This window comes from Capricornis sumatraensis, chromosome 13 (genome assembly GCF_032405125.1).
Source record: "Capricornis sumatraensis isolate serow.1 chromosome 13, serow.2, whole genome shotgun sequence".
Lineage (NCBI taxonomy): Eukaryota > Metazoa > Chordata > Mammalia > Artiodactyla > Bovidae > Capricornis > Capricornis sumatraensis.
In genome coordinates, this window is record NC_091081.1 from 78,412,466 (window position 1) to 78,700,823 (window position 288,358).

The 288,358-nt window shown below is 41.3% G+C and overlaps 1 protein-coding gene, 1 non-coding gene and 2 pseudogenes across 3 annotated transcripts; 2 read left to right on the plus strand and 2 right to left on the minus strand.

Moving 5' to 3' along the window:
- Positions 1–10, minus strand: part of LOC138089803 (small ribosomal subunit protein eS6 pseudogene) — a 750-nt pseudogene extending 740 nt beyond the window's left edge.
- Positions 11–2,606: 2,596 nt separating this feature from the next.
- TRNAS-GGA (transfer RNA serine (anticodon GGA)) lies at positions 2,607–2,679 on the minus strand. Its single transcript has one exon. It is a non-coding gene; the product is annotated as a tRNA-Ser (tRNA).
- Positions 2,680–62,738: 60,059 nt separating this feature from the next.
- LOC138089591 (BRCA2 and CDKN1A-interacting protein pseudogene) lies at positions 62,739–68,107 on the plus strand (annotated as a pseudogene).
- A 12,596-nt stretch (positions 68,108–80,703) lies between these two features.
- Positions 80,704–232,315, plus strand: SCAF8 (SR-related CTD associated factor 8). Of its 2 annotated transcripts, XM_068985394.1 has the most exons (22): positions 80,704–80,836; positions 81,137–81,273; positions 122,632–122,715; positions 128,376–128,420; positions 132,039–132,200; positions 133,422–133,575; positions 134,442–134,572; positions 137,450–137,626; positions 139,189–139,268; positions 140,894–141,011; positions 147,875–148,006; positions 148,268–148,380; positions 149,781–149,974; positions 152,056–152,156; positions 154,893–155,006; positions 156,653–156,809; positions 158,676–158,809; positions 160,611–160,755; positions 162,718–162,786; positions 165,873–166,091; positions 167,313–168,768; positions 231,885–232,315. In XM_068985394.1, exons 1-21 carry the CDS (start codon positions 80,704–80,706, stop codon positions 168,752–168,754), a joined length of 4,041 nt encoding a protein of 1,346 aa, XP_068841495.1. In that variant the 3' UTR covers positions 168,755–168,768; positions 231,885–232,315. The 2 variants fall into 2 exon arrangements, with proteins under 2 accessions (XP_068841495.1, XP_068841494.1); XM_068985393.1 differs by lacking the exon at positions 231,885–232,315 and having other exon boundaries at positions 167,313–169,316.
- The last annotated feature ends 56,043 nt before the right edge of the window (positions 232,316–288,358 follow it).

Here is a 288,358-nt window from a genome sequence, read left to right on the forward strand (position 1 = left end):
TCAGCTTCATTCTGAAGCGGCCGACAGCCTCCGAGGCGCCACGAAAAAGAGCTTGGCTCTCTTTAAATTATGCCAAGATAATTCTGGTAAAAATAGCTATCTAGTTTGACTATTCAAATCAATGGAGATAAAAGTGTCCTTATTCCATCCTACTTCTCAAATATCTGAATGATTTTCAAGAAATCATATATGCAAGCATGAGCTCAGAGGTGATCTTATTAAACACAAAAGAAAGAACAATGACCAAAACCAAAGAAGCTTATACGTTTATTCTCCCCTATATGTTTGGCTCTGGAGTGGAAGGAAAGAATGACCATTTTATGGAGGCAAAGTTAAACCAGCCAAGTTGAAGTCATATTTTCTAAGAGACATAGTTAAATAGCTCTGACCAGAACTTGCTTTTGTCTCTCTGCTTAGTATTTTGCCCTGAATCTATGGACTGTTTCAGTTTATATTCTAATACTAGCACAGAAATGACCCAAACTGTCAGTGTTCACACAGATCAACCCTATTTGTTCCCACATATAGAGAAAAAGAAATTGTGTAATTCCCAAATTACTGGTTGAATTTTTGTAAGCAACATACAACATATAGGATATTGATGTGTTTTGATAGAAGAGATAGGGAATGCAAGAAATATCAAGGGAAATTTTAAACCCTTTAGAAAAACGGAGCCCTATTCCAAATCACAAGGACAGAATTTCAAAGAAAATGTTGTCTTCTTGGACTAAATTATATACATAGGTATCCAAAGTATATATGTGCTAAGTCACTTCAGTCGTGTTCAGCTCTTTGCGACTCCATTGACTGTAGCCAACCAGGCTCCTCTGTCCATGGGATTCTCCAGGTAAGAATACTGGAGTGGGTTGTTATGTCCTCTTCTAGGGGATCTTCCTGACCCAGGGATCAAACCCAAGTCTCCTGTGGCTCCTGCACTGCTGCTGGATTCTTTACCACTGAGCCACAAGGGAAGCCCCATCCTAAGTATATAAGTACTCAGTATTCTGCTTACAGAAGAAAGTCTGCTTGGCAAAAATCCCAACTGTAAACTTACAAGGACATGTGCCACAGGAGCTGGCTTAGCTAAGTTAGGAACACAATTCAGAAAGAATTCTGCTTCATATTTTCCTTTTCCACATTTTGCAGACCATCTATCCTCAATTTCCTGAAATGTCATTACTCTCCACTTCATTAATAACAGATAAAGAACAAGTTTTGAAATCAGTGACAAATAGTCTTCATTTGATTTTTTTTAAAAACCCATAGTTACCTTTAAAGGTCGTTTTGATTTTAAGCCGAGAGCCAGTGACTTTTCGAGAAGTTTCCTGTTTTCTTTTTAGAAGAAAAACAGCCAGCATGAATGATAAGAATTTGTGGCGAATTCTAAACATAAAGCCTTTTGCATTTAAATATTTCCACAGATTTTAGTTCTCACCACAGGACTCTTGGCCTTCAAAACTTCAATTCTTTTTCTAATTCCACAAATATGAATTTCCCTGAATCTGCTTCTTGAGAGATTTCCAATAGCCAAAATGGGCAATTGACTTTATTGTTTTTCTAATCACATGGACAGTTAGGACAAAGGAATTTCATTCATATCTGACTGTTCCTAATATTTGTTTTTCATTTAGAAGGATAGGTATTCTGGAAGGAAGTTTTTAGTGACTGGGAGAGACATAATGTTATTTCTATTTAAACTGACGTTCACTAAGAAAATTCCTACCGAGTTAAACCTGACAAGGATGTATTCTGAAAAGCCATGGTTACCTTCCACGAAGTAAAACTCAAAAGGTCAAAAATGTACTCAGAAAAACTCTAGTTTTTTTTTTTTATAATTATAATCATTCATAAACTTAATCTCTTTGTAATTTAACAGGAAGCACTTTCTGAGGAAATACATTCCAAGAACTTATTCTTCACGTAGAAAAATCATTTTTGTTTGTCCTAAAATGACACAGTTGAGCTTTTCAAGCAGCCCCTAAATCTTTCTAATATTTGAAAACTTATTTCAAGTAATTTATTCACAAGGCAATACATTTTACCCTCTCTTAGGAAGATTGATGAATTAAATGATTTTTATCTTCTCTCCCTATTTTCTGTATCTTTATACATTCCTATAAACCAATGGGCTGCCCTGGTGTCTCAGTGGCAAAGAATCCATGTGCCAACGAAGGTGACGCGGGTTCAATCCCTGGGTTGGGAAGATCCCCTGGAGGAGGAAATGGCAACCTACTCCAGTATTCTTGCCTGGAGAATTCCATGGACAGAGGAGCCTAGTGGGCTACAGTCCATGGGATTGCAAAAGAGTCAGACATGACTTAGCAACTAAAAAAATACCAAATAAATCCATCCATACTTTGTTTTAAGCCTAAAAGCTAGTAATATGAAGTCTGTAGACCTGTTATCTGATCTTATTGATCCTTGATTTCTTTCTTTTTTTTTTTTTTTAAATTTGACTGTGCCATTTGGAATCTTATTTCCCTGACCAGGGATCAAACCTACAGCTGCTGCATTTGAAGCACAGAGTCCAGGGAAGTCCCCATCCTTGATTTTTTTAATCAGTGAAATGAAAAGATTGGCTAGAGCCATTTCCTTCTCCAGGGGATCTTCCTGACTCAGGGATCGAACCCGGGTCTCCTGCATTCCAGGCAGATGCTTTAACCTCTGAGCCACCAGGGAAGCCCTCTAAAGTAACTTACAATGGTTAAACTAAAGTTTCAGTGAAAGCTCAAACTTATTCACAATGAGATCTACTTCAGTCCTACATTGACTTGAAAAACCAACCAACCAACAAACAAAAAAAACGCACAATGTTAAGAGCTGTAAGTTGAGTCTATTCAGTGTCTTACGGAGGACTACAGCCCAGGAGACAGCCTCTCAGAGAGCTTGGAGAAACTGTTCCAAAGAGGTAAGTGTAAGAGTCAGCATATGTGTGATTTTGGAGAAGCGGGTACATGCAATCAAGCACACATCTAACAGGTTCCTGCCAGTCACAAGTGACAGATACCTTTGTTCTTGCTGTTCAGTCGCTCAGTCGTGTTGACTCTGTGCAGCCCCATGGACTGCAGCACACCAGGCCTCCCTGTCTTTCCTGCGTATGGGAAGATGCAAGAAACCAGGTTCATGAACCATGTCTCATGAAAATATGTAACTTTTTGAAGGCCTGTTCTGCCGGTTTTCCCAGAGTACAGAGTGCCTCATTCCTGATCTCTGTCCTGAATTCCTTTCAGGGTGTGTTGAAGGTCAGCGACTGCTCTGGCTAATGACTTAATTCTTGTAGAACTAGGTGGCAGCAGTGACCTTCTTTAGCTAGCACACTGGCACAAAAACAGCAAACCCCAATCAAGGTCACTTGGGTAGACACAAATCCAAAATGTTTTACTTAATTGAATTATCCATTTTTACTTCAAATTCATTAATTTTGTTCAGTGAAACTTAGCAAAATGATAGAGAACGTTAACAATTTTTCTTCTGTCTTTGGCCCTGAAATCTGTGTATTGAAATTTACTATCTTTCCATGGTGGTATCCTTTCAATGCCCCCATTTAGGCAAAGTTGAAAGTTGCTGAAACTTTCTGATGATCTGGCTTACAAAATGACCTCTTTCATATGGAAAACATCCTAAATACATCAATTAGAATTACTTTATCCAATATGTTAAACACTGAGTCTTTTGCAAGAAATATTTATTTTGAGAAGTGCAGTAAAGTTCAACCTCAAATGATGCAAATTACATTTTTCCCACCATAATATTAAGATATTTTTAAGGATATAATGGAAAACAATGCTTATATGGTTTGCAATCTACTAGGTAGTGCTTTCAATATTTCATAACCTTCAAGGGCACACTGATCTAGTTCTTACTAGATTCAAGATTTTTCCTTCTAAAAGACATTGTTGGTTCTATAAACATCACTTATATGATAACTAAATTCATGACAGTGGGCATATCAACAGCAAAGTAATCATCTGATATGGCAGCAAATTTAAGTTAAGATCTCACAAATTATACCAAAATAAATTTCATGTGGATCAAAGAATTAAATGTAACTGAAGAGAGAAAAAATCTTAAAACACAGTGAAGGTCTTTTAAAATATGACTCAAATATAGAAACCAGTGAAGAGTTGCTAATTTTGGCTACATGAAAGTAATATTAATCTGGAAAATAATTGCAATTCTTGTCACTGACAAAGAGCTCATTTTCCTAATATATAAAGATATCCCAGAATCAATAAGAAAAAAACAAAACAATAGAAAAATAGGTTAAAAACGTTCCCAGATAGATCACAGAAAGAAAAATATAAATAGCTTTTCAGCATAGGGAAAAGTAGGCTATCTCACTTGAAATAAAGGAAATGCTAATTCAGCTTTTGCTATTGTTCACTCGCTAAGTCATGTCCAACTCCTTTCAACCCCAAGGTCTGCAGCACACCAGGCTCCCCTGTCCTTCACTATCTCCCAGAGTCTGCTCAAACTCATGTCCATTGAGTTGGTGATGCTATCCAACCATCCCATCTTCTGTTGCCCCCTTCTCCTACTGCCCTCAATCTTTCCCAGCATCAAGGTCTTTTCCAAGAAGTCAGCTCTTTGCATGAGGTAGCCAAAGTATTGGAGCTTCAGCTTCACCATCAGTCGTTCCAGTGAATATTCAGGGTTGATTCCCTTTAGGATTGACTTTTTTTGATCTCCTGTCTGTTGGGAGCCAGCGTGAGGAACTCCGCCCATGGCAAAGGTCATGAGGAAGGAAGTTTGGCATATGCAAAGGCGTGATCAAGCCTCAGGAAACCCCCTGTTCCAGAGCATCTACCCCCAAAACCAGAGTACTTTACGGGGAGCTCTCCCCCATAACCCATTTCTCACAGAGAAGGTGTTAACTTGCAGCTCCAGTTAATAAAAATTCCTGGGCGTGACAAAAGTGTTTCAACTTAAGAACTCTGAAGGTTCTCTGGCCTGCCTGATCAGGTTCATCAGGCCACATGTGATTGTTTACAGCCTCCCAACCTTGAGAGGCATGAGATGTTTTAAAACTTTCTAAGTACAGACTCTTTTGAGAAGATTAGAAGATCATTAGTATAGTATTAGTGGGTTGATTAGGAATTATATTGGTGAAGGGTTTTTTCATTTGTCCTACCAATAATCACTGCTAACTCCCTGCCCTGGGTGTGACAAGGATGTCTCAGGTCAAACCTCTCTGCTGACAGACTAGCTTGTTTGACAACCTCTCAATCATAAACAGCACAAAGAGTTTGGAGTATTAGCGTAAGGCTTTTTTCATTAATGAGTCAATGATTGCCATCAGGCCTCCATATCCTTAGGCACCTGGGAATATATTAATCAATGTATTTGGAATATAGAAAAGGAAATATCATAGTTTTTTGATGTTAGCAATACTAGACTTTTTGAGTTAATGAATTTTCTCTTTTGTTATAGATCACTCTTTTGTTATAAATCACTATAAATCACTATGCTATGTAACAATGTAACTTTATCACTATCTTAAGACAAAATAGATCTTAAGGGGAACATTGGTGAATGGTTTACATTTGTTGAGCCAATATTTGCTGCTAAATCTCCATATTCCTGCCCTTATAATGAATATAACTAGCATATAAGAGAAATAAGTATTAACCTTTAAGATCAATCATGTTAAACCTTAGGTTAAGTAAATTCCTTGCTTGATTGTAACTCACTACACTCTCACCCTATAGGAATGCAACTTTATTTGGAGGGTGGCACCTGATTTAAGAAAAAATCACCCCTGGAAAAATAAGTTTTCTGGTTAACTGACCAGTATCAGAATGGGCCATAAAATGTCAGCAGACCTCATGGCCAGGAGATGATGAAACTCATAAGACCTTTGTATAATTTTATATGAAGCACCTGATTGTGACAAGGGTCAGGTCTGCTGACCCCCACGTGACTCTGTATTCATCCCTATGTATAACAAAAAGGTATATAAACAAATCTGAAAAATAAAGAAATTGGATCAGTTTCTGGAGAGACTGATTCCCCCATGTCTTTTCTTTCTTGCTCCCCGCTTTCCTGGCTGAATTCCCATCTGAAATGTGGGTACTCACCAAGCCTGCTAATTCTGCCTGGGCTTCTGAGATCGGACCAGGGAGGCCTCAGTGCCTCCTCTCCTTCGGGAGAATGGAAAGACGCCTGTGGCCTACGTAGGTGATGATTAGTATTCCACGTAAACCAGTTATTCAGTCTCTTTTCTCCATTAATTCTCCTACTACACTATCTGTTTCTAATCTCCCTCTATATCTGTAATTAAATAAGATTTTTCCAGGACTCCAATTCAGTCCCCACCTTCGAATTACCCTGGATCCACCAGGGCTGGACCCCGGCACCTGTCCAAGGGACTATCAAGGTCTTCTCCAGCACCACAGTTTGAAAACATCAATTCTCTGGCAGTCAACCTTCTTTATGGTCCAAATCTCACATCCATACATGACTACTGGAAAAACCATAGCTTTGACTATATGGACCTTTCTTGTGAAAGTGATGTCTGCTTTTTAATATGCTGCCTAGGTTTGTTATAGTTTTCCTTCCAAAGAACAAGCATCTTCCAATTTCATGTTTGCAGAAATCATCCGCAGTGATTTTGGACCCCAAGAAAACAAAATCTGTCACTATTTCTCCACTTTTTCCCCTTCTATTGGCCATGAAGTGATAGGATTGGATGCTATGATATTAGTGTTTTTTTGTTTTTGTTTTTGTTTTTTAGTAAAAAAGGATTTTTATTTATTTATTTTTATTTATTTATTGGAGGCTAATTACTTTACAATATTTTATTGGTTTTGCCATACATTGACATGAATCTGCCAGGGGTGCACATGTGTTCCCCATCCTGAATCCCCCTCCATGTTGAGTTTCAAGCCAGCTTTTTCACTCTCCTCTTTCACCTTCATCAAGAGGCTCTCTAGTTCCTCTTCATTTTCTGCCATAAAAGTGATGTCATCTCATGATTCTCTACATAGAAAACCCTAAAGACACCACCAGAAAATTACTAGAGCTAATCAATGAATACAGTAAAGTTGCAGGATATAAAATTAATACAGAAATCTCTTGCATCCCTGTACACTAACAATGAGAAAACAGAGAAATTAAGGAAACAATTCCATTCACCATTACAATGAAAAGAATAAAATACTTAGGAATAAATCTACCTAAAGAAACAAAGAGTCAGACACTACTGAGCGAATTCACTCATTCACTCACTCAAAGAAACAAAAGACTCATATATAAAAAACTATAAAACACTGGTGAAAGAAATCAAAGATGACACAAATAGATGGAGAAATATACCATGTTCATGGATCAGAAGAATCAATATAGTGAAAATGAGTATACTACTCAAAGCAATCTATAGATTCAATACAATCCCTATCAAGCTACCAAAGGTATTTTTCACAGAACTAGAACAAATAAATTCACAATATGTATGGAAATACAAAAAACCTTGAATAGCCAAAGCAATCTTGAGAAAGAAGAATGGAACTGGAGGAATCAACCCGCTTGACTTCAGACTATACTACAAAGCTACAGTCATCAGAGAGTATGGTACTGGTTCAAAGACAGAAATATAGATCAATGGAATAAAATAGAAAGCCCAGAGATAAATCCATGCACCTATGGACACCTTATCTTTGACAAAGGAGGCAAAAATATACAATGGAGAAAAGGCAATCTCTTTAACAAATGGTGCTGGGGAAACTGGTCAACCACCTGTAAAAGAATGAAACTAAAACACTTTCTAACACCATACACAAAAATAAACTCTAAATGGATTAAAGCTCTAAATGTAAGACCAGAAACTATAAAACTCCTAGAGGAAAACATAGGCAAAACACTCTCTGACATAAATCACAGCAGGATCCTCTATGACCCACCTTCCAGAGTAATGGAAATAAAAGCAAAAATAAATAAGTGGGACCTAATTAAACTTAAAAGCTTTTGCACAACATGGGAAACTAAAAGCAAGGTGAAAAGACAGCCTTCAGAATGGGAGGAAATAATAGCAAATGAAGCAACTGACAAAGAATTAATCTCAAAAATATATAAGCAGCTCATGCAGCTCAATACCAGAAAAATAGAAGACCCAATCAAAAAATGAGCCAAAGAACTAAACAGACATTTCTCCAAAGAAGACATACAGATGGCTAACAAACAGGAGAAAAGATGCTCAATATTATCAGAGCAATGCAAATCAAAACCACAATGAGGTACCATCTCATGCTGGTCAGAAAGACTGCTATCAAAAGTTCTACAAACAATAAATTCTGGAGAGGGTGTGGAGAAAAGGGAACACTCTTACATTGTTGGTGGGAGTGCAAACTAGTACAACCACTATGGAGATCAGTGTGAAGATTCCTTAAAAAACTGGAAATAGAACTGCCATAAGACCCAGCAATACCACTGCTGGGCATACACCAAGGAAACCAGTACTGAAAGAGATACATGTACCCCAATTTTCATTGTAGCACTGTTTACAATAGCCAGGACATGGAAGCAACCTAGATGTCCATCAGCAGACGAATGGATAAAAAATGCTATGCTATGCTAAGTTACTTCAGTCATGTCCAACTCTGTGTGACCCCATAGATGGCAGCCCATCAGGTTCCCCCGTCCCTGGGACTCTCCAGGGAAGAACACTGGAGTGGGTTGCCATTTCCTTCTCCAATGCATGAAAGTGAGAAGTGAAAGTGAATTTGCTCGGTTGTGTCCGACCCTCAGCGATCCCATGGACTGCAGCCTACCAGGCTCCTCCATCCACGGGATTTTCCAGGCAAGAGTACTGGAGTGGGGTGCCATTGCCTTCTCCGATAGCTATGGTACATATACACAGTGGAATATTACTCAGCTGTTAAAAAGAATCAGTTCTAACAAGGTGGATGAAACTGGAGCCTATTATACAGAGTGAAATAAGTCAGAAAGAAAAACACCAATACAGTATATTAACGCATATATATGGAATTTAGAAAAATGGTAACGATGACCTTATATGTGAGATAGCAAAAGAGACACAAAGAACAGATTTTCAGACTCTGTGGGATGATTTGAGAGAATAGCCTTGAAACATGTATATTACCATATGTGAAATAGATCACCAGTCCAAGTTCAATGCATGAAACAGGGCACTCAAAGCCAGTGCACTGGGACCACCCTGAGGGATGGGATGGGGAGGCAGGTGGGAGGGGGTTCAGGATGGGGGGCACATGTACACCCATGGCTGATTCATGTCAATGTTGGCAAAAATCTCTACAATGTTGTAAAGAAATTAGCCTCCAATTAAAATAAATTAATTTTTTAAAGTGATGTCTTCTGCATAAATAAGGGTGTCAATATTTCTCCCAGCCAACTTGATCCCAGCCTGTGATTCATTCAGCACAGCATTTCTCATGATGTACTCTGCATATAAGTTAAATAAGCAGAGTGAAAATATACAACCCTGTTGTACTCCTTTCCTAATTTTTACCTGTCCATTGTTCCATGTCCTATTTGACTTATTGCCTCTTGACCCAAATACAGGTTTCTCAGGAGGCATGTAAGGTGATCTGGTACTCCCATATCTTTAAGAATTTTCCACAGTTTGTTGTGATCCACACAGTCAAAGGCTTTAATGTAGTCAATGAAGCAGAAGTAGATGTTTTTCTGAAATTCCCTTGCTCTCTCCATGAGCCAATGAATGTTGGCAGCTTGATCTCTGGTTCCTTTGCCTCTTCAAAACTCAGTTTGTACATCTGAAAGTTCTCAGTTCATGTACTGCTGAAGTCTAGCTTGAAGGATTTTGAGCATTATCTTGCTAGCATGTGAAATGAAAGCAGTTTTACAGTAGTTTGAACATTGTTTAGCATTGCCCTTCTTTGGGATTGAATTTGAAAAAAAAACTGACTTTTTTCCAGTCCTGCGGTCACTGCTGAGTTTTCCAAATTTGCTGACATATTGAGTGTAGCTATTTAAGCATCATTTTTAGGGTTTTAAGTAGCTCAGCTGGAATTTCATCACCTCTACTAGTTTTGTTGATAGTAATGCTTCCTAAGGCCCACTTGACTTCACATCCCAGGATGTCTGGCTCTAGATGAGTGATTATACCATTGTGGTAATCTCAGTCATTAAGACCTTTCCTATATAGCTCTGTATATTCTTGTGACCTCTTCTTAATATCTTCTGCTTCTATTAGGTCTTTCCCTTTCTGTCCTTTATTGTGCCCATGCTTGCTTGAAATGTTCCCTTGATATCTCAGTTTTTCTGGAAAGATCTCTAGTTTTTCCCATTCTATTGTTTTCCTCTATTTCTTTTTTTTTTTAATGAGTATCATTGATTTCTTTAATGCATGTCAATAATGATGAAGAACCATTTTACTTTTCCCTGTTTAGACTTCCAACCTTTCATTTTTTTAATTTTTTTTATTTTTGAAGTAAGCCAGAAGGAAAAACACCTCTATTTCTTTGCATTGTTCATTTAAGAAAGGTTTCTAATCTCTCCTTGCTATTCTCTGGAACTCTGCATTCAGTTGGGTATATTGTTCCCTTTCTCCTTTGTCTTTCACTTCTCTTCTTCACTCAGCGATTTGTAAAGCCTCCTCAGACAACCACTTTGCCTTCTTGCTATTCCATTTCTTGGAGGGGGTTTTTGCCCACAGTAGTAAATAAAATGGTCATCAGAATTAAATTCTCCCATTCCCATCCATTTTTAGTTCAGTGATTCCTAAGATATGGATGTTCATTCTTGCTGTCTTCTCTTTGACCATGTCCAGTTTACCTTGATTCATGGACCTAACACTCCAGATTCCTTTGCAACATTGTCCGTTACACAACTGGACTTTACTTTCACACCAGACACATTCACAACTGAGCGTCATGTCTGTTTTGGCCCAGGTGCTTCTTTCTTTCTGGAAAGTGAAAGTGTTAATCGCTCAGTCGAGTCTGACTCTTTGTAACCCTACGGACTATAGCCTGCCAGGCTCCTCTGCCATGTAATTCTCCAGACAGGAATACTGGAGTGGGGTACCATCCCCTTCTCCAGGGGATCTTCCCAACACAGGGATCGAACCCATGTCTCCTGCATTGCAGGTGGATTCTTTACTGTCTGGAGTTATTCGTTATTACCTTCCACCCTTCCCCAGTAGCATTGGAGAAGGCAATGGCAACCCACTCCAGTACTCTTGCCTGGAAAATCCCATGGACAGGGGAGGCCTGGTGGGCTGCAGTCCATGGGATCGTGGAGTCAGACATGACTGAGCGACTTTCCTTTCACTTTTCACTTTCATGCATTGGAGAAGGAAATGGCAACCCTCTCCAGTGTTCTTGCCTGGAGAATCCCAGGGATGGAGAAGCCTGGTGGGCTGCCATCTATGGGGTCACACAGAGTCGGACACGACTGAAGTGACTTAGCAGCAGCAGCTTCCCCAGTAGCATATTGGAAACTTTCTGACCTGGGGGAGTTCATCTTCTGGTATCAAGTCTTTTTGCCTTCTCATATTCTTCACAGGGTTCTCCCAGCAAGAACACTGGAGTGGGTTGCCAATTCCTGCTCCAATGGATCGAGTTGTGTCAGAACTTTTCACTATGACCTGTCCATCTTGGGTGACCCTGCCTGCCATGGCTCATAGCTTCATTGCATGACTCAAAATGAGTTATGCAAGCTCCTTCACCACAACAAGGCTGTGATCCATGAAGGGCAATTCTAATTTTAGTGAGATATTTTTTCCAATCTTGTCAGATTTGTCAAGATGAAAATTTTAATGATTTGGTGTGTTAGTGCATACTTGGACAATAGTGACTTAGTTGTACTTGATGTTTCCATGGAAGGAATTTGGTAGTGACTACTAATATTTAAAATATGCATACCCTTTAACCTAGCCAGTTAGACACACACAGTCTACATATATATTCACACCTCTGTAAGATGATATATTTTAGGCTATTTATTAATTACAGAAAGATATTAAGGCAGGCATGCCATAAAAGTCAATCAAGGGTTGGTTGATTTTAGGGAATTTCTTGGCTGTCCAGTGGTTAGCACTTTGCACTCTCACTGCTGAGGGCTTGGATTCAATCCCAGGGGACTAAAGTCCCTCAAGCATGTGGGATCTTAGTTTACTGACGGGGATTGAACTCATGCCCCCTGCAGTGGAATGGTCAAGTCTTAACCACTAGACCACCAGGGAAGTCCTGAGAGTTGGCTGATTCAAAAAATTTGACACTCCCTGTGTTAGAATGGAATGCTTAAAGAGTTATTTAGAGAAAGACTGAGGAAGCTCCTTATATTCTGATGTGAAGCAAAAAATCAAGATGTATTTTCAGATTAAAAAAAGCAAAGTGCAGAATATCTTTTGGGTGAAAATGAAGGTGGGGGAACCGTACATGTAATTATTTGAATATGCAGTTTATCATTGGAAGGACATCCAAGAAAATGCTAATATACTCCTCTGAAGAGGGGAACTGCGTGGGTGGGGAACAATGTAAGGTGAAACTTTCCCAAAGTTGGAGACCAGCTGAGTACTTATTGCTTGTATAGTAGTGAAACCACACAACTCAGATGGGACTTGAATCCATGACCCAGGACTCCAACCCTGCCAGAACCCAGGTTGGGACTTGAACTGTCTTCTAATTGAGATCACACACCTGGTGTCAGGATGTAATGAAGCTTGGGTTCTTTATGTCTCATCATAGAAAGAATTCAGTCAGAGATTGAAATAGATAGATTAAAAAAAACAATAGATTAAAAAGTAGATTTGTTTAGAGGGAAACACTCTCCACAGACTGACTGTGTGCCATCTCAGAACATAAGAGGCCTCAAAATATGGCATGGTTAGTTTTTATGGGTTGAGTAATTTCATAGGCTAATGAAATTAACCTTCCACATATGAAAGTGAAAATGAAAGTTGCTCAGTCATGTCCAAATCTTTGTGACCCCATGGACTATACAGTCCATGGAATTCTCCAGGCCAGAATATTGGAGTGGATAGCCTTCCCCTTCTCCAGGAGATTTTCCCAACCCAGGGATCGAACCCAGGTCCCCCACATTGCAGGCAGATTCTTTACCAACTGAGCTATCAGGGAAGCCATGTATGTATCTATGTGGGTTACAACAACTACTAATACTTAAAATAGTGGGAATTGGTGATTTATTTCTTTTCTTCTTTCTTTCCTTTTCTTCCTTCTTTCCTTCTTTTCCTGGCCTACTTCTGCTGCTTTCTCCTCCTGCTCTTATTCTCCCTTCTCATCCTCCATCTCCTTTTTCTCTTTCCTTCCCCCAAATGGGGCTTTTCCCATTCATATTTCATGACCATGGGCTTTTCAAGCACTTTATGAGAGGCAAGTACATCCCAGCCTCCAGTGATCTTGCCAGCACTTTCCAGGGAATAGAATGAGGTCTTTATTTTTCCTATGTTTTGAGTACATACTTATCCAATGGTCATGAGATCATTCTTATGTACCTAAAACATTGGATATGGCCAACTGCTATACATACACACACACACACACACACACACACACACATATATATACACATATATATATGTGGGCTTCCCAGGTGGCTCAGGGGTAAAGAATCCAACTGCCAGTGCAAGAGATATCAGTTTGATCACTGAGCTGGGAAGGTCCCATGGAGGAGGAAATGTCAATCCACTCCAGTGTTCTTGCCTGGAAAATCCCATGGACAGAGGAGCTTGGCAGGCTACAGTCTCTGGAATCACACAACTGAGTGACTGAGCCTGCACACACATACAAATACACAGTGAAAACAAAGTCATTAAACAGCAAGTATTAGGAAGTGTTCATATTTAATAACATCAAAATTATATCCACAGCAAAAAGAAGTACAAGAGAAGTTTCTGTCTCTCCCACCCTTGTTCTCTCTCTCTCTCCTTCTGATAAGCTATCGTGAATGAGAAATTTAATTAAAATACGTGTATTTTGTATATGGAAGAGAAAGCAACACAGTTAAAACTTCACCACTGGCTCTGACTCAGCAGGTTAGAAGAACCGAACTTCTGGGTTGTAGTCACTTTTCTCATCATAATATTTCTTCCATCTTCCCACATCAATTCTGAATTGAAAATTCCTAATAACTGTCCAAGTCTCTCCAACAGACACACACACACACATACACAGCTTGCTTCCTACTCTGGAAGTCTTTCTGTGCCCTTGGCTGGAAAGAAGGCAGCAATCAAAGCGTTTCCTTGAATAGTGGAAGCCAAGATAAATCTACTTATTCTGAGAAACAATAGAATTTCCACTGGGACCAAACTCCACGGAGCTGATTAGCATTTCTTTCATACTAATGAAAGCATTTGGCTTAGATGTCAGGTCAGGGGTTAGTAGAGGTGAGTCCATTAGCCATTATATCAAATAAGAACATTCGCATTCAGCTTCCCTGGTGGCTCAGATGGTGAAGAATCCATCTGCAATGTGGGAGACTCAGGTTCGATCCCTGGGTTGGGAAGATCCCCTGTAGGAGGGCATGGCAACCCACTCCAGTATTCTTGCCTGGAGAATCCCCATGGACAGAGGAGCCTCACAGGCTACATGCAGTCCACGGGGCCACAAAGAGTCAGGCATGACTGAGCGACTAAGCACACACACAATTCATATTCAACTAACTTGTGTTTTATTTCTTCAAATGCCCTTTCTCATTCTTAATGATCAGTATTATCTTATCTTGGGCCATATTTTTTGTTTAGTTCTTTCATTTTTCCAGTTTGACACTAAGAGGCTTAATCTAGGACAATCAACAAACCAGACCACCCACCAACAGCCAACTGGTAATATTTTGTTGTATTTTATGTTGTGAGCTTTAATCCATCTTTAGGAGAATTTATATTCTGTTAATGAAAAGACTGAAGTTTCTTGCTATCTTTTCTATTCAACATGTAATCTAAGTGGACTGGAATAGGAATCTAAGAAAATACCAGAAGATGTAATCTGTTCTTGGGAGTGGGGGGAGAGGAGGTTAGATAACTAACTTTGTTTATGCATCCTGTACCAGGTAATTAAAGCTTTTATCTTCTTCTCCATGAAGACGGTACTTCAAACAGAACCAAGTGCAGTTTATCTGGGTTTGCTGTTCTTGTGGGTTCTGTGAGTTTCAGAATTATATCACATTTCCTCCATTTATATTTTTTCATCTTGAGTGTCTGTTCATTATTGTTCCCCTGGCCATCTAACCACAAGTACTCAACCTTAATATCAAACCTCTGATGCCAGCAGTTACCAGTGCTTCATTTTATCCTTCTTCATTCTCTTTTAAGACATTTATTTCCCATCCCCTTCTACCCTGGATTCATCTCTTGCCCAGGTCTCACATTCCTGACTTCAAAACTTGACCTCCTTATCTTCTGCTGACTTGCTTCACCTTTTTAACCAACCTCCAAATTCCTGTCTGGGTTTATAGACCTGTGCTTTCCTTTGATCTTTTGAACTCTACACGTTTCCTTCATTTTTGGCATCCATCGTTACCTCCTGTGAGATTCATCCTTGGGCAATCAGGGAATCAGGAAATACCCATCTCAGGAACTTGTTTTGAAAGGAGCAGTCTATACTCACCTTTACACTGAAGTCTGTGTTCACTGAGACCCAGTATAAACATTAGGTTCATTATTGTATCTCCAGCATCCTATACAATGTTGCACCTATTAGATTCTCAACCAAAAATTTATCCACTGAATGAATTTCAGACATAACAACAAAAGCTCTTTCTGCCATTTGCTCACAGAGTTAAGCCTATGATTCTAATTTGTTGATAAGATTCAGGTTACTGTCCCTGACATTTATTTTTCTGCTTTGTGAACATAGCTACATTGGGTGGCACAAAATCAAACACAGTGGATTCCATGGATTCAACTAGACCTCATTAAATGAAATTCCATCAAGAAAACTGTCTGATGGAAACCATGACACTCCTCTGAGGCTGCAATAAACTTCTAAGATTCTCAAACTAATAGCAAGTAAGAAAATAAGAAAAGGCTCAGAATATTGGCTTAAAGATAATCAAAAAAATTTAAAATAAGATTCATAATTTATCTGGGATGCTGTGAGAAGGCCTATTATTTTCTTTCCCTAAAGGCTCTATTTTCTTAAACCAGCTTTCATAAGTTTCTAAACTATGGCACCAAACATTCCTTGTCTGAGACAAGGATGTGTAAGAAAATATATTGCTATGGAAAGAATTTTTTTGATCCTTTCAGGAATGACTTGTCAAAGCAGCATCAGTTCAGTTCAGTTCAGTTCGGTCACTCAGTCATGTCCATCTCTTTGTGACCCTATGAATCAGAGCACACCAGGCCTCCCTGTCCATCACCAACTCCCCGAGTTTACTCAGACTCATGTCCATCAAGTCGGTGATGCCATCCAGCTATCTCATCCTCTGTCGTCCCCTTCTCCTCCTGCCCACAATCCCTCCCAGCATCAGGGTCTTTTCCAATGAGTCAACTCTTTGCATGAGGTGGCCAAAGTTTTGGAGTTTCAGCTTTACCATCAGTCCTTCCAATGAACACCCAGGACTGGTCTCCTTTAGAATGGACTGGTTGGATCTCCTTGCAGTCTAAGGGACTCTCAAGAGTCTTCTCCAACACCATAGTTCAAAAGCATCAATTCTTTGGTGTTCAGCTTTCTTCACAGTCCAACTCTCACATCCATACATGACCACTGGAAAAACTATAGCCTTGACCTTTGTTGGCAAAGTAATGTCTCTGCTTTTGAATATACTATCTAGGTTGGTCATAACTTTCCTTCCAAGGAGTAAGCGTTTTTTAATTTCATGGCTGCAATCACCATCTGCAGTGATTTTGGAGCCCCCCAAAATAAAGTCTGACACTGTTTCTACTGTTTCCCCATCTATTTCCCATGAAGTGATGGGACCAGATGCCATAATCTTAGTTTTCTGAATGTTGAGCTTTAGGCCAACTTTTTCACTCTCCTCTTTCACTTTCATCAAGAGGCTCTTTAGTTACTCTTCACTTTCTGCCATAAGGGTGGTGTTGTCTGCATATCTGAGGTGACTGATATTTCTTCTGGCAACCTTGATTCCAGCTTGTGATTCATCCAGCCCAGCGTTTCTCATGATGTGCTCTGCAGAGAAGTTAAATAAGCAGGGTGACAATACACAGCCTTGACGTACTCCTTTTCCCATCTGGAACCAGTCTGTTGTTCCATGTCCAGTTCTAACTGTTGCTTCCTGGCCTGCATACAGATTCCTCAAGAGGCTGGTAATCCTCAGGTGATCTGGTATTTCCATCTCCTTCAGAATTCTCCCACAGTTTCTTGTGATCCACACAGTCAAAGGCTTTGGCATAGTCAATAAAGCAGAAATAGATGTTTTTCTGGAACTCTCTTGCTCTTTCAATGATCCAGTGGATGCTGGCAATTTGATCTCTGGTTCCTCTGCCTTTTCTAAATCCAGCTTGAACATCAGGAAGTTCATGGTTCACATATTGCTGAAGCCTGGCTTAGAGAGTTTTGAGCATTACTTTACTAGCGTGTGAGATGAGTGCAATTGTGTGGTAGTTTGAGCATTCTTTGGCATTGCCTTTCTTTGGGATTGGAATGAAAACTGACCCTTTCCAGTCCTGTGGCCACTGATGAGTTTTCCAAATTTGCTGGCATATTAAGTGCAGCACTTTCACAGTATCATCTTTTAGGATTTGAAATAGCTCAACTGGAATTCCATCACCTCCACTAGCTTTGTTCGTAGTGATGCTTTCTAAGGCCCACTTGACTTCACATTCCAGGATGTCTGGCTCTAGATGAGTGATCACCATCGTGATTATCTTGATTGTGAAGATCTTTTTTGTACAGTTCTTCTGTGTATTCTTGCCACCTCTTCTTAATATTTTCTGCTTCTGTTAGGTCCATACCATTTCCGTCCTTTATCGAGCCCATCTTTGCATGAAATGTTCCCTTGGGATCTCTAATTTTCTTGAAGAGATCTCTAGTCTTTCCCATTCTATTGTTTTCCTCTATTTCTTTGCATTGATCACTGAGGAAGGCTTTCTTATCTCTCCTTGCTATTCTTTGGAACTCTGCATTCAGATGCTTATATCTTTCCTTTTCTCCTTTGCTTTTTGCTTCTCTTCTTTTCAGAGCTATTTGTAAGGACTCCCCAGACAGCCATTTTGCTTTTTTGCATTTCTTTTTCTTGGAGATGGTCTTGATCCCTGTCTTCTGTACAATGTCATGAAGAACCTCCATCCATAGTTCATCAGGCACTCTGTCTATCAGATCTAGTCCCTTAAATTTATTTCTCACTTCCACTGTATAATCATAAGGGATTTGATTTAGGTCATACCTGAATGGTCTAGTGGTTTTCCCTACTTTCTTCAATTTAAGTCTGAATTTGGCAATAAGTAGCTCATGATCCGAGCCACAGTCAGCTCCCAGTCTTGTTTTTGCTGACTGTATAGAGCTTCTCCATCTTTGGCTGCAAAGAATATAATCACTCTGATTTTAGTGTTGACCATCTGGCAATGTCCATGTGTAGAATCTTCTCTTGTATTGTTGGAAGAGGGTGTTTGCTATGACCAGTGCATTCTCTTGGCAAAACTCTATTAGTCTTTGCCCTGCTTCATTCCATACTCCAAGGCCAAATTTGCCTGTTACTCCAGGTGTTTCTTGACTTTCTGCTTCTACAAAATTTACAGAGAAAAATATGTGGAAAAGTTTAAAATTGATATGTAAAATATATATACAGTTAAGTGCACATATCTCATACAGGTTGATGAATTTTTAATTTGTATACACCCATGTGACTACACCAACCACAGAAAATTCTAGGGCATTCCCGCGACTGCAAAAGACTCCCTCGGGCCCTTTCTCTGAAGTGTCTGTGTGCTCAGTTGTGCCCGACTCTTAGCAACCCCATGTACTATAGCCCACCAGATTCCTCTGTCCATGGAATTCTTCAGGCAAGAATACTGGAGAGGATGGCTATTTCCTTCTCCAAGGGATCTTCCTGACCCAGGGATCGAACCCATGTCTCTTGCATTGCAGGAAGATTCTTTAGCACTGGTGCCTCCTGGGAAGCCCCGTTCTCTGAGGAATGTTTCCCAAGACATTGAGTGGGCATTCTACTGAACGAATTTTAGGCGATTTTCAGCTTTCTTCTCTACACTGTTCTGTTGCTAGGGTTTTCTGTATTAGTATTACCTATATAATCAGAAAAATAACAACATTATTTTCCTTGTTGACTTTGGAGCAGCAGAACTACTAAAGAACCAATCTCAAGGAAAGAGACTTGAGGCAGCCCAGTTCCTGATACCGGCATTTACCTAGCTTTCATTATTTAACTATTATTTTTGTGCTTTTTTTTTATATGTTTTTATTTTAATTTTTTGCAATCTGAAAGGTTACACTTCATTTACAGTTATTACAAATCATTGGCTTTAGTCCCTATGTTGTGTGATACATCCTTATAACCTTATACTCAGTAGTTTGTACCTTCCACCCCTCAACTCCTTTACTGTCCCCACTGATAACCATAGTCTGTTTTCTATATCTGTGAGTCTGCTTCTTCTTTCAGTACTCACTAATTTGTTTTATTTTTAGATTACACGTATAAGTGACATCAGCTTTCCAGGTGGCACTAATGGTAAAGAGTCCACTTGTCAATACAGGAGACACAAGATTTGTGGATTCATTCCCTGGGTCAGGAAGACTCCCTGGAGTAGGAAATGGCACCCCACTCCAGAATTCTTGCTTGGAAAATCCCATGGACAGAGGAGCCTGGTGGGCTACAGTCCACGGGGTCACAAAGAATCAGATATGACCAAGCAACAGAGCACAAGATCACAAACATAAGTGATATCATACAGTATTTCTTTGCATATTTCTTGCATTCCTTTTCTGATCTCTCCTTAAAACTTAGCAAAGCTTTCTTTTTATTCTAACAATCTAACCTGTTCAACTGTTCAGGGCCATAGTGTCCTGGTTTCTGAGCCTCGCAGGAAGAACAGCACACTCCTGGATGCTGTGTGATGCTACAGACAGAATGTTTGTGTTTTCCAAAATTCATGTGTTAAATTCTAGCTCCTGATGTGATGGTTAGGGTTAGGTATTTGGAAGGGGGAGCTTTGGGAGGTTGATTAGGTCCTATGGGCAGAGCCCCCATGAGGGGGATTAGTGCCCTTTTACAGAGAACCCTGAAAATTGCCTTGCCCTTTGCACCATGTGACAGGACAGCCCTTACCAGACATCAGGTCTGCTGAACACTTGACCTTGGACTTCCCAGCCTCCAAAACTGTAAAAAATATATTCCTGTTCTTTATAAGCCACCCAGTTTGCTATTTCATTATAGCAGCCTGAACACACCAAGAAATGTGACCATTTGAAATCAAGGTAGAATGAGCCCAATCAAGAAAGAGACAGAGTCAGAGAGAAAAACGATCAAATTATAAGATTAATTACTGTGTGTGTGTTAATAGCTCAGTCATGTCCGACTCTTTGTGACCCATGGACTGTAGTCCGCCAGGTTCCAGGGTCCATGGGATTCTCCAGCCAAGAATACTGAAGTGTGTAGCCATGCCCTTCCAGGGGATCTTCCCAACCCAGGGATCAAACTCTGGTCTCCTGCATTGCAGGTGGATTCTTTACCATCTGAGCCACCAGGGAAGCCAGATTACTGACAAAAGCATATTGAAGGAGACAGCCTGGACCCATAATCACAATCAACTTCCTGGTGCCTATGGCCATGAGTTCAGCTTATATTCCCACAAGCCCACCCTCTGCAGAGCCAGCACCATCCTAAGGAAGGGCTCCATCAGAAGAGAGATAATGCCAACAGCTTCAGGACCCACGGCTCTGAGAGAGACAGGGAACCAAGGCACTGAGGACTCAGAGTTCTCTTCCAGTCTCATCAAGCAGATAAGTCATCAAGTGCAGGTGGATGACAGAAGAGCAGGTTCCTTCTACAAAACTAGAGGAGAAGTTCTCCTTTATGGAAACAAAGATTTGGCCGTATGGTCCCCTCAGCTCTCTGCATACATGATTGACTGAATGATCCTTAAGGACCCCATCAGTCAAGATTCTGTGATTCCCAAGGAGAGAAACGTAGTCTTCCTTTTTGGTCTTTCACCACATGCATGCTCAGCCACTCAGTAGTGTCTGACTCTTTGCAACTCTGTGGACTGGAACCACCACCCCCTTCCCCCAGCCCCGTCTCCTTTGTCCATGGGATTCTCCAGACAAGAATACTGGAGTGGGTTGCCATTTCCTCATCCAGGGGAACTTCCCAATCCAGGGATCTAACCAGCGTCTCCTGCATTGGCAGGCAGATTCTTTACCAGCAAGCCACTGAGGAAGCCATCTTTCACTACAGGCTTTCTAGAGCAAGTTTTTCTGTTTATTTGGCTGTGTTGGGTCTTAGTCGCAGCCTGTGGGATTTCCGTTGTGTCATGCAGTGTCTTTTCCTGCAGTGCAGACTCTAGTTGTGACGTGGGGGCTCCAGAGCACATGGCTTCAGTAGCTGGGGTGTACGGGCTTATTTGTTCCATGGTAGATGGCATCTTCATTTCCTGACCAAGGATCAAACCCACATCCCCTGCATTGCAAGGTGGATTCTTAACTACTGGACCACAAGGAAGTTCCTTAAGCAAGTTTATAAACAAGTAGACAAGCAGTTTCAGGGAGTTAAAAAGAAACATTCAAGAACTGGTGGAGTCTTGTATTTGGAGCACATCTTCAGTCCTGCAGACGGTTGAAAGCCATCTGCATCTGAGAATTCCTGCATTATTGAAAAGACAAAACAGAGAGCAACTGGTTTACCACTGACTGATCCCCTCTGTGTCTGAACTTCCAAACTCACCTTAATCTCATCGTCACAGCCTGAAATGACGAGTCTCTGGAGTGTCTCTGTCAAGTGCAGTTGGCAGTAGATTAAATGCTGAGGCTGAAAATCCCACCAAGCCTGATTTTGTAACCCAGGAAACACATTCAAACAATTCCGGACCCATTTCCGGAAAGGATTTTCTCAACTTTCCAGCTACTCTGCTAACTTAAAATTGGAACCAGCCTTCATCTGGAGAGTGTGAGGACCCTGAAAAGGAAACAATTCTTTTCTTCAAGTAAAAAACTACAGGGTAGAGTGGGAAAGGGAAAAGGTCACAAGATAATGACTTGCTTCCCCTTCAAAGATTTCTCAAAAAGACTCCAAAGTCAAAGTGTTAGTTGCTCAATTGTGTCTGACTCTTTTCGACCCCAAGAACAGTAGACCACCAGGCTCCTCTGTCCATGAGGTTTCCCAGGCAAGAATACTGGAGTGGGTTGCCATTTCCTTTTCCACGGAATCTTCCCCACCCAGGGATCGAACCCAGGTCTCTTGCATTGCAGACTGATTCTTTACCACCTGAGCCACCAGGGAAGCCTCCCCCAAAACACTCCATGCATTTACTTATTTTGTAAGTTCACTTGGTACACATTTCTGTTGGATTTATTCCAAGGAGTCAGGCATAGATTTCTCAGAAAGACTCCATACCTGTTTCTATACTTATTTAATAAGTTAACTTTATTTCACTGAAGTATAGCATACATGTAGGAAAGTTCACAAGCCTTGAGAGTTTGTTGCATGTTTTAGAATGAATGCTCACTAAGCTTGTGGCAGCTTGTTACAGCAACAATTGGAAGCTCTTGTAATAACCTTTTCAAGTATTTACTGTGTGAGTGAAAGTCTCACAGTCGTGTCCAACTCTTTGCAATTCCATGGACTGTAGGCCAACAGGTTCCTCTGTCCTTGTAATTCTCCAGGCAAGAATACTGGAGTGGGTAGCCATTTCCTTCTCCTGGGGATCTTCCCAACCCAGGGATCAAAACTGGGTCTCCTGTATTGCAGGCAGATTCTTTTGTGCCACTGGGGAAGCTCCATATGTATACCTTTTTTGGCCATGTGGATACGCTTTTTTATGAAATGGCTATCTGGTTAAGTCCTCTGTCTATTTTTTTAAATTGTTTGTTTTGATTTGTGAGAGTTCCTTATATATTCTGCATTCAAGACCTTTGTAAACTACAATATTTATCATGCTTTCTCTCACTTCATGGCTTATGTCTTTTATTTGTTGCTAGATTTTGGTGAAACAATGTTTCCAATTTTAATCATGTCCAACGTATCTACCCTTTTCTTTTTGGTTACTGCTTTGGGGGAATTTTCAAGAACACTTTGCCTTTAAGCTCCTGATGACATTTTTCAAGTTGTCTTCGATAAGCGTTATCATTTTGACCTGTCTAGAGTTGTTATTTGGATATCACATAAAGAAGGGGTCCAAATCTACTTTTTTCCATTTGGATAACCAAATGATCCAGCATCATTTACTAAAAATTCCTTCTTTTCCTCACTGTATCACGGTGACCCCTTTGTCATATATCAGGTGTGTGTGTAGATCTATTTCTGAACTTATCTTCCCATTCTATTGTTCTATTTACTCATCTTTGCACCTGTTCAGAAAAGATTCAACAAAGCAGGCCTGAGGATGCTATTCTTTGAGAGGCCAGCGTATAAGGCTGGTTGTTGGCTGGAATGTGGGAACATAGATTTGGGAAGAGTTCCTATCACTCCCAGAACTAAGGAGTGCCTCACTGTGTCAAAAAATGTTTGTACGAACAATATGGTTTTTGTTATCTTTGTTTGTTTGTTTGGCTGCGTCTGATCCTGCATGTGGCTCACAGGATCTTTTGCTGTGGTTCACGGGCCTCTCTCTAGCTGTGGAGCATGGGCTCAGTGGCTGCAGCACACAGGCTTAGTTGCCCCACTGTAAGTGGGATCTTAGTTCCCCGATCAGGAATCAAACCCCCATGCCCTGCATTGGAAGGTAGGTTGTAAGCCACTGGACCACCAGGGAAGTCTTCAAACAATATGGCTTATGCTGAACCCTTCTAGGTGTTTGGAACTTGGGTGTATACTTGGCAGAATATGCATACATGACAAGCCCCCAATAAAACCCTGGGCAGTGGATCTTTGAAGGCTTCTGTGCAAGACGACTTCTCACACGTGTTGTCATCCTTTGCTGGGGGACTTAAATGTGACTCCACTAGGAGAAGACTTCTGGAAGCTTGCCCCGACTTCCTCTAGATTTCATCTCATGTGCCTTTTCCCACATCTGATTTTGTTTATATCCTTTCACTGTAATAAACCATACCCATGGGTCCGACTCTCTGCTGAGTCATGTGTACGTCCCCTATAAATCTTCAAACCTCAGGATGGTCTTGGGGACCCTTGATGCAGTGCTAACAACTACAGCTTTACAGTCATGATATCTAGTAACGTAAGTTTGTCAAATTTGTTCTTCCCTATGATCTTGGCTATTTTTCACCCTTTGAATTTTTACATAAATTTAAAGATCAACTCAAAGTCCACAAAATTAAATGTGCAGTGATTTTTTTTTATTGGGATTTTATTTGACCTACAGATCTACTAGGGAGAATTGATATTTCTGCCATATTGAGTCATTTATGTGATATAGTTACATCTTCTTTCATTTCCTCCAATTTTCTAAACAGCATTTTGTATTTACATTTTTACATTTTTTTAAGTAAAAAGATTTTGTGCATCATTTATCAGATTTGTTATTATGAATTTGGTGGTCTTGATGCTAATAAATCATATTTTTAATGTATATACTCTCTTTTGCTTGTATTATAGAATACATTGTATTATTATACATTGTATTTATAGAAATACAATGATTTTTATACATCGACTTTATATCCAGGAGCTTAAATAAATTCATGCATTAATTCTAATAGCTTAACCATAGAGACTTTATCTGCTGTGTAAATAATCACGCCCCACATGGATAACGGTAGTGGTGTTTCTTCCTTTCTAATCATTGTTATGGACTGAATTATGTCCTTCCAAAATTCACATGCTGAGGAGCCCACTGAGAAGAATAGAGGGGGTCTGCTGGAAGACGTGTGGCAGAACTGGGATGTTCCGGACGGAGGGCCTTTCACCCAAGCTGGACCCCGAGGAGATGAAATAAAAGATGCACAAGGATGTGATCTCGTCCAGATGCAAATTCCTCACCTGTGTGGCCCTGCTGCAAGTCACTCCTGTTTTTGGACAGCGTGTGAAGAGTGGGCATCACGGGTAAATGCATGATGCAAAGAGCCTGGCTACAGTTTCTGCTCCTATCTGTGAATGAATGGGCCCAGAAGGAGGTAAGAGACTCTTTGAACAGATATAAAACTTCTATTTGTTAAGAACAAGTTTGGCTCTGGTAACTGAACTTTACAACTAAAAGATAAAACAATTTGGGAAGTGTCAAGAGTCATTTTATGGTCACGGTACTCCATCATGGCTGTGATATTCAGCCTCTGTGAAAGCTGGTGCAATCATACATGATGTCAAACTCCTTTTTCTAGCAAGTATTAATCATAACGGAATGATATCTGCAATGGCACTGTCTTGTGAGTCACTTCTGTGTGCTTTTTCACTTCTGTCTGGAGTATATTTGTTGAAGAGTTCCTTTCCATTAGTTATGTTTTATGGCGGCCAGGGTACAACCATGTCATTTAAGCACAAAATCATTTGTCTATATTTTCAATAAATGTACCAACTAAGAAAAATAGGGCTTTTGTTTTTCTTAACCCACTTTTTGCTGCAAACCAACCATCACTGGTGAGACTACTATAATCTTGTGATTATTACAAACTGCAGTAAATTGAGTTTGTCTTGTTTTGGACTGGAAAAAAATTTTTTTTATAAGCTGAAATCCTAACCACAAATACCTCAGAATGTGACTATATTTGGAGACAGGGCCTTTCAAGAGATAATTAAGTTAAAATGAGTAGTGCTGGAGAAGACTCTTGATAGTCCCTTGGACAGCAAGGAGATCAACCAGCCAATCCAAATGAAATCAACTCTGAATATTCACTGGAAGGACTGATGCTAGAAGCTGAAGCTCCAATACTTTGGCCACCTGATGCGAAGAGCCAACTCGTTGGAAAAGACCCTGATGCTGGGAAAGATTGAGGGCAGGAGGAGAAGTGGGTGACAGAGGATGAGATGGTTGAATGGCATCACTGACCCAAGGGACATGAGTTTGAACAAACTCAGGAAGACAGTGAAGGACAGAGAAGCCTGGCATGCTGCAGTCCATAGGGTGACAAAGAGTTGGACACAAGTTAGCTATTGAACAACAACAAAAGGGTGGACCCTTATTCTGAATGACTACTTATTAGAAGAGCTTAGAATACATGTAGAGAGGAAAAATTATGTGGAGACAGGGAGAAGATGGATGTCTACAAGCCAACTCTGCGAACACCTTGATCTCAGACTTCTAACCTCCATAAAAGCCACCCATGGAAAGCAAATAAGCACATTGTGCTGTAATACAATAGTTTTAAGTGAGTGTATTGGGTTGTGAAATCATCACCACAATCTAGTTTTAGAACATTTCCATCACCCTAACAAGTTCCCTGGTGCCTGTTTACAGTCAAACCCCACTCCCACACCCAGTCTCAGGTAACCGCTAATTGTCAAACCTATAGATTCTCCTTTTCTGAACATTTTATATAAGTGGAATCATACAATACATAGCCTTTGGCATCTTACCTTTTTAACTTAGCATAACGTTTTTTGATATAATGTTCCTCAGTGCTATATGTGTTGTTTTCTAGTCACTAGGTCGTGTCCGACTCTTTGTTACCCCATGGACTGTAGCCCGCCAGGCTCCTCTGTCCATGGGATTTCCCAGATAAGAATACTGAAGTGGATTGCCATTTCCTTCTCCAGGGGATCTTCCCGAGCCAGGGATCAAACCCAAGTTTCCTGCATTGGCAGTCGAAATTTTTTACCACTGAGTCATCAAGGAAGTCCCCCTATACCAGGTAACAGTAGTTTATTCCTTTTTATTACTGAATTGCCTTTCATTGTATGGATATATTAAATTTCCAGCAGGCACATGGAAAGATGCTTCACATCACTAATCATCAAAGAAATTAAAATCAAATGAGTTATCACTTCACATTTGTCAGAATGACTATCATCAAAAAGACCACAAATAACAAATGTTAGAGAGGATGTGGAGAAAAGGAACCCTTATATACTGTTGGTAAGAATGTAATTTGGTATAGTCACTGCGGAAAACAGTATAGTGATTCCTCAAAAAACTAAAAGTAGAATTACCATCAGTTCAGTTCAGTTCATTTCAGTCGCTCAGTCATGTCCGACTCTTTGCGACCCCATGAATCGCAGCACGCCAGGCCTCCCTGTCCATCACCAACTCCTGGAGTTCACCCAAGCTCAAGTCCATCGAGTCAGTGATGCCATCCAGCCATCTCATCCTCTGTTGTCCCCTTCTCCTCCTGCCCTCAATCCCTCCCAGCATCAGAGTCTTTTCCAATGAGTCAACTCTTTGCATGAGGTGGCCAAAGTTTTGGAGTTTCAGCTTTACCATCAGTCTTTCCAAAGAACACCCAGGACTGGTCTCCTTTAGAATGGACTGGTTGGATCTCCTTGCAGTCCAAGGGACTCTCAAGAGTCTTCTCCAACACCATAGTTCAAAAGCATCAATTCTTTGGCACTCAGCTTTCTTCACAGTTCAACTCTCACATCCATAAACGACCACTGGAAAAACCATAGCCTTGACTAGACAGACCTTAGTCGGCCAAGTAATGTCTCTGCTTTTCAATATGCTATCTGGGTTGGTCATAACTTTCCCTCCAAGGAGTAAGCGTCTTTTAATTTCATGGCTGCAATCACCATCTGCAGTGATTTTGGAGCCCCCCAAAATAAAGTCTGACACTGTTTCCACTGTTTCCCCATCTATTTCCCATGAAGTGAATTACCATATGATCCAGCAATTCCACTCCAGGTTATATATCCAGAGAAAATGGAAACATGAATTCTAAAAGATACATGCACCCCAGTGTGTATGGCAGCACTATTTACAATAGCCGAGAAATGGAAGCCACCTAAGTGTCCACCAGCAGGTGAATGGATAAAGATTTGATATATAGATATAGATGTACTGGAATACTATTCAGCCCTAAGAAAGAATGAAATTTTGCCATTTGCAACATGGATGGACTTGGAGGGTGTTAAGTGTAATCAGATGGAGAAAGACAAACACTATGTGATATCAGTTATATGTGGAATCTTAAAAAAAATCTAATGAATATAACAAAAAAGAAACAGACTCAGAGATATAGAGAACAAACCAATGGTTATCAGCAGGGCAAGAGAAGGGTGAGGGACAACACAGGGGTGGGGATTCAGAGGCACAAACACTATGCATAAAATAAACAAGCCACAAGGATATATTATATACAGCACAGGGATCATAGCCAATATTGTATGATAACCGTAAATGAAATATAACTGTAAAAACTATGACTCAGTATTATCATATACCTGAAACCCTTATATAATATTGTACATCAGCTAATACCTCAACTGAAAAAACACTGTATTACCATGCAGTGTAAGTGCACATTTGCTTACAGTGGGTGACTTTATACCTCAATAATACTGTAAGAAGAATAATACAATAATACTGAAGAAGGCTGAGAGCCGAAGAATTGGTGCTTTTGAACTGTGGTGTTGGAGAAGACTCTTGAGAGTGCCTTGGACTGAAGGAGATCCAACCAGTCCATTCTGAAGGAGATCAATCCTGGGATTTCTTTGGAAGGAATGATGCTAAAACTGAAGCTCCAGTACTTTGGCCACCTCATGCAAAGAGTTGACTCATTGGAAAAGACTCTGATGCTGGGAGGGATTGGGGGCAGGAGGAGAAGGGGACAACAGAGGGTGAGATGGCTGGATGGCATCACAGACTCGATGGACGTGGGTGTGAGTGAACTCCGGGAGATGGTGATGGACAGGGAGGCCTGGCGTGCTGCGATTCATGGGGTCGCAAAGAGTCGGACACGACTGAGCGACTGAACTGAACTGGATACTGTAAGAAAAATAACCAACACAGGATTAGAGGCAGGGACATACAGGTAAAATAAGGCAGATGACGGGTAATGGTGTTTCATTATGCTGTTCCTTCTACTTTTATGTATGTTTGAAATTTTTATAAGTTAAAGCATTAATAAAGGTAATGAGAGATTAAACTAAAATTTCTTTATAAAGACATACTTTATTAAATACTTAATATAGCTCAATTGTTACACCTATATTTACTTTTCAAGCCATTCCATTAAATGTGGGACTATTTAAGAGAAACTTGGCCAAGGAGATGCAAATGACTGACATGTTAGCCGGATCTGTATTTAGATGTTGCATCCAACATCCTTAACTGACTTCATAGAACTCAAAAATCACGTCAAGAAACCATGAAGCTTAAAGAGACTTAGAGAAGTCACCATATGGCCTCTGCTTCTTAGAAAGTTTCACACAATAACGTTATCTTTTTAAGTATTCAGAGATGCACATAGAAGAGTTATTCAAAATCCCTTTGGTATTTTATTAATTGTTGTTATTGTTGTTTAGTCACTAAATCACATCAGACTCTTTGTGACCCCATGGACTGTAGCCCACCAGGCTCCTCTGTCTGTGGAATTCTCCAGGCAAGAATACTGAAGTGGGTTGCCCTTTCCTCCTCTAGGGGATCTTCCCAACCCAGGGATTGAACCTGTATCTCCTCCATTGGCAGGCGGATTCTTTACCACTGAGCCACCAAGGAAGCATTTTATTAATAGGTCAACACAATCCAGCTGTGTTAATAAATACCTTGCTTTAATCTACTGACAGCCAAGTCAACAGAACTAAGTTGTGCACCCATTATATGTCTGGCTTTCAATAAAGAGAAGAGGCTCGTATGGGAAAATTACTGAGAAATTAAACACATGTATTATTAGAGAGTTTTTAAGAGACTTTTTTCTGAAGGTATTATGATACTGGATTGGCTCATGGGGCAAATGTACCTGAACCAGTGGTTGATAAGTAGAGAAAGGGATTTATTTTATTTATCTGAAGGGTTTGTCCTGGAATAGCTGGCAGTAAGATAGCACCATCTGTTGGAAAGATGCAATGTCAATCATCAGTTAAGCATTTTTGATACATGAAAAAAATGTTTGTCTTTCCAAAGTGCTTGATAAAGAACTATATTAGGATTAGAAGCCACAAGTTCAGTGGAACAAGAAATAAATTGTGCTTATATATCACATCCCCCATGGAAACAGTCTACTTGTGTAAGCTGGGCTGTTAATCATACACAAAATATAAATACATATTAATTTTATACATAATAAATAATTATATATAATTCATGTATTGTTTATATATAATATACAAAGTCTTCATTAATTGTTGTAGCCTTGTAGATCTCTTTGAAAGTTACCACCTTTACTTCCTCCCACTTCTTTAAACTCTTAAACAATTCCTCTTGTCACACAGAATCTGTTCCCCTGACTTCTCGGAAATTTCTGATTTAGATAATTCCTACAAACCATGACCAGATTTGACGGGACTCAATATTATTTTGCACAGTATATTAAAACCCTCTTTCCAAAACAAACAAATTAAAACATAAATAGACACTTCCATTGCAATACCAGTTGTTAGGAAAGATGATATGCTTATTTTGTATTTTGAACAAAATTCCTGGGCTATTACAATGCATCAACATCTAAACACCAGAGTACCTGATCTTCCCACTTGAGTTCCATAAGTAAAAGAAGGAAAGAAAATGCATTATCACTAGTCACAATGATCTAGAAGTCCATCTTTTAGATCCAAATTTTCTCCTCAATCTTTCAAGGTCCCTGAAAACTCAGTGCTTCTAAACTCACTTTCTATGATAAAGATAGATAAATCTTGGGTAGTTCCAACCAGAAAGTTCTCCAGTCATTTTCTGAATGATATTAATTATTATGCAAAAAAACCTAGTAGCTTCTGTCCTTCAAATTCATGATTCCTAAGCTTATAATTAGTTTTTATAGTAAATGTTGTAGATGAGCCAAAGTACATTTACTACAAAAAGTTCAGGCATCTTTCATATTGTAGAAACACTGTATGAAATCTTACAGAGACTATTTATAGTTTCTGGATCCAATTTGCTAACCATTCTCTAACTGCTTGCAGTTGTGAGCTTTCAGATGCTTGTAGATTCCTCTGCGCACTTACCCACTTGATCCAGCTTAGGAAAAACCAGCTTGAAAGAGTCAAGGAAGAGTTGTCAAGGGGTGTAATTTAGCATGATCTAAAAATGGAGAGCTGGGGTGGGGTGTCTTGTGATAATAGGAAAGACACAAAAATGAATGTAGAGTAGCCAACTCTTGCAAGAAAATCCTAACTCTAATCAGCGATGTCAACGATCTAGAGCATAGAGCGTTCTCCCTTTGCTTGACAGATATTCCTACTCAGTAAGAACTGAGCCTTAACCTGACCTGAGAATCCAGTGCAACAAGTGCTAAAAAACTAGTGTGTCCAAAGTGGACAGACAAGGTGGTTTTTAATGGGGGAGGAAGAAAATATCAGGTTGCTTATTTCTAGTTTTAATTTCTATTTTGCAAATGATTTTCAGTATATGCAATAGGTAGTGTATGTGTTTAGTTGCTCAGTTGTGTCTCATTCTTTGCCCACCAGGGTCCTCTGTCCATGGAATTCTCCAGGCAAGAATACTGGAGTGGGTTGCCATTCCCCTCTCCCAGAGCTCTTCCCAACCCAGGGATCAAACCCCTCTGCATTGCAGGCAGATTCTTTACCATCTGAGTAACCACGGAATAATTAAATATATATTGCCATTTCTTACTCCAGGGGATCTTCCTAACTCAGGGATTGAACCCATGTCTCTTGAGTCTCCTGCATTGACAGGCAGATTCTTTCCAACTGCACCGCCTGGGAAGCCTATAGGGATGTGAAAGTAAGTAAGTTACATGTTTTACCAATAGAAGTAAGAAATCAAAGAAGTTTGGAGTCTGCTATTTTCAGGTGCCATAACCGATAAATTGAAATATTTATAGAAGAAAAATCTAGTTGCCATCACTACTCTAGAATCTCCCTAATATACTACTTCATGTTCTACACACAAAACAAACAAACAAAAAAAAAATATGGCTTACTACTTTACTCCCTGATTTATAAAGAGCTTCCTTTCCCCTAAGCTCATGACCGACATGTAACAGTTATGTTAAAATTCCGTTTGTCTCCCAACCTTGAACCATACTTCTCATTTAGTTCCTATAGCTATGAACAAGCATCTTGGAATAGTTCATTTTTCAGATAGTTGTATCCTCAACATCACTAGGAAAAAAGATATGATTTACCAGGGTCGCATCTGTTTATCTGTGGAGTGTGATAGCCATTGGCGCTATTTACCAGTATTTCCAGTTCTCTGCCTTCTGGGCACAGGGCAGGACCGGACTTTCTGTTCTCGGCAAGGGTGGAGCCGCACCACTGATCTGGCCAGTGGACTATGAGCAATGTCACTTTTCTAGAGCACTTGACTTTCAGTGTGAGATTTCCTGCGTTCTCTCTTTACCCTTCCCCCGCCCGCACCCACTGTCACAGTGACCTTCTCCATCAGCGTGAATATTTAAAGGACCCCTGGAAGCAAAGTCCCTCCACCAACCTACTAGAACATGAAACACGGGTGAGAAAGAAACCTTTGCTGTTTTCAGCCACTGAGATTCAGGGGTTGATTGTTACCAGAGCATGAGCTGGTCTGCCCCCATGACAGCCTCAGAGATACCTGAAATTCCACTCAAAACCCAACAAGCCATAACTCAAAGTTTTGGTTAATAAGCTATTGTATATTACAAGAGATCTAGTCTTAATATAAAAACTACAGGAGGTTCTCTATCAATAAATCCCCAAAGAGACAAGTGGGTCCTACCTCTTCCTGTGGTTTGAAGGGAATGTCTCCCTTTCAAATCGCAAACGGGAGTCTTTGGTAGCAGGTGCCAGGTTGGTCAGCTCAGAGAGCAGAAAAGCAGGAAACTGTCCTGTTTGACCCCAACTTGGAATTTTCAACCTTGAGACCTCATGTCTCAAGGTGAGAGCAGATAAGATTTGCAGAATTTGCAGAACTGGTTTTTCTTCCTCATTTTTCCTTGATGATTAAAAGAGAATTAATCTGATGAAATCAATTCCTCCCCTCAAAGCCCATCTCTATTTCACAGGGGATTAATGTCTAAACACACTCTTGGAAGTCCCTTGGATGGCAAGGAGATCAAATCAGTCAATCCTGAAGGAAATCAGTCCTGAATAACTGAAAGGACTGATGCTGAAGCTGATGCTCCAGTATTTTGGCCACCTGATGCAAAGAGCTGACTCACTGGAAAAGACCCTGATGCTGGGAAAGATTAAAGGCAGGAGGAGAAGGGGCTGACAGAGGATGAGACGGTTAGATGGCATCACTGACTCAATGGGCATGAGTTTGAGCAAACTCCAGGAGATAGTGAAGGACAGGGAAGTCTGTTGTGCTGCAGTCCATGGGGTTGCAAAGAGTTGGACATGACTGAGTAAGTGAACAACAGATATTGTCATATGGACTTTTCTGGTGGCTCAGCAGTAAAGAATCCACCTGCCAGAGCAGGGACATGAGTTTGGTCTCTGGATCAGGAAGTTCTCCTGGAGAAGGAAATGGCAACCCACTCCAGTACTCTTGCCTGGAGAGTTCCATGGACAGAGGAGCCTGGTGGGTTGCAATGCCACAAGGTTGCAAAGAGTCAGACATGGCTTAGAGACTAAACAACAATGCATATTCTCACAGTCTTTTATTTTCATCCTAGGTCACTATGTTTTTTTTTCACCCCAGGAGAAGAGGAAAGAAGAGATCTGTGCTAGGCTTTTCCCCAGAGTCTCACTTAGACATAGGAGGTGGAATGGCACGGAGGGTGAGGACTGAGCTCAGCACCTACATGTTCGGGTCATAGCGCTGTCACTAAACAGCTGTGTGGGCTCAGAAGCTCACATGTGTCTGACTCTTTGCGACCCCATGGACTACACCCCGCCAGGCCCTTCTGTCCATGGGATTCTCCAGGCAAGAACACTGGAGTGGGTTGCCATTTCCTTCTCCGGGAGATCTTCCCAACCCAGAGATGGAACCCACATCTCTTATGCCTCCAGCATTGGCAGGTGTATTTTTCACTACAAGCACCACCTGGGAAGCCCAACCAGCGATATGACTGCTGAAGTCTCTCAACCTCTATCAGACCATCAAAAGCCACTCTTAAAAATATCTTTGCCTCGCTTTGAGACTTGTCAGTTTCTAAAGAGACTTTATATCTGAAAACAAACAGTTGAGCTACATTATTGAAAGCATCATTTGTTTGTGGATATTTACTTTGTATCAACACAGATTTACCATCTTCTCTTAACATTTTAAGTGAAACTGTTTCTGACACTGCTCTATGGTTGCTAATGCTGTATTTCTCCTTTCTAACTCTTCTAATTTCTGTATACAGGGCCAGACACTCTGGTTTATCCCCTAAGCAGGGGAGGTCAGGTCAAGGCAAAATGGAAAGCTTCAAGCTCTCGGCTCCCACCATCTCCCTCTTCTTCTGGGCGCCTTCCTCTGTGTTCTGCTGTGCTTAGTCACTTCAGTTTGTCTGACTCTTTGAGACCCCATGGACTGAAGCCCACCAGGCTCCTCCGTCCATGGAATTCTCCAGGGAAGAATACTGGACTGGGTTGCCATGCCCTCCTCCAGGGAATCTTCCCATCCCAGGGATCGAACCCAGGTCTCCCACATTGCAGATGGATTCTTTATTGTCTGAGCCACTGGGGAAGCCAAAGAATACTGGAGTGGGTAGCCTACCCCTTCTCCAGGGGATCTTCCTGACCCAGGAATCAAACCGGGGTCTCCCAGTTTGATTCATTGCACACTGATCCTTTACCAGCTGAGCTACTAGGGAAATCTTCCTTTGCTTTGGTTGTTTCAGGTGCGTACAGTCATCTGAAGTTTTTCCTGTCTGTCCATTGTCCTTACACCTTGGGATGTGACTTTCTGTATTTGCCCACCTGCCGGTCAGTTGACCTGAGAGAATCATGTGTGTTAACGAAGCCTCTCCTGCCTCCAGGGTGGCATTCTGCCCCCATCTGCCTCACTAATAAGAAAAGCAATTCTGTGGTTCAGGTTTGGGAGCAGATGGAAGGGCAGAACAGTATTTGGAAAAAGGAGAATTTGAATCACATTCTTCAAATCACTGTGTTCACAGCCCATAAACAGGGGACACTGGCTAAGCCAGTTTGAGACATGAGCTGGAAGCCTGGGCCAGACCCAGGAAACAGGCAGGCGTCAAGCTCTGTACCAGTCACTCCTGGAAACAGAAAGAATAACCCCAGCGACTCTGAGAAAGCAAAGGAAAATAGTGTTTCTTGTTTCTTTCTGTAAGGGATGGAAAATGTATCTTCAGTGTCTGCCTGCCAAAGGAAACTTCTGGAGTTTACGCTGCTGGCCTTGAGCAGCAAAATGTCAAAGGAGTGAAGGGGATGTGCTTGTTTGAATTTTAAATGATCACCGCGGGCTGGTTAAGAATTCCTGGTTTTGTGATGCGGTGTCCTGTTATCATTTGTTTTGCTTTTAACGACGTGGAAAACGTGCCATTTTCAGGGAGGAGGGTCTGGATAATAGGGAGGTTCATGGAAAAGAAATCAAAACAAGATTGGAAACTCCCCGAATGTTCAAGCATCTCAAAGCACATGACTGCAGACGCAGCAGCAGCTGAGGAATCAAGGCAGCCTTTCCCATGAATCATGTATTTCTTTGTGATCACAACAGCGCTTCCAGTCTGAGTCAACAGTGCATTCAGGGTGGAGTTCACAAGAAAATCTGTCTTAGTCACGAAATATCAATTTTCAACTCTTTAATACAGCCAGGCAACATCCCTGGAAGAATATTGTGTCCAGAGTTTGCCAAAAAGGTTTTTGAAGAAGTCTTGAATCTTATGTCCAGTACAGAAGGAGTTACAAAGTTATTAATAATTCAAGGCACGTCCCCTGCCCGGAAAGAGCTGTTGGAGGCCTTCTGGGAAGGGTGGCCCTACTGAGAACTGCGACGGGAGGATGAAGCTGAGAACCACAGCGGAAGGCATTGGACCTGACGCAGTTTCAATAGCCCCCATTGAACCATCAGTCTCTCCGGAGCCAGACCCGCTGAGCGCATCCACTCTGCCTGCCGGTCCTCTGGTTTGCTTTCTCAGCAGACAAGGGCAGGATAGTTCAGCTGTCACTACAAAGGGCTGGTCTCACAAGCATTTGCCTGCCTGGATGACAAAGCAGAAGCTGGAGGGCTCCCTGCCCAAAACACCGCCCCCTCACCTATTACAGCATCTGAGATGCTATAGAGAGTTCTTCCGGTAGGCAGTGTGATGAAACAGAAAGAGCTTGGACTCCAATTTCAAGCAGACTTGAGCTCAAGCCTCAGCGCTCCTGCACGCTGTAGATGTTTAGCAGGCCACTTCTTCTGTGAACCCTTGTTTCCACATCTGTTACCTGAGGATAATGTATGCGAGAACGGTGAGACAAGAGGGACTTAAAATATGCTATTTCCCTTCCTATCTTTTCTGAAGCTAGTAGGGTAAACACGCCAGAGCTGAGTGATATCCTAAGCTCTTATGCTGTGGCAAATTGGAAGTTCCTATAGGGAAATTAATTACTACCTTCAGCTGTTATCCACATATTGGTACTCTAACCACTCAAGGATGTAATACCTTTGGCAAAGAGTTCTCTCTTGTGGCTTTTTCCCCCTTATTGTCATAATCTTCTCACTTCATTAGACCATCCTAGAGACCAAAGACTATCTCTTCTTCATTTTTGTATTCCTGACACATGGCATAGAAGGTGCTCAATACGTGTCTGTTGGATGAATGAATACATGTATGGAAAGGATTTCTAGGGAAAAGAGTTAAAGGGAGGCAATATTAGTTAAAGGAGAAAGGAACCCAAGACTCAGAAGAGGAAGGTAAGAAAGTCCCCAAATAAAACCTTTTTTTTTTTCTTGCCTAATCTAAACTTTTATCTAGAATAAGAACTGTTGCTGCTCACTATGTAAAGCAGCTAGGACATGGAAGCAACCCAGATGTCCATTGCCAGATGAATGGATAAGGAAGTCGTGGTGCATATACACAGGGGAATGTTACTCAGCTATAAGAAGGAAGGCATTTGAGTCTGTTCTAATGAGGTGGAGGAACCTGGAGCCTGTTATCCAGAACAAAGTAGGCAGAAAGAGAAAGACAAATACTGTATATTAACACATATATATGGAATTTAGAAAGATGGTACTGACGATCCTACATGCAGGGCAGTGAAGGAGACACGGGCATAAAGAACAGACTTGGACTCTGGGAGAAGGAAAGGGTGGGATGATTTGAGAGAATAGCATTGTAACATATACATTACCATATGTAAAATAGATAGCCAGTGCGAGTTCGATGTATGACGCAGGGCACCCAAATCTGGTGCTCTGGGACAACCTGAAGGGATGGGGGGGCGGGGTTCAGGATGGAGAGACACATGTATGCCTATGTCAGATTCATGTTGATGTATGGCAAAACCATCACACTATTATAAAGTAGTTATCCTCCAATTAAAAATGTTTAAAAATTGCTGCTGCTGCTTTAGAAAGTAGCTACATCACTCCTCCAACTCCCCTCCCCCTACCAACCCCAACAAACCCCTGCAGGGTCACAGGTGCTACTAAGGGTGATGATGATACTGTGGAACTGGACTAGGAAACCACCTTTTCGTAAAATGACTTTGGCAATTTTTGCAACTATTTTGCTGCTGATTTTAGGAAGGCTTTTAAGCCACACCTGCTTTCTAAGTCACACCTGCTTTCAATATCTTGACTACACCAAGTACAGAACAGGTAGGACTTATTATAATACAAATCCAGGCTCCCTGGGGATGGGATGAGTGCCTGAAGGGGGCGTGCGGCCTATCTCTCAGGCTTCATGAGCTTTCCCACTGCCCCAATGCATCATGCAGGCTGACCTGTGCCCTATGTTGAGTGCCAAAGCCTCGTTTTATTTCTGATGGTACCTGCCGCAGTCAGACATTACATCCCAAAACAAAATTTAAAACAAAGCTTCCCACCCATCATCAGAATGATCTTTATCTCCACCTGAGTCACAGATCAATGTGGTCGTATTTTAAACATGGCTACCTCATGGACATGCCCTGCATGCAGGAACTGGAACTCCGACTGCCCTCTCTGACCACCACTTCACTTTAAAACTCAAGTGCTGGGAGGCAGGATGGAATAGACTATGCAAAGGAATCAGTACCCCTAAAGTCCGGGGACTTGAAAGCCCCAGAAGTTTATTTCTTACTCACGACATACTCTGATGCCGGTTGCATGGCTCTCTCTCAAGGGGTGAATCAAGAACATATATATTTTATGGGACTTCCCATGTGGTCCAGTGGTTAAGAATCCATCTGCCAAATCAGGGGCCGCAGGTTCAGTCCCTGGTCCGGGAAGATTCCACATGCCGAGGGGCAACTAAGTCCAGCACCACAACTGCTGAAGCCCAGGTGCCTACAGCCTGCGAGCCTAGCTCCCGCTTGCTGCAACTAGAGAAAGCCTGAACAACAAACACCCAGTGCAGCCAAAAGTAAATACATAAATATTTTAAGAACATGTATATTCTCTACAAATTAGTGGTTTCAAGCTATCTCTTATTGATGCTTTTACAAACAATCCTGCATTTTCCAGAAGGGGAAGGGGGCAATAGGGAGGAAGAAGAGAATGGAAGCCAGATATCTCTGGGTAATTTTTCTAAGTGGCCTTTACTGAAAGTCTGTGTAAAAAAAAAAAAAATCCTATAAAAATGACCATTGTCTCAGCGATGGAGTTAGGTTTGCTAACTAGGAAGAAGGCAGATGAACAATGGGTGAGTGAATATATCTGTGATTCAATGTTTAAAGTCTTCATGGGAAGTTCGTCTGGTGATGACACTAGGCAGCAGTTTGGACCTAGCAATGCAGTAATGAAAAATTCAGCGCACCTTCCATCCTCAAGCTTCACTGAAGAGTGAGCAAGACTTCATGGAGGTCCACGCCCTACCTCGTGTGGCTCAGTGGCCGTTAGCAATAAAGGGTTTTATTTATAATGAGAAAAAGTTGTAATATGGAAGGAAATGATAGAATGACAGGATTTCCTGTAAAGTGTATGCACAAAGCAATAATACACAAGGTGCCTTTACAAACAGCTCCAGTAAGTTTTACATAAACGCCTGACATGACCTTCCGTGCGTCTGAGTTACTTCAGTTAAAGTAACATCAGAGACAGAGGCCAAAGCATTTACTCTAAATTTAAATTTACCATAGATTCAAATGATGTCCTAGTAATGGGAATCAGTATATGAAAACCAATGCATACTTCATGTTTAGACACACACAGGGGGTAAAGAATACCAATGCCCTGATCTCGTTTTCTTTTAAAATGTTACACGCAAGGAGCACCAGCAGACTGGTGCTCCGCAAACTGTAGACTTCATTAAGCAATTAAGAAATGCAAGTTGACAAATCAGCATTCCTAAATCGTCTGGGAATGACTTCACTGAGGTTTTCCCAAATAATTAACCAGTCCAACACTTTTTCCTTAAGAGCCAAGAACTTTGCAGTATTAAAGAATCATTTCATTAGTTGATTTTAAGATTCTTGGACGTCTCATTTATAAACATTTGTCTGTACAACTTTTTTCGGTTCAGCTGCTAAGTCATGTCCGACTCTTTTTTCACGTGTAAAACATTTTAAGTTTAAATTATTTAACTTTTAGAAATAAAGGGGAGACAATCTCATTCCAGTTTCTTCCTTTATATTACTTTAGTCAACTGATCGCTATCAAAGAAAGCAATTTCCTAAAACATTTTATTCTACTTCCAGATGACTTTCCAGTACTTTATCTGGAATAGATATCTTGATGTTGCCTCAGCACCCACATAGGAGTGACTGGAAGGCAAGACATTGATGAAAGGGGACAGGTGAGAGTAAGGAGAAGGGTAAGCCTTATGGTCTTGGTGTATCAGAAGAACATGAATCGCTATTCAAAATGTATGTCCGGGGCTCACTCTCCAAGGTTCTAGTTCACTACAAAGAGCGCGGTGGGCACATATTTCTTCGCCACAGGGACTGTCGGAACACTCGTGCCGCGTCTGGGGGTCACTTCCTTCCGGTGTGCAGAAGTAGCCAGCATTGCGCATGCCTCCGCCAACGTCACTCCTGACCCCGCCTCTTTCCTCCCCACGTTTTCTATGCACCTACATTTTCTTATTTATTTTCAGTTGATCTTGATCAATGATGTGCATCTTTATAAGGAGACTTGAATTCTTTTCATTATGTGGATAATTTTAAAGTAAGTGAATAAATAATAATGCTGCCGGGCACTTTTTTCCCTAGGCAGAGTTTCTATTCGTTATTACAATTCTGTCCTTTCCATGACCGTTTGGCTCACTACAGAATTCCACCCTTGTGGTTGCCTCCTCACACCCTCAACCCTGTTCTCCGCAGAGCACCTCAGACTCTTCATTTATACTCAGAATAAACTGAAATCAGCATACTACCCCTCCCACGGTTTTTTGCTTTTTCTCCAGTTGCAAACTAAGATGTACTACCCCGAATGGATTTTAGATATTGAGGCAATGGGAGAAAATAGAGAAAACCAAAAGGTGTCTTCTCAAGATTGCAAAATAATTTCACCCACCCAGGATTATTTTTGCTTGTGACTTTTTAAAAAGATCTTTCTGATGTGGACCCTTTGTAAAGTATTTGTTGAATTTGTTACAATGTTGCTTCAGTTGATATTCTAGCTTTTGGGCCCAAAGGCATATGGGATCTTAGTTCCCCAACCAGGGATTAAACTCTCAACCCCTGCACTGGAAGGTGAAGTCTTAGCCCCTGGACCACCAGGAAAGTCCCACTTGTGATAGTTTAAAGAAAAATGCATTGTCAGGTGGGTTCTGTACCACTCACGCCATATACCCCCTGTGTAATTCCAGCTGGACACCCCGGGAACATAATGACAATATCTGAGGACCTACAGGGCAGGCGTCCAGTCCTAGCCCTCTCCAATGACTAATCACTTCGTGGCGTTTTATCACTGCCCTCCCAATCACCATGCGCATTAATCCAAGGCCATCCTTGTGACTGCGCACTCACTCACAGCAACTGGACTTCCTGTGATAGCCAGAACCACCCGATTCATAGCGCTAGGATATCTCCGTCTCCATGGAGTCTCCGTCTAGATGGTATGAGGTGACAAGCACAGACTTGAATCCCCCCTTTTGTAGAATGGCTCCCCCATCCTTGTGATGAGTCGTCTGTCCTCCACTTATTCCTGCCAAAGAGATTGCTAAGAGATTATTTTACCACAGAATGATAGAAACTACAGGGACTGTCGTGTTGGAGAAGACTCTTGAGAGTCCCTTGGATTGCAAGGCGATCCAACCAGACCATCCTAAAGGAGATCAGTCCTGAGTGTTCATTGGAAGGACTCCTGTTGGAGCTGAAACTCCAATACTTTGGCCACCTGATGCTGACTCATTTGAAAAGACCCTGATGCTGGGAAAGATTGAAGGCAGGAGGAGAAGGGGATGACAGAGGATGAGATGGTTGGATGGCATCACTGACTCAATGGACATGAGTTTGGGTAAACTCTGGGAGATGGTGATGGACAGGGAGGCCTGGCATGCTGCGGTCCATGGGGTCGCAAAGAGTCGGACATGACTGAGCAACTAAACTGAACAGGGATTGTATTTATTCTTGTAATAAAAATGCTGACAGTTGTTGAGATTTTTACTTCCTATCAGGCAATTTTCTCATCTCTGTGATGTAGGTACAATTGTTCACATTTTAAGCCTGGGAAACTAAGTCACAGGAAAGTTAAATAACCTGCTCCTCAGGCAAAAAAATTAGGAAGTGACAAATCCTGTGTTTTAACCCTGGCTCTGACTCCAGAGCCTTTGCTCCAAACGACTAAATTATGTAGTTTTCAGTATAAAACAACACATGAACGCTAAACGGTAAATCCATAAAACAGGCTACAGTCATTAAAATTTAATTCTGGTACATCTCTTCACAGGGAAAAGAACTGAACATCACTGATGAATTTGAATATGCTCAGTACTTACACTCTCACCTTTCTTCTTTCTAATTGCACATTGTCCAAATGGTATTCTGAACCTTTACACATTCAATTGCAAAGAACATTTCCAAGGCTTTTTCGCTAGAGGTCACTCTCCTGTGGGGTATGGTTGTCTTATTCAGTGTGTCCAGCAGGTGTCACCAGAGTCCCACAGATCCTGAGGTTGCTTTTTTTTCTACCAACTACACTGATACTAAAGCATCTCACTTCTGTCCAGAGAGGTTATGCTGTTTATGCTTTCAATAAAGTTTGAAATAGAACACAGTACTTGGTTGCCAAGATGTCTGTCTGTGGTAGTTGTTCAGTCCTGTCCGACTCTGAAATCCCACAGACTGTAGCCCACCAGGCTCCTCTGTCCATTTGATTCTCCAGGAAAGAATACTGGAGTGGGTGGCCATTTCCTTCTCCAGGGGATCTTCCTAACCCAGGGATAGAACCCAGGTCTCTTGCATTGCAGGCAGATTCTTTACCATCTGAGCAATAGTCTACCCAAAACTCAAACACAACTCATTTATCTTCTGGCAACACAAAACAAAATAGGATATCTTGTTTGCAATCACAAGGTAATGGAGGGAAAGATAAGGTTAATGGATAGGAATGACAGCTCAGACTGGTTCAAGGTTGTTTTCTCAATAGTTTTCACCAAAAACCACACTACACCTCATATCACAGACACAAATGAGCACTTCCAACATTTTCATTGTTCTCTCAACAAGATGCTCCCAAGTGTCAGCTTGGGCTGCTGTAACCAAACACCATAGGCTTAACAACAGAATTTATTTCTCAGGGTTCTGGATACCAGGAAATTCAAGATCAAGTTGCCAGCCAATTCAGTTCCTGGTAAGGACTCGTCCTGGCTTGTACACAGCCGCCTTCTTGATGCATTCTCACCCAGGAGAGAGAGGAAGGAAGCCCTCTGAAAGCTCTTCTTACTAGGGCACCAATCCTGTCCTGAGGGTCCTGCCCTCATCTTTGTTGTTCAGTCGCCCAGTCATGCCTGACTCTTTGCGACCCCATGGACTGCAGCACGCCAGGCTTCCCTATCCATCACCATCTCCCAGAGTTTACTCAAACTCACATCCATCGAGTCGGTGATGCCATCTAACCATCTCATCCTCTGTTGTCCCCTTCTCTTCCTGCCTTCAATCTTTCCCAGCATCAGGGTCTTTTCCAATGAGTCGGCTCTTCACATCAGGTGGCCAAAGGACTGGAACTTCAGCTTCAGCATCAGTCCTTGCAATGAATATTCAGGGTTGAATTCCTTTAGGATTGACTGGTTTGATCTTGCTGTGCAAGGGACTCTCAGTAGCCTTAGATATGTCATTAAACTTTGTCCTGATTTGTTTGATCATTCATAAATGGAAGTTAGAGTATATTCATCCTATTAGGTTATTGGAAGAATAAAATTATATAAAATATGAAAAAAGAATAATGCCTGGCATAAAGCAGCCCTCAATAAATGTTAAGTTGTATTAGCTCACCTATTAGGTTAATTGGCCTTCACCATATATTATTAATAGAATCACCTGGGGAGCTTTCGAAAAAAATACTGATGCCCAGACTCCACCCAAGACATATTTTTTAAAAAAGATTTTTAATGTAGCAGCTCAGGTATTGATATGCTTTGGCCTCTCCAAGTAAGCAGCATGCCCTAGGTTTGGGAATCATTGCATTATATTGTTACCATTGACAACAGAAAGTACTCATCTTTGCATCTCCATCACTTGGGTTAACATTGCACATATGAAAGAAATCAATAATGTTTGTTGAACTGAACTAATATGAGAAGATCCAGAAGGACATCATGTCAAAATATATCCTCAAGGCACCTCCCAAGACCTAGAAATGGTTTTAGATGTCTATTTCCCAAGGCCACACCTATGTACCCAGGAGTGGAAGGTTTACCAGAGTACATTTAAGGACATTCAGGGAATAACGAAGGGAGGGAAACACTGATCAGGTGCAAAGTTTTCCATACCAAAAATTTCATACCAAACCCAGAATTCACACTGATGGAACGCTAACAATTGTAAGGCTAAGTTAAACCCTCATTTGGAGGGCTTCAGCATAGTAAAGATACTGTCCAGTCTCCAGAACTATTCACTAGTCGTTTCCTGATTCTTCCAGCAGGATTGGCTGTACTCCGAACAAGCAAAACGTACTACACCTGGGTGCAGGATGGCTGATAAAACTTACTAGCTCAATAGAAAAATGCTGAACTATCGAAGATTAAGGAAAGATAAAGGACATGGATTTTAGGAGCTGAAAACAAAATAACCCAGAGTTTTCCCTGAAGAATTTAGACGCTGTTAAGTCTATTGAGGGAATCACAGGAGAATTTTTATACTACTTCACAAAGGGTAGATGCTGGGAATCATGCAAACTGGAAAGATAAAGGCTCAGATTGCTGAAATCAGGAGCTATTATGAGGTCCTCTTCTTTCTTGTGTGTCTGCTTTGCAATGGTTATTGTAACCACAAAGGAGACAGCATTTTGAATCACTTTGTTGTTTTTGAGTGTTCTTTCACCTGACTATCCCCAATTCAATAGAGCTCAGTTTTAGTATTACAGAATTTTGCTAAAGATTTTCTTGGAGTCAATCAAAAAGCATTTATTAAGTACCTATATACTCGAAGCACTGTACTAGATACTTCAGAGATTGGATTACATACATGATACAAGCTCTCAAGTGTTTCATAATATCAATAATTCAACTACGAAATGGTTCAACTAACGACTCAGAGCTTGAACAGACTGTGATAATACATTTAGCACTTTGTGCTTACATGGCAATTTCTTTGCCTTTACGCTGAGGGAATTTCAGAGTGTCTCAAACCAAGTACCACTTATTATAAGCCTGAGAACATATCTCAGTGGGAACACCAAAGACCATACACTTTTTTCCCCTCACCTGAAAGCTCTATTAACAGCTGGCCATGGATATGCCAACCGAGTGAGTAAATCAGATGACTACACATGAACTGAGTGAAAGATTATTCCTAATAAACTGATGGAGAGCTATCGCATTATCGTCTGCAGTGAAATAAACATCCAAGCTCTTTCACTCTTAACTCTGAGGCCTGTACCACCTTCTTGTCCCACTGCAAACCTCTTCATTATCTTTATATGATCACCAGCCAGAGGCAGAAATCCAGACTTCCCTTCTAGAAAGTGAAAAGTATCGAGTGAAACTCTGGATGCTGTCACTGTTTGGCATCTTCTTGTTTTCTTCCTAAGTCTCTAAATGTAAGAGGCTGGAATCTGGGGACCTCTGATGGCACGATTTCTGTTTTGTCATTACGGGGAAGAATTGCAGAGTAAGGAAGAGGGAACGAACAATACAATTACTTGGCAATGAATCGTTTTATTGAAATCTAAATCACGCTCATTGGGCGTTGCTGTCCTAACTTCCTTCAGTAATTTAAAGCGTGCAGGAAGCCCACGTCTACTATCTTCTAGCAACCTGTGGGTTCTTTGCTCTGCCTCAGGTTTAAATTGTACCTTAAATCATGGCTAATCAGCTCACCAATCTGGGGATGTGGGTGTATTCAAACTTGGTCGGGTCAATCCTCCTATGGCCATGACCTAGACTTTAATATAGACCATATATTCTCCTTTTAATCATCCGAGAGCCCATAAAGGGGGCTCAGATCCACCTCCTCATTGTTGGAATCCCTTACATAATTGTTTCTGCCTTCTCCCGTTTCTAACCTAAATCATATCTGCCTCTCCTTTTTCCTCTGATTTTCTTATGAGCTATGAATCAATTGTAATTTACAAATGAAACTTTAAATACATTTGCATCTACTTGTGACTACATATAATAATCAAGTCACAGAACATAGCAAAAAAAAAAAAGCACATTTAGGCAAAACCAATACAATATTGTAAAGTAATTAACCTGCAATTAAAATAAATAAATTTATTTTAAAAAATAAAAAATAAAAGTTCACTCCTAAAAAAAAAAAAAAAACACGTTTACTTAAAAGAGTAATTTTTAAACATACACAGGGACTTTCCTGGCAGTCCAATGGTTAAGACTCTGCACTGCTGGTTCACAAGGCACAGGTTAGATCCTAGTAGGAGAATTAAGTTGCCACAATCCACACTGCTCCGTCTAAAAAAATAAGTAAATTAAAAAAATTTAAATACATACATACACACACACACACATGCAGTAGTGGGGAAAAGAATCTGTCTTTTCAATAAATGATGCTGGGTCAGTTAGGCAACTAAGAATAAAAGTTTTCCATACCTCACACCATTCACAAAAATTAATTCCAGGTGGATTATAGATCTAACTATGGAATATAAAGCAATAAAGTTACTAGAAGATAGCAGAGGAAAAGATTCGTTACCTTGGGATAGAAAAATCTTTCTTAAACAGGATACAGAAAACACTTTCAACTGAAAAAAGTGATAGAAAAATTATACTTCGTTAACTTTCTGCTTTTCTTTCGTTAAAACTTTTAAAGGAACTTTTTAAAAAGTTTTTTTTCATGTGGATCATTTTTTTAAGTCTTTATTGACTTTGTTACAATATTGCTTCTGATTTATGTTTGGGTTTTTTGGTCATGAGGTATGTAGGATCTTAGCTCCTTCACCTTGAACCCACGCCCCCTGAATCGGAAGCACAGTCTTCCCTGGACCAACAGGCAAGGCCCAATAGAATTCTCTATTTGCGATGCAAAATACACCAGCTGCATAATAGAAATGAAAATGATCTCTTTGGCCTCAATGCTCTGAAAGCTCGCAGTGCTGTGTTTGCATGCTGGCTTCTGCATTCGTTTTGCTGGGCGCTCCAACGACCCCTTTAAGTCTGAAGACGCACACTTTCACTCTGGGAAGCTCTCCTTCTCTCGTCCCTGTTGTTTCTATCTCTCATTTCAGGTCCATCTTGAATGTCCCGTACAAGTTGTGGACAGCACAAGATGCACAATGACAGACAACTCGCCTGTTGTTGGACCTGCTGCAATGGTTCTCTCACCCTTACCTCATTTTTCCCATATGGTTTTACTCAACTGCCTGAGATTTCTCTTCAGCTTCACCCCCCCACCCAAGCTCACCCTCAGGTATTCCATAGCATTTTTGTTAAGAAAATCTTTCTTCTTATCTGATTTTCCCTTTTTTCAGGGTATCTTTCCCTTGTGTTACAAACCTAGAATTTTAAAGAGATTAGTCATTAGAGAAAAATAAAATCATGTTCTCTTATGTTTCCTGTGTCATTGGTTTCGTCTCAGATCAATTTTCCTGCTTGCTATCTTGTTCTTCTTAATTCATTTTCTTGATCTTCAGTCATCGTATTTAAGACTGGAGAATCGGAAAAGCTGATGGGATGTTCTGAATCTATGGCTGAGTCTGTCAACTGGCAGGTGTTGCTTTAAGAAGATGGACAGGAAGGAAGCCCATGTTCCAGAATGCCAAAGGTGCCCTGATTTTGCCCAGACATTTCTTCTCCTCCAGATTGTGTCCACTTTATTTAATGTCTCCAGGAAAAAAAAAAAAGAAGAAGAAGAAGACCCTCCATTATTCCTCACGTTACTTTCGCTGCTTTTAGCATCCCCTACCGTGCATGGTGGGGTTTCCCTGGTGGCTCAGTCGGTAAAGAGTCTGCCTGTGATGCAGGATATCCAGGTTTGATTCCTGGGTTGGGAAAATCCCCTGGAGAAAGGAACGGCAACCCACTCCAGTATTTTTGCCTGGAGAATCCCATGGACAGAGGAGCCTGGTGGGCTACAGTCCATGGGGTCACAAGAGTCAGACACAACTAAGTGACTAACACACACACACACTGTGCGTGGTGTCTGCAAATTTTGAGCGTCTGCAACATTCAGCATGGCCAGCAGGCCCTCTTTTGACAGCAATGTACATTGTTTCTAGGCAATGGGCCACCTATTCTATATTATCAGCTGTTGTTTCACCTGTTTTCCATCTAATAGGTTAAAATCCTTGTCATCTTTCCTCTCCTTTGCTGTGATGATTTTACACATTTTTTTCATTATTACAAGTTTTCACTGGGATGTAAGAAAGAAAAGTTAAAAGGCATGAGCTCAGCTCATCTACTTGAAACCAGAAATCTTAAAATTAATTTGACTATTAAAAGGAAATTTGTATCCCAAACTAGACTACATTATTTGCACATAATTAAGGTAACATGTTGGAACTTCCTAATTTATAACCCATCATGTAATGAGCACAAACAAATAGAATCTAAGCTTTTTCTGATTTTAGAGAAGATGTAGAGAAGAATACCAGGAAATGAAAGTAGTGCCTGAAGAAGAGGAATCCACAAAGACACTGGGGAACTGCTCAGAAAATCAGGGCTGGAAAGACAGGCAAACTGTCAAACAGCTCTCCTTAGGTTTGGCCTCACTGGTTTTCAATCCTATAATGACACCCAGGAAAAATATTTTTATATGATTTTGGAAGTTTCTTTTTTTAATATGGAAAATATTATAGAGGTTCTTGGTTACAAGGGCACTTATGGATCACCATTGGTTTCTAATTTCCATTCGTTCACAATCTATTTATTGATGACTTCTTACTGTTGGACAAGTGCAACTAACTGCTCTAGATACCAAAAAGAGCAAGACCATTAAAAACCAAAAAACAAACAAATTCCCCCGTCACATTCTAGACCTACAGCTGTTTTACAGTCTTATGGTAAAATGGAGAGATTAAAATAGACACATTTACCTCAAGACACGCCATGAGACCATGGAAGAGGAAGCTCCGAAGTTTATCTTGAGATAAGGAAATAATTGTGGGCAACCCAGGTGGCTCCAGAGAAGGCAATGGCGCCCCACTCCAGTGCTCTTGCCTGGAAAATCCCACGGACGGAGGAGCCTGGTGGGCTGCAGTCCATGGGGTCGCTAAGAGTCGGACATGACTGAGCGACTTCACTTTCACTTTTCACTTTCCACTTTCATGCATTGGAGAAGGAAATGACAACCCACTCCAGTGTTCTTGCCTGGAGAATCCCAGGGACGGGGGAGCCTGGCGCGCTGCCGTCTATGGGGTCACACAGAGTCAGACACGACTGAAACGACTTAGCAGCAGCAGCAGCAGGTGGCTCAGTAGTAAAGAATCCACCTGCTTATGCTGAAACTGCAAGAGACACGGATTCAATCCCTGGGTTGGAAAGATCCCCTTAGAGAAGGAAATGGCAACCCACTCCAGTATTCTTCCCTGGAAAATTCCATGGACAGAGAAGCCTGGCGGGCTAGAGTCCATGTGGCTGCGAAGTTGGACACGACTGGGTGTCTGAGCACACACATGCACACACAAGGAAATAATTGTAGAGGCCATAATATTCCAGCCTAGACTCGGAAGAGCAGGAATCTGCAACGTGTGAGCTGGGACGGGCATACCAAACAGCGCTGGAGAAACACGATGTGCTGGGTGAGCATGTCACACTTGCAGACTTATAAGCGGTTTGCTATTTCTGGAGCATGAAGTGTAACGAGAACAATTCTATTTGGCACTACATATAGCAAATGCAAATTAGTGGGATATGGACCGTTGCTATCACAAAAGTGTTTATAAAGTAGATTGTTATCAAGTGTATAAAAATACTTTGCAAATAGTACCGAAACCCTGGCATTTCCTCCTAAGCCAAACTCATATTTCAGCTTCTTTAAAATCTCCTTAGGTTATCTCTTAGTTTCCTCTATTAATAGCAAATCATCTAGCACAAAAACAGACATACAGACCAATGGAACAAGATAGAAAGTCTGAAGATACATCCACTCACCTATGGACACCTTATCTTTGACAAAGGAGACAAAAATATACAATGGAGAAAAGACAGTCTCTTCAACAAGCGGTGCTGGGTCAACTGGTCAACTATGTGTAAAAGAATGAAATTCGAAACTTCCTAACACCATACACAAAAATAAACTCAAAATGGATTAAAGACCTAAACGTAAGACCAGAAACTATTAAACTCTTAGAGGAAAACATAGCAGGACACTCTCTGACATAAATCACAGCAAGATCTTCTATAGCCCACCTACTAGAGTAAAGGAAATCAAAACAAAAATAAACAAATGGGATCTAATTAAACTTAAAAACTTCACACAACGAAGGAAATCATAAGCAAGGTGAAAAGACAATCCTCAGAATGGGAGAAAATAATAGCAAATCAAACAACTGACAAAGAATTAATCTCCAAAATATACAAGGAGCTCATGTAGCTCAATACCAGAAAAACAACCAATCAAAAATTGGACAGAAGGCCTAAACAGACATTTCTGCAAAGAAGACATAATAAACACATGAAAAGATGCTTAAAATTGCTCATTACTAGAGAAATGCAAAGAAAAACTACAGTGAGGTATCATCTTACACCAGTAGAATGGGCATCATTAAAAAAATCTACAAATATCAAGTGCAGAGAAAAGGGTCCCATCTTACACTCTGGGTGGGAATGCAAGATACATGTACCCCAATGTTCATCACAGCACTGTTTATGATAGCTAGGACATGGAAGCAACCTAGATGCCCATCAGCAGATGAATGGATAAAGAAATGGTGGTACATATGCACAATGGAATATTACTCAGCTATAAAAAGGAATGCACTTGAGTCGCTTCTAATGAGGTGGATGAGCCCAGAATCTATCATACAGAGTGAAGTAAATCAGAAAGAGAAAGACAAATATCGTATATTAACACATATGCATAGAATCTAAAAGGATAGTACTGATGACCCTATGTGTAGGGCAGCAAAAAAGACAGAGACATAAAGAATAGACTTTTGGACACAGTGGGAGAAGGAGAGGGTGGGATGACTTGGGAGAACAGCATTGAAACATAGACATTACCATATGTGAAATAGATAGCCAGTGGGAGTTAGACGTATGACTCAGGGAGCCCAAAGCTGATGCTCTGTTACAATCTGGAAGGATGGGGTGGGGAGGGAGGTGGGAGGGGGGTTCAGGAGGGAGGGGTCACATGTATGCCTGTGGCCAATTCATGTTTACATACGGCAAAGACCATCACAATATTGTAAAATAATTATCCTCCAGTTAATATAAATAAATAAAGGGTTTTTTTAAATAGCAAATCATATTGGTCAGGTTCTCTTCTCTCCTAGAAATGCAGTTTTCTCCTTCTCTTAAGAAATTCATTGAAGCTAAAACTAACTTCTTATACACCCATCCTTTATCACACAGTCAGGGATGTGCACCCATAAAACTTTGTAAACAGCTATTTACTGTGTCATTTTCATCAGATCAAAGGCACATAGAGTAGTTGAACCCTTAATTCTATTTCAAGCTGGCGAATAGGAGTTATATGTACCTTTCACATCTTATGAAAGCAGAGGCAACTTCTATTTTCTCGTTTTATACAGGGAACACATGAATTATGAGGATCAACAAATTCACAAAAAGACACCCGATAGTAAAGACTTTCAAAATAAAATGAAGTACCGGTACAACTCAAACTGAAGAAGATGCTTAAACCAAGGTTCCAGTCACTAAACTTTTTCTTTAAATATCAAAGCTGATAATGTATTTTAAGATGTTTGACTCCAGTTTCAAAGGCCTCACTTTTCCATTTCACATTTCTGGCTTACTCAAGTACTCATGGAGGATTTTTTTTTTTAATTTATTCTTGAATTTGTTCTAACATCGTGTTTAAATATAGAATCTCTGGTGAGTAAGCATTTCACCACAGTTTACTCCTAAATAAGCCCATATGCCCTTTTTCATTTTTAACATTGAATCTGTATATATTTCGATTCTTTTCTTATCTAAATAAAAAGGAATGGTTTAAGCTAGAAAGTGTTCTTCACAATACTTCTATTAGTGACCAATGTTGCAAATCACATTAAAAAATTTTTTTTGTTTTGTATTGGGGTACAGCTGATTAACAAACAATGTTATGATAGTTTCAGGTGAATAGCAAAGGGACTCAGCCATACATAGACAGGTATTCATTCTCCCCCAAACTCCCCCCCCCATCCAGGCTGCCATGTAATATTGAGCAGAGTTCCATATGCTGTACAGTAGGCCTTTGTTGGTTATCCATTTTAAATGTAACAGTGTGTACATGTCCATCCCAAACTTCCTAACTATCCCTTCCCCCCTTCCCTCCCCCACCCCTTTCCCAACTATATATTCGTTCTCTAAATCCATGAGTCTCTTCCTACCTTGTAAGTCAGTCCAGAAAATCACATTTTAAAAAAACATTTGCCTTGGCAAAATTTTTACCAGATGATGCATTCAAATAACAGGAACTGGTAAATCATCTATTATCAGCATAATGTCCAGCATGGAAGAGTAAAAAGAATGAACATAAATATAATCCCTATGCATTAAGAGCGGGCTTCCCGGGTAGTTCCGCTGATAAAGAATTCGCCTGCAATGCTGGAGACCTGGGTTCGATTCCTGGGTCAGGAAGTTCCCCTGGAGAAGGGATAGGCTACCCACTCCAGTGGGTATTCTTGGGCTTCCCTGGTGGCTCAGACGGTAAAGAATCAGCCTGCAATGTGGGAGACCTGGGTTCGATCCCTGGATTGGGAAAATCCCTGGAGGAGGGCATGGCAACCCACTCCAGTATTCTTGCCTGGAGAATTCCATGGACAGAGGAGCCTGGCGGGCTGCAGCCCACGGGGTTGCTAAGAGTGAGACCCGACTGAGGAACTAAGCATGCACGTACATCTTCCCAAGGAGACAGACCGGTAACAATAAAAGGCTATCAATGATTCCATGACAAAGGAAAGCGTGATATGTCAGTTTCCTAAACTTTCCAGTCAAAGTATCTCCCAGAGGAAATTTCCAGACTCCTCCTCTGGAGAGCTTATTGATTAGGTCTCGGGAAGAGTCAAGGCGTCTGCATTTATAAGAGCCAGATATTGATGATTATTAGGATAAAAGCAAAAGCAAAGCAAGCTGCTATGCCCACAGAGTATTTCATGAAGACAATAAGCACCCCACAGAAGCTAACAGGATGGAGAAGCTTTAACTAGGTTTGAGAGGTGGGACAGGTTGTGTATGTGTGTTTGCACGCATGTGTATTTTAAGAAGTGTGCTAAATAACATGGTTGGCTGGGGCAAGAGAGCTCATTTATTTTAGAAGTAACAATAATTAAAACAGGATTTTATTCAGGCCTAGAAAATTTTTACTTTGAGTCAATAGATAATGCAAGGGTATTTGAGCAGAGGAATGACGTGATGAAATCAGCTTTTTAGCGATATTAATGCAACAGGGGCATTTAGGATAGGTTCCTGGTGATAGCCGTGAGACCTAGCCATTCATTTCCGTAGTAAGTATACATCGAACAACCAAATGATGTGAAATGCCCTGGGCTTAGGGGGGAGAATGCACAGCTGTAGGCCCCAACAGCCAGAACTACAGAACCAATTCTGTGAATTCTCTACGTTTAATCTTTTTTTGTTCACTAAAATTTCCTCTTGTAGCCTGACCATCCTAACAGCTTTCACTTCTGTATTTATGCTAATTTGCCTAGCTATTTGGAGTGGCTGTATTTGCAATTAAAATGTTTTATGTGGTTGTTAGAAAACTACTCTGGAAGTGAGATGAAAAACAATTTTGTCCTATCCAAAATACACTTCAAAGACTCTGAGGAAAAAAATAATTAAATCCCTATTGATGGGTAGCCAGATCTTGAAATACAGAGAATAGGTAAGGAAACTGGTTTAATGCTAATGCACTTATCAGAGCAAAGAGGAATGAATCAGTATTTATAATCATGACTACTGAAAAAGATTTGAGTTTATAAGCCTGGTGAATCTCCTGGTGATTGGAGACTTGGTCTCTGGGATGGAGCTTAGTAAACATCAGGTATCTCACGCAGAACTTTTGAACTCAGTAAGAAGAGGCACCATCAGATACCAAAGTAATGAGTTACTGTATCACACATGCCAACCTGTAAGAAATAGCAAATTTCTTCATTTTCTTTCAGTCAATTTAAATCTCATCATGAAAATCCCATCCCCACCCCATTAAATGATGGGAAATTTAATCTGAATTATCTTGCCTGGTCAGACTCAGAAGGTATTTATTTTCATTGGAGTATAATTGCTTTACGATGTTGGATTAGTTTCTTCTGTACAGTGAAATGAATCAGCTATATGTGTACCCATATGCCCTCCCTCCTGGACCTCCCTCTCACCTCACCCCTCCATCCCGCCCACCTGGGTCATCATGGACCACAGGATTGAGCCCCCTGTGCTACTGAGCAGGTTCCCACTAGGTATCAGTTTTAGACACGGTAGTTTATTTATGTCAAACCTAATCTCCCGATTTATCCCACCCTATCCTTCCTTCTCTGTCCACAGCTCCATACTTTATGTCCGTCTATCTATTCATGCCCTGAAACTAGGTTCATCTGCACCATTTTTCTAGATTTCCACACACATGCATTAATATGTGATGTGCGTTTGTGCTCACTCAGTTGGGTCCAACTCTTTGCAACCCCATGAACTATATACCCCGCCAGGCTCCTCTATCCAGGGGATTATCCAGGGCAAGAATATTGGGGTGGGCTGCCATTTCTTCCTCCAAGGGATCTTCCTGACCCAGGGATCGAACCCGCGTCTCCTGCATCTCTTGCGTTGGCAGGCAGATTCTTTACCACTGAGCCATCTGGGAGGCCTAAGCTGTGGTACATATGTGCAATAGAATATTTCTCAACCATAAAAAGGAACAAAATTGGGTCATTTGTACAGATGGACCTAGAATTTGTCATACAGACTGAAGTCAGAAAGAAAATAAAGATGGTGTATTAACACTTGTATGTCAGAAGGTATTAAGATCATGTATATATATATATGCAACAGAGGTCGCAAATTGGTACCCACTGGCTTGGATTTAGTTCACTGGTGTGTTCTGTTGGCCTTTGAAGCATATATAAATAAATAAATAACATTTGTAGATACTAAAATGTTTCTAAGTATCAATAGTTGCAACAATTAATACAGGAAGTACTCATGTAAAATTTGTGTTTGGGGCTTCTCTGACAGAATCATAAGATCTGGCAATATTTACAAACAGTTTTTAGCCACAACTGCCCAGAGGTGGAAAAACCCTATCTCTCTTACAAAGGGTATTTTTTTTTTGTAATCACCACAAACCCAGCCTTCTTCATTAGCTCACCCACAGTGCCTCCGTCATTTTGTTTTACCTCCTGACTCTTATAGGCATTAGATTTTTGCCACTGTGGCCTAGTGGGATTTGGGGGAGAAATGTGACCTGTGTTCCTTGACTACGTAAGCCAACTACACACATGTTTAAGGTGCTCTGAAAACAGGACCCTAATACATGAGAATTGTTTTTGAAATCTTTATGTTGTTAAACCACTGAGGTCAGCATGAGAAATGCCAGAATTGTATTGGGTCTTCCAATGTCTATTCTACAGTTTAGGATTTTTTTAATTAAATAGAGAAGGGACATATCAATGGTTTTTCAGCACTAGGACAGTAAAAAATCATGACAAGGACCCTAACTTGGGATTCAGGAAATTTTCTTGCCCCAAGATTCTCAGCTGTGTTGAATCAGAAATTATAGCCTATATAGTTGAAATCACTTGGAGTCCTTTGCCAGAGATCACAAATAAAATTAGTCCTGCGCCATGAACTCCCATATTCAGTGGTACGGGTATAAAAATACCCAAGGGTTGGTGGGGAGAAGCTCTTAATTTTGTTCTTCATTAATCGGGGTCAACATGAAATATATATGAAACACCCAAAGCTATGCCTGATCCCTTTGATCTTAGTCTGTAGTCATATCTTCCCTCATATATTAGTAAGATTTAAAGTTGCTTTTTGCTTCATGCCCAGACAAAGCAGACTTCAGGGCACAATAATGAGTGGTAAGAACTGAAACAAGCTAAAATATGCAAAAATAGAAAACTTCAATTCACTATAAAACAAAACACATATTAAAGATTGCTCTCAAAATGCGATTAGCTAATAGTAAAAGTAATTTCATATTACTTTTATTTATTTTATTATTAAATGTATCTGAATTAATTTAGGATTGTATTAAAACAAGAAGAAAAGAAGGAAAGAGGGAGGAAGAGAAGACTGAACAACTTATCCTGAAACTGCTTGCCAAAAAATGAAAGGGATTCAAAAGATTTTTGTTTCATGATTGATGTTGACCATTATAGAAGTATTGATTAAGGATGGCTTTTGAAAAAAAAAAAGGGTCAATAATGGTCAGAGAAGGCGGGAGGACTAAGGGATGAAGAGGATGAGATGGTTGGATGGCATCACTGACTTGATGGACATGAGTTTGAGTAAGCTCTGAAGTTGGTGACGGACAGGGAAGCCTGGTGTGCTGCAGTTCATGGGGTCACAAAGAGTCAGACACGACTGAGCAACTGAACTGAGCTGAACTGAATGGTCAGAGACCTAAAAAAAGTATTATGGATACATTTAAAAGAGCAAGTACCCTTCATCAGTAAGTTTTAAGTATCTTTGGAAAATTAATAAAATGCTCTATCTTAAACCATGAAGAGCCCCTCATGGTATAGGCCAATCTCCCAGTTCCAGAAATGATGGCAAACTCACTCAGCTCTAAAGGCAAATGGAGCATTAAGGTTAATGGTATAACCAAGAAGCAATTTCTAATGTCTTAAGAGATATGTAGCAATAATTGTTTGGAGAAGGAAATGGCAACCTGCTCCAGTATTCTTGCCTAGAGAATCCTGGGGACGGAGGAGCCTGGTGGGCTGCTGTCCATAGGGTTGCACAGAGTCGGATACGACTGAAGCAACTTAGCATGCGTGCATGCATTGGAGAAGGAAATGGCAACCCACTCCAGTATTCTTGCCTGGAGAATCCCAGGGACAGAGGAGCCTGGTGGGCTGCCGTCCATGGAGTCGCACAGAGTCAGACACGACTGAAGCGACTTAGCAGCAGCAATAGCAGCAGCAATAATTGGTAAAATTACAGGGGAAGATTGATAAATTGATAAATGTAGCTGAGATTTTAACAGATCTCAGAAATTTAATAACAAAGCATAGGAAAAGTAAGTGAAGACACAGATTCTTTAACATGATTAATAATTTCACATAAATAGTTATATAACCAACCAGCAAACAAAACTTCTTTTGGAGCACACAGGAAACTTGGACCAAGTTCCGCAGAACTATCTTCAGCAGATCTTTACCTACATCTCACTGACAGACAAGTGTCTAATGGCCACTCCTTAGCTGTACAAAGCTTAAAAGCAGGCACTGGGATTTACCAGCCTCTATTTGATGCAGTGGTGAGGAATCCACCTGCCAGTGCAGGAGATGCAAGAGATGAAGGTTTGATCCCTGGGTTGAGAAGATCCCCAGGAGCAGGAAATGACAACACACTCCACTATTCTGGAAAATTCCATGGACCGAGGAGCCTGCCGGGCTAGAGACCATGGGGTAGCAGAGTCAGACACGACTTAGCATACATGTGTGCACACACACATACACACACCGGAAAGGCAGGTGGGAATGGAAATGTATCAGCCAAACTTCAACGTCTGTCACACCTTAGTTATGTCTCGGTCCTACCCTGACTTGAATGATCAAGAGTAACTGTATCTAAAAACTCACGTCCTAAGTGTTCACACGCAGAATTTCGAACGCATTGCCTGCTAGCATCCAATCCATCTGATAGAAATTTTATATACGTCTCTTTCAAACTCCTTAGTAGTTGTCCTACTTTTTACTCTCTGGAAGCTTTTAGGATCTTTATAGTTACTTATTTTCTAGCGTTCTGAAATTGCGTGTGAATGTGTCTAGAAGTGAGCCTTTTAAAAATTCATCCTACTCAGTAATGAGCCCTTTTAATCCGATGACTTGAATGCCTTTCCAGTCCTAGAAGGTTTCTTCTATTATTTCTTTGACACATTTATCCATTTTCTCTTCCTGCCACTTTAATTAGTAGCATATGTTGGCTCTCCTAGATTGTCTTTCTGTCCTCTCTTTTTAATTCTTCATTCATTTGGCTGCATTAGGTCTTAGCTGCACACACGGGATCTTTCCTTGCAGCACAGTGGCTCTCCAGCTGTGGCGCTCGGGTTCCAAAGCACACGGGCTTTAGTAGTTGCGGCTCGTGGGCTCAGTTGCTCCACAGCATGTAGGACCGTAGTTGCCTGACCAGGGATCAGACCTGCGTCCCTTGCAAAGTGGATTCTTAACCACTGGATCACCAGGGAAGTCCCTCTCTTCTTTTTCTTGTTTCATAATTTTGGACTCTCTCTCATTTTTTAAAACTTCTGTATCTATGGCCTTTCTACTCAAAGTGTGTTCATGGCCCAGCAGCGTCGGCTTCACCTGGGAGCTTGTTAGAAATGTAGAGCTTCGGGTCTCACCTCAAAACTACCGAATTAGACTCTGCTAATAAGATCCCCGGGTGATTCTTATGCATGTTAGTCCTTGAGAGGTACATGGGATAATTTTCAACTTTTATCTTCCAGTTCTATTGAAATATTTTTATTGTCACATTCCTATTATTAGTTAATAGTAGCCCTTTCCTATAGTGTTTCTTTTTCAAAGCCTTCAGTTTTGTTTTATCTATATAATATTTTCTGAGACTAATTATTTTATTTCAAGCCCTTTTTTGTTTCTTGAATTATCTATTTCCTCTGGGATTAATTTTTTCTTGTGTACTTGATCTAGCTCATTCATGTTTTTGCCCCCCTGATAAACCTGTTGATCTTTGTTAGTTCCTTTATTGTTATTGTCGTTTACAACGTCAGTAAGTCATATCCGACTCTTTGCGACCTCATGGACGGTAGCCCACCAGGCTCCTCTGTCCATGGGATTTTCTAGGCAAGAATACTGGAGTGGGTTGCCATTTATCCTCCAGAGTATCTTCCTGACCCAGGGATCAAACCTGCGTCTCCTGCATTGGCAGGTAGATTCTTGACCACTGAGCCACCAGGGAAGCCCTAGTTCCCTTATATTTAAGGATAAAAGAGGTGATGGATTATTTCATCTCACGGTGTGAGTTTCTCCTTCTACTGCCTCCTGTTAAGCCTCTTTCCCTAAATGGGAAGCTGTTATGTGTTGGGGAGACATTTAGCGTGGATGCTGTACTTCTTCTTTAGGGAGTCCAACCCAGTACTCATAGTGGAAAACATAGCCTTCAAACAGTTTAATTTCCTTAGGTATCAGGATTTTTTTTTTTTTTCTTTTGGTGATGCAGCCTCCCCACTCTGCTTTCCTATTCTCTGATTCACAGATTCTGACTGGTCTCCTAACTACACAGCTACCCCACCTGAGGGGCTTCCCTGGTGGCTCAGCAGTAAAGAATCCCCCTTACGATGCAGGAGCTGCAGTTTCGATTCCTGGGTTGGGAAGATCCCCTGGAGGAGAGCATGGCAACCCACTCCAGTATTCTTGCCTGGAGAATCCCACAGACAGAGGAGCCTGGGGCTACAGTCCACAGGGTCACAAAGAGTCGGAATCGACTGAAACAACTCAGCTCACACTCCAAAACTGAACTGCAGTTTGAGCTTCAGCTCCCCCATTACATTAAGACGCTTCCGTCTCCTTTGGCCTTCCAGATTTGTTTGAAATTTCTTATCTGCTGATAAATCCCCTCACCATTTCCCCTCTTACAGTGTTTACATGACTTTTTACAATTTCATAGCGAAATATCAGTGGAGTCTCTGAAGGAACACGAGGCGATTGCTTGTGCTCAGTCCATTATCTTGAGGCAGAGGTCTTCAGAGCACTTTGTGGTACTGTGCAGTATTGCAGTCATAAAAGGGAGGGCTTTGGCTGTAGGCTTAAAGCCATGGTACCCACCATGGAGTTGTACTTAAAGATGATTTCTGAAAAGAGTACTACAGCATTTAGAAGGAATGTCAAGCATCCCACGATGCTTTTGTAGACAAGATGATGTGACGTGGGTGGATCTGTATTCAGTGAAGTAATCAGAAAAGGCTGAAACAAGGGCTGAGAGAGGGCTTTAAAGCTAAAGCGCAGACTGCTTAGTAACTCAGACTTTTTTATATCATTATTGACATAATGACATTGAGCATGCACTGATTACATCCTTAGATAAGGTAAATGTAGAAGGCTAATAGATTTGACAGAATGACAGTCAAAAAGGTAGTAGGTTGAAATGATGGGCTTAATCCAGGAGAAAAAAGTTTAACATAGACAAATGTAATGGCTGGAACTTGGCCCAGGAAACCAACCGCGCAGGAGTACAGTTTAAGAGCAACAAATGCAATGTGATACAGAGGCTATAAATAGCAAATGGGATTTTAAGTCCGAATGGAAGCATAATAGAGGCCTTCATAGGTCTGGTCTTCTCTGAGGCAGGCCATCCTTAATTGTAGTACTGTGTTGGGAGCCACTGTCGAGGAGGAAAACCACCCTCTGGAGCTGATCTGAGGACAAGGGTTTGGCTGGCGAGATGATCCTATGAAGGAGTAAAAGAAGTGAGGAAAAGTATAGCTGTTTATGTCGAGTAAAAAGTGTGGCCTTTTTTTTTTCTAAAAAAACATTCTTTGAAGGATTATATTGTGGGAGAGGAATAAAATCTATGTAGTGTGACTTTGGGTACAAGCCTGAGACAAATGGGTGAAAGTTTTTATGGCAGCATATTTGGACTCAGTTTGAGATAGAATTTATAGCAAACAGAGCTGAAATCAACTGGACAATGAATCGGACTTCTCTATCACTGGCACTGTATGATCCTTGTCAAAAATCCACGTAGAGGCCAAGCATTGGTGTATGCTCATTCTTCTCAACTCTGAGATTTTACGAAGAATGAAAGGAAATACAGGAGGAGGAGGAAAGGAAATACAGGTTTGATGCTTTATTGAGTTAGAAATGAAAAAATGTCAGCTTAACTATATCTGGACAATGAATCAGTACTTTACAAATTACGGCCTTGTTTTCAGAGAGGCCTAGGATTTCTCAGATCCCTTGGAAGGGAAGAAGGAATATAAAATGGTGATTAATCAGATTTGCTATTCTGGTATACCAAAAATGAAAAAGGCTTGGGCTTCCAATGGAGCAGTTATCTTAACTGTTCTCCAAAATTTCCCCACTTTATGTGAATTAAAATTTTTTTTTATTATTTCATTTTTCTTTGTCTGTGTCCCACAGCATGTGGGACCCTAGTTCCCCAAGCAGAGATCAAAGCCATGCCCCTCACACTGGAAGCATGGAGTCTTAACCACTGGACTGCTAGGGAAATCCCCACCTTCTGTCAATTTTAATTACTCGCTCCAGGCATGTATTTAACATCATAAATTACCAAGAATTATATGAGTATTACAAAGGTCAAGTTCCTTTTATGATTGATGTTGAAGTTTAATAAGAGAATCTTTAACCATTGTTATATTCTTGGTTATATGATAACTTCTAGGGATAGAAAAATGTTCAGGTTTGTAAGAGTATTAATAACTAAGTTCTTTAATTCATTCAAATAATTAATGACCTCTTCACAGATTTATAGTGTGAAGGATAATCTCTAAAAAGCTAGTTTTACAGTACATTTTACAAAATAATTCTAATGGGCTAGTTTAAAAGACTCAAGAAAGGTCACGGTCCCTCGCCTCCTTCTGTCCTTACTTCTCTCCTTATCTGGCGGGAATCGCATGGTCACTGTTACCATATTCGCAAACACTTCATCCTCTGTTTTCTTGTCCATCTGTTGCCTTGTGATTCTTTCTTGGTTAAATCACAACCCTGAATAAGTCCACCTCTTGCCTCCTCTGAGCCTCTACCCATGTGGTTGAATGTGGCTGAGAACTGAGCACAATTCTTACTGTGAATTCACAGTCACTAGTTTAGTCAAGGCTATGGTTTTTTCAGTGTATGGATGTGAGAGTTGGACTGTGAAGAAGGCTGAGCACCGAAGAATTGATGCTTTTGAACTGTGGTGTTGGAGAAGACTCTTGAGAGTCCCGTGGACTGCAAGGAGATCCAACCAGTCCATTCTAAAGGAGATCAGCCCTGGGATTTCTTTGGAAGGAATGATGCTAAAGCTGAAACTCCAGTACTTTGGCCACCTCATGCGAAGAGCTAACTCATTGGAAAAGACTTTGATGCTGGGAGAGATTGGGGGCAGGAGGAGAAGGGGACCACCGAGGATGAGATGGCTGGATGGCATCACTGACTCGATGGACATGAATCTGAGTGAACTCCGGGAGTTGGTGATGGACAGGGAGGCCTGGCGTGCTGCGATTCATGGGGTCGCAAAGAGCTGGACACGACTGAGCAACTGACCTGAACTGAGTCTCGAATAGGCCCTTCATGCCACCTGCTAGAAATACCAAGGTCCCCTTCTCCTCTTTGTATTCATTCATTTTTGGCTGTGCTGGGTCTCTGTTGCTACATGTGGACTTGTCTCTAGTTGCAGAGACCAGGGGCTCCTCTTGAGTTGCGGTGCAAGGGCTGCTGTTTGTGGTGGCTTCTCTTGTTGCGGAGCCCAGACTCTAGAGCTAAGGGCTTCAGTTGTGGTGCACAGTATAAGTTGCTCCTCAGCATGTGGGATCTTCCTGGACCAGGGATCGAACCTGTGTCCCCTGCATTGCAAGGCAGATTCTTAACCACTGGACCACCAGCGACGTCCTTCCCTTCTCCTCTTAACACTGCCTTCCAGATCCTCATTCTGCACAGCTTCCTATTTCACTAAGAAAACAGGAGACTGTCTACCCCAGCCTACCGCTCCATCTACCCATCAAACCTCATCTCGGCAGGACACTCTGCCTGGCCTCCTGTGACTATGGGTAAGCTGTTTGTGCTCCTAGCTGAGACCAGTCCCTGAGGGCCTTTGAACTTGCCACTCCCTCTATCTGGAACATGAACTCCCGTCCTCACTTTATTAGAGTCTATACTAAAATATCATCAGGAGGCTTGCCTGGTGGCCCAGTGGCTAAGACTTCACATTCCCAATGTAGGCGGCCTGGTTCTGACCCCTGGTCAGGGAACTAGATCCCACATGCTGCAATTAAGAGTTCACATACCGCAACTAAAGATCCCGCATGCGGCAATGAAGAGTGAAGGTCCCATGTCCCATGTAACTAAGACCCCGCATGGCCAAATTAATTAATTAATTAGAAAAATATCAATAAGTCTCTCCTATTTAGAATAGCAGCCTCCATCCCCACCTTCTGGTCTCCTTCTCTGACTTATTTAGCGCTTATCATCAAAAAATATATGTCTATCTTATTTTGATTATTATCTATCTCTACACAGAAGACTAAATTTCAAAAGGATGTCAATTCATTTTGAACTTATTTGTAAATTTAATCAGATCCCAATAAAAACATCTATGGATATGTATGAGAGTAGGTAAATGATTTCCAGTTTCATATATAAAAAGAATCAAGAAATAAGACAGTAAATCTTTTCAACAGAAGAGCAATAATAAGGTGGAACCAACATACCATATAATGATATATAAAAGCCTAAAATATTAAAATAGTATTATGCTGTTCAGTAGCCAAGTCGTGTCCAACTCTTTGCTATCCCATGGACTGTAGCCCGCCAGGCTCTTCTGTCCATGGGATTCTCTGGGCAAGAATACTGAAGTGGGTTGCCAGTCCCTTCTCCAGGGGATCTTCCCAACCCAGGGATCAAACCCAGGTCTCCAGCATTGCAGGCAGATTCTTTACCAACTGAGCCACCAGAGAAGTCCATAGGCACACATACATATGTAATAAATCTGTAGGGGGGAAATAGCAAGGACACAGTCAATACTCATTAACTGAGTGGTTACTCGATGGATGTAGGGTGAGTGTTTGGGATGGAGGTTTCAGGATTTGGAATGGGCATAAACAGAAAGTGCATACCAGAATAAATAGCAGGCCTGAGATGCTATCCTTAGAAAGACCTGCCTGCAAGTTTGACCTTGGCTGGTGTCTGGGATGTTAGATTTCATCTTGAGGGGAGGGGTTCCCACCATTGCCTAAGAGTGGCTCACTGTGCCTAGACAATATGGTTTATCCCAGACACTTGCTTTCCATCCAGAAGTCTTGAATTTTGGTTTTCAATATATGCCAGGCAGAGGGAGCCTGCATGTCCAGTTCCCAGGGAACACTCTTGGCGCCGAGTCTCTAATGAGCTTCCCTGGCAGGCAACATTTTATGTGTGTTGCCACAACTCATTGTTGGAAGAGTTAATCACATTTGTAAGACTCCCCTGGGAGTGGACTCTTAGAAGCTTGCAACTGGCTTCCTTGTGCCTTTTCCCTTTGCTGATTTTGTTTTGTATCCTTGCTCAATCACTCAGTCATGTCCAATCCTTTGTGACCCCATGGACTGCAGCCTACCAAGCTCCTCTGTCCATGGGAATTCCCAGGCAAGAATACTGGAGCGGATTGCCATTTCCTCCTCCAGAGGATCTTCCTGACCCAGAGATCAAACCCACGTCTGTTGCATCTCCTGCAATTGCACGTGGGTTCTTTACTCTCACTTTACCACTAGCGTTACCTGGGAAGCCCCTTATACTGTAATAAATCATACTGTGAAAATGACCACATTCTGAGTGTGAGTTCTCCTAGCTAATACCAAAGCTAGGGTTGATTTTAGAAATATCTTTCAGTGAGGGTTACACAGGTGTTCTTTCAAAAAACTCTTTAATATATTATAAATATTGTAATGTGAAAGGGTTAGTCGATCAGTCGTGTCTTGACTCTTTGCAACTTCATGGACTGTAGCCCACCGGGCTCCTCTGTCCATGGAATTCTCCAGGCAAGAATACTGGAGTGGGTATCGATTCCCTTCTCCAGGAGATCTTCCCAACCCAGGGATTGCACTCTGGTCCCCTGGGTGTCAGGCAGATTCTTTACCATCTGAGCCCCCAGAGAAGCCATAAGTAATGTATGTATTTGCTGATTAATCAAAAGAAAGCTAAAAGAAGACATATAGGAGTTATCCAAATAAGGAATAAATGTAATTGTGCAGAAAGCATTTCAGTAAAATGAAATAGCATGGCATTATCTAGAATCAAACCATAGAATATCTCATTCAAGGAGCTGAAATTATAGACAGAGTAATCAGAGGAATTGGTAAAACTGGAGAAGTAACCAGAAGTAGCCGTCCCTGTGACTTCCGTGAAATGATCTTCCCTCCATGTACTGTTCCATCTCCTCCTAATTTTTATCTATTTTTAATATTGAGGCACATTTCCTCTCATATGGATCCCCCTTTTTTCCACTGCTATTTCTTGGAAAGACGATAAATTACCTTGATACCTTTGTTGAAAATGAATAAACTGGACTTTCCTGGTAGCACAGTGAATACGAATCTGCCTGCCAGTGCAGGAGACACAAGTTCAATCCCTGATTCAGGGAGATCCCACATGCTGCAGAGCAACTAAGGCCCAGCACCATAACTACTAGCCGGAGCTCTAGAACCCACGAGCCTCAACTACTGAAGCCCATGTGCCCTGCAGCGTGTGCCCCGCAACAAGAGAAGCCACCTCAATGAGAAGCCCTGGTCACCGCAACTAGAAAAAAGCCCACGCAGCAATGAAGACCTGGAACAGCCAAAAATAAATAAATAAATAATTCTAAAAAAAAGAATAAACTGTATATGTGTGGGAATATGTATATATGACATCTATTTCCAAATTTTCTAATCCCTTCTAGTGAAATATTGATATATAGATTCATACCACACTACCACATTGCCTTGAAGCTGTAGCTTTATAATAATTATTATTTATTTATTTATTTTGGCCACACCAGATGACTTGTGGGATCTTAGTTCCCCAAGCAGGGATTGAACCTGGCCACAGCAGTGAAAGTTCCAGGCCTAACCACTCTCAGGGAAATACCCTTCCACTTTTTTTTTTAGATTATGTAGTAGCAATCCTTCCAATTTTCCTTAAAATTGTTGTAGTATTCTAAATCCTTTTCATCTCCATATAATATTTGGAATCAGCCTGTCTATTTCTAGGGAAAAAAGACCCTGCTTTTTTTAGAGAAGTGCATTGAACATTTAAACCATTTTGAAAACTGATATCTTAACAATACTGCCTTCACTCCTTGAATGTGGTTATCACTCTTGGATTATAATTCAATAGTATTTTATTTTGTGTAAACTGTTCCTGCTTTGGTATTGGGAACTCTCTCAGTTGGTTCCTGTGTTTCTTTGATACCATCATCGTGTGTGCATGTGGGTGTGTATTTGTGTGTCTGTAGTTCTTCCCAGCTTTTCAATAAGGTTTCTCTGCTCTGGTTGATGAGAATTCAGTATCTCCTAGTTCTGCGAATTATTCAGCTTTGAGCTCCCAAGTGCTTTGCTTTGCCTGACCTTGCAGTGTTTTCTCTAGACACGTGTTGCTTTGCATTCAGCCAAAACTCAAGGTGACATTTATGATGAATTTCTGGAGCCCTTTCTGCACATAGCTCTCTCCTCTCGAGTATCCCGCCCTCCAAACTCCAGCCACCTTTTGAAAATCTGAACTCCGTCTCCTCAACCCAGTAAGACTCTCATGCTGTTGGGGTTCCTCATCCCCGCATTGTGGTTCAGAAAGAGCCACCAGGAAGAAACTAGAGGTATCGTTGGGATAACTATTTTAAAAAGATTTTTTAAATGTATTTATGTATTTGGCTGTGCCAGGTCTTAGATGCGGCAGTTGGGATTTTATCTCTGTTGCAGCATGCAGGACCTAGTTCCCTGACCAAGGATTGAACCCAGGACCCCTGCCTTGGGAGCAGTGTCTTACGCACTGGACCATCAGGGAAGTCCAGGATAACATTTTTATTATCCTTCTCTATTGCCCAATGTCTGAAAACAAGTGTTGCTTATATTTTGTACATCCTTTAGTTGTTACTATAAAAAGCCAAGTGTGGTCCCAGTCAGTATTCCATTACAGCAGGAAGCACAACCCTCTACTGTTTGGGTTGCTATTTTACATGGTATATATTTCTGTAACTTATTACAGTTGCTAATATAATCCACATATGCACATATAGAAATGCAATTGACTTAAACTATTATTAATTCTATAACTTATCTGGAGATGTTTTTAAAGTTTTCCATTCAGATAGTTATGTTAAAAAAATACTTTTTGTTTTTCTTTTCAGTTCTTAGAATTCTTATGTCTTTATCTTGCTGTGTTGGTTTGGGCTTCTGGGATAATATAGGACAACTGGTAATAACGGGCATCCATTCCTATTCCTGGTTTTAAAAGGAATGATTAATATTAGCTTTAGCTACTGTTTTTAGATCCTGATTAAAATACAAGTTAAGGGTCCCAGCCGAAGCGTCGTGCTGTGAGCCGCATGCCCCCGGCTCTGGGCAAGGAGGAACAGGAGGATAGAGTGGAGGAAGAGGACCAAGACGACAGTGACGAAGAGGATGGAGAGGACGAGGTGGTCAATGAGGAAGTGAATATTGAATTTGAAGCTTATTCTATCTCAGATAACGATTACAATGGAATTAAGAAGTTACTACAGCAGCTTTTTCTAAAAGCCCCTGTGGACACTGCAGAACTCACAGATCTCTTGATTCAACAGAACCGCATCGGAGTGTGATCAAGCAAACGGATGTTTCGGAAGACAGCGATGATGATGTGGATGAAGATGAGACTTTTGGTTTCATAAGTCTTTTAAACTTAACTGAAAGAAAGGGTACCCCTTGCGCTGAGCAAATTAAGGAGTTGATTCTGCGCCTCTGTGAGGCCTGTGAGAAGAGCATGGTTGAGGAGCTGGACAGGCTTTTCAACGACACCGCCAGGCCTGTGGGCTTTCTGCTGAGTGGGAGATTCATTAATGTTCCTCCACAGATCGCACTGCCCGTGCACCAGCAGCTTCAGAAAGAACAAGCAGAGGCACGCAGAGCTAACAAGCCGTGTGGGAAGTGTCGCTTCTGCCTTCTGATTAGCAGCAGGACGTTTGTGGAAGCAGGAAAAAGCAATTTCAGAAAGAAACGGAGCAACCAAAAGAGAGAGGAGTTAATGTTTGCAAATGCGGAAGAAGAATTTTTCTATGAGAAGGCAATCCTGAAGTTCAACTACTCAGTGCAGGAGGAGAGCGACACGTGTCTGGGAGGCCGATGGTCCTTTGATGATGTACCAACGAAGCCCCTGCGAACTGTGATGTTAATTCCAGGCGACAAAATGAATGAAATCAAGGAAAACTGAAAGAACGTCTGTCTAACCCATCTCCCATGGACCGTGGTGGGCTGGCTTCTGCACAGTTGCCAGAAGACTTGGTGGAGGCTTACTGAAAAACTCATGACTTTATTCAGATGGAGGCCCTCTACAAAAAGTAGGGTTCTGTCACCCGTGTCTGTGACACATTTACAAAATATCTTTGCTTTTTTAAAATTGTGGTCAAATTAAGAACGGTTGATTAAGAATTTTTCCAGTATGAAGAAAAACCATGGGGTAGTAATTTAAAGAACTCAATAAAAAACTTCTATTTTTAGTTTTTAAATAAAAAAAAATAAAAATAAAATAAAATACAAGTTAAGGAAGTTGTCTTTTATAATTCCTTTGTGGTTTGTTTTGCGGTATACTGAAAAAAGTGTCCCCTCCCCCCCAAGTTATATTTACTTCTTAATTGCTGGACCATGTGAATATCATCTGACACAGCAAGAGTGAAAATTAATTTGTATGGCAAAAGATGTGATTAAGGATCTTGACTGGAATTTATCTTGAATTATCAGTGTTGGCCCTAAAAGCGATCACATGTATCCTTAAAAGAAAGAGGGAGAGGGCAATTTTATAGACAGACACAGGCCCACGTGAAGACACATGCTGAGGTCAGAATGATGTCACCATCAGTGAAAAAACACCATCAATGACAAAAGTTGTGAGGCAAGAACCAACCCTCCTCAAGAACCTGAGTGGAGCCTGACCCTACTGATGCTTAGGTCTTTTATTTACAGCCTTCAGAACTGTGACAGAATTATTGCTTTAAGCCATGAAATTCAGGGTAATTTGTTATAGGAGCCATTGGAATCTAATACTGTTTTTATTTAATTGTGATATTGAATCACGGGCTTCCTAGGTGGCACTAGGGGTATAGAATCTGCCTGCCAGGAGAAGTAAGAGATGTGGGTTGGGAAGATTCCCCTGGGGTAGGAAATGGCAACTCACTCCATTATTTTTGCCTGGAGGATCCCATGGACAGAGGAGACTGGTGGGCTACAGTCCATAGGGTTGCAAAGAACTGGATATGACTGAAGCAACAGCACGTTCAACTACCTCAAAGGTATTTTTTTTTAAATCCACTGAAACAAGCATATATCTTTTCTCTTTTAATCCCTTAAAATGTGAATTACACTAATGAGATTCTCTGATGTTAAACCAACCCTCCATTCCTACAATAAACCCAACTGGTTCATGATATATCAATATATGTGCACACACGTATGTTTCATTTGTCTTTTCTGCTGATTCTCATTCATGGTCTATAATTTTCAAATGTTGCCCCTAGAGTCTCTAGCTAGAAGAAACATAGCCTTGTTCAGTTTAGTCGCTTAGTTGTGTCGGACTTTGTGACTCCATGGACTGAGCACCCAGGTTTCCCTGTCCATCACCAACTCCTGAAGCTTGCTCAAACTCATGTCCATCGAGTTAATAACACTCGCTGTAGACCCATCGTTGACTCCTGACCTCTGGAACCGTAAGACAATAAATTTGTGTTGTTAGAGCCTCGACCAAGTTTGCAGTAACTTGTCACAGCAGCAACGGGAAACAATACACTCATTTGCCTTATGAATTCATTTGAAGATTTCCTTGAGGCCTTAGAGGAAGGACCAGTCTTTCAGAGAGGACTTGTGTTTAATTCTCCTAGTTGTTTCAGGGCACTACTAGCCTGGGAATGCTTCGAACTACATTAAGGGCTTAAGGTAATGTGTTTTGAGCAGCAAGTCCATGTAAAGGCTAGGCTATGTTATACTTTTCACTGTTTTTTCTCTTTTTTTTGGCTGCACCATATGGCACTCAGGATCTTAGTTCCCCAACCAGGGATGGAACCCATGCCCACTGTATGGAAAGCGTGGAGTCTCAACCACTGGACCACCAGGGAAGTCTCTCCCCTCTCTTTTCGCTGTTAGACAAGGAAAAATTTCTCAGAGTCCCTGGGTGGAGAGAGAGATGTGAGTTTACTTCTGATTCACCCTAACCTGAGTTATCCCAGGTGGCTCAGATGGTAAAGCATCTGCCTGCAATGCGGGAGACCCGGGTTCAATCCCTGGGTTGGGATGATCCCGTGGAGAAGGAAATGGCTAACCCACTCCAGTACTCATGCCTGGAAAATTCCATGGATGGAGAAGACTGGTGGGCTACAGTCCATGGGGTCCACAAAGAGTCGGATCGACTGAGCAACTTCACTTTCACTTTCTTTTCACCCTAATTCTGAGTTGTCACTCTCTGTGGGTCCAGCTCAGTGTAGTGAGACCCTCCTAAGACTCCTCAACTTGGGGGCCACCAGGCTTTGATTTCTGTCCCTTGTACCCCAGAAGGCTGTCAAAATCCAAAGTTCAAGTTTGCCCAGAATAGAAAATGCACCCAAGGCAAAAGCAATTTCAAGGTTCTCTCTGGTTCTCACTTTCTTTAAGCCTTGTCTTGTTTTCAACGCTTTCAGAGTTTTTCTTACTTATCTTTCTTTTAACCAGCATTCACTGTGGTTTTTAGTAATGAGGCTGATCTGAATAACCTAGTCCAAAATATTCCTGGACCCCTGTTAAAACTTTGTTTCTTCTGAGTCTGTCAATTCCAACATGTACACTTCTGGCTGGCCTGATTTTGCTGTCTTGTATTTCGGTTGGCTCCCACTCCTGATGTTTTGTTTTCCTGTTCATTTGTTTGTTCATTTAATTATAATCTCATTTTAAAAGACTTTATTAAATTTGTTACAATATTGCTTCTATTTTATATTTTGGTTTTATTTTTTTGGCGACAAGTTATGTGGGATCTTAGCTTCCCAACCAGGGATCAAAGCTGCAATCCCTGCATTGGAAGGCGAAATCTGGGCCACTGGACCATCAGAGAAGTCCCTGTACTATTATCCTCAGTAAACCTTTATTTGTCAAACTTCTTTGAAGGTTAGTTACATTGATGTCACTTTCCCCCAGAAAAAAAAGGATTGCCGTTGTGTTTTCAGTTGCCTGGAGGCAGGCCAACACAGTCCCAATTTAAAACGATTCCTTTGCTTGAGGTTTTTCACATTACCCAGGTATTGTGAGTTAGACCACAAACATGCAAGAAGTTTGACTTGTGGTTATACATTCTCAGGGGAATTTTTTTCCTCTCTTCACTCAGTTCCTGTTGATACAGATACAGGAATGTCTGTGCTTTTCCCTCTTCCCTATAACTTTGTACAGTTATCAAAAGCAAAGCTTAGTGACACTAAAGACTGGCAGAGTCCTACCATTACAGTGCTCATTTGTTTTCTAACTACAATGGTGTGAAACTAGAAATTAATTACATAAAGAAAACTGGAAAATTCATAAGTATGTGGAGATTAAACAACATGCTACTGAACAACCAATGGGTCACTATGTTTTATGTCTGAAACATATAATATTGTACATCAACTATTTCACAATTTTTATATATATATACATGCAAAGAATACCTAAAAAATAAAAAGAAGGAAATCCTGCTATTTGCAACAACATGGATGAACTTGGGGGGACACTATGAAGTGAAATAACCTAGACATAGAAACAGATATTATGCAATCTTACTTATCTGTGGAATTTTAAGTTAAACTCACAGTAACAGAGAGTAGAATGGTTATTACCAAAGGCTGAGGGTTGGGGGAGAGGGGAGATATTGATCAAAGGATACAAACTTTTAGTTATAAAAATGAATAGGTTCTGGAGATAGCATGATGACTGTAGTTAATAATAGTGTAATGTATACTTGAAATTTGCTGAGAGTAAATCTCAGGTGTTTCCATTTCCCCAAAAACGTGGTTACTGTGGGAAGTGATGGATATGTTAATTAGCTTGATTGTGGTACTCATTTCACAATGTACATCTAAACCACCTTGAAACTTTCAGTTCAGTTCAGTTCAGTTGCTCAGTCATGTCCGACTCTTTTCGACCCCACGAATCGCAGCACGCCAAGCCTCCCTGTCCATCACCATCTCCGGGAGTTCACTCAGACTCACGTGCATCGAGTCAGTGATGCCATCCAGCCATCTCATCCTTGGTCGTCCCCTTCTCCTCCTGCCCCCAATCCCTCCCAGCATCAGAGTCTTTTCCAATGAGTCAACTCTTCGCATGAGGTAGCCAAAGGACTGGAGCTTCAGCTTTAGCATCATTCCTTCCAAAGAAATCCCAGGGCTGATCTCCTTCAGAATGGACTGGTTGGATCTCCTTGCAGTCCAAGGGACTCTCAACAGTCTTCTCCAACACCACAGTTCAAAAGCATCAATTCTTTGGCGCTCAGCCTTCCTCACAATCCAACTCTCACATCCATACATGGCCACAGGAAAAACCATAGCCTTGAGTAGACGGACCTTAGTCGACAAAGTAATGTCTCTGCTTTTGAATATACTATGTAGGTTGGTCATAACTTTTCTTCCAAGGAGTAAGCATCTTTTAATTTCATGGCTGCAGTCACCATCTGCAGTGATTTTGGAGCCCCCCCAAAATGAAGTCTGACACTGTTTCCACTGTTTCCCCATCTATTTCCCATGAAGTGATGGGACTGGATGCCATGATCTTCGTTTTCTGAATGTTGAGCTGTAAGCCAACTTTTTCGCTCTCCTCTTTCACTTTCATCAAGAGGCTTTTTAGCTCCTCTTCACTTTCTGCCATAAGGGTGGTGTCATCTGCATTTAAATATATATAATTTTGTCAATCATGTCTCAAGCTGGGGTGCAGGAGAGACCTTATTTCCACATACAGCCACACTCTGAAGTACTGGGGGTTAGGTCTTCACATATGGATTTTGGGGAAACATAATGTAGTGTATACCACCACCCAAAATTGATTTTTAAAAACTGCCTTGAAGGGCTTCCCCTGTGGCTCTGCCTGCCAATGCAGGAGACATGGGTTCAATCTTCGATCCTTGAAGATCCTACATGCTTGCTGAACAACTAAGTCCATGTGCTACAACTACTGAGTCTGTGCTCGCCTGGGAACCTCAACTACTGAACATCCATGCTGCAGCTACTGACGCCTGCTCACCTGGAGCCCATGCTCTGCAGCAAGAGAAGCTGCCACAGTGAGAAGCCCACAGACTGCAACCAGAGGAGCCCCACCGCTTGCGGCTGCAGAAAAGCCCGAGCGGCAGTGAAGACTCAGCACAGCCAAGAGAAACTGAAAACATTTTAAGTGTCTTGAAACTTTTGGATTTAGATTACAATCTATACAAATTAATATATAAGGAATAAAGTCAAATCTTCAGAAAGCCATGGTTTTGCTTATTATAGGCTTTGAATTTAGCCAAAAGATATTAGCATAAAAACAAGAGGTTTATCAGAGAGATGTTTGCAGTGTTTATTCAATATGGTGTAGGAAAAAGGAAAACTGACGCTGGGGTATAAATCAGGGGGAAGGATATAAAAGTTCCAGTCACTAAAATTTTCTTTTTTACAACTTAATAATTCAAAGCAACTGTCAGATTATTAGTTTTCTAGGTACCTTGGTGTAGAAGACTTTGCCCTGAATAGCTGACATGAGAATTCTAGTCACTTGAATGAGATAAATGATACAGCAAATTTATACACTTGCATTCTGGGGGGCATATGTCAGTGTCTTGTGTTTGGTTGTTGTTGGTTTGTCCATGAGGCTCTGATCTAATCTGGATGAATTAAATTGGGTTACTAATCCATCAACATATGAGGAATACAATGGTCACAAGATATTGTCACCATGTGAAGCATTATTAGGACAGCCACCTCGATGCCACATGTCATAATGCCTTCAATTTATAACAGCTATTTGTACTAGGAAGTTAAACTGAGTCTAGGAATGTAAGGAAATGCCTTCTGGGTGATATAACCTCTTTCATTACACTCTGAGTCTTCTCTCATTCTATTGCAACAAAATAATTTGGTCTCCTTTTCACTGATCTGAAATGAATGAAAATTCCTATAGTCAGAAAATTCCTGTCATTTCACAATAGCTGCATAAATTAAGGCATGCAAAACAGCTTCTTCTCACCAGCAAGTTGAAGTAGTATCCATTTGGAAAGTCTGGGGAAACACTGAAGGTTGTGTATGTGGCTTGGGCAAATATATTGGGTCAGGAGTGTGTGGAAGAAGTAAGAAAAGATTCACCGTGAATGAGGAAAAGACATGGATCTGTTGGTTTACTCATTGAGGAGCAAATGTTATGCTTAAATCAATATTCAAACTACAAGGCCTGAAAATCTAGAGGTTTTTTTTTTAATCGTTGACCACTATTACTGACAATCTGTGATGCTTTACCTTTAGCTGTTTGAAGAACCACTTCTTTAACGGACAGTAAAACACACCTGCCAAAATCAAAATTTCTAAAAGTGAAACTGGTAGAAGTAAAACATTTACTGTGTATCTCCTTTAATATGTTGTGATTCTTTCAGGAAATATACTTGGTTTCAGTATCGAGTTTGGAGTTATTTTGGGTCCATTTAAAATAATAAGATTGGGAATTCCCAGTGGTCCAGTGGTTAGGACTTCATGCTTTCACTGTGTGGGTCTGGGTTCAATCCCTGGTTGGGAATTCGATTCCACAAAATGCATGGCATGGCCAAAAAGAATAAAATAAAAATAAAATGTATGTGTGTGTTAGTCTCTCAGTTATTTCTGGCTCTTTGTGACCCCATGGACTGTAGCCCACCAGGGTCCTCTGTCCATGGGATTTCCATTTCCTTCTTCAGAGGATCGTCCAAACCCAGGGATCGAACCCAGCTCTCCTGCATTGCAGACAGATTCTTTACTGTCTGAGCCACAAAGGAAGCCCAAAAGATACAAATTACTGAATTACTGAAACCGGGCAAAAATATTTTTTAAAAAACCCTTGCAAACTCAGCACCCTAATATAACTATTTTTGTATCATTTTCAATCTTTGCATTCTTAAAACTAAAATATATTAGTGAGTTGATTCACACTCCTTTGTATTTAATAACATATGTATTTAACATATGCATTTACCCTTTCCTATATTTCTAATCTTTTTCTAACCATTAAAATATTTTAAAAATTGTAATTAAATATCAATAACCTCAGATAGGCAGAGGACACCACCCTTATAGCAGAAAGTGAAGAGGAACTAAAGAGCCTCTTGATGAAAGTGAGAGGAGAGTGAAAAAGCTGGCTTAAAGCTCAACATTCAGAAAACGAAGATCATGGCATCTGGTCCCATCACTTCATGGGAAATAGATGGGGAAACAGTGGCAGACTTTATTTTGGGGGGCTCCAAAATCACTGCAGATGGTGGCTGCAGCCATGAAATTAAAAGACGCTTACTCCTTGGAACCTAGGAGTCCTTGACTAACCTAGATAGCATATTCAAAAGCAGAGACATTACTTTGCCAACAAAGGTCCGTCTAGTCAAGGCTATGTGAGAGTTGGACTGTGAAGAAAGCTGAGCGCCATAGAATTGATGCTTTTGAACTCTGGTGTTGGAGAAGACTCTCGAGAGTCTCTTGGACTGCAAGGAGATCCAACCAGTCTATCCTAAAGGAGGTCAGTCTTGGGTGTTCATTGCAAGGACTGATGCTGAAGCTGAAACTCCAGTACTTTGGCCACCTCATGCGAAGAGTTGACTCATTGGAAAAGACCCTGATGCTGGGAGGGATTGGGGGCAGGAAGAGAAGGGGATGACAGAGGATGAGATGGTTGGATGGCATCACTGACTCAATGGACATGAGTTTGGGTGAACTCCAGGAGTTGGTGATAGACAGGGAGGCCTGGTGTGCTGCGATTCATGGGGTCGCAAAGAGTTGGACATGACTGAGCAACTGAACTGAGCTGAACACAGTATTTACCATTTTAACTATTTTTAAGTGTATGGTCCTGTAAAACTAAATATAAACACTTCATACTCTTGTGCAATCATCATCAGCATTCATTTACAGAACTTTATCATCTTCCCGAAATGAATTATATGCCCATCAAATACTAACTCCCCATCTCTCCTCCCCCCGCAACCACCATTCTATTTTCTGCCTTCATGAATGTGACTATTCAAGATACCCCATGTAAATGGAATCATACAATATTTACCTTTAAGTGAAATAAGCCAGAGGCAAATATTGTATGATTGCAACTTATATGGGGTACCGAGAATAGTCTTCAAGTTTCATTCATGTTGTAGTATACATCAATATTCCTTCCATTTTAAGGCTTAGTGATATTATATTGTATGCATATACCCTAGTCTGCTTTGTTTGTATAAATGCATATACTTACATAAATGTATCTGTCAGTAATGGCTTTCCTGGTGGCTCAGTGGTAAAGAATCCACCTGCCAATGCAGGAGACTTGGGTTTGATCCCTGGGTTGGGAAGATCCCCTGGAGATGGAAATGCCAACACACTCCAGTATTCTTGCCTGACAAATGGGCTATAGTCATGGTGTTGCAAAAGAGTCAGACACGACTTAGCAACTAAACAATATCTGTCAATGGACACTTGGGCGCTGCCACCTTTTTCAGTTCTTTTTGGATGAATACCATTAGTGGAATAGCTGGAGCATAGGCCAATTCTATTAAAATTTTGAGGAACCATCCTATTGTTTCTCATAGTCTAATCATTTTATTGGCTGTATAATATTCCATTTTGTTTCTATGCCCTAATACTAAACCACTCCAGAAGTGTTTCCTGAGGAATCTCAAGTTTTCATTTTCTCTTTTGGATGGAAATTAGTTCTGGCTTAGACAATGCTTCAGATTTTTTTGTCCCAGTTTAAAAATAACTCATATACATACATTATTACTGAAACAGAGCAGGACCCTATGGTTCTTGCCCCCACCCCCTAGCCCCCAGTGTCCTCTGCTTGTCTTTCGTCTGTGGAAACTTTAGTCAAAGAATATGTTTGATCAGAGAAATGAGAACATGCAAAACAAAACCAAAAGATAGAATAACTGTCAAAGACCAAATAATAATAACATAGTCATTTTTCAGTCGCTCAGTCATGTCCAACTCTTTGCGACTCCATGGACTGCAGCACGCCAGGCCTCCCTGTCCATCACCAACTCCCAGAGTTTACTTAGACTCACGTCCCTTGAGTTGGTGATGCCATCCAATCATCTCATCCTCTGTCGTCCCCTTCTCCTCCCACCTTCAATCTTTCCCAGCATCAGGGTCTTTTACCTGATAGTCAAAGACCTTTAGTTCCTTCTCAAGGTCTATCAATAATATTCTGAGCCATATCCAGTGAGCTCTCTTAAAAGCGATCCCCGTCCCCACCCTGCAAAGGTGAAGTTAACTACATGATGATCAGACTGTACCTGAGACATAAGCTGCCACAGTTCCAAGAACTGGCCTCAAAGACGTGGAAACAAACTGACCCTGGAACTGAAGAATTAACTGTACAATCAAGACGAGGCTGTTCAGACCATCAGTGATCAATGTGAAGACGACTGTCAGAGCTGACTGTGCTCTTTCTGCATGTAGCCCACCCCAACCCCGGCTAGAAAAGCTCTTGCGCAACTGATTGTCAGTGGAGAGAGCTGGCCTTTGAACAAATGTCTGCCCTCCCTACTGGTTCCGTATCTGAAATAAAGCGAATCTTTCTTTCTACCAGCCTGGCCTGCTTATTGGCTTTTCAGTGGCAGGCAGCTGCCCCCCCCCACCTTCTGGTTACATCACCTCTGATAGCTGATAACTGTTTTTGCTTACTGCCACCTCAAAATGACTCCCCTTCTCAAGGACATGCCCCATTGATGGGAGTAAATCTTGTCTAGCTTGATTTCTGCTTTCCCATGTGGGGGCCGCTAGCATATATTTAAACTTGAGTCAATTAGAGTGAAATAAAATTAAAAACTCATTTTCTCAGTTGTGCCTGACATATTTCAAGTGCGTAACAGTCACAAGGAGCTTGTGCTACTGAATTGGGCATCACAGATACAGAACATTTCCACAATCTCAGAAAGCTCTATGGTGAGCGCTGCTCCAGACTGTTTGACTCTGACCACTTTGTTACAGCTGAATTAGAGCCTATGAGTTACTCCCCCAAATGATTAAATCCTAGGAGAAAGGCCAATGATAAACACATTCAGAAGAGAGCACCACAAACTCTGGAATGTGAGTTTCAAAATTCACCATTGGGAATATCTCTTCCAGTGGCTGGACTACCCCTGCCGGCTGTTTCCCACGTCAAGTCTTCATAATATGAATTCTTGGTCTTAAATTTGTTACTGGTCACCTAATCCAGGCTGGGTCAATCCAGTTCCTTACTTTCCCCCTAAGATAATTTGGAACTGGGAGAGATTGTCAGCCAGGTGGTCCTGTAGCTGTTTAGAACTATAAATTTAGGAGAAACAGTCATATCTCACTATGTAAAACTGAGCTGGATATAGCAATGGAAAGAAAGCTCAAGCAGGTAGGCGGAGATTAAATCGCTTCGGGCTTTCTAAATTCTGGGTTCAGGTTCCTTCCTTAGGCCCATCAGCATCCATAACTTTGCATTACAGGAGAAAAGTCTGCATCCTAACAGTAAATTCTTTAATGCTTAAGCTAGCTCCAATTAGCTTATTATCTGGGACTCAAGAGTCCTAATGTACATGCATACATAAACCACACACATAGGCATTGACATACAACACAGAGGTGTGCGTAGTTGTACACAAACTTTGCATTGTCATCACACTGGGCTCCCAGACTACTTTTCCTTTTCCTACTTTTAACCTCCTTCCCACTAAAAATGTGCTTAGGTTGTCCTCTGCTTTTTTAATTCTTTTCCTTCCCTTGATCAAAATATGCCTTCTGCAATTCTAGCTATGGAAGCTTTAGGAAATCAAGTCCTGTACTACTGTTAACAATGGATTTAAATATATTTTTTTAATGTAATTTTTCAGCTTGTATAGTACCTTAATCTCTCAGGCCTAAGTAATTCAGTCAACATTCATCAATCGATAATCAACTGAATTGATAATCCTACATAGGCCAGAGCAGCAAATGGTGAGTGTTAGGATCCCGCAGGACCAGAACTGAGTGGGTACCTCCCCAAGTGCCAGCATGCTACTGCAGATTAATTGATGGAGGAAAGAGGATGAGGAGTCAGCTGGGAAAGAACAGAGCAACAAAACCCCAGAGGGCAAAGGCACACCCCGAGTCCGTAGGAAAGCACTCAGTGTGGTCAGGGAACAAAGGAGACCAGAGTGGCCGGAGTAAAGAGCGCAGGGGGAAAAGTAGTGTGAGCTGACAGGTGGGGCCTTTAGGCCAAGGTAACCGGATAAGATAAAACCTGAAGTGCAATGGGAAAGTCTTAAAAAAGATTTGAAAAAGGAAGTGAACTGATCTGATTTGTGTCTTAAAAAAGAATTACCCATTCTGGCTAGTCCAGAGAAGGAGGGATAGGGACCAGTTTAGGAGGCTACTGCAATTGTTGGCAAGAGATCACAACGGCTTAGCGTATGAGGATGGGAGGCAAAAAGATCTGAGATTTTTCAAGATGGAATATAAGCTCTTCCGGTTTTCCATTTTACCTTCTAAGTAGCCAGCGGCCATATTAAAGTTGTCAATGGAGAAGACTCATAAAAACTACTAGGCCCTACCACGTCAAGAAGGGTCTGTCTTCCTGTTTCACAGGGCTCTGAGCTCAGCTCTTACCTTGGTTCCAATAATCCTATAGAGAAAAATCCCGCAGTCACCTATCTCCCTTTCCTTTGACGAGCAGCAACTGCTGAAAAACGACAGTGGTGTTTGGGGTTCACTGATAACACACCCAACTTTCCACTTAAATGCTCACTTTTAATTTGGTATCGGTTATCTCACACTGCATCAAGTGACAGAGGAGGCATTTTGCTAGCAGCTTCTCCTACTTCATCTAGAAAAACTGTATTCACCATCTGATTCTCTACAACCTCGGGCAAAATTCCTTTAGAATAATCAATCGTTTATAGAGGACGGGTGCCCTTTCGCCTATGCAGATCTCGTGCGTTCTGGGCACCGCTTCCCGCCGCGCAGACAAATGAACTCATTGTCTGCACCACGCCAGTCCCCCCAGGATTTTATGCAGCATGCATTTCCTGCACCGAGAAGCTGGCTGCAGGCGTGCTTCCCTCGTTCCCCTGCCCCCGCCCGAATCTCAAGCTTTTGTTTCTAAAGGTTTTCTCCCGACGCTATTAAAAATGCTTGGGCACATCGTTCCCAAATAAGTGACCAACTAGGAAGTTTTCTGGCTGTTAACCTCGAGGCCAACGTCCAGTAAAGTTTTGAAAAAAATCAACTAAACCTCGTGTAAAGAGGCCAGTCCCTATGGAAACAACGGAAACGCGGATATTATAGCCTAAACTTGCCGGGAGGGGGGTGGGGGCGGGATTTGGGTTTTTCTTAAGATCAACGCTTTGCAGTGGCCCACTCCCCCCGCAGGGCGCTCCAAGGGGCTGCAGCCCGGATTCCCGCAGCGGCGAGGAGGTGGTGTGTGGAGAGGACCGGGCGGGGGTTGGGGTGGGTAGAGCTGAGCCCGGCCTCCCGGCGGCGACGCTCTGGCCCGCCCGCGCGCGCGCACGCTCGATGGTTCCGCGCGACGGCCCGGACCCGCGCGGTCCCGACGCCAGGGGGCGCGCTGGCCGGCGCCGCGGATCCCCGAGCTGCGCGGCCCGACTCGCGTCCGCCATATTGGATGCCGCAGCCGCCGCTGCCAGCGCTTCCTCCTCCGTCTTCGCGGCGCGCCGCTGGTTCCTACGGGCCCCGAGCGGCGGGGAGGCGAAACAGGAGCCCGCCGGAGGAAAGAGGAAGGAGGGGGTGGAGAGAAGTCGGGGACCGGGGCTGGAGGGTGGAAGCCCGAGACCGAGCGGGACGGAGAAGAGAAGGCGCCGCGGCCCGGCCCCTCCCCCCCCGCCCGCCGCCGCCGACCCGCCCCGGCAGCGCCTCTGTTCCCCTGCCCGGCGCTCCGCCCGCCCTAGCGGCCATGCCGGGGCCTCGCCGCCCCTAAGGGAGAGCCCTTCCCCTCCAGTGCTTGCCTCGCCTTTCCCCTGGGCCCGGGGGGTCGCAGCGGCCCGGCCCCCCACCCCCCGTCCCCGCCGCCGTCGGCACGCCCGCCCCCTCACACCCCCCACCCTCCTCGCGGCGCCGCCGCCGCCGCCCCCGTCTCGCTCTCCCGACCCAGTGCAGTGGCCGCCGCCTCTTCCGCCGCCGGGCTCCGGGCCTCCGCACCGACAACATGGAGGCTGTGAAAACCTTCAATAGCGAGGTTGGTATTGCAGTCTTCGCCTCTCCTCCCCCCGACCCGCTCCTGCCCACGCTCCCCACCCCGACCTCCGACCCCCGACCCGGGACAAGGCCCGCCGCGGGAGGGCTGGGCACGGGCCCGCAGGGCTTTCTCCAGGGTGGGGCGAGCGGCGGCCTGGCCGTGCCCGTGGGGGAGGGGTGTTGCTCCGTCCCGGCGCCCCTCCCCCGATCCCGGGGTGGTGGTGGGGGCGGGGGAGGTTCCGGTGTCTCCAGCACCTACTCCCGAGTGGCTGCGGGGGTGGAGGGGGAGGCCACCGGTTGGGCCCTCCCCCGGAGGCTCCCGACAGGTCTCTCTGCGGGTCAGTTCCGCCGAGGCCTGGCCCGCCCACCTCTTTTCCTGGGCCTGCGGGATTTTTAACTTGGAGGCCAGGCATCCCCGCTTCAGGCCTTCCCCCGGTCCTTAATGAGGCAGGCATTGATAGGGGTGGTAGGGTTTGGAAGTGCTGGAAAAGCACCTCCTGGGATGCTCATCTGTGGTCACATTGCAAGCAGTGTTTGTTTATAACCGAGATATCGTTGGCTAGGTAACCTGCCAACCGGGGACTTAAGCTTAAGGGGGATGGTTGGTCGGGAAGCGAGGTTATTCTGCAAATTTTTCCTGTCCTTACCTCCCCCCCAACCCTCCTCACCGCCAACTCTTCTCACCATCACGACATAAAGCAGGAGAACTGTGCATGCCGAGAGGAAAGATGCGGGAGAGGCATTTCCCATGGGCTCCTTCACGTGTCATACATAAGGCTAGATTTTAAATAAGCAGCTGTCCGGTGTTCACTATTTGATTGAGTTTACTAGTCGGAAGGGAGACACGTTTCGATAAAAATAGTCGTGTCCGACTCTGATCCCATGGGCTGCCAGGCTCCTTTATGCAGTCAAGATTACTGGAATAGATAGTTATTTCCTTTTCCAGGGATCTTCCCCACCCAGGGATCAAACCCGGGTCTCCTGCATTGCAGGCAGCTTCTTTACTGTCTAGCCACCAGGGAAGCCCTAAAATATTTTAAAACCTTTTAAACACTCTAATGTGAATAGACTTAACTATATTAAACAAACATTTAACAAGTAGTTGTCTACACAGCTTATCCGTACTTGTATGCCTTAGATACAAATATTTTAATATGATGTTAATTAGATTTGCATCAATTTTAAGAACTTTTCATGTGGAGGCACTAATACTCTGTTCAATATAGTCTAATAGTGATAGCCTAAACAATTTTTCTTTTCTTCTTCCCTGCTCCCTCCCTCGCTTCTATCCTTCCTTCCTTCTTTGGAGAATTAGCATTTGAGAAACTTAGAAGAGGCTAAAAGTTAGATCTAACAATCCTGTGAATTAGACTTTCCGTATTAAAGCAGATAGCCGTGACAATTATATGAAAGAAAGCCTTTTTTTGGAAAGGATTTTCATTTGAATACAAGGTTTTCTTTACTGCTTTTTGTTACAGATTAGAGTGTAAACTTCAGAATCTTTTCCATTTTATTTATGAATTTATAACTGATAATTTGTGCCAGATTATAAAATCTGCTTTCACTCCTTTTCCTTAAAATCTGAAATAAAAAATAAGGATACTATATGTTCCAATTTATTGTTGATAATTTCACAGCTCTGCAGGGGAGGGGGAAAACAGGTCTGTGTAGCTTTTTTGTTTGCTACATGTAGTTACAGCACTAAGTAGTGGTCTTCATTTAAATTATATATAAAAAAGGTTTCTCCTATTTCCATCCAATTATTTGATTTACCCTAGACCTTTTTGATGGGTGTCTCCTGTTTATTTTGGGGGTTCCTAATATGTACCCTGCATTCCCAGCCCTCCCTGCCATGTGATAGATATGAACAAGTGGTTAGTACACTGTGGTTGATCACAATGGAGCAAGGAGGAGGAGAAATGTTACAGTTGGTTTTTTAAATTTTACTATTGACATTAAGGATAAGGAGCCTAATATTTCCATGGCTAGCTTGATGTTTCAGCTCTTTTCTCATCTAATCTTCACAAGAACTTGAGATTTGTAGTGGTATTCCCACTGTAGTTTATGTAGCACTGTCTCCTTTCCCTTTATTTTTTTTTCCCCTTATATATTTTCAAAGAACTTAAACCATCTTTTAACTCCCTTGTTTACTAGTATTATGCTCACACTTCTGGAAATGGGGTTGGTGCACAGCATAGTTACAGAATTGAGGAAGGGAAATACATTTTGAACAAGATTGAGAAAAATGTACTTTTTAAGGGGGTTTAAACTCAAAACATAATTTTTTTTCCTGACTTTTGAAAAAAAGTTTCTGAATATCTGTGCTTGCTAGTATAGTAAAAATTTGTTGTTGAAAGTTAAGTATATAGTGGGAAATAGTTCGATAATATTTTTCCATTAAATCATATGTTATGAAGTGCAAAAATAAAAAAGGAATCTGAATTACAGGATTAGGAGTCAAGGATGTTTTAGAATGTTTCCTTAAAATTAATTTGGCTTTTAAAGGCATTTATCCTTGGGCTGAGCCCAACAAAACTTTCTCTGGCAAATTTAAAGTTATCTTTGAAGCATTGAATTGTCAAATGCCACGTACTTTATAAGGCAACACAATTTAGCTGTAAGCATAATGTTCAAAATATGAAATGCTTAGCTTTTATGACTTGCTTAAAAAACAAGCGAACATTGGCTTAGAAACAGAAATGTGCCAGGGATTTTTAAAGTTAAGAATATAGGTCTTTAATCTGAAAATTGTGGGTAAGTTTCGGTCTGAAAATCTGATCTTCTGCATAAGGCTAGGAAGCAGTCATGATTGGCATGTCCTCCTGCCTGCCAGCCTTCCCTCCCTTTTTGTCAGAGGGGCTTTATGGCCTCCTCACTGCACTTTCACATTCACTGTCAGAGGATCTTTCTTTGTGTGTGATAAATTCCTCTTAATTATCATCAGTTAAATGAGATTGAGGCTCAGGAATTGATATTTAAGTACCCTCTGTGCTGGTTTTGTGGGAAAACTTTAATTTCCAGTTAAGCATCACCGTGATGAAAGTTTAATCCCATGACCACTAATGTCAGTTCTGAAATGATGAAAGAATATTGTCCAGATTGATATATAGGATTCCCTAAGGGTCAGTGCTTGACCCGAGCAGTTAATTCCAGAGGAGTTATCATTACAAGGTATTGTAGTTGCTGCTGCTCAGAGATGGTGGCATTTACTTGTTAATGATCGTTTAGAGCCCTCACCTCGGTTGGAAGGGTCTCCTGTTCTCTGTTTAAATCTGTATATTCACGTTAGGACCACAATTGATTACCGGAATGCAGCAGTTTTACGTGAGTTGCATATCTGTACTCAGCCCTTAAGAATGCTTCTATATGGAGGTCATTATGGTAGGTTTTTTCTTTTTTTCTAAGAAGGAAAATACAAACGCAGTTCATAACCCTTTTCTTAGAAAATTATAACTTAATTGGCAAGGGCACTTTAGTAATATAGGAACTCTTAATATGTGGAAAATATAAGAATTCTTATATTAAGAATGTAAGAATCTGTTATGCTTGTGCCTGTAAAATTATTGCAGATTAATTTTTGGCTTTACCTTGGCTTTTAAATTCTTTACTCAGCTGTAGGATATCTGAATTCTTAGTGTCTTTTGTTCTTAGGATCCTTTAGTTAGTCGGATGGCTCACCCTTTAAATTGTTGCAGAATGTAGACTTCTCCAGAATCACTTTCACACCCAGTGTATTTTCCTCTTCTCTGCCCTGTCTTTGCACCAGTAGTGAAATCCCTTCTTTGTTTTATTCCATTTCCAAGTTTGTTATCGAGGGTGTTCATTTGCCTTTCTAGAGGACTGATAATCTTTGCACCAATATCTAGTAGTAGGCCTGGGATGGTAGAGGACAGTGGGAAAGGTAGTGGGAATAATAAAAGCATGTGAAATTTGATTTTATATTTTCCCCTTGCAGTTCAGGAAGCTATAGAGGATTGCCTTTTTCTTTGATTTTCGTGTATCAGGGAATGTCTCTGTCTCTTGTGTTTTAACTTTCCAGGGGGAGTTTTGGTTAATTGTAACAATTAGGAGATTTTTTTGGTTTCTACTTTGTGAAAATCTCTTAAAGATGTAGCAGTCCTAGTGTTAGAAAGAAAGGAAGACTTCACTGCCCTCTCCCTGCCCCAGGGTTTAGGTTAGGGATTCTCAGCCTGGGTTTTGTTCATGTTTTCGGCTGGATAATTGTTTGCTGTGAGGAGCTGCCTTGTGCATTGCAGGATGTTTAGCAGCAGCCCTGGTCTCTACCCACTAGATTCCCTTGTTGTGACAACCAGAAATGTCTCCAGATATTACCAGATGTCCCTTGGGGGCCAAAATCGACCATGGTTGAGAATCACTGATTTAGATCCCCTGTTAAACTGTCTTGAAACATTGTGTTTTTCCTTCTAATGATGACTGCGGTTTTAAGTAATTAGAAGTAATTTTCCCCACCAGATTATAAATTCCATGAGGACAATGACCACATAACTTCATTGCTTCATATCCTTGGTACATAGCATAATGCCTTGGTATATGCCTAAATAAAGATTTCTCAAATGCATGGATTGATGATATAGTAGGTAGCTGAATGACTTGGACCAAGGCAGTTAACATTTTTGAACATTTGGTTTTCTCCAGTGTAAAATAAATGATTTGAGATTTTTAGGTTTCCTATTAGTTGCAAGATTAACTGACTAAATATGAAATTAATACTTTGGAGGACTTAGTAGGTATAAGCATTGTTTTGAGGGTCATTTTATGGAATTGTAGGTTTATAGTAGTTTAGATGGAAAATTTAAAATAAAAACTCTGCTTATGATTCTTCTTACTAAGGGGAAAGCAGGGAGGGGACTATTTCATTGTAAGTTCCAGTTAGGCTGAATCAGTCCTGAGTTTTATATTGTAATTATGCCATTTTCAAGCCCTTTATGCTTTGTTTTTTCATTTTAAAACAACATATGTTAAAAGTTTTTTTAATGAATTAAGTTAGAGTACAAGCATAACTGAGGTTGATAATGATTTGGGGGACTGTATGATTTAAGAGTGTTTTAGTCCTGTTCAGGATTAGGTATAAAATTTTTTGGCAACGTTGAAATTCATGAAATAAATAGTTCAGTCATTTTTATTTTAGGCTAGCAGCGAGTTTGTTAACAGTAATTTTGATTGGCATTTAGGGGACATTAGTATTCCATAGTATTTCAGTCTTCTAAATAGTCATATTTTATGATCAGTTGCTCCTCTTTTTTTAGAAGTATAGTTGGCATAGAATTAGTGCTGATACTGCTGCTTGTACACGAAATTTTAGATATTTCTTTCTAGGGCCAGTTTTCCTGTTACTGGACAACTGCTAACTCGTAATGGTATGAGAGAATGTAATCAACCTTGACCTTGAACACTGGCTGGGCTCCTGAACTCTTCAGTGAGCTCATGTTATCTGGTTTTGTTTTCTCAACATCTTTCTCTACTCCTTTCTCTCAGGATTGTGCCTCTCTACTCCTGCTTGTACAGACTGCTTTCCAGCAGCATGGACACAAGAAGCATAGTAAGATGATTATAACCCACATAAGGCAGGCCCTTTGGAAAATAATTAGGTTTAAATTGGTAGTGAAATGATGTCTTGATTGTATGGGAAGTGCTTGGGAAGCAGAATGAAGTTGTCACTTAGAATATATTGGTAAGCTTAAAGCAAACATGTAGGGAGTGAGTTGAATTTCTTCACAAAAAATAGGTGAAGTGAAAAAAAAGTTGTACTTGCTAGTGAGCATCAATCATATCTAAACTCTTGTGCATTTACTTGCATTCTGCTCCACGTAATTTTTTGTAAAAGAAATATTACTTATGTGAGATGGGTAAATTGCTAATTTCTGAATTTGATGGTTGGAAATTAAATACATCTTATATTTTGAGGAAGTTCTTCAAACTATAAGATGGGAACAGATCACTGGCAGGTACTCTGTAGTATTGCAGACACAAGACTAAGTCAAATTTTGGATTTTCTAATTATAGAGGAGCAGATTTTGTTAAGAGATACTATTATAAGACATAAATGCCCGTGAGAAATGTTACCATGGCTTCTGATTCCTTGTCTGAATTAGTTCTCTTAAGGTTGGTGGTAAACACGATGCGTTTGGTCTCTCTGATTTTGATTTTATGCATTTATTTCATCTTTCTATTTCTGCTGTACCGGTTTCTGATACACCTTATTTTAAACTCAAGGAAGAGTATGTAAATATGCTATATACTGTAGGTCAGGAGATACATTAGGAACTTTGACATTGCTGTATTTAGTCAGAATGGGGAATAGAGATGATTTGTTCATGTTTTTAAAAAGAGTTTATGGCTTTTAATTCAATGTATGTTAAATTCATTAACATTCTGCAGTTTAGTATAATTTGTAGAGGCTGACTTGAAAGACCTAGGATTTGATTCATTTTTTTATTCATTTAACCAGTACTTAATACTTATTGTTTACCAGGCACTTTTCTATCTGCTAGGGTACAGTTGTAAACAAGACAGGCAAAAAGTGCACGTCTTGGACCTTATGCACTTATAATCCTTTCTCCTTCATCTCATCAGCTTTGAGCGCAGTGCCCTTGCTGCAGAGCTAGTGCGGCTGCGCAGGCGTTACTGACTCCAGGCTTGCTGCTTTGCTAGGGCCTGGGTGGCTGCAGCACTTCTCTCTAAGCTCAGTTCTGCCTGGTCCACTGTCAACATTCACTTTTACAGAGTCCAGGTTGCTTGTCTACTGTTCAAAATAATGATTGAGGGAGTAGACTTCTTAAACATGAATGTGACCTGACCTTTGCAACAGTGGGGAAGTAAGATAAGCGACAGTGTTTCATTCTGTACTAATTTGCCTATCCTATTAGATCTCCACTTGGTATTTTGGAATCATAACTGTTTTTAGAAAATATTGCTTTAGGGATATTTTCTTTTGTCATGATGTATTAATTAGTCTCTGTGCAAATATTAAATAATTTTAAGTGGTGATCAAACCCTTATGAATTTGGAAGGATTGATTTATTTTTATTTCTAAAACTTTTCCTTGATTTAATTAAGTACATGAAAAAAATTTGGTGCCTCTTTCTCTTTTATGAACACTGTTTTCTGAATTTGATTTGATTTCTTGGGGCTCATTTGAGTAGCTTGTGAGTGCAGGGTGACAGTTTGGATTATGTATTTTATGATTTTGGAAACTTGGGAAATGATATAATGGTCTTTTTATTTTGGGTCACAGTATCTAAAAGATTGACCAGTACCCTTGAAACTAATACAAGTTTTATGTCAACTGTATCTTATTTTTTTTTTTAAAGGTTGATGCCTTGGTTAATTACTTTCTTTAGTAATGTCTTGATACTGTAAAGTTTTATGGATTAAAAAAGATACAGGTATTTGAATTTATTGAAATGGTAAAAAAAAAAAAAATGTTGGATAAGTTAAAATTTTTCCAAACCAAAACACATAGCAAATGCCTAGTTTCTAAAACAGCTGCTTGCTGTGATGAAAAAAAAAATGTCTGGCTTGGGTAATTTTAAAGTACTTTTTATTCACCAAACATTTTTAAAAGTGAACCACTTTATAATAGATGGTGTTTTATATGTGCTTGTTTTCCCCAGCCATTATTATGTTTCAGTGGATCTTAGAATAAACTTGTGAGAAAGGTAGGATAGTTGCTGTCCTCATTTCCCAAACAGGGAATCTGAGGCCTGCCAGTGTGACTTTACCAAGGAAGTGCTGCTTGTGTTAGAGCTGAGACTGGAAGGACTGGGTTTCACTCAGCTCCTGGTTGAGATGTAAAGGACAGCCAGCTGTGTACAGGGGAGCCATCACTCAATTTTTCACAATTCTTTTTGCTAGTATGATGTCCAAATATAAATAAACAGTTCTTCCCCGCTTTTTAAACTTTATTTGTACAACTTCAGATTTACAGAAGAGTTGCAAGAATGATAAAGAATTTTTATATACACTTGGTCCTGATTTCACCAGCTAGTACCTGTGATCATATTTGCTTTCTTATTCTCTTTGCAGTGCACATAAATGACTTGTAAATCTTGTTTCTGAACGTTTGGAGAGTAAATTGCAATAATGCCTTTTATTTCTAAATATTAACTATTTTCTGAAAACAATCACAGTACAGGTATCAAAATCAGGAAGCTGATGCAGTTGTCTGCAGACCTTCAGATTTCACTAATTGTATCAGTTAAGTCTTGAGTAGAAAGGAAATCTAAATCACATCACAGTTGTCTCTCTGGTGTCCTTTAATCTGGAGCAGTTGGTTATTACTTTATCTGTTATGACCTTTGATGATTGATGAGAATAGACTAGGCCAGTTATTTTTAGAATTCCCTCAATATGGAATTGTCGTCTGATGCTTCGTGATTAGTTTCAGGTTAGGCATTTTTGGCAGGAGTAATCCAAAAAATACTGTGTCCTCAAGAAGCACATGATGTGTATCCCATTAATAAGGATGTTAACTTTTTTCTGCAAGGTTTTTCTGTTGTAAAATGTCTTTTTTTCCTTTTGTAACAAATACTTCTTTAAAAAATGGATTTATTTATTTTTGGCCATGCTGCACAGCTTGCAGGATCTTATTTCCCTGACCAGGGATTGAACCTGTGCTCCCTGCAGTGGAAATGTGGAGTCCTAACCACTGACCTGTTAGGGAATTACCTGTAACAAATACCTTATGGGAAGTCATTTTTGAAACTATACAAATAGCTTGTTACTCATCAAACTTTCACCCTTTATTTTTTTAAGCATCCAGTTCTTGCGTGAATCGGTACTCAGATGGTCATTTTCTGAGTCTATTAATAGTTTTATTATCGGCCTCCCACAACAGCTTTTCCTTCTCCCCATTTATGTATATATATGCATGTATGTATACATGTATGTATGCATATGCATGTATATATGAATTCAAAGATTATTTTTTATTCATTGGGGCCTTTTGATGTCAGAGCTCCTTCAAGCTGGCTCCTGCGTCTTCAACATGTGCTCATCAGGTTTTGGGTGTTCACTTTCTTGTGTAATAAAATATTCCCACCCCAACTCTAGAACCAGCCATTTCTCTGAGGAACCTTAGTTTATTTTGGTGGTTACTGAGCTAGAAATTGTGTATTTGTCTGGACATGCTTTTATATATACATTATATCAATATACAAGCAAATTTTTTTTGTCCATCTGCCTCTTTAAAGTGCCGTGAATTCATCCTGTCTCCAGTAACAGTCCAACACTGTTCACTGGTTCATTCTAGTCTTCCTCCTTTGCAAATTTGTAATTCCTTTTCTCTGTAGTGAGAAAACACTAGTTTCCGTTATCCACAATATATCTATGTATTTGATCAATCCTAAAATACACAGAAAGTAGTTTCAGAGTTGCTAACCCATGTATCTCAAAACAAGCCTATTAAGTAGAATTGAGTATTTGTTTGTTCATCTTTTTTAGCCCGAGGGTATAGAGTCAAAATGCTACGTTCAAAGTTGCTTGGTTAGTTTTTTCCCTCCTAATGTAGTCTTGCTATTCCTTTGAAATATAATTTAGCTTCTTTTTTTTTCTTTTTCTGTTTGTATTCCATTTTGTTTTTTTCTCCATCCATTTTTTATGTTTTAGTATGTAAAATATTAAATGTAAATCAACTATAATCCTTCTTATTAGCTTTGGCATTATAACCATTTATGCTCTGGTTAAAAAAACAACAAACAGCCATTTCCTTGGTATTCTTCAAATCAAATAAGCTAAAATTTAGAGATTTAGACAGTGAAGGTCTTAAGTAAAAGATGTTTCTAGTAACACAAATTTTCAGTTCATAGGTGAAAGTAAGTTAAAGCTTTCATTCTCACTCTCTCTCTTTTTTTTTTTTTTTTAAATTTTTGGCTGTACTGCCTGGCATGCAGAATCTTAGCTCCCTAACCAGGGTTTGAACCCTTGCTTCCTGCAGGGGAAGCATAGAATCTTAATCGCTGGACTGTCAGGAAAGTCCCAACTTTAGTTTTCTTTTGAATGAAATCTCAATTCACAGGGTCAGTAGACTTTCTGTAGAGGGTCAGATGGTAAAAATTAGGTTTAATGGGCTACTTAAGGTCTCTTTTTTCATAATCTTGGTTTTTTCACAATTCTTTTAAAATGTAAACCAGTCTTGGCCTGAGGGCCTACAGAAATGGGCCATGGGCCATACTTTTTATGACCCTGCTTTAATCTGAAACCTGAGAACTTGGTTAATAGTATGCTATTTGCAAATCAGAATTATAATTGAGCTTTATAAGCCTTATTTTAACATTAAAAACAGAAACAAAATACTTTTAAAAGCTGCCTTAGTGAAAATATTTATTCAACATGGTTTATTGAATATCTGCCACCATGTACACATGTGCAGACACTTACTCTAGGCTTTAGAGATGTAAGTGTACAAAACAGACCCCCCCAAAAAAAAGCCTCCGCCCTCATGGAATTTGTACTAAGTTTTTATGTGTGGGTGTGTACTGGAAATGCATGTTTCTTATTTTTCTGCACGTAGTGACTTTGAGCAACTAAATTTTTTTTCATATTAACTGCAGAGTGAGCATTCTTTCTTGAAAACGTGACAAAAAATGCAGCCAGGGGGGCAAACTTTGAAAAGCTTCGTTTGTTTCTTCCGATCTCCCATTTATGCCACTTTCATTTTGTAGCTACACTGACTCATTAAAGGAAGAGAAGAGAAACCTCATTAACTGGGCACAGACCACAGGCCTCATTTAGCGATAAGGACACATGTATTCTCCTTGGCTCAGTGGTAAAGAATCTGTCTGCCAGCGCAGGAGATGCAGGTTCAGTCCCTGGGTCAGGAAGATCCCCTGGAGGAAGAAATGGCAACCCACTCCAGTGTTCTTGCCTGGGAAATGCTATGAACGGAGGAGCCTCGTGGACTACAGTCCTTGGGACTGCAGAGTTGGACGTGACTGAGCATTCATGCAAACATGTGCGATGGACTCTTAAGGAAACACTGTTTAAAAGTATTACCCACAGTTGAGGGACTCTATGAAAGTAGTGGGCTTGTATAGTTTTCTTGAAATAGGGAGGAAGTTTCCTGATAATGCTAATGTGCATTTACCTAATAAAAGCTTAAAAACTATATGCAGGTTATTTATCTTGTGCCTGGCTAAATGTCAACCCCTTTGAATAAAAATCACCAAAGTGAGTTTTTCTCCATATTGCATGTTAGTTGCTGAAATGACTTCTTTCTCTGAGTAGTTTTTCTATAAGCATTTAACAAGCCAGCAAGTGCCCTCCACCTTTTAAATGCTTTATTGAGGTTTGTGTGTTAGTCACTCAGTCATGTCCAACTCTTTGCAACGACATGCATTGGGGCCCTGCCAGGCTCCTCGGTCTGTGGGATTTTCCAGGCAAGAATACTGGAATGGGTTGCCATTTCCTTCTCCAGGGGATCTTTCAGACTTCAGGATCTAATCTGGGTCTCCCACATTGCAGGCAGGCTCTTTACTCTCTGAGCCACTAGGGAAGATTATTGAGCTATGGTAGTGACTGCTTTTGTAAGGATCCTTAGCATATTTGGCTTTTTTTTTTTAATATGCCAAGAAAAGTGATTTATATTTATATTTTTATAACAGTTCCTCTTATTGGGCAGGGGTTTCCCAATTCATGTTCTTGTTCTTGTTCTCTCAGAGCACTCAGAACCTCTCATAGAGATCTGTCTCTGCTTTGGTAGTTCAGATAGTTCAGTTGCTGAGTCGTGTCCGACTCCTTGTGACCCCATGGACTGCAGCACGCCAGGCCTCTCTGTCTATCACCAACTCCTGGAGTTTACTCATACTCATGTCCATCTCATCCTCTGTCGTCCCCTTCTGTCGCCTTCAATCTTTCCCAGCATCAGGGTCTTTTCAAGTGAGTCAGCTCTTTGCATCAGGTGGACAAAGTATTGGAACTTTAGCTTCAACGTCAGTCCTTTCAATGAACAATCAGGACTGATTTCCTTTAGGATGAACTCGTTGGATCTCCTTGAAGTCCAAGGGACTCTCAAGAGTCTTCTCCAACACCACAGTTCAGAAGCATCAATTCTTCGGCACTCAGCTTTCTCTATAGTCCATCTCTCACATCCATACATGACTACTGGAAAAACCATAGCCTTGGCTAGATGGCCCTTTGTTGGTAAAGTAATGTCTCTGCTTTTTAATATGCTATCTAGGTTGGTCATAACTTTCCTTCGTAGGAGTAAGCGTCTTTTAATTTCATGGCTGCAGTCACCATCTGCAGTGATTTTGGAGCCCCCCAAAATAGTCTGCCACTGTTTCCACTGTTTCTCCATCTCTTTCCCATGAAGTGATGGGAATGGATTCCGTGATCTTTGTTTCAGCCAACTTTTTCACTCTCCTCTTTCACATTCATCAAGAGGCTCTTTAGTTCTTCACTTTCTGCCATAAGGGTGGTGTCATCTGCATATCTGGGGTTATTGTTATTTCTCCTGGCAATCTTGATTCCAGCTTGTGCTTCATCCACCCCAGCATTTCTTGTGATGTACTCTACATGTAAGTTAAATAAGCATGATGACAATATACAGCCTTGGCGTAGTCCTTTTCCCATTTGGAACCAGTCTGTTGTTCCATGTCCAGTTCTAACTGTTGCTTCCTGACCTGCATACAGATTTCTCAAGAGGCAGGTCAGGTGGTCTGGTATTCACATCTCTTTCAGAATTTCCACAGTTTATTGTGATCCACACAGTCAAAGGCTTTGGCATAGTCAAGAAAGCAGAAATAGATGTTTTTCTGGAACTCTCTTGCTTTTTCCATGATCCAGCGGGTGTTGGCAATTTGATCTCTGGTTCCTCTGCCTTTTCTAAAATCAGCTTGAACATCAGGGAGTTCATGCTTCACGTATTGCTGAAGCCTGGCTTAGAGAGTTTTGAGCATTACTTTATTAGCGTGTCAGATGAGTGCAATTGTGCGGTAGTTTGAGCATTCTTTGACATTGCCTTTCTTTGGGATTGGAATGAAAACTGCCCTTTTCCAGTCCTGTGGCCACTGATGAGTTTTCCAAATTTGCTGGCATATTGAGTGCAGCACTTTCACAGCATCGTCTTTTAGGATTTGAAATAGCTCAACTGGAATTCCATCACCTCCACTAGTTTTGTTCATAGTGATGCTTCCTAAGGCCCACTTGACTTCACATTCCAGGATGTCTGGCTATAGGTGAGTGATCACACCCTCGTGATTATCTGGGTCATGAAGATCTTTTTTGTACAGTTCTTCTGTGTATTCTTGCCACCTCTTCTTAATATCTTCTGCTTCTGCTTCTGTTAGGTCCATATCATTTCTGTCCTTTAATGATCCCATCTTTGCATGAAATGTTCCCTTGGTATCTCTGATTTTCTTGAAGAGATCTCCAGTCTCTCCCATTCTATTGTTTTCTTCTATTTCTTTGCACTGATCACTGAGGAATACTTCAGTATTCCTGCCTTGAGAACCCCATGAACAGTACGAAAAGGCTGTGGTAGTGATTACAAGAAAAAGGGTTGTGACCAACTTAGCTGAAGAGGATTAATATCCTAAAGAGTTGCCCTAAAGGAGGCTATCACTACCACAATTTTGTCTCTAGTACAAAATTTCCCAGTCAGTACTTCCGTTGATTTGATCCTTTGCAAAATCAAAGGATTAGCTATCTCAGACCTCTTAGAGCTGTTAAGCAGGAAGTAATTCCAAATAATTCTGTGAGTGCGTACTTTGTTTTGCTAGACTGGAGAAGGGCGACAGAATATGAGATGGTTGGATGGCGTCATCGATTGAATGGCCATGAGTTTGAGTAAACTCCAGGAGATCATGAAGGACAGGGAATCGTGGCATGCTGTAGTCCATGGGGTTGCAGAGAGTTGGACATGACTGAGCGACAGAACAACAGGATTATCTGACTATTTTTTCATTCTATTTTAATTATAATGCAGTTTTCAAATTGCTAGAATACAGTGATAACCCATGAAGGTTCTAATGTAACAGCAACTGGTGGTTGGAAGGAATACAAGAAAGTAGTTGCTGGTCCTTTGAGCTTTGTTATTTATGCGTATTTGCCATCTATCAGGCACTGGAGAGTGGTTACCAGGTTAATTACATCTTTTTTCTCAGCTCATATTTTAAAAGGGTTGGGGTTGTGAATGGATTATCACAAAGAAAGATAATATGATATGAATCCTATGATACAAAGAGTAGTGGTGTAGACATTTGTAGTATGTGTTTACTGTTCTCTGTATATAATCTTGTACAGAGTATGAGACATGTATAAGGCAAAGGCAGAAAATCTTTTTCAGGGAAATGGATAAGGATCTTCAGATGAAGGGTCTTTGTATATACAATGCCCAAGATTTCCTTTTTAATCAAGAGAATGGAGATTCTAAAGTGTTTTAAGGAAGAGTGTGGTGCCAGGGCTTTGAGTTACAGGGTAGATAAGATGATGTGGTCCAGTTACAATTATGGTAAATCAGGAGGAGCAAATCATTTGAGGAGGAAGGTAGTTTGGCAGGATGGGTCAGATGAGGGGGCCTTTTTCTACCTAGAATAAAAGAGTTGGTGGGGGGAGAATTGAAATCACCCATATATCTCAACCACCCAAAGACCACTGGTTTGTTAAATACAATAGTAGTTCCATGCATCTGGACAATTTGATGTCATCAGGATGGAGATGGATATAGGTCAAGTACTTAAAGAATAGGCTAGAGATGGAGATTAGGGGGAGATAATGAAGAGAAAAAGGCTTAAGGCAAAAAGTTGGAGAATCTTTTAGTCAGTTTTTGTTTGTTTTTTAGGCTTGACCTTTTATATCATCTTGTGTTTGTGAATATAAGGACGTCTTAAAGCAACTCCGCTTGGAATTTGCTTGATTTTAAATTCTGTTTATCCAAGCATCTGGTTCTTATATATAATTAAAAGTTAAGTAGTGAATTGTATGAATTAGAAGTAAAGATTTAAATTCTGTTCAGTGAAATTGAGCCTGCTTATATCATCGAGTATTTCATTAGCTCCTCTTGGTTATGTAGTTTTTTAATTTTAACCCTGTCTACAATAACCAATTTATTGTGAGCATGGAATTGTGAATTTAAATGCTATATTATTAGAAATAGAACCTAGTAAACTGAAGTTATTTTTCTATATGTATGTGTGTGTGTATACATTTTGTTTTCTCCCATGGAGAATCATTTCTGTTCTCTTTGATTTTTAAAAATTAATTATTTTCATTTTTGGCTGTGCTGGGTCTTTGTTGCTATGCACAGGCTTTCTCTAGTTGAAGCGAGTGGAGGCTACTACTCTTCCTTTCACTGCACAGGCTTCTCATTGTGGTGACTTCTCCTTTTGTGGAGCGTGGGCTCTTTCCGGGCTCGGTAATTGTGTTGCGTGGATTTGGTTGCTTGACAACATGTGGAATCTTCCTGGGTCAGGGATAGAACCTACATCCCCTGCACTGGTAGGTCTTATCAGCTGCACCACTGGAAAAGTCCTGTTGTCTTTGATTTTAGAATGATGTAGCTAGAGACCCTTGGCTTCCCAGGTGGCAAAATGGTAAAGAATTTGCCTGCCAATGCAGGAGACAGGTTCGATCCCTGGATAGGGAAGATCCCCTGGAGGAGGAAATGACAATCCCCTCCAGTATTCTTGTCTGGAAAATTCCATGGATCGAGAAGCTTGGTGGGATACAGTCCACGGGGCTGCAGAGAGTCAGACGGGACTGAACACAGTGCCCAGCAGAAGACCCTGACATTCATGTTACACATTTGTAGTTATCAGTTCTATGATTGGGTTCCTGGTTTACTTCCTTGTTAGTGCTTCACCTTGATTTCCAGAAATTACAAGTTTTAGACCGGAAACACTTGTGATAGTTTATCATTTAATAGATGGGTGAAGAATCAAGACCCAAAGATGATGAAATTTGTTGAGTCACAGCTTATGAGAGGCATATAGTTAGGAACCAAATTAGAAGTTTCTGCTCTCTGTCTTGGTTCATTGTTTTCACTTTTTTAGTATAACTGAGTGAGATTTTTCTGTATGTTGTAGGTGGAGGCGGAATGGGAATTGGTGATTTGTAGTAAATTATTATCACATTATGCTGAACTTGGATCAGAATGAGGAACAAACTCCTGGGCTGCTGCTTTCCTGCTCATAGAATAAGATGCCATAGGAAACCTGCATTCCTTGGCAAAGACGGATTATACAACAACACACAGTACGCCCTCTGCAGAAAAGTGAAGGAAAAAAAAACCCTTTGAGTAACATACCTTGTACCTTTCTTGTAGGAGAAGGATACAGTTACTCTGTAAGCCTGTATTGGTAGCATGTTTATGATTTTAATAATGGTGACTACTCTGTAACTTCTTTCTTTAAATTTTCACAGACTGCTGTTTAGAAAACTCCTAGTACAGGTATTTTAAAGCATGACAATGCTACAAAGTTAATAATAGCTGTTTTCAAAGTAGAGTCAGACAGGACTGAAGCAACTCAGCCTAGCAAGAAAACTGCCTTTTTTTTTTTTTTTAAAAGAAACTCATCTGGGAACATTTAGTGTCATTGTGGATGTCTTTGCGGCCCTGGAAAGTATTTTAATATTGTAATATTTTGATAGTGGATAACAAGTTTTGGAAAATATGAGCTATAAAGAGCTAGATTATATTCAACATATTTTCCAAGTTGGAGAAATACTTGAACAAAACTTTTGAATATCAGACGCTAACAAAATACAGACCATGATGTATTTTGGACCAGTGTTATTATTGGTCTTCTTTTATAAGGATTTCAGTGTTGTACTAAATCCAGCAAGACTTTTAAGAGAATCAATTTTTAAGTAGTTAATAGTATAATTTTGCACCAGATTGTATTTGAAGTATGTATGTCACATATATACATGTATACATTTACCTTTATACACACACACATATACATACATAGATGCCTATAGAAAAATCTGATAAGTAGCCTGTCAGCCTTTAGCAGTGTTTATTCCTTAGGAGAGAAGTAGGTGGATAGGGTGCAGTGAATGAGAGTTTTCAATGTTTGGAATTTTTCACATTCCACATTTATTGCCATGTTAGTTTTGTAATATTGCCTTCAAACCCAAAATATCATGTGTCTTAGCTTTGGTGAGAAAGATGGAGTTGGTCTGTGATAATGTTAATTGAATTAAATCTTTTAGAGAAAGTGAGCTTCCTTGTTAAGCGTTGGAAGAGTTAAAACTTAGCTGTTATTTGATCAGTAGACATATAAGCTTCATAATGTGTTGTCTTCAAATCTTCTTGGTTATCAGTTAGGTTGATATTGTTACGTGGTTGTCTCCACAGTTGTCTACCATCAACTCCGTGACTCAGTTGTGTATATGTAGTTGGTTGCTACCTGGTGGACTTTGCTTTATTTTGGAAACTGAAGGTTGGGTTAGCCAGAATAATTGGGTTTGAGACATGCTTTTGAAGCTTAATACCAGTTTGAATTTAGTTAGGTCAGTTACCATAAGTTTATATATCTATAAAGTGACAAAATGAGAATAATAAATACTAATCTTACTGGGCCATTCTGAAGCTAAAAGTGATACGGTACATATGATCGTGCCTAAGAGTTGACAGCATGCCATAGAAGTGAAAAGTAATTATCCTCCTCTTTATTACGCTCCTGCCTGTCTCTGTCTCTCTTTTTTAGTCTTTGTATTTGTTGCTCATATTTCTGAAATGATTTTACTCTAAGGCCTAGTAGGCTTTTGATCTACTTATTCTTTTCTGATATTTAGTTTTCACTATTTATTCTTCATCACTTCAACTCGTAGCTCTTTAGGAAATACTGTGTTTTTTGCTTTTCTCTGAATTCTTATGGAATTCAGTCCCATATCTTCTGAGTACTCTGTGTACATAAAATGATATTTTTATCCCCCAATCTAAACTTGTCTTTCTTCTAAAACTTACTTTTAGATCTCCTCTTTATGTTAGTAGTAAAAATGTGTTCCTGACACTCAGACCTGAAAACTTGGATTTTTCATAGATGCCTCTCTTTGATTTGTATCTTTTCAGTTGTGAAATTCTATGACTTATTTTTAAAAATACATTTTCTATCCTTCCCTTCCTTTTTATTCTTAGTACGAATACTTCAGTCTGGGTTCTCATCGCTCTCTGCTTGGTTTAATTGGTTTTTAATGTATTATTCTTTGTTCTCTTCAGTTCATACAGTAGAAGTACATTTTTTTAGATTACTAAATTAATCTTATCAAACAACTTTCAATCACCTTGTATGCTGAGAAACCTTCCAGGTTCCTTTGCTTTCAAGTGTGCAGATTTTGTTTTCTTAATATGTATATTTTACTGAAGTCTAGTTGATTTAGTGTTTCAAGTGCACAGCAAGGTGATTCAGTTATTCAGATACACATACATTATTTTTAAAATTATTTTCCATCATAGGTTATTACAAGATATTGACTATATTTCCCTGTTTTACACAGTAAACCTTTGTTGCTTGTTGCATATCTGTTTTTTAATTAAAAAATCTAGCATTCTACTCAGTCAAATAAGTAGAAGCAAAATGTCATAATTTTTTTAGTTAGGCAAAAATTCATGTTTTCTAAAATACATATATTACACATATTTATATGCCCGTATCGGAGAAGGCGATGGCACCCCACTCCAGTACTCTTGCCTGGAAAATCCCACGGACGGAGGAGCCTGGTAGGCTGCAGTCCATGGGGTCGCAAAGAGTCGGACACAACTGAGTGACTTCACTTTCACTTTTTGCTTTCACGCGTTGGAGAAGGAAATGGCAACCCACTGCAGTGTTCTTGCCTGGAGAATCCCAGGGATGGCGGAGCCTGGTGGGCTGCCATCTATGGGGTCGCACAGAGTTGGACACAACTGAAGCACCTTAGCAGCAGCAGCATATATCCGTATACAAAAGCTTTTCTACTATACTTGATAAACGCTTGAGAAAGAATATCAAAAAAGAAGGAGTTGGAAAAAATTGGAAAACTTAATGAAATGGGAACACTGAGTATGAAATAGGAAAAGTGAAACAAAATAGATAAAAGTAAAAGATCATCATACAGTCTAGTTGTTTTTAAACATGGCTGCGCATCGGAAACGTCTGGAGCTCTGGAGAAAGCAATACCCGGGCATTTGTATTTTTCAACACATTTCAAGATAATTCTGGTGTGCATCTGGATTTTAAAAAGTGATTACAAAAAAAAAGTGATTACAAGTTTTTCTAGTAAATCATATTTTTTGTGATAATAGAGTTCTATAATTTTTCTGTTGACCAGTCATGATAGAATAGTTTTAAGTAATAGTTACATAATCATGATAGTGAAAGATTTATCAGTTTTAAAAGTTTATCAGTTTTCACAATCAAGAGCCAGACGAAAAAGAAAAGATAATTACAATTACAAGCCATAATGGGAACATGGTTAACAGTGTAAAGTAATTACATACAGTTTGAGAGGGGGTCAAGCAGAGTGATGTGATAAGTGGAAGAGCTTGTGCTGTGCTTAGATTCTCCGTGATGTCTTACTCTTTGCGCCTCCACGGACTGTAGCTCGCCAGGCTCCTCCTCCAGGCAAAAATACTGGGGTGGGTTGCCATGCCTTCCTCCAGGGGATCTTCCCAACCCAGGGATCAAACCTAGATCTCCCACGTTGCAGTCAGATTCTTTCTACCGTCTGAGCCACCAGGGAAGCCCGTGGAAAGTGCACACGTGCGTATTTTTCATCCACTCAGCCAGTCTACATCTTCTGGTTGGTGCATTTAATCCATTTACCTGTAATTATCGATTTGTTGCTGCTGTTGTTCAGTCACTCAGTCATGTTCTTCTCTTTGCGACCCCATGGACTGCAGCATGCCAGCCTTCCCTGTTCTTTACCATCTCCCAGAACTTGCTAAAACTCATATGCTTTGAGTTGGTGATGCCATCCAACCATCTCATCCTGTCGTCCCCTTCTCCTCCTGCGTTTACTCTTTCCTGGTGTCAGGATCTTTTCCAGTGAATTGGCTTTTAGCATCAGGTGGCCAAAGTATTGGAGCTTTGGCCTCAGCCTCAACATCCGTTCTTTCAATGAATATTCAGGACTGATTTCATTTAGGATTGACTGGTTTGATCTCCTTTCAGTCCAATGAACTCTCAAGAGTCTTCTCCAACACCACAATTCAAAAGCATCAATCTCAACTTTCTTTATGGTCCAACTCTCACATCCATACATAGTTACAGGAAAAACCACAGGTTTGACTAGATGGATTTTGTCTGCAAAGTAATGTCCCTGCTTTTTAATACGCTGTCTAGGTTGGCCATAGCTTTTCTTTCAAGAAGCAAGCGTCTTTCATTTCGTGGCTGGAGTCGCCATCTGTAATGATGTTGGAGCCCAAGAAAATAAAAGTCTGTCACTGTTTCCTTTTTTTCCCATCTCTTTGTCATGAAGTGATGGGACCGATGCCATGATCTTAGTGTTTTGAATGTTGAGTTTTGAGCCAGCTGCTTCACTTTCACCATAATTAAGAGGCTTTTTAGTTCCTCTTGGCTTTCTGCCAGAAGGGTGGTGCCATCTGCATATCTGAGATTATTGATATTTCTCCCAGCAATCTTGATTCCAGCTTGTGCTTCATCCAGCATAAGGATGCTGGATGAATCTTCATTCCAGCTTCTGCATAAAAGTAAATAAGCAGGGTGACAATACACAATCTTGATGTATTCCTTTCCCAATTTTGAACTGTATTATTAATATATATCCTATTTTCTTAGTTGCTTTGGGTTTGTTTAGGTAGGTCTTTTCCTCCTCTTGGTTTTCTACCTAGAGGAGTTCCTTTAGCTTTGTTGTAAAGCTGGTTTGGTGGTGCTGGATTCTCTTAAATTTTCCTTGTCTGGAAAGCTTTTGATGTTTCCATCAAATCTGAAGGAAAGTTGATGGGTAGAGTATTCTTGGTTTTAGGTTATTTCCTTCCATCACTTTAAGTATTTTATGTCATTCCCTTCTGGCGGGTAGCGTTTCTGTTGAGAAATCAGCTGATAGCCTGAGTGAAGTTTCCTTGTGAAACCATTTACCAGGGATTGGGACTTGAACCCATGTGCTGGAACTCGAACCCAGCCCAAACCCAGTTTGGGACTCAAACCCACGTGGCTGGGACTTGAACCCAGCCAAAACCCACAGTACTTGGTTTCAGGACCTAATGAAGCTCAGGTTCTTAATGTCTCACCACAGAAACAATTAAGTGAGAGAGAAAGTGAAAGGTGAGAACTGGATTTTTTCAGATTAAGAGAGGAGCACACTCCACAGACAGTGTGGGCCATCTCAGAGGGTGGCCACAAAATGTGGTGTGGTTAGTTTTTATAGGGTGAGTAATTTCATACTAATGAGTGGGAGGATTATTCCAACTGTTTTTGGGAAGGGGCGGAGATTTCCAGGATTTGGGCCACTGCCCACTCCTTGGTCTTTTAACAGCACCTTGGAACTGTCATGGTACCTCTGGGTGTGTCATTTCACTTGCTGAATTGAGGATCAAGGTCTGGTTTTGTCTGCTATCTTCAGCTAAGTCACATCTGACTCTTTGTGATCCCATGGACTGCAACGCCCCATGCTTCCCTGTCCTTCACTATCTCTCAGAGCTTGCTCAAACTCATGTCCATCGAGTCAGTGATGCCATCCAACCTTCTCATCCTCTGTTGCCCCCTTCTCCTCCTGCCTTCAGTCTTTCCCAGCATCAGGGTCTTTTCCAGTGAGGCAGTTCTTTGCATCAGGAGGCCGAAGGCTTGGAGCTTCAGTCTGCCGCCTTGGGCCCATTCGATTCTAATAATCAGTTTCTGTTGTGTCCTTGGACTGTATCATTCTTTGAAAAGTTGTGCTCTGCCCCTTTCCCTTTTGTTACACTTGTATGTTATTTGTCATTTTCCCCTTGTTGCTTTTAATATTTTATCTGTCTTTAATTTTTGTCAGTTTGATTACTGTGTGTCTTGGTGTGTTCCTCTTTTGGTTTATCCTTCTCTGGAGACTCTGCTTCCTGGATTTGGTTCACTATTTCCTTTCCCATATTAGGAAAGTTTTCAGCTGTTAGTTTTTCAAGTGTTTTCTCAGGTCCTTTCCCTCTTCTCTTTCTGTTGCTACTGCCAAGTCGCTTCAGTCATGTCCGACTCTGTGCGACCCCATAGATGACCGCCCACCAGACTCCCCCGTCCCTGGGATTCTCCAGGCAAGAACACTGCAGTGGGTTGCCATTTCCTTCTCCAATGCATCAAAGTGAAAAGTGAAAGTGAAGTTGCTCAGTCGTGTCCAACTCTTAGCGACCCCATGGACTGTAGCCCACCAGGCTCCTCCGTCCATGGGATTTTCCAGGCAAGAGTACTGGAGTGGGGTGCCATTGCCTTCTCTTTCTGGGACCCCTATAATGCAAATATTGGTGTGTTTAATGTTGTCCCAGAGGTCTCTTAGGCTGTCTTCATTTCTTTTCATTCTTTTTTCTATATTCTGTTCTGTGGCAATGATTTCTACCATTCTGTCCTCCAGGTCATTTATCTGTTCTTCTGCCTCAGTTATTCTGCTGTGATTCCTTCTAGTGTATTGTTTGTCTTTATTATTCATCTCTATTTGGTTCTTTAATTCTCGTAGGTCTTTGGTGAACATTTCTTGCATCTCCTCAATCTTTGCCTCCATTCTTTTTCTGAGACCCAGAATTATCTTCACTATCATTATCTTGACTGAATTCTTTTTCTGGAAGTTTGCCTGTCTCCATTTCATTTTGTTGTTTTTTCTGGGGTTTTATCTTGTTCCTTCATCTGGAACATAACTTTCTGCTTTTTCATCATGATTAACTTTCTGTAATACAGTTTTTGTTTTAGCCTCTGTGAGGCTGTGCAGATTCTTCTGTCTGCCTTCTGATGGATGAGGCTAAGAAGCTTGTGTAAGCTTGTTGACAGGAGGGACTGGCAATGGGAAAAACTATTTTTTGCTCTGGTGGGCAGGGCCTTGCTCAGTAAAACTTAAATCCAGTTATCTGCTGATGGGTTGGGCTGCACTCCCTCCCTGGTAGTTGTTTGGCCCAAGGTGACCCAGACTGTGTGGCAGCCGCTGCTGACCCATGCCTCCACAGCAGGCCCTCCAGCACACCAGGTAGTTTTGGTTCAGTCTCCTGTGGGTACACTGCTTCTTTCCCCTGGGTCTTGGTGCGGGCACAGTTTTGTTTGTGGCCTTCAAGACTGGAGTTTCTTTCCTCCAGTCCTCTGCAAGTCCTATAATCAAGTCCCGCTGGCCTTCATGGTCAGATTCCCTGGGGATTCCCAGTCCCTTTTTTGAATCCCCAGGCCTGGGAGACTGGGATTCAGAAGCTTTAGAACAATGCCGGAACTTCTGTATTATTGTTCTCCAGTTGGTGGGGGACTCACCCAGCAGGTATGGGGTCTGATTTTATCATGGTGTGCTCCTCCTACCATCTCACTGCTGTTTCTTCTTTGTCTTTGGACCTGGGGTATCTTTGGTGGTTTCCCATGTCGTCCTGTTGATGGTCATTCAGCAGCTGATTGGAATTTTGGTGCTCGGAGGAGATGAGCGCACGTCCTTCTACTCCGCCATCTCGAATCAGAACTTGTACAGATTTTTAACTGTGGATTCAAGGTGTCCACTGAAAAGAGCACAATTTGAGAGCTGTGAGTTAAGTTTATTTGGGGCAGAATGATTGATTGCAGCCAGGGAGGCAGCGCACCAGATAGCTCTGAGAGACTGCTCCAAAGAGGCAGTGGGAGGAGGGTCCATACATGAGGTGTTGGTGAAGGTGGAGTTCAGTTCCATAAAGCACTCATTTTACAAAAGGGTTTCTGCTAGTTCCAGAGGATCAGATGTTACCGTGAAGGGGTTTAGTGCTTTTCTAGGTATGAGGGGCCAAAAGGGTTAAGATTATAATGTTCCTAGAAACTACAGACACAGTCATCACTCTGCTCTGAACTCCCTCGGGGTGTTGAAGGTCAGCAGCTGCAGCAGCACAGGGTTCAGTCTCTGCAGAGGCAGACGGCAAGTACCCTTGCTTAGTTGTTGGCAGTGTAATTGGTAAGTGCCGATTTGTAGCCGACAAAGGCTTTTTATGAGACCCTTATAAATAAGTTATTTACATGTAAATATACTTATCATATTGGAGAAGGCAATGGCACCCCACTCCAGTACTCTTGCCTGGAAAATCCCATGGACGGACGAGCCCAGTGGGCTACAGCCCATGGGGTCCCACAGAGTCGGACACGACTGAGCGACTTCACTTTCACTTTTCACTTTGATGCATTGGAGAAGGAAATGGCAGCCCACTCCAGTGTTCTTGCCTAGAGAATCCCAGGGACAGAGGAGCCTGGTAGACTGCCGTCTGTGGGGTCTCACAGAGTTGGACATGACTGAAGCGACTTAGTAGCAGCAGCAGCAGCAGCATACTTATCAGTTCAGTTCAGTCGCTCAGTCGTGTCCGACTCTTTGCGACCACATGAATCGCAGCACGCCAGGCCTCCCTGTCCATCACCAACTCCTGGAGTTCACTCAGACTCATGTCCATATTTGCAAATGCTGTGAAATGGGAAGATTTACTATATGCAAAGCGATGCAGTATATATTCCCATCCTTGTGTCTTATTTTTGGCACTTAGTGATCCTCCAGTAGGAAAGCACGCAGTCTGTTTAGATTTTAATGCATTCCCATTAGAAAATAGCCACTTCTTTAGTCCTTTGTGAACATTACTGCTTGTCAGGAGAGGTTTGTTGATGAATATGCTGTACATATTTATCAGACCATGTAGAAACAGAATCATAGCTGTCACAGGCATGCGCTCTTTTCCAGTCAGTCCATTTCACTTCCATTTTCTTTATTAAACCTTTTGTTGTTTCTAACTACATTTCATTTGTCTGAATGCCCTTCCCAGTAGCATTTTTTATTTTGGCACTGAATTATATTCCCGGTGTTCTTGTTTTCATGAGGCAAAGTCTTAAGGTTCTCATGGTTCCCCCAGTTTCTAAATACTATTTCGGTAAGTTACTCTTTTTAAAAATGCCTGTGGGAACATGAGAGGGGAGAAGACAAAGGTGCTCAGGCACGAATTGTTGACCTTACACAACTTTTTAATATACACATTTCAAATTAGTGTCTCCAAAAAATTACCTGTGAGTGAGACACGACTGAGCAGCTGAACATCACCACCACATTTCAGAGACCTTTGAAGTCATTAGTGAATCATCAGAGCTGACAGTGGTAAATCTCAGATACCGAGAATCGATTTGTTGTTGTTCAGTCACTCAGTCGTGTCCAACTCTTTGTGGCCCCATGGATTGCAGCACGCCAGGCTTCCCTGTCTTTTCACTGTCTTCTGGAGTCTGTTCAAACTCATGCCTGTTGAGTCGATGATGCCATCCAACCATCTCATCCTCTGTCGCCCCCTTCTCCTCCTGCCCTTAATCTTTCCCAACATCAGGGTCTTCTCCATTGAGACAGCTCTTGGCACAAGGTCACCAGAGTATTGGAGTTTCAGCTTCAGCATCAGTCCTTCCAGTGAATATTCAGGACTGATTTCCTTCAGGATTGACTGGTTTGATCTCCTTGCTGTCCAGCTGTCCAAGGGACCCTTCTAGAGTCTTCTCCAGCCACCAGTTTGAAACCACAAGTTCTTCAGTTCAGTGTACAGCCTTTTTTATTGTCCAGCTTATTCATCCATACATGAATACTGGAAAAACCATAGCTTTGGCTAGACGGACATTTGTAGGTGAAGTAATGTCTCTACTTTTTAATATGCTGTCTAGGTTTGTCGTAGCTTTTCTTCCAAGGAGGAAGCGTCTTTTAATTTCATGGCTGCAGTCACCATCTACAGTTATTTTGGAGCCCAAGGAAATAAAGTCTGTTACTGTTGCCATTGTTTCTTCATCTACTTGCCAAGAAGTGATGGGACCGGATGCTATAATCTTAGTTTTTTAAATGTTGAGTTTTAAGCCAGCTTTTTCACTCTTCTCTTTCACATTCATCAAGAAGCTCTTTAATTCCTCTTTGCTTTCTGCCATAAGGATGGTGCTGTATAATACTACAGCAATTGTGTGTCTATTACCCTCCCTTTCCACTTTAGTAGATTGTTACATAGTTGGGGTGAAGGTCTTCATGTTACCTTTTATCCCCTGAAGAGCTTAATGTATTGTGCATATCTACAGTAGCTTATCAGTGGATATTGATTTAAGTAACTGATTAGCTTTGACCTGTTAATTGGTTCAGTTTGGCTTCGTATTTCTCAGTTCTTTGTTTTAGTTGGTTTTACCTGGAAAATAAAACTTAGTGATCTGAGAAAGGTTATTTTGTGAGTGCTTATGATTAACTCTCAAAGTAAATTTGAAAATAAGTATACAAGGGTGATTATGATATATCAGTCATAAATTATGTTGGAGATTGTTTCAGAGACATTCTGCTTCTTTGAAATAATTATTTCCATGGATACTGGCATAGGGTTGTAGATACAGGGTTGCAAAGATTATTAAAAGTAAAGTTTGGGGGCATGGCAAGTTAAGAAATGTACATCATCAGTCTGGCCTTGACATTCTGCTCCTTTGAGCAAAATAGATCTGTTGCATTCAGGTGCATCTAGATATGAAGATATTTTTCTAGCTGGAATTTGTTTACATGATAATCTTTAGAACCTAGTAAGCTAATTTATCATTTAAATCAGTTTGTATTTGATGTGTGCAAGGAACTATTTCAGACATTGCAGAGGATATAAAAAAAGACTGGTGTTGGTAACTGTTTATTGAGAATTTGTAGTATGTAACGTCATTGTTTTCTGAAGTGGATGGATGAATGGAGATATTGGGAAGTGGACCAAACAGGAAACAGATTATGGGCAAAACAATTTTACATTGTGATTAAGCTGCCATGAAGAGAGTAAGCAGGGTGTATAGCAGTTACAGGAGGAGAAGGATCTGTGTCTGTTTTATCTGCACACATATATACATACATACACTGGTGGCAGGGTATGGTTTTATTTTATTTATTTTTTAGGGTATGATTTTAGATATGAAAATTTCTCCCATCCCCATTCTTCTGATTACAACTAAGAAAAACAACTGTGAATTTTATACTTGTGTCTTTTGCATCTTTAGATCCTTGCTAATCTTTTAAAAAGGAAACAAAACAAAGATTGCCCTTTAAGCCTATCTTTGGGCAAGCTGAATTATCCAGAGGGAAGTTAATCATGTTTTATTTTCTGTATAATTAATTTTAGTATTACTTTCTACCTACAAGTGTGAGCTAGAGCAGTGCTTCTCAAAATTTTTTTTTTACTGCGGCCCAGTGTAAGAGATATAGTTTGTATCATGAGCCAGTAGTTACATATGTAAATATGTAACAGGGGAAACAAATCTCATCAGGGATTAGTCATTGTGCTTTATTATTTTCCATTTTGTTCTGTTTTGTTCGAATTGGACTAGAATTACCTTGAGAAGCTTTTCATTTAGTAGGTTAAATTATAATTTGAAGGAAAGTAAAAGATGAAGAAAGATTTATTCTATGGTGGAAGGAATGGTGTGAAATGGAAAAAGAAATGTGTGATTAGACTTTAATTTAAAAAATTGTCTTTGCCTAGTAAATGATACTCAGTTTTTAGACATTTTTCTGAACATTTTTCCTGGTCTTGTTTTTGTACTTCTTTTATTTATGAAGTTGCAATTATATATAGTCACTAATAAAATTTTATAGCTCTTGGATACAGTGATATGCTATCATTTTCCTCAAGATATTGTGTTTTTCAGTTCTGGCATTTTCATTTGGTTCTTTTTTGTAGTTTCTCATTCTGTGCTGAAAATACTGCATTTATTGGAAGAGTTTTCTCCTTTACCTTATTTATAATGATTATAACTTCTTTAAAGTTCTTAGTGATAATTGCAACAGAAGCATTATCTTGTTGTTAGCATCTGTTGGTTATTTTTTTCTCTTGATCAGTGTGGACAGATTTTCTGGGAGAGCGGATGAGTGAGTGAGTGAGAGCGAGAGCGAGACAGAGAGAGTGTATGTGTGTGTTGCTGTGTCAAATAAATTTGGCTAATATACTGGATATTTTCAATATTGTGGTACTTTATTCTCTGAAAAATGTTGATTTTTATTTAGCAGACATTTAGTTCGGTTTGATTCAGGACGCAAGTTCTGTCTTGCCTTTTTCAGTTCAGTTCAGTTCAGTCCCTCAGTCATGTCTGACTCTTTGCGACCCCATGGACTGCAGCACACCAGGCCTCCCTGTCCATCACCAACTCCTGGAGTTCACTCAAACTCATGTCCATTGAGTCAGTGATGCCATCCAACCATCTCATCCTGTCGTCCCCTTCTCTCGCCTTCAATCTTTCCTAGCATCAGGGTCTTTTCAGATGAGTCAGCTCTTTGCATCAGGTGGCCAAAGTATTGGAGTTTCAGCTTTAACATCAGTCCTTCCAATGAGCATTCAGGACTGATTTCCTTTAGGATGGACTGGTTGGATCTCCTTGCAGTCCCAAAGAACTCGCAAGAGTCTTCTCCAACACCACAGTTCAGAAGCATCAATTCTTCTGTGCTCAGCTTTCTTTATAGTCCAGCTCTCACATCCATACATGACTACTGGAAAATCTATAGCCTTGACTAGACGGACCTTTTTTTGGCAAAGTAATGTCTCTGCTTTTTATATGCTGTCTAGGTTGGTCATAACTTTCCTTCTCAAGGAGTAAATGTCTTTTAATTTCATGGCTGAAATCACCATCTGCAGTGATTTTGGAGCCCCCCAAAATAAAGTCAACCATTGTTTTCCCCATCTATTTGCCATGAAGTGATGGGATCGGATGCCATCACCTTAGTTTTCTGAATGTTGAGCTTTAAGCAAACTTCTTCACTTTCCTGTTCCACTTTCTCCTCTTTCACTTTCATCAAGAGGTTCTTTAGTTCTTCACTTTTTGCCGTAAGGCTGATGTCATCTGCATATCTGAGGTTATTGATATTTCTCCCGGCAGTCTTGATTCCAGCTTGTGCTTCATCCAGCCCAGCATTTCTCATGATGTACTCTGCATATAAGTTAAATAAGCAGGGTGACAGTATACAGCCTTGATGTATTCCTTTCCTGATTTGGAACCAGTCTGTTGTTCCCTGTCCAGTTCTAACTGTTGCTTCCTGACTTGCGTACAGGTTTCTCAAGAGGCAGGTCAGGTGGTCTGGTATTCCCATCTCTTTCAGAATTTTCTACAGTTTATTGTGATCCACACAATCAAAGGCTTTGACATAGCCAATAAAGCAGAAATAGATGTTTTTCTGGAACTGTCTTGCTTTTTCAGTGATCTAATGTCAGTTCAGTTTTCACAGCATTTCTTTTGCTGTTTGGATGTGCTCAGCATTTGTACCACTCAGTTGTCTAGGTCCTGGGTAATGGTTTACATAGGTATTAGTTCTCAAAGCCTTTGCGGGGCTTCTTTGGGTCTGTTTCATGCAGCTGCATTTCGGATGAGTCCAGGACTTCAGTTGGGACACATATTCAGGGGCTCCCCTTCTCTAGTTCTCTCTGGGATTCCTGTCTCTCTCCAGATCCCAGTGTATCCTTTTCCCTGTTCTCTGGCCAGAAAGTTAGCCTTCAGAGAGAAGTGGCAAGAAAAATAAAATGGTGCTTTTTGGGTAGTAGGGGCCTTTTTTCCTATCTGGAGATGGCTTTTCTCTTGGGTTTTTGGTGCTGAAGTGGCGAAACAGTGGCTGACCTTTAACCCCTAGCAGGGCCTGGGAAGATCAGGAGTTTTTCTTCCCTCACCCCAGCCTCCCCCTAGTAGCAGGGAAGATTCCTTTTACCTCGTCTTGTGGGTGGCTGAAGGGGGTTTTCCCTAGTGCCTTTGATTGTAGTATGGGCTTCCCTGGTGGCTCAGAGGGTAAAGCGTCTGCCTGCAATGCGGGAGACCTGGGTTTGATCCCTGGATTGGGAAGATCCTGTGGAGAAGCAATGGCAGTCCACTCCAGTACTTTTGCCTGGAACATCCCATGGATGGAGGAGCCTGGTAGGCTACAGTCCGTGGGGTTGCAAAGAGTCGGACATGACTGAGCGACTTCACTTTTTGATTGAAGTATTGGCTGCACCATTTGATAATGCCAGCTCTGGGATCAGAGCCAGAGACAACAGAGGAACAGTAAACACTGAAATTTACTTCAGCATGACACGCAGCTCCCTGCTCGCTGTAACTGGTCACTATTCAGGTTAACTCCAGTCGGTCTGGTGTTCCCTTTTTCAGAGTTCTCAAGTAGCTAGTTACTTTTTTATATTAGTCTGTAGGGTTTACTTGTGACAGCAAGGGAGAGACGCCACAGTTGCTTCCTCCGCTTTGACTTAACTCCTGTGCACTTTTTTAACTTAAATTTTTTATTTTGTATTGGAGTATAGGCAATTGACAGTATTGTGATAGTTTCAGGTGAACAGTGGAGGACTCAGCCATACATATGCATGTACCCATGCTCCCCCAAACTCCCCTACCATCCAGGCTGCCACAGAACATTGAGCAGAGTTCCGTGCACTATACGGTAGGTCCTTGTTGGTTATCCATTTTAAACATAGGAGTGTATATATATGTTCAGTGGGCTTCCCTGGTGGCTCAGTGGTAAAGAATCCACCTGCAGTGCAAGAGACCTGGGTTCGATCCCTGGGTCAGGAAGATCCCCTGGAGGAGGAAATGGCAACCCACTCTAGTATTCTTGCCTGGGAAATCCCATGGACAGAGAGGAGTCTGGAGGAGCCTACAGTTCTTGGGGTTGCAAAAGAGTCAGAGGCGGCTTAGCAACTAAATAACATGTCCATTATAATAAACTCCCTAACCATCCCTTCCTCACACCCCCCACTGCAAACCGTAAGTTCCTTCTCTAAGTCTGTGAGTCTTTTTCTGTTTGTAAGTTCATTTGTATCATTTCTTTTTAGATTCCGCATAAAAGGGATGTCATAGGTTGTTTCTCCTTCTCTTTTTTTTAAGAGTATTTTTTAACCCCATTTATTCCAGGCACTGGGAAAGGTTGTATAAATTTGAATGTTGAATGAAAGGACCATGCAAATAAGTTCTTGTAGCCTGTATTTAGTTTTTTAAAGGATAACCTTTTGGGGGAGAGTTGATAGTTTTTCTTTGTTACTAATGCAGTGTTAAGTGTTCCTTTTTGACAATATTCAGAACTGTAATATTAACCTTAGATGTCTGTCATGCTTGAGAAATAGGATATTCTGCTTAATAATAAGCTAATTATGTATGTGAAACTGCTTGTAGCTGATAGTTAAAGATAATTATTATGAAGGATGTAAACATTTGTGTTTGTTACAGTACTCTTGTTGGCACCTTGATATATATATATATATATATATATATATAATAAAATCAAATTCTCTCCCCCTCCCACCCCCCCGCCAGCCACCGTTTTTTAAACTAGAGGATTTCTCCTTCTCTCTCCAAAAGCTTGGTATATAGATTTGATCTTATTGGACAGATTTTTGCATAATTCAGATTTAAAATTTTTTAAATAGATGTTTCCTTTTTAAAATATCTTATAATTTAAAAGGATTCTGGTTTTGATATTCTAAGATGTACAATACTCTTCACCATATCACATTGTTACCTTCATTGTTTACTTAACTATACTCTACAAGGTGTGTCTGTCTGTTTATTATAACATTGTCCATCTCCAGAAGCAGCCCATCAGTTCTTGAGAAGGGACTATATACTTGCTCTATTGGACCCATAGTGCCAGGCATTAATTGAGTATCTTTGGAATGAGTAATGAATTGTTGGATCATGGGTGATTTGCATATTTTGCCATCTACATGCTTTTTTTGCATTTTTCAGTTTTTCCATACTAAAATATTTTTATAACCAGAAAAAAAGTTATAAGACTTTTTTTTTTTTTTTAAGATTATTTTTTATGTTCTCTCACTGGTTTTTAGATGTCACATTTCAGGTTTTGTGCTTTGGTGTTTACAATTATTTAGTGCCCTTTTTTCTTTTTTTTTGTCCCCTTAAGATGCATTTGAAACTTTGTTCTGAAGTTGTCATAGCGTGTTAATGTTAGTCGCTCAGTCTTGTCCGACTCTTTGCAACCCCATGGACTGTAGCGCAACAGTCTTCTCTGTCTATGGACTTATCCAGCCAGGAATACTGGGGTGGGTAACCATTCCCTTCTCCAGGGGACCTTCTGTACTCTGGGATCAAACCTGGGTCTCCTATACCGCAGGAGGATTCTTTATCATTTGAACCACCAGGGAAGTTTTCATACTGTCACAGTATTCAGTATAAAATTGGGAGTGCTGCCTTGGTTAAAAGCCTGATGTGATGGTCCTCACAGAATCTCTGTGATATGTCTTTTACTTAGCCTTTGCTCTTCAAAACATTCTGATTGCTCAAGAATATTGCTACTCCAGTAGAAATTAACCCAAGTTTTGGAGAGTTTTGTTTTACTTTTTACAGAGATATGCTTCCAGAACCTCAGGAAAAAGTCAGTATTGTTCACATTATTCTTTCAGAATATGATTTTCTTAATGTTGAATCTGCTACTGTTAGTCTAATGCTAGTGTTCCCTCATCACATGTTGTTATGTCCTGTGTGTCTGATTTTATGTGTCACTTTGTTACATGCTTCTAGTATCAAACATTTTTATGTTGTGTTCCAAACCAAAATTAATATGAAAGATTGTGCCATATAAAGAAAGGAGACCTCATATATTAGGGAGTGAGAAATTTTGGATATAGAGAATATGTAATTTTTGATTTGTTGAGGCAGAATTTGTAATGAAGTATATTGGTTTTCAAGTATTAAAGTTGGTGAATATTATGCTCTTTAAAATGACTATCAGTGAAACTAGACTGTTACTCAACTTTTTATTCCTATATGTAGAATACTGAGTTTCTATTTTTTTAAGTTATTTAGGAAAAGGCAGAGAAGTTTTTTATTTTGAAGCTATAGTTTCTACTTTGAATTATAAAAGTGATTTTTTTTTTGCAAAAATATTTATGTAAAGTAAAAAGTCTGTGCAGTTAAGTTAGAAAAATAAAGATAAATCATTCACAGCTTTCTTCTGCTTTCTTCATTTTCTGTTGCTGTGTAACACATGGCCACAAATTTAGCTTGAGGCTTAAAGCACCATGTGTTTATTTCACAATTTCCATGGATCAGAACCAGGTACTGGTTAGCTGGATCCTCTGCTTATGGTCTCAGCAGGTGAGGTCAATGCGTCAGCAAGGTTGTGCTCTCATTTAAGATTTGTGATCTCCTCTCCCCTGGTTCATTCATATTGTTCGCTGAATATGGTTTTTTACTGTTGTAAACGGATTGAGGCCTCATTTTATTTGCTGGGTGGGGGTAGGGGAATCTCTCTGAGTTCCTGGCTGGCACCCTTGGGTCCTGGGTGTCATGTAGCCTTCTCATGTGTGTATTCACATGGCCGTAACAGGGGGCTAGTTCTCTGGTGTCTGTTGTGTGCACGTGCTAAGTCGCTTCAGTTGTGCCGGACTCCGTGCGACTCTGTAGCCTGTCAGGCTCCTTTGTCCATGGGATTCTCCAGGCAAGAATACTGGAGTGGGTTGCCATGCCCTCCTCCAGGGGATCTGCCTGACCCAGGGATTGAATGTGTGTCCCTTATGTCTCCCGGACCGGCAGGTGGGTTCCTTACCTCCAGTGCCGCCTAGGACGCCCAGGAGGCTCCTCTTGGGAGGACAGTAGCTCTGCTGGATGAGGCTTCACTCTCAAGGCCATGTGCATGTGTGCTTGCGCGCTCGCTGAGTCGTGTCTGACTCTCTGCGACCCCGTGGACCGTACCCCACCAGGCTCCTCTGTCCACGGGATTCCCAGGGAAGGAGACGGGAGTGAGTTACTGTTTCCTTCTCCAGGAGTTCTTCCCAACCCAGGGATCGAACCTGCATCTCCTGCACTGGCAGGCGAATTCTGTACCACTGCATTGCCTGGGAAGCCCACACCTCCATCAAGGCTGTTTCCAAATACAGTTGACTTTAACAACATAGGTTTGAACTGTGAGGGTTCACTTACATGTGGAAATTTTTCAGTAGTAAATAGTACAGTACTATGCACCCTGTGCTTGGTTGAACCCATAGCTGTAGGACCTTAGGTAGGAAGGACTGACTGTAAGTTGTGTGTGGATGTTTGACCATGTGGAGGGTCATCATCCATAACTCTTGCATTGTTCAGTGGTCACTACACAGTCACATTAGGGGTTGGGACTTCAACATACGAGTTTTGGGAGACAGATACACTGTGGAAGGCCAGGATTGGCAAGTGGAATTAGAACAGGATTGTATTAAAATATAATTGTTATATTTTTCAGAATAATGTATGCATGTAATTTTTTTTTAAGTACGAAAGAGATTTTATTGGAATCTCTTCCTTCTCACCCTATGCTGGATCTCCAAACAACTTCAGTTCTTCTGATAATGTTCATATCACTAAACAATAATTTTATATGTGTTGCTTTAATGTTCAGTTTTAGACATTATTTATTGGCCTTTTGCAACAGTGGATGAGGTGTTAGTTGATTGTGCTGCTCGTGCTCTCTGAGTACCTTGATTTTGATGGATCAGACTCTGGATTTTTGCAGGGCAAGCTATTTCCTTCTTTGGCTGTATCTTGTGTGTATTGTGGCTTGTGGTTTTCCCATCAGTCCTCTTATCACATTTCCATTTTCTGAAAGTAGATGACATCTTAACCTTTTCCCCTTCCCATTTTGCTTTTTATATAGTTTTAAACACGTGTAAGAAATTATTCCTTTTTTGCCCTGCCAGTAAGGGGAAGAAAAGGAAAAAGTGGTCACCATGCTATCTTGGATCAAAAGTACCAAAATTGCGTCGGTTCCAGGAACTTTTGTGATTTCTGATTTCTAAGGCCATTTGAAGGATCCTGACTAGTACCCTCAAGGCCTAACAGACTGTTGTTGGGAAGAATGAATTGGGTTGATTAATATCTTAGGTTCACACTTAAGTTTAATTCCTGTTAGACCTAGAATCAGCAGTCTTGAAGCATAAGAGTAACCTGTAAATGAGGAAGATTTCACCGTAATTTGCTGGTTCTCTTGTATTTTTTATGTCATAAGTTTTTTGTTGCACTCTTTTCAGGGTCATAGTAGAATTCATTTACAATTGCTTAAATTGGAAAGGCACTAAACTTTTTGTAGTGAAGCGTTTGCTTGAAATAGCAAGCACTAAGTACAACTTTTTGTTGAATTTTGGGTAGTGAGCATTACTCAGTACATAGATGAGGAAGTGCCTGAATACACTTTGCAGAACATGAGATTGTTGTGTTTATTCAAAGGTAAACAAGCGAACGAAATTGTGTTTGTAAGATTAAGAAATAAAATTGCCCCAAATTGGTGTTGACTTGCTTTTGTAAAAAAGTTACATTGGAAAACACCCTGCCCATTCATATACAAATTGTTGGGGACACTTTCTGACATGTAGGGCTAAGAGAAAGTGTTTGGGTTTGGTTGTAGACCACCGCAATAAAGCGAATATCACAATAAAGTGAGTCACGTGAATTTTTTGCTTTCCCAGTGCAGATAAAAGTTACATTTACACTATACTGTAGTCTAGTAAGTGTGCAGTAGCATTCAGTCTAAAATGTGGACACACCTTAATTTTAAAACTTCATTACCTGAAAATGCTAACCATCATCTTGTAATCCTTTTGCTGGTGGAGGGTCTTGGCTCAGTGCTCATGGCTTCAGACTGATCAGGGTGGTGGTTGCTCAAGGTTGGGGTGGCTGTGGCAGTTTCCTAAAATAAGAAAACAGTGAAGTTTGGTGCATAGATTGATTCTTCCTTTTACAAACAATTTCTCTGTAGCATGCAATACTGTTTGATAGCATTTTTCCATAGTAGAAATTCTTTCAAAATCAGAGTTAGTCTTCTCAAATCCTGTCAACTACATTTATGTAATATTCTGTTTGTTGTCATTTCAACAATCTTCACAGCGTCTTCACCAGGATAGAATTCTGTTTGAGAAATTCTGTCCTCTTTTTGCTCATCCGAAAGGGGCAGCTCCTTTTCCATTAAAATTTTCTCTCTCATAAGGTGCAGCAGTGTAGTTACATCTTCGTGCCTCACTTCTAATTCTAGCTCTCTTGCCATTTCCACCACATCTACACTTAGCTTCCTCCATGAAGTCTTGAACCCCTCAAAGTCAAATGCCATGAGGGTTGAAATCAACTTCTTTCAGACCCCTGTTAACATTGCTCTGTTGACCCCTCCTATGAATCATGAGTGTTTTCAGTGGCACCAAGAACAGTGAATGCTTTCCAGTAGCTGTTCAGTTTACTTTGCCTAGAACCACTAGAGGAATCACTATCTGTTGCAGCTATAACCTTACTAAATATATTTCTTATTAAGACTTGAAAGTTGAAATGAATCCTTGGTCGAAAGTTGAAGTGAATCCTTGATCTGTGAGCTACAGGATGGATGTTGCCTTAGCAGTCATGCAAATGCTAATCTCCATCAGAGCTCTGGCCTGATCAGGTGTGTTGTTGATGAGCAGTAATGTCTTGAAAGGATTTTTTTCCTGAGCAGTAGATCTCAACAATGGATTTAAAATATTTTCAGTCAGCCATGTTGTAAATAGATGTCCTGTCATCCAAGTTTGTTGTTCCAGTGAGAGAGCCCGGGCATAGCAGATTGAGCGTGACCCTTCAAGGCGGTAGACTTTTCACATGGGAGACGAGGACTGGCTTCTGCTAGTCATTGGCTGCATTGGCCCCTTACAAGAGTGTCAGCCTGTCTTTTGAAACTTTGAAGGCAGACATTGATTTCTCCTCGTTAGCTGTGAAAGTCTACTGACTTCTTCCAGCTTAAGGCTGTTTTGTTCACGATGAAAATCTATTGTGTGTGGAGGTGCCTGCATTAATTACTGGCGCTAGATCCTCTGTGTAAGTTGCAGCGTCTTCCCCATCAGCATTCGGTGCGTCGCTTGCACTTCTGTGTTGCCGGAATGACTTCTTTCATTAAATCTCATGAATCAGCTCTGCCAGTTTCACACTTCTGCAGCCTCCTCACCTCCCAGCCTTCAGAGAATTGAGCGGAGTAGAAACTTGCTCTGGCTTTGGCTTTCTGGAACGTGGCAGCTGGTTTACTCTTCTCTCCAGACACTAAGATTTTCTCTGTATCCGCAGTAAGGCCTCTTTGCTGGCTCATCATTTGTGTGTTCATTGGAGTCGCACTTAATGTCCTTCAAGAACTTTTCCTTTGCATTTACAGCTTAACTGGTGCAGGAGGCTTATCAGCATGCCTTCTTCACTAACTAACCCAGAGCTGCCGCAACCTTCAGTGTGTCTGCAAAACACAGTGAAGTGAAAGATGCCTGTTGTGTGATAGCAGCTGTGTAGCCTTCAAAGCCTAAAATACATGCTGTGCTGAACCCTGGCCTAATCAGTAGTGGACAACTTTAAAAGTCTTTGTTAGAAATAAGCTTTTTGGTGGGGTAGCCAGCCAGCAGCTAAGAAACTGTTTAGGTTAAAGATTCCTCAGGCCTTGATTAAAGTCATTAGAAACTGATTTGATTTGAAGTTATTTTCAGATCTAAAAATACTCATTTCATATGGTGCCTACAAGTGATAAAGTAGAAAATTTAAATGTTACTGATTCTTCAGTGTACCTGAAGGGAGTTGGAAAAACAAAAGAATGCCTGACTTGGACTGAAAACCCAGGCTGCTGTTTAGTATCTTTCCTGTGAATCAATAAGTCTTAAGTAGCCAAAGGAAGGGCAATACCGGGATGTTGTTAAATTTGAGTAAAGGCGTTCCGTGAAGAATTAGATGACATGGTCTATGCCTCTTCTCTGGTGATTAGATTTTAAGAAGTGAGATTTTAGACAATCTTGTTGGATAGTTAGTTGAAAGCATATGTATTAAGTGAACCTTTGAAAAGTACTTACTAATTGCTTAGTATTTCTCTAAGTAGTACTTTAAGTTTCTGCAGTAGGTACATTTTTTAAAAGAGCGTCTCTGATAAGAGCTGACTTTTGACACTGTTGAAATGTTTTGTAAGTCTAAATTACATTTCCCCTACCTCGTTCTTCCCACCCCCACCCCCACCAGCGCCTCCCTCCCCCCCAAAAAGAAGAAAGAAGCTTTTGATCTGCTAGAATATGGACTAGTGCTTGATCAAAACTTTAGGGTGATTGAAACCACACAAAATGAAGTGAATTGTCAGCTCTGGGAGGACATTGAGGTGTCTTCATTGTCCTAGTAATATAAATTAGTATGGAATGTCCCTTCAGGAACCTGAGTGAGTAAGTGTTTGATGCACACTTGAATATTGTTCATTTAAATGGAAAATGCCTACCAAAGAGAATTTTAATAATGTCTAACCCTGTTGAGTGATTTACGTGTGTTTTAAAGCTTTATATGCAGTGTTTCTGTGAAATGAATATTACTTCTATTTTATAAATGAGAAAACTAAGGTTCAGAGGTTTGGCAGCTTGTAACAGAGTTGGAATTCAAATTCAGGTGTTTCTGTGCAAAGCTTGTACAATCCTATGTCTTATATGTATTTGTCCACTTAAATTTATTAACAAATTCTTCTCTATCAGACACTGAGGATAAAGAGTGGATAAAGGGAAGCAAAGATGCAAGCAAAAAGGCAGAGTTTCTGTTCTTAGAGCTTTTTTTCTAGTAGAGGAGTAGTAGCAGGAGTAGTGTGTTAGTTGCTCAATCATGTCTTGACTCTTTGCGACCCCATGGATTGCAAACTGCCAGGCTCCTGACTGTTCATGGAATTCTCCAGGCAAGCATACTGGAGTGGGTTGCCATTTCCTTCTCCAGGGGATCTTCCCAACCCAGGGATTCAATAAACCCAGGTCTCCTGCATTGCAGGTGGATTCTTTACCCCTTAGGAGAGGGCAGGTCTGGATCTCAGATCGGCTGCAGTCTGTACCTGCCAACAACTTCTGGGAAATTGAACTTTGCTTTACAAAGCTTGGCTGTAGATACTGCAGAATGGGTTCATGTTATTTTGCTCCTGGCGAGTTGACTTGCATGCAGTTAGATTTTATAAAACAGACAAGTAGAAATTGAGGCTACGAGCATATTAAAATTTGGTGTGAGTTTAACAGAGGAGGTTTCTTAAAGGATCTGATGAGATTGTGACCCTGGTTAGGGTTACATCAACAAGTGGACACCTCTGTGGGAACTTAAAGGGAAAGATGTTTATATTTCTACCAGGGTTCATTTCAGCTTGGACAGTTCTTGGGGTACAGTTCGCCTCTTACTGCTTAAACTGCTTTAAAGGAACTTATATCCTTTGTCTCATGATTGTCAGTCTTTGTCATCCTTTGAAACAGTACTTTTAAAAATCAGATATTCATTAAATAATCATACAAGTGTCACATTACTGTGATGAATATTTCAAAGGTGAATGACAGTACAGTGAGGGTATAAAGGAGACAGTTCTGATGGGGCACATGGAGGGAAGGCTTTCCTCATTAGGAAAACTAGTGGGGAGAGCCTGGTTCTCTACCAAATAGAGGAAGGCTCTGTGGTATAGGGAACTGAAAAAAGACCATTGTGCCTAGTGCAGAGAGCTGGGGAAGGGCACATGGCAGGAGATGAGACAGAAATTAGACCAGGCACGGGCGTTGTTTTCGTAGATCTTTGTTTCTGTGGTGAGTGGAAAATCGTTGAACTTTTTAAGGTGGTAGAGGAAATGGGTGGGTATCAGTCACCTGATCAGATCAGTTTTTGAGAAGATAGGCATGCCATCTCCATGTGAGAGCCGAAGGCAATTTGGACTTGGGTCATGGTGGTGGTTGGAGGAAGAAGAGACAAATATGGGGAAAACTGGGTAAAAATCAGTAGAAGTCAATGATAAATAGGTTATAAGGGGTGCTGGAGCAAATACATCAGAGGACTACCTCGTTGGTTAACCAGCTAAAGCTGTTTTGAGTTGCTTTCATAGTCTGTTCCGGTTTTTTTTTTTTTTGGCTGCACTGGGTCTTTTTGGCGAGGGCTTTTCTCTTGCTTGGCGAGGGGGGCTGCTCTGGTTGCAGTGTGCAGGCTGCTCATTGCTCTGGCTTCTCTTGTTGGGGAGCACAAGGGCTTCTGCAGCCTGGGCTCATGGGCTCCGTTGTCGTGGGTCCTGGGCTTCTAGAACTCAGGCTCAGTAGCTGTGGCGGACGGATTTAGCTGCTGGGCGGCATGTCAGATCTTCCAGACCAGGGATTGAACCTGCGTCTCCTGCTTTGGCAGGCAGATTCTCTACCACTGAGCCACCAGGGAAGCCCTGTTCAAGTTGTTTATTCAGGATCATGATGGCCAAAGCTTGGTCTCTCGACTTCTAGGTAATTGTGGTTAAATTCCCTGCGTTACCTAGGACCCACTTTTCATCCGGATTTGTTTAAGCTTAGTTGTCTTCTCCTTAATTCTCCTACCTTGTCTTTAATTGTTTTCTCTCTAAGCAGTATTATCCTTTGTTTATATGAGAAACTTTAAAACAAATTTTGGGGGGAATGGTGGGATTGTTGCTAAACATTAGGTCTCGACTTCTGAAAGCAGTTAAATGGAAACATCCTTCACATACCACACAGTTAGCCAATTGAAAGTGTGTAATTCAGTGGTTTTTGGTATGGTGGTGCAGTCTTCACCTCAGTCCATTTTAGAATATTATCATCACCTGAAAAAGAAATGCTGTACTCGTAATTATCACTCCTCATTTCTCCCCAACTGGCCCAGCTGTGGACAGTCCCCAGTAGATTTCTTTTTCTGGACATTTCATATAAATGCGTTTCTATAACATGCTCTTTTAAATGTGACTTTTTAAACTGAGCATGTTTTCGAGGTTCATCTGTGCTGTAGCATGCATCAGTACCTCATTCCATTTTCATGGTTAATATTTCATTAATTCGGTAGAACACATTTTGTTTATTCATTCCTCATCTGATGGACATTTAGCTGGTTTCCAGTTTTAATGAATTTTTTATGAATAGTGCTGCCGTGACTGTGTATAACTTTTTATGGGAACATATATTTTCACGTCTGTTGGGTATATACCTGGGAGTGGAATTGTTGGCTCATACTGCATATTATCATGTTTAATTTTTTGAAGAACTGTCAAACTGTTTTCCAAAGCTGCTATACCATTTTGCAATCCATTAGGGATATGCCAGGGTTCCAATTTCTCTACATTCTTGCTAACACTTGTCTGTCTTCTTTGATTATAAGCAAGTAAGTGTAAAGTGATAATCTCATAGTGGTTTTGATTTGTATTTGCTTGATGGCTAATGATGCTGAACTTGACTTTTAAAAGAAAAGCAGAGCTTTAATTTCACTGAGGATGTAAAAATAGAAATGTTTCGTAATTTCATGTAATTGCATAGAGACCATTAGTTTTACTGTGTTTAAAATTTGTTCTTTTTCATCAGTTGTATTCCCTGAATGACTACAAGCCACCCATTTCTAAAGCGAAAATGACCCAGATTACTAAGGCAGCCATCAAAGCTATAAAGGTGAGTAACACTTTTTACTCTTCTGTTTTCAAAAGGAAATACTCCACTAATATTTTGGAGGAGGGATAATTTTTACAGATTACATATTTTCTTCATCTTTACAAAGTTAGTACATGTTCCAAGATTTGAAAAACACAAAAATTAAAATCTGTCACCTACAAACCCTCCCAACTAGAGATAAACGCTTAATATTTTCATAAATATTCTTACATAAACTTTGAAGCAGTCATTTTCTCTTTTTATAGGTAAGAATTTGGATACAGGCATATTGTGGAGAATGTGTTTAACACTGTTATTTGTCACACTGACTTTATAGAATCTGGAAATACTAGTTAAGAAAAGTTTTCTAAATAAAAATTAATGTGTTGGTTTTTTTATCTTATTGATTATACTGTAGATTTGAAAAGACCTTTATGGAAAATAATTGGATTACATTGTACATAGGACATTTAAACTCTGGGAAGAGGCCATAGGTACTTAGCTGTTGCTCTGACACAGTGGTTTTGAACCTGTGTTGACATATGGATACTGCTACTTCTTTGTCACTTCAGTCATGTCTGACTGTGCAGCCCCATAGACGGCAGCCCACCAGGCTCTACCGTCCCTGGGATTCTCCAAGCAAGAACACTGGAGTGGGTTGCCATTTACTTCTCCAGTGCATGAAAGTCAAAAGTGAAAATGAAGTTGCTCAGTCGTGTCTTAGCGACCCCATGGACCGCAGCCTACCAGGCTTCTCCATCCATTGGATTTTCCAGGCAAGAGTACTGGAGTGGGTTGGCTTGCCTTCTCCATGACTTATGGATACTTCTGAAAATCTCAGAAGATTGGACTGTCCAGAGAAATACACACATGTACAAAATTTTGCCTCAGAAGGTTGAACTGTTTCTAGAGAAATACACATATGTACAAAATTGTCAATAAAATTTCTTGGCTTTGGGGACCTTCTGAAGCTCAGCCATAGACACTTCTCCAAAATGTCCTTATCCCCTAAGCTAAGACTCCCTGTTCTAGTCCAGTTGTTAAAATTGAGTATGAGTGAGTGGTTATTTTTAATTAAGTAGATCTGCTGTAGGTTCTCAGTGATATGTTTTTCTGCTCGGAGTAAGAACATCAGCCATAACCAGAGGCACCATTATTTAAATAAGTTATCTTTATTTTTTTGTTTTTGTTTGTGTTTTTGGCCTCACTGAGGAGCCTTTGGAATTTTAGTTCCTCAACCAGGGATCCAGCACTGGGCTCCCAGCAGTGAAAGCGCTAAGTCCTACCAACTAAACTGCCAGGGAATTCCCTGGATAAGTTATCTTTGAATAATAGCATTATCTGTTAGATTTAACAGATGATTTCTTCATAGAGAGTCTCTATTAGGAAAAAATTTAGATAGTTGATTTTGCAGCATTCTAACGGCCAAATACCTGAATGGTCTAGTGGTTTTCCCTACTTTCTTCAATTTAAGTCTGAGTTTGGCAATAAGGAGCTCATGATCTGAGCCACAGTCAGCTCCCAGTCTTGTTTTTGCTGACTGTATAGAGCTTCTCCATCTTTGGCTGCAAAGAATATAATCAATCTGATTTTGGTGTTGACTATCTGGTGATGTCCATGTGTAGAGTCTTCTCTTGTGTTGTTGGAAGAGGGTGTTTGCTATGACCAGTGCCTTCTCTTGGCAAAACTCTATTAGCCTTTGCCCTGGTTCATTCCGTATTCCAAGGCCAAGTTTGCCTGTTACTCCAGGTGTTTCTTGACTTCCTACTTTCAAATCCCTTATGATTATACAGTGGAAGTGAGAAATAGATTTAAGGGACTAGATCTGATAGATAGAGTGCCAGATGAACTGTGGACTGAGGTTCGTGACATTGTACAGGAGACAGGGATCAAGACCATCCCCGTGGAAAAGAAATGCAAAAAAGCAAAATGGCTCCCTGGGGAGGCCTTACAAATAGCTGTGAAAAGAAGAGAAGCGAAAAGGAAAGATATAAGCATCTGAATGCAGAGTTCCAAAGAATAGCAAGAAAGCCTTCCTCAGCGATCAATGCAAAGAAATAGAGGAAAACAACAGAATGGGAAAGACTAGAGATCTCTTCAAGAAAATCAGAGATCCCAAGGGAACATTTCATGCAAAGATGGGCTCGATAAAGGACGGAAATGGTATGGACCTAACAGAAGCAGAAGATATTAAGAAGAGGTGGCAAGAATACACAGAAAAACTGTACCAAAAAGATCTTCACAACCAAGATAATCACGATGGTGTGATCACTCATCTAGAGCCAGACATCCTGGAATGTGAAGTCAAGTGGGCCCTAGAAAGCATCACTACGAACAAAGCTAGTGGAGGTGATGGAATTCCAGCTGAGCTATTTCAAATCCTGAAAGATGATGCTGTGAAAGTGCTGCAGTCAGTATGCCAGCAGATTTGGAAAACTCAGCAGTGGCCACAGGACTGGAAAAGGTCAGTTTTCATTCCAATCCCAAAGAAAGGCAATACCAAAGAATGCTCAAACTACCGTACAATTGCACTCATCTCACACGCTAGTAAAAGTAATGCTCAAAATTCTCCAAGCCAGGCTTCAGCAGTACGTGAACTGTAAACTTCCAGATGTTCAAGCTGGTTTTAGAAAAGGGAACCAGAGATCAAATTGCCAACATCTGCTGGATCATGGAAAGAGCAAGCAAGTTCCAGAAAAACATCTATTTCTGCTTTCTTGACTATGCCAAAGCCTTTGACTGTGTGGATCACAATAAACTGTGGAAAATTCTGAAAGAGATGGGAATACTAGACCACCTGACCACCAGAAGAAAGCTGAGCGCCGAAGAATTGATGCTTTTGAACTGTGGTGTTGGAGAAGACTCTTGAGAGTCCCTCGGACTGCAAGGAGGTCCTGCTAGTCCATTCTAAAGGAGATCAGCCCTGGGATTTCTTTGGACGGAATGATGCTAAAGCTGAAACTCCAATACTTTGGCCACCTCATGTGAAGAGTTGACTCTTTGGAAGAGACTGATGCTGGAAGGGATTGGGGGCAGGAGGAGAAGGGGATGGCAGAGGATGAGATGGTTGGATGGCATCACTAACTCGATGGATGTGAGTTTGAGTGAACTCCAGGAGATGGTGATGGACAGGGAGGCCTGGCGTGCTGCGATTCATGGGGTCGCAAAGAGTCGGACACGACTGAGCGACTGATCTGATCTGAACGGCCAAATCTTAGTTTTCATACTTGTAATCAATGTCTAAATAGCATTAGAGTTCAAATCTCTATTTACATGTAGAATATGAAAGATAAGGACATGAGCAATGAACACATTTAACCTAGAGAAATTTCTTCAAAGAAGTGATTTTTCAGCGACTCTGTTGAATAATAGCTTCTTGTGCTTTCTTTTTGTTCTCCATCATTGTGGTCTGATTTCTATGATCGTGATCCTGAAATTGTGCAGCATACATATTATCATTTTTGTTCTGTGGAATGGTTGATGCATTTTAATAAAAGCTTTTGTTGGACAGAATAGTTTTTAATTGAAGACCTTTAAGGAATAGGTATTAACATTGTTTACATTTTTCAGATGTTGGAATGGTCTGAGAAAATTAATTTGCAACAGAATAAAAATAGCTAGATTTAAATTTTTCTCTCAGTCAAGAGAGAAAACATAGTTTACAGTTGAAACATGGTTTACTGTACTATTTTGATTTACTGGTACTTAGTTTTTTAATTTTGAAAAAATAGAAGCATGTTGCAAAATACAGTGAGCAATACAAAGCCGCTTAGAATTTCCAGGTATTAGCATCTTGGCCAGTACATTTGGTTAGTTCTCTACATGTACACACAGACACACATACACACTTTGTCAGGTTTTTTTGACTGAGTCATTTGAGAACTCATTTCAGAATTCATTTAGAATAGCACATAATCCCTAAATACTAGAATTTTAATGTCCTAAAGCAAAGAGATTTCATAGATCAGCAAAACACATCCCATGCAAGAAATTTTACTTTGACGCAACATTATTATCTAATATAATCTACACTTTGACTTATCATTTGTCTGAATGCTAACTTTAGTAGCTAATCCCTGCATTTGTTCATTTTCGGGATCCAGTCAAGGTCTTGTCATATATTTGTCCTCTTACCCAGCCTTTTGCTTTGTTTCTGTTTTGTTTTTCATTGACATTTTTGAAGAGTTTAGATCAACTGTTTTGCAGTACTGTGTTACTTTAACTGCATTTGATGCATATATAAATTGATATTTGAACTGCTTTTTCAGTTAAATGATAGTGTGTTTCATATTAAGGTAAGTCATCGGCTTTTTGTCAGTGTTAAGAGATGATTATTGTGATGGGTGTTTGTTACCATTGCGCACTGTCAATGAAACCTCTGATAACCGGTTATGGAAAAAGATCTATGTGAATTGAAAATCTTTGAATTAACATTTATTAAGCTAACATTTAGTTTTAGTCTGAATTACAAATCATACAAAAAGTAACTAGAAGTAAGAAGCTCTGGCAAGATGTTTTCTCGAAGAATTATTATTTAATAAAAACCACTCAGTGTGTAAATGGTATTTTATATATTGATTTAAAAGATTTAGTTATTTATAAAGTGCCTGATAACTTTTAAGTAGTTGTTTTGGCGAGTTTTTTTTTTTTTTCTTAAATAACTTAAACTGTTGAGTAGACTGTTACTTTGCAGTAAGGAAACTTTATTGTAGATTTTGATTTGGTGAATATGATTAATGAAGGTTTCCTATATTTTTTACTTTATAAATGTTGGATTTCATGCTGCAGTTGAATGGTCTTGTGTCCCAGTGTCCCTTAAGAGAATAAATTATGGGATCACAAATATAAAACAAAGCACAATTGAGGCTAGTTTTTTAAACAGAAATATGTTGATTATGCAATTGCCATTGAACTATTAGGTACAAATTCCAGATAGTTTTTGTTTAACCTATCATTTTTATTTTATTCATTTTTAAGTTTATTCATAGTGTTGTTTTATAAAACTTAAATGTAAAGGGTTTTCTCATAATTGATAAAAGCTCATTTCTGATTTTCAATCCATGTGCTCCCTTCTCTTCTGCTGAATTCATTTTGGCTGATCCATTCGAACATTGTACATCTCTATATTTTGTTATAGGTACATGCTAGTTTCATTTTCTAGGAGAAGCAGAAGATAATGAAGTTGAAAACAACTCCCTTGCATACATTTGTTAATGTTCTTTATTTTCAGTTATTTGATTTTTCTATAGCAACCCACTCCAGTATTCTTGCCTGGAGGATCCCAGGGACGGGGGAGCCTGCTGGGCTGCCTCTATGGGGTCGAATAGAGTCAGATACGACTGACGCTACTTAGCAGCAACAGCAGTACTAACTTAATTTAGCCAATAAAATGTTACTGTTGGAGATCTTTACTTATCCTTCCAGGAAGGAAGAATGTACATCTACCAGTGGCCTACCACCATATTTGGCATATAACACACTGGATATATTGACCATATACCTACTTCAGGAACCTTTACTGACTTTAGCTAGTGCTCATGTTTATGTTTGTTTATGTTACGTTTATCTCGGAATTCATGATTAAAATTCATTGCTTTGTTGATAAACCTTTGAAGCTTTGTTAAACTGTATATTTAGCAAGAAAGTTCTAATCAAACATTTAAAATCTTTTTTCCTTTTAGTTCTATAAACATGTGGTACAGAGTGTTGAGAAATTCATTCAGAAAGTAAGTATATAGTTTTCCCTGTATATGCTAAACGTTCTGTAACTGTAGAATAACACCCCGTGCTATTCTCTTTTCAAAGACCCAATTTTAAATTGTTTTGATGACTGTTCAAAAGTGATTCCATTTGTTTTAATTTCTAATTAAGAAATAAAATGAAACTGCCTTTCAAATAATTCTAAAAACGAAAGCTTTCAGGTAGATGTGTTTGTTAATTTGCATTTCCATAGTGAGCATCTGTTCCGTGAAGAAAATATTTCAGTATGATTTTTTTAATGAAATTTTAGATTCATTGCTTTTTATATAGCCTTTAAAGAAATCCTTCTTATTCATTTCAAGCTTAATGCCTAGAGAGCAGTCCTCCTCGTAGATAAGATGTAGTAAAAATGCTAGCCACTTTTCTTCTGCTGATTCATTTTGTCTCATCCGTTAGGGCAGTATGCATCTCTACATCTTATTATTAGACCTAAAGTTCCATTTTCCAGGGTAAGCAGAGGGAGACGAAGTTGAAAACAGCTGTTTTTGCATACATTTAGTAATTTTTTTGGTAACCAGAGCCCAAGGTGACTAGGTTATATTTCTTTGCTCCTTTTTGATCAGTGCCTTATCTGTGCCGCTTTTTTTGGGCAGGAGTACCATAAGACTTACGATTTGTAAAATGATACTGTAGGACTCTGTCATTGAATTGAGGTTTGGTATTCTGCCCTTTGTTCACTTGCCTAGATGTGAGCAGAACCAGTTTGAGAATCAGAGGTAAATAATCAAAGGTAAATCAAAGGACATAAATTGCAGTATGTTTCTTGAGTGAAAATAGTTGACTGGAGGGGAGGGTGCGTGGATTAAAATAGTATTACTGCATCTCCAAACTATCTGGATAATCTTGAATAAATCAGTTAACTTTTATTTGATTCAGCTTTTTTCCCCTCTTAACATCTTGTTTTCTCAAAACTTAAAGTATTGGTAAAACATATTTTGAGATGAACAGCTAGTGAATTGAAGCTTAAGGTATGGGTTAAAATAACAGGTATGCTGTATGTTTAGGGTAAATCTAACTGTAAGATAGAAATGTTGGTGGTTAGAAAATTTCATTGTTATAAAACTTTAAAAAGGTTCAAGTGTCTAAACAGTGTGTCTTGAACTTTCTTTTGTGCATAAGAAACTTGCACAAATTACCTAGGGATCTTGTTGAAATGCAGGTTCTGATTTCCTGAAGGTGGGTCATTTAGACTCTGGTAAAACCAAAGCAGATCAGGCTCTGGTTAAGTTTCTCCTGAGAGTTGTTCAGTCTCTCATTGGTATCCGACTCTTTGCGACCCTATGTGACTGCAGCACGCCAGGCTTCTCTGAGAGTAGACCTTGTTAAGCCCTGAATGCTCTGGCTCTGTTGGAAAGGTTCCTTTTCCTCTCCTTCTGTTGGAAGCATGCAGTATTCACTTTCAGAATTTGTTTGGTATCAGATATAACCGTGTCCTGAGACTGCCCTCTTTTCTTACACGCTACTGTCAGCATCATTCAGTGCTTTGTAAGTAAAGCCACAATTAATGCAAAGTATAAAAAAAAATCGCTCATGATATTGGAGGCTTAGGAATTCTTGTGTTTTTGCTACTGATAGAACTTGAAGAAACAGTTGAAAGACATTTCAGATTTTTTTAGTCTTAATTCTTCTCTCAAGTTTCTAGGTGGTAATGTGACCAGGTTTACCAAATACTGTTATTTTAAAGCTTTTCTACAACATTTAAATCATACATAACTTTTTTTTTGTTTTTTTTGTTTTTGCCATTTTATGTGGCAGGCACATAAAAATACCTACTGTGATCAGTGAAGGAAATTCCATACTGTAACATCATAATATGGTGTTTCTAAAGGTTATTGTGAAAGAAGTGTTCATCTTTATAGCTTAATACTAAAACCCCTAACACTTTTGAAGCTTTGGAATCTTCACAGTAGGGAAGAAAGGCCCATTTATTGTGGTGTGTACTCATGATTCTTATGTACTGTGAGTTTATAATCAAGAATTTTTGTTATAAATCAAAGAAAAAGGTGTATTTGTTTTTTTTTAAACTCACTACACTAATTGCTTTTATTATTCACCACTCAGTATTTAAAAACTCTCACCAGCAACTTAGCAATTTTATTTAGCCTTACTCTCAAGATAATCATTTCTATAAAATAATACATTAAATATGAGACTATTTTGTCTATTTTTCCAGCATTGAGGAATAGATGACTTTTAACAAAGAAATGTCTTGGCTTTTCATTAAATTTAAACAATTTTTTTAATGGATGTATTATTTGCCTGGCTAGGTAGATAATTATTTGCATGTACGGTAGTCAAAAGGAAAATAAGTCAGATATATGAACTGAGGAACAAATATGCTAGATTGAGGGGGAACATCAGTGAAAACTATTTCAGACTTCTAAAACAATAACTTTCAACAGAGCAGACAGTGTTGAAACCTAAAACTTTAGGTTGGTTAAACCTAAAACTTTAATGTCCACACATCAACATTACTGCCCTTTCATTAAATATTTCAAGTACTAAACAGCCAGAACTTTGCAATAGATACTTATAAATTGGTGCTATCGGTCTCTTCATTTTCTTAATAATGACCTTAAGAAGAAGGGATTTGAAGGAACAAATGATGGATCATCTAGTCTCTTTGCAGAATGAAGTCACTCATTGTCTTGACTGAAAATACTGTTTAGAAACATGTATCTGTGTGTTGGAGGCGGATTGAAGATCCTTTACTCACTGGTCCTTGGGTCTGAGACATTTTCCAAGAAGGCAGTTTTGATTTAGTGCTCGATAGGATTTCTGTGAAATGGCTCTGGTGAAATGCTTACCTAATTACACTCAAAATTTGAACCTGCTTCTAGCAGCCATAATTTCATTTTAATTAGTATGTATTTGGGAGGCAGGTTTTCTCATGCTTCTGGATATGGGAAAATTGAAGCAGTAAACTTGCTGGTGAAGGGTTCTTCATTGTGCTTAGGAAGGTCCCAGGAGACTCATATTCTTCAGATTAGAAGAAGGATAAGAAACACTGATCAGCGAAGCAGCTAAAACATGTTTTCATAGGACAGATTTTTAGAATCATAATGGTAGTGCCTTATCTTTCATATAGGTTTGCATTTGAGAAAAGTTTTAAAACTTCAGGCTCACTGTGTTTAGAATGTTGTAATTTGCTGTTTGATTCCTTCTTTCATTAGTATAGAGATCCCTTTGCTGTGTGTTTTTTGGATGAAATCTAAGGCTTGTTGGCAGTACTTTTTTACCAGAGCTTTTCTTTCTTGAATTCACTGCTTGAATTAAAAAATCATTAAACTATATATATATATTTTTATTTTAACCACACCTTTTGTTTTTTGTTGTTCAAGCCAGTTACACAGGGCTATTTTGAAACTTAGGTGATTGGCAGTTGAACTAAATATGTAGAGTAACCAAAGTAGATTCTTTCAAATGCCATTCCAGAGACATGGTGTGGAATGGTCAACTTCTGTGTGTTCATCACCTCAGTGTGAGCAGTGTGTTTGTGTTTTTATAGATTTCTGGTGACATTTGTCTGTTGAGAATTTTAACCTTCTCATTTGCCTCCTTTCCCACTCTTCTTTTTTCATCAGTGTAAACCAGAATATAAGGTACCTGGACTTTATGTTATTGACTCTATTGTACGACAGTCTCGACATCAGTTTGGTCAAGAAAAGGATGTGTTTGCACCCAGATTTAGTAATAACATCATTAGCACTTTCCAGAATTTATACCGTTGCCCTGGAGATGACAAGGTATGCTGCCTTTTTTTTAAGTTGGGGTAGTCATTACCTTTTTGGTCTTAATAAGACTTTACATTATCGTAATTTATCATATTATATTATCCTTTATTTGTTATCCTTTGCACTGTCCATGTTTCTTTTTGTTATTAGACTTTTCTTAAACAGAATGAAAGATATGGTTGATTTTGCTACTTTTTAATTTATTAAAGCCATTGGTGTTCAAGAAACTGGCTCTAATAAGCATTTGTAATTATCCTAAAATCTTATTTATATGTACAACCAATTCATAATTTTGGTCATTTGATATGAGCTGATATTTACCTATTTAGTTGTCTGTGGAAAATGAATTTACCAAGTAATTAGTAGGCAATAACTGCATATCAGAATTCCTTTGTTATGGAAGTGTTTTCTTAGTGCTGGAAACCGGGATAGTAGAAGGTTACATTTCTTGGATGCTGACTTCGAAATTTAGTGTCCTTATTCTGACAGACTTGATTGCAGTGTTAATTTTGTAGGAAAAGTAAGAACAGGTGAAGACTTACTCTAAAGAAGAGGAACCAGACTTAAAAGCTTACCACAAATCTTTTACCTCCTCTCAAGTACAACAAGATTAGGTAGTTTTATTTTTAATAACTGTTATACAGTCTTGAATCAGAAAAAAGTCTTGTTATACTGGATAGATATGGAGAGAATGTATTATTGTGTCATTAGTTGTAAACTGTTCTTGGATCTGCCTCTAGAGTCAGATTTTTTTTTCTTCTAACTAATCTTGGTACGTTGATGATTCTTTGCAGGCAGAAAGAATGCTTCCAGTTTTAATGTGATCCATCGTAATTGAGTCTTAAATACCTTAGAACTCCACCTAAAATAACTCATTTGAGATTTTATATAAACATTTTTGATGTAACTTAGACACATTGATTTAGGAATTTCACTAGTTTGGACTTGGATTTATGTCCATTACAATGAATAAGTCAGTCTTGAATTTGTAGACTTCATAATAAGAATATTTGTCATTTATAATAAAGATTAGTATATAGGGATTTTTTTATAATCACAGTTGGAAAGATTATACTGATACTGTAATTTCAGTGCCTGAACTCCATTAAGTGTCCAAGAAGTATTTTAATCCATCCTTCCTGTCCATGGCCTGAGGAGCCTCTATGATATGACTGTTTTCTAAAGTTTTGAAAGCAAAAAAATAAAAATAATCATTTTTCTTTTTTCCTCTAGAGTAAAATAGTGAGAGTGTTAAACTTATGGCAGAAGAATAATGTATTTAAGAGTGAGATTATTCAGCCTCTTCTGGATATGGCAGCAGGGATTCCGCCTCCAGTTGTCACCCCTGTTCTGGCCAGTACTACTGCTGCTATGAGCAATACTCCAGGTATGTTGCTTTGAGAGAGACTTTCTGAGTGTTCTACTCATGCATTTCAGGTGATTATTTGACAGTGCAGGAGAATTTGTTTCGCTTTAGGTAAATGAAAGGAAGTCTTAATTTGAAGGAACAATAAAATCAGAAATTATATGTGTTTCATTCTTTTCAAAAAAATTAAAAAGCTAAGCTTTTAATGTTCCTAGAAACGTACATAATCAGCTTGGGAAGTTGGTATGTCAGTTAAATTTTTCCTGATTTAGACTGTAATCTTTTAAACTTGCATATATATCAACTTGATATTCATAGTGAGCTAAGTGTACTTAATATATAAAGAGAACCCTGTAAAAATTTATTTAATGGATCCAAGAATGAGTAATAATCTCAAAATCATGGAGGTTTTTTTGAGGTATTTAAATGAGATTTGAATTTTTTTTTTTAACCATAGTCTTAAGAATTACTTTTGTTATCATTTTGATATATGTTTATTTTGGGGTATGTACATATACATTTTGGAACAATAATAATTTTATGTACACTTTTATAATACTTTTGTCATCAGAGATTGAGTATTTCTTTATGTCATTGAATTTTCTTCTTTAGTAAGGTATTTAATGATTTCCGAGTATTGTAGGCTCCTTTAAAATGGTAGCTTAGTTAATTGAGAATAAGTATGAAAAGCTCTTTCTGGTCATTTTTGTTGTTGCCATTTTGTTTGTTTAATGAACCTAATTATGTAATGGTTTTTAAAGATGAAGACAGTAAAATTATGTAAATTTGTACATATTTTATAAAAGTGACAGAACAAATCCAATTTTCCACATCTTATTTATTTACTTACATATTTATTGGGAATGGGTTTGATGTCTTTCTAAAAGGAACTCCTGTGACACCTGTGACTCCAGCCAACGTGGTCCAAGGTTTACCTGATCCGTGGGTGTCTCAGATAACAAATACAGATACACTTGCAGCAGTAGCTCAGATCTTACAGAGTCCTCAAGGCCAGCAGGTGAGCAGCCTTTTTTGTTACGTCAACATGATTTAGAACTCATTGTTTTCCTAATGAATGCATTGTTTCATTATGTACCACCTAAAGAGTGTTTTTTTTTAATGTTTTTTTTAAATGACCACACTACATACAATACTTCGTAACTTGCTTTTTTAAATTTAATAATGTATTATGTCTGTTTTTATCATTGAAGATTATTTTACAAATAATTCATTCTACACCAAAATAATTGATTTAGCACATAGTTTTGCCAAGCATTATTAGGTGCTATTGTTAATCCAGTAATGAGACTGGGAAGCCTTCTGCCTTGGGGAAGATATCTTTCTGTCTTAGGGGAGACAGACAATAAAGAAGTACAAAACATTATTTAGATAGATATATATGACTTAAAGGGACTTCCCAGGTGGTGCTAGCAGTAAGGAACCTGCCTGCCTGCAATGCAGGAGATGTAATGAGATGTGGGTTCAATCCCCGGGTTGGGAAGATCCCCTGGAATAGGAAATGCAGCCCACTCCAGTGTTCTTGCCTGGAGAATCACATGGACAGAGGAGCCTGGCAGGCTACAGTCCATAGGGTTGCGCAGAGTTGGACACTACTGAAGCAACTTAGCACATATGACTTAAAACAGGGCAGATCTTTAGAGTGACTAGGTTTGGAAGAAGGGGTCAGAGTTAGGGTAGCCAAGAGAAAGCATCTTTGACAAAGTGACATTTGAAGAACCTGTTAGGGCAGATATGAGATTATCTTTCCTTAGCATCTGTGTGGTTTTTGTTTGTTTGTTTTTAAGCTTATCCTTTAAAACCAGATTAATTGTGATCTATACAGTAAAACTCCCCGAGCTGTCCTTCCCACATACTCACACATTTCAGCCTCCTGTCTTTGTTTAAATGCCAGCTCAGTAAGGCCTTCAGACAGCTATTTAAAACTGGAAATGCTGCCTTTCATCTGCTCTGCTCCCTTTCTTTGTCACCTGCCTTCTTTTCTTCCTTAGCACCTAATATCTCATGTAACTTCCTCATTTGTTTCATTCACTGTCTCTTTCCATTGTAATGTATACTGTATAAGGACAAGGAGTTTCTGTTTTGCTCACTGCTGTATTTTCAGTGTCTAGGTTATAGCAGGTATTCAGTATATTTTGTGAAACGAATGACTGATGTATAGAGGCATAACAATGTTGGGGTATAGAGAATATATCTTAGAATTGAGTTTTCTAGAAGATAAGATAGTCTACGTATGTTACGAGTCATGACATTGAAGTGGTAAACCTAAGTGTGGGACCTGGGCTGAGAAGTGAAGGATTCATGTACTAAGCAGTGAGGAGTTGCCAGAGATTTTTATGTTGAAGTCACATGATCTAAAGAGTAGTTGAATGGATGGGAAAAAAGAGAATCTAGAGATAAGGAGTATATTTGTTGGTAACAGTGATAATAGAAAGACAGTAATATGTGAAAAATAGTACAGTTGTGGACTCTTTAAAATGACAACCTTTAAAAAAATGGAACCAGTTCATTTATTTAGCCTTAGATTGGATCACGTTTCTACATTTTTGGGACAGTTGTGAAATCAAATTGAGTATTAGATTAAATTGTAGAATTTACTAGCTTTCTGTGATTATGATATTTTGAAAAGAACCCATAAAAGCAAATCTAATTTTTTAAAAGGTATCTATTGAAAAGTACTTTTGGCAGGAGACTCGGTATTCCAGAAGAATAGTGCAAAGAGTCAAGGAGACACAGTAATCTGAGATGTGAAGTCAGAGTAGAGAAGAAGTAGAACGCTGCAGCCTTTGAACCTGGGTGACGGAAAGGCTAACACTGCTGTGGGGCGTGGTGGGGGCGGGATGCAGGTGTCAGAAGGAGCGTTTAGAAGGTGTGAAGACGTTTCCTTCCTTCCTTTTTTCCTCCCTATAATACTCCCTTCTGTTAGTCATCCATCCTGTCTGGTTTGGAGCTTCTTTAGTGCAGAAGTTCAGCTATCATATATTTTTGTACTTTGTTTCCTGTCACATTAGTAGTTTGCAGTAAATGTTTTTTGATAAGTGAAGATTGGTTTGTTTTCCAATGTTCCTTTTTGGGAATAGGCATGGAATTGTTTCACTTACTGTCATCATGCATATTTTTATCTTCTCTCACTGTAAATTTAACTTTACTTAAAGAATACAAATGTCTTGTTTAGCAGTAGCTTTGCTATTTTTCTATTCCAAACTGATAATTTTCAGATTTAACTTCGGTTTACATCTAAAGTAGAAAAGTAATTACTTCTGGGATATATGTAGGGCTTACTTAACTGTAATATCTTTAGGATTTCATTATTATTTCTATTTTTTAAGAGAGAAGGTGAATACAGAGGGGACAGGGGTTGCTTGCAACTCTTGATGACACTATTCATCTTTAATTTCCTTAGTTTCAGACTGCTTCAAGGGAAAGATTCCTTATTTTCTTTCCTCCTTTCAGGAATGTGTTGTCAGATGGTAAATTTAAATGATAGCAAAAGCAGTTGTTGTAGGTGCTTGCCCTTCTATATCGATTGAGTTTGTTGAAGAAGGGAATGAAAAGCTTAGTGAGAGAAATTAGTCTGCTTGTGATGGGTTTTTATTTTGTTGTTTGTCATGGTATGGTCATTTTATTTTGTTTAAAGTTCCTTGACTTTCCAGGAGTAAAGACAAACTTATTTAGAACTGTTACATATGGCACACACACGCAAATCTTATTTTAAAAATGAATTGTTTTTTTTTTGAGTCAATATGTATTTTTTCTTGGTCTCTAGACTGTAGAATGATAAATTTTATTGACTCAAAGTTTAGATGAGCATTCTTATGGGTAAAACCCAACACCTGTTTGTAACAATTTTCTTTTCTCTCCCCGCACACCCCTGCAGCTTCAGCAGTTAATACAGACTTTACAGATACAGCAGCAGAAGCCTCAGCCCTCCATCCTGCAAGCCCTGGATGCTGGTCTTGTCGTCCAGCTGCAGGCTCTTACAGCACAGCTTACAGCAGCAGCTGCAGCAGCCAACACCCTCAATCCCCTAGAACAGGGGGTGTCTTTTAACAAGGTAGAAATTAGGATAACAGATCTGTTCTGTATGAAGAACTGAATTTTCTGTACTATCATGTAGATTGCAATTATGTAAATTACATTTTACTGTAGAACTGTTTCATGTTTTAACATCCATTGTAGTCTATAAGGGTTTTCCTGGTGGCTTAGACGGTAAAGAACCCACCTGAAAAGTGAGAGCCCTGGGGGTTGAGAAAATCCCCTGGAGAAGGAAATAGCAACCCTCTCCAGTATTCTTACCTGGAGAATCCCCATGGGCAGAGGAGCCTGGCAGGGTACAGTCCATGGGGTTTTAAGTGTCAGTCAGACACGACTGAGCAACTAAACACAGCACTGTGTAAGGGGCTTCCCAGATGGCAGTAGTGGTAAAGAACCTGCCTGCCAGTGCAGGTGACATACAAGATGCGGGTTCATTCCCTGAATTGGGAAGATCCCTGGAGGAGGGCATGGCAACCACTCTCAACCATTCTTGCCTGGAGAATCCCATGGATAGAGGAGCCTGGCGGGCTACAGTCCATAGGGTTGCAAAGAGTCAGACATGACTTCAGCGACTTAGCACACGCAGATGTACTGTTATTGAGTAAATATTACTTAATAACTTAACAGTTACTGAGTAAATATTACTGTTTATTAAATACATTTTACAAAAGATTCAAATTTCTGAAAGAAATTTTAAGTAATTTTATAAATCCACTTGAAGGCAGTAAAATTGTATATTCACTATTGAGACAAATGATTTTTGAGCTCATTTTTATGGAGTTACAAATAAATTAATTATAGTGTCTAGCCTGTAATTTTAACCTGCTAAAATTGTAAAGTATGTGAAAGTTCGAAGGAAAGCTTCCTTACAAGTTGTTACAATAGTATAATATGATAAATTGAGATATAACTGTATTTTCAAAGTTGAAAATCTTGGATGTTTAACTTGTGTGACATCCTCAGTATTCTTGGTGATTATCAGAATATTATCCCTTGGAAATGTTATCTATATTCTTTTTATTTCTGCTGTTATTTTCATAGAAATATAAATATTGATTTATTAGATTATATTACTTAGGTTTGTTTAGCCTACAACTTTCAAAAAACCTTTAAATTGATCATTTAAAAGACGGTGGAGCATTCTGAGAGAACTGTACTAGTAATAGATCTGTTGATTATAGTTCTATAGATTATAGTTCTAGATCTTTTTTTAAAATAACACTTTTTTACTCTTGACAAGCCACTCAAATATTTAAATCCTAATCTTCTCTTCTATAAAGTATTGGTAATTATCCTATGTGTCACGATTGATCTGCTTCATAAGACAACGTCTGTCAGAATTCTTTGAAGAGAAGTAAAGGTCCACGCAAAATGTTTTTTATAGTATAACAATAAACAATAAAGTTACATGAAATAAACAGTATGTAACAAATTATATGAAAGAAATAATTACATTTTAAATGATAGAGATAAATTAATGGAATGTCATTGATCTTCAGAATAGCATTTGTAACTTGTATTTGTGTAAAGTGCTTTTAAATTTGTCTCTTTCTCTCCCTCTTTTTTTTTCCCTCCACTTAGAAGTTGATGGATAGGTTTGATTTTGGGGAAGATTCTGAGCATAGTGAAGAACCCAAAAAGGAAATTCCAGCTTCTCAACTGTAAGAGTTGTTATGTTTTTCTTCATAAACCATAAATTTTTTCTGTTATCTTTATAAACATGGCCATCTGAACTACTCAGTATACTTTGAGCATTGTTTCTGGCTCTTGGGCTCTCACATAAGAAGACGGAGGAGTTGCTGCTTGTTGCCTCCCTATATTGTTTTGACTCTATGAACTTTGCAGATAGTTGGGATATATAAAAATTCTTTACTGGAAAATTGATAGGTGTTGATAAATTTGGTTGTAACATTTGCTGTTGATATATTAAGCTTTAGGTTATTTACCTCAGTTGAAATAGTAGGAGAAAGAAGTTTTCTTATAGTGTCCATGGCTGCTTCTGGGAAGTATATAGTAAATTCTGGGCATGTATCAGATTAATTAGAAGTAAGGAACAGGGTTGTAGGGATTTTGTTTGTTAAAGAAATAGATTGTGAGTTTTTATTTAAATCAGTGATTCCCCTTCTTCCTTACCCCAAACAATTGTGCAGAGCCTTGGATTCTGTGAGGGTTCAGGAGAGGACCAGTGGGAAAGAGGATGTTGGAGAGGAAGGTGAAAGGTGGGAGAATAGGAAAGGGATGATGAGTGGGGAAAGCCTCTGGATGTCTTATTTCAGCAGTTACTAGTTTTCTATATTGTGATAATATATTAAAATATATATAAAAATGCATTTATATATAAGCTTATGATAAAGAGATTCTACTTGAAAAATTAAGAACTAGTGTTTTCGACTACAAAGCATTTGAGATCATGTAGATCAGTGTCCTGAGCAATGTAAGAATCTCCTGTAACAGTCCTGATAGGTTTTTTATTTGTTGTTTTAATGCCTCCTATGACATAGAGTTAAGTAGTTGTTAATATGGTTTGATCTTTTGTTACTGAATCCTATGGGATTTGCTTTCTACACACTGATCCATTTTGCTTTCTGAAGCAAGGAAGCAAATTTGCTCCATAATCTGTTGAGACATAGCCATTCAGTATTTGAAGATAGGTATCATTCTTCCCCTTAGGTTTATTTGCTCCAGATGAAGTATACTTTTTTCCAACTGTTTCAAGACTTCTCACCATCCTGATTGCCCCTTTGGGGATGCCCTCTTTTTTGTTCATGTCTTACCTTGTGGCACCCAGAATTCCAGGTGTATTCATTCCAGGTGTGAATTTCCCAGAATACAGTTAAATTATTATTTTCTCTTATCTAAACATTCTTTCTGTTAACATGCCTAATAATGTGAAAGTAGATTATTTTTTTTAAGTGTATGATCAGTTTTGATTATAGATTGTACATATACTGATTGATGGAACATTTTTCCCATTGTGTCACGGTTTATAAGTGTTTCATTAAGATTTTCTTAAAATGCTCTAATGTAAAAAACTACTACTTTATACACAGTGATAGCAGAGTATGTCTAACATATAATCCATCTGTTGAAACTATTGAAGTATATTTCTTATTTCAACATATTAAAGTTCTGAGTTACTCTATTTTCTGTATTAATATTAAAAGTAAACACTATAATAGAGTATATTCCATTTGTTGACATTTTGGGGGTGTTTTTGAATATTCTTTTACTTTCATATTATCTTTATTGGATTTTAAAATATATTTACACTTGGTTTTCCTTGTAGTTCTCATGTTTCGGAATCTGTGAACAATTCCATCTTTCATCAGATAGCAGAACAACTGCAGCAGCAAAATCTTGAACATCTCAGACAGCAGCTCCTGGAACAGCAACAGCCTCAAAAGGTCTATAACCCCATCTTGTGGTCTTTATTGTTACGGCTGTCTACAGTCTGTCACTTGGTGATTTTTCTTCAGCTGGTTGTTACTCGGAAGATGAGTCTTTTCAGGATCTTTACAGTTTTTGTTTGTTCTGTTTTTTTTGTAATTTTGAAATGTGTTCTGGCAGCTTATGTATCTGTTGAGAAATTATAAAAATTATTTTCAGTATCCTGTAAGGAATTAGAGGACAGAAGACATGGTGTTTCAGTATTACAGTGTGAAACTTTTCTTTCCTCTCAGTTCCCTGTTAAGCATCGTGATTTTGCTATTGTTGATGACGATGACAAAGTAGGTTGCTATCTTTAATTAGACTTTCGGTAGGTGGCAAGAGCTTCATTAGCCATGATTACAGCTACTGCTTTTCAGGTAGTTTTTTTACAGTTCAGTTTTATCTTTCATTTGATCCTTTTCTTTAAAAAGGTATAGTTTCTTTGACCACATCTTTTATATGCTGAGATACAGGTATTTTGAGTCTCATTTACACTGTAGGAAATTGAAGCTTAGTGAAATGAAGCATCCACTGTTAAAGTGCACTGCCAGTATGAAATACCTTCCATCTTAAGACTCACCATTATTTTATATATACCCAAGAATTTTTAAGTACTTCTAAAGTATATGTAGGCTTCCCAGGTTGCACAGTGGTAAAGAGTCCACCTGCCAATGCAGGAGACAGAAGAAATGGAGGTTCAATCTCTGAGTCAGAAAGATTCATTGCTCCGGAATTCTTGCCTGGAAAATTCCATGGACAGAGAATCCTGGCAAGCTACAGTCCATGGGGTTGCAAAGAGTCGAACAGAACTGAGCAAATGGACACGCACACACAAATTACATTCTGTGTAGTTTTAAGAATCTTCTAAATTTCAGGCATGATGAAATGTAAAGTTGTACCTTAGAATGGATACAATATGTCAAATTATTGTGAAGCTAAGGTTAAATCCATTGCAAACCCTGATTTTGCTCTGTTTGAGAAATAGTTATGGATGTAAAACTGTTTACATTATGAGTTTCTGAGAATCTCATACTTCTTCTAATCAAATCTTTTGGCGCTAATGAATTTAATACAATACCACAAATGTTAAAGTATGAGCGTTGTTAGACGGATGATACATGCAGAGAAGAACAGAGAAGCATTTTGCCTCAAGTAAGCTCTTCTCTAGTAGAGTATGTATATCTGTATGATTACAAGGCAGAATACTGGTTTTTTAATAGAGGTATAAGTGAAGGACTATGGGAATATGGAAGAGAGAAGATTACTTTAGTTTCGATAGCAAACCTTAGACACTGTTAGGGTCTGACATTGTCCTTTCAGTGCAAATGGTAATGGATTTTGTTGATATTTGTATGTTGGAACTTGTACCTGGAATCATGAGAATGAAATTCATACCTTGTTTTGAAGAAATAATTCTGATAGAAGTAGGTGCATTATTTTATGTCAGGAAAATAAAATTTATCTGCTTGAGAATTTAGGAACTTGAGGACAAAGGAGAGTAAAAAACATTTGAATATTATTTTAAAACACAAGTTGTGATTCAAGAAAAGGAAACAGATTGTCAGTGATACAAGAAACTTCAGAGCTGTTACAGAGCCAAGAGGTGGTAGTAATGGAAGTTTATCTAAGCAGATTTACTCACCTGTAAATGTGACACTTTTGAATTTCCTTAGTTCTAACTTCATTTCAGAAGTTTTAGCAGAAACAATAAAATGAAAGTTTAACAGAAAAAGAAAAAAAAAATTCTGGTCTTAGTTGATTGCTTTATATATCATCTCCACAATTTCAGAAGGTATAGTAATAGAATCTCTTTGAAAGGAGTAAATGTCCTTAAAAGCTTCCTTGTTCAAAAATGGCAGTGAAGAAACAAAGCAACTTCTCTTAGGCATAAGATGAATAGTGTTTAAAACCTATCACAAATTTAAAATCGAAGAGTAAACATCAGCAGAGTAACAGTTAAATTCAGTCAGTTGTGTAATTGGCTCTACCAAACCAGTTACGTTTTTAAGATGAGGTGTTTTTATTTAAATATGTTTTTATTTAAGATGGGGTGGGATATGCAGGAAAACTAAGTGTTTGTATTCGCTGCTAAGCTCAGTGTGGTGACCTAACGTTATCACAGTCTTGGAGTGAAGAGGATACTGGGGTTGCTAGTGCCGCTGTTTCTCGCAGCCCTGACCACACTTGTAAGGGCTTGAGGCCTTTTGTCTAATGATGGAAAGCTGGTGGAGAACGGGAGAACTTTCTGAAAATGGTTGAATCATGAGGAACTAACAATCATGTCATAAAAGGAATGATTTCTCTTGTCTTGAGTAAGTTGGAGTTGTGCTTTTGATAACTGTTTTATCAGATATCCAAGAGTCAGATAACTCAGAATGAAATGCTCATGGTGAAAGTGATGACTGATAAAATAACTTTAACCAAAGTGTTAGAAATCAAAAGATTAGAAACTATTCAGCCAATTAATAATAAACAGCTATCAGTGGGATATCAGCAAGATGTAACTTACTTTGCTTCAGTAGTTTTTTATTGTTGTTATTTGGTCGTTAAGTCGTCCAACACTTTGCGACCCCATGGTCTGCAGCACACCAGTCTTCCCTATCCTTCACTGTCTCCCGGAGTTTGCTCAGATTCATGTCAGTTGAGTCAGTGGTATTATCTAACCATCTTATCCTCTGTCGCCTGCTTCTCCTCTTGCCCTCAGTCTTTCCCAGCGTCAGGGTCTTTTCCAGTGAGTTGACTCTTTGCATCAGGTGGCCATAGTATTAGAGCTTTAGCTTCAGCATCAATCCTTCCAGTGAATATTCAGGGTTGATTTCCTTTAGGATTGACTATCCAAGGGACTTTCGAGTCTTCTCCAGCACCACAGTTTGAAAGCATCCATTCTTCGGCTCTCTGCTTTCTTTATGGTCCAGCTGTCACATCCATACATGACTACTGGAAAAAGCACAGCTTTAACTACGCGGACCTTTGCCAGCCAAGTGATGTGTCTGTCCTTTAATACGCTACCTAGGTTTGTCATAGTGTTTCCTCCAGGGAGCAGGTGTCTTAATTTTGTGGCTACAGTCACCATCTGCACTGATTTTGGAGCCCTGGAAAATAAAAATCTGTCACTGTTTCTACTTTTTCTCCCATCTATTTGCCATAGTGATGGGACCAGATACTATGATCTTAGTTTTTTGAATGTTGAATTTTAATCCAGCTTTTTCACTCTGTTCTTTCACCCTCATCAAGAACCTCTTTAGCTCCTCTTCACTTTCTGTCATAAGTGTGGTATCATCTGCATATCTGAGGTTATTGATATTTCTCCCAGAAATCTTGATTCCAGCTTGTGCTTCATCCAGCATTTTGCATGATGTACTCTGCGTATAAGTTAAATAAGCAGGGTGACAATATACCGCCTTGATGTACTCCTTTTTCAATTTTGAAGAAGTTCGGTGCTCCATGTCTGGTTCTAAGTTGTTGCTTTTTGACCTGCATACAGGTTTCCCAGGAGACAGATAAGGTGGTCTAGTAGTCCCATCTCTCTAAGAATTTTCCACAGTTTCTTGTGATCTGCATAGTCAAAAGCTTTAGCATAGTCAGTGAGGAAGAAGTAAATGTTTGTTTGTTTGCTTTTTCTATGATCCAATTCTTATTTATACCTGCTTGAAATACAATGCAGTACTCTTGGTGATGCAGTAAACCTGAAGGAAGGTGTATTTCACGGTTGAATCCCACTTCTCAACACTTCCTTACTTTTTAAATTATTATTTTAGGGTTTTTTTCACAGTTGGGAATAATTGATGAGTAATAGTGGAATAATTCTTTAGGATGATGAAATAGCAAAATGTTTCAATATATAGGAGAAAAACACCTCTAAGTTCCCATGACATACATAGCTTAGACCTTAGATGTAGTTAGGGTCCAGTTGACCTAATGCTAATTGTAAGATCATAAAATGAATGGTGGTTGAATTTTATTATAATTTTAAAATACAGTTTTATTTTTTGGCTGTCCTGGGGCTTCCTTGCTGCTTGGACTTTTCTCTAGTTGGGATGAGCTAGCTTCTCATTGCAGCGGCTTCCCTTGTTGTGGAGCAGAGGCTCTAGGACACGTGAGCTTCAGTAGTTGGGGCATGTGGGCTCAGAAGTTGCGACTCCCCGGGCTCTAGAAGACAGGCTAAATAGCTGTGGCGCACGGGCTTAGTTGCTCTGTGGCGTGTGGAATCTTCTAGATCAGGGATCTAACCTGTGTCTCCTGCATTGGCAGCTGGATTCTTACCACTGAGCCACCTGGGAAGCCCTTGTAGTTGAATTTTAAAAGTAAATTTTCTCTTTGTCTTCATAAGATTTCAAAGAAAAAATAGAGTCATGAACCGCAGCCTTTTCAAATAGGTAAAACTGCCCACAAAGAACCTCAGAATCTAACATTGGTTGCAGTGGATTCTGCTGGTTATATCAAGCAGACTATTACACAGATAATCAGAGGTGAAAGACAGAGGTGAGGTGGATGGTGGATGTGATGCTCCAGGTGGGTGGTGAGCTAAGAAATACATGATGTGAAGGGTGTAGCAGTACCGAATTAAGGCCAAACAGCAAGGCTCGGGGTAAAATGGAATATTATCTTGCTGTGTTGTTAAGAATTTTATTTTTATTGTACCACTTTGAAGGCTGGGACTGTGCTTAAAGCACACTTTGATTTGTTCTCAAAAGTATACTAATTTACCAACTTTTGGTCAATTGTGTGGAATAAAGCAGGCATTTAATTAACAAGTTTTTTAGCTTTAATTTATTTCTAAACCTTGAAAATGTTACTTGTCCTTGGGGAGCCTGTTCCTTCATAAATTAATACATTGGAATGGTTCTTTTATGCTTTTTTTGGCTCAGTTTTTCTACTGCTTGCTTTTCTTTCAGTTTAAATGTTGTTAGAATAAGAGTAATAAAAATTTTTTTATAGAGATATAATCGACATAGCATTGTATGAGTTTAAGGTGTACAACATACTGATTTGATATGATTATATATTGAGATATGATTACCTCTATTGTTAGCTAACACCTCTCTCATGTCAAATAATTACTTCTTTTTTGTGGTGAGAGCAATTAAGATTTAGTCTCTTAGCAACTTTGAAATTTATAATATAGTATTCTCTATACTCACTGTACTGTATTCCTTTTACACACAGAGACAAATTCATAGCAAGAGTAGCTTTGTTCTTAGTAATAGGTTTGTGGGAAGGAAACAGTAGTTTGAGTTACCCTTTTCTGTTAATTATTATGTTATTCAATAGTTCTAGTTCTTGTGTACTACCAGGGACTCTTTTTATTCATCTTGAGCACCTGTGAGATCATGTTTTAGGATGTTTAATTAGGGAGTCATTTTTTTCATAGTAATCAATTTCTCAGTTTTAGTTAACATCATCAGTCAGTTCAGTTCAGTTGCTCAGTTGTGTCTGACTCTTTGCAGCCCCATGAATTGCAGCTCACCAGGTCTCCCTGTCCATCACCAAGTCCTGGAGTTCACTCAAACTCATGTCCATCGAGGCGGTGATGCCATCCAGCCATCTCATCCTCTGTTGTCCCCTTTTCCTCCTGCCTCCAATCCCTCCTAGCATCAGAGTCTTTTCCAGTGAGTCAGCTCTTCACATGAGGTGGCCAAAGTATTGGAGTTTCAGCTTTAGCATTAGTCCTTCCAAAGAACACCCAGGACTGGTCTCCTTTAGAATAGACTGGTTGGATCTCCTCGCAGTCCAAGGGACTCTCAAGAGTCTTCTCCAAAACCACAGTTCAAAAGCATCAATTCTTCAGCACTCAGCTTTCTTCACAGTCCAACTCTCACATCCATACATGACTACTGGAAAAACCATAGCCTTGATTAGACGGACCTTTGTTGCCAAAGTAATGTCTCTGCTTTTTAATATGCTGTCTAGGTTGGTCATAGCTTTCCTTCCAAGGAGGAAGCGTCTTTTAATTTCATGGCTGCAGTCACCATCTGCAGTGATTTTGGAGCCCCCCAAAATAAAGTCTGACACTGTTTCTACTGTTTCCCCATCTATTTCCCATGAAGTGATGGGACCAGATGCCATGATCTTAGTTTTCTGAATGTTGAGCTTTAAGCCAACCTTTTCACTCTCCTCTTTCACTTTCATCAAGGGGCTCTTTAGCTCTTCTTCACTTTCTGCCATATATAATTTATTTTATGATCATAGTATTATGCAGTTGCTAAGCAAGTTCACACTGATTAGCAGCATATAAGCAGAGTCCCTGTATCCAGTTGCTGTAATTGTAGTCGCAGGTTTGGGGGGAGATTTAAATTTGTTTTTTTCCTATAGTTGGGCTTCATTGCCTAACTTTTGTTTAGTCTTTCTGAAATGTTTTACATATCTGAGTACCTCCTAATACTGTTTTGTGAATTAACAGAGGTGGAGGTTGAAAAAGATCCAAGTTCTAAACTGATTTTACTGGATCAGTGATTTTGATATTCAGGTTTGAGCTTTGCTTTTGCTTGTGTATATATAGTGGGTGACTTAGTTCTTTATATATCATTCATGATACGGTCCCTTTATTCATGATAGTTTATCTTTCCCACAATGAAAAATTTTGTTTGGAAACTTTCTTAATCTTATCAGTCTCTTCTAGTGTTACCGTATCCCCCTTTATGGAGGTATTCTGTGCTTTCAAGTAAACTTGGATTTATAAAAAAGTGCCATTTTAGATTGATCATTAAAGATGTAACAGAATTCTTTTGGTATTGGGTTTCTTTTTAAAAATTTGATTGTGATGTTTGCATGTAAATTTTCATTTATAATATTATTCATTATTTCCCAATGCTTGTGTGTTTGTGTACATTCTCAACAGGCAACTCCTCAGGATAGTCAAGAAGGAACATTTGGGTCAGAACATTCTGCATCACCGTCACAAGGGAGCAGTCAGCAGCATTTCCTTGAACCTGAAGCAAATTTGGATGATTCCATAGATATTCAGCAACAGGTAAAAAGTAAATGTTTTCCTGGGTGATAAAGTTCTAAAATTGACTTCAGAAAAAAGTCTTAAAATATGGTAATATTGTTTATTTTATGTAAAATAATATAAACGTAAATGTTTTTTCCTCCACGTTAAGCTGTGCATTGTAACCATTTTACTATTAGGCATTAATGTTACTATGGTGAATATTTTGGAATGCAGAAATAATCAGTAAACACTGAATCTCAACCAGGCATTTTGTTTGCTTGTGTTCCTTTGACTTTCAAGGATATGGATATAGATGAAGTGCAAGATGCAGTGGAAGAGGAGATCTTTGAACAGGAAGCAAAGAAAGTGGCTGTTCGTTCAAGATCAAGAACACACTCCCGATCTCGTTCAAGGTTCTGTAGTAGTATTTAAAAATAGCTGTGTGCAAACTTTTAAAATGTTGGCTTTTTATTTATTTTTTTTGCATCCTTTGTTTCTTTGCATCAAGGTAAAAGAAAATGTTTCTCTCAATATGTTTGAGAGAAAAGGAAATGTTACTCTCAGTATGTTTGAGAATAACATCTTGTTTCATGAAAAAGTAACTCAGAACTTCAAAAACAGAAAATATTTGTTTTGTTTTTAGTTGGACATGTCTGTGGCATTTTTTTTGAATTATTTACATGAGTCACAGCAATATCGTGAGACTTGGATTTGGGGTTATATATGGTTTCAGTTAATAATATTATGATGATAGTCAGCTTAGGACACAATTGTCCCTGAACAACAGTTAAATCACCTAATAGAGGAATAGTATTAGAAATGCCATTGTGTTTTTTTGCATTCTGTTTCATCTCATAATACCAAAAATGATTATGAAAATCAAACTATAAAAATTGTTTTTATTAACAGTAAGCATATCGGACTCTCTAAAACATATCCTAGAAATGGTTTTCTCTGTGGGCTTAGCCATGTTAAGGCTCATTAATGTACATGCTCAGTCAAGTTTGAGTTAAAGTACATTATTCTTAACCTGGTCAGTTTTCTTGTTTTTGTTTTGAACTGTCTTAAATATATGTTGTCTTTGCTATAAACTGTCTTAAAACTTAATCTGTAACATTTTTATGCTGTGTTTTCGGCACACGAATGCCCCAGGAAGTCTGAACAGTAAATGCTGGAAGAGGGACAGTATCTTTGATGGTTTTTTCAGTCATTTCTTGGGTGTTTTAAGAATTTCCTTGCATTTACTTGGAAGTTTCAGGAATTTATTTTCAAGAATTTCCTTGCAAGTGAGAGCTTGTCAGTTCATCTTTCTCTAAACTGACTTCTCTCCAGGAAATTACAGTGCTAGTCCTGAAAACATCTTTGTCTTAGCAAATTCTTTGTCTTTTCAACACAAGAGTATTTTGAATAGAGTTCAGTGGCATATGATTAATAGGAAAAAAACCACAGTATTTTAGTATCACATTATATTGTAAAGTCAAGGTGAAAACCTATAAACAGAATTGTTTAGTGGTCTGCTGTTGAAAACACCGTCCTAATTTTAAGAATGTACATGTTTGTCACCTAAAGAATCTGTTTTCTTTCATCCCTGTTCTTGACTCTTGTTTGTAAATTAGACACTATGAGAAAGTGAGACCCTAACTAGACTCTCTTTCTCTTCTTCCTTGTATCACCCAGACTCAATAAGAATCATTGCAGACAAACATCTGTGTCTAATGTAGACTAAGCAGTATAGCAGTATAGAGATTTATGTACGTGTTTGATACTTTAACATTGTCATTAGTAAATAAGGGTGTTTTGTTGTTGTTGTTAGATCACCAAGAAAACGAAGGTCTAGGTCACGATCTGGTTCTCGAAAGCGTAAGCACAGAAAGCGATCACGCTCCCGCTCGAGAGAAAGAAAAAGGAAATCATCACGTTCATACTCGAGTGAAAGGAGAGCTAGAGAAAGGGAGAAAGAGCGACAGAAGAAGGGATTACCTCCAATCAGGTCTAAAACATTGAGTGGTAAGTGATGTACTTGATAAGCTTTGGTTTCAGTAACATTGAGAAAATAGTTACCGGTATTAATATACAATCTCTCAACCTGATTTTTCAGACTGAGAAAGTTGAAAACTGGTTTGGTTTTTATAATGTGATAGAGGAGAAAGATAAGTAATAGGTTTCTATTCAAATACTAATGTCATTGAGAGTTGATTTTTTTTTTGATACTAGTTAAAAAATATGACTTGACTAATGATTTACATAGTAGAATAGACCTTGTATCTCTAATATTTCACTGACACCGTGATTTCCATGTGTAGTATCCTAACCAGTTTTGAACACCAGGTGTATAGGAATAATTATTATGGGAAGCATGCCAATTTAAAGCTAATTATAAACTTGATCAGTACGGAAAGAGAGAGTTCTGTTGTGAAAACTTTCCCTCCTCTATAGTTAATCTATAATGTGTGATTAGACCAAATTTGGTGGTAGTAGGGGTTTGTTTGGGGAGAAACCTCCAGGAGAATTGACTTGACAGGCATGTGAAGTATAGGAAAATAAGTCGTACTTAGTGTGGGATTCTTCATAAACGGTTCTTAGTACCCACTATGACTTTCAGGGTGAACAAACAGGTTGCAGATGGGTGAAGTACATAAAATGGAGCAAATTATCATTCTTTGCCAAGAGCTGAACACTGATCAGGTTATCTAATTTCTGAAGATCTCCAAATAAATTCTTTCTGCCATGGAGATAGATGGGTAACTGGTACAGCTTATATTGCTGAAGCACCCTGGAAACCCAGGCATGTAATTAAAGGTGACAGCATCTTACTATATTTTAGCAATCTGAACCAGCCTTGGCTGTCTTTCCAGAATCTTACCTGATTATGAGAACCAGTAGTAAATGATTAATAATGTTGGTGCTCCTAACCCTGATTCAGACATGGGGGTTGGGATCAGGAGCTGAGGAATGAGATAACTGTAGAAGCTAGCCAGCAAAGGTAGGAAACAGATTGGCTCTGAGGGCCTCCAGAAGGAGGGCAACTTGCTGACTGATTTTAGACCACCAGAGATGTAGAAGACTAGCTTTCTGCGTTTTAAGGTACTAATTTTGTGGTGTTTTGTTACAGTGCAAAAGAAAACTAATGCATTGCCCTTTGAGACTTTGGTTGAATGGACAGGTGAACTGAATGAGACCCAGAACAAACAGCAGGGAGAGAACAGTCTCCAGAGATCTATTAACTGAATGATTCCCAGAGCTCTCATAGGTCTGGAAGACATTCATGTTCTGACCAGCCAGAGTAGAGAGGCCTGATTGAAATCCACATTTGGTAGATATCTTGCAGTGGTCATATTGTAATGTAGGGCTGAATTAGCTGTAGAGTAAAACAGTAACCCAAAAGCTGGAGACTTTTTTTTTAAATAACATTGACATGAATCCAAATATAATAAAACTCTGCAAATATATCAGCTGTAAGTATTTTTAAAGTAAGTGTTTTCAGGGAAAGGAGCTGTTTCTGAAGGCATGAGCAGTGCAGCAAAAAACAGGCCAGATGTGTCTCCGGTGCTTCCCGCTTTTAGTATCCCTGGGGCTTTCATGGTAACAAGTTGAGTTCTGAATCAGCCTTTTCCCTTTTTTTTTAATCTATTCTTTTCTTAAAGGTAAGATACAGTTTTCAGATTTAACTGTTCATTCCATCACAGAAAGATACTTAAAAGGTTCCCAAATAGGATTGCAGTGAACAGTGATTTTGAAACTTTGTTGCACATTAGAATCACCTACAGAATTTTTAAACTACCCCAGTTCCCAATTTTCTGTACCACGTATCTTGGATTATCTTTAGTGCGTCTCAGATATCTACCAGTGTATGCTGTCAAGCTTGAGAATATGTGATAATAATGCAAAATGTTGTCTTGGCATAGATGTGAGTGGGTACCTGGCATTTTAGTTGATTTTAAACATAACAAATAAAAATATCAGTTAATAAGTATTTAAAATATGCTATCTTAAATTTTAATTTATTACTGTTACTAGTGCTTTTCCTTAGCTACTTGAAGAAGGTAACTTACCTGTGATTTAGGTCGTTGTCTCTTGTGTCTTGGCAGTATGCAGTACTACTCTGTGGGTTGGTCAGGTGGATAAGAAGGCAACACAGCAAGATTTAACCAACCTGTTTGAAGAGTTTGGACAGATTGAGTCCATTAATGTAAGTATCAATTCTTAAATATAATAGTGTAAGGTTTGGAAAAAATACAGGGAGTTTTCAGTCACTTTGTATCTGCCCTTAATCACATTTTTGTGAGGATTATTTGATTCTGATCATTTTTGTGTTTATTCTCCTGATATCTTCTTAATTAATTTTTCTTTTTTTAATGGAATTCTTACAAAATATTTTTAGGGGGCTTACTGCAGTATGGCAGTACTTGATTGCTAAAACCATCAAATGAGTTAGCAGGAACCATATGTATGCTGTTGCTGTTAAGTCGCTTCAGTCACGTCTGACTCTGCGACCCCATAGATGGCAGCCCACCAGGCTCTGCCATCCCTCGGATTCTCCAGACAAGAACACTGGAGTGAGGTGCCATTGCCTTCTCCAGTGCATGAAAGTGAAAAGTGAAAGTGCAGTCGCTCAGTCATGTCTGACTCTAGCGTCCCCGTGGACTGCAGCCTTCCAGGCTCCTCCGTCCATGGGATTTTCCAGGCAAGAGTACTGGAGTGGGGTGCCACTGCCTTCTCTGAACCATATGTATGATCTGGTTTAATTCTTTTTTTCCCCATTTTTAATGAAAATGGAGAAACTGAGTTAGAATTCACCTGAGCATGTCGGTGATGGTGGAGACACAGCTGGACGGGAGGTCCTAGTCTTCTGCCAGCCTCCTTCCTCCCCTTCCCCACCTCGCCCTCTCAGAGCAAACCCCGAGGCAAGAAAACCTGTGCGGCCTGAGCACAGTTCCCTCACGCCTCAGTGTGATTCTTTCCCTGCACCCAGTCCCCTTCTTGGAATATTTTCTTCTTCCTGAGGGGCCAGTGTTTCTCCTTGGAGCTAAAACTAAGCCATGAAATGTTTTGTAGTCATTTGTTTGAGGAGACTTTAACCCTGATTTTATTCACTGTTAACTATCCTTTAATGTCTTTTGGACATTTTTCATCATTATTTACCAGGAAATTGACTGGTTTTTCCTTTCTAGTCTTAGAGTCCTTATAGTCTCAACATTCTTTATATGGCCAAATTTGACTTTTTGGTATTAGTGACAGCAGTGTTTATTTAAATTGAATTTGACCATTTTGTATTTTACTTTCAATGGAGTGTGACCTCATTGGAGCCTCACAGGAAGCTGGTTAATAAGTAATTCATATAGTGTTACTTTACCAGGGAAGAACCTAAATCATTTGACTGAGTTACATGGATAGTAAGTAACTGATTAATTAATAAATAATAGATAATTGGTTGAGTGTTTCAACTTAGGTGTTTCAGATTCCTCTTTTTATACCATAAAAGTGTTGAAGGCTTTTCTTTTTGTCTTTTTAAATTTCACCTGTCAGAATTTAAGTAATCTTTCAGAGTTTGTAATCATGTAGCCTCTGAAATTTTTTTCTGATTTTGCACTACATTTAAACTAATGGTTCTCAGCTCTAGCTACATATCAGACATGGGCTGACATTTGAAAAAACATGGATGCCCATGATCATTATCTTTAGATTCTTATCAAAGTGCCATAATTACACAGGTGAATTTGATGCAAAACCAGGAATCACTGCTCTGAACAGATCCTGAATCCAAGTAGCATCTTGTATTTCACACTGCTTATGCCATGTCTAGTCTTTCTTGTACCACAGTCATTTGGACATCAGTGTGTCTCCCTCTTCTTCTGTCTTACCTTATAATAGTGTATTATTTACAAGTAATAGGCATTAAGTTATTTTGTGAAGTGAAGTGTACTAAATGGCTAGTGATAAAATACAGGATTTGAAAAACTGATGGAAGACTTAAACCTTTCAGTTAGTTTGGGAGGAATTTGAAGACTGAGAAGAGTCCATTAGATTTAGAATTTAGTAGGTCATTAGCTTGAAGAAAATATTTTTGGTGGTTTGGGGAGGGTTTGTATCTACATTGCGAAAGATGAATTATGTAAGGGGTTAGATAAGCTTCTCTTTTGAGAAGTTTGGAATTAAGAGTTGATAGCTTGAGATATTAGCAAGACTGGGGGAAAGGTTATTTTCACAACTAAAGCTTATGTAATGACTACTAAAAAAGTGGTAGAAGACCTTGTAAGTTCTTCATGAAGTGAAATACTCCATGTATTTTTCTGAATTAATACATTAAAGATAATTTTATGATTTGGTAGTTTATAGAGTAGTTAAATGCTACAAAAATTGAGATCCTTATGCTGAGGCTGTCTTCCTATTCATACTAAAACCTTTGTCTGGAAGTAGTTGGGCGAAGTTAAGTTTTGTAAAATTGAAAAGCTTTCATTTTATTATTTGTTGTAGATTTTGGACTTTATATTAAGGATAAAATATTTCAGCCAAACAAAAATCCTTCTCACAATACCCACATAACATTTGGAAAATTATAAATACTACTGTAAATGAATTACATGCTTCAAATATGTTGGCCATCCAGTACTGCGTTCTGTTTCTCTGGTGGTATTATATACATGTCTTGCATTATTTTAATAGTTCAGCATTGTGTAGCGAAATGGATTGACATGTGGTATTTAAGATTTCATGTATATCAGGCTTAGAATGAGTCCCAGCTAACTTCTGAACTTTTTCTTTAAGTAATTATATATGAATTGTACCAATAAACAGCCAGAGGAAGAAAGGGGGAAAATGATTCAGTATTATCAGTAACCAATGTCCTGTTCTATTAAAACCATAAAATGCCAGAAATGACTTGCCCTCCTTATACCATTTCTAAAGAAAAAAATTTTTTTAACAGATGATTCCTCCCAGAGGCTGTGCTTATGTCTGCATGGTTCATCGACAAGATGCATTTCGAGCTCTTCAGAAGCTTAGTTCCGGGTCGTATAAAATTGGATCCAAGGTCATTAAGGTGAGATTGGGGGATGCATGCTCTTGTTTTATTGGATCGTTAGAATCTTGTTTCCTGTATTGAATCCTTTCTTAGCGTTATGGGTAAACCTTGACAGAAATTTATTATTTCAGTATTATTAAAGTATAGAATTAGCTTGAGGTTAAACAATAACCAAACAAAACCTTATTCAAGCAGTTCTTTGAAATCATACCCGCACAGTACTCTTTAGTCAACCAGGACCCCATTTTATGAGCAGAACATTATCAAGCTTGTCTTTCATTCATTTCTTCCCAGTGCTTCCTAATCCTAACCCATAATTATACTATTGATGTCTCCTTTTTAATATCTTGTAATTCATATTTTATTTCTGCTATTTTGAAGATAATTTATCAATTTCTGTAACTGAATTAATAAATTTAAAATTACTTTCAAAGGAGTTAATAACACCCATGCTTTGTCCTTTTATGGCAGAGAGTTTCTCTATGTAAGCTGAAGTGTCAGTGGTCTCTTCTCTCATGGAGTACCAAGATTTTTAGCTAATTATCTAAGTATCTAATTGCTTAATTATAAGATTTTATCTAAATAATTATATCTAAGTTGAGGTTTTTATGGTGAAAAGTAGATTTGGATTATATTGAGGAATGTATTATTTTAAGATCATACTAAGAAGTGGCAGAAAGTGAAGAGGAACTAAAAAGCCTCTTGATGAAAGTGGAAGAGGAGAGTGAAAAAGTTAGCTTAAAGCTCAACATTCAGAAAACGAAGATCATGGCGTCTGGTCCCATCACTTCATGGGAAATAGATGGGAAAACAGTGTCAGACTTTATTTCTTGGGGCTCCAAAATCACTGCAGATGGTGACTGCAGCCATGAAATTAAAAGACGCTTCCTCCTTGGAAGGAAAGTTATGACCAACCTAGATAGCATATTAAAAAGCACAGATACTACTTTGCCAACAAAGGTCCGTCTAGCCAAGGCTATGGTTTTTCCAGTAGTTATGTATGGATGTGAGAGTTGGACTGTGAAGAAGGCTGAGCGCAGAAGAATTGATGCTTTTGAACTGTGGTGTTGGAGAAGACTCTTGAGAGTCCCTTGAACTGCAAGGAGATCCAACCAGTCCATTCTGAAGGAGATCAGTCCTGGGTGTTCATTGTAAGGACTGATGCTGAAGCTGAAACTCCAATACTTTGGCCACCTCATACGAAGAGTTGACTCATTGGCAAAGACTCTGATGCTGGGAGGGATTGGGGGCAGGAGGAGAAGGGGATGACAGAGGATGAGATGGCTGGATGGCATCACTGACTCGATGGACATGAGTTTGAGTAAATTCCAGGAGTTGGTGATGGACAGAGAGGCCTGGTGTGCTGCGGTTCATGGGGTCGCAAAGAGTCGGACACGACTGAGCAACTGAAGTAAAGTAGTGGAAATAAACCCCATATTACAGACACCATCACTGTCTAATGCAGGTTTCATTTTACAAACAAAATCAGGAAATACATGGGAAAAAATTCCTTGATTATTGTTATTCCAGCAGTGATTTTTGTTCAGCTGATTTTTGAAACTAATTTTATTTGTATTTACATCATTAGCTTATAATTTTGTATGTTTTAGCTTTTTTTATTTTTAAATAGTATAAATGAACCCTTTTTTTTCCTTCTCTTATAGATTGCTTGGGCTTTAAACAAAGGTGTGAAAACAGAATACAAACAATTCTGGGATGTGGATCTTGGAGTTACGTATATACCGTGGGAAAAAGTTAAAGTGGATGACTTGGAAGGTTTTGCAGAAGGAGGCATGATTGATCAGGAAACTGTAAATACTGGTAAGAACCGTACAGGGAGTTTTACTGTTTAAAAAGTATGCTGAAAGGGTTGTAACTGCTAAACATTTTGCATGATGGGGTGAATTGTGTTATTTCCTGGATTTTTTCCCCCTTGCACACAAGAGGGGAAAAAAATGAACCATTACCCTGTTCAATATATATGCTTGCTGGGATGTATTCATAAGTGTCAGAGTGTAGTGTTCTACAACTCTGAAGGTAGCATTTCTTATATATGCCTTTTTCTAAAGTTTCAGTCTTTGAGAGAATTGTCAATATGGAGGCATCTTTAGACTATTTTATTTACTTGAGTTTAAATGCGAACTGGGGATTTAGGATGGTGTTTCTCTAAAAAAAAACTTCCTAGATTATAATATTTTGATTAGTATCTGTGTTGAGAATGGCGGGAATAGAACCTTGGTTTAGAGAGCTGTAGTTGAGATTCATGGAGCTCTAGAAAACTTTCAACCAAGTGATAATCTGACCTGTTCTTTTAAAAATCTGTCTGTTTGTTTTTAAAAATTCACAGGATAATGGATACTTGGGAAAGAATTGGAATATGACAGACCTCATTTCTTGGCATCTTAGCTCCTTTACTAAAGTTAGCTTAATTTTCAGAGTGCTTTTGTTCTCTGGCCAGTGCACATGTTTTCAAACACTTTTTTTCAGTTGTTGTATTCTTGCCATTTCCTTCTCTCTCTGACTTGGATGGCTGTTCTTCGAGAACATTTACTCATTCAAAGCATATTTCAGTTCCTGCTGTGTGCCAGGCATAATTTTAGGAACTGTGACTATAGCAGTGAGATAGACATAAACCCTTCCTCTCAGACTGCACACTGAAGTACAGGGATGGACAGCGGGCCTTGGGCCAAGTCTTACTGCTGCCTGTTCTGTAAATGAAGTTTTATTGGAACATAGCCATGGTCAGTTGTGTTTACCTATTGTATATGACTTTAAAATTTGACAACAGTTGAGTCATTGTAATGGAGAACACAGGCCCACGCTGTCTAGAATACTTACAGTAAGAAGTGTTTGCCAACCCATGTTCTAGTGGGGGAAAAACGGATAATAAACAAAGTAAACAAACTTAATAGTATTTCACTGTTGGTAAGGCCTAAGAAAAAACAGCAAGGGGATAGGCAGCATGATTGTGGTGCTTCTGCAGTTTTAAGTGGTTGAAGAGGGTCTAGTGTAGCAAGTGATTTTCAGAGGGCTGAGATGTGCAGCTTTCTGGGATAGAGTGGTTCGTACAGAGAGAATGCAAAGTCTGTTAAATGGTCACAAGAGCAGAATGGCTTGAGTATAGTGAGAAGTGAGTAGTAGGAGATGAAGTCAGAGAGGCAGAGTGGAAAGGTCATGTGCAGTCTCCTAGTCATTTTGATAGCTTTGATGGGTGTACTCTAAGGGAGATGAAGAACCTTTAGAGGACCCATTGGACCTTCTTTGTTCTGCTTTTGAATTTTTCAGTATTTTCAGGGAGATTTTTCTATATTGGGTTAATGCTTTCCTTGTTGGGCTCCCCTTGTACCTTGTGACAAAATATAGAATAAAGTTGGCTCCTCTTATATCAGGCAGCCTTGGAGATAAGTCTCTTATGTCCCTTTCATGTGTTTTCTCTAGACTGAATATTTTAGTATCTTTGGTTTGCGCCTCATTTCATGTTGTTTTGAACTCCTTATTATCCTAATCAGATTTATCTCAGCAGAACCAAGTAGAGTTTGTCCACAACACCTAGAGTTGTGGACAATTCTGGAAAATGAGCCGTGGTACAGGAAGGACCATTCGGACCTGGAGTAAATGTATTCATAGTAATAGAAAATGAAAAATTGCATCCACTCAGAGAAAGTCAATTTCAAATATTTTGTTTAGAATGGGAAACGGTGAAAAGCTCAGAACCTGTTAAAGAGACGGTCCAGACAACTCAGAGCCCACCTCCAGCTGAAAAGGAGACAGTGGTCACAACCCAGGCAGAGGTTTTCCCTCCACCTGTTGCTATGTTACAGGTTAGTGCTGGGTGTTTTGTTGTTGTTCTTTTTTTTAAACTGTTCAATGTGTTGTTTTACATTTCTGTTTTTACTCATTTTTATTTTGTAAAACTTGGGAGAAATTGTGCAAAATAGATTAACATTAAATATAAGTATTTTGAAAATTTTCATTTAGGTAAGATGTAATTCATATTTAAATGTTTATTTACTGAACAAATTTATTGAATGCCTGCTCTGTGACATTCACTGTTCTAGGCACCTGGGATAGGGGAGACCTCAGGGAAAGAAAACACGCATAAATCCCTGCCCTTCTGGAGCAGTTGTTCTCATTATGAGAGACAGAAACTAGGAAATTAGTGAGTTTATAAGATACTGTGCAAGGGAGAAGGAAGTATAAAACTATGACGTCAGGAGTGCCTCAGTAGGAGTTACAATTTAAAACAGGGTAGACTTTATTGAGAATGACATTTGAGCACCACTTAAAGTTGCTGAGGGAGTTAATCATGTGGCTGTCTCAAGAAAGCTTTGGAGGCAGAGGGAACAACCAGTGCAAAGGCCACAGCTGGGGACATTATGGGTGTGTTCCAGGAAAAACAAATGAGCAAGAACAGTGAGTGAGAGGCAGCTTAGTGCAAGTGAGACTTCTTGGAGGACTTTGGTTTCACTCTCGATGGGGGACCCCTTATTTTGAAGAAAGAAGTGGCTTCATCTGGCTTTAAAGGATTGCACTGGCAACTGCTTTGAGAATAGAATAGTAGGCACTGTTAAAAGCAGAGACAAGTTAAAAGACAACTGCAGCAATTCAGACAAGATGATGCTGGCTTGGACGAGACTGATGGCAGTGAAGTCAACAAGCAGCTGACAGGTACTAGGTGTATTATGGAATGACCGGTGTACATGATTGGATTTGAGTTGTGAGAAAGAACAGAGGCAAGGTTTTTGGTCTGAGAAATTGGAAAGATGGAGTTACCATTACCTGAGAATGTGAGACTGTGGAAGTGTGGTTTGGGGAAGGACAGAGGGAGTTCGGTTTTGTGCATGTGAAAGTTTGAACTCTTTCTGGACAACAAAATTGAGGTGTTGAATAGACTGTTGATATAATGTGAACTTCAGAAGAAAGGTGAGCTTCCCTGATAGCTCAGCTGGTAAAGAATCCACTTGCAATGCGGGAGACCTGGGTTTGATCCTGGGTTGGGATGATCCCCTGGAGAAGGGAATGGCTACCCACTCCAGTATTCTGGCCTGGAGAATTCCATGGACTGTATAGTCCATGGGGTCGCAAAGGGTCAGACATGACTGAGAGACTCACTTTTCTTCAGGAGAGAAATACAGCCAGCCATGCCAAAATGCAGATAAATAGTTGGGAATTATTGTACCTACTATGAGTAAAAGAATTTATGATTAGGAGTAGAAAGCCAGTTAATGAGAAATGCAGCCATTTTAAAGCTGGTAGTGAGTGACGTGCTTCCTAATGGTGATTAGATTGCATAACATAGTTAGGTGTTACAAACTTAGTGGGAGATGGCAGTTTAAAATTGAGCATGATATTCACTGTTGAAGGAGGTGCCCATATTTTTGCATCACCTGAATATAAGGTAGATTTCACAATCTCCACATACACTCTGTTGAAAAATACTGTCTTCTACTTCAGGTAGGTTCACTTGTAAGAATACAGAAAGGAAAAAAATAAAGCAACTTAATACGATAATGTTCGTTACCTTCCTGTGAAACAGAAATCATTTACCTTTGGTTGTCCTAAGATGTAATCATTGCAGATGGATAACATGGTGCATAGACTTTTCTATTTTCTACCCCCAAGATTCCAGTAGCTCCAGCAGTGCCTGCGGTTAATTTAGTACCACCAACATTTCCTGTGTCAATGCCAGTTCCTCCTCCCGGCTTCAGTCCAATCCCTCCACCTCCTTTTCTCCGAGCAAGTTTCAACCCTTCACAACCACCGCCTGGTAAGAATTCATCTTGTATTTGAACTCTGTTGAGAATTCTGTCGTTTAAATTGTTCTCTTTAGAAGTTTAAATGCTGTAAGAGCAGTGAGTCTCAAACCAGAGCTTACATCCGAATCACCTGTAGGGTGTGTTGAAGCACAGATTGCTGGGCCCAGCCACCTTCTGAATCAGTGGAACTGAAATGGGGCAGGACAGTTGCATTTCTAACAAGTTCCCAGCTGATGCTTGTTCACAGACCACACTTTTAAGAAGCATTTGACAGAGAAAAGAAATGAATCTTTTAAAATCAAATACTTAAAAATAATTTAACATTTATGTTGAAGTTTTTTATATAGAAGTCTACAGTTATCACCCATTTATCAGAAAGTGTGCATCAAATATATATAGATTGAAAAAAGTGAAAGTGTTAGTTGCTCAGTCGTGGCAACTGCGACCCCGTGGATTCTAGCCTGCCAGGCTCCTCAGTCCATGGAATTCTCCAGGCAAGTATACTGGAGTGGGTTGCCATTCCCTTCTCCAGGGGATCTTCCCTACCCAGATATTGAACCTAGGTCTCCTGCATTGCAGGCAGATTCTTTACCATCTGAGCCACTCTGGATCTAATAATATGTAGATTAGCCATCCTAAAAATTATTAGATTTCCAGTTTGACATTAGAAATCAAAGTATGTCTTAAAGTGCTAATTGAATTTATAGTAATTCTTTTGACCTAATTAATTATTGGTAAACATAAAGGCCCTTAAATCATTGTTTCCATGTAAAAAACTATGGATTACTTAACCTATATCAATTAAATGTAGTTAATTGCTTATATGTAAGAGATATAGAGAGCTTAGAGCTTTTTATTATTAGATCATGGGAGGTTTAGAAGAATAAGGGATCAAATGATACATGTTGTTTTTCAAAATTGTTTTTTTAACTTTATGAATTACTTGTGTTTTATGAAAAGAATGACTGAATTGATTTCTGCAATTTAAACCCTTAGCCATTGTTGAATACGGTTCCTAAAAACTGGAAACAAAACCAAAAATTAAACTCATTGTCTGTTGTAATTTGTCATGTAATGTAAAATTTTTAAATTATAGTTTAATGTATAATTGAAGTTGATGATTTTAGTAGGAACTGTAACTTTTTATATTTTAAATATTAGAGAATTACTCATAAAATATCTTCTGTATTTGTCATTGAAAATTAAACTTTTCTCAGAAGATTTCTTTTCTCAGAAGAAATACATGGTATTTCAAAAACCATACACACATTTGCATTCGTTTGTCGAAAATCATGTTTTTTCCCCATTATTTTTAGCCACTTTTTCTAATGGAATTTAATGGTAGCTCTGTATTTTAAAAATAGAAGCAGGTTTATAGTTGGATCATGTGATACTTAAAATCATGAAACTGCCAATAGTAAATCTATTTACTTATTTTTATTAAGGTTTGTTTCAGTGTTCAAAGCAAACTATAGTAAGACAAAATTAATGCAAATATTGTGGTCTGGTGGATAAACTGAATATATATATATGAATATATATATATAAATCAGAAATAGAGTAGCATATTTTACAGGTGACATTATTGCATATAATATTACCAGCAGCTTGAATACAATGCTTAACTCCCCATGCAGTCATCAAACTAACATGGAAACAGGCTGCCTGGCTTGAATTAATGTTTGATTTTACAGTATCATAGAGCGTGCCACAGGATTTAGACGAATGAGTAAACAAATAGTATGTGTTTATGACAGGGATCTCTGTGCTTTTATTTTTTAGCCTACTGAGTATCAAATAAGGTTATATATATAAAAATAATTATTTAAATGGAAAATATATTCATAAATATGAGGTTGTAGTAATGATTATATAATGAATGTAGAATTTCATTTATAGCTGTTTAAATCTTTGATTTAAAAGAAAGTAACTTTCTTGTTATTTTATTGTTGGTCTTTTTTTTCCCCACACAGGTTTCATGCCTCCTCCAGTTCCACCCCCTGTTGTACCACCACCTACTATCCCGCCAGTAGTACCAACATGTGAGTTTCTACATTAAAAATTATGTGTTGATTCTCGTTCCTGTGAATTATTGTTAATTTTTTTATTCTGAAAGTTGTCAGACAGTTGCATTTTTTTGGTATTTTGGGTTAAATGATTTCTGACAAATCAGCAGTATTGTATGACAGTCCATATTCAGATTTGCTCTATTGGATCAAAATTTTTTTATAATTGTTTATTTTAATCAAAAGTTCTCATATCTTTGTTTTTTTTGGTTTTGTTTTGTTTCATGTATAAAATGTCTTAATCTGGAGCAGCTCCACCCACATTCCCTTTTTAAAAAATCCTTCATGTCTTTGACTTGTTGCAAAGTAAGTTCATTCCTGTGTGCGTGTGTGTTAGGTTGCTTTAGTCGTGTCCGACTCTGTTCAACCCTGTGAACGGTAGCCCACCAGGCTCCTCTGTCCAAGGGGTTCTCCAGGCAACAGCACTGGAGCGGGTGCCCTGCCCTGTTCCGGGGCCCTTCCTGACCCAGGGGTTGAGCCCCACCTCTTACATCTCCACACTGGCAGGCAGATTGTTTGCCGCCAGCCGCGCTTCGGAATCCCTCACTTCACTATATTGGATCCCAAATGATGGGTTTGGGTTTTTTGCTTCTTTGTGGCATCGAATTTGTTTTTTTGTCTTCTTGAACCTCCTGCAGATAGAAAGTTCTTAGCACCATAGGCTTATTTAGAACATGCTTCAGCTTTTTTGGTAAGAAAACCTAGCAAGTGGGGTTCTGTGGACTTGATATTACTTCACATCAAGAGCCATGCAGGCAGTGCCTTCTTGTTCACTTTTAATTATATCAGAATGGGTCAGCGCGTTCAGATGGTGGGACCTGGTCATTAACAGTCCCTTCCACATTGTCGTCTGATGCTTTCATCCTTTATTATTATTGCCAGAATCTACCTTTTACTAGTTGCAAAGTGATCTTCCAAATTTTATGATCCCTTCCACATTTCTTAGCAAGAATTTGTTCTGTAAATTATATTTCATTACCTTGAAGACAGGAGACCCAGGGTAGATGCTAAATTCTTTACTACAAGTGCCATCTTTCAGAGTAATGAATTCTATTATCCATGATACCCAGTGGCTGAAGGTAGGGGAGAATTTCTCTTATTTCTTCTCTACTCCCTTCCCTCTACATTTTTCCCCTTCGTTTTTAGTAATGTGAATGGATTAATGGATTTATGCTTTCAAATAGTTAAATTCACTTTTCTTTTTGAAGTTCAATTTGTTCATCTTTGTACAGTGAGACCTTTCATGTTACTGCTCTATCCTTTTGGGATGACTGTTATCAGTTTTTGAGAGCTTCTTAGCTTTTTGCCATAATATTGGACCAAAGGACTTTATTGTAAAGAGAATATATATGATACAGAGCCTACCTTTTGATTTTGTAACTCATTTTTCTTATATTTTTAAACTCCTTTTTCTCCTGGTGCTGTTAGACAACATGAGGATCCTTTTTATGTTACTGTTGGTTAATTAGGAAGAACTGTTCATTTTTTTCTGAAAATTAGAAAAATGTTCAGAAGCCATTTCTGAATTCACTGTTTACAGTATCCTACTTACTTAAGAGCCCGTCTCCCAGTTTTACTTCTCCTTATTTTAATTATTTTGGAAAATCTGGGATCAATTAAAGGAAAAAATAGAAATACCATTGTATGCCAGATATTCACCTGATTGTTCACACTGTCTCATTTAGTTCTCACAATTCCCATATGGGATCTCAGGTCATTTTATTCCTGTTTTACAGCTTTGTTCTGTGTTAACGGTTTGTCTAGGTAGTCTGGAGTTAAATGTGAGGATAAAACACTTTTTAGAATCCCAGAATACATGACTAGATAGTGTTGTGACATAAATTTGACTAGAATTTCTAATTGTTCGATTGTGGTTTTAGTATTCCTCTAGCTTAGTTTTTAACATACGTGACATAGACAGGGCATGTCTACCCATTCTTTAAAATGAAATCTTTGCACCTTTTTATTTGTAGTTCTAATCTGATGAATTTCTAACCTCATTTGACAAAAAGTAGTGAATGTAAAAGATCCTGGTACTTAGAATTTCTAGAGAATTGAGCAGGTTTTCACTCTCATTTGTTGGTCTTTGTGTTTACACCAATCATTTCTGTACATTTAGATAGTCGTGTACTGGCATCCTTGAAAAGTTACTCAGTTTTGTTTTCATTGATTCACTTTTGGCTGTGCTGGGTCTTCTTCATTACTGAATGAGCTTTTCTCTAGTTGTGGCAATACTCTGGTTACGGTAGGTGGACTTCTCGTTGCAGTGGCATCTCTTGTTGCAGAGCACAGGCTCAAATAGCTGTGGTGCACAGACTCAGTCGCTCCATGGCATGTGGGGTCTTCCTGGATCAGGGATTGAACCAGCGTCTTCTGCGTTGGCGGGTGGATTCTTTACCATTGAGCCATGAGGGAAGCCCCATCTTTGAAAAATTATGATTTTAAGTGTGGGTCCTTATTTTACTATACTTGTCTCTACTAAATATTTCTAAAAATTGTTTTACCCTATTTTTTTAAAAGAGGTTTCTAAGTATAATTTAGCCTCTTCATGATATCTCATTTATCATTTTGAGTATCAGTTGCTATATTTATAATGTGCTGGGTAATACAGTTCAGTTCAGTCACTTAGTCATGTCCAACTCTTTGCAATCCCACGGACTGCAGTGCGCCAGGTTTCCCTGTCCATCGCCAGCTCCCACAGCTTGCTCAAACTCATGTCCATCGAGTTGGTGATGCCATCCAACCATCTCATCCTCTGTTGTCCTCTTCTCCTGCCTTCAATCTTTCCCGGCATTAGGGTCATTTCCAATGATACAGAGATGCCATTAAATGAAACACTCAGGCTCCCAGAGGTTAGTTTTCATCATAAATGAAATAAAGGGACCAGAAGAGAATTCACATATGGCATGTCAACTGAGCCGTCTCACCAGATAATTGGGAGAAGAGGCAAGAAGGTGATTTAAAACTTCAAGACCAGTGTTGGTCATGCTTAATATTTTAACTTGGCACATTAATTGATTAGCTAATTAAATCTGAACTATATATTCTCCTTCTTTAAACAGCTTTAGTGCAGCCGCCATTATCTATGACTCCAGAAACTGTGAAAGATGTTGGATTTGGTAGCCTTGTTTTACCAGGTGGTTCTATTGCCAGCAGTCTTGCTACTGCCACTCTGCCAGCTGGAAATGTTTTTAATCCTCCAACGAAACAAGCAGAACCTGAAGAAAAAGTACCTCATCTTATTGATCACCAGATTTCTTCTGCAGAAAACACCAGATCAGGTAAAAAAAAAAAAAAAGGTAAAAAGAAATTCCCAGAAAGACATAGTTAAATCATAAGTACTACTTCTCTGTATTGGTGTTTAATTCTGAGGTGTCATGCATATGTAACCAGTGCATGGATATTGCAGCTTTTAAAAAAAGAAAAAAAAAGATCACTGTCTCCTAAAATTTATATTAAAAACAAATTTAGCATTCTATTCAGGATAGTATATATTTTGACACCTTTTCTTTAAGACTTCTCCCTTTTTTTGGCCTATTGGGACATTTTTAATGTGTTGTTATTAGAATAAGATTGCACAAAATATGTATACCAACAGAAAGATTAAAACAAACCAATATAAGGTAGAGTTTCTACCAGATATTCAGCTAGGTCTAGAAGAGAAGTGGGTTATTTGAAAGTGGCAAGTGTTTTTTTTTGTTTTTTTTTTAATTGACACTACTGTTAGAAACGCTTTTGTTAAATAAAGGTGGAGGATCGGTATAAAACCTGACATTTTAGTTTAACTTAAAAAGATTTTGTGTAAAGATTGTAGGTAAGAGCTCCACTTTGTTTTCATATTTAAATTTTACTATGTGTGATATTTATAATTTTAGCTTTAATTTTTATTTAATAGCTGGTATACCTTGGTTCTTGGGGAGATACAAGTAGCTGACTACTGGAAATTATAGCATTAATAATTATAAATAAAGTAAGTCCTCTGTATACGAATGAGTTCTGTTCTGAGAGCACATTCATAAGTCCAACAAAAGTTAGCCTAGGTACCCAACCAATACCATTGGCTATATAGTACTGTACTGTAATAGGTTTATAATACTTTGCACACAAATAATACATAAAAAACAAACACTGAAAATGTTTTTAATCTTACAGTACAGTACCGTGAAAAGTACAGTAGTGCAGCATAACAGCTGGCCTACAGGGGCTGGCTTGAGTGAACAGGCAAGAAGTGTTACTACCTAGAGGAGGGAGAAGAGATGGGGGAGAGTGGGCTAGTGCTGCCCTCTGTATGCAGCACTGGGCGGTGAAGTACACAGAGGCGGCACATGCAGGTGACCGTGCTAGACACGTGAGTGAGCTTAGTGACTGGGCACGCGAACACACGTTGACAGCTTTGAAAGTTCACAGCTTGAAGGTTCGTATGTAGGGCACTGAACTGTATGGTGTGTTTCTTTTTCACACCAGGGTGATTGATTATGTTGTTTTTTTCCTTTCCATTTTAGTGATTCCAAATGATATTTCAAGTGGCCCTGCAATTTTAGGACAGCCGCCAAATGTGACAAGCAATTCTGGAATTCTGGGAGTCCAAAGACCAAACGTATCCAGTAATAATGAAATTCTTGGAGTCCGGCCATCTAACGTTTCCAGTAGTTCTGGGATGATTGGACCCCAGCCACCAAATATTCTAAATAACTCTGGAATTTTGGGATTACAGCCACCAAATGTGTCAAATTCTGGACTTCTGGGAGTGCTCCCTCCAAATATGCCTAATAATTCCGGACTTCTCGGAGTACACCCACCTGGTGTCCCAAGTACTTCTGGGCTTTTGGGAACACAGCCACCAGCTGGGCCTCAAAACTTACCCCCTTTAAATCTTCCTAATCAAAGGATGCCTGCAATGCCAATGTTAGACATTCGTCCAGGACTGATACCACAGACACCTGGACCACGATTCCCGTTAATACAGCCTGGAATTCCACCCCAGCGGGGCCTCCCTCCCCCAGCAGTACTTGATTCAGCTCTGCATCCACCACCCCGTGGTCCTTTTCCTCCAGGAGATATTTTTAGTCCACCTGAAAGACCTTTTCTAGTTCCTGGAAGACAAAATGTAGACAATGTTCCTAACCCAGAAAAAAGGATACCACTTGGGAATGATAACATTCAGCAGGAAGGTGACAGAGATTACCGGTTTCCTCCCATCGAACCCAGGGAGGCCATCAGACCTCCCCCGGTGGATGTTAGGGATGTGGTTGGACGGCCTGTTGATCCACGAGAAGGTCCTGGAAGGCCTCCGTTAGACGCTAGAGATCATTTTGGAAGACCTCCCGTAGATATCAGGGAGAATCTCGTGAGGCCAGGCGTAGATCATCTTGGCCGAAGAGACCACTTTGGCTTTAATCCAGAGAAGCCCTGGGGGCACAGAGATTTTGATGAGCGAGAGCATCGAGTTCTACCTGTCTATGGCGGTCCGAAAGGCTTACATGAGGAAAGAGGTAGATTTCGGTCTGGAAACTACCGGTTTGATCCTCGAAGTGGTCCTTGGAACAGAGGATTCGGACAAGAAGTTCACAGAGATTTTGATGACCGCAGAAGACCCTGGGAGAGGCAGAGGGACAGGGATGACAGAGATTTTGATTTCTGCAGAGAAATGAATGGGAATCGTCTTGGACGAGATAGAATTCAAAACACCTGGATCCCCCCTCCTCATGCTCGGGTTTTTGAGATTTTTGAAGGGGCCACTCCTCAACGAAAAGGTGATAACGTGCCTCAGGTTAATGGTGAAAATACTGAGAGACATGCCCAGCCACCGCCTTTACCAGCGCAGAGTGATCCTGAACTGTATGAAAAACTGGCATCCTCAAGTGAAATAAACAAGAAGAGTGACACAGTTGCTGATATAGAGAGTGAACCAGTGGTAGAAAGCACAGAAACTGAGGGGACATAATCATCACTCAGTAGGTAAAAGATACATTTTGTAAAGTTGTCATCTCTCTGTAATAGATTAATGGCTGACTGGACCATAGTTGTTCACTTTTGTCTGCCAGAATTAAGTTAATCTGATGTTCATGTTCACCTTTCTCTTAAAATAATTGTACAACTGACTTGTATAGACATTGTTCTTAATATGAACATGGTAGGTAAACATTTTTTTATTTTTCTGATAAAATATAAATGTTGCCCCCTGATTCTTTTAACTTCAAGGAAACGAATAACAGCTTGTCAGAGACTTCCTATGGAAGAAAGAATTTTTTTTAGATACTACCATTAGGTTGGATATGGTAATAGATATATTTCAGAATAGCAAGTGATGGTATATCTTATCCATATCTTTAGGCTGCTGCAGAATTTTAAGCTAATAGACAAAGCTGTGATATTTTATGCAAAGACTGGCTCTAAATATTTGAGGAGCACAATACAGAGATTTTAAAAAGTGATTTTGTAAAATCTACACTCTGGTCTCTGTTTCTCCAAAGTAAGTGTTTGTGATTTGTTCCTCATACTGCAGTGAGTTCAAAAGAAAAAAAGAAAACAACATCAATATTAAAGTACGTTTCAATGTTGGGTGAACTTTGTTTTTAGATGCCAATAAAACTTCTTTGTTTGATAACAGTGTTCTAGGAATTGTATTTTTTTAACCTACAAATTCTTAAAACCATGAATCATTGGCAGCATGTGCTTAGTTGTTGCAGAAGTTTTCTATTACGCTTAGTAACAAAAAGAACCATGTGTGGAAAAAGCATGTACTTTGATCTGAAAAATCATGCAGTCTCATTAGTATATGTGTAATACCTGTGCATATTTATTGTGTAAGTCATATGTAGATTTTTCTGTTTCTCTGTATGTCTGTTTCATGCACATACAGAGAAAAATAGAAAGTTGATAGTTCAGATAATAAAATATTCTTTAAAACTAGGTAGAAAACTAGAGAGACTTGGCTAATTGACATTGCTCATAGTTACAGCTCCTAGCCTCTATGATGGTAAAATAAGAAATATTGTAAAGAGATACACTGACAGTATGGCAGTTCTTTTTTAGTACAGTTAAGTATGAAGTCAGATTTAGCGTGGAGCCAAATTTCACGTAAATGCTTGCATTGCTTTCTTTCACATTATATTTGCTATTCTGCATAGATAGTGCTTGTACTTACTGATACTTACTAGTCACTTGCCTAAAGTGAATTCCTTAATTGCACAAAATGTAGAGTTGTGGGTGTTGATGGATTTAAAAACATTAATTTGTATTCCAGAACCAGTGTGTCCATCATGGGTTTTGTAGGCTCTGGGTGACACTGTTGCAGATTAGCCTCCAACCCGAGTAGCAGAAAAATTGGGGATTAGTTTCCTGTTATATTTATTATTATTTGCTTTTGCATTTCATTTATTTGCTGATTGTTTCTCCTTTGGGTTTTACATATATACACACATATATAAAACCATTGGTGTTTTATTTTTTTGTTTCTAATGAAGGCTTTCCTTTGGTCCCGTGAATAGTCATTTGTTTCCTCTTCCGATAATTCATCATTGGTTCTATCTAAAATTCTTCAGTTATGCTTGTCAAGCTTCCCCCAGAAATGATAGCCATACACCAGCCATTTAAAATTGTGTGGTTTTGCTTACCTCTTGTGATCTAGAGATCTTTAAGGTTCCTTGCCAGAAATATTCTTTTCTTCTTACATGTTCTGAAATAGAAATAGTATGTTATTTATTTTGTTTTTTTTTTTTTGAAAAGTAGATGAGAATGGAAATCTGATGTTTATTTCTAAGGTCATTGAATTCAGTCCAGTAATTTGAGTTGGTTGCATATCATTTCCTTGGGGTAATGGGGAAAACTGTGACACTGGTACAAAGTTTTAATGTTCTGGAAAGATTTGTCTTGCCCTTAAGGAAATTATACTAACTGGAATTTCTTTCAAACTATTCAGTACTTTAGTTGCATTTATCATTATTAAAATTGACATTCACTTGTATTAAGTAGCCACAAAAAAAGTGAGACTCTGCAGTGAATTTTGATCTCAAGCTTTTTATCACCCTTGGGCTTTCATGTGCAAACTTGAAAACAAAATGTGTATAAGTATTGCCCTGGCTTGAGATTCTGATGGTGGAAGTTTGCTGATCAGCTGTCAGTACTGTATCCTCGAGACCCATCTTCAAAGTGTGCGACACTCTTAAAACAGCTGAAAAACATTTATGTGTAGTTACGCTCACTTTATCTTTTATTGTTGTGTAGTGTTTGAGTGAAAGGATATTATTCATCCTGATACCAAATTTCCAAAACTGATACTTTTTTTTTTTTTTTAGATGATGGAGAAAAAAGTTAATTGTCTTACTTTGCTAAGTTTGTCTTAAGATCTATCACATTTCTGACCTTTTTGGTCACAATACTGCTGTCACCAGAATGCTAGCAATTCAGAATGTGCAAGGAGTAACCTAAATATTCCAGTAAAATAGTTTGAACTGCTGCAGGCAGTAATTACGTCAGACATGAGATCACAGTTTTTATTTGTGATAGAGAATGGTACGGCTTCCTGTGGTGTTAGTAGATTGCAACATTAATAGATATATTCATCTTTAAATTTTTTTTTGTCTTTAAACATTTCATTGAACATTGGCTTCTGTTAGCATGAATGCATATACTGCACTTTGATCATCTCTATTGTAGATAGAAACTACTTTTAAAGCAGGGTAGTCTTTATAGCATATCATCAGTGAAATGTTACTTTAATTTTATTTCATTGTATAGGGTGGACAGAATACTAGGAAAGAATTGTAAGATGGAATAGTATAAAATTGCTTGCTTAAAACTCTGGAAATCACTTCCTATAATATTTAATTAATACAGTTATTCTTTTTAAATGTAACAAAACTGCCCCATTCCCAAAAGAATCCCAAATGTGTCACTCCATAAAGCTGTATTTTGTTTGAGTGAAAAATGGCCAACAAATCTGTGGAAGCAACTAAATTATCAGAACAAAGGAAACTGTCCTGGTAAGATCGTATAGCTTAAATAATAAGTTGCCTCTTTTAGTTTGAAAAAGTATTTTTTAAATAAACATTAGTTCATCAGATCTAAGGTGCCATTAATTGTAAGACGTACCATTCAAAAATTTAAAAATGCTTCCAGTATGACATGTCAGTGATTATAAGATGCATTTGTAATTCAGGAATGTCAAAATGTAAAACGGGTCTTAGAATCAAAGAAATATGGTATTTCTTTGGTATGTGTGTGTGTGTATATATATATATGGAATATATACGTGTGTGTGTATATATATTCCATATATATATATTCCCTTATTAATGATTTAGGAAAATTTTTGATTTTTTGTCATTGTATATATTTTAGATGGGCACAACATTTAGTGAAAAAAAATTAACCTTCAATTAAAAATAACTGTTATACCTTATGTGCCTTCATCATTATTATTGGGTGCTATGTTAATAAAATGTTTTAAGGGCTTTTAACTCTTTCAAAGAAAAGCATTAACATATTACTCTTTAAATGTAGGAGAGGAGAGCAAGTGTATGTTCATTTTTAAGATAGGCAAATAAATTAAAATTATGTAAGCAATCTTAAATACTACAGTGTGGCAGAGAATTATAAATGTTTCCTTAATTGATGATGCTGTGGTTTTATAGGAAACATATTTTAAACCATAAGTAGGCTCTAAATAATTTTTAAAAAGTCAGGTTACTCCATTTTTTAATGGGAGATTTAAAAATAAGATATCTTGATGCAAACTTTCTGAAACTAGAATTTTAAATTAATGGCCCAGATTGTTTTCTTTGGGGCCATACTTTAAAGAGAGGGCATGGGTATTGAAAGCTATTTGAAATGCACTTTTTCTGAGGTTCTTAGAGAAATGCACTTTCTCTCAGGTTTCTTAGGAAATGTGTGACAAATTCACCTGTGGAGCTCTTTGAAAATATGGGGTTGAGGGGAGTGGTCACTGCAGACTTATTAATGCAGAATCTCCTGGGGAGATAGATATTTATACACATACACAAAGACACACACACACCTTCCATGTATTACCACTTTAGATATGTTAAAATCTGTAAATATTTAATGTACCATACACTTGAGATTTTTAAGGTTTTTTTTAAAATAAAATAGTGATACAGAGTTTTTACTATTTCAATAAAGTATATACTTAATTGTGGTAATTGGTATTGGTGGATGAATAAAAAAGTCCATCATCACAGATGTTTTACATTCGAGTTAATCTAAAAATGAATTATTACAGCAAGAAAGGGGTGGAAGGAAGTACATAGGAGATGGTTTCATAAAAGTATTTTTGACTCAACTGAAACCTTGTTATAGGATACCTCTAGATACCATGTAATTAAATGCTTTGATTATAGAAAGTGCCCCTTTGGAACAAAACTGCAAGTCTTACCAGGGATTAGGAGAAAGGTTTCTAGTAGGACTACTTAGATGTGGGTTGCACATCAGAAGCTGATGTGATCAGTGCTTTGTTTCGGCCTGAGCTTTGCTCATTTTTCTTCCCTCTGCTTCGTTCTCTTTTTCACCAGGAGGCTCCTTGCCTCATATGGACACTTAGAATCACTCTGCCTTGTTCTGGTCAAAATGCAGAACAAATATTCCAAGTAATTTATAAAAAATACATATAGGGTGTCAAAGAGGGTAAAATGGTGCTAATGGGCTAACTTTATTTTTTTTTAGGGGGGCTAACTTTAGATTGTATGAGAACCATTAGATGCTTCAGGCAGTAGGATGACCTACTGTCTGAGAAGCCGAGAACCCAGTAGGTGGTAGAGTGCGCACTTGGAACTTGTGGCCTTGGGCCCTTAGTTTAGTGCGAATAGAGAAGTTCGTTTCATGAGCATATTGAACTTACACAGCAGTGGCAGCATGTAGAACTTGGTTGGCCTGTGATACCTGTCCTTGCTATCACTCTTTCGTCTTATTTTTTCTGCCTTTCTCAGAATTCGCATCCTTCTCATAGCACCTCCCATCCTCCTTTTTAACCCATCATTCCAAGCAGAGACCATCAGTTTGGATTTGTCTGTTGAAAGTAGTTTGCTGCTCCTTTGCTTAGTGATTTCTAAGGTCGTTTGCAGCATTTAAATACCTTGAGTCATTAAGTTTTGTCTTCTGTAAAAGACCAGCTGAGGAAGCAGGCTGGACAGAGAGACAGGTTAATAATATTGGAATACTTTTGAAGAGAACACAGTTCTTACTAACTTTGGGTTTTTGTAACTGGCTTTAACGTTTCTAGATGTCTGTCTTTGGCCAAGTGATTGCATCTCTCTCAGCATCATTTCTTAACAGCTAGCCTGCAGGCTGTCTTGGTTTGTTTGTTTTTTTTTTTCCAGTTGATAGTATTAGCTAATATTTAATAGACATAACACCATGTGAGAAGAACCGGGGTGATTTTATTAGCGTCATAATGTAATCCTCAGTGACAGTCCTGTGAGGTATTTGTTATTTTAATATGTCTTACAAAAGAGAGGCACAGATTTAATATCCTAAGATCTCACAGCTCGCAAATGTTTCAGCAGAGATTCAAACCCAAGTCTGTCGGATTAAAAACTTAACCACTTAATAAAGTGCCAGACACATGCAGCAGAGGCTCACCAACTATTAGTTCCTCTTCTCTTTAGAAAAGGCAAATAAATTTGGTGCAGAAGAATGTAAACTTAAACAGCCCTACCAGGCTTCTCCTTCAATAGGGAAAGGCTGCAGGGAAACACTCAGCTGGTATTTTCATTGTTCAAGTGTCTGTGGCGCTTTCTTCTCTTCCAGTGGCTGAATGTTCACTTCAGCTTCGTTTGCTTAGATTCTGCTTTCAGGATGTGTTTTTTTCCTGAAGTGGCACCACAGCATAATATTGTTAACTTTTAAGTAACTTGCTACTCCAGAGGCAGGTTTGTATTGCATTGATATTTAAGATTTCTTTTTGAAAGCACCTTTTCCCACAAATTAAATAAAATTTCAGAACTTTTTTATTCTTGAAAATGTTTTAATACATGTAAAGCAGAACCAGTGATAGGTTGCAAATTTATATTTTAGGTTGTGGCTTTGGCAGCTTCTTTCTGCACTGTGCCAGTTATACACTGTGTATTCAGCCAAAACTTAGTACTCAGTTTTCTCGTGTATAAAACTCCTGTATTAGGAATATTTTGTGACTTGAAATAAATGAAATAGGTAAAGTTAGCTTTACACATACATAGTAAGCATTCCGTGTTAGTCTTTTATTCACTTGAATTCACGTAGTCTAGAGTTTAGCTGTTGTCTTTGGTAGCAGTGGCTAATTTGCAGTTATTTTACTTTCTTAGAATATATAACCTGATTCTAGGTTTTCTTCAAGTCACTAAATCATTTAGATTCTTTTGAGGTTTAACCCACAGCATGTCATGGTGCTGGTCTTTGGTGACCTTTTCCAGAGTCTCTGCACATATGATTCTAAACATTGTGGCCATATTACTGCCTGATGCACACATCAGGGGAACGTGCTTACCATATCTGTGAATTAGTCTTCTGTTTCTACTAATCTTGCCAAAGTTAATTACCATTTTGCTTATGTTATTATTTGAAATAAACAGTTCTTGCTTTTGAACAATTGATTTTTAGTGACATGAGTCTTGTGTTTATTACTGAAGTCGGGTCAGTTTGCATATTAGTAAGGATATTAGTAAAATCAGAAGACTTGTACTAAAAAATAAAGTAATCTTTGAAAGTATGAAAGATAACTTATGTAAGAATTGTTCTTTCCTTCTCTGGTGATTGAAACTGCTTTGAGTTTTTTAGTTAGGCGAGGATAGCATTTACCATCTTATAAAACTTTGAGATAATCACATCACATAGCACTGTGGTCATACCCACAGTAAAGATTTAGAGATTTCTAAGTAGTGAAGGAGAAGGGGACGACAGAGGATGAGATGGCTGGATGGCATCGCTGACTCGATGGACGTGAGTCTGAGTGAACTCTGGGAGTTGGTGATGGACAGGGAGGCCTGACATGCTGTGTTTCATGGGGTCGCAGGAGAGTCGGACACGACTGAGTGACTGAACTGAACTGAAGTAGTGAAGCTATTGGGGCTTCATTTAGGAAAGTTTTTTTTGTAGAATGTATTTAACAATATATGAATTAAAGCCTTTTTTATTTTTTTTAAATCATATTACTTTATGCATTGTTAGCCAAATAGTCTGTTGACCATATGTTAAAACTCCTTCTCATTACAGGGAAAAGGGTTTGAGAGTGGAGAGAGAAAAATTTTAGCCTCTGTGTCATGGACATTCTGAATCATTTATCTTCAGAAACATACCATTCTGTAGGAGCCATTTCCCTTCTTTACAAATAAGCAAACTGAAGTCCACGGTCACACAGCTTTTGATTTGTACAGGTATTCGAACTCAGGTTTTTGCTGACCAGGCAAAGCTGTGCTTTACTTTAAAAGATACTCTTGGACATGTGCTGAGTCACTTTAGTTGTGTCCAACTCTTCACGACGCTATGGACTATAGCCCCCCAGGCTCCTCTGTCCATGAGATTCTCCAGGCAAGAATACTGGAGTGGGTTGCCATGCCCTCCTCCGGAGGACCTTACCGACCCAGGGATCAAACCAACGTTACGTCAGCTGCATTGCAGGTGGATTCTTTAGCACTAGCGCCACAGATTTTAATTTTAATACATGGTCTGTATAATTCCATAGAGCTGCTGTAACAACATACCGAAAAGTGAGTGACTTAGAACAACAGAAATGAAATCTCTTACAGTTCTAGAGGCTAAAATCTGAAATTGAGCTGTTGGCAGGGCCGTGCTCTCTCTGAACACTCTAGAGGAGAGCCTCTCTTGTCTCTTTCAAATTGCGGAAGTTCTCAGCAGTCCTCGTTATTCTCGGCTTGCAGACGCATCACTTCAGTCTCTGCCTCTGTCAAGTTGCTGTCTTCGATCACGTGTCTTCATATCACCTTGCTGTTATGTCTGTCTGTAAATTTTCTTCTTAAATTAGATACTGGTTATATTGGATTAGGGGCCCACCCTACTGCAGCATGACCTCTTCTTAACTAATGATATATATAATGACTCTGTTTCCAAATGAGGTCCCATTCTGAGGTACTGGAAGTTGGAACTTACACATTTTTGGAGGACACATTTCGTTAACAGCCTATGACTGAATTCTGTAACTATTTAAGATCTAAGTAAATAGATGTTGGTGGCTCAGACGGTAAAGCATCTGCCTGCAACGCAGGAAACCCAGGTTTGACCCCTGGGTTGGGAAGATCCCCTGGAGAAGGGAATGCTACCCACTCCAGTTTTCTTGCCTGGAGAATTCCATGGACAGAGGAGCCTGGCAGGCTACAGTCCTTGAGGTCCCAAAGAGTTGGGAAATGACTGAGCGACTGACACATCCACTTTCAAATAGACATTGAATAGTTTAAAACATACTTACGGAAAATAGTCATATTTTAGAGTGATGGAACACATCTTTATAGAATTTCATTGTTAATATGATAGACACATTGTTAAATATGATAGCCTAGCTTTTTAGGTGAATTTGTAATACCCATAATTTTATGTTTTTTAGTCATATTTGAACTAACAAATCAAAGAAAATCCAGTAATATTAACATTATATAGCAAAGCATCTCCTGCAATTTTTTCTTGCACTTAAAATGATTCATGGCTGACTTTTAAATATGAAGTTTTTTTAGACTTTATTAAATATAGCTCACTGAAAATATGCAGTGTGTTTCATTTCCACTGTTTCTTTTTTATAGTATGTTAGCATTTTTTGTTTTGTCCAGGTTTTCTGTTAAGTGATAATGACTATCATTTTGCTATTTCAGTGGTTTGTTAGAAATAGCATTCTCATTTACCAAATAAGTTAACAATTTGATAGTTTCATTTAGTAGTATAACCTTAATATATTTCTCTTTTTTTTTTCATACAGTTATTCAGCAAAATCTTTAAAAAACAGCTTTGTAGCTGACTGAATCCAAGTTGTCTGAATATATAGGTATTTACTAAATAGGTCTTTTAACAGTGTTCCCTGTGACTTGTGAAAAGTTGAATGGGCAATTCTCCTGATTTTCATTTGAAGAGCCCCAAAGCACTTAGAACAAACACTGCCTGGCTTGTAGAGTACATTGGTGTTGGCTGTTGTTAAAATTGTCCAAAATGACTGAGACTTTGTGCATGTTAAGTCGCTTCAGTCATGTCCGACTCTGCAGCCCTATGGACTGTAGCCTGCCAGGCTCCTCTGTCCGTGGGATTCTTTATTACAAGAATACTGGAGTGGGTTGCCATTTCCTCCTCCAGGGGATCCGCTCAACCCAGGGAATCGAATCTGTCTCTTACCTCTCCTGCTTTGGAAAGCAGGATCTTTACCACTAGCGCCACCTGAGAAGCCCAATAGAGACCCTGGGGGCATGCAAATCGGTGTATATTAATTGCAGATAATTAAGGGATAATTTATGCAGATTTTATATTACGACCCCATATCAGGGAGGGAATGGATGAAGTTACAAGTTCTTGTAGTTTTAACGCTCCAGAGTTTTCCTGCCTCTAAAGCTTACTTAGTTATTCGAGGTGTATTTGTGTTTCTGGGCCAGTCTTGAAACACAGACTGCTGGCGCACCCAGTCAGGAAGGGATGGCAATGATCTAAGAACAGTTAGAAAGCTTCCTTTCTTTGGTTGTTCGGTTGCAAAGTTCATGTGTGGCTCTGTGACCCCACAGACTGCAGCACACTAGGCTTCTCCACCCTTCCCTATCTCCCAGAGTTTGCCCAAATTCATGTCCGTTGAGTAGGTGATGCTGTCTAACCATCTCATCCTCTGCTGCCCTCTTCTTTTGCCTTGAATCTTTCCTAGCATCAAAGTATGTTCCAGTGAGTCAACTCTTTGCATCAGGTGGCCAAAGTACTGGAGCTTCATTTTCAGCATCTTTTGTTGATTGTCTAAATATGGGAAGGAATACAGAGACCAGTGAGAAACAAATAGACTAGAGTAGCTTGGGGTAAGGTCCTGTTTGCCCATCAATACACACAATAGTATCTTCGAGCTATTCAGAAGATACTGAAACCCCTTCCAGGTGGGAGAAGTTAACAATGGTATGCTACCCACAAGCATGTAGAGCCCAGGCCAGTTGGACCTGTGTCCAGATAGTAACAATTCAGTGGCTAAAAAGTTCCTGATTTTCTTACTCAATGAAGTAGAAACTCAAGTTTTAAGAGTAGATATTTTTTCATGAGACTTGAAAAAGGCTGATTAAGGTGAAAAAAAGATTTACACTTTTCCCATGAATGTATTCATAGTAAAAAAAGTGTTGAGAATTCCTTGGCTCTCCAGTGGTTAAGACTGTGCTTTCACTGCTGAGGGCAAGGGTTCGATCCCTGGTTGGACAACTAAGATCCCACAAGCCACACCATTCAGACATTCGACCAAAAAAAAAAAAAAATTGTTAATTGCAGAAATAAACGAGTTAACTTTTTAAAAATTGTGTCTGACTCAATCCATTATACAGGGAAACCACATTTAGAAAAATGATTTGAAAACATTTCTATTAGACCTCTGTATAATACTGAGAATTTGAAAAACATGTTTAGAGTTATTTTATCCCAAATGAAGTCTGTCAAATAAAATTTGAGATCTCAGATTATCTATTTGAGAGAAAGAAGTGAGGTTATTTTGTGCATTCATAGCAACCAGTTTAGGAAGACATAGTAGGGATCTTGGTTTCATTGGAAATCATGAAATGCCACCATAGCCATAGTTACCTGTACTTCCAAATGTAAAGCAGTAATTTAATTTCTCATCAGAGCTTTAAAAAAAAAAACAGCTAGACTCTTAAGAGGATAATGTAAAATTTAATTGTTACCTTGATATAGAAAGCTTAACTTGGAATGCAGCAACCCCTTCATCTGCGTTACAGCCATACTCTTTCTTTGCCACACGCTACACATATACAGATCTAGGGCTCAAAGAGGTGTAAGGACAAAGTGTAATGGTCACCAGGTTCACAGGTCAAAGCCTTGTAATTTGAGCTGTGTGTTAAATGCTCTTCAGAACATGACGTCTATACTCTGAGCAAATAGAATCAGTAGTGTACGTTTTAATTAATGGTAGATGAAGAGTGATTTCTAAACTAGTATCAATGTTCAAAGGGCCAGAGAAGGGCTTCCTTAACACCAGTATTTTTCATTTAACTGATAGTAAAAGTAGGGTATGTGGGAATGTTTATGGATGAAGCATGAATTCTGATTGATGGGGGATTCGGCTGAGAAGCTATGGGAATAAAGGCACTGACTAGCCTTTGGATCTCATGAACCTCCAGGTGTGATTATTCTAACTCTCCAAGGACTGTAGAGTAGGGTATGGCCTTGACTGTTTCTAAAGCACTAAATATCAGATGGAAATGATTTTAAGAGTATATGGTGGTGGTTTAGTTGCCAAGTCCTGTCTGACTCTTGTGATCCCTTGGACTGTAGCCTGTCAGGCTCCTCTTGCCTATGGGATTCTCCAGACAAGAATACTGGAGTGGGTTGCCATTTACTTCTCCAATTAAGAGTATGCTGCTGCTACTGCTAAGTCACTTCAGTCGTGTCCGACCCTGTGCGACCCCATAGACGGCAGCCCACCAGGCTCCCCCATCCCTGGGATTCTCCAGGCAAGAACACTGGAGTGGGTTGCCATTGCCTTCTCCAATGCATGAAAGTGAAAAGTGAAAGTGAAGTCACTCAGTTGTGTCCCACCCTCCGCGACCCCGTGGATTGCAGCCTACCAGGCTCCTCCGTCCATTGGATTTTCCAGGCAAGAGTACTGGAGTGGAGTGCCATTGGAAGTAGTATAACCAGGTCTTGAAAACAGTCATGACATCTAAGTCGAGAGAGTTGAATAAGGCTGACATTTTGTGATGAGTTATTAAACCCTTTCAAGCTGTGAGTTTCTAAATTTCTCCCAAGGAATACTTTGCTACTTTTCCCATTGTTCCTAAAAGTTTAGATAGCTCTGTATTCCTTCTTGTAGCTCTAGTGGTTGGTGGTCTGGTGGAAAAAGAAAGTGAGTTATTGACTTCTTACTCCTTGTTGGGATTGTTGTCAGATAGCTACTTTGGCACCTTAAACAAAGCACCTCTTCTGGCTGGACGTGGTGGAGCCAAGTTGATTTTTAACAGTAATTTTTTTTTCCATTGCTGAATGAATAGTCTTACTTTGCTTTTGTTTCTGTCTTGACTGTTTACAGTTTTAACATTTGGAAATGGTTTCTAATAATCTAATACAGCTTACAGTCTTACACACATAAATATATGCACATGCATATGTGTATGTATCAGACACCTTCTCAAAGAACCTTTTTTAGCAAGCCTCCTTGTAGATTTTCTTTTCTTTCAGGAATCAAAACCAGTCTCTCTCTTTCTGCTTTGAGTCTCACATCTGCTTATCAAACTTATAGTTCCTAGGAATTAGATCTTTAAAGCTGGATACATCCTCATCAGCTTTAACCCAGTCTTGAAAAAAAAAGACTCCTTTAATTGCCCCAAGAAGAGGAAATTAATACGTGTGTGTGTGTGTGTGTGTGTGTGTGTGTGTGTGTGCGCGCGCGCACGCGCGCATGCGCATGCGTGCTTAGTCGCTCAGTCGTGTCCAACCCTTTGGGATCCGGTGGACTGTAGCCCACTAGGCTCCTCTGTCCATAGGATTTTACTCAATACTACATGTATTCTCAGAGAACAAGAGTGAACAAGAGAACTACCTTTAATTTTTAAAGCAGTAATATTTCTGATAGCTGGCTTAAGAACAAAAAGCGGTAACTTTAAATGATTTTTGAGTTAATGATTCATCTTCTGGTTTATTATAACTTAATCAGTTCAGTTCAGTCGCTCAGTTGTGTCCGACTCTGCGACCCCATGAACTGCAGCACGCCAGGCCTCCCTGTCCATCACCAACTCCTGGAGTTCACTGAAACTCAAGTCCATCGAGTTGGTGATGCCATCCAGCCATCTCATCCATCCTCTGTCCCCTTCTCCTCCTGCCCCCAATCCCTCCTCGCATCAGAGTCTTTTCCAGTGAGTCAGCTCTTTGCGCAAGGTGGCCAAAGTATTGGAGTTTCCGCTTTAGCATCAGTCCTTCCAAAGAACACCCAGGACTGATCTCCTTTAGAATGGACTGGTTGGATCTCCTTGCAGTCCAAGGGATTTTCTGAGTGAGTGAGTGAGTGAAGTCACTCAGTCGTGTCCAACTCTGCGGACACGACTAAAATTATCAGCACTGTCCACTGCTCTCTGTACCATCAGTACTGTGGTTCACTTTGTGGATTTTCTCCAGCTTCTTTGGACTTGCTGGTTCCAAATAATGCCAAAAGTTAATTGAGACCAAACGACTTCAGAGAGAAGACAGAGGAGTGAGAGGAATACAGCAGTGGGCACGCATGTGCCCCTTCTTGGCTTTCTGACTTGTTTGATATTCACTGTTCTGCCAAAAAGAAACCTTTTATTTTTCTTCTTTGTGCATTTTTTGAAGGCTGTTCTATGCCTGTTCTTTAGGATGTTGTAACTTGTGAACCACCATTCTGAACTCTTTTTATCAACCTGATAAATTCAAAGTAAAATACATGATTTCATTGAGCCATTGGTGCATAACATGGATTGATAGGAATAAGGACAGTATGTTTGACTCATCTTGTATTCAGAGTTAGCATTTGAAACCCAAGCAGTAGACCTCTTGGGGTGATGATAAACATGCAAAAACCCCAGACATGTATGTGGTTTTAGAATCTAGCCCAGGAAAGAGAACTTTACAGGTGCTCCTGCACACAGACTGATGTACACCCTTTGCGTGCTGAGTCGCTTCAGTTGTCTGTGACTCTGCGACCATGGGGACTGTAGCCCGCCAGGCTCCGCTGTCCATGGGATTCTCCAGGCAAGAATACTGGAGTGGGTTGCCATGCCCTCCTCCAGGGGATCTTCCCGACCCAGGGATTGAAGACGCCTCTCTTGTGTCTCCTGCATTGGCAGGCGGGTTCTTTACCGCCACCACGCCCTGGGGCCCTCTTTAACATTACAACTTATCCTAGTAGATGAGAATTGGTAGTGTTTTCAGTGGTTCTTTCCACACCCCTCTGCTGTAAGCATTTTACAATCTGGAATTCACTTCTGTTAATTTTGATTGATTGCTGAGGACTTAGCAGCCTTCTTGCTTCTTGCTTTCTTATATTCTTCTGATCTTAAAGCTTTCATTGTTAATTAAAAATCTGTGAGGCCTGCAGGAGCAGGACTTGACGTATTTTAGGGTGCCTTTTTCCTATAACTTGCACAATAGAAAGAACTCTGAGTCTGGGGAAAGTTAGCGTTGTAATCCTCATCAGCGACAGAACTTGGTACCCTGTATTGGTGCTCTGATCTAATCTAGAGCAAGGTTAAAAAGTATAGGTGTACCAGCATTTTCTTTCTTTCCTCAAAAGACACACACATTTTACAGGTACGACTATGACAGATACCGTTGATCTATCCAGGGAGTCTTTCCTGCTAAGCCATGAGTTTTCCAGTTCTCTCTCAGCAGCCACTACTAGTTATGGTTATTAGCGTTAGAACTGAAACCACTTTGCTGTGGCACTGAAATATTTTAACTTTGAAAACTATGTGCCTAACTGGAATAGTTACCCCAGGGTCCTCTCACTTTGCCGTGTGCAGTTTTTAGTTCTTAAGGTGACATTGCATGATGTTATTTTCTATTGATTAACACTGTTCAGATATTACTCTCTTTGGTGCCTCATTTGAGATACAGTCACATCTTGTATCATTTAGTCAATTAGCTGTTCTATTCCTGAATTTTAGCTTACAACAAAAATAATATTTAGATAAGATTATTGACTCTCTTGAATCTTAAAGTGTATAGTGAAGTTTTATCTGCTTAATGTTCCTCCTGAAATAATTATTGATACGGTAGCTTGCAGCAATAAACAGATGATAAGGGCTGTTGTTTCATCAATAGCTGAGTTGTGAGCCAGGTATTGAAACCCTTAGATTTGTTAAATATAATTGAATTATTTATATCTAGGCTTTTTTTTTAACTGTACTTACATTGTCTTTCTCAATTCTTAACACCTCTCAGCATGTTTCCAGATGATGTGCACTTTTCATTTGTATTTGGAGAAATAAAAACATAATCTGACAGATTTAGAGAGAACCCTGATTGCTGTATGAACATTTGCCTCCAGTAAATTTTTTTGCTCACTTGGCTGTAGGCTTATGTTCCATTTGTAGTCAGGTTTTGGGTGAAGTGCATGGGCTTTTCCATATGTTAACGCCCATTATCAGAGCTCATCATACAGAGACCTCAGATGTGCAGAAGGTGAAAGTGTTGGTCGCTCAGTCGTGCCCAGCTCTTTGCAATCCCATGGGCTGTAGCCCGCCAGGCTCCTCTGTCCATGGAATCTCCAGGCAAGAGCACTGAAGTGGGTTGCCATGCTGGGCTCCCTGATGTGTTTACCTTTCCCTGGCCCCCTAGCTGATGTCTGCCATAATCACCATGTGTTTTAGCAATTTGATGTAATCTACAGTTCCTCAAGAGTGCTTTACAGCTTGTCTTGCTGTTCCTTCTGCCTGAGTAGGAATGCTCATCTTCTCCACTCTGCAGACTCCTTTTTATCTCCAAGTCTCTGTACAAGGGCCACAGCTTCAGCCTTTTCTGCTTCCTCAGGAAAGTAGCCCTTCTCTTCCGTAAGAGCTGAGATCAGATCTTATTTATCTTCCTAGTGAATTGCCGCCTCATAATACACATTCAGTAAAAACTTTGTTGAAAGAATAAGTGAACGTTGAAAAGAAGTTAGAGTCAAAAAAAAAAAAAATCATCACTGAACTCTATAGTGAAATCAGTTCTCAGCTATACAGAGCCTTAGACCTGCAACTGCAGTAACACTCTTGGAAGCTTGATAGAAACTCAGAATCCCTACTGACCAGCAGGTTCCCTCCCAGACCTGCTTACTCATCACTTCCTCAGGTGATCTGTAGTAATTGTAAAATTTAAGAAATAGGATTCTAGGTCATTTTTTCCCCATCAAATGTGAGATTTCCTATGTTCAAATGGAATATATATATATACATATACATACACATATATGTATGTGTGTGTGTATGTGTGTGCACGCTCAATCATGTCTGACTCTTTGGGACACCATGGGCTGTATCCCACCAGGCTCCTTTGTCCATGGAATTCTCCAGGCAAGAATACTGGAATGAATTGCCATTCCCTTCTCCAGGGGATCTTCCTGACCCAGGGTTCCCGGGTCTCCTTCATTGGAGGCAGATTCTTTACCATCTGAGCCACCAGGAAAGACTGTATATATATAAATCTTGGGATGAGGGTGGGCCTATGGATCTATGGATTTGGATCAATTCCTGGGTTCCTTTTGGCCCTTTCTGATTGGGGAGGGGTAGGTCCCAAAGTTTATCTTGGCCTCACTTTATCTTGGCCTCACTTGATCTATGGATTTGGATCAATTCCTGGGTTCCTTTTGGCCCTTTCTGATTGGGGAGGGGTAGGTCCCAAAGTTTATCTTGGCCTCACTTTACCCTGTAGATACTGGCAATGTGCCCCATAAGGAATGGATGTAATAAACTATGAAAGGCTTAAAAAAGAAAAGTCATTGGTAAATGAGATGAAAAGATTGAAAATTATCAAGGCTTTATTATTTAAATGTTACTATAAGCAGTGTGACTCTGTTCTAAGATATACAAAGGTGAATGGTGTTAAATAACACAGTTTTTGTATAATAGGATTTCAGTTGTAGTATTAAATTTTTTATAGCATGATTTCTAAAAGTTTTGGGAAATTTGATAGTTTTGAATAATGGTTCTAAAAAGAAACACCATGAAGTCTCAAAGTTAGATGTTTTGACCAGACATCTAAATTTCCGAGTTTCCTTGCCAGATTCTTTGAAACTGTTTTCAAAACTTTACATGCTAAGATTTAAATTTGATTCTATTCAGAGCCCTCCTCTGTGGATTTGAAGGAGGCTCTCTAAAATTTTTAGAAGTCAAGTGTAGATTTCTTTGGAAGTTCATTTTCCCTCATTGTCCTCCTCCTTCATTATAAATAACCCCAGTCTGTCTCACTTTTTTAAAGTTTCCAGAATATTAGTGGTGTGGCTCCTTTTATGGCACGTTGCCTCTCATTCAACATCTGCACTGTCCAGCAAGGAAGTGCTTAGTCATATGTGGCTATTTAAATTACTAAAAATTTTAAAATTCTGGCCAGTCACACCACCTACACTTAAAAATGTCCAGTAACCACATGTGGTTGTGGCTCCCAATTGGACAGCCAGAAAGTTCTGTTTTGTAGCACTATTCTAAAAAATGGTGATTGCCAAAAAGTTGGCTCTTTACCTGAGCAATTTTTTTTATTTAAAATACTCTTCTCTCTACTGTATTATTTGAAAAAAAAGAAGAATAATACCTATTACCTTTGGTTATTTTCCATTAAAGAGATAAATGCTTGAACAATTTTAAGGTTTTATTTCCTTGAAGTTTTAAAAGAAAATTTTTAGACATCTTTCAAATGCTACTTCTGATAACAGACAACAGTGTTGCATTAAATTAAATATATTCAGTATTCATTTAGAGTTTTCATACTGCAACTAGGGCTTTCCAGGTGGTGCTAGTGGTAGAGAATCTGCCTGCCAGTGTAGGAGGTGCTGCAGACGTGAGTTCAATTCCTGGGTCTGGAATATCCTCTGGAGAAGGAAATGGCAATGCACTCTAGTATTCTTGTCTGGGGAATCCCATGGACAGAGGAGCCTGGCAGGCTGCAGTCCATGGCGTCACAAAGATTTGGACACAACTGAGCATGCAAACATGTACCCTTTACTTTGTTATTATGGCAGACACATCAATAGATATGCTGTGATTTTGAATAAACCAGCCAAAATAACAAAAAGGGCTAAAAAGCTTCTCACTGACTGCTTCTGGCAAATTTACAGTGAATAGAAGTAGTCAGTTATACAAACATTCCAGATTGATCTGCCAAGAATCAACCCATAAATCATCCCAGAAATTTCCACATGAGTGCTTATAAGGCTCTTCCCTTTTTAAAAAAAGTTCTGGAGCCCCCAAAATGATATTTGCTGACTTGTTTCTACAAAAACAAATTGGACTTATAGATATGTAAATAAATGCCGAGTTCATGTTCATAGTATGAAATTGATTATTACTATCGTTGCCCCATTCTGTCTACTGTATAATTCCTGATATGAAGCCATATTCTCTAGAATATGGAGAGATAGCAACTGTAAGTAGTAAATGTAGGACTTATTCTGAGAGATTGGGAATCAGATAAGAATTGAAGAGAAAGTAAATAATCCCCTGTTGTTTAGTCGATAAGTCATGTCCAACTTCTCTGTGACCCCATGGACTGTAGCCCACCAGGCTTCTCTGTCCATGGGATTTTCCAGGCAGAAATACTGAAGTGGGTTTGCCTTTTCCTTCTCCAGGGGATCTTCCCCAACCCAGGGATGGAACCCTTGTCTCCTGCATTGGCAGGCAGATTCTTTACTGTCTGAGCCACCAGGGAAGCCCCTTAATGCTTTTGAAAACAGCTTGAATGAAGATCATTGGCTGTATTTTTAAAACACGGCAAAATTAGAAGGTTATGACTTTTACCCATGATAGCGGACAGAGGTGGCAGTTTTTTTAAAAAAAATACATGTGTAGCTGACCCTTGAACAAAAAAAAAGGGGTTTCCATACAGTCAAAGATTTGTGTGTAACCTGTAATAGGCTCCCCATGTTTGCAGTTCCACATTGGTGGATTCAGCCAACCTCAGATCACATAGTACTGTAGTTATCTATTATTGCAAGAAATCTGTGTATAAATAGACCCGCGCCATTCAAGGGTCACCTCTAGTTGCTTCCATATAAAAAGTTTGTATATAATTCTCATAGTGTTTATACTTTCTACATCTCCACAGAAGTGCAGTAAACTAGAGTTCAAAGACAATCAAGAAGGGCAAGTTATTTCATCTCTCAATCTAAGTTCTTTTATGTAAAACAGAGCCAATTAGTTGAATGCCAATTGAATCTGCCGCGGGTGTTTACTTTGAGGTCCTAAAACGTAATGCTTGGTACTAATACAGGCTACAATATGGTTGAATCTGGAAAATACCCCATGAGTGCTCAATTGCTCAGTTGTGTCTGACTCTCTATGACCCCACGGACTGTAGCCCACCGGGCTCCTCTCCATGGGATTTTCCCAGGCAAGAATACTGGAGTGGGTTGCCATTTCCTCCTCCAGGGGATCTTCCCAGCCCAGGGATATTACTGTGTCTCTTGCATTTCCTGCATTGGCAGGCGATTCTTTACCACCGAGCCAGCTGGGAAACCCCTTGGAAAATATTATGCTTAAGTAAAAGAAGTCAGATGCAAAAGACCACACAGTGTATTATTTATTCATGTGAAGTGGCCAGAGCAGGCTAATCAGTAGAAACAGAAAGTGGATTAGTAGTTACTGGTGGCTGAGGGGGAACGGAGGGTGACTACAGGTGGGTTCTAGTTTATTTTTGGAATGATGAAAATGTCCTAAGATTAGATAATGGTGATGGTTGCACAACTTTGTGAATATGCTTCAGAGTACTGAATTGCCCACTTAAAAGGGTGAGGTTTATAGTCTGTGAATTATACCTCAGTAAGAAAACAAAAATCTGAAATGCATGTAAAGCCCATTATTAGCAGGACCTGAAACAGTAAACTCTCTAAAGAGTACCTGCTACTGTTACTAGGAACCATTTGTGAATTTGAAGAAAATGCAGGAAATCTAGCAGGTGTAACACTTAGCATTTTATTTTACTCCTGAAACATTTATAGGTGACTTAACCATTCAATGGTGTATTTTAATTTTTTTGGTCAGCAGAAATAGTATGTATAATGTGAAGGAGGTTTTTGCTAACACTAGATTCCAAATTCAGATGTTGTAACAACAGGAAAAAATTCCACATTTTAGTCAGTATTATTATTTCAACAGTTTTCTTAGTATAAAAATAAATGTCATTAAAATGGTAAAATTTAATATTCTGTGTATTTTACCACAATTTAAAAGATGATAAATAAATACCAAGCCTAATAATGATTTTTTATCCTTAGATAGTCTCCACTTGCCATGTTTATAGACCTATTCTTTTTATTAATTCAAAAAAAGATAATCATAGAGATAAAAATCTTTAATGATGACAGATGGTATGTATCCTCAGTTTTGAAACTGTAAAACCAAAATCATTAACAGCTAACATCTCATGATCATGTGTGCCAGGTACTGAATAGGGTACACAGGAAGTAAACTCCTTACTTAAATTCATCTCAAAATGTTAGTATGATTAAAAAACATAGAGCCAGTGCTTTTGGTTTTGGGTGGGGTGAGGAGGGCACGCATAATGCCTTAACTTCTCATACTAGTTGTAGTATCAGTGTCAGTAACTTTTACAAGTAGAAAACTCTAACTTTCAGAGAAGTATAAAACTTCATGTAATGCCAGAAATGGGGAAAAATCATTTTTGTTTTACAGCTCACCTAAGAGGGAATTGAGGACAAAGACAACTGACTAGGCAAAGCTGTAGTGCCTACAAATAGTGCTTGAAATAGTTACTCAGATATTTGTGTGATGATTTGCAGGTATTCCTTCAGGTATAATTTTATCATAAATAAAAACATGAAGTTGTGGTAACTATTATCTGGTCGATTATATGACTAGTATTTTGTTTGAGTGGGAGTTGAGCGAGTTGGGATGGAGATAGTGAGAAATTGTTTCCGGGTTACTGCATTGAAGGAACTTGGAAAGTTATTAGGGGACGGAAGGGTGTGGAACTCTACAGAGCAGCTGTAGTAGGTGCTTCACTATTTGGTGAAGGTGTTTGACATGCTGCAGCTGCAGAAAAGGGATGCAGTGGAGGCTGAAGTCATGGTAATCAACTCTTCAGAGGTTGATAAGATGTAGGATCACCCCATGAGTCAGGTGACTTATGGTTGGGTTGCTTAAGTGAGACTGGGTTACATAGAATCTTTAGCTTCAGGAGCTGAGAGGTTCATATTTCATCACTTAGCTTGTGGGGAACCACTTAGCATAGGTTCTCAAACTGAAAAATGTTTTGATGAAGTGTTTTAGGAGAGGTTGATTTCGGTAGTTGCGTAGCGAAGGTGAATGGTAGTGGACAGACCCGAAGAGTCACTCTGCAGCGCCTCGTCTGGGTGGTGGTCACTTCTTTGTGACACAGAAATCTGGTCCCAGCAGAATTTTAACTGGGTTGTCACCTTTCTTTTTTTCACTTTTTCCTTTCATGACAATTTGCTATTATTCATTAAGTTGGTAATTAAAAAATTTACTTTTGTTAAGTGAATGTTATAAACAGAGCTTTCTTTGTCAAATTTTCATTGGACAAGGCTAATAAAATGGTAGGAAATTCATACATTTGGACAGGGCTCACTGCTCAATGGAGTCACAGTAAAGAAGGGACCACATGTCACTTTTTAAGGTCAGTGTTTCTCAAAATGTGGACCAAGGGTAACCTGAATTAGAATACCACAAGGCTTGTTCAAAATGCAAACTAGCTCCTCCCAAGACCTAGAGGAGCTAAAAGCTTTGGGAACAGGTAGAGGAAACCTGCCTTTTTAACCAGCAATCCAGGTATGCTAAAGGCATAACTAAATTTTGAGAACCACAGATTAAAGAATTGTTACTTTTTATGGAATTATTCTAGCAGGTAGTCTTCTTAGATTTCATTTCCTTCAGATCAGTTTCTGTCTTAATGGAACACTTCTCAGTAGACCAAGTTATGTGTGGCATGTTACTCTCAGCTGGAAGCTAAAGGAACATTAAATAATCTAATCCGGGGGACACAGTTTTGCAGTTTTTCCTAGAGTATGAGCAAGTTTTTGTTGTGTAGTAAAGCTAACAGTTCCCCCTTGGAAGGAGTGACTGCTAGCAACATAAGCAGCCTGTCTGGTGTTGCTGGTGTCTGGTTTGTCAAAGCTCGTTAAATCAAATTCCTTTTCTATAATAATGTCAGTGTTACCAATGTTTGGAGTTGAATGATTCCTATTCTACCTATTAGACTATTTGTTTCAAAAGTGAAAAAGCGAAAGTGTTAGTGTCTTAGTTGGGTCCAACTCTTTGTGATCCCATGGACTGTAGCCCACCAGGGTCCTCTGTCCATGAGATTCTCCTGGCAAAAATACTAGAGTGGGTAGCTATTCCCTTCTCCAGGGTATCTTCCCTACCCAGAGATCGAACCCATTCTCTGTAATTATTAGGTTCCAACTTAGAGTGTGTTATAGTAACCACTGAATATGTATTCTTCAGTTCAGTTCAGCTGCTCAGTCGTGTCCAACTCTTTGCAACCCCATGAATCGCAGCACGACAGGCCTCCCTGTCCATCACCAAGTCCTGGAGTTCACCCAAACTCATGTGCATCGAGTCGGTAATGGCATCCAGCCATCTCATCCTCAGTCGTCCCCTTCTCCTCCTGCCCCCAATCCCTCCCAGCATCAGAGTCTTTTCCAATGAGTCAACTCTTCGCATGAGGTGGCCAAAGTACTGGAGTTTCAGCTTTAGCATTAGTCCTTCCAATGAACACCCAGGACTGGTCTCCTTTAGGATGGACTGATTGGATCTCCTTGCAGTCCAAGGGACTCTCAAGAGTCTTCTCCAACACCACAGTTCAAAAGCATCAATTCTTCAGTGCTAAGCTTTCTCCACAGTCCAACTCTCACATCCATACGTGACCACTGGAAAAACCATATCCTTGACTAGACAGACCTTTGTTGGCAAAGTAATATCTCTGCTTTTTAATATGCTGTCTGTGTTGGTCATAACTTTCCTTCCAAGGAGTAAACGTCTTTTAATTTCATGGCTGCAATCACCATCTGCAGTGATTTTTGGAGCCCCAAAAAATAAAGTCTGACACTGTTTCCACTGTTTCCCCATCTATTTCCCATGAAGTGATGGGACCAGATGCCATGATCTTCGTTTTTTGAATGTTGAGCTTTAAGCCAAGTTTTTCACTCTCCTTTTTCACTTTCATCAAGAGGCTTTTGAGTTCCTCTTCACTTTCTGCCATAAGGGTGGTGTCATCTGCATATCTGAGGTTATTGATATTTCTCCCGGCAACCTTGATTCCAGCTTGTGCTTCCTCCAGCCCAGCGTTTCTCATGATGTACTCTGCATATAAGTTAAATAAGCAGGGGGACAATATACAGCCTTGACGTACTCCTTTTCCTATTTGGAACCAGTCTGTTGTTCCATGTCCAGTTCTAATCGTTGCTTCCTGACCTGCATATAGGTTTCTCAAGAGGCAGGTCAGGTAGTTTGGTATTCCTATCTCTTTCAGAATTTTCCAGTTTATTGTGATCCACACAGTCAAAGGCTCTGGCATAGTCAATATGTATTCTTAAATTCTAGTAATTTAAATTGCCAGAGTTGGGAAGAAAAAAGGTTAAAGCAGGAATTCCAAAACATTGCCTCAGAAGTTACAGGAGTAACTGAAATTAGCTTGCTGTTTCCTGGTAAAAATTTCAACAGTTGACCTTTTTTATTGCACCTGGCTCCTCTTTACCCTTATTGAGCTCTGTTTACTATAAGTATGAATAAATCTAAACTATTATCATCTTATTACTTGACTGGAAAGCAAATTAAACACTACTTAAGAAATACTACTAAGATAAATGGATTTCTTTATGTTCATTTTTAGGTGGGTTTAGGTTTGGAACCATGTTTGTTTGTTTGTTCCCCATGAATGTAACACATAGCATGTTATTTTCCATTTTGGTTTCTGATAACACTGAAACTAAAAGATCTCTTTCTAATGTGTCCAGGCTGATAGTCATCCGTATACTGGAACCTCTTATTTATAGTGTGAGAAGGAAGGAAGCAATTTATTTACTTATATTCTAATTAACCTGCGAAGTCTGAGAACAGTATTTTAAGAAGATAGATGTATCTTCTTAAATATAGCAATCATGTGCTTTGCATTTCGGGTGGATCAGTTGTCATCCAAGATGCAAGCTGCATCCTGTCTTGTTTCCTGAGGGAAGCATCTTCACAAGGCAGATTTGTCCCGGACTACCCCCACCCTCACCCACACACACACCTTTCTTCTCTGTCTCCTATAATAATTTTTAATTTGGATTTTCTGCTAGCCTAAAAATATGTTCTTAAAAGTAGGAAAAGGGGTTTTGTAGTTAAGAGTTTTGGAAGTCCGTCATAATGCCCATTCATTTCATTATACGTCAAACTTTATAGTAGAGACTTACAGTGTTGTAGTTTGCAGCTTAGTTGTGTATTTAAATGAAGAGTAGGAAGCTAACCAAGTCCATGAAGGTGAGTGTTAGAGCCTCCCCATTAAAGGGCTAATCAGTCAGTTTCCCTCGAGAAGAGAATGGCAACCCAGTCCAGAAGTCTTGCCTGGAGAGTCCCATGGACAGAGGAGCCTGGCGGGCTACACCCCATGGGATCGCAAATTGTTGAACATAACTGAGCAACTGACACACACAGTCAGTTTCAACCAGAAGGAAGGCTTTTGAAATTCCAATCAGTTGTCAAAAAAAAGTGCTCAAGACACAGTGTTGCTGCTGCTAAGTTGCTTCAGTTGTGTCCGACTCTGTGCGATCCCATAGACGGCAGCCCACCAGGCTCCCCCGTCCCTGGGATTATCCAGGCAAGAATACTGCAGTAGGTTGCCATGTCCTTCTCCAGTGCATGAAAGTGAGAAGGGAAAGTGAAGTCATCCAGTCGTGTCTGACTCTTAGCAACCCCATGGACTGCAGCCTACACAGGGTTACTATACAGTAATATATATATATATATATATATATATATATCATCGCTATAGCAAAAATTAATTTTCAGTTTTTCCAAAGATCTTTTGATTTTTAAATCTGCTGTGAGGTTACGTTGTACTATTAGTTATTAAGATAGAGGAACTGTTCCCTGCTCAGAAATGAAGATGTCTCCATCTCATTTGGTACTAGAGCAAGAGAGCTCCTAGCTGAATATAAAATATTTTAAACTCTTTAAAAGATAAATCTTGATTTCTTCAGGACTGTCAGGTCATTTGACTGTTTATATGTTGCTGGTATACCCCTTTGGGTCATACCATAGTTTCTAATTTAAAGTTGTTGTTGTTTTTTTTTAATTTGAGAGGACTTAGTTTGGAGAGTTATTAACATTCCTCTCATTTTGTAAGCTTCAGCAGAATTTTGTCATTGCCAGATGAACTGATGTTGAATTTTGACTCTAATAAATACTCATGAGGAGGAGATTTTTTAAATCATTCGGTGATAAGCTTTGCCAGAAGTTGAAGAATGTTACTGCTTTAGTCTCCGGAGATGATAAATCTAAAGTGGGCAAGTGAATTGACTGTCAAAATCAGAGCCACAAAAACACCTGCACTGTAAACTTACTCTCATGCTGACAGAATTGACTGTTTTTTAAGGTCAGTAAGGACTCAGTGACAGGTTTGCTTTTGCTTTCATTGCGCACATGATTTTCGTGCAGCTTCTAAGGGGCATGCACACACATACACACGGACACTTTGAGAATTTACTGTTAAATACATAGTTAGCCTCAGGTGATGTTGTAAAATCAGTAAAGTTTGCCTTTTCCTAGCTTTCTTTTTTTTTTTTTGCTTTCCTCTATTGATTTTTAAATTAATCTAACCCTGAACCTTTCAAGAATTAAAAAAAAAAAAGTTACTCTTCACGGCCCACCCTCCCCCCCCCCACCCAGTGAATTGTCAGTGTCACAAGCACATTTTTATACAGAGCAAGTCTCCCTTGACTAAGATGAATAACTAATGAATGATCAGCAGCTCACAAGTTCAGACTGCAGTTGCTGGTGATCAACAGACCTGCTTCATTCTCTCTTCGCACACAGACAAGGGAGCATAAAGTATCTTGTAGCCACAAGTCTACCCAAGTTTTGTTTTCTTCCTCCTGGTTGCTTTCTCCGTTTAATCTCTGCCTATCGTGTGTGTGCGCTCAGTCGTGTCTGACTCTTTGCGACTCCATGGACGGTAGCCCCCGAGGCTCCTCTATCCATGGGATTTTCCAGGCAAGAATACTGGAGTGGGTTGCATTTCCTCCTCACAGGGATCTTGCTGACCCAGGGATCAAACCTGCGTTTCCTGTATCTGCTACATTGAAGGCAGATTCTCTACCTGTTGAGCCATCAGGGAAGCTCAAACCTCTACCTGTACTAGTTAATAAATTAAAAATTTATATTGTGAAATTTCATACTAGGTAACATCGTTGCTTTTGTTGTTGCTTGTTTTTTTTTTTTTTCTTCCTACAATATTTTCAAAAAGCAAAGGAGGAAATGATCTCTCAGTTATGGCATCTTGGAGCCTTCAAATTTGACCTACATTTAAAAGCAGTGTTTGGTGTTTCTGAATTGTGGTCGTTTTCAAAACCATTTTTACTGCCTTCTTAGTCCCCGTAGAGAATTCTGTCCCAGGGGTAGAATTTGTCACGGAATTTATCGCAAGGAATTATACAAATTCTTCATGCTGTGTTATTGTGTTGTTTACGGTTCTGAAGTGTTTGCAGCAAAAGCTTCCTCAGGGTGAGGAGTATGGAGCACTGCTCACAACTAATTCTTGGAGTGTTAACATTTGGAGCAAGGTGTTGAATAAAGCAAACAAACAAGAAAAACTTGTGAGGATAACTGTGGAAATAGGAAATATTTTATAAACCATTATAACCAGGTGGCTCAGAGGTTAAAGCGTCTGCCTGCAATGCGGGAGACCTGGGTTCGATCCCTGAGTCAGGAAGATCCCCTGGAGAAGGAAATGGCAACCCACTCCAGTATTCTTGCCTGGACAATCCCATGGATGGAGGAGCCTGGTGGGCTACAGTCCACGGGGTCGCAAAGAGTCGGACATAACACTCCCAACCTCAGTAACTCTCATGTAAAGGTTTATTTCCTTTTAGGAATACTGGTACATTACCCAATTGGGTTATTGGATTTTTTTGTTTTTTGTTTTTGTTTTTAATTTGACATTAGTTTACATAGATGAATGAATTTATCAGAGTATTCATTTGACAAAAAAGTTATGTATTCTATGTCTTTTTTGTTGTTGTTGTTGTGAAGATCTCTCACACTCCTGTTTTCATTCCACTCCTCACAGAACTGTGGTTGGGCTTTTGTCATTCAAATAGTATTTATTTTATTATTTTTTTTTCTATTTTTTGAATGCTGCATCTTTATCATGAAAAATTCAACAAGTACTAAAGCATGTGAAATGGAAAATACAAAATTAGTCAGCTAGCCAGTTGTACGTATCTTTCCAGACACTTCAGGGCAGGAAAGCATATCATTCTCTTTAACACATCCATAATACTCCAGTTTAGCTACCTGTAATTTAATTAACCAGTCTTCTGAGGAACGCTGCAGCCATCTCCTGTTTTCCTGTTAGTCTCAGCAGAGTTTTAAATGACCTTTCAGTCCTTTAATGAGGAATATTTCAGTTGTTTCCTGTTCCTCTCTTTTACACACGGTTTTGGTAGAGTTTTAACTGACTGTATTGCTTTTGGGGACATACTATTTTAGAGTACTGTCAAGACTGAAGTATTTACATAGAATTTTGTGACGTAGTGTTTACGATTTTGAAAACCATGAATTCTTTCAGTGAATTAGAGCTACCTTTTAGGAAACTGCTTTCTGTAGTGTCATTTGCTGTCCTGATATGAGTTAGCATCGTCCTGTAGGCTGAGAGCGGAGACTCTAAAACAGGCTCACGATGGGTTTTCACTTCCCGCTTAGTCTTTCTCTACTAAAAATGACATGTCTGTTCAGTCTGTAATTTCAGGCGTCCATTCAGTATTTGATTCCAGGGCATATTTTATGGGGATGATTGGTTGAATAGGAGGAGAATTACATGGTAGGAATTGCTTGAACAACTGTGTATATGGACAGATGTTGGTCCAGAAGCATAATTTCCCCACTCTAATCCCCCCAGAAAGAGAGGCTGCAGAAGCAGCCTTTTCAAGTGGCTGCAGGTACTGCTGTATGTGGTGGGGGTGTGGAGTTCTACAAAAGTCTTAGATAGCTTTTGAGGGTAAACTTCATATTTAAAGACCAAATTATTTAAAATAAGTCTTTATAATTGTAAGTAGCAATGCTATTTTCCTACTAACTGCTAGTTCCTTAAAACAAGAATAGTGCCGTGAGTGTGTGAGTCCCTCAGTTGTGTCAGACTGTTTGTAACCCCATGGACTATAGCACACCAAGCTCCTCTGTCCGTGGAATTCTCCAGGAAAGAATACTGGAGTGGGTTGTCGTTCCTTTCTCCAGTGGATCTTCCCGACCCAGGGATCAAACCAGGGTCTCCTGCATTGCAGGTAGAGTCTTGACCATCTGAGCCACCAGGAAGCCCAAGTAGCGCCATATTCACCTTGTTATTCTTGATTGTGCTTTACATGGGGTACAACAAATACTGCTGATCAGTTAACAGGTTCAGTTCAGTTCAGCTGCTCAGTCGTGTCCAACTCTTTGCAACCCCATGAATCGCAGCACGACAGGCCTCCCTGTCCATCACCAAGTCCTGGAGTTCACCCAAACTCATGTGCATCGAGTCGGTAATGGCATCCAGCCATCTCATCCTCAGTCGTCCCCTTCTCCTCCTGCCCCCAATCCCTCCCAGCATCAGAGTCTTTTCCAATGAGTCAACTCTTCGCATGAGGTGGCCAAAGTACTGGAGTTTCAGCTTTAGCATTAGTCCTTCCAATGAACACCCAGGACTGGTCTCCTTTAGGATGGACTGGTTGGATCTCCTTGCAGTCCAAGGGACTCTCAAGAGTCTTCTCCAACACCACAAGTAAAAATAATGAAAAGGAAGTATAGTATAGAAATATTTAAATCCTAGTTATCCAAGTTAAATAGAAATGTCTTCATTTTTCCTAACCCATTCATTACTCTTATTTAAGCAATAAATAACATTTCCTGAAAAACAGCTCTCCATTTAATCTGTGTATATGTTTTGTGTAAAACCCAACTTTCTCACCAGCCCTCAGCTGTTTTTATTATGCTTGGTTAAAAAGAAAGAATATGAGCAAGATTAGAGAAATTGTATTTCCCTGTCATTGGAATAAAATCTGGTTTGCAAATTCATCACTGAAAAGTACCATTTTGAATTTTTTCCTGCTTCATTTCCTGCCTTGGAAATTTATGGAAATGAAGTTTCAAGGAAATTGTGTCAGCCTACAAGAATTAAAAGTATTCATATTGGTTTTTTTTAAGTCGTATTTTTCTACGAAGTTGTGTACAGTATTTCCATCATAATTGCATGTGTGTGCCTGTTAGGTAACAAAGCATATTAAGGCTGCCTTTAAGGAAATGGCAACCCACTCCAGTGTTCTTGCCTGGAGAATCCCAGAGACAGGGGAGCCTGGTGGGCTGCCGTCTCTGAGGTCGCACAGAGTCGGACATGACTGCAGCGACTTAGCAGCTAAGGTCAAGTACAATTGACCCTTGAACAACATGGAGCTTAGGGATGCCTACCCTCCCCATGTGTAACTTTCAGTTGCTTCTAGTTGGCCGAGGCTCCGTATCTAAGATTCAGTCAACCTTAGATTGTGCAGTTCTATAGTATTTACTCTTGAAAAGAATGTGTGAAGATTCCGTGTATTAACTGAACCTGTCCAGTTCAAACCCGTATTGTTCAAGGACCGACTGTGTTATTTGACTTTTTTTTCACATGTAGTAAAATTTTATCATTGGAAGTTTTTATAAACTTAATAAGCCTGATCTATAGCTAATTTTATTTCTGATAATCCTTGAGGCTTAAAAGAAAAAAAGCTTTAAGTTTAATTTCGGAAACAACAAAGCAAAATAGTCATGGGAATGTGAGCCACATAATATTTGACAGCTGAAAGTTTCAATTTCTTATCCTATAATTGGTGCCTTTGATAACTTTTGGGTTTATTAGCGGTATTTCCAAGAAGTTATTTTTTTTTTAAGAGCTTTGATATCATGACACTTAGTTGTATTGCTATCACCAGCAGGGTTAATTTTTTAATGAAAATACTGTTTAGTTCTTTCCATTCTGTGATATTGTATATGTGGTCTGTTTTAATTGGAATGTTTAATACTATTAGAGGAGGAGATTTTTTTTTAATTAAAAATTTAAAAGGTTCCCGAAGGATAAGTATTCTTAATTGTGCCCCTGAAAATTTACGCAGAAAATTGCCTTTCAAGATTCCGTGTTCACACCAGTAGAGGCCGCTGTGCACCCATGAAAGGAGACCCAGGACTCCGTTCTGGTCTTAGAACTAGGATTTATCAGTTGGCATTTCTGGGAACCTAAGCACGTTCCTCCTTTCCCCTTAAAGTCACTTGCCTGTTATCTATGAGATGGTCCCTCGTCTTCCCCATAAAGGGAGCATATCCTTATGGTGTTAGTGGAGTCCTGACACACCTTCCCATCAGATGCTTAGGTATAGCATCCACTAAAGCACTGGAAAGTATGATTTCACAAAATCATGAAACCTCTGAGTTTAAAGGAACTTTAGTATTCATCAGATGCAGCATCTATTTTAACATTTAATTTGCTAGTTGAAAATAGTCTCAAAAAACAATTATTTTCAGCTACAGTCATCTGCTAGTTAGTAGTATGGAATTTTACTTATTAAAACTGCTTGTACCTTTACACCATTATGATGTTCTTATTACATAGTGTTTGATTCCCTGTAGATAATATAAACAGACTATTTCATAGGGGAATATTATTATTAATGTTATCTCCACAGGTGTGTCTGCTCATTGTAACAGAGAATTAAAGAATTAAAAAAAAAAAAACAGTTATCAGACAGAGAACACCTTTAACCTGTATACTGATCCAAGTCACTGTGAAGGTGGTCATAGCAGGTGATACGGAGTCTTGTGAAAGGAGCAAGTGGGTGGGAATCAAGGATCACTTTGTAGACCCGTGTGATGAGGCCTCAGTTTATAGGATGTGAGAATACTGCTCTAGATGCTTTCACAGGTTCCTTTAGCGCTAACATTCTAGTTGTTTGTGGTCAGTGTCTATTGCAGAGCATCCTGGAGGGTGATCACCTTTCCTGACTCTGCCACTTGCCAGTTCTTAGGTTATCGTGTAGTTACCCTCGCTGCCCCTCAGCTTCCTCGTCTATAAAGTGGGCTTCTTTTGACAGCACCTGTAGTATGTAGTTATTAGGTTAATCGGTGTAAAGTACTTAGAATAGTAGGGACCTCGAGCATAGCAAATGCTAAAGCGCTCAGTATTTCTTCCGAGAACCCATGCTGTAATATGATAACTGAATTCTTGGACCTTACTCTGTTCTTAACTGCTCCCTGAGAATCAAAATAAGAATTTATTCTGTGTTTTCTCTAAATGAAAGTGAAAGTCGCTCCATCACGTCCAACACTTTGGGACCCCATGTACTAAACAGCCCATGGAATTCTCCAGGCAAGAATACTGGAGTGAGTAGCCTTTCCCTTCTCCAGGGGATCTTCCCAACCCAGGTCGACCCGCATTGTAGGCAGATTCTTTACCAACTGAGCCACGAGGGAAACCCAAGTATACAGGAGTGGGTAGCCTGTCCCTTCTCCAGGGGATCTTCCTGACTCAGGGTCAGGGTCGAACCAGGGTCTCCTGCATTGTAGGTGGATTCTTTACCAACTGAGCTTTAACCCTCAATTAATGGCATCTATATCAAGGAACTAGCCATCTATACAATTTTTAATGATTTAAGCTTTCTCCTTTTTTTTTTTCCTTTGAAGTTGTTCTCATTAATTCAATGATTTTCCTTCTTTTGATCCAGTATTTTGCTCTGGAATTTTTCTTGTGGTGTATGTAGTCACATTTCAGTTGCTGTTTTAATGATTCAGAGCTTCACTTTTTAAATATTTAAATGTCCTTATTTCCTGAAAATCATAAGACACAAGTTTCCTTTAAACAGAATTTCTCTGTAACATTCAAATGTTTACAGAATGTTTTTGTCAAAATCCATTATGTTGTTTATGAAGCATTTGTATTCAATCAATTTATTAAAAATTGTAGAACTGTGATCTGACCATTCATCTGTTCAGATGAATCTCTCTATTAACTTTATAATAAAAATATATACCCACATATCAGTTCTGAGTGAGGAAACCAGTGCCTGGCACATAAATAAATAGATTTTTACAGGTATAGATTTTTGATCTTGAAAGGTGAGACCAGTAAATCTGGCACTACTGTAGGGGAGGAGCGGAAGGAATTCCCTCGGGTGGATAGAAGGTCATAACTAGACTTTCTCCATTGACCCAAGAACTATCTATGTTTCTGAGCTTCCCAGGTGGCTTAGTGGTAAAGAATTCTCCTGTCAGTGCAGGAGACGCAGGAGACACAGATTCAGTCCCTAAATCAGAAAGATCCCCTGGAGAAGGAAATGGCAACCCACTCCAGTATTCCTGCCTGGAGAATTCCATGGACGGAGGAGTTAGAGGGCTACAGTCCACGGGGTTGCAACGACTTGGACACCACTGAGTATGCACACACACACAAATCAGCCGCTGGAGAAGGAGGCAGCCTTCTCTCCTTACGTTTCTCCCAGTGATATTGGCATCTGTTATGTGTGATGAACCCAGCATGTTGAATTAATTTAATGATAGGAGACAGAGGGAACTTTTACCTGAAGATAATATGCTCTATTTTGTTCAGTCAGTTACAAGCCTTTTCTTTTTTTAAGTAAAAGTAATCATTCTTCTTTTTTTTAACATTTTCATGCATGAGTTTAATCCATAAGACTATTATAGATAAAATTTCAGTTTCCTAATTTCTGTTAGTATTCCACAATGACATGGTGTCAAGGTTTGTTTCATCAACTATTCTTTTGTGGAAACTCAAGAAATAGCCAAGAATACTATTTAGGTCACCTTTCATTATTATTATTTTTTTCCTCACCATACTCTTTTCCTTCTATCCAGACCTTTTATTCATGTAAAAGTTCAGCTCAGGAATTTTAAATTGGGGCATCAGGATGATGCACAGGTGAAGAACATAATTCTGGAGCCAACTTCTCCTTTTCCCCAGGTTATGTGACACTGAGCAGGTTACTCAGTTGCTCCCCTTCCTCATCTGTGTCAGAGCGTTTATGATGGCACTTCACAGGGCGCATGGCGTTTAGAGTAGAACTGGTACCTGGTACCTCCATGCAGCTCTTACTTTCATTGATATCCAGATCCTAGAGAAAAGGATTTTTTTCTTTTTCTTTTTTTTGAGAAAAACATTTTAAGACTGCAGACATTAGGAGTACCGGGCCCTCTTCGCTCATATTCATTCTTAAGAGAAAGTTCCCTGTAAAATATATGGAAATGAAATGGGGCAGGGGTATGTTTAAGTCTCCCTCGCTTTGTCACAGGGTTTTGCTTTCAGACCATATATTTTTACAAGACGTGTGTGATAACATGCTGGATATGAGATAAGGCCAGTAAAAGCTCTAGCCTCTGCCATTTTGTCTTATTTATTCAAAAGTGGATAGCATGATTGTTCATAAAGATGTAGGAAAGAAGGGAGGTAAAAGGCAGTCGTTCAAGAAATAACTCAGCACCCAAGGCTCAGTGGGCCTAGCGGTAAGAATACTCCTTGAGAGTATTACTCTCGAAGTTCATGCACTTATTTTTACTCTGCCTGCAAAGGCAGAGGTGGAGACCCTTGTCTGCAGAGGGAAGGGAGGGTGCTGTGTGCAGAGGGAAGCCGCATGGCCTTCAGAGAACTGGCTCTAGGGAGACAGGTGATGGGGAAGGAAATGATGAGCCAGAGCGTCACCTGCACCCGCAGGGAACCTGGAGTCTGAAGCTGACTGCAGGTGACACGCCGCTCGGCTGCAGTGAAAGGTTCCGACAGGCTCCATGGGAACCTGGCATTCCTTTAGTGCAGTGGAGCTTGTCTTGCAGGCTGTGACGATGCAGCGTGTGGAGGTACAAATTCCGTTCAAGATTCTTAAAACAAACGGACCTTGGGACCTAGCAATTTCACGGGTCATAGATCAAAGAAAATTAGAGACCATCTAGTCTGTGAATGAGCATTTGGGTATGTGAAACTGAAGAGAACAGGAGGGAGTTGGGAAAGCATGTTTAACCTGCTTTGTGTCCTAATGCAAAAGTCTTCAAATACTCTCGACTGAGGGAAGGTCTGTAGAATCTGATGATGTGCCAAGGATCGGGGTGGGCTTGGGGTGACAGCCGTGTCTCTGCTGTGGTTTCTCATCCACAAAGGAGAGTGCAGGTACCAGGTGTTTAGAATGAGCATCCAATGACATCCCAGTCAGAATTCCTTGGAAGCTTGGGGAAACTTAGAAAAACTTTTGTATATGAACGATGCTGTTTGTTGCCCTGCTAGAAACCATCTTCTCAAGTCTCTGGGAATTGAAGATAAAGGCTCCCCTTAGTTGAATTAAGAGAAAAGAGGCAGTAGAAATAGAGTTGCCAGGTTTTGCAAATAAAAATACAGGAAGCTCTATTGAAATTTGAATTTCAGGTAAACAGTGAATGATTTTTTTTTTTAGTATAGGTGCGGTATGTCTAAAATTCAAACTTAACTGGGCATCCTGTGTTTTTTGTTGCATCCCTAATTAATTAGGTATGTAGAACCACAGCAGAGCCAAGACCCTGGCTGCAAGCTTGATGTCCTGGTATGTGTGGGGATTTCACTGGTGGTCTTGGTCTCCTTGGATTTTTCAAGATTCCTAGAAATAATGTCTCACTTCCTTTCTTCTTCCTCCCTCCTCGTCGTCCCCAGATGGGGAGTGTTGGGATGAGCACCTTGATCGCATTATTAAGCCATGTGTGCTTGTGAGTGTTACAATAGAACGTGCTATGTGCTAAGTCACTTCAGTTGTGTCTACCTGTTTGTGATCCCATGGACTGTAGCCCTCCAGGCTCCTCTGTCCATGAGATTCCCCAGGCAAGAATACTGGAGTGGGTTGCCGTGCCCTCCTCCAGGGCATCTTCCCGACTCAGGGACCAAACCCACATCTCTTATGTCTCCTGTGTTGGCAGGCAGGTTATTTATCGCTAATAGGAATGATTTTCCTATAGTGAAAACCTGCTATTCTAGACCTTTTACAGAAACGATTTATTCTGTGAGAATATTATTTCACTTTGCAGACCAAGCTGGGTTCTAAACCCAGCGGCGTGTGACGATAAATCCTGCGTCCTTCACATCCTCTCTGTGTCCTTCGGGTCAGAATGATTCATAGCCAGATCTGGGCCAGAAAATTGCCAAGAGCTCCTTCTGGTTTCCTCCGCTGTCGGTCGTGTGAGTTCCTCTTCAGAACCGCGTCCTGTGTGCTCAGAGTCCACGCTCTGTCATCTGTGTTTCCACGTTTAGACTTGGTTCACTCCGTTTGCCTAAAATAGTGTTTTATCTTGCTAATTGAAAGAGCACATTTTGATCCCCGAAGGGAATGTTTGGGTTCTGTCCTCACATGTGTAGAGATCAGCATGAGATAAATGAATTCATAGCAGCTATCATATGTGACAACCTGGAGAGAGGCATACAGGGGCCTGCAGCGTCCCGGGGGTCTGTGGTCAGCATTTTATCGATTTTTTCACTCTACACAGCTTCTAAATGAGTTCCATCCAGTTAAAGAATGGAAATCCACTGTTGAAAAATATTTTATCAATCAAATTCCATTTTAAGTTATTTTTATTTTCTTTCAGCTCTCACACACAGCCCCCTTCTCTGTCTGATTTCACTTCTGCCATGTTCTGGGCGACAGAGATTTTAGAAGCGCGACAGTTGGTCGACTATGAAATGTCTATTTGTATCCATTATCGTTGATTTAAGTGTGACAAACTAATGTTCTATTCATTTACATGATCAGTACCTGCCCAGTGAGTTGTTCTAATCTAGCAAAGTTTCCATTTTTCTAGTGAATAAAGATTACGTTTTGACCTAAGTGAATGTACAGGAGATTTTAGTTACAGGAATAAAACTCACTTGCAGCCTGACCAGCTTCCACCTTGTGGGCCCACTTTTCCCTGAATAGCTTGAATCTTGCGTGTGTGCTGTGTCCTGTAAAGACTTGTCTTTGTCATCATTTGCAATTTTTAACCCACTTTTGACCGCTGAGTGTGATGTTTGGGGAATTGCTTTCATAATTGCTTTGGGGTTTTTTATAAGCCTGTTAACCACATCTTTTATATATTTTAAGTTAAAGGCATTTGCATTCACATTTTTTAAAATAAGAAAGGGAGTGAATAAACTGATAAAAAGGATCCAGTTTTGTTAAGTATATTTCAGTAACACTTTAGGCTAAGGGACATGGAAAATACTCAAATTCACTGAATTCTTACAGTACTCCAGTAGAAACTCAAAATATAACCATCAATAGCTGTAAATTGGAATTCGTTTAGTTTTGAAATCTAGTTAAACCATTTAAGCTAGGATATATGTTTGATATCACTTTTGCAGAACCCTTTTTTAAAAATGGAGAGAAGGAAAGAGTGGCCTGATTTCTTTGCCAGGCAAAGGGGGAACACACAGTAGTCTAGCAGAACCCATTTATATGTGGATTCTTAAGTAGAATTATGTGAAGTAACGATCATTCATGTGACAGAAATGATGAGGAGAGAGATTTTGCAAAATATCGACAGTGGAACAGGGTAGGAATCCCACCACACGAGTATGTTGGTAATTGTTGGTCACAGTGTTTGTCACAGTCAGAGGTGTTTGCCCGTAATCCCTTTGATGGGTCATGTCTGTCTACTGATTATTTGTTAGATAATTTCCACTGATTACTGTGTTATCAATCTGGGAAATTATGGAGCGAGCTTTTTTGAGTTTGGTGTTATTGATACCCTTGAGCTGATTTTATTTAATCATATGATACTACTGGTATGCAGCTTTTTATCTCTGGTACTTAGCAAAATGCCAGGCCATGCCTAGCACTCGGTAAATATTTGTTGAGTTGAAATTAAGTTGCCTGGCTGGGGTGTTCATGTTTATTATTTTTAACAGGGAAATAGAAAATATCCTTTATTTGTTTCACTTTACGTCTTCCCCTTATTGTTAAGGAATATCGAAACAGAAAATTTGAGGTTCTAAAATGTTTTAGTGAACAACCAAGACAGGTAACATTTTTCAAAATATTACAAATAACAAAATTATTTGTATTTTTAAAATAAAATATTATTTTATTTTTCTCAAAAAGCATTTAAATATACTCACCTCTTCGTATGTGTTGTTGCTTAGTTGCTAAGTCAAGTCCAATTCTTTTGCGACCCCATGGATTGTAGGGGTCCCCACTAGGCTTCTATGTCTATGGGATTTTCTGGGCAAGAATACTGGAGTGGGTTGCCATTTCCTCCTCCAGGGTATCTTCCAGACCCAGGAATCGAACCCAGGTCTCCTGCATTGACAGGTGGATTCTTTACCACTAAGCCACCAGGGAAGCCCAATGAACATATATATACTCTGCTATGTTTAAATGGATAACCAACAAGGACCTACCGTATAGTGCATGGAACTCTGCCCAATGTTCTGTGGCAGCCTGGATGGGAGGGGAGTTTGGGGGAGCGTGGGTACATGCATATGTATGGCTGAGTCCCTCCACTGTTCACCTGAAACTGTCACAATACTGTCAATTGGCTATACTCCAATACACAATAAAAAGTTTAAGTTAAAAAAGTGCACAGGAGTTAGTCAAAACGGAGGAAGCAACTGTGGCTTCTCTCCCCCACTGTCACAGGTAAACCCTACGGACTAATATAAAAAAGTAACTAGCTACATGAGAACTCTGAAAAAGGGAACACCAGACCGACTGGAGTTAACCTGAATAGTGATCAGTTGGAGAAGGCAATGGCACGCCACTCCAGTACTCTTGCCTGGAAAATCCCATGGATGGAGGAGCCTGGTGGGCTGCAGTCCACGGGGTTGCATAGTGGGACACAACTGAGTGACTTCACTTTCACTTTTCACTTTCATTCATTGGAGAAGGAAATGGCAACCCACTCCAGTGTTCTTGCCTGGAGAATCCCAGGGGCGGGGGAGCCTGGTGGGTTGCCGTCTACAGGGTCGCACAGAGTCGGACAAGACTGAAGTGACTTAGCAGCAGCAGCAGTGATCAGTTACAGCGGGGCAGGGAGCTGCGTGTGGATGTTAAAGTAAATTTCACAGTGTTTAGTGTTCCTCTGTTGTCTCTGGACTTTGATCCACTGGAGGAGAAAATGGCAGATGGATTCTTACCACTGAGCCAGTAGGGAAGCCCCTCTTCATATATATATATACACATTTATTTTCATCAGTATCTTTTGCATTGTTTACCCATTTTTTTTTCTGGTTTCCCAAAACACATACGTTAAATTGCTCTAGGTAGTTTTATATAGTAGAATGATAAATGTTATGCTCAGAAGGCAAAACTTCTGTCATTAAAAGTTTGCTCTTGTATATAAACTATATCTCAGATTTTAAAAACTTGCTCTTTAAAGCAAGAATCATAGAATAGCATTAGCTTCATATCTGAACATTCCTTCAAGTGGAATTTTTGGACCCTGTAATGGTTAACATCTCTATTCTGTGACTGGACCCCTAAGTCACACCCTGTGACCAGTGACATAACAGTAAAACTTTATGACTAACAATTAGCTTCGTTCATCCAAATATTAGCTAAAAGTCATCTCACAGACTTGCCCACTGTATTCCACTTGTTTCACTGTATGTTTTAAATAGGACAAATCCCATTTTTAAAAAATGTAAATAAATGAGTAAAAAAATAAGTAAAAATTTGAGGCATAACGAGTTTTTGCTAGAATTTTTTTTTTCTCCTAAGAGTTATGCCTGTAAAACAAAAGTGAAAGTGAAGTCGCTCAGTCGTGTCCGACTCTTTGTGACCCCATAGACTGTAGTCTACCAGGCTCCTCCATCCATGGAATTTTCCAGGCAAGAATACTGGAATGAGTTGCCATTTCCTTCTCCAAGAGATCTTCCCAACCCAGGGATTGAACCCCGGTCTCTAGCATTGTAAAACAAAGTAACTGACTAAAAGAATAGGCCCACTGAGTATAAACAGAAAAGCATTTTAGAAAATGTGTTTCTGCTCAGAAGTTTTACGTAGTAACTAACAATGTTGAGTCCAGTTCTCCTGACTTGACTGTTAATCTTTCTAATAATTTAACTTCAATGAGGGGATTGTAGAGGGAAGTTTTGGGCTGAAAGGTTCTGACCTAGGTATCTTACCTGATTACTGAGAAAAGTATAAGGTTCTGTGGGGAAAATGTTGTAACTGAATTCTCTAAAAAATATTCTATACTTGCAGTCAAATGCAAATTGTTTCTTCTTACGCCGTCTTGTAGCAGTTGCCTTAGAATCTGCCAGTCTTCCCATCTTGTAACAGTTTTGCTCTGATGGTATCCTTGTCACGTTTCACTTTGCGTCAAAATTGCTCTAGCCCAAGATCCACAGTTGGGATTCGTTTGGCCAAGCAGAGATTCTCTGCCCCCTTACTTAGTGTGACTGTATGCCTGGTTTGCCCCAGAGAACCTCAGTTCGTGCCTGCTGTCCCAGTGTATTACTGGTGCTACTTTTCACTTTTCTGCGGACGATAAATTCTAAATTCATCATGCTTCTAACTGTGATCTTGAGTGAATACAATGCATTCATCACAAGTCACACAGCAGCACGTGAATTCTGAAAGATTTACAAAGGGGAGTGGGACATGTCAGAATTTGGCCCTTTAATCTTCCATGTCTGAAATGGAAGGAATAGCCACTTTGAGATGTGTTTGAAGAGGATTGATGCTAGATGGCTGAGGCCCCAGACTGGCTTCTAATCTTGAGTTAAATGTTGCTGTCGCCAAACGGTTGAGTCCCTGCTGTGTGCCCAGTGCCACGGGGAGTCTTGGGAATATGACAGAGACCTGGCTTATCCTCAAGCAACTGCCAGGAATTGCCCTCTTAGGTCCTGTCCAGCTCATGTAAACAGGTCACTACAGAACTCCACTTTCCCTTTGTAAACCACAGACGTAGGCTGTATGTGTGTAGTCTGCAGACTTTGTGATATTCCAGCCTTGTGGCCTCAGCATGCTCTTTTATTGGCTCAGACATGCAGTGTGGAGCTTCTGTGTGAAGAAACCGCTGTAGGAACTCGGGATCCCTGGGTCAGTTCTGCACCTGCAGCGCCTGAACTTGGGGTACTAATATAGCAGTTCCTTCAGAGAGACGGTCAGAACATCCCTGGTGAGAAACCCTGAGAATGAAACCAACTGATGATTTTACTTCCAGAACCATTTAAATCGAATTCAGTTCAGTTCAGTTCAGTTCAGTTGCTCAGTCAGGTCCAACTCTTTGTGACCCCATGAACTGCAGCACTCCAGGCCTCTGTGTCCAACTTCCGGAGTCCACCCAAAACCATGTCCATCGAGTCGATGATGCCATCCAACCATCTCATCCTCTGTCGTCCCCTTCTCCTCCTGCCCTCAATCTTTCCCAGCATCAGGGTCTTTTCCAGTGACTCAGCTGTTTGCATCAGGTGGCCAAAGTATTGGAGTTTCAGCCTCAACATCAGTCCTTCCAATAAACACCCAGGACTGATCTCCTTTAGGAGGGACTAGTTGGATTTCCTTGCAGTCCAAGGGACTCTCAAGAGTCTTCTCCAGCACCACAGTTCAAAAGCATCAATTCTTAGTCGCTCAGCTTTCTTTATAGTCCAACTCTCACATCCATACATGACCACTGGAAAAACCATAGCCTTGACTTTGCCTTTGTTGGCAAAGTAATGTCTCTGCTTTTTAATATGCTGTCTAGCTTGGTCATAACTTTCCTTCCAAGGAGTAAGCGTCTTTTAATTTCATGGCTGCAGTCGCCATCTACAGTGATTTTGGAGCCCAGAAAAATAAAGTCAGCCACTGTTTCCCCATCTATCTGCCATGAAGTGATGGGACCAGATGTCATGATCTTCGTTTTCTGAATGTTGAGCTTTAAGCCAAGTTTTTCACTCTCCTCTTTCACTTTCATCAAGAGGCTTTTGAGTTCCTCTTCACTTTCTGACTTAAGGGTGGCGTCATCTGCATATCTGAGGTTATGGATATTTCTCCCAGCAATCTTGATTCCAGCTTATGCTTCTTCCAGCCCAGTGTTTCTCATGATGTTCTCTGCATAGAAGTTAAATAAGCAGGGTGACAATGTACAGCCTTGACGGACTCCTTTTCCTATTTGGAACCAGTCCATGTCCAGTTCCAGCTGTTGCTTCCTGACCTGCATACAGGTTTCTCAAGAGGCAGGTCAGGTGGTCTGGTATTCCCATCTCTTTCAGATTTTTCCATAGTTTATTGTGATCCACACAGTCAAAAGGCTTTGGCATAGTCAATAAAGCAGAAATAGATGTTTTTCTGGAGCTCTCTTTTTTTGAAGATCCATCAGATGTTGGCAATTTGATCTCTGGTTCCTCTGCCTTTTCTTAAATCGAGTACTTCTAAAAAAATCCTGAATAAGTCTCTTATGCAGTACCTTCCACTGTTCCTAAACCCAACCACTGAAAACAAGGAAGTGAGGCATTGGGGCCCCTGAGTGGCCCAGGCTCTTGTGACGAGGTCTGTTTTGGAGGATTACGTAGACCTCGAAGGGCTAGGCTGGCATGTGTGGTTTGGGCAGGCAGTCAAGGTGGGTGTGGTCAGCCAAGTCTTCGTTTAGGGGCATCAGTCCTCCTGCAAGTTGGGTGAGTGTTTGTAGGCAGATTGAAGGGAAGGGCCCACAGGTCCAGACCAGCTGTGGTCTGCTTGAGTGCAGACAGCTTGCCTATGAAGCCCTTGTGTGGCGTCAGGGAGTAAATTCAGGTTCATATCTCATTCACAGCTATAAGAATCGCCATCCTCTGGTTCTCTGGTCCACAATGATTACAGAGGTGAGGCTGACAGCTGTCCTGGTAGATGAGGAAATTCTGCCTTAGTCCAGCAATGAGACCAGCCTCTGGTGTAGAGCTGACAGCCGCAGGCAGTGGCAGCTGGTAGCTCTACATCGTGAGATAAGGCAGAAAACACTGAGTGAAGAGCAAAAACCAGCCAAAGGTCATGCCCTGTATCCAAATATGCCACTGCAGACTGAGTCGAATTTATGTTCCATGTGCAATTATAGTTCTGGAAAAATACCTTGTGTGAAATATCTCATTTCTCAACACTGTAGATAACAGATTTAGTGTTTATTGTAGGCAAGTCATCTGTTTTCCCTCTAAGTTCTTATGTCTGAACACAACCATAAATTCACATTTAATCTGAAGTCTGGGGTTGGGGGGTATTGTTTTTGGTTGTTATTTCATTTTTTTCTGGTTGATTTTCAAGGGACCAGCTCTCGTTGTTTTGTTTTTTTTTCTTTTTTTAGGCATATGAGGGGTGCAGCTATGGCCTTGAATTTTTCTTGCGTATGTAGAACACTGCTGCTACTGCTAAGTCGCTTCAGTCGTGTCCGACTCTGTGCGACCCCAGAGACGGCAGCCCACCAGGCTCCTCTGTCCCTGGGATTCTCCAGGCAAGAATTCTGGAGTGGGTTGCCATTTCCTTCTCCATTGCATGAAAGTGAAAAGTGAAAGTGAAGTCGCTCAGTCGTGCCCAACTCTTAGCGACCCCATGGACTGCAGCCCACCAGGCTCCTCCGTCCATGGGATTTTCCAGGCACGAGTACTGGAGTGGGTTGCCATTGCCTTCTCCATAGAACACTGAGGATCATTCTTTTTCCTCTCATCCCCAAATGGCTTTCTGAATGTACGCTGCTTTGTTGTTTTCATTTAAAAACACATTGAAGTTCTTCCAGTGTAATGAAGAAAGTTTTCATTGTTGAATAAAAACAGTAGCAAGCCTGCTTTTACTTGAAACTAAGTGCAAAGGTTGCCCTGTGTAAAACTTGCAGGATATGTCATTTTAAAAGCAAGGCAGATTTTGAGTATTGATCTGATTTGAAGCCAGTATCTCGCATAAGCAGCACTGAGACGACGGGGAAGACACGTGGCTTCTCCAAGCCCAGTTCCCATGTGTGGAACAGTTGTGCTGGTGATGGTGCCTTCCTCGGGGAGCCCTTTGGGAACTGTAGGACATAATATATGCCAAGTCTTAGCGCAGTGCCTGGCATGTTCTGGAGTGCTCATGACTTAGTCTTGTATTTAGATGTTTCTTTCGAAGGCTCCTATAAGCTTTGTTGTTGTTCGGTTGCTAAGCCCGTGACTGACTCTTGGACCGCCCTGTCGACTGCAGCACGCCAGGCTTCTCCTCCACTATCTCCCAGAGTTTGCTCAAATTCAAATATAGACTTTAAAAATCCCTTTAAATAGCAGGCAGTGTGCGCCTGCAGGAATCCACCGCTGTTGCCAAGTCACGAGCTGACTCTGACTTGAGGGAGGACAGGAAGTAGAGCATCACTGTGATGCCTTTGGACGTGGGGATCTGGGCCACAGGGAAAGCCGTGAGATATTTGGGAGAGTTCAGTGGATGACAGGGAAAATGTACATTTGATTACCTGGTCAAGGAAGAGCTTGGTTTTTCCTCTGAAGGATGAAAAACACTGAAGCAAACTTGAGTTTTCCCTAGAAAAATAACTTCTGACCTTCAGCAATTCTGTCTGGAAGCAATCGTTACCCACCCCCAACCCGACTCCCGCCTCCGCCATACACACACTTAGGTCTTACATAGCTCTCTAACAGTTATTTGGGTGGATATTTCATTTTTCATTTTATGGCAGCCTTAGAGTGTGTATGCGTACGTTGTATGTATTTCTGTCTGAGGCGCCAACAGAAGGCATCTTGTATTTATTGGATTTGATGGTTCTTCAAGAATCTAAATGGGAAATGGGTGTGGGTTGCATGCTGACTTGTTTCCAAAGTCCACATAGCTCTGGTCCCCCGAGCAGGCTCTTAGGGATCAGCACCGCCCACCCTTAGTGGGGAGAGCCCTGGACAGAAAGCAGTTTATTAAAGACACGTTTTTGGAAAGCCCTGAACATTCCTTATATTCCCCAAGGAAATACTATTCAGAATGGCCATTCTTCATTACACTTAGTTGAAAATATTCATCGCCTATCATCGTAAGTGCTCAATTAGGTTGAATATTTATGTGCATTAAAACTTAGCCTTGACTCTATTTATCCGGTATAAAGGGAGGACTGAGTAAACATCCCTCGCTTCCACTCGACTGTGGAAAGGAAACACTGGTAGCACTGTGCACGTTAGTGTTTCGGGGTGGGAAAGTCTGTCTCTTCTGCTCACGTGGTGTTGTACTTCCCTTGTGGAGTGCAAAAACGGGGCCGGGTGGAGCAGGGAGCAGGGTCCCCCTGGGGGTAGGAACCCAGGGCAGGTGATGTGGGTGGAGCCGGGAGAGTATCCGGGGAGGACTGCCGCTGGAAGGCGGTCCCCCTCACAGGAAAGGCGGGAACCGTGGGGTGAGAACCGACCGGAAGTGGATACAGGTGTCCATCAGGAGGTCATTGGGAGCCCGCGGGACAGTAAGCCTTGAGGGCAGGGCTGGAAGAGTCACGGGAACACAGACTATGGATGGGTTCAGCGTCAGCCAAGAGACAGTGTCGGCTTTCTGTTCTAGCGGGAAGGAGCCATTCCGCGAAAGGTTGGTGGTGAACTGAGAATTGTCATTACTCCGCCTTCTTGTCAAGTGATAGTACTTTTTAGCCGTATGCCTCTAGTTTCGGGAAAGGAGTTAGTGTATAATTCTAATTAGTAGTTTCCTGCCGGGCAGAGGTGGGAAGGTGGTCCGGTAACGGGGATAGAGGGGAAAGAGCATCGGAAGGTCAGGGTTTGAATCCTGGCTCTGACAACCTGCCTTACGCTGGATCCACACCCGAGACTGTTCTCCTCCATGGGGCTGCCTTCACACCTGCCTTGGAAAAGCATGAGGCTCACAGGAGGCCTTGTGCTGGAGACCGCCGGCCTCCGCTCTGCTGGTGTTCCATCAGTGATGTCGCCTGTGATGAGACCATCATCACCCAGGTTCTTCCATGTGGCCAGCATGTCAGCATTAACCCTGTGCTTTGTCTGATTGGTGTCACAAGGACAGAGCAAGTGTCTGTGGCCGTAGAGCTTAGGGAGGCTTCCATCATGGCCACCTGAAGCAGGCAGAGAGCATCCTCAGTGTTAAGGACTTCGTCCGACACCATTCACTCAGCACATAGACACTGAGTAGCCACCTCACACTGCAGCGTTTCAGCAGACACGTGTGCTCCTGTAATGGTAAAAAGGCACATCCAAACTTGGAGTTCAGAAACAGTGAAGGAGACCTCACATCTGTTCTGTGCTGCTGTGGGTGGTGTTAGCAACTTCACCTGCAGCAAAACTGACCAAAATGGTTAACGGTTTTTAGCTGCCTGTGTATATCTGGGCTCCTACAGTACCAGTGTCACGCTGAGAGCTGCAGGCATGTGACTGTCCCGAAGACCACCTGGCCAGTGACCTACCAAATCTGCCCTCCCCACCTCTCCCTGAAGCCACCGTGCTGTCCACGGTGGCCTGGATCAGCATGTAAGAGATACTGTTCACTTCCTGCTTTTTCTTTCCAAGAGGCTAATAACACACGCCGTGCTTCCCATTTCCTCTGTCTTTCACTGCTTGTACTTGTGCTAATTGTAGTCGTAGGCTCTTGTGTATACACACATGCTCTTTATCTTCCTCTCTGTGTTCTCTTTCCCATCCAAGGAAAGCAAAGAACATCCTGCTCAGACTTCTAGGCATTCCCCCAAATAATTATTGAGACCTCATGCATGGCAATATACTGGCTTTAAAGTTGATACGAGGTTGAGTAAGACCTTAGTCCCATATCCGCAAAATGGATAGCCCCATAGAGCTGATGATTTCTAACCCAAAAGCTCTAGGGCAAGGTAGAAAGCCAGTGCCAGAGTGTGAGACTTTTTTCCATCATATTTTCAGTTTTCAAATGAGAAAACAAAATGGCATTAGTATAAACTTTCAGATGTTCTATGTTATTGTAGGAAAAGGAAAAGTTGTTAACTATAAAGAATGAGTACATGTTAGTCATCAGTTTGGCTTTAGGCTTTGTTTACTTATTTATTCGCCCAACAGATAACTGGGCGGCCAGGCCCTGTCGTCCTTTTAGAAGCTCTGAGTGTAGTAGTGACAGGAGGCAGGAAAGGACAGAAACCAAATATGTACCCTGTGTGTCTCATGCGACTTCACGGGATCCAGGTCTGATGGCTAAGAGGGGTTTATCTGAAAGGGGTTGTAAGGACCATTCACCTCAGGAGTTTTGACGAGGGTAGGGGCTGCGATTTTACAGACAGATGGGTGGCTGGGGACAAGGAAGCCAGCCTCTGAAAACCATGTGAGCCTCTTTAGGCGGGTGAATGTTTGTAAAGTCCGATTCCAAGTTTGCCACGGGCAGAACACAAGGGAAATTGCGTAATTCTGGAAAAGGGAATGATGTAAATATAATGTGATGTGGTTTTAAGTGTTTTTATGACTTTATCCAATAGGTTAGGAAAGATTAAAGGCAGGTTACCTATTATAGAGTCTCAGTTAAGCTTTTTTAGAAATGCAGATGAAACGTTTTACAAGACATTCTGCTTATTAACCTTTTAGATATGAAAGATTTATAAAAGGCAAAAACTACAGTGATGCTTCGTATAACCAAATCCCAGAAAAATCTTGGCTCTGGTTCTAAAAATCTTGAAATAAAAATGTTTTCTGGAACATTAATTGGAAGACAGCTTGCTATCACCAAATTGTTAGTCTGCAGTAGAAACTCAAAACCGCGAACAGATGCCCCCCACAGATTTTTAAAATATGGAATTATTTCAGCCAGCTGCCAAACCATTGATCTATATAGCTTTCTTAAGCTATGAAATACGCGTCTAAATCTCCATAACTGTTCAACTGAGAAAAAGGCTTCCTCTTTATACTGTAAACATCTGATTCCCAAACGGCCTCGCCTTCACTAGAATTAAGCTGTTGAAATTAACTCAGAAGTTTATCTAAAAATAACTTAGATTAAATTCAAATTTTAAAAATTAGAACTTAGGTTCTAGTCCTTGACTCTGTCAGTAACTGTGTATGTCCCCTTGTATAGATTTCTCAGCACATCTACAAAATTTCCAGATTCCTCTAAGTCCTTGTTTCTGGTTTGTGTACTTGTGATCAGTATAATGTGCCTATAATCAATATATGTTGTGGACTGCTGCTGCTGCTAAGTCGCTTCAGTCATGTCCGACTCTGTGTGACCCCAGAGACGGCAGCCCACCAGGCTCCCCCGTCCCTGGGATTCTCCAGGCAAGAACACTGGCGTGGGTTGCCATGTCCTTCTCCAATGCATGAAAGTGAAAAGTGAAAGGGAAGTCGCTCACTTGTGTCCGACTCTTAGCGACTCCATGGACTGCAGCCTACCAGGCTCCTGTGTCCATGGGATTTTCCAGGCAAGAGTACTGGAGTGGGGTAACTCCCACGAATTTGCAATAGTTAGTTAATGAAGTTACTAGGGCGTGGGAGCTCAGGTCCACTCTCTACCCATCTGGGTTAGTCCTCCTTGCTCCCATGTAGACATTGGAAAGGGTGGGGGAAGTAAACAGAAGGCTTTTGCAAGTTAGACTCCACTTCTCGACACACTTGCCAGTGAGTTCAGAGTGGGAGCTCCAAGGAAGCCAGCAACAGAGCTTCACTGGACCAGGGGTGGTGGAGAGCGAAGCCCTGGCCTCTGCAGCAGGAGAATGTGGTTCAGGCTGAGATATGTGATCACCCTGGGCGGAGTTTTCCTGCCCCACACAAATCTCACCGCGTCTGAAGTTTTAAATTCAGTTCTGGTTTCCACGCATTGAGGGACACATTTTGAATGTGTCCCTTGCAGAATGACCCAGATTCGAGGGGCAGGGTTTATGTCAGATGAGAGTTAATGAGCTTGTCTTGGAGAACATTTCGTTGGTTGTATGGCCACTGGCTTATGCGAAGCACAGTTGGAGGGTTGACTACCCCTTGGCACAAACCTGGGCTTCCTGCCCTTGGAGATGTCCAAGAAGAAGCAGAAATGTCAGGAGATAGGCCCAGCCACTGGGGAGGCTGCTGGACACAGGCCACTTTCAGAGACTTTACACAATTTGGGGGTCCAAGTGGATGTCCGTCAGATGACATGTAAGACCCTCATAGGCTTGAGAGTCTGTGCTTCTGGTTCTTTCATACTTTGCTGTAGTTGTGGTCACCCATAGTTGTGTGTGCCCATTTTGAATTGTTGTTGTCAAACCTGTGCTGTTTGAGATTGTCTCCTCCTTGTTAGGAGTATGGCTCAAAGCTGAAAAGTCTGGGTTGTCTTGTATGAAAAGGACATCAGTTTCAACCTGGTGCATTTCACGAGACCCCTTGTTATCCTTCAGGGCGGTGGAGCTCGACTGAAGGTCAGAGGGAGGCGCAGTGACCCTGCAGGGCCTCATTATCTGTGCTTCTCAGCGCCAGAGAGCGGAGCAGTGCTTACAGCCTAAAGGGAGCTGCGGTTCTCCCTTGATTCTTAAGCAAGTTGTTAAGAAGAGATGTGTTCATATATTTTGAATTTTTTTTTAAATGATTTATTGTAAATGTAAAAGGAAGACCTTCCTTAGAACTTTGGGTGCAAGCCAGAAGCCCAGTGTCGTTAACTCTGATGGTCAGGTTCCTAGTTCTGGACTCTGCTATGTGTCCCTGTCCTTTTGAACAGGGGAGGGATTCCAAAGCCATGGGAGCCTCATCTCCAGCGTGTTCCCAGGTGGAGACAGCAACCCGCCAGTTGCTCCGATGTGGAGTGTTGGTCCCCTTAGCGACCTTCTTCCTGGTTACACATTCTTCCCCACCCAAAATGGACATGACCTTCAAAAATGAGGGAGTTGTTTTCCTGGTCACAGATGCATTTTTAAAATTTTTATTTTCAGTACATTAAATTTACTCATAAAAACATTCTAAAACTGTACAAGTTTTCCTTTTTAACAAAGTGTAATAAAACAAAAACCCAAAGTGTAAGAAGACGTAAACCAGCAGGGCGTAGAACTATCACCTTGCTAGTTTTACACACTGATAACAGATGTACTTTCTTAACGCAGTCTGTCATCAAGGTTAACTGTTGACTTCCCCCAAATACGCTGTAGATGCTCAGTTCAGTTCAGTTGCTCAGTCGTGTCCAACTCTTTGCGACTCCATGAATCGCAGCATGCCAGGCCTCCCTGTCCATCACCAACTCCCGGAGTTCCTTAAACAGGGGAGGCGCTGTCTCCATAACATGGGGTGCTGGGTTCAGATGCTGTAGGTTTGCCCCAAAGGCTCTTGCTTTTCTGCACCAAGTGGCTGCAGAGTGCTTTGCTCTGGGAATGTCAGGTGATCACGTCTCTGTCTTCCTCCCCTGCTGCTGCCACACACCCTCTCTCTCACTTTTCCACACTCCACATCCTCTCTAAAACACACATTCCTCTCTGTCCTGATTTCGAGATGGCCAGAGGAGCATCCTGTATGAAACAATGCCCATCCCTAGGCCCCGCGACGCCTTTTCTTCTTAGCCCGTTTGCTTTAACAGCACGCATCTGTTCACTTGTCCCTTCAGTTCTTCTTGGGGACTTCCCTGGTGGTCCAGTGGCTAAAACTCCCTGCTCCCAGTGCAGGGGGCCTAGGTCCGATCCCTGGTCCGGTAACTGGATCCTACACGCTGCAACTAAAGATCCAGAGTGCAGCAGATAAGGTCTGGTGCAGCCAAATAAATATAAGTGTTTCTTTTTTTTTTTTTTTAATCTCTGGATATGCAGGCTCCCTGAAGAGAGAGACTGTGCTTTATTCACCGCCTCATCTCCAGTTCCTAGAGCATCCAAGGCACGTGGGACGCTCACAGTAATTCTCTGAGGGAGACAAAGGAGAGAACTTTTAAGGGGATTATTCTCACCATCCTGACAGACATGCAGCGATAGGGAGCCCACCTTGCTGTGGGCCTGAAACAACCTGTTATGTCAGCTCAGCGTCTCTGAGGTCCCCACCCTCACTTCACTCCCTGGTAGGATGCTAGATAAGACACAGGATGCCCAGTGAAACTGAATTTGGGGGACACATGAGATTTTAGTATAAATACATCCTGTGAAATATTGCGGATGTACGTATACTGAACACTACTTCTTGTGTATTTTCATTTGCTCCATTTAACAACCCTACCCCCTCATTCCCTGATATGTATTGATTTGCCGTAAGTCAGGCTGTTTCCGTATTCTTTACAGTTTTCCTAAAAGGAATCGTCTCTAGTGTCAGCTTGCCCCTGGTGATGGAGCACCGATGATGGAGCCGTGATTCGTTCAGAACCCTTCTTTGACTGAAATATGCATGAAGAGTGATACTCATGTATGCAACCCACTCCCACCAACTTCTCCTCTCTGCCCCCCACTCTAAAAATCTTATTGAATATAAATGATAAGGACTGTTAGTAGGCATAACTTTGAGTCCTTTCTGATTTATTGTTTAAAACAAGTAACTTGCAGATTTGGACTTAATTATTGTAACTCCAGCTAAGAAATGACGTAGATACCTCTCTTAGTTGACTACAGATTTACTGTGAGGTTAAGGATGAGTGGGCTAGAATTTCATGTTAAAAAAGAAGATTGAGGAGTTTATTTTCTTTGAAAGGAAAAAAAAAATCTTGGACTCAAAGAGGACCTTTCTGAAGAGTGAGAGATGCCTCAGTAAAAGCCCATCTAAGTGCTAGGATGGATGTCCTTGATACTGAGTCGACAGCTTCCTTTTTACATGTAACAAGACAAAATAGGACTCCGTCAAACCCCACTGGCAGGGCCATTGAAGTAGCTGAATGAAAAGCTTTTTGAAAACACAGAGGGCCACATAAATGAGAAACAATAATATCTTTTCTCAGTTTATAGTTTCCACCAAATGTTCACTTGTTACTTAGCTGTAAAAATTGCCTGAGTAATTTAAGAAACAGCAGAGATTTATCAGCGGCCCGAGGCACAGTTGAAATAAACCAAAAACAAAGAATATGCCTTAGTGCCCATTGGGATAGTTTTTAAATGTAATTTAAAGTAGTTTTTCAGAATGTAATCGAGTATTGATGTGAATTTTAAAAAAAATAAGAAAAACCTCTAATATACTACCACAAACTAGCAAAATGTCGCTCAGCTTCATTTCTTCTTCTAAAGAAATAAGTGGACAGACATATTTATTTGGGTCCTTTAAGTATCTATCATTAGCACTGTTTTTGTAATTCATTTATCTTTGGCTGTGCTGGGTCTCCATTGCTACATGGGGCTTTCTCTAGTTGCAGCAAGCAGGGGTTACTCTTTGTTGTGGTGACTTCTGTTGTTGCAGAGCACAGACTAGGGCTCACCGGCTTCAGTAGTTGCGGTGCATGGGCTCGGTTGCTCCGAGGCATGTGGGGTCTTCCCAGATGCGGAATCAAACCCGTGTCTCCTGCCCTGGCAAGCGGATTCTTCACCACTGAGCCACCAGGGAAGCCCCTATCGTTAGCAATGTTGAGATCCCTGAAGCGTGGTTACTTTGAGTATAAGGCAAATGAAATTGGCGTTGTGAACGCCCATTGTGTTACCTGGGACGTCCTGGTTTTACGTCCTTGTCCCGTGTCGTGACCCTGTTCTGATGTGTTAGTGTAAGTCTAGCTACTTAGAGTGACATCCTGTTAAGCATCCTCGGAGACGTTCCGAGGAGTGAATTACAGAAATTAAAAAAAAAAAAAAATCGAAATTTGTCCTAGTTCCAGAAAGAAGGAAAGCCAGTAATTTTGACAAAATTTTTGGCAAGCAAATCTTCTCCAGATGATTGGCTTACATGTGCTTCACTGGCATCACAAACTCAACCGTGGGTCATCAGTGCAGAGAAAGGCTTTATCAGGCTGGGATCATCTGACAGCCCGGCAGAAGTTCCTGGCACTTGACCTGTACTTAAAGCATTAGCTACCACACAGTCCCTTGTTGGGTTGAAATGCAGTTCTCTATGGAGGAAACATCCCAGGGAAGAGACTGGACTCATTAAGGGTGGGCTCCACCTCACCGTAGCAACACGAGCTGAGGAGCTGATGGTCTCTAGGAGCTGACGGTCTCTAGGAGCTGATCGTTAGATCCATGGCAGCTGCTGGAGGTCAAGAGAAGGACCACAGTCCAGCCCCCACCTCACACCTGACATATGCCTGCGTGCTCAGCGTATCTGACTTTTGCGACCCCATGGACTGTAGCCCTTGAGGCTCCTCTGTCCGTGGGATCTCCCAGGCAAAGCGGGTTGCCCTTTCCTTCTCCAGGGGATCCTCCCAACCTAGGGATCGAACCTGTGTCTCTTGTGTCTCCTGCGTTGGCAGGTGGGTTCTTTACCACCGAGCCACCTGGGAAGCCTGGGCCCTGGGCGCAGGTGACACAGACCCGCATTTCCTCGCCTCCTCACTGCCATGGGAAGGGTTTCCAAACCCAGCTTGGCTCCCTTGCCAGGGTTTACGAAGGCTTGCCAAGTTCAAGCAGTCATTGAAGGAAAAGAATAACTAATTCGGGCAAGGTTGTTCCAAAGAGGCAGGAATATTTTCTCAGAAATTGCCAGAGAGGATGCAGGTGTTTAGATGTGTGTGTTTTGTGGCAAGTCGTTTGAAAATAAATAGTAATTTCTTTTGAAGATGTAACGAGACAACTGAATTGCAATCTCATGAAATTGGCCGTCTCAAAATGGACATCATTTTCTTGTTGTGTAATACTTTCTTATAAATAGTCGGTAGTCAGGACTCTGCTCAGATTGTCCTGGGACCTGTTAGAGTTTGGTTTTTAGTTCTTCTGTCTCCCAGCCGAGCCACTTAGGCGAAGAACACTGAGCCCTATCCTAACTTTCAATCAGGTGTACTCTGCTTTGTATCCATCATTGTCAACAGGGCTGGCTAAGGGCCGTTGTTCCTCGGAGGCCACAAGGGTTCATTTACTTTCATAGTTCCTTTACCCATTGTATACAAATGATAAATGTGCCTACAACTTGGAAGTTTTCAGTGACTGCTTTCTCAGTTTATGTGTGATTGGGGGAAAGGAGGGTGATGCTTAAAGAGAAAGAGGTGATTTAGGATCAGCTTGTGTGAACCCTGATATTTGTATTATGACTAACACTGGATGGAAGAGGTTATTTCATCTTGAATTATTATTTGTAGTGCAGATCAAGCTTTCCTTCAACACCCATTATAATTGCAGGAAGGGATCCGTTCCCAGGGCAACATTTCAGTTTCCCAAAATGTGATGCTTGATGTTGACAAGAATCTGGCTCTTCAAAGATCTTAAGAAATCTCGAAGGGCTTTAGACATCAATCAGGAAGATGGCCCCTGAGTTGATAGGAAGTGGGGTTCACTGTAGGGAGTTTCTTTCCAGGGAGTTCTCATGTGGATCCAGAAGAGGTGGTATCTGGAGCACCCCTCATTTAGCTTGACTCATTGGTAGTGCTTAAAATCATTTCAGCACAAGGCTTTCCACACAAAAGCTGTATACGTTAGGTCTGTGTCTTTGCAGACTCTGTCCATGGGGCAGAGGTCTGCAGGGTCCCCCTCGGGGATGGGGAAAACCTGAGTTCTCTTCAGTTTTCTACTGGTACTGGTTCCCAATAGTCTATCTCACTCGACGGACTCTCATGGAGATGAGTTACAGGCTAACTCCGGGATTCCTTGGCTCTAACGTGTCTGGTTTTGGCTGTTCCAGGCCGACTTATAGCCTGTTATAATCTGTTGTTTTGCTAAGACACAGGTGTGAGCAGCCTTGACCGCAAGGCAGGTGGGTGGCCATGTGCCTCAGGTGGTGAGTAGGCTCTGGGGACTGCAGTCACTGTTTCCCCGTTCAGCGTTTATCTACTTGTCACTATATACCTGCCTTAGGGGTAAATTATATACGATCATGAGACTTGTAATTTGGGGGCTTTGCCGAAATGGGCCATCACCAATGTCTGAGGTCTTCTGTGAAAAGGCCCAGGACTCTGGACAACTGGATGGAGTGTAGGTGCCATGGGTCCCATATTGTGAGACGTGTCCTGAGAGTGTCCATGTCACACCCCCTGATGAGCACACGAGGGGTCTCTGGTGGGGTACACGTCAGCTCTCAAGCACTGCAGGTCAAGGGATGTCCTTATCCCAGATCCTGGACTCCTGAGTATGATTATGGAAAGCCATGCAGCTTTCAAAAACAATCACCTCCCTTCTCGTGTGCTTTCAGATCTGCCCAGGCCAACACAAATGCTCCTGAGACCATGCTGTGTTTGTAGACAAAGAATGTCTATTAGTGGCTCATTATCTTGGGTCATGTTTGAAAATCTCTGTGAGCTTGTTAAAATAAGACACTGTGCCTTCCTGGAAACTGCTATTCTGTTACAAACAAACCAAAAAAACCAACATGCAGTTCAAGTGTCGTGTCTCTCCCTAGCCTCAGAATCATGACTTGAGACACTGAGGGGACCCCAGGCCCAGGTTGGTGTGGATTGGGTGTGGACTAGCTGGTGGGGGTCTCAGTGGGTCCTCTCTGCTCTGGGGGTTGAAGTGTAATGTGACCCGCTTGGTTGCCTTTCCTGCCTCCTCTGTGGCTGTGGAGCCCCACTTCCTGTCTTAATCATTTTAAGAGCTCGTGAGAGAGATTGAAATGAAAACAGACGGATGTAACTGAGATAAACTATCAAAATAGGCATGAAGGCAGTTTCTAGTTGTTGTTTAGTTGCTAAGTTGTGTCCGACTCTTTGTGACCCCAAGGACTGTAGCCCACCAAGCACCTCTGTCCATGGGATTCTCCAGGCAAGAATACTGGAGTGGGTAGCTATTTCCTTCTCCAGGAGGATTTCCCAACCCAGGGATCAAACCCGTATCTCCTGCATTGGCAGGTGAATTCTTCACTGCTGAGCCATTAGGGAAGCCCCAGTTTCTAGTTAAGTGCGTGCATGCTAAGTCGCTTCAGTCATGTCTGACTCATTGCGACCCTGTGGACTGCAGCCCACCAGGTTCTTCCGTCCATGGGATTCTCCAGGCAAGAATACTGGAGTGGGTTGCCATGCCCTCCTGCAGGCGGGTTTCTAGTTATGCCCCTCCAAATGCACATGAGGAGTAAAAGTCTTTTCCTCTTTCTTTAATTTTATTTCACTTTTCCTGGTGATGCTTTGAAACAGCCAATTCCTGATTTTAAATGTTGATTCTGGGTAAGGAGATAAAGCATATAGAAAGTGAAGTGAAGTCACTCAGTCATGTCTGACTCTGTCCAACCCCATGGACTGTAGCCTACCAGGCTCCTCCGTCTGTGGGATTTTCCAGGCAAGAGTGCTGGAGTGGGTAGCCATTGCCTTCTCCAGATAAAGCATATGCATGCATGCAAAGTAAAGACCTCAAGGAGGGCAGCTGAGCCCACTCAGAGGGTCAGCCTGTGTAGGAGGCCAGGTGGGGTCCCGGGCGTGCTTTTTTCAGCTGCCTCTCCCCTTCAGCCTTGGGGCTGGGAGTTGGGTGTTCCTGTCCTGAGAATCTCCATGGCCACCTTTCCTGGGTTTGTATGTTCTGGCATCCAAGGAAAGTGAGGGGCTCATCATGTCGTTGACTAAGTCACGTCAATTCGCTTCCACTAATCCAGTTTGCAAATTAAAACAAAGAAGAAAAGCATCTGCTCAACTGGGTGGCCATCTAGTCTGTCCAATTGTCAGACAGCTGAGGGCACCAGATTGAATTTACCTCAAGCAAACTGGATATGTGAAACTTGAAAATTTCTAAAATGGATGATTGTTCACTTTTCAAAAGTTCCTTTGCCCTATAAAAGATGAACAGGAGGATTTCTTTGAACAGCAGCTTCTTCCAGTACTCTAAAAATAAGATGTAATTAAGGTCCCATCTTTCTGGAGCATACGTTATACATAAAGCTGGCATATTGGTAAAAAAATGTTGAAAGTCTTTTAAAATTAACTTTTTCAATTAGTAAAATTTTTTATCTGATGGGTTCAATTTTACTAGTAGATACATACATGTCAATAGTTTTTGCTCTGGACTGGGGGAAGGGAAGAATACATCCTACTAGTTTGACGATGAAAAAGTTAACAATGAGGGCGGTTGCATCATGTGACCTGCTGCTCATTAATCTCACAGTATCTCTTCTTGGGGGAAAAAATGTCAAAACCTTTTAACCTTTAAGCCAGCAGGAGCGACGTGTTGAGCAAGCTGTTGTGTAAAATTCATAAGCATTTATCGTCAGCCCCCAGCCTACGGGCTTCCAAGCAGTTGAGCTGATTCCACTGGCAACGGAATGAATGTCATAGGACGGTTTTATATAAGTTGTCTAGAATAATTAAAGGTTTAGCTGGTAGACATTATGCTTCCAGGATGACTGTGTGGACTTCTTTCCCTTATGTTCATGCAGCCCTTCATTCAGTGTTGAACGTCCATTGAGAAGCCCCGAGCCGAGGAGTCGAGATTTAACAGCAGCAAAGAAAGGCCTTGGCCCTGCTCACCCGGAGCCCACACACCCTGCAGTGCACGAGTACCTTTGATGGCCCTCTCTTTTCCTCTTTCTCCTTCCTCTGCTTGTTGTCTCTCCTACCCGCTGTCCCAAAGCTCAGGGGGTCAAAGCACAGACTTGTCACATGTGAGTTGTTAACAGAATTTGTTTTTCTTTTTCTTGTAGCTCAGCAAGGGCATCAGCTTTGACTTGAAATGTATAGAAGTCTTGATTCCTTGTTGCTTTTAATTAATTTTTACTGGAGTATAGTAGCTTTACAGTGTTGTATTCGTTTCTGCCAGACAGCTAAGTGAAGTAGTATACGTGCCGATTCCTTGTTGGCTTGTGGTGATTCTCTGGGTAGGAGTGGCCCACGGAGAGAGAAAGGTGTGGTGGGGAGAACATTGGGAGGTGGAGGAAAAAGGAGGCTAATTAACAGTTTGGCTGATGGGAGCAGGTGGAGAAGGGAAAGGTCCTGACTTTGTCATGGCCAGAGTAGCACGGAGCATGTGCAGAACCACTGCTGCCTCCACGAGCAAGGCGAAAGGGAGCAGGCCTCTTTCATTCACTTTTTCATTCAATCACAGAGGTGCTCATAGTGCAGACAAGGAGGGAGAAGACGATGATTAGACCAAGGCTCTGCCAGGGTTGTGGACCTGAGGGCCTCGGCCGATGGAGAACCTTCCAGGGAGGCAGCCGTCAGGTAGAGTGTTTGCGATGGCTGCCTAAGCACCGTCAGGTGGAGAAGAGTGAAGACATGCCACACAGAGGGGATGGCAGACGGCAGCCTGGTTCCCAGTGCCTGAGCGTCGGCGAACATCTCTGCTCTCTACTTGTGTCCCCGCGGTTCCCTGAGAACGTGGCTGGCAGAAGGGAGACTGCCTGCCCTTCCTGCCTCCTCTGCGATGGACACTTCCAATGCAGTCCCACATGCCGTCCCCATGGTTAGCCTGGCTGGTGGGCAGGAATCTCCATTTTACAGTTGAAACTCTCAGTAGCTAAGGAACTTGCCCAAGGATCGCATATTCAGTGGAGAGCAGCTTCAGAGCTTCCAGGCCAAGTGTCAGGTTCCAAAGGGCACACTTTAAACCAGAATTCTGAGCCGCCTTGCCATAAATGAGCTCCCTGGAGGGTTCTGCCAGACCCTGGGCCCGGGGACCCCCCCAGCTCCCAGGAAGTTGGATTTCAGCACTGTTTACAACAGCTCAGTCCATCTGTGATGGTGCAGAAGTCTCTGTTATATTTGGATCATTCAAAAGTCTGTGTTATATTTGAGTCATCCATGCCAAGTGGCCCAGTTTTTCAGGATTTAGAATCTGAGAGACTTGATTTAAATGAATGACAGACATTGTGGGTACACAGGGTATGGAAGGACAGGAAATCTGAGCATTGTCTGGATTCCCAGCCTTTGTGTGCCCGTGGGCCAGTGTGAAACCCCTGCACTTCAGATTTCTAATGTTCAAGAATTTTGTGCCCTGCCTTTCCCGGGGTCTGTTTTAGCGCTAATATGATATATATGATCCTTCTTTCCATCACATTGGCATTAAGAAGCTTCTTTGGGGAATCCAAAAAATTTGTATGCATGGAACATGTGTGGGCATGACACATGAAGCAAAACGTGACCTCAGTTTAAGAGAGGAGCCCTGCATATCCCCCGTCGTAGGAATGAACTTCTCTAATCAGAAGTCGTTTTATTTATCTTTTATTTTAATTATTCTTATGCTTGGTTCTTGGGAAGCCCTGACTTCATACTGTTCTAACCGAGTAGAACGTGTGCAGCTCCACACATTTTTAGTAGGTTTTTAACTACAGAACAATAAAACATTTAGCAAATTATGTTAGAACATGTCTGCACACACTGCTCCTTTTAGATCTGTGCCAGCCATCCTGCTCCCATATGGGCTGACCAAGTGCATCAGCTGGACGAGGCAGATGGGGGCCTGGCATCCCTGAATAACTCTGGCACCTTCCCTTCGGCGTGGCAGGGCCGGCTGGCTGAGGCCTGGATCTGAGAGTCTTTTCAAAGGGCCTGGTTTTCTTGGTATTGCCCCATTGCCTCCTTATTTAGCCCACTGGTGGTTAAGCCATGAGCATCAGTGCCAGGACAGCACTTCCTGGGTAGGTTTTCTGCCCCCTGGTTTCACAATCACGTGCCTCCTCCTCTTGGGGAGAACAGCAGACAGGACGGTGGATTCCAGTGCGCCAGCTTGGCTGATCACTGAGCTGCTCTGATGAGAGCTTTACTGGGGGAAGAAATGAAGGTCTCAGAGCCTCTGTTATAGATGCTGTTTCTCAACTGTAATTTATGGAGAAGTGACTTGTTGCTGTTAATAGGGCATTTGGAATCCTGTGTGCTAAGTCACTTCAGTCGTGTCCAACTCTTGTAATCCTATAGGCTGCAGCCCGCCAGGCTCCTCTGTCCATGAGATTCTCTAGGCAAGAACACTGGATTGGGTTGCCATTTCCTTCTCCAGGGGATCTTCCCAACCCGGGGATCCAACTGGCATCTCTTAAAGTCTCCTTCATTGGCAGGTGGGTTCTTCACCACTAGCAGCACAGATCACATTTACTTAAGGAGGAAAAAATGGGAAATAGAACAGAAGCCTCGACACTGAAGTTGACCTAATTCCTGTTTCTCTGTGCCGTTGGCCCACCTGTGGTCATTCCTGCTTGTCCTTCCCCCCTCGCCCCCCGCCGCCCCCGACCATCATTCTGCGGCCCTGCATTCATGGAAGCTTGGCCCCTAGTTCCAGAGCCGGGTTTCCATGAGTAAGAAAGGGCGTGGCTGCTTTGGGAGCCCTGGGCCTCCCTGCAGGGCTGGTCCCTTGGCAGCCTCATGACCCACGGGCCCTGGTACGGGGTGGCCATTCACTGTGTGGAGCTCAGGTATGTGGGGGATGCAGCCTGTATGAGGTATGAGTGGAAAGGCAGGTAATTGGGAGGGGAGTGGAAAGGCAGGTAATTGGGGGCAACGCCCACGTAACTTGAAAGTCAGTCTCGGCCACTATGTAGCTGTGTCGTCTTTGCGAGGTTATTTCACCTCCTTGAACCTCATTTGCTAGTATGCATCATGGCATTAATGAGTTTGCCAAGCTGTTTGCACAGATTGAGACCTGGACTTGAACTCACATATCCAAGACCTGGACTCACATAGGCAAGACCTCATTTGCCTATGTGAGTGACCTGGAACCCATGGACCCCCAGTGAGTTCCTGCTGGGTGAGGGTGGCCTCCCAGTCAGCTCACCTTCATTGTGCCCGGTTTATAAAAGACTGCATTTCAAAATTAAGGACAGTTGCAGCAAATACGTCATTTATGGCAGCTTGAGCTACAGAAGCTCAGATGGTAAAGAATCTGCCTGCAATGTAGGAGACCCTGGTTCGATCCCTGGGTTGGGAAGATACCCTGGAGGAGGAAATGGCAACCCACTCCAGTTCTCTTGCCTGGAGAATCCCATGGACAGAGGACCCTGGTGGGCTACAGTCCGTGGAGTCACAAAGAGTTGGACACGACTGAGTGGCTAACACTACTAGGACTTTTACAGGTATAACTTACACCTCCAGGCACTGCGGTCTCTCAGTTTACTAAAAAAATAAAAATAAAAAATCTTTGCACCATATTCTCATTGAAAACTACGGTGCTTAGCCTCCTACTCTATGAAATTATAGCCAAGAGTTAAGGGCGATCATGCAGCCCACTGATAACTGTAAAGAGTGATCCCCGAACGAGCAAGAATGCACTTCACAGAAACTCTCTATTTAAGGAGTTTGGAGTAAGCCCTCCTGCCCACAGTGTCTCTTGGTGGTTGATCTCTGGAGTGGCCGGTGTCTGTCGATGTGACTAGGTTTTAGATGCAGGAGCTCGTTTTGGATTCGACACGTAAAAATGGGGCTGTATCGCACACGTAGACACTTCTGCCCAGTGGTCCAGCGGGCACCGCAGCGGTGTGGCCGGGAAATGAGCGGGAACTGGGGAACACAGATGCCAAGGCTCTGAGTTCTGGCTCTGCTGTTTGCTGGCTGCTTTGTAAACGACACTGGGCAACGCACTTCTCCCAACCAGCTGCTTTGTGGAGGCGCTTAGATCTAGTTTGTAGGGTGTTGTTTATGAGACAGTCTATGAGCCGTAATTGTAGGAGCAGAAGAGATGAGTGATAGTAAGTAGTGCATCCATCGATATCAGCGTTACCAGCCAGAGGCGGCACGGGGAGGAGAAAGGGCTGGTCCTCCTTCTACCCAGTGACCTGGTGACTCACATACCCGTGTTAAGCCAAGCAGGTCCCTGGCCCTCAAACCGTAGCCACCTCTTGTGTCAGCAGGGCTCCCCACCCTGTGGAGCGGCTTTGAAAGCTACAGCGCTCTCCAGACGTGAGCTGCGTGGCCATCGTCTGGTCTCTGTAGTCTTCCTTGATGTTTCCCTTTTCATCTCCACCTTCATCAGCGGATGGATCGGGTTACAGGCTCCTGCAGTGATTCTATCAGACGCTTAGGATCTATGCTAACACATCCCAGAAATCCACGGTCGTGAAAATACTTGCCAGAACACTATAATAAATTTCACTCACTGTTTGTTTACTTCAAGTTCGTTTGTTAAGACAGGAATATTTATTTATCTTACTTGGCAACAAAGAAACCCAGAAATTTAGTCTGTGTAGATGTATGTGCGTGTGTTAGTAGGTCATTCTCATGGGTCCACGCTGGACGATGTGAGGAATTTTGTGTCTTTTTCCCTTTTGCTCCCCATTGTGGGCCTCTGTGCCTTTTATTCTCCAAATGCTGATTTGCTCCGGACGACAACCCTATGTGTTAATCTGGCAAATCTTACCCAGATTTAAGAACATGGCTCTGTCCCTTTAGAACTTGTAGCTTATTTTCATTGTCATTTTTCTTTCTTGAGTAGCTTTTAAGTCAGTGTTTGAAGGATAAACTCATTAGCAAAATACTTGGAATAATCCAATAGATGATATCTTGATGCCAGTTTTGTGTGAATCATTCGCACATTTCACAAAGTTGTATCTCCCCTTATGCCAAAGCCACAGTAGAAAGATGAAAAAAAAAATTATTGAGCTATTTTTTTGTCATGCATATAATGCCATGATACCTTAATATATTTATAGACATATATATGTATAATGTAATAATGACATACTATAATAGTATAAAATGATATAAACAGTTGTTTCAGCATCATCTAAGTTTTATCAGCCGCAGAGACACAAAGATCAAATCAAAATCGCTAAATACAGTTTTTCAATTACTGAAGCTTTTCATTTTGTTACTAATAGTCCTAAATTTCCAAATATTGAACCTAATTTCTGGTTGAACCTAGGACAGCTATGAAACTTTCCACACAGTAAACTTTCCAGCCCCAATTCACTATTGTTTTAACAAGGCGCGGTAAGGTGATTTGCATGGTGGTTAAAAGCATCAGTTTTAGGGTCAGACTTTCTGTGTCAGGGTCCCATGTCTGCTCACTAGTGTGGATATCTTTGCAAACTTATTTGACATATTTACTTAACTAGTCCAACTAGTTGGATTTTAGGTTAGATACTATGCTTCTGAGCTTCCCTGGTGGCTCAGTGGTAAAGAACCTGCCTGCCAATGTAGGAGACACAGGAGACAATCCCTGGGTTGGAAAGATCCCAGTCCAGTATTCTTGTATTCTTTTTTTTTCTTTTTAATATTTATTTATTTAGCTGCTTCAAGTCTTAGAGATGGCACTTAGGCCTAATTGCCCTGCAGCATGTGGAACCTTCCTAGGACAGGGATTGAAACTGCATTCCCCACATTGCAAGGATTCCCCACCACTGGGCCACCAGGGGAGTCCTTCTCCAGTATTCTTGCTGGGAAATCCCATGGACAGAGGAGCCTGGCAGGTTACAGTCCATGGGGCCATCGAGAGTCAGACAAGACTGAGCAACTGCAACAATAACAACTGTGCTCTTACAGAATGCACCCATGTTGTTATATTTATTAATGTATTTTTCAGCTTTTACATAGCTGTTTCTTAATTTAAGAAAACCAATAGGTATACACACACACACAAAAAAAGATACTTCTTAGATTTTAAGACAGTAAAAGATGTGGAAATGTGTATTTCCAGAATTTTACACCCCTCACATCACCATTTAGGAAGATTTTAATTGACTGCAGATGTTAACATATATGTTGAAAAATTCCCTGGTAGTTCATTGGGTTCTCATCAGCAATCTAAACCAAGATGGTAGGTACCCCAGGCATAGATATTTTGAAGCCTACCCATTTCCCACAGACTGAAATGGTTCTACCTGGTTCTGCTGTTTAAGGACCTGTGAGGGCAAGACTACATGGACCCACTAAAAGTTAGGTGGTGGCTTTCTTCTTAGACTTCATCCACTGAAGTCCTCTTAGTCTACGTGTGATGAAACTAAGGCCCGGCAAGTTCAGGTGACATTGTTAGTTACTGGCAGAATCGCGTCTGGCGCTTGGGCATACTGACCTCCGAGACAGGGGTCTCTCCTAAACCATTCCCCCACACGGAGAGAGCTAAACACCCTGGTTCTTCCTGCTCCACTGGAGAAAGACATGGCATTTTAGAGCACAGAAATTCATCAAACATTGAAACATTTGCTGTTTTATTCACTCCATCTCTTCTTTAGGAATTATCTTGGAAAAAAAATAGAAAAAGTTATTCCATTGACCAGTGATGACCAGTTATTGTTCCTTTTGTCAACAGGCAAGATGATGAATGAAGTCCTGGCAGCTTCCAGTGTCCCAGGCCTTGTAGACATAAATGAGACGTGCTTCAAAGTTCCAATGTGCACCACATCGGATCTTGTTTAAGGAAGCGTTAAAAGGAACCCACCGTTACCTATTGAAGGCTCTGTGCTCTCAGACATTGTTTCTGATTGAATCCAGAGGTTACAAGCATGCCTCCCTGTATTACCTGTTGGAGCAGGTTTAATTTTATAAATTTTAAACACAAACTCTATGAGTTTCTAGTCCATAATTGTTCTTTTTGAGGATCCACTCAGATGAACAGTATTGCATCTGTAAGAAATACGCAATTCCACAGGACCAGAATTTTTTTTGTTTTTTGGAATATAAATGGCAACAAACTCCAGCTGTAGCATCATCCTGTACCAGTGATGAGAAGGACAGATTGCAAGGAAGCTGTTCAGGGAGAAAATGTCATGTTGTGTTGGAACTACAGATTACTGGAACCATAGCTGTAGTAAACTAAGGCTTTTTTGCTTAAACACAACGTGCAAAAACTGTGGTTCTTGACTGGTGGCTTTCATCCATCGTTATTAGTCATCTCCTTGGACACGCAAACGTTGAACGTCTTCAATTTCTATTAAAAAGGAAAAGAGATGCAGCTTTGAGAAAATCCAGGTTCAATGTAGTCTTCCGGGTATCTCAGCCCAGCTTTCGTGTCCTGATCTTATGAACAGCAGGTACCTGGTGGTAGGGGAGAAGCCTAGGGAGAGAGGAAGGAAGGGCGTCATCCCATTGCATTGTAAACATACTTTATAAGTACGTTTTTTAATCACTTCTTATTCAGGCAGAGATTATAAAAGTTTGTTGCAAATATTCAGACCAGGTTCTGGGTTTTGGAAATTATCAGAGTTCACAATACCTGCAAGGGGTGGGGGGTTGGAAAAAACCCACAAACTTGAAATATGAACACTCTTTACACTTAAAAGAATATTTTTATCATTCTTTTATTTGTTTTGGCTCTGTCACAAATTAAAGTGCTTGGAATGCTGTATCTGTGGTCTCTTGACATTTAATCAATGAGAACCTAACACTTTCACAGTATGCTGTCACTTTGGACATTCATAATAAAAATTGAAACGGATTTTGGTTGGTAGTCCTTTATTTTGCTTTGTAGCTTAGCGCATCGTTCATGGTTCGTCTCTGCCTATCGTCCAAGCGCTTTGTGTGGCCGTATACCTTGACATAGATATACACACAGTTAAGGCCTTTCCGTCTTCATCAAATCACTGTTGTTTTCTGTATGTTAACAGTCACTCTCTCTTTGTTGAAAGGCTGGGATATTTTTGAATGCTAAGGGCTTTTAGATTATGCTTTCTACAATACAGAGTAAAAATAATTCTTGAGGACTCTTAGCTTTCTGCAGTTTCTGATTATACCACATTTTCTATTAAATGCATTATAATATATTTTGATATTTTCTGTTAAATAAGTAGATAACTGGAGAAGGCTGTGGGCAATCCAGCTATGGGCTTTTCAGTCACATCTTTTTGCTTTGGCTCTGCCCCATGTGTTGTGTGCTAGAGTATATTTTTATGTATTCCATAATATTATAGTAAGAAATTAAGAAACTCCAGTGAAACCCAAACACCTGAGCCTGTGTAGAAGACTTAGGCCTTGCTTGGCACTTTTACGGCATTTGATATGGAAATAAGAAAAGATCCCTTTCCTTTTTTTCTTTTGTAACTAAACTTGCAATTGGCAGATATGCCATTCATCTATCTCCCGCCTACCATCATTCCCCCCAAAAGGAACAGCATGGATTGGGAGGTAAACGTGGACATTCTAGTGCATAATTGAGCGAATGATGTTGGAACTCTTCAATTAGGGGAAGGGAAACCTAACAGGAGGTTCTGGGTTCTTTTCAGTGGGTGGGTGGCAGGAGAAAGAGTGGAATGGTGAACCAACTTAAAAATAGGATCATTCCTTTAGACTGAGTTTTGTATAGTGTTCACATTTAGCTGGAGGTGATTTCTGTGATCAGGCGTCCATCCAGGACCCAGCTGTTAGAAGAGTCATCTTTTCTAAAGTCCCAAGGCACCATAATAAGGTCAGAGGTTGATGCTTTTGTTCCATGGATGAATTCCTTTTCGAAGCCTCTACTACCCTCTCCTCTCTCTTCTGAGCATTTGGACCTGCATCTCTGTTTGTGAATCAGCATGAATATTTACCAGTCCACACTGCATCCCTGCCTTCAGTCAGCGGCAAAGGGAAGCTTTCAAAAGTCACTATTCTCTAGGGACCGAAGACATTTTGAGCTGATTTTAAAGACACTATTAGGTGACTTTGACAAACTGAAGCTATTCTGTATTTACACAATTAGAAAGAATCCTTGATGTGGGTTGTTTTATCAGTAGATGGTGGCTTCTCATATGAATTCTAATACTGAGATCTCATTCCAGTGAGACGGGCGGTCTTAAGCAATGTCTTCGTGGTTAAATTCTTCAGAAAGGGGGGAAAAAAACCTAAGTGTCTGTTTCAGAATGGTTCCCTGCATAGGAATTACACATAGATGATTATTTTCAAACCAATCTGTGTTTTAAATGATTGAAGAACACAAGTAGTTACGAAAGCAGTTGAGTTTGATGCTTTAGAAGAAAGCCTCTTTCTGGTCATTTTCAGTGATTTTTCCTAAATCTGCTATTTCTGCATCCATTTGTTAAAACTGGGGAATATTCCACCCTATTGTGGATGGTATCAAATCACATCATTTTCACGGCTGGAGTTTCTCTCGGGGGACTGCTTCTCTATGACCAGGAGAGGACCCTGGTGCAGTGTTTAGACTGGGCATATTTATTGTTTTATAGGTTCTCACTGCACCTTCTAGTGTCTAGAAATGTTATGTTTACTTCTTTTATTTCTTCTGAGGTATACATCTCTTTCAAACATTTTTAAAAATACTATAGCAAATGAGTCTACCCGTGGGCTATCAGGAAATAAAATGAGGGACTTCCCTAAAGGTCCAATGATGAGGATTCTGAGCTTTCACTTCAAGGGCACAGGTTCAATCCCTGGTTAGAGAACTAGACCCTCCAAACTGCACAGTGCAGTCAAAAAAAAAGAAAATGAAGTTCATTTTCACATTCTGGTGTTACTGCAAAAACAAATTATGTATTTTTTAATCCAAACATATACAAATCAAATATAAACAGTTTAGGAAAGAAAATTGTAAACTAGAAAATATATATACATTTAATTATCTAAACTCTTTATATACAGGCCTAAGTATAATAGTATATTTTCTAAAAAGATAATATGAATACAAATTTTTAAATCCACTGTACGATCCACAATCTAGAAGTAAATGTGCCTGAGTCTAACAGCTTGTGTGGCTGGGAAAGAAACTGATACGCCTTTTATAATTTTGCTTGGATAATCATGGGTGGGAAGATTATTACTGAGTAGAAGCAATTGCCATTCCAAAGATTTTTTAAAAATTGTGTGAAGACTGAGCCAAATTCTTATTTTATATCATCTTAAAGGATCCTTCCTAAAGAGTTGCATTAATATTTAAATTCCCCCACAAAACATCAAGCAAATGAAAAACCACAGCAAACAAGACAGTCCGTGGTGGGCACCTCCCTCCTTCCCACCACATCATTCCTGTCCTTCCATCACAGACAGGAAAAAGAAACAGGCTAAGAAGGAAGAGGAAGTCGTTTTTACCAGAATATGTCTATGTTACCAAGTTTTGCGGTGCCTGTGTAGGTGTAAGCATGTGTGCACACTTCACGGGCCTGGAGGCCAGTGCAGAGAGAACTGGATTCACGTAGACCACAGAGAAGCTAAACTTGCCAAGAGGAGGCCTGGCCGGGCAAGTTCAGGAGGCCCTGGGCAATGAGGAGACAAGCTAAGGTCCTGCCACGAGAGCTGGTGGGGAAACGTCTCCCCGGAAAGTGACCAGCAGCTCCAGAGATGGAGGCCCTCACTTGTGTGCTTCGGCCAGACTGCAGCTGAAGCCCTACCTCCTGTACACTGTCTGACTCCAACCAAGTTGGCTTTTTACTAGAATGTTATATGTGTGTGCGTGCTTAGTTGCTCAGTCATGCTCAACTCTTTTGCAACCCATGAACGGTAGCCCACCACGTTCTTTTGTCCCAGGGATTTCCCAGGCAAGAATACTGGAGCGGGTTGCCATTCCCTTCTCCAGGGATCGAACCTGCATCTCCTGCGTTGGCAGGCAGATAGATTGGTTACCACTGAGCCACCTGGGAAGCCCAGAATGTTACACACTTGTCTCCAAATACAAATACTCCTTTGTGATCCAATGTGTATTTATTCAGTGCTCACAGAACCGGTTAGTGATCAGAGGTGAAGAGATGAATGAAAATGACGCTTCTGTCCATCACTCAGATCTGCCAGTTAGGCAGGCAGGCAGCTGTGCATTGTCTATTAAACAGAAGCTGAATGAAAAAGAGGCCCATGTGGGTGGGTTTTAGCCAAGAGTTTCCCTAAAAATGATCACTTTTTTTTGTCAGCTCAACTTTGCACTGAAGAAGAAAGAAAACAGTTCTTACAATCTATCTTTTGCTGTTTTCTAGCCAGTGATAAGCTTATTGTTTATTTGGCTTTGAGAATTTGGGGTTTATATTTGCATATAACAGTGAGCCATGCCTAGTCAGAAATATAGTGTTTCTAAGGGCTTACCTGATTTCTGTGGCCTGGCAGCAAAGTTTGAGGTTTTGGTTTGAGATTGAGATTTCACAAATAGGTTCTCCAGCCGGAGACTCCTCACAACAGATCCTAAACACGATCATTCTTTTTCAAAATCCCTAAACTTTAGCAAAGAAAAGTGCCACCATCCACGGATGCGGTCATTAAATCTGACCCATGAAGTGGCAAGTTTCAGCGGTCAGTAGACGGAGTGAAAAACTCAAACTACTCTCAGTGACTTTGGCTTTACAAAGGGACAGAACTGACTATACAAAATGACCTTGAGAAACTATAAATAGAACACAAGAAGCTATTTCTACATGCAAATTCAGAGTTTCTTGAGAGATCTCTCTTATTTCCAAAATATATATATTTAATGAAAGGAGGACAGACTATAATGAGAGGGCTAGGAATACGTGGAGTTATTCTTCACCCACATCTTCCCTGGAGGGGGTTTGATTTCCCTGGGCCATCTGAGCGGTACACAAACAACACGCCTGGCTTTCCTGGGTCCTTGTCACAGTCAACAGACACATGGAAGTAAGTTGACTCAAAGTTCTCAGTCTAGTGAGAGCATGCTTACGAAGATGTTATTATTAAATACAAAAGAGGAAAGCAAAACCAATAGAAAATCAGTGAATTGTGGATGCCATCCATCATTAGCTCACGTCCTTCTCCGAGGCGGAAAAGTGAAAGTGTTAGTCACTCAGTCATTTCCGACTCTATGCGACCCCAGGGACTATAGCCCACCAGGCGCTCTCTGCTGACCCCTTCTCTATTTGCAGTCCGACTAAAATTCCTCAGGATGCTTAACTGGGCCATCAAAATTTTCAAACTGAGGTTCTGCAAGATGATATCACAATAAGCTCTCATTTCCTAGCATAGTAGGGGTATTGATGCTTTTCCAATGAACCTCCTGTTTTTAAGGAATTTGAATGTATTTCTTAAATGTGCTGTGCTTAGCTGCTCAGTCATGTCCAACTCTTTGTGACCCCACAGACTATAGCCTGCCAGGCCTCTCTGTCCTTGGGGATTCTCCATCCAAGAATACTGGAGTGGGTTGCCATGCCCTCCTCCAGGGGATCTTACTGACTCAGGGATGGAACTCAGGTCTCCTTCACACAAATGCCCTACTGGCTATAACCCTACTGTCTTTGCTGTTGCAAATGGCCAGCAGAGGGCTCACCTTACCAGTGCTGCCAGCCACAGAGCCTGGTATACAGCCTCTAACATAAATAGAAAATACCAAGCAGTCACTCTCCTAAAAGCAAAAAGGAACCCCCCTTTAAAAGAAGAGTTTTACTTAGTGCATTTTTGTTCAGCCCTTACACATGGAGTCACTAAACACCAGCATCCCATAGGAGTTAGCTGTGCTTGCATTAAGAAAGCTTCTGCTCACATCGAATCTGTTCCTTTGCCTGCAGAGAAGATTGTGTGTGTCCTTATTTTGTGTCTCCTCAGCTGCCTTCAGTTCAGTCTTCAGTTTGCTCCGTCTTAGTCGTTGCTTGATTTTCGCATAGCTTATTTGGCACCTGTACTGGCAGCCGAAGGTGCCCCCAGGTGCTAACATGGCGGTTCCCAAACGTGTCTGCACTTTACAATCACCTGGGGAGCTTAAAAAAATTAGCTGAGCATTCCCGAGCCATTCCCGAGGTCTGATTTGTAGGGTGTGCCCTGGGCACTGGGAGTTTTAAGAAAGATCCCCAGGGGTTCCTACTGTGCACACACGTTTGGGAACTGCTGGGCTACAGGGAAGGAAGGAAAGGATTGGTGAGCCGGAGCCTGAATCCGAGCCCTGACTCCTGTCTGTTGTGCGAGTTGGGGTAAGTTACCTAACCTCGCCCAGCCCTGACTTCCTTGTCTGCAGAGTGGAGATAATCATGCTGGTGATTTTCTCATCTGTGTAGTGAAAATATCATGTACGTTACACAATCAGTGACAACGCGTGTGATGTGTTTGGCACAGGAAATAGTAGCTGGCGTCATCTCTCCCATGGGTAAAATAACGTTTAGTCCATTTCAAAGACAATGACACGCCCTGTGGATGATTAAGTGAGGTTGGCTTAATGAAAGTGAAATTAGGTAGGGTGACAGGCTCGCTGCCCTCACACTTGCCTTTTTTTTTTTTAACACCCCTCCCCCAATTGAATTGTTCATCTGTTGCTAGCTTTTTGGAAAGAATGATACAACGTTATACTCAGAGATAAGGCCATTGTGTTCGTCTGTTTTCCCAGGATGGGGTGAGTCTCCCTAGAGTTTTGTGACTAGGATCTGCGCAGCAGATCAATCGGAGAAAAACTGGGAAGTGAATGTTTTTGGAAAGGCCAGCGGGACTCCCTGGGTTGGGTGGGCACATTCACTGATTAGAGCCGGCCCCGACGTGGTGGGACGTAAGGGGGTGCGTCTGTCATGTGCCCACACCATGCCTGTCAGCTCCTCGGTCCTCAGCGAGTCAGAGTCTAACCCCTGATTGTAATTTTTAATCTAAGAACTCTCTTCCACTCCTTCAATATTTATTCACTTCTTTTTTGTTTTGCCATCATCTCAAGAAAACAAAAATTCAGTAAGAAAAGATCATGTGAATGTATGGCAAAAACCACTACAATATTGTAAAGTAATTAGCCTCCAATTAAAACAAATAATTTACACAAAAAAGAAAAGAACCACAAACACAATGCCTATTGAGATGAACTGGTTCCTGCACGCAGACCCCTGGGGCCGGGATGGGGGTGGGGAGAGAAAGTCTGTCTTATTTTGCCAGGTGGCCCTTGGGAGGTGGCCTTTGTGGAGGGAAGGGGAGATGAGTGGTGTGCATTCCCCCGAGATAAAAATCAGAGGAAGATAGAATGTCAGAGCCCAAAGGAGCCTGAACAACCATCTGAACCCCAGGGGTCCCTAACTGGGAGCAGTCTGAAAGTATACGCGGCATCATAGGCAGATAGAAATGTGTCTTTGATGGGGGCCATGGCTTTTCAGCAGATTTGCAAAGAGCTTGGTAACCCTCCAGTGTGAACCAATTTTACTAATAGCAGAACGGAAACAAAGGAAGCTGTTCAAAGCTCCCAGGCTGTCACAGTGGGCACAGAACGCAGGTGGCCACGCTTCTCCCCCAGCTCTGCTCCCAGGTTTCACAGCAGGTTTTAAGCATCATCGGGCGGGTGTGCATGTGAGGGGGGGAATGTTTTAGCCACAGGTTCTGCTTGTTCCCCATTTAGTACAGCCTGAGCCAGTGCCAACGTGATACACAATGAGGTTCCCACTTTCTTGTAACCAGGGACGTTGTGTCCCAAAGGCACTTAAGGAAGAAGTCAGGGCTGTTGGAGCTGCTGAAAACCCCTATTGTTTTAACCTGCAGGAAAGATTCGGTCTGGCTCAGAGTTTTAGCAGGAATCAGGCCTAAAGGAATTGAGCCCACAAATTGGGGGAAGTAGGTGTCTTAGTCTGTCCGGCTCCTATGGATAAAATAATACCATCAACTAGGGGATTCTAAACAACAGAAATGTATTTCTAACCGTTCAGGAGGCTGGGGAGTCCAAGATCAAGGTGGTGGCAAGTTTGATGTCTGATCAGGGTCGTCATCTTGCTGAGCCCTCATGTGGGAAAAGGGAGAAGGCAGCTCTCTGTGGTTTCTTGTTCATTTGTAAGGGCCCCACGCTCACAACCCCATCACCTCCCAAAGGGCCTCCATCACAATGGGGGTTAGGTTTGATTGCTTAAATGCCAGTATCATTTTAATAGACATAAAGGTGAATTTATTTTTTAAGTTATTTTTAATTGGAAGATATGTTAGTCACTCAGTCGTATCCAGCTCTTTGCAACCTCATGGACTGTAGTCCGTCTGGCTCTCCTGTCCATGGAATTCCCCAGGCAAGAATACTGGAGGGGGTTGCCATTCCCTTCTCCAGGGGACTTTTCTGACCCAGGGATCAAACCTGCGTCTTCTTTATTGCAGGCAGATTCTTTACCTCCTGAGCTACCAGGGAAGCCCCAGTTGGAAGATCATTGCTTTATAGTATTATGTTGGTTTCTGCCATACATCAGCGTGGCTCAACCATAGGTATACATATGTCTCCTCCATCTAAAACCTCCCTCCTGCCTCCCACCCCATCCCACCCCTCCAGGTTGTCACAGAGCACCGGGTTTGAGCTCCCTGCGTCATACAGCAAATTCCCACCAGCTATTAATATATTAACATATAATTGATGTAATATAAAAGTATATATAATAATATCTGTTTTGCATATGGTAATGTATATGTTTCAGTGCTACTCTCTCAATTTGTCCCACCCTCTCCTTCCCCCACTCATATATTAATGCATTTATATGATATCTAGAAAGATGGCACTGATGAGCCTGTCTGCAGGGGGTTAGGTCTTTAATTTATGAATTTGGGGGGGATCCAAACGTGGTCAATAACAATAGGCAAAGGCCTACAAGAAAAGGGTGTTTTGTGTTTCCTTTTTCTTTCTTTCGTGTAGTTTCACTTTCATGAGGGCTCCTAAGTCACATAGGTTTGGCAGGATGGAGCAGTCTGACAACTCTGTGCGGTTCTGTTAGACCAGATACCAGCAGGACCACCCGATTATAGTAAGACTGTGGTTAGAGAGAAAATGTGAGCACACAATCAGAGCTCCCTTCTTGTGGTTGGAGCTGTAGGTGGGAGGATTTCATGGGATCCAGAGAGTGCCTTGTGGGAAAGGCTTTGAGGGGACCCTGTGCCCCCAGGGGAGAGTACAGCCTGCTGCTGCTGCTAAGTTGCTTCAGTCGTGTCCGACTCTGTGCGACCCCACAGACAGCAGCGCACCAGGCTCCTCTGTCCCTGGGATTCTCCAGGCAAGAACACTGGAGTGGGTTGCCATTTCCTTCTCCAATGCATGAAAGTGAAAAGTGAAAGTGAAGTCGCTTAGTTGTGTCCGACTCTTAACAACCCCATGGACTGCGGCCTACCAGGCTCCTCCGTCCATGAGGTTTTCCAGGAGTACAGCCTAGTGGTCAGCCGTGCAGGCTCCGAAGTCGATTTTGCGCAGGTTGTGAATCCCAGCTCTAACATGCGCTTGTGTTTAACCTCATCTTCCTGTGGGCCTTCGCCTCCCGCCTGTCAGATGGGGACAACTGTGCCTCCTGAACAGGACTATTTAGAGGACAAAATGGGAAAATGATTGAAAGTGGATTCTGGGTCTGACAAATCCCATCTGTTCTGTTGAATGTATTCTGCATTGTAAGATTATATTGTCACTTTCAAATTATCTTGAAAATGAATACTTCTAACTACACTAGGAAGGAATCAGGTCTGATCATTCAAGTTCTAAGTTGATGATGAAAATAGGAGAGTCTTGAATGACCGCCTCCTGTTTACCTCTTATATCAGCTGCTGTGTCATATGATTGACCTCAAGCTTCTTTTTCTTTCTTTTTAATATATTTATTTATTTGGCTACACTGGTTCTTAGAGGCGGCATGTGGGATCTAGTTCCCCAATCGGGGATCAAACCCAAGGCCCCTGCATTGGGAGCATGGAGTCTTAGCCGCTGGACCACCAGGGAGGTCCCTCAAACTTTTCCTGATTTGTTTTTTATTTTCTCAAGTCAGGAAAGAATACATGCTCGATATAAATGATTCTAGCCAGCGCAGTTTATAGAGACAAAGATGACTAGTCCATAGTTTTCTAAAACAGCTACTCATAAACTTTCTAGGTAGACTGGTCTGGCCCAGCCCTCCTTGTGGAAAAACCTAGAACGTATCCTTGATGCGCATGGTTTTTACACTTGCCTCCTGACCTAGCTGCATAGCATGGTTTCCTAGTGACACGTGTTTGAGGAGTTCTGCACTCCAGGAGATAGTATATCGACAGGACTACTTCCTGCTTTAGAACGTGTCCTAGCCGCTCCAGCTGTGTTGAGCACAGGAAGTGGACTTTGAGGGGAAAGGAAGATCCGTGCCCCGGTCGGGATGTGGAAGGAAGGAGCAGGGAGATGCAGAAAGCTCTGGGGCACAGAGAGTCCTCATGGAGGCAGAGAAGTTGGTGTTAGGTCACTGGAGACAGGAGGAGCCAACTGGGAGTGTGGTGATGAGGACCGAGGCCAGGCTGCCCCCAGAGAGGGCTGGGCTGCTCCTAGCATGACCTGAGCCTTGTGCAGATACAGAAGGGAGCCCCACTGCCTTGAAGATACACAGCACAGTGAGAGGGAACAGAGCTGGGTTTCAGTCCTTGCTCACCCTGGCACAGGTGCTCTTGTGCAGTGTGCAACGTGAGCAACTGTGCTCAGCAGCCCCAGGAGAGATGAAGAGTTCAATCATTTCTGGCCCCCGCTGCCCTGAGCCAGGGAGAACAAGGGTAACCCTGAGGATCAGGATCCTGTTCGCTTAGGCCAAGGTTGTGGAGGGGATGTGGGAGGGTGGAGAAAGTGCTGGAAAGACGGAGAGGTTGTGGATCTTCCTGTCCAGAATCCGGAGAGCATCCCCTTCAAGCTTCTCCAGGGCTCTGTGGACATTCACAGCCTCTGTCCCCGCCTTCCCAGCTGCCCTCGCACATTCTTCGTGCGTCCAGGCCCTCCTCCCCTCCTCATTCGAAATCCCCTCGCTCCCTGCGCCCTGGGATCTTGACCTTGGCTGTGAACGGCCACAGAGTGACCTTCCACGGGTGAGGGTGGGAGAGGCTTGTCTAGAGCCCAGCGGAGGGGAACACCGGTCTCAGCTTCCTAGTGCCCAGCCTCGTGCTGGGGGCCCTCTGGGATGTGACGAGGAAATGAAGACAAGGAGCAGAGGTTGGGTCCCCACCCCACCCAGAGCAGCCTTCTCAGCATCTTGTTTGGGGTGCACCAGCTGTCAGCTTCCCGGGCTGCCTCTGTCTTCAATGCCTGCCTCCTCTTTTGTCTGCGTCATCTCCCCTCTCTTATGAGGACACTAGTCTTTAGATTTAAAGCCCACCCAGATAATCCAGGATGATCCTATCTAGAAACCCTTAGCTTCCCTACAGCTGCAAAAACCCTTTCTGAAAATAAGGTCCCATTCAAGGGTTTCAGAGGTTAGGACGTGGATGTGTCTTTGGGGAGCTACCATTCAACCCACAGCAACCATGATCCCAATCCTGCCTTTGGTCCTCATGTATTTCTTGCATTTTCCTTAGGTTGGCCACTGCCTTGACCCCTGCACTGGGTAGAATATGAAATATTCTAGAATATCGCTTGAACAGTGCTAGGACACATTGACTGTGGAATAGGATTCCACAGAAGGGGAGGGTCTAAGCTCAGGCCCAAGAAGTTGGTTTAAGGAAAACCTTAAATCTGTTGTTTTCCACCCTGGTTCCTAATCCAGACAACCTCTGTCTCTTACCTGAGTTACTACAGTACCTTCCTAACAGGCTTCCTGCCTCCAGATTCACCTCCTTCAATTTCCCTCCACACCACCTTCAAAGTAGTGATCCTTCCAAAATGTATATCTGACTGTGCAAACCCACACACATCACACACGAAGACAACCCGCATGCCCGTTCCCACTGCTCTTAAGAATAAAGCCCAGATCCCTGACCTGCCCTGCACTGGCCTCCTTCTGTCCCCCGACCCCAACCCTGAGCTTAAGCTGCACTGATGTTCCCCGGCCTGCGAAGGTGCTATACCCCAGGCACCGTGTTGAGGCTTGGAGGCTCATATTTTTATTTTGAAGGCTCTCAGCTTGTAATCCTGTCAAACATTAAAATACACCCACGTGCCACATTGAATATTTTAGAGTGCAAAAAAAAATATTTTAAAGGTTTTCATATTTCAAGTAATTTTGGAATGATTGGATTCTGAGTGACTCCTTCGAGTGCATCGAATTTCTCAGTTGTCTTCCAGCTGCTTGGGGAGTCTGATCAAGTGAGAGCATCTAAACCTGCACGTCGTTTTCCAGATACAATTGAAGATTTATGACTGCTAGGCCCTAAGGCAGTTGACAGAGTGCTTTGTTTCATTTGCGTTTTATTAAACAGAAACGTCAACTGTGCAGTTTTCCTCGCATATTTGGGGGGACAGTATATTTTTTCAGGCCTCACCCCTTTCTCTAACCCTGGCCTGGCCAACTTCTGCTCCGTCTTCAGATCTCGCCTTAAATGTTACTCCCCCACAGGGAGCCTTCCTGACCCTCCTTCTGGGTCAGTTCCCCTGTCCCATCATCTCATAGCATGGAGTCACTTTCCTGCAGAGCACACCTCAGACTTTAATTTCAGGACTATCTGTGTGACCTGCTCTTCAGAGTGTCTTTCTAGCGCCAGACAGACGGTGAGTGCCATAGGTCAGAGGTCATGGCTGGCCTGTCCCCATCCCACCTGGCACCTGCCTCGAATGGTGGCGACTCAAAAAAATTGTTAGCAGTCTGCTCCTTACATGCCCAAATTGTCTGACCACACTCTGAACATCCCTCTTGCCCTTTTGTTATGTTAGAAGAGAATCTGACGTTATTCATTACCCTCTGGAGTGACTTAAAATTCATTACCCTCTGGGGTGACTGTGTGTGTGCGCTCAGTCGCTCAGTCGACTCTCTGACCCCGTGGACTGTGGCCCTCCAGGCTCCTCTCTCCATGGGATTCTCCAGGCAAGAATACTGAAGCAGGTTGCCATGCTCTCCTCCAGGGGATCTTCCTGCGTGTCTTAACAAGGGATCAAATCCACACTGGCAAGCAGGTTCTTCACCCCTAGCGCCACCTGGGAAGCCCCTAAGGGCACGCAGCTTGAAAGTTCAAACCAGGGAGATATGTGATCTAGAGATTTATTCAGTCTCAACTGTCTGAACATGGACACTTCCGCAGAGATAGCACACGTCCCTGGCCATGGCAGATTCGTCACCATCAGTCTGTACCCCAAGCTTGGGGCTGGCTGTCTCACAGAATTCTCCTTCATCCCCATCAGTCGTCTCCTGTGAGCAATCCCGAGAGGCAGGGCGTGGAAGGGACGTGCCCTCTACATAGTGACTTGTGAGGCATGAGCTGTGTGCTCTCTGGGGAGGACTTAGCTCTGGACCTGAAGCAGAGTGAGCCTGTAGACCTTTGCGGCTGTCGGTGCCCTGGGGCAGTCCATACTGAGCGCGCGTGAATGTTGGTTTCGTCAGGGAGTGCGTGATACTTAGTCCCAAACGCACTGACATCACTTGGTACCTTGGCCTCTGTGTGGCCCAAATACATGCCAAGAGCCTTGGAAAGCCAGTAGAACTTTCCATTTGTAATCTGGAGTCTAACCCTGTAAGACATGGTTCAATCATCAGCCAAACTGACTGCTCATTTTGACTGTTTCTAGAAAAAAAGCCAGGCTCTGTAAGTGATATTATGTAACCATGTCATCTCATTGAACGTTGAGAGTTCCCCTGAGAGCATCTTCCTGGGGTCCTTCTGGGCCCAGCACGCTGGTCCTCCCCTTATAGCAACTGCTTCCACACGTTCTCCGCTTCTCACTTATCAAGTTCCTACTAAGAGCTCCACTTGCCGTGTAAGAGAATAAAACACTGAAAAAAGCAAAGATTGCTTGTTTTTTAGTCAGGGTTTGTAAGTTTAGATAGTCAAATTTATATAGCCTGGTGATGGAAAGTTCTTTTTTATTTTTTAGTATTAAAAAGGCTCTATATTATGGTGAGGCTATGTAAATAGTCTTTAAAACTACGGCCCGATTAATCTTACAAGTGTTAGTTACAGATCAAGCAGTGGAAACTGTATAAATGGAAAAACAAACAAACAAAAATCTCCCCGCATGTTCCCCTGGAGAGAGTGATCTTGTTTTGGAGATGCTGGGAAGAGCAGCAGAGAGCTTCTGAAGGCAGGATGAGGTCAGTGATTGAATGTTGTTGCGCAGTCCCTCAGTCGCGTCCAACTCTTAGCGACCCCATGGACTGCAGCAGACCAGGCCTCCCTGTCCATCACCAACTCCTGGAGTTTACTCAGACTCATGTCCATTGAGTCGGTGATGCCATCCAACCCATCTCATCCTCTGTTGTCCCTTTCTCCTCCTGCCTTCAATCTTTCCCAGCATCAGGGTCTTTACCAATGAGTCAGTTCTTCCCATCAGGTGGCCAAAGTATACGAGTTTCAGCACCAGTCCTTCCAGTGAATGTTCAGTGATTGGACAAAGGAAAAAGAAGCATTGTGCTGCAGAGGAGAGTGATTATCCTGAAGGCAGAGGACAGGGTAGAGGTGGGGTTAGGGACGAGCTGGCCTCTAAGCTGAGCTTTGGCTTGCAGGTAGGGGTGGAATGGGATTATGAGGTAAGGAAACCCAACAGTAAAGACAGTGAGTAGCTCTTGGGTGGAGGGTGGAGTCTGTGCACGGATGTTGTTAATGAGAGCCGATGGTCTGAACCTGGAGGGTTGGGAACGCTGCACCAGGCAACCCCACATCTGCTATCTTTGCCTGAAGGGCACATTTTGTTCATCTTAAGGTTCCAACAAATGTATTCCCTTGTTTAATAAGTCACATCTGATATAGACCAGGCGCTGTCTAGACAATGTCCAGAACAAAGTCCCTGATTTCATAGCTCTTTTAATCTAGTAAAAGGAGATGGGCGACATTAATATAACGTCTTGGGTGGTTACACAGAGATGAATTGGGGTAAGGAGGACAGAATAGAAAGTGGGGGGCATGGCCAACACTTTACGTGTAGTGGTCAAAAGGAAGTAGGAAGCAAGCTATGGTTGACTAGCTGAAAAAAATTAATGAGAAAATTCGTTAAGTCAGATATTTGACACAATTGAGTCAGTTTCCATGGCTTATGGGTTTCTTTTCCCATTGCCGCAAGAATATCTTAACTACATCACTGAGAGTTCAGCTTTGGAAGAAGGGGAATAGTTATGGCTTATGTGCATTTCTGGGAAGTCTGTTGCTGTCCTGGGTGTTTGTCTGTAAGTTGTAAGAGTTCTAGCTTTGGAGTCACCCAGACCCCCTGGAGGAGGACATGGCAACCCACTCCAGTATTCTTGCCTGGAGAATCCCATGGACAGAGGAGCCTAGAGGGCCACAGTCCATAGGGTCACAAAGAGTCGGACATGACTGAAGGGACGAATGCAGACATGGTCTCAATTCCATCCCTGCCACTGACTAGCTCTGAGACCAGGGACATGTGATTTAACCTTCATGAGCCTGTTTCTCTAACATGGAGATAAACCAGATCCATACATACAAAGCACTCAGCTATGATAAAAGCCATTTCCAATAAATGTTGGTCAGTAACCACAGTAGCAGCTGTCCAGTGAGGGTAGTGCCCAAAGCAGGGGTTGCCCTGGATGTGTTTGTGTCCAGCAGTTACTTATATCCCCGTGGTTGATCTCTGGCCCCTTTCCTTGAGCAGCCGGGGGTCCTGATGAGGACAAAATATGAGCCTGACCTTTGTATTCCAACAATGCTCTTGACACACAGTCAAAGCTAAATAGCTATTTGATGGAGAAGTGAATTATTGACTATAATTTAACCAAGCTGCTGCTGCTGCTAAGTCACTTCAGTCATGTCCGACTCTGTGCAACCCTATGGACAGCAGCCCTCTAGGCCCCTCTGTCCACAGGATTCTCTAGGCAAGGATGCTGGAGTGGGTTGCCATTTCCTTCTCCAAGAAAGGACCACACTGGAAAAAGTTATCTAGTAGGGAAAAATGTCTTATCAAAATCTCAGTAAATGAATTTCTTTTTTATCAACTCTGTTTCCCTAAATTTTTCATCATTGCTTCCAAATGGTTTTTCATCATTGCTTTCAAATGATTTTTTATCATTGCTTTCAAATGAGTAGCATTTTTGAATGTTACTCTCTTAATGTAATGAGAGTAACATTAAAAAGAAATAAGAATTAAGGATAACCAATTTTTTGCTGGGAAGGATTGAAAGGCGGGAGGAGAAGGGGATGACAGAGGATGAGATGGTCGGATGGCATCACTGACTCAGTGGATGAGTTTGAGTAAGCTCCGGGAGTTGGTGATGGACAGGGGGGCCTGGTGTGCTGCAGTCCATGGGACTGCAAAGAGTCGGACACAACTGAGTGACTGAACTGAACTGAGCTCTGGATTTTACTGGTAAGAAAAAGAGCTGACATTTCATCTAAGCATTCTGGTGGCTGGTTCACAAGCAGGCACTGTTTCTCCCACTGCATGTCAGAGTCTTGTCACAGCCCTGGTAACACGTGGCTGAGAGTCATATCTGACTATTTGAGACCCTGTGGACTTGCACTGTAGCTTGCCAGGCTCCTCTGTCCATGGGATTCTCCAGGCAAGGATACCGTGGGTTGCCATTCCCTTCACCCAGGGGATCTTTCTGACCCAGGGATCGAACCTGGGTCAGACCCTGCAATGCAGGAGACCTGCAGATTCTTTATAGTCTGAGCTATCTTAAGGGGAGAGTGAAAACCTTGCTTTTAGTCAACATCAAAAAAAATTTTTTTTTAATTTTTTTTTGATTTCACGTTTTCATCCACTCATCCCAGTGCATAGAGAAATGTTTAGGAAGTAGGAGGTGGGCAGACCGAGGAGTATGGATATAAGCGGCCCTCACTCAGAATCTTGGAGCAGTCGGGGCTGGTCGTGTGAGCCGCAGCCAGGCTGGGTGGCGTTTTCTTTTCACAGTCACTGGACTGTCATGCATTGGCCTCCTGTCAACTTTGATTTAGGAAGTTCCACCATCTTTACAGAATCAGCATGTTACATTCCAGTAACAGAATGTAGATAAAGACACATAGCGATTCAGTGTTAGTATTTTATGAAGCCAAAGCACTGGAGAGGTCACCAAAGCAAAATCCACCCTCCTCCATCCTCGTCCGTATCATCCCCAGTGTTCCGGGGACACTGAGTAAGGCACGCTCGTCAAATTCACGAGGACCTTGACTCAGCAAGACCCTTCAGAAGACCTCAGTAAAAATCCAGATGACCTCTACTAGCTTATGAGATGTTCACCCGGAATGAAATTCTGCAGCATAAATGCCAGGTGGTTGATCACATTGAAACCATTCCCCACCCTCTCCCCCATGCCCCGAAGGAAAGGACGGGCAAGTGGCCGGCCAGAGGGGACTGTGGGACCCCTTGGGGTGGCTGACCCTGATAGAGATCAGCCTCCTGCAGTCGTAGGCTCAGGATGGAGGTCCCCAGGGTCGGGGTCTTCCAGTGAAAGAATGCATCCACCTCCCCTCCCACCCCTCACACATACCCAGCTAGTGACACACACAAGGAACAGCTCTTGTTTGTGGAGTAACTTCTGTGTGCCAGGCTCCACCCCAAGCCCTTTAGATACGTTTTCTCCCTTAATTCGCACAGCTCATCTAGCAAATATTCTCTCTTGTGTGTGACAGCATTTAGAAAGATAAGGTAACTCACCCGTGTTTGCCTCCCTACCTATCTACCTGCTCCCCCCACCCACCAGGATCGCCCAGACAGACCGAGAAAAATAAGTGGAGGTGTCATTTCCCTGCTCAAAGCCCCAGTAGACCAGGAGCCGGGTGGAGGGGAGCAGGGCTTTCATGCACTCGGGCGAGTTCCCAGCCAGGATTAACCTACTTCCTCTCCTGAGATTCTTCAGCCATATATTTCAGCAACCTGGTAAAGAAAACGAAGAATGTGCTATTGGTTTTAATAAAAAAGAAAGTTCAAGCCCCATGAATCATAGGAAGCTCTTTATCATTCTGGGGCCTCCTATTTCAGGATTGCTGGTAACTCATCTCTTGAAGCGGCCTTGAGCAGACAGAAACGTAGCCCAGGAACTCCACCTTCAGCTTTAGACACAGCAGTTCTTGAGGGCATTGCTCAGGGAGGTGGGAACAGGAAACCAAGGTCTCCAGTGGGATGTCTAATCTCCTTCCTCTGGCAGGAAGGCTACCGGGGAATGTTTCAGTAACACCAAGCGAGCTGAAAAGTGGAGAGGTGAATGAGTTACTGGGGGGAGCAGGGAAGGGGCAGGACAGAATTCAAGTACCCAACAGGTGGATTATTCACCCTTTGTGTGTGTGTGTGTGTGAGTGTGTGTTAGTTGCCCAGTCGTGTCCGACTCTTTGTGACTCCATGGAGTGTAGCCCGCCGGGGTCCTCTGTTCATGGAATCCTCCAGGCTCTTGCACTGCAGTGGATTGTCATTTCCTCTTCCAGGGGATTATCCGGATCCAGGAATCGATCCCTGGTCTCCTGTATTGGCAGGTAGATTCTTCACCGTCTGAACCATCAGGGAACTCCGTTCAACCTTTAACAAATACTTATCAAGGCCCTGGGATACAGTCGTGAACAAACAAGCACGCTTCTCACATAGGACGTAGGTTGTGATGCATGAGCGATGTGCCTGGTCTGCACGTTCTAAGACAGAAAGCCACGAACAAGTGGCTAAGATCATTTCAGTTTTACAAGTGCAATGTTGAAAGTCAGAGTCGAGGCAGGGTGAGAGGGAGGATAACGTACTGACAATCACTTCAGCTGCCCTTCGAGGAAAAGATGGAAGAGGGCCCAGCGTGCTGGCTGGGAGACCAGCCCCAAGGCTCTCCCTGAGGTCAGGGAGACTGCAGGAAGATGAGAAAAGGGGAAATGAGAGAAGGGGGGTGGTCTGTATTTTTAGAGACAGCCTCAGTAGTACTTCTTAGTGGGCGGGGGATGAGAGTGTGTGGTGGGGGTAGGGGGGCAGACGTCTATCTGTCTGCATAGACATGGTGCCATTTTTCTAGATGGGAAAAGCAGCCATCTAAGCAAAGGGGCCCTGGGGTGGCCATATGGGGTCTTGGAGAGCCAGGGGGATGAAAAGCTGGGGAGCACTGAGGGGCCACTGGTCAGGGGTGATGTGCATGAAAAGCAGGGGTGGGAGTTCGTGGGAGGGTTATTCAAATGTGGTAAGTTAGATAAGGCCATCAGCATAGTGCTGGGAGCATCGTGATGACTCGGGAGCTGTTATTTCACTAGGAACAGGCCAGGTCCCTTGTAGAAGCCAGGAGAGGACAGGGGCGAGGCGGCAGGGTCATGTGTACCAAGTGTTGATATTAGGGCTCAGCAGTGCTTGTCTTCTTAACCAGAAATTGAGGGTAATTCTATTTACTGGTTTCACAGGAGCTGAGCTGCAATCATGGAAAGCTAATGTTTTAAAAAACAGAACTTGAGGTTTCCTGAGGGATGCTTTTAAACTCAGTCCGTTTTAACACATGCTCACGTGTCGGCTCAGATGATAAAGGGTCTGCCTGCAGTGCAGGAGACCTGGGTTCGATCCCTGGGTTGGGAAGATCTCCTGGAGGAGGAAATGGCAACCCACTCCAGTATTCTTGCCTGGAAAAATGCCATGGCCGGAGGAGCCTGGCAGGCTACAGTCCCTGGGGTCGCAAAGAGTCGGACACGACTGAGCACCTTCACTTTCACATGTCCACACACACTCTCTCACCCCTTCTCATGAGACCACGCACATCTCCACGAGGTTCACTAACCATCCTAATGAAAACGGCTCAAAACGGCTCAAAGCGGCCGTGACCTCGCAGAAACAAGAGCCAGAGCCGCCAGCTTTAAGGTGTGTGTCCCTGATTTTAAAAGCTGCCCGCTTATCACCTTCCTGTCTCAGTTTTCCCTCGAGGACCAATCAAGGCCTGAAAAGATGTCACAGCGGGGAAATTGGGAAATGCGATGCGTGGCTTCTGTTGTCGCTTAGGGGGAACTTCCCAGACCTTCCTGGGTCCCAGGAGGCAGGTGGGAAAGTGCACAGCCTGCCCCCAGTCCCAGCCCATTCTTCACCAGGCAGGAAGCCCAGTCTGCCCCTGGGCCCTGCTCCCCAGGACCCCTGGAGCCGGAGTAGGGTAGAGGCATTGGTGCCTGCTCTGTAAAGAGGGATACCAGGGGAGTCAGGGTGCCCACATGGGCCCCATCTGGTGCTGCCGGAAGGTTCTGAGCATCTTCCTTGTACACGTGGTCCCCAAGTGAAGACTGCCACTTGGAGGCACTTTGCAAGGCCAGCTGGGCTGCTTAAAAAGAGGTTTCACAAAACCCAACCAGCGAAGCGGGCCTTTTCCAGATGTTCTTAGGATAGGACGTCATGTTCTTTCCCATCCAGTTAATGGCAAAGGGGAAAAAGTAAATCCGCATCCCCCGGGGGCCAAGGACACGGCAGTGATCATCACAGGCATTGAAACAGGTTGTTTTATCACAGAACTCCTGGGTTACCATAGAAACGTGCAGACTCAGTACCATATTCTGTCATGTAGGTTTGATTAATTACACAAATCATGGTTTGTACTGTGTCAAACCACCTGACTCTCCGACTGCCCCTGCCCTTGGTCTTGAAATAAAATCGAGGTTCTACTTGAGTGTTCCATGCTTGTCCTAGGGCTCATGGTGCCCTGACTGCCCCTGTCTGCACTGCTGAGCTGTGGCCCTGAGCCCCTCAGTGAGGGGGTCTGTCCTGTGGGGACAAGGAGGCCAGGCTGCTTACAGATTTGTGTCTGTACTGTCCCCTGGACCTCCCTGACTCCTAACTCAGGGATCTTGTTTTCTCCCTCAGGCTTTCTCCAGCAATGATGTTTCCCCCACGTGCTCCGTTTACTCTGTTGGAAATGGAGATCATTACCTCCAGATATTTTCCTTCTCGTTTTCCTGAGACTGTTCAGATCTTAAGGACTTTCTTGCCAGCTTCCTAGCTTTGTTTACTTTTGGAATATATATGGGCAGAGGAGGAGACCAACAACAGAAAAATAAACAAAAATAAATAGGAAACCGATGAGTAAGTTCCCAGGAGTATTTCATTGGCGGCTACATTTGCAGAAGAGTATGCATGACCTCTGTTCTGATGCCAGGTTGGGAGGTGGAGGGAGTGAGAGGAGCTTCAGAGATTGCAGATAGAGTCTGTTCCTTCTCCATCTCCAGCATCATCAGGAAGTTCCCTGCAGCTTCAGGAGGAGATACAGCACAATGCCCTTGTCAATCAGTAGGTTTAGTTGAACCATGAAAATCAGGCAAGTGACTTAACTGACTCTTCCACTGAACTGACTGTCCAAGAATCTTATGTATACTGCCTTAAAGAAATTCAGTCATTATTGTTAGAATTCAGCAGATCATGCCCCAAATGATTAAAAAAACCTAGGAAAAATACTTTTTTTCTTAGCTAAAATAGGAAAGGCACAATAACCAGGAATGCAAGAAGCATCCTGGTGAGTTTTTAATGGTGTCCTGCCCTTCATCTGAGGGTCTTATAAACGTGGATAACAGGGGTGCTCAGCACCCATGCCTTTCCTGTGCACTGCGCCCTGTGCTAAGGGCCCTCCTGCTGCCGCCTGCTTCATTCCCTTCACACCTCCCGGGGTAGATTCTTTCATCATCCTCATTTTGCAGATGGCTTGTTGTTGCTGTTCAGTCACCAAGTCCTGTCCGACTCTTTGTGATCCTGTGGACTGCAGCACTCACAGATCCTTCACTATCTCCCAGAGTTTACTCAAACTCATGTCCATTGAGTCAGTGATGCCATCCAACCATCCCATCCTCTGTCGCCCCCTTCTCCTTTAGCCCACAATCTTTCCCAGCATCAGGGTCTTTTCTAATGATTCTGCTCTTCGCATCAGAAGGCCAAAGTATTGGAGCTTCAGTTTCAGCATCAATCCTCCCAATTCAGGGTTGATTTCCTTTAGGACTGACTGGTTTGATCTCCTTGCTGTCCAGGGGACTCTCAAGAGTCTTCTCCAGTACCGCACAGATGGCTTTAAAAACTTCCCCCAGACTCACAGCTGCTGAGTAGCCGAGTCAGTCTCTGTACCCTGGTCTCTCTGACTCAGCAGACGCGCCCAAATCCACACCCAGCACCCCTCTCTCTGGAGAAAGCTTTCCTTTCCGCAAGATAAGGAATAATATCTAAAACCAACAACTAAAACCAGAACTCGAACCATGTTTATCTTTCTGATTGCTAGTGTATTTTATATTTAGGGCATGCATTTAGTAAGGCACGGTGTTTATTTTTCTGCCAGAGGTTATATGGTCTTTTAGGAGATAGAATTACCTATAATAAGATATTTGCTTCCATAATTTGGCTGACATATCTTCTGGATTAATTTTATTAGCTCCTGAAGCTGAAACTGCCACCAATTCATACAAAGGCAAAGTTTTCAACATCTTTATCAAGGCGACCTCAAGAGGGCGCTCCTAGCAAGCCTTTGATTTATTGTTTTCCCAGGCCTGAAGCTTGATTTTTAAAACATATCTTCAGAGAATGGATTGCAATCCTGTATAAGTAGAGAGAAAATTCATGGAAGAGACTCAAAAAACACAAAACATAAGTTCAGGAATTAGAATTTCTAGGTTGGTGGCAATGAAGATCCAGAGATTTAAATTTTATAAAAATTGTATCAAGAGAAATTAAAAACTTCCACAATCTTTCAGAATGTAGAATCATAGCACTAGAAGGGATCTAAGAAAACGGAGAATTGTCTTTCCCTGTCGATAAAGACTTGGAGGTGATGGGATGGTGGGGGCAGAATTCTCAACCCTCGTCAGCAACGGATAATGTAGTTTCATGTACTGATATGATATCCTGAGTCAGAGGGCATCAGGGCATTTTAAAAAATATGTATTTTCTTATTTATTTGTCTTTGCTGGGTCTTAGTTGTAGCATGCGGGATCTACTTCCCTGACTAGGAATCGAACCAGCGCCCCCTGGATTGGGAGTGTAGAATCTTAGCCACTGTACCACAGGGGAAATCCCATTAGGGCATTTGGTTTTATTCTCTATAAAGTTGTATTAGCACTTCCAAAGGAAATATAGTGAGGCATAGTTAAAAGACAAAGTAAATAAGAATGGAAATCTAAAAAAAAATTTAATTATTCCAGAAAAAAAAAAAATAAAGGAGGGGTAGTGGAATTAAAAAAAAAAAAAACACCCAGATGGGACCAACAGGAAATAAATCAGAGTAGCAGACTTTAATCCTGTCACGTCAGTTATCAGTAGTAAATGTGACTGGTCTAAATGCTCTAATTTAAAGGCAGAGCTTATTAAACTGGAGAAAAGAAAGACCCAAAGATGTGCTGCCTTTAGAAATATAAGCAGATCAAAAGTGAAAAGATGGAGTTAGTATGTCTTACAAGCAGTCTGCTTGAGAAATCTGGAGCGGCCATATTAATATAAGATAGAATAGGTTTATGGATGATGGGTATTGCCTGAGATAAACGGGTGGGTTCTCCAGGAACACATAACGATCATACATCTGTAAACGTCTAGTAATAGAGCTTAAGATATATGAAACAAATGTTGACAGAATTTAAGGCAGTAGTAGACATATCTGCAATTACAGCCTTAGCATCTCTGTCAGTAATTGATAGAAGAATTCAACAAAAAAGCATTTCCATTCATCTAGATTGGCCATCCACCAGGGACTGTGCTGGTGTCAGCTGATGGGTGCTCTGCTCACGATAGGTTTTTATTTAATTTTCTCAGCTAATGAAGAAGCAGCTGTTTCTGCACCCTCTGCTGCCCAGAGGACATCTCGGGATGGATTGTAATTGCTGTGAGTGTGAACCTGAGGTCTTTACCTTGGCAAGTGGGCTCCCGAGGATTTCCTCATCACTCGTACACTGGAGAGCAACCCTGTAGTCTAGACAGGATGTGTTTCTCGTGAACAGAGTAAATTACTTCTGCCCAAATAAGGCGAGGCCCCTTTTCTCTAAGGAGCATTTTGTAACTGCTCCAATACCAGGCTATCAGGGAAGCGGGCACCATCAAGGGTCCTTGTGTTCCATGTTTGATTATGCTGATGAGTTTGGCATTGGAGTTTTACCTCGACAGCTAAGTGACACTTAAAGACTCATTCATTATCTTTCAGCCACTTCAAGCCCAGACTGTGTTGTGCTGGGAGCTGCTTAATAGGATTATTGCAAGACAAGGAGCAGTCTTGCTCTCAGGGCTCCAGGCCGATCCCTGTCTCACCCTATCACTTACCAATTTTCAGCCTAGCCGTCTCCTAAGAAGAGAAAATTTCAATTTCCTGCAGTGATCGGAACTAACAGTTTCCCCAGCCTGCAGAAAAAAAATGGATTGAAAACTGTGGATATGCAGTCAGGATAACACAGAGGAGTTATTTAGGGTAAAGCATCTTGTGTTCCTGGATCACTTAAGATATGTGTAGTTGTAAGTACTAGATTCCCTGGACTGGTCTGAAAGTAATTCTTATTTCGAATTTAAGTTTCTTGAGTTCAACTTAAGTTTTATTTCCTTATTTTCTAAATTAAGGGGAGTTAGCTTCCCTGATCAGAGAAGGCAATGGCAACCCACTCTAGTACTCTTGCCTGGAAAACCCCATGGTCGGAAGAGCCTGGTAGGCTGCGTTCTATAGGGTCGCTAAGAGTTGGACACGACTGAGTGACTTCACTTTCACTTTCCACTTTCATGCATTGGGGAAGGAAATGGCAACCCACTCCAGTGTTCTTGCCTGGAGAATCTCAGGGACGAGGGAGCCTGCTGGGCTCGCACAGAGTCGGACACGACTGAAGCGACTTAGCAGCAGCAGCAGCAGCAGCTTCCTGATGGCTTAGACAGTAAAGAATCTGCTTGCCAATACAGGAGACCAGGGGTCGATTTCTGGGTCAGGAAGATCCCCTGGAGAAGGGCAGGGCAACCCACTCCAGTATTCTTGCCTGGAGAATCCCCATGGACAGAAGAGCCTGGTGAGCTACAGTTCATAGGGTCAGAAAGAGTCGGACACGACTGAGCAACTAACACACAGAGAATAGATCGGTCATCCAACTCTATGGTGGCAATAAGTGCGTTCAACCTTAAGTTGAAGCCAAATGAAAGTACACATGTGTGGTGGTAGGCAGAAAATATCCTAGATCAAAATTTTGTCAGAAAAATGGTTCAGATGAACCTGTTTACAGGGCAAGAATAGAGACTCAGACATAGAGAATGAATATGTAGACACTGAGTGGGAAGGGGAGGGTGGGACGAATTGGGAGAGTGGCATTGACCTGTGTACATTATTACCATGTGTAAAAGTGGGCAGCTGCTGTATACGGCGTGGACTTCAGCTCAGTGCTCTGGGATGACCTAAAGGGGCGGGAGGGGGTGGAGGTGGAAGGGAGGACCAAGAGGAAGGGGATATGTGTGTATACATAGAGCTGATTCCCTTCGTTGTACAGCAGAAACCAACGCAACACTATAAAACAGTTAAGAGTCCAATAAATAAAAAACAATTTTGTTGGGCAAAGGAAAGTAGCCCTAAAATGTGTTCAATGAATAGGGAACTGGTTTCCAATAGGTTTTCATCTATAGACCAATAACACACGTTATGTACAGTCGCACCCAGAGCAGGAAAAAAAGTCAGAAAGACATTAGGGATTAATCCATGGAAAAGAGATAAGACTGAGTATTCAGCCTAGTCTATGAATCATTCAGTCCCTTAGCCCTGAGACGCTTGGTTTCCCAAGTCAGTTCTTTTATTTTTAGAATCAAGATTGTGGTGAATGCAATATGCGTTTCTTTTGTACAGTACATTTTGCATGCATTGTTCCTTCTATCTGGTTTCCTCTGATGGCTTAGTAACTCTACCTGATGCCAAAGAAAGCCTTTTGAGTGCTCCTTCAGTCCTGGTTGGTCCCGGTGGTGGGTCCCCAAATAGAAAATGGCATTTTTTTTCCATTTTGTCTTTAGTGAAAGAAACCGAACATGAGAGAAAGGCTTTTCACTCCAGTCTCTTAAAAGGCTCTACCATTTCCCCCTAACTTTTATTGTCGTTTAGATAAAAGGGGGTAGGATGGAGTGGTTAATGGTATTGTTTCAGAAACATTCTGACAAATCATCTAAACTAGTTACTTTTCTTCTACTGGTTTAATTGCATCTTCCAAAGAGGAGCAAGACATTTGGAGTCCATTTATTTTTATGTAATAGATGTAGGAAAGGGGAAAAAGGTGACAAACTCCTTCTGCTTTTTCCTTTGAGCATTTTAATGGAAAAAGAGCACAGGACTTGAGTCAAGTAGGTCACCAGTTGTTAATTTAATCCAGTGCCCTTGGGCATGCAATTCCCTTCTGAGTCTGTCTCCTTGTCTCTAGATGGGAGGGTGTGGGATGTACACGGGAGAGGCTGATACAGTGAGAGGCCTCATGGATGGTCAGACAAGCCTGATTTACAAGTTTTCATTATAATCTGTCCACTTAGTTATCCCTTCTCCTTGCTGATTTTTCTTTGCCCTAATTTCAGGCCATTATCAGAGAAGGCAATGGTACCCCACTCCAGTACTCTTGCCTGGAGAATCCCATGGACAGAGGAGCCTGGTGGGCTGCAGTCCATGGGGTCACTAAGAGTCGGACACGACTGAGCGACTTCACTTTCACTTTTCACTTTCATGCATTGGAGAAGGAAATGGCAACCCACTCCAGTGTTCTTGCCTGGAGAATCCCAGGGACCGGGGAGCCTGGTGGGCTGCCGTCTATGGGGTCGCAGAGTCGGACACGACTGAGGCCACTTAGCAGCAGCAGCAGCAGCAGGCCATTATTCCTACTATGCCACTTCCTACTTAGCTTTCCTTTATTTACTTTGGCAGATCAGCTATTGTGTTTTTCACTATTTATCACGTAACCAAGCTTCATTTGACTTTATCATCATTGAAAAAATTGAAGCATAGATAGTTGATTTGCAATACTGTAAAAGTTTCAGGCCCAAAACATAGTGATTCACAATTTTTAAGGGTTATATTCTGTTTATAGTTACTATAAAACATTGGCTGTATTCCCTATGCTGTATCATACATCCTTGTAGCTTATTCATTTTATACATAGTAGTTTGTACGTCCTAACCCCCGTCCGTATCTGTCCCCTCCCTTCCCTCTCGCTACTAGTAACCACTGGCTTGTTCTTTATGCCTGTGAGTCTATTTTGTTATATTCATTAGCTTGTTTTACTTCTCAGATTCTGCATATAAGGGGTATTATTTCTTATTTGTCTGTCTCTGTCTTAATTTGCTTCATACAGTGTGCTCCAAATCCATCCATGTTGTTGCAAATGGTAAAGTGTCATCCCTTTTTGTGACTGAGTAATATCCCATTGTGTGTGTGAGTGTGTGTGTGTGTGTGTGTACACTGCAGCTTCTTTATTGAGTCATCTGTTGATGGACACTTAGGTTGCTTCTGTATCTTGGCCACTGTAAATAATGCTGCTATGAACATTGAGGGGTGCATATATCTTTTAAGTTAACGTCTTAGTGTCACCAAGCTTTAAATGTGAAATTTTTGTCTCCAAAACTATCTTTAAATATTTCACAATAGCCTTCCGATCACCTTCCTGTTTTAAGGGATGAATTCTTAGGACTTCCCTGGCCGTCCAGTAACTGGGACTCCATGCTTCCACGACACGGGTCTGGGTTCAATCCCTGGTATAGGAACCAAGACTCTGCAAGCCACATAGAGCAGCACCCCCTCCCCCACCAGCAAAAGGATATATTCTCCACATTTATTCTGCAGTTTTCTAATCTTAACATTCTGTGGGTTTGCATTTGGTACTGAGAACCCAGGATTTGGTCTCTGGTTAGGGCTTCCCTGGTGACTCAGATGGTAAAGCATGTGCCTGCCATGTGGGAGACCCGGGTTCTATCCCTGGGTTGGGAAGATCCCCTGGAGAAGGAAATGGCAACCCACTCCAGTATTCTGGCCTGGAAGATCCCATGGACAGAGGAGCCTGGTAGGCTACAGTTCATGGGATCATAGAGTCAGACATGACTGAGCAGTCAACTTCACTGTACTTTCCTTTGGGAACTTGACTAACTAATGACTTAAGGACATTTCTTACCCCCTCCTTTTCCTGGCGGCCCTGGGTACCTCTGACTTCATCCTGGTTTAGCGGGACTTCTGCCTCTAGCAACAAACTAACACTCACTGGATTCCAAAGCTCCTTTTTTTTATTCTTGTCGCTCCAGCTGAAGATCTCTTTTCAAAGGATGTTAACACCTGATTTGTTGTAAGACATTCTGGAAAGCAGTCTTATCCGACACTGCTCTTACACTCTAGTGTTTGAGGGTTGGTGACCTGATTCTTCTTTTGAGGCCCTGTCTCATTGATGTAATTCTAAAACAATGTTAAACCCACAGATTAAGAACATGTGTTTTTTCATGTCACATGTTAAGAGAGACTTTAATTCATTCTGAAATCTATATTGAAGACTGTCTTAAAGCAAAATTGCAACTTTACAGCTATATTAACTACAAATCACATGGAGTCTGAGTATAGTGATCCAGAGACTCAAAGCCAACTAGAATTCTTCTTTGACAAAGGCCTCAAAGCTTTTCATTGTTGTACAGGAGGGTAGGTGGAGTGGGCCATGTGATAAGGTGGAAAGATATGTTTTCCTTCTCTGGTCTCAGTCTCAGGATGTCTGGAATGTTCTTCAAAGGTGGATCTGTCAGCATGACTTTTGCTGGCTCCTTCTTGAATCCCTTTATATTTTATCTACTATCTCTCGGGACACAAGTTTCATATTTTTATTATCTACAGTAGCACAGTACTTCCTCTTTTTGTCCTAAAATTACCTCTTTCAAGCTTTAAGGAGTGCCCTCTGCCTTTAGGATTGGGAAGCAATGATTCCATCTGCATTTTCTCCCTTCAGTTCCACCCGATCCTGGAGGCTTTGATGGTATCTGCTGAGCCTTTGTTGTCAAGACAGAGAAAGCTAATATGGGTTCAGAAAACAGAACAGTTTCAAAGGAGCCTACCTCCAGGAGCCAAACCATTTTTGAGCCAGGGTGCAGTGGTCTTCACTGTTGAAATGCAGGAGCACATTGTGGTGACCGTCGGCAAAGGGTTAAGCATCACAGACAGTCTTCGTAGAAGCAGAAAACAGGACCGATCCAAAACATATAATGTATACTCCAAAATAAGCCAGGCTCGCCCCTCTTAATGGGATCACTGCAGACATGCCAAATGCTACAGCTAGTCAATTGTATACATATGGTAAAACTTTTCATACCATTCAGCGTTTGCCGCAATATGATTTTAATTACGTACAGATTGGGTAGCTGGAAGAAAGCACTGGAACTGAATAAAGTTAAACACAAGCCCTTTTATAAATGGCCCCGGTTTAGGTTAGAATGTATGCAAACGACCGCCGGGACGATAGGAGGAGTGTGTGGTCTGGGACAGTCTTGGGGACAGGGCGTGACTCTTCTTCAAGCTGGGGACCCGGTTCATCTGCAAGGAGAGAATTTACAGAACGGTGATTATACTCCTTTTGAAGTAGGGACTTAACGCTAATGCTTGTGCCTTGTTACTCACATTCTTCCTGCCCCGGGACAGGGTTTGTCTCTGCAAAAAGAAATTGCTGTCTGGGCAAACATCACCTTCAACGTGAAAGACTCTGGGGTTGGATACGGCAGAGATCAGTAGTTTTGAAACATTTTTTTCCTTCTTTCCTAATGGTACTTTCATGGGCTGTGTTCTTTGTTTCTCTGAAGTCAATTTGACATAGCAAATTCAAAAGGGGTGCTGTTTACCTCATTCAGGAAAAGAAACAGGGGGCAAATTTTGCTTGAGCCAGGCCTTGGCTGTGCAGAGGAGAAAACCACGGGGTTTGGAATGTGCTTTCCTCAAACTTGAACAGCCTAGCTTTGGTTTTCCTCAGAACTTACCAGAAGAGCTTGGACTTTCTGAATATCTTTTGGGTAAGCCGCTCTGAATCCCAGCTTCTCTTTTCTGAAATGAAGATACACCCTGTGCACCGCCCACCTCACCCCACCCTGCAAAACCAACTTACTGAGGTTTCAGGACCCAAATCCTGGCCCCTCACAGACCCTGTCCACAGGGCTGCTGGCCATCCCTGAGGAGAGCAGATGGAGTTAGTGTAATAGGGCTAAAAATGACACCTGACTTTCTGGGAGCCTCTTGGGTGATATCAAACCATTCCAAGAACGGGCAAACCCGTATTCTGTGTCTTTGCTGGTGAGATGGGAGTACCAGGAATTGAACCTGTTACAAGACTGGGGGCCCCCTTCAAGGGCCCAAGAGTGGGCTTTTGTCTAACACTAGGAAATGGATTGTCTGAGGAGACACATGTGCTGACAGAGCAAAAGGCTTTATTGGGAAGGGGCACTGGGTGGAGAGAAGTGGGGTAAGGGAACCCCGGAGAACTGCTCTGCCACGCGGCTCGCTGTCTCAGGTTTTAATGGTGACAGGGTTAGTTTTCAGGTTGTCTCTGGCCAGTCATCTGCTTGATCTGTTTGGTCTTCGGGTCCTTCCTGGTGGTGCAGACCTTGTTCAGCCAAGATGGATTCCAGCGCAAAGGATGCTGGGATGTTGGTAGGACAGTACTATGGGCTGGCATCTCCCCCACTTCTTGGCTCCTCCTGAATTCTCCTGGTTAGTTTTCAGCGGCAACACCTTGTTCCTTATCGGGACTTCCTGTTGTGAGACAACTCGTGCGTGGGGTTATCATTGTGCCTGGCCAAGGCAAGCGGTTTTGGTCAGTGATTCCCTAACAAACCTATTATAGGACCAGGGTGAGGCCTGGATCAGGCGTGGAAAGGTCTTCTCCTGTAATATCCATGAAGAAGGAGGCAGAATGAAGGGAACCCCCAGGTCATGGGGAGAGGGGGATGGACTTCGGGATCCCTCTTATTCGAGAGGAAACCACACCCCCCAGCACTGCTTTCGGCCTTGCGAGCAGCAGCGATTTCCATGTGCTCCCAGCCCCTGGGCTGATCAGAATGGTAGCCACGGCAGCCGTGGGAAAAGGCTGTGTCACGCTTCAGCCCCTTCTCTTTGTATCTGTGAATATTTGTGTACAGACACTAATCTGTAGACATACACACTCGAGTTCTAGTTTTCTACTCTTTGGGCTTTGGTTCAGTAACTTTTCTTGGGAAAGTCACTGATTTTAGCCTAGAGGGATTTGTGAGCTAATTAATTAATTAGCTAATTAAAGTTCTTTGGTAATAACTATCTGCGAATTGAAATGTCTCACTCCGGGGAGAAAAGGCAGGGCTACCAGTGAATGAGACTTGACCTCTAGACTGTGAATTTCTTGAGGGCACCTTTCACATCTTACCCTCTTTTGTGGGATAAATGAAGACCAAGTGAATGACTCTAAAATTAATTAATTTCACTTCGTTGAAATGGACTTTGTTAATGGACCGTTTAATAATGCGTTCAGATATACAGAAACGACATCTGTAGTATAAGTACGGTCATATAAGTTAGTTTCTCCACATTTAGGAAGAAAGGGGAGAGGGAAGAAGGAAGGTCATTTGTACTTAATTTCAAATACTGATTCCTCATTTCTTCTTTGATGTTTACTTCAGTGGCCTTAAAATATTGGATCCCCAGATAAAGTTTACTGCATCTGAAAGTCGCTTCCATTCTTAGTTACCAAAATCAGAGGAAGCATAAATACTAGGGTTAGCTGCAGGGGATCTTTACTGCGCTCGGCAGCCCAAAGAATCAACCTTATTCCTAGAGGGATGCAGTCCTTTCCCCGTTGCTACCCCACTCCATCCCCTGTTGAGACCAGAGCCCTTGGTGGCCTTGGATGAGCTCAACCACAAAGAAACCATCCCCCGCCCCCCACACTAGGAAGTGGACAAGCTCATAGGAGTGAGACAGGGGCCTGGGCAACACAGAGCGGATGACCTCTTTAGGTGGGGTCTGGCTCAGGCCCTTCATTCTGGGGGCTGATATTCTCTAGCAGACCCTTTGCCACTCTGCATTTAGTTCCTAATCTATTTGTGTGCCCAGTGGAAGAGGAGGAGCTAGGAAAGCCAGAACTCCTTGAAATACAGGGGCTGCCATCAGTGTAGTAGGAAGCACAGACATTTTAATGATGATTGCAGCTTATACAATGTAATACTTTGCTAGAGTTGAGTTATAAACTAAGAAGAGACAGCCCTAAAAAAAACCCTAACAGTTATGCCTAGGAGTATCAGGGAAGGCTTTATGGAGGGCATGTTGGGCAGGGTCTTGAAGGATGAATAGGGGTCACTTGGTAGAGACTCAGTGAGGGCGTTCCAAGCTCTGCAGCTAAAGATATGCAGGCATCAAAAACGTGGCGCATTTCTAAACAAAAAGTTCAACGTGGTCAAAATACAGGAAAAATGGGTGAGTGGGAATTCACTGGATATGAGACTGTTGCACCAGATTGGGATTAAATTGCCATCACAATGGTTGATTATAATTATATATATGTCTGTATCTCCTGCCCAAGTGTCTGCGCTCGGAGATCAGGGATTAGGTTTTACTGACTTTCTTCAGACAAGGTTGGGTACTTCTGTGCTGATATGACTGTAGATTTACTGACTTTCTTCAGTCTTCCTGAATCTGACAGTGTTTTTAAAGGGCCCCATGAATTTTCATTGAATGGATATTGGATAATATTGGAAGTTATTTTAGCCTAAGCTGAGGAGCTGGTCATATATCACAGTAATTTGTTTAGACTCTCCCTCTTGGGGATATAGAGCCATTAAACAAGAATGATCCAAATCTATCTGTGTTTGACGAAGTAATTCTGACTATAATGTGACAGATTCATTGAAAGAGACTGGATGTTGGAAGGCCAGTTATAAAACTACTGTAATGATCTGGAGGAAATATTAGAAGGTTTGGGAGGGTGGAAACTTGAGAGATATTTATAAGGTAGCATCGACAGCTAACCCCAATTTTTGGTGACCAGTGGAAAGGGAGGGGGGAAAATTGAAGATCGCTGTTGACTTAAGACAAACTAAATCTGACTTTCAAGGGGATTTATACTCAAACGTGAAAAGGAAAAGAATATCCTAATACTTGGGCACTAAATGTAATTAGCTTATTGATATCGGTTTAGAATAATGAAATTAAGAGTTGACTAACCAATAAGATTTACATAGACACTGGACAGGAGGAACTAATTTATATAGCATATGTAATATACATACTGGTTTTGTAACATACATAAGATGCAAATACACAAGTGAAGAGTGTGTTCTGATGTCATAAGTATAATCAGGGCTGCCATGTGTGGTCTCACAGGTTGTGTACTGCACAAATCAAGGAAGCAGCACCAATAATAGCAGTAGGTCACCCTGCAAAGCTACTGTCAGGTCCATCTTGGCCTTCAACTCAACAGATTCAGAGACTGTTTTTAGCCGCAAACGAAGAAGTTTAAGATGGAAATTTGATAGACTTGCAAGGTTGAATCATCTGACGGAGGCCCTTCTAGAGCTGGGTCATTAGTTAGTTAGATGTGTGTTAAATGAGAGAAGTTTTTCTCCTTGTAAAGAACTTAAGCTATGTTCTTATCTTGCCTTCTGACAGCAGTGGGAAAATCCAGCTGTTCATATGTGGTGATGTTTTAAAGCCTCCTCGTTTGTGATATGTCCCACTCCATGGTGCTCTGTGTTTCTGAATCTTGTTCATAATGAATGATGCAGCGTGACACGTGGATTCAGCCTTTAGAAGGGATAAACTCATGGAAGCAGATGAAGAAAGTACAGTCCTTTATATTCTTTCACAACAATCCAATGTTGCTTTAAAATTGGTGTGGATTTTGCTCACATGCTTCAGGGGAAATAGCTTCCAACGGTGACAGACCAGACTGTAGGTTAGGCTTGTCTCCTCTGTGACCTGGCTTGCCGTGGCTGGGGTTTCTAAACCATCACAGCGGTTCTCAGCGGCCAAGACTCAGTTTGGGGGAAGTGGGAGGCTCTGTAGAACATGTCAAAGAAGAGCATCCTCTTACAGGTCAGACCGCCTAGGGCTTCCGGAAAGCAGCCCAGACGACCGTGTCGTACACAATCTCCAATGCTCGGGCCCTTGGGACCCAGTTGTCAAACTGAGTTCTAGACTGGGGCCTGGGCAAGCGCAGGTAGGGTATACAGCGGTGCCTGCTTCCCCACACTTATTCATCTAATGGAAACATGTCAGGCTGCCTCCTCCAGGGCCCGGCATTTATTTTAAAGAACGTTAGAAAGGAAGCAGATCGCTTCCCATCTTCCTCCCTCTTTGGGCGTGTTTATTGTGATTGGAAATCATTCTCGGCCACGTGGTTGTGGCTTTCACCCCACTCTTTGTGCTCCTAGGTGAAACAGCCCTCTGTGCAAATAAACAGAAAAGGGCGAGGGATTTTATTCAGCGACAGAAAAAGGAGTGAAGTGAGAGCCTGGAGAAGTGAAGGGGAGGTCCGCAGGCTTCTGTCCTCTGCAGTGAGCGTTTTCCTCGCTCGCGGAGCCAGGCCAGCGGGCAAGGTAGAGGCCCTGGCAAGGAGCCCAGCCCCAGGTGTTCGGCAGGAAACCGGACTGCCGACTCAAGGTTGTTGTTTGCTAGAACTTACTTGGGGCTTATCTTGACTATTCCTGTTGGGGGTGGGGGGGATTTGGAGCTGCTCTCAACTTGATTAAAACCTGAAAGCAAGAAATAAAGCTGAAGAATTTGTGCAGTTTTGGATCACGTATATTTTAAAATTTTGTTCCAAAGCTCATAAAACCTCCAGCTGTTGGCACAACTGATGAGACTTATTTGCCATCACAATCATTTTGAACACATTCCTTTTTTATATATATCTTTTAAAACATTGTATTTGTTTATTTTTGGCAGCACTGGGTCCCTGTTGCTGTGTGCAGGGTTTCTCTGGTTGCAGCGAATGGGGACTGCTCCCTAGTTGCGGTGAGCAGGCTTCTCCCTGCAGGAGCTTCTTGTGTTGCTGAGCTCAAGCTCCAGGGTGCACGGGCTTCAGGAGCCGCAGCTCTCAGACTTAGCTGCCCCTTGGCATGTGGAATCTTCCTGGACCAAGGATTGAACGCATGTCCCCTGCATTGGCAGGCAGATTCTTAACCACTGGACCACCAGGAAGTCCCTGGACACATTCTTAGAAGGAGGCACAAAGAACCTAAGACCACTCAGTGACTGACACAGCACACACTGCACCAGAGTCCCTCAAAACTCGGCCTTTTGTGTCTGAGGTACTGTAGGCTTAAATTTTCATTCTTCTTGTCTTACTAGACCTGGAAAAGACTGTTTTGTTAATTAGTTCCCTATTTCAAGCCAATGCACACTTCATGAAAATCACTTGAAAAAGAAAAAGAAACAGACTTCCACAGATACAGAAAGCCAGCACAAGACAAGTGGATGGTTTAATGAATTACTGAAGTCAAAAACTTGACTCCTGCCCCCTGCAGTCCCATCTCAGACCCTCTTCTCCCCCAGGAATAACCTCTCTTCTGAATTTCTATGGTGAATGCTTTCCTGTGTCTAACTTTATTTTTTTAATTAAATGCTCTTTCTTTGTTGCTTTTGGTGCCCAACGCTATATGAAGCTCCTCAACCCAACAAGTCAGCCCCTTCATCACTCTTAGTTAAGGCAGCCATGGGCTGGGAGGAGGCAACATTCAGTAAGCCATCTTCTACCCAACCTTCTTTCTGGAACCATTCTCTCTAGGCCCCTTCATAGTTCTGAGCCCCTTTGTATCCAAGATTCCAGGTCAACTGCATGGCTTGTAAGCCCCACCTGCCCATCCTACCGAAGAAAATGAGATTCTTGTCTTCCGGCTTTGGCTTCTCGGAGGAGTACAAAGCCTTGAACGCAGCTGGCTCCATCTGCTGGGCACTTTCCAACCCTGACCACCTCCACCGAGAGTGCTCTATGCGCTCCGAAGGCCACATGTTGGCCTAGACTGGATCCCAGGTCTCCCCTGCTGGTACCTCCAGCCATGGTGCGCACTGCAAATGTGAGTTTCAGGAATGTGGCCCTGGCCCGCCCCCTGGGAGCAGGCTGTGTGTTTAACTTTTAAAAATAATTTTATATAAAATTATTATATAAAATAGTATGTATTATTATATAAAATTTTATATTGAAATTATTTATATAAATAATTTTTTTTTTTTGCTGCTCTGGGTCTTCTTGCTACACACAAGCTTTCTCTAGTTGGAGCAAGAAGGGGCTACTCTCTAGCTGCAGTGTTTGGGCTTCTCACTGTGGTGGCTTCTCTTATTTAGGAGCACAAGCTCTAGAGTGCAGGCTTCAGTAAGTTGTGGCACACGGGCTTAGTTGCTCCATGGTATGTGGGATATTCCCATACCAGGGATTTAACCCGTGTATCCTGCATTGGCAGGCAGATTCTTAACCCCTGGACCACCAGGGAAGTCCCTGTGTTTAACTTTTAACAGTTGTATCACTCAATTGTGCATCTCTAGATTCAAAAATTTGATCTTGCCTGTTTCAGTTCAGTTTAGTTGCTCAGTTGTGTCTGACTCTTTGCAACCCCATGGACTGCAACATGCCAGGCTTCCCTGTCCATCACCAACTGCCAGAGCCTACTCAAACTCATGTCCATTGCGACAGTGATACCATCCAACCATCTCATCCTCCGTCGGCCCCTTCTCCCCCTGCCTTCATCTTTCCCATCATCAGAGTCTTTTCCAGTGAGTCAGCTCTTTGCTTCTGGTGGCCAAAATATTGGAGCTTCAGCTTCAGCATCAGTCCTTTCAATGAATATTCAGGACTGATTTCCTTTAGGATAGATGGTTTGGATCTCTTTGCAACACCACAATTCAAAAACATCAGTTCTTTGACACTTAGCTTTCTTTCTGGTCCAACTCTCACATCCATATATGACTACTGGAAAAACCATACCTTTGATTAGATGGACCTTTTTAGGTAATGTCTCTGCTTTTTCATATGCTATCTAAGTTGGTCATAGCTTTTCTTCCAAGGAGCAAGCGTCTTTTAATTTCATGACTGCAGTCACCATCTGCAGTGATTTTGGAGCCCAAAAAATAAAGTCTGACACTGTTCCATTGTTTCCCCATTCATTTGCCATGAAGTGATGGGACTGGATGCCATGATCTTAGTTTTCTGAATGTTGAGTTTTAAGCCAACTTTTTCACTCTCCTCTTTCACTCTCTTGAAGAGGCTCTTTAGGTCTTCTTCACTTTCTGCCATAAGGATGCTGTCATCTGCATATCTGAGGTTATTGATATTTCTCCCGGCAATCTTGATTCCAGCTTGTGCTTCATCCAGCCTGGCATTTCTCATGATGTACTCTGCATATAAGTTAAATAAGCAGGGTAACAATATACAGCCTTAACGTACTCCTTTCCTGATTTGGAACCAGTTTGTTGTCCCATGTCCAACAGTTCTAACTGTTGCTTCCTGACCTGCATACAGATTTCTCAGGAGGCAGTTCAGGTAGTCTGGTATTCCCATCCCTTTCCGAATTTTCCACAGTTGTTGTGATCCACACAGTAAAAGGCTTTGGTGTAGTCAATAAAGCAAAACCAGATATTTTCCTGGAACTCTTTGGCTTTTTTGATGATCCAGTTGATGTTGGCAATTTGATCTCTGGTTCCTTTGCCTTTTCTAAATCCAAAAATTTGATCTTGCCTGTTTAGAAATATTTAAAGTACCTTTTAATTATTTTAAAAAGTGCAGATGCTTCCTTTAACTCCTTACAATTTATCAATTGAACGACCTTTAAGTAGGACTTTAAAGTATTTAAGCCAAATTCTACTAGCAACACATTCAATTACCTTGTGTAAGCTATGATTTTGAGATTTGTGTGTTTTTTTTTGCAAACACAGTGGTAATACCTAATTTTAATTGAAATGTGGTAAAACCTAAAACCAGACATAATTTAAAATGCTAAGAAGCCAGAAAGTTGCATTTGAATCTATACTAGAGGTTGAAAGGTTGAGGTTATCTGGCTAATGTACAAGGGGAGCTTTTCATTCTCTCATACCATTGATCTTGTGATGTGTGCTTATATACAGGATTCCAGGTGGTGCTAGTGGTAAAGAACCCACCTGCCAATGCAGGAGACATAAGAAAAGCAGGTTTGATCCCTGGATCAGGAAGATCCCCTGGAGGACAGCATGGCAACCCACTCCAGTATTTTTGCCTGAAGAATCACATGGACAGAGGAGCCTGGTGGGCTACAGTCCAGGGGGTCGCAAAGAGTCAGACACAACTGAAGCGACTTAGCATGCATGCATGTGCTTATATAATCATTACATCACACAGCGAAAATGAAAGTCACTCAATTGTGTCCAACTCTTTGCGACCCCATGGACTGTCCATGGAATTCTCCAGGCCAGAATACTGGAGTGGGTAGCCTTTCCCTACTCCAGGGGATCTTCCCAACCCAGGGATTGAACCCAGGTCTCCCACATTGCAGGCGGATTCTTTACCAGCTGAGCCACCAGGGAAGCCCTGCGTCACATATGATTATCTCTATTCTAGGCAAAGAATAGAAAAACGGCTATGGCTGTGTAAGAAAAGCCCCAGACCAAAATCACGAGCAAGCTTGGAAGTTAAAGTGCGAGGGCTCTGGTGTGACGGGATCTGCCTTTCTGTTCTCGTTCTGCCACCATGGAATGCTGGCACGGCAACAGTTCTGCACCTGATTCTCACAGTCCATCCACACTTTTGTTAAGAAAAATGAGTATTTATTAAACTCTCTACCTTATTATTAATCTTGATTCTGGAATCTTGTTTCTGGAAAATGTTACTTAAATCTGAGTCTTTGGTGTAAAAAATAAAAAGGTATGGAAAAAACACCTACTCTCGGGGTTCATCAAATATAATTTCATTTACTTGCGGGTACTAATATTTTGCATTTTTACCTGATAATAGTTTATTAGCTTTGGTAATAATAACTAAAATGGCAAATACTTGCAGACTAACTTTTAGTTCATGAGATGCTCTTTCTCATGAACTATCTGTGTTTTTATAGAATAAAACCATCCCACACAAAGTATCTCTTCTGCTTTCATCGTCTGCTAGTGTTCTCTCCTCAGCCGGTAGTGAAGAGAAACTTATTCAAGTCATAGGTGTTGAGTGAAAAAACATAAATTATAAACATCTAGTCATTATCTTTCTATACATTTCTGGAGCTGTTTATTTTGTATAGTAGCCAGTTCTTAAAATCATCACATAAGTCTGTACCGTGACAAATATGAGTTAAATAATGGATAATTAATCTTGATATAATCTCATGGTATTGCTTCTTAAAAATATATATATATGTAAAAACCATATGGCACCAGGATGACACCGAGAGAACTGCTGTCCTGAGCTGTCTTATTGCATAGTCACTTAAACCCACGTGAGAGAGCTTTACAGTATGAGTCACTCAGGTTCCTCTACAGGAAGATCATTTTTCTCTTGCCTTGAGTCTGTACTCAGATACCATGTGGCCATCTGGTGGACTGCCACAAATCCTGGATCTGTAAGCACGGTATCTACGATACATCTGAAGGAAACTGTATTAAAAGGAAAGAAAATCAAGTCACTGTTTTATCCTGATCAGAAAGGTCACAGTAACCTGTCGTCCCAAAGGAGGCACTATTCTTGAGAAGATTACAGTGGGATGGTGGGGGTTAAGAGACCTCCCAGCAGTTCCCACAGTTCTAGCAATTCAGGCTAGGTTTGGGTTCCATCTCCTTGAGGTTTAATCCCCTCTTCTGCCTCTGTTGGTGTTATTGGGCCTTTTGTGTCTCCATGGGTGCCATCTTCTTTCCCAGACTATGCAAGAGGGGGACCCCACTCTGTTTTCCTCGCTAGTCCTGGAAAATTCACACCAGCCCTTCTCAAGCTCTTCCTAGCTCTGAGCATTAGCTGTGTGCATCCCATCCTTAAGAGATGTGTCTTTCATGAGGAACCAAAATTGTCCCCAGCTTACCCTGGAACTAAGTGAAAATTAATCTGCGGGCAGACACTCCCTCTTGTTCACACTTAACCATTCTGTATAGCCTTCTAATAGAGCACTTGTCACTTTGCTCTATAACTTGAGAGCTTTCACATTTCCTCTCACCATCACCTGCAAAAGAAAATGTATTTTCCATTGCAAACCAGCACACACAGATGTGTGTATATGTATATGATTGATACAGAGATAGAGACGTATACCCATGAGAGTTGCCTTACCTTGACTGCACGCTCTCTGATATCTTCCATTCTGTGCTATTCTCTTCTACGCTGTTTGTTTTTGTCTGCGCTGGGTCTTCGTTGCTGTGTGTGGGCTTTCTCTGGTTGTAACGAGTGGGCGCTACTCTTCATTGCAGTGTTCGGGCTTCTCTTGTTGCAGAGCACAGATTCAAGAGTGTGGGCTCTGCAGGTGTGGTGTGCAGACTGCGTTGCTCCTCTGCACGTGGGATCTTCCCAGACCAGGGATCGAATCTGGGTCCCCTGCATTGGCCGGCAGATTCTTAACCACTGGACCCCCAGGGAAGCCCCTATCTATTTATTCTGAGTGCTGATCAAGACCCATTAAACTGGTTTCATGATTCTGTCTGTTTGGGTCACACGTTGCTGTTGGAACCACATAGTTCTGGTTAACGTGCCTGACACCCCCGGCCCCATCCCTGCCAGACTCCGACCTCCCTGTGGGCAGAAGGCGAAGCTTGTCCCTTTCTCCTTTGCATACTGAGCATCCACCTTGGTGCCTGGCAGGTAGCAGATGCTCAGGTTAATATTAGTTGCACCAAAGAGCTCAGCCTCATTTGTAAAATCTGTGAAATGGAGAGGTGCCCAGGCATACCTGGGGAGCAGTTGTGAGAACAGAATGAGAGCATATATTTAAAGTGCAGAACACAGGGCCTAGTACCAACAGACGCTCAGTTAACACTTGCTTCTCTCTGACTTTCTAGAACTGGCTCTCTCTTTAACGGACTGTCGGAACTGTGCTGCACTTTAAGTATAATGAGATGTTTGAATTCCTTTAGCCTAAGGCCTTCAGCCACTTGGGCATGCTGAGATTTTCCAAGATGCCATGAAGCCCGGGACAGATAGCCTTCAGGGAGCACAGTTTCTTTGGGGGTTTAGCACAGGCCAGGCCTTGGCTGGAAATAGGGAACAGTCACAGGGGTGAGTTGGTTTTGCCATCCCCTGTGCGTGCGTACTCAGTCGCTTCAGTCTTGTCCAACTCTTTGCAACCCCATGGACTGTAGCACCCCCCAGGCTCCTCTGTCCATTGAATTCTCCAAGCAAGAATACTGGAGTGGGTTGCTCTGCCCTCCTTCAGGGGATTTTCCCAACCCAGGGATCAAACCCGCATCTCTTATGTCTCCTGCATTGGCAGGTGGGTCCTTTAGCACTAATGCCAGCTGGGAATCCCTTGCTATATCCTAGTGGGACTCATTTCTTCATAAAGAGTGGGACGAGCTCATTATTAGAGCTTTGTGGCAAAAATGAAAATGACTTCCACATTTAAAAAGACTATGCGTTTAAAATCAATGTGAAATTTAGAGTATTTTGTAACTCAGAGGTCTTCATAAGAACTATTATATTAGAAAGACTATGCCTAAATAATGTCTGATGTAGCCGAAAGAGCTCTGGTAGAAGAACTTCTGGTTTGATCCGCAGTAACTGGCCACTCGTTTGTGAGTGGGACAGCCTCTCTGGATCTTATTTCTTCATCTATGAAAGGAGACCCTGCTCCATTCCCAAAATCCTCTGATTACAAATATGGGCTTTCAAATCCATTTTACATTCACTGGGTCATATTAATCAACAGGGAGATAACATTTCCCTTTTCTCAGCTGCAGAGTCTGAATCAGACACAGTGCCTGCAACCTGTTCTCTCAATAATTGTTGCTTGCCACTCTCAGAAATGCCGAATGCTGCTTAGCTGACCTGATCACCAAAATGAAGTCAGATCATCTGTTATCTTCAGAGATAGAACTTCAAAAATCAGGCTTTTGTATGCATAACTACAGTAATAGTTTGTTCTAAATTGTACGTTACTTGGCCCATGAGATGTAACCTCTTCATTTAATGTGTTGTGAATTGATCATTCACACATGAGTAATGTAATGAGCCACTTGCTGTTTTCTTCTAGGACAGAATGACTCGGAAGATAATGGAGCTTCGAAGTCTAGCAGGATATGAAGTCTTTCCTCTTCTGGTTTAAATTTAAGAAGGTCAGTAGTGAGTTTCTTTTGCTACCAGCTGGTACTTGCCCATCTTCCCCAGTTCTTAACAAGCAGGCTTTCCTGAAGGTGGCAGGGCGGTTAGGAACGCCTTTGCTGCATTGGTATGGAAGTCAGGATTTTTTCAGATATCTAGAAGTAAAATGCTTAGTGTGGAGAAGTTAGTGTGGCAGCGAAGTTCTGTGCCACCAGCTCCCTAATACAGAGCTTCTCTTTTGTTTCTTCGCAATACTACCCTCCCAGGTACTCCCCACCAAGGCTCTGATGCAAACGAAAATCAGATAATAAGTGACTCAGCTTGAAAGGTTAAGCTCCTCACCAGAAATGTCAAAAAGGACTCCATTACCTTTGTTGTTTTCAAAACGAACAGAGTCAGCTTCCACAGGGCACCAGGGTGGTGGCACGTTAGTTCTTATGTAAAGAAAAAAAGGAGCTGGTGTCAGAAGCGGTCTTTTTCTGACTCATTTGCTCTCCATTTTTTGCTCCTGTTTGGCTGATTATGTTAACCTTCTGCTCAGTCTCCATGCCCTATCTAATTTTGCCACTTTCCACCTAAAATTAAATGCATGTCCAACCCTGTCACTGCTCTGAGCAGCCCTCTATCTGATTAAACTCAGCCCCCCTGCCTGGCTTCCAAGGTTCTGTGGCCTGATATCCACCCCCATCCTCATCTCGCAATGCCCCTTGCTCACTCCTAGACCTGTTGGGTCTGTGTCTTTGCTCTTGGCTGTTCTCTGTCTGAGATTATCTCCAGCCTCCTCCTCCCCTGACTGCATTGCAAGTCAGGGATCAGCCCCTCTGGGCAGCCTTTCCGGGACCCCCCACCCCCACCTCCATAGTGGGTGGCAGGCCTCTCCATGATCCTGTCATCCCTGCACACACATCTCCATACCTACACTCACCACTTCATGTCCATTTAACAGTTTTACTTTTAAGTCATTTTTGCTGAAAATTCAGGGACTCTCCAGTGAGATCAGATTTCTGAAAGATGTACAAAAACATAGAAAGAGAAGGATGAATAACCAAGGGTGAACGTGAGAAGAGGTGAGAAGAGATTTAGGACAGCAGAAGCCTTAAATGAGCTTTGACTTGCAAAGATGCAAAAGCTGGTATTAATAGAAAAGACTTTTAAAACTATCTCTAGCCAAAATAAGAGAGAATAGGGAATAACAAGTGTCAGGCTGGAGAAACTGAGCATGAGCAGGCCACTATTTTTGTAGATATCACAGGGGGCATTTTAATGAGCAAAAGGGGCTGGACCCCTCCAGCCCTGAGAGGTTGATTCTATAAAACAGGTCATTGATTCTATAAAAACAGATGTTGAAATTCTGCATGAGGTCCACACACATCCCAGGACGTGAGCTAGTAAGATAATTCTAGAGTTGGAAAGACAGCCTGCTGAAGAGTTATCAATAATTATTGCTTTCACCTAAAATGCTTAAAGCAGCTTTTAGAGTTAGTGAATTTATTCCCAGGACATGGTTTACACTCTGGGATGATCTGATTCATCAAGTGTGCACCATCGTTAGTGATAATGCTGTGCACTCAAACGGCCCCTTTCACCTGTGGATCCCAAAGACTTTTGTAAGCATTATTTAGTTCTCACACATAACTCTGAATTCACCTGCACACTTGTGAAGTGGTTGTAAACAGTGTTACGACCTGGACAAAGCCAGATCACTGTGATGGCATCTCCCGGGTGTCCAGTTGTTGCTGGCAGCTGAGATACCTGAATGAACTCCAACCTCCTCCCGCCATTGATGTCAGATGTTCTGACATTCACCTGTCAAATAAGGTACACAATTTGCAGGAAGTTTCTTGACTTCTAATCAGCATTTGAGTTTGAGAATGGTATATCCCATCTGGCTTTGTCTTGTGTTCTGTCCCCTTACACAAACTCACACACAAAGGCAGAGCTGTCTGGAAGGTTCTGGGACGAGACTGACCACTTTACTGTTGACTTACCATCTGCCCTGCCCCCCACCCCATGGCCCACCGGCTCCAGATCCATTTAACACTTAACACCATTTAACTAGTTACAGGGAATTCCTCTGGGGTTGGAGACGAAGGGAAAAGCTTACCTCCCACCCCCTGTGGTTCTGACTGTGACACATTTTAATAGTTAAAAGCTAAAGAAAACCTGATGCCTTCATTTCCTCTCCATCTGTCCCTTCTTAACCCCCTACAGTCTAGCTTGCATCCTCTCCCCTCTTCTGAAGTCACTTTTTAAAAAGTCTTCAATGACCTCCTCGTGGAATTCCACAAGGTATTTCTGGGGGTCGTTCCACTTGACCTCCCTGGTAATGCTACCCACCCTGCCCTCCTCCGAAGTCTCTTTTCTCTTGACCTCTGTGGCCCTGAGATCCCCACTTTCCTTTCCTCTCTCTGGCCATTTCTCTTTCCTATTCGGAGGAAATCCGTCATTCCTGTGGTCCCTGAGCATCTCTGAACCTCCTGTAGAATAACCCTTATCTCCCATGGGGGTAGAGATAGGGCTACCCCCTCCCAGACTGGAAAACCCAGAGACCACATTCTTTCCTCTTTTTCCTCTGGTTTTCTATATCCAGTGGCTCCCAGAGGTCATACTTTTCCTCTGAAGTAGCTCTTAGCACTCACTGCCTTCTTGGTAGGGCCTCAGCACCCACAGCCTGGTCGCCCAGACTCTTTTAATCCTGTGCATTAACAAGATATGTTTGTACAAGTCCCTCTTCCAGTTTTTGATGGTTTCCGTATTACGTGCTGGACTGGGTGGCTTAAGGAGTAGAATTTTATCTTCTCACAGTTCTGGAGGCCAGAAGTCCAAGATGAAGGTGCCATCAGTGTTGGTTTCTGATGAGACTCTTCTGTCTTGTAGACGGCCACTTCCCTGTGTCCTCACATGGCCTCTTTGTGTTTGCAGAGAGAGACAGAGAGAAACAAAGACAGACAGAGAGAGAGCAGAGAGAGAGAGGGAGGCCTGGTGTCTCTTCTTCTCTTCTTTCTTCTCTCAAGATCAGGGTGAACACTTATGACCCTATTTAATCTTTATTACCTCCTTAAGGCCCCATATCCAACTACAAGTCACATTGGAGCTTAGAACCTCGACATACAAATTTGGGGGTGATGCACAAGTCAGTCTGTAGTAGATATATTTTCTATTCAACTGGTATGTTTATTTAAAATATATAAAATATACTCCAAAAAAAGATGAGAATTTAAAAAGCAAGTACAAATATGAACTCTGCTGTTTTCTCCCCATATCCCAGGGCATCACCTCAGTGTGCCTGGGGTACACTCCGCCTGTTCAAAACCGCGGACCTGGGCAATGTCTGCAGTGTCCTGCCGGCTCAGTCCACGCCAGGCTTTCACATCGGCTTCCCCTCCGGCTCAGCCTCTGTATCAGCCTTTGTGAAACACTGGTTCCTTCTTCCCCCACTCCCTGTGAGAGCAGTGGTACCCTGGGTTGCCCAGGAGAGGCCAGGCCACTGCCAGCATGAACCTCAGGGTCCTCCCCGTCCCAACACGACGTCTGCTTCAAGCCTTTGTTCCTCTCACCGCCTCCCTTGGAACGCGCTTCCTGCTCCTCTGCAGGTCGGGGCCTCCAGCTCACATCCTCACCACACTCCCCGTTCACTCCCACCTGTTCGTCTCTCCCTCCCTGGAGCTCCCTCCCATCCTCTGGTTCAGGGGCCCCTGCGGCTCAGCAGTGTTACTTCCGCATTCACTGGCGCCATCTTTCCTCCTCGAATGGATTACAGGCGCCAAGAGCTCTTGGAGGCTTCTTCTTGCAGGCTGCTTCTTCATTTTACGTCCTCCGCTGAGCACAGCCTCTGAGCCTGTCCTCTGTCGCTGCAGCGCTTCTCTGTCCTCCTTCCAGGGGTGGTGGTTGGGCAGAGACCACCGTGCAGGCCTTGGACGCAGCGATGCCATCTGACTTACTGATCACGGGTGTGTTTGTGGCCCAGATGTGTTTGGGGCAGACAGCTTAACACAATTGAGTTCCTAAACCTCCTCCAGCTCAGCTTCTTGCCAATGGTATTTCCCAGAACTTAGTAATATAGTCTCCTAAAAATTTAATAGAAGAAAAGTTGGCTGCTTATTGAAAAGCAGACTCTTGACTGTCGACTCAGATTACCTTAAATTAATGTTGACGAATGCAAGATTTATTACGAAAGCATCCCTCTGTTTAGTGCCCAGTGGGGTTCAGGACGTGCGTGTAAATCATTCAGATAACAATTTTCCTGGGTTGAGCACTTGGCATTCGCCCACCACAAGTCACCTATAAATAGTGCACCTATTCACAGATGGCAGAGCTGGGATGCTGGCAGTGAACACTCAGGAAAAGAATGGCTTTGAACTCTGGAAAGGCAGCAAGCCTGGAGCTGTTTCCAGATCTCGAATCCCCCTTTAAAACTCACCAGCTCATGCTGACCTGAGAATTTCAAACCAGCGCACTAAAGTGAAGGTACCATCTCACTTCCTGAAGTTTATCTTTATGGCCCTGTGGCTGCGGTCCAGTTTCCAGATACGTGTTCGGGGGCCATGCCATTACTGGGATGGACGGCCTTGGAGACCTGTTAGCTGAAACTCACTCTTCTCTGTGCCGTGAATATGTGCTGGCTGCAAATTGGTTTCCTGATCCCCTTGTGGGTCCGATTGCCCTGCAAATTGAATTGTTTAAGGTGTAAACCATGTGTTTTTTCCCCTCATCTACAAGGTGAACTTGGCAGACTCAGTGTGTGTCATAATTGTGTTCAGAGTCCACAAGTCATTGCACAGTATGTGTTTCAACTATGAGGTTGTTCAGGGTCCTGAACCAGGATTATCTCTCCAGCCTCTTTGAGTGATAGTTGGTTGCCAAGGATACTAACTGGCGCTGTGGGTGACACCCACTTAATCTGCAGAGACCATGCAGGTAACCTTCAGGCCACGTTGCTCAGATTAAAGTGTGGTTGTGGCTCTCCTCTAACGGTTCATTGTTGGATTTTCCTCTTGGTTTCTTTTTACTTTTGCATAAGAGCTACCTGTGTCTATGATGTGGAAAGCAAAGGTCTGAGTTGGAGAGAGAGACGGACCTGGGAGAGGCTAGTGCTGGCCACAGGAATGCCTGCTTCATGAATATTTCTTTGAGATTTTTGAGCCTTTTCTGTTCACAAGAGACCCACAGAGAGGGATTTGCCTGACGATCCAGTTGTTAGGACTCTGCTTTTCCATGGTTGAGGGCTCCAGGTTCAATCCTAGGTTGGGGAACTAAGATCCTGCGTACTGTGTGGTGAGGCCAAAAAACATTTTTTTCTTTCAAATAAAAATTAGGAAATGAGAGACCTGCAGAGAAAGAAGGAGGGCACGGGAAGGGAGAGAGGAAGGGAAAGATCAAGAAAAGAAGAAAGAAAAAGCATGAAAGGAAAAGGAAGAAGGGAGAAAGAAAGCAGTCTCCCTGTGGGTCCCATGTGGTTTTGTGAACCCACAGAGTTTAACTCGGGACACAGCCTCCCCTCGCAGCCTCCCTCCACTGTGGCTGCTGGCAGGGGCCGCGGGGACATCACAGATGGCACCAGGGAAGGATGTGAGGGCCGGCCTTCTCCCTTCCCCAGGCCCTGGGCTGAGGCCTGTGTGGGGAATACCCACGTGGGTTGCCAAGTCAAGCATTTTCATGGCCTGAGTCACACAGACAAGAGTTTTACTCTGTGAACACAGACCAGGCGAATGAAGAACCAAACACCGATCCCAGAAGGCAGGGCAATGATCATTAAGTGCCATTCTGTGCGCTCAGGGTAACTGTCCACACTGTTCTTTGCTGGTTCTGTTCTGGACAAGGGCAACGCGCGCTTCCAAGGCCTTGTCAAGCATCAGGCCCCGTCACTGTTTTCTTTCAGCTCGGCTTTGAAGCTGGACGGTGCAAACCAGGATGGAGTTTGGAAAGTCTGTGTTCATCGCTGGGGTTTAATTAAAATACACTGAGCCTTGCAAAGACTTGTGGTTTGGAGTAATGGAAACTTTAGGGAATCAGAAACAGAGAGTGATCCCTGGAAGAAAGGTCTGATTTTCTCCTCAAGCCTTGGGTTTCTTGCCATCCATTTCCTCCCAGACTTGTAGTTGACGCCTTCTTAAACATATGAATTATTTTTCTTTCTTTTTTTTTTAAACATGTGAATAGTTTTTTAAAAATTTATTTTTAAATTGGAGTATAATTGCTTTACTTGTGTGCGTGCTAAGTCACTTTAGTCATGTCTGACTCTTTGCAACCCTGTGGACCGTAGCCCAGCAGGCTCCTCTGTCCATGGGATTCTCCAGGCAAGAATACTGGAGTGGTCGCCATGCCCTCCTTCAGGGATCTTCCCAGCCCAGGGATGGAAGCCGAGTTTCTTATGTCTCCTGCATTGGCGGGTGGGGTTTTCACCACTAACACCACCTGGGAAGCCCCATAATTGCTTTACAATATTGTGCTGGTTTCTGCTGTTCAACAGTGTGAATCAGCCGTATGATACATTATACCCCCTTCCTCTTGATGAATTATTTTTCTAGTGAGAGACTAACCAACTGTATTATCACAAGTAATCACTTATATAGAAGAATTATCCAAATATTCATACTATTTCATATTCCCCTTCTGTTGGATTGATTTATAAATACATATTTATCACATACCTATCATGTGCAGAGCAAGTGAGAGGTGCAAGGGATACAATTGTGAGCACCGCTGGACCAGCCTGGCCTCTTTCCTCGTGGAGCTGCTTACAGCTTTCGGTGCCTCTTGGTCTTTCTATGTTAAGAGCGTGGCATTTAGCTTGGTCTTGAGAAGTGAACCTGACATTCACAAAGTGTCAGTTAGTTAAGAAAAAGAAATGACTTTGAATACAGACCTTGTCACCAACATACAGTTGTATATAACTGAATATATATCTCTAATAGTGATGACGTAGCAGTATTCTTCAAAGCACGATTTACACATGTTTCTCCCACATGTCAAACTACATTTCAGCAGCTCTGTAAATCCGTCAGAGAGGGGATTTCCTTGGCTGTTGCTGAGAGGTGGGTCTTGACTGACCTCAGGCTCTTGAGAACAGTGCTTCTCAAAGTACTTTTTTGCATCCAAGTCACATGGATGTGTTTGTTAAAATTCAGATTCTTTATCCTCACTCCAGATCCACAGAATTAGACTCTCAGGAGTTCAGGATCAGAAAGATGCATTTTTTTTTTAATTTTAATTTTTTTTAACACCAAAACATTTTGCATTGGGGTATAGCTAATTAACAATGTTATAGTTTCAAGTGAACAGCGAAGGGACTCAGCCATACATATACATGTATCCATTCTCCCCCAAACTCCTGCTGCCATCCAGTTGGCACATAACATTGAGCAGACAGAGTTCCATGTGCTGTACAATAGGTCTTTGTTGGTTATACATTTTAAATATAGCAGTGTGTACATGCCCTTCCCAAACTCCCTATTTAGCCTTTCCCCCTGGCAACTGTTAAGTTTGTTCTCTAAGTCTGTGAGTTTTAGAAAGATCCATTTCTAACAGGCACTCCCCCAGTCATTTTTGTGCAAAGTAAAATTTTAAGAACATTATTTTTCTAGCATTCTTGTCAAAATCAACGTAAAAACAATCAGTGGATTGGTCAAACCAAAGAAACTCGATCCGATATTTGGGGGTGGGGAGCTGATATCAGGCAGGTCTGTGACAAGTTTATTTAGCATCATATAGCACCTCCCCCCAAAGGAATAAATAATAAAATGATACTCCTTACATTTAGCTGGCTGTGCCTATGACCTTAGTCAAGTCATTTGATTTCTTACTTTCCTCATCTGCAAAATGAGAAGCTGGTCTTCATGATCTTTAAGCACATTTTTTTTCTTCTTTTTTATTAGTATCAACAAACTAAGTAGATACCTGAAGCTGACACTCCAATACTTTGGCCACCTGATGTAAAGAAATGACTCACTGGAAAAGACTCTGATGCTGGGAAAGATTGCAGGCAGGAGGAAAAGGGGATGACAGAGGATGAGATGGTTGGATGGCATCACTGACTCAATGGACATGAGTTTGAGCAAGCTCTGGGAGTTGGTGATGAGCAAGAAGGCCTGGTGTGCTGCAGTCCGTGGGGTCACAAAGAGTCGGACACGACTGAGCGACTGAGCAACAACAGCAAAATAGGTACCTGCAGTGGCGCCAGTACTTCTACCCTTTCCTGTCCATGCAACCCTCCCATGTGTGATGCAAATACTGGTCACCAGGAGATTAAAGGCAGAGACAACAAGATTAGCAGAAACAGGTTAACTAAATTATACATTCAGACTCCAATTTTAATTGTTTTCTCTTGTCTTCCTTCTTCTACCGAATAATATTCTTTTTTCTTTTGTTATATAGTGATTGAGTTCATCATCTTTAAGTCAGTCATCCACTTACGTAACACTTAAGGAGCATCCAGTATATTCCAGGACAAGGCTGTATGTTGAGCACATGGACATGAGCAGTCTGACCTCATATAGTTTTCCCTCTACTAAAATCAGTACATTTGAACCCAAATAGTTCACTGATACCTTTTCAATTCTAAGTTCCTTCTCCTGAAAGGATAATGGAGAAAAATGTTAAAAACATAATGACCAAAAAACAAAAAAAGACATGGTTTTTTTTTTTTTTCTTTTTTTGAGCTATATCTAATTGCTTACTTTTGAAACCTAAATTTTTGAAAGACAAACCCTATACAGTCATATGTTACTCTTGTCCACTTGAGTAAACAAACAAAACCCATAGTTGTATCATTGTACGTGCTGTCCCATCCTCTACGATGACGTTCCCTGGGAAGAAGGGAAGACAGGTGGGTTCTTTAAGGGTTTTGAATCTTTAGTGACAGAGATGCTTATGCTCATTTTATATTAATAACACCTCCTAAATAACAGATGCTGATTTGCTTTCTATTTTTGTTAACTTTCAGAGAGTGGCAATAAATCTTTAGAGGATGATAGATGAAGAACCTTCCTTTAAAAAGAATATTTCCAACTAATTTCCCCCTAACTATATTGGAAGGCTTTTAATGATAAAATTCATGAAAGGGTCACTGAAGTGAAGTGAAAGTCGCTCAGTCGTGTCCGACTCTTTGCAGCCCCACGGACTGCAGCCTGCCAGGCTCCTCTGTCCATGCAGTGCTACGTGGACATGGGGAGTGGGTCATTGGATTTCAGAAATTTTCCTCACTCTGTAGGTATGATTTAAATGTTTAAATTAAGAGTTGGTCGCTCAGTCGTGTCTGACTCTTCACAACCCCGTGGACTGTAGCCCACCAGGCTCCTCCATCCATGGGATTTTCCAGGCAACAGTACTGGAGTGGGTAGCCCTTTCCTTCTCCAGAGGATCTTCCGAACCCAGGGATCAGACCTGTGTCACCTGCCTTACAGGCAGATTCTTTACCCTCTGAGCCACTAGCGAAGCCCTTCAACTAAGAGGGTACCTGGATTTATGAGCTTCTACCTGCATCTTGGATTTAAGGGGAAAAGGATATTTGCATTTATCTTTGTGATCTATTTTATATTCAGGAGAGGACTCTGTCATGAAGTTGCTTTCCTCAACTATTGGCCATTTCACACACTTTGAAGAGATTTCAAAAGAATGTATCTTATTCAAGTAGAGTTGATTGACAGTATTGCATTATGAACAGATTTTTAATTAAGGTTCATAGGTGAGTCACCATAAAAATGATGTGAATTTTCTCCCCTGCTCCTGCCCCTGGAGAAGCCACTGAAGGACGCTTCCCTTGTCTCGTGTGAAGAGGCCACAAGTGTCGTAAGGCCCTCTCCCCTGACCTTGGGTCTGAGAGGGGCCTTCTCCGCCGTTCCTCCTCCTCAGTTTGGAAAGATCCTTCTTGACTTCCCCATCTCTGAGATGCTCACCCGTCTTTATTGGTTTTTTCAAGCAGGCAGGGTTTATTAAGCAAGCAGCCTGCAGCCCACCCTCGAGACGTGAGAGCAGATGAAGCCCAGTAGGACTGGGCTCATCTGGGTTTTTTAATGTATAGTTTTATTTATTACTTTCTTTTATTTTTGGTTGTCCGGGGCCTTTGTTGCCGTGTGGGCTTTTTCTCTAGTTGCAGCGTGAGGGCTTCTCACTGTGGCGACTTCCCTTGCTGGGGAGCGCGGGCTCCAGGGCACACAGGCTTCAGTGGGCTCAGGGGTTGCAGCTCACGGGCTCTAGAGCACAGCCTCATCACACAGTTGTGCTGCACGCAGCTTGGTTGCCCCACCGCATGTGGGGCCTTCCCGGATCAGGGATTAAACCTGTGTCTCCTGCACTGGCAGGCGCATCCTTTACCACTCAGCCACCAGAGAAGCGCCCTGCTCTCATCTGTCCTGAGCACTAAATGAAAACAACTGGAAGAATTGTTTTGACTTCTTTGTTTGCATCAAATTGCACCCCAAGACCTTGCAGGGAGAGTTTGAGGTGTGCTAAACTGCACATCCTAAAGGAGATCAGTCCTGAGTGTTCATTGGAAGGACTGATGTTGAAGCTGAAACTCCAGTGCTTTGGCCACCTGATGCAAAGAGCTGACTCGTTGGAAAAGACCCTGATGCTGGGAAAGATTGAGGGCCGGAGAAGGGGATGCCAGAGGATGAGATGGTTGGATGGCATCACCGACCCAATGGACATGAGTTTGAGTGGACTCTGGGAGTTGGTGATGGACAGGGAGGCCTGGCGTGCTGCGGTTCATGGGGTTGCAAGGAGTTGGACACAACTGAGCGACTGAACTGAACTGAACTGAAACCGCACATGTGACTGTGAGACGGAGGGGCAAGTCTCCTGTAGCATTTTCCCCAGAAGGTCGGCAGAAACCTGAACTCATGGCAGCTTCAGGAGACAAGCTATTGTGTCTCGGAAGAAGAAACAGCACAGCTTTCAGCCTCTCTGGGCCTTGAGATGCTGGGTGGGCGGCACCCAGGCCCACAGTGCTCCTGGCACCCAGTATCACACCTGCTTCCTGCCTCTGATCTCAGGCCTTTCAGAAAGCTTTCTTTAAAATGGAAATCCTGAGTGGTCTTTTCTGATGCTTTCTTCCTTTGTGGTAAAGAGCTAATTTCATATACTTGAGGAAGCTTTTCCCAAAGGGACTAAAACTGGGCTGCTGGAGAAAGGATCAAAGCACATGTGTGGGAGACAGGTGAGCATTTAGGTGCTGGAAGACTGAACACTTCACGCTCCACAGAGAAGGTTGGGGGCCCCAGCTCCCAGCCCTGTGCAGGGCACCTCTCAAAAGCTAGGGTGGGCCAGCTTCTTTCTACATTGAAAATCACCTCCTGGTCTCCTCTGTAGCACAGTGGATAGTATAGCGCAGGGGACACAATTCGACCTCTGGTCTGGGAAGATCCCCCCTGCCCAGGTCACAGAGTAGCTAAGCCCGTGCACCCCAACTCCTGAGCCTGGACACCTGAGAACCCGTGCTCCACAACAAGCATGGCTGCAGGTGCTGGGACCCTTCTAGCACCCCACTGCCCCGGGACTGCGGCCCCACCGCAGCGGCACCCAGCTCTGCCACGTCTCCTTGCCAGGGAGTCAGGGTGGTGTGCCGACAGCCTTGTGTCTGGAAGCCATCAGTCACTTGATTGTGACAAGTTCTTTTCTTTTTAAAATTTTCTGTGTTTATTTATACCGAAGTACCATTGACTCACAATGTTGTGTTAGTTTCAGGAGTCCAGCACCATGATTCAGCTATACATTTATATGTATGTGTACCTGTAGTTTCTCTGTTCTTTTCCATTATAGTTTATTGTTAGTTGCTCAGTCTTGCCTGACTCTCTGTGACCCCATGGACCGTAGCCCACCAGGCTCCTCTGTCCATGAAATTCTCCAGGCAAGAATACTGGACTGGGTTGCCATGCCCTCCTCCAGGGGATCTTCCCAACCCAGGGATCAAACCCAGGTTTTCTGCACTGCAGGCAGATTCTTTACTATCTGAACCATCAGGGAAGCCCATGATAGTTTATTACAAGATAGAAAATATAATCCCCTTTGTCAGACAATAAATCCTTGTGGTGTATCTATTTTATGTGCATTTGTTAATCCCTACACGTAGTCTAACCCTCCTCTTCTTCCTCTTCCGTAACCATCAGTTTCTTTTCTCTATCTGTGACTCTCTTTGGGTTGTAAATAAGTTTATTTGTGTCATTAAAAAAAAAGTTTTTATTTATGTACTTGGCTACATCTGGTCTTAGTTGCTGCATGTGGGATCTTTGTTATGGCATATGGAATCTAGCTCCCTGACCAGGGACCAAATCCTGGCCACCCCCTGCATTGAGAGCTCAGAGTTGTAGCCGCTGGACCCCTAGGGAAGTCCCTGTATCATTTTTTTAGATTTCACAATTAAGTGATTTGATATGATATTTGTCTTTGTCTCTCTGACATACTGCACCTAGTATGATAATCTCTAGGTCCATTCATGTTGCTGCAAATGGCATTATTTCATTCTTTTTTTTTTAATAGCTGAGTAGTATTCTACCGTGTGTATATATCACAGCTTCTTTATCCATTCCTCGGTTGATGGACACTTAGGTTATTTCCATGGAGTATAACAAGTTCTTATATTAAAAATATTCAGCTAACCTGGAAATTGTGGAAAATTCTTAAAGAGATGGGAATACCAGACCACCTTACCTTCCTCCTGAGAAATCTGTATGCAGGTCAAGAAGCATCAATTAGAACTGCACATGGAACAACAGACTGGTCCCAAATTGGGAAAGGAGTACATCAAGGCTGCATATTCTCACCCTGCTTATTTAACTTATATGCAAAGTGCATCATGAGACATGCTAGGCTGGATGAAGCATAAGCTGGAATCAAGATTGTCAGGAAAAATATCAATAACCTCAGATATGCAGGTGACACTACCTTTATGGCAGAAAGTGAAGAGGAACTAAAGAGCCTCTTGATGAAAGTGAAAGAGGAGAGTGAAAAACTTGGCTTAAAACTCAACATTCAGAAAACTAAGATCATCGCATCTGGTCCCATCACTTCAAGGGAAATAGATGGGGAAACAATGGAAACAGTGAGAGAGTTTATTTTTTTGGGCTCCAAAATCAGTGCAGATGGTGACTGCAGCCATGATGTTAAAAGACGCTTGCTCCTTGGAAGAAAAGCTATGACAAACCTAGACAGCATATCAAAATACAGAGACATTACTTTACCAACAAAGGTCCATCTAGTTAAAGCTATGGTTTTTCCAGTAGTCATGTATGGATGTGGGAGTTAGACCATAAAGAAAGCTGAGCACCAAAGAATTGATGCTTTTGAACTGTGGTGTTGGAAAAGACTCTTGAGAGTCCCTTGGACTGCAAGGAGATCCTAAAGGAAATCAATCCTGAATATTCATTGGCAGGACTGATGCTAAGGCTAAAACTCCAATACTTTGGGCACCTGATGGGAAGAACCAACTCATTGGAAAAGACCCTGATGCAGGGAAAGATTGAAGGCGGGAGGAGGAGGGGATGACACAGGATGAGATGGTTGGATGGCATCACTGATGTGATGGACATGAGTTTGAGTAAACTCCGGGAATTGGTGATGGACAGGGAAGCCTGGCGTGTTACAGTCCATGGGGTCACAAAGAGTCAGACATGACTGAGCGACTGAACTGACTGACCTAATTAAAGCAAGCGAAGTCTGGAGCTGAGCTCAACTAGGTAGAGTGATTTGAGTGATCAACTTGAGCAGACCTTGCCTGAAGGCAAATATTACCTAGTCGAATTATTAGACCTAAAAAGCAATTCCAATCTTAATAAAGTTTATATCCCATTTAACACAAAGATGAAATGTACTAGGAGTGATAGCTCTAAATTTCAATGTCAGGAGTCTATTTGAGAAATGTTTGTTTTAATGATATTTTTATTACAATTGCATAAATACAGAAAAATGCACTGAACATATGTTACAGTTTTGTGGGTTTACTCAAATAAACACACCTGTGTAACCACAGTCCTCTTTAAGAAACAGAACATAACCATAATATTTCCCTCCCTGCTGCCCTCCCCCC

Coding starts and splice junctions, on each gene's coding strand:
- SCAF8 (XM_068985394.1), top strand. CDS start 80,704: ATGCCGCAGCCGCCGCTGCCAGCGCTTCCTCCTCCGTCTTCGCGGCGC. Junction 128,421..132,038: donor TTGAGAAATTCATTCAGAAA/GTAAGTATATAG, acceptor TTTTTTCATCAG/TGTAAACCAGAATATAAGGT. Junction 137,627..139,188: donor AGGGGGTGTCTTTTAACAAG/GTAGAAATTAGG, acceptor CCCTCCACTTAG/AAGTTGATGGATAGGTTTGA.